General features: G+C 40.8%; 3 protein-coding genes across 6 annotated transcripts; 2 read left to right on the top strand and 1 right to left on the bottom strand.

Moving 5' to 3' along the window:
* Window positions 1-101,166: 101,166 nt before the first annotated feature.
* On the bottom strand, window positions 101,167-265,499 carry CDC73 (cell division cycle 73). 2 transcript variants are annotated; one of them, XM_073356725.2, is made up of 17 exons: window positions 265,293-265,499; window positions 257,087-257,192; window positions 253,466-253,535; window positions 252,623-252,685; window positions 252,481-252,533; window positions 249,553-249,641; window positions 246,287-246,503; window positions 229,678-229,776; window positions 228,299-228,377; window positions 218,293-218,357; window positions 136,753-136,810; window positions 132,199-132,234; window positions 131,907-131,994; window positions 115,046-115,207; window positions 113,090-113,190; window positions 107,554-107,695; window positions 101,167-104,696 (listed from the first exon to the last, which is right to left on the bottom strand). In XM_073356725.2, exons 1-17 carry the CDS (start codon window positions 265,421-265,423, stop codon window positions 104,660-104,662), a joined length of 1,596 nt encoding a protein of 531 aa, XP_073212826.1. In that variant the 5' UTR covers window positions 265,424-265,499; the 3' UTR covers window positions 101,167-104,659. The 2 variants fall into 2 exon arrangements, with proteins under 2 accessions (XP_073212826.1, XP_073212827.1); XM_073356726.2 differs by lacking the exon at window positions 229,678-229,776.
* On the top strand, window positions 173,679-181,050 carry B3GALT2 (beta-1,3-galactosyltransferase 2). Its single transcript, XM_073356724.2, has 2 exons — window positions 173,679-174,259; window positions 179,288-181,050. The coding sequence occupies exon 2, from the start codon at window positions 179,429-179,431 to the stop codon at window positions 180,695-180,697; it is 1,269 nt and encodes a 422-aa protein (XP_073212825.1). The 5' UTR covers window positions 173,679-174,259; window positions 179,288-179,428; the 3' UTR covers window positions 180,698-181,050.
* A 16,779-nt stretch (window positions 265,500-282,278) lies between the features above and the next one.
* On the top strand, window positions 282,279-287,406 carry GLRX2 (glutaredoxin 2). 3 transcript variants are annotated; one of them, XM_073356722.2, is made up of 4 exons: window positions 282,279-282,364; window positions 283,740-283,803; window positions 285,598-285,774; window positions 286,473-287,406. In XM_073356722.2, exons 2-4 carry the CDS (start codon window positions 283,741-283,743, stop codon window positions 286,617-286,619), a joined length of 387 nt encoding a protein of 128 aa, XP_073212823.1. In that variant the 5' UTR covers window positions 282,279-282,364; window position 283,740; the 3' UTR covers window positions 286,620-287,406. The 3 variants fall into 3 exon arrangements, with proteins under 3 accessions (XP_073212823.1, XP_073212822.1, XP_073212824.1); XM_073356721.2 differs by lacking the exon at window positions 282,279-282,364 and adding an exon at window positions 282,587-282,685; XM_073356723.2 differs by lacking the exon at window positions 282,279-282,364 and adding an exon at window positions 282,718-283,293.
* Window positions 287,407-288,358: the final 952 nt, after the last annotated feature.

Raw genomic sequence — 288,358 nt, 5'->3', positions numbered from 1 at the left:
GGGCAAGGTGGCCCAGGGCTCTGAGCATTCTCCCTCTCTCATGGTTGGCTGGCTAGTTCTTGCTCACATGCTCAGGATCTGGTCAGGGACTCTCTACCCCGGGGGACTAAGTCATCTATCTGCTGCCCTGACCGGGAAAACCAAGAAGTCTGCTGCTTGCCGGGGGCTAAGATTCGCGATGTGATGGAGAGACTGCCGAGACTCATCAAGCCCTCAGATCGCTACCCCTTCCTGCTTCTCCACGTGGGCACCAATGATACTGCCAAGAATGACCTTGAGCTGATCACTGCAGACTACGTGGCTCTGGGAAGAAGGATAAAGGAGTTTGAGGCGCAAGTGGTGTTCTCGTCCATCCTCCCCGTGGAAGGAAAAGGCCTGGGTAGGGACCGTCGAATCGTGGAAGTTAACGAATGGCTACGCAGGTGGTGTCGAAGAGAAGGCTTTGGATTCTTTGACCATGGGATGGTGTTCCATGAAGGAGGAGTGCTGGGCAGAGACGGGCTCCACCTTACGAAGAGAGGGAAGAGCATCTTTGCGAGCAGGCTAGCTAACCTAGTGAGGAGGGCTTTAAACTAGGTTCACCGTGGGAAGGAGACCAAAGCCCTGAGGTAAGTGGGAAAGCGGGATACCGGTAGGAAGCACAGGCAGGAATGTCTGTGAGGGGAGGGCTCCTGCCTCATACTTAGAATGAGGGGCAATCAGCAGGTTATCTCAAGTGCTTGTATACGAATGCACAAAGCCTTGGAAACAAGCAGGGAGAACTGGAGGTCCTGGTGATGTCAAGGAATTATGACGTGATTGGAATAACAGAGACTTGGTGGGATAACTCACATGACTGGAGTACTGTCATGGATGGTTATAAACTGTTCAGGAAGGACAGGCAGGGCAAAAAAGGTGGGGGAGTAGCACTGTATGTAAGGGAGCAGTATGACTGCTCAGAGCTCCGGTACGAAACTGCAGAAAAACCTGAGTGTCTCTGGATTAAGTTTAGAAGTGTGAGCAACAGGAGTGATGTAATGGTGGGAGTCTGCTATAGACCACCGGACCAGGGGGATGAGGTGGATGAGGCTTTCTTCCGGCAGCTCGCGGAAGCTACTAGATCGCATGCCCTGGTTCTCATGGGTGACTTTAATTTTCCTGATATCTGCTAGGAGAGCAATACAACGGTGCATAGACAATCCAGGAAGTTTTTGGAAAGCGTAGGGGACAATTTCCTGGTGCAAGTGCTAGAGGAGCCAACTAGGGGGGGAGCTTTTCTTGACCTGCTGCTCACAAACCGGGAAGAATTAGTGGGGGAAGCAAAAGCGGATGGGAATCTGGGAGGCAGTGACCATGAGTTGGTTGAGTTCAGGATCCTGACACAGGGAAGAAAGGTAAGCAGCAGGATACGGACCCTGGACTTCAGGAAAGCAGACTTCGACTCCCTCAGGGAACGGATGGGTAGGATCCCCTGGCGGACTAACATGAAGGGGAAAGGAGTTCAGGAGAGCTGGCTGTATTTCAAGGAATCCCTGTTGAGGTTACAGGGACAAACCATCCCGATGTGTCGAAAGAATAGTAAATATGGCAGGCGACCAGCTTGGCTTAATGGTGAAATCCTAGAGGATCTTAAACATAAAAAAGAAGCTTACAAGAAGTGGAAGGTTGGACATATGACCAGGGAAGAGTATAAAAATATTGCTTGGGCGTGTAGGAATGAAATCAGGAGGGCCAAATTGCACTGGGAGCTGCAGCTAGCGAGAGATGTCAAGAGTAACAAGAAGGGTTTCTTCAGGTATGTTGGCAACAAGAAGAAAGCCAAGGAAAGTGTGGGCCCCTTACTGAATGAGGGAAGCAACCTAGTGACAGAGGATGTGGGAAAAGCTAATGTACTCAATGCTTTTTTTGCCTCTGTCTTCACTAACAAGGTCAGCTCCCAGACTACTGCACTGGGCAGCACAGCATGGGGAGAAGCACAGCCTTCTGTGGAGAAAGAAGTGGTTTGTGTCTATTTAGAAAAGCTGGACGAGCACAAGTCCATGGGGCCGGATGAGTTGCATCCGAGAGTGCTAAGGGAACTGGCGGCTGTGATTGCAGAGCCATTGGCCATTATCTTTGAAAACTCGTGGCGAACGGGGGAAGTCCCGGATGACTGGAAAAAGGCTAATGTAGTGCCCATCTTTAAAAAAGGGAAGAAGGCTTGGGAACTACAGGCCAGTCAGCCTCACTTCAGTCCCCAGAAAAATCATGGAGCAGGTCCTCAAAGAATCAATCCTGAAGCACTTACATGAGAGGAAAGTGATCAGGAACAGTCAGCATGGATTCACCAAGGGAAGGTCATGCCTGACTAATCTAATCGCCTTCTATGATGAGATTACTGGTTCTGTGGATGAAGGGAAAGCAGTGGATGTATTGTATCTTGACTTTAGCAAAGCTTTTGACACGGTCTCCCACAGTATTCTTGTCAGCAAGTTAAAGAAGTATGGGCTGGATGAATGCACTATAAGGTGGGTAGAAAGTTGGCTAGATTGTCGGGCTCAACGGGTAGTGATCAATGGCTCCATGTCTAGTTGGCAGCTGGTGTCAAGTGGAGTGCCCCAGGGGTCGGTCCTGGGGCCGGTTTTGTTCAGTATCTTCATAAATGATCTGGAGGATGGTGTGGATTGCACTCTCAGCAAATTTGCGGATGATACTAAACTGGGAGGAGTCATAGATACACTGGAGGGCAGGGATAGGATACAGAGGGACCTAGACAAATTGGAGGATTGAAAGAAATCTGATGAGGTTCAATAAGGATAAGTGCAGGGTCCTGCACTTAGGACGGAAGAACCCAATGCACAGCTACAGACTAGGGACCGAATGGCTAGGCAGTAGTTCTGCGGAAAAGAACCTAGGGGTGACAGTGGACGAGAAGCTGGATATGAGTCAGCAGTGTGCCCTTGTTGCCAAAAAGGCCAATGGCATTTTGGGATGTATAAGTAGGGGCATAGCGAGCAGATCGAGGGACGTGATCATCCCCCTCTATTCGACATTGGTGAGGCCTCATCTGGAGTACAGTGTCCAGTTTTGGGCCCCACACTACAAGAAGGATGTGGATAAATTGGAAAGAGTCCAGCGAAGGGCAACAAAAATGATTAGGGGTCTGGAATACATGACTTATGAGGAGAGGCTGAGGGAACTGGGATTGTTTAGTCTGCGGAAGAGAAGAATGAGGGGGGATTTGATAGCTGCTTTCAACTACCTGAGAGGTGGTTCCAGAGAGGATGGTTCTAGACTATTCTCAGTGGTGGAAGAGGACAGGACAAGGAGTAATGGTCTCAAGTTGCAGTGGGGGAGGTTTAGGTTGGATATTAGGAAAAACTTTTTCACTAGGAGGATGGTGAAACACTGGAATGTGTTGCCTAAGGAGGTGGTGGAGTCTCCTTCCTTAGAAGTTTTTAAGGTCAGGCTTGACAAAGCCCTGGCTGGGATGATTTAATTGGGGATGGGTCCTGCTTTTGAGCAGGGGGTTGGACTAGATGACCTCCTGAGGTCCCTTCCAACCCTGATATTCTATGATTCTATGATCTAATTGATCCCATTACATGGAATCGGGAAGGGATTTTCCCTGGGTCAGATTGGCAGTGATCTTGGGGGTGGAGTTGCCTTCCTCTGCAGCATGTGGGTGAGGGTCACTTGCCAGGATTATCTGGGTATAGCTCATTTAATCATTTCCCTGCCATGGCAGGGGCCTCAGTCTTGCTTATTCTCTGCCAGAGGCATATAATAATCTAGCCTCCTGTGGGTCTCATTTCCATTACTGGGGTTAGTGTGTGGGTGCTGGCTAGTGGGGGGAGGGGGGACCTGAGATACTCAGGTCAGACTAGAGCAGAGGCCCGCACCGCTTCCAGCAGCTCCCATTGGCCTGGAGCAGTGAACCGCGGCCAATGGGAGCCGCGATCTGCCAAACCTGCCCGGCCCGGCAGGAGCTTTCCCTGCACAAGCGGCAGAACAAGTTTGGGAACCACTGGACTAGAGGATCCGGTGGTCCCTTCTGGCTTTAATCTCTATGTCTCTAGGAATACTGATCCAAAAATAATGAGTGGATTGCATGAGATTCTGCTATTTGGTTTAACCCTTAAATTCTGGTTTACCTACATCTTGTGTGTGCTTTCATCTCTTTTTCCTACTATTCCCCCTATCACTCCCTCCCTCTAAACTCTGATCCTCCTACCTCATTGCCTGATGTTCCCTCTCTCATCCACAGGCTATTCCTATCTTCTTTCTATGTCCATTACTTATGGTTAGTTTGTTTTTTACACCATTTCCTTAGTAATGACTCAATACAGATTTGTTGGCATTCCTAATCTATAGCAAAGCCTCAGGAAACTGATTCGCAAAAAGAAAAGGAGTACTTGTGGCACCTTAGAGACTAACCAATTTATTTGAGCATAAGTTTTCGTGAGCTACAGCTCACTTCATCGGATGTATGCATCCGATGAAGTGAGCTGTAGCTCATGAAAGCGTATGCTCAAATAAATTGGTTAGTCTCTAAGGTGCCACAAGTACTCCTTTTCTTTTTGCGAATACAGACTAACACGGCTGTTACTCTGAAACCAGGAAACTGATTGTGTCTACTGGAACAGGTGAGACATTAAGACATTTCCTAAGTTGGAGGCAGACCAAGCCCATAATGCATTACATGCTTCTGATCCAGGGCAGAACAAAGGCATATTAGTTTTGAAAATAGCAGCTGGGTTGGCAGCTGGACCTAATTTGACACCGTCTTGGTTGCTGTGTGAGGCCCAGAGCCTGGATAATGTCTTAGTGACCCTGGAACTGACATCTGTTGTACATGGACAAAGATTTGTCTTAATAGAGTTAAGAGTTTGATGTAGCGCTGAATTTGAACACATTCATATTTGTTTTCTGTCTGTACAGCACTTTGAATTGAAATGCCAAATACTAGTATTGCTGTTTCTAGTGACTATTGCTTTTCAATGGTACAAAAAGAGAAGTGAGTTGAGTAATTAATTGTTAAATTCTCACATTTGGATCATCTCTGAACCTTGTCATCAACTGCTCGAACACTACTCAGTAAGGCTATTTCAGTTGTGTTTCTAAACATAAAATACACTCAGCTTTTTCCTGTACCTTGTAAATGCTTTAATGCAGCAAGTTTCCTTTTTTTGCTTGTTTTACCTAACGGCAGTCAAAAGAACACACGCTGCAGTTATCAGGCAGAGTGGCTGTAGCCATTATCATAACCTTTACTATATCTGCTGACATTCTCATTTTGTTCCTAACGTAGATGTCAGGTATAATGGCAAATATGCTCTCATTAGGTGCATTAGTGCCCGAAAATGCCAACACAATTCAATTCAATTCAAAGGTCAGCTATTTTGAGAAGGGGACAACATATTTCTAAGTTCTTCAGAGTTCCTACCAGTCTTCCATAAACTAATGTTTTCTCCCTGTCCATCTTTTACTGTGCTGAAGTCAAGTACAATCTGGTCAACATTTTGGAGTCCTGAGATAGGACAAATTATTTCATGCTCTTGAAAAACACTTGCTTTAGTCAGGGTCAGTTCAAACATGCTTACAGAATTATAGTAGGTCACCCAAGTGGGTAAGGCCCAAGATGCAGTGTGTGACGATCTAGAACAGGGTGGTGGCATTTGCCTGAAACACCCTACTAGCAGGCCCAGATCTTACTGGGGGAATGTTAAAGAATGTATGCTGACTCCCTGAAGCAGGTGGCTGTTTATCCTGGCCATATATAAGAAAGGTAAGTCTCTCTCCAGAGAGAGTAGCACTTAGAACCTGCCAGCCAAAATCAGTGCCCCATGGTGCTAGCCTCTATACAAAACACAGCAAAAGAGTCTCCACCCTCAAGAGTCTGCAATCTAACTAGAGAGATGGAGAAAGGGTGGGAAAAAGAAAATATTATTGTCCCCATTTTTTCATGTGAGGGAACTGAGGCGGAGAGAGATTAAAATGACTTGGCCAAGGTCACAAAGGAAGTTTGTGACAGGGCCAGGAATTGAACCCAGATCTCCTAATAGCCCAGTATGTTCACCAAAAGACCATTAGTCTTCCCTTAGAGAGGTATTCTTTCTTAGCTGTAATGAAAAGCCATTTTCAACACAACAGAATCCTAACACATAGTACCCTCTAAATGAGCTGCCTTGGCAAAACCCTGATCTGTAAATAATAAACTGGACCTGGCCATCTGGAGTGGCTGAATTACATGTTCCATTGACCCTTCAGCAACCTTGTTTGCTGTAGCTAGACTCCCTGACACTACAGCGTGCGCATATCTAATGAGCAGAACTCTCAAAATTGGTGACTGTTTAGTTTATTGTTTACTCAGTGAAGAGCAAGTGGGAAGCTGGTTGCACAGTGTAAGTTCAGTTATAATTTCCAAGAAAATTCTCAGTAATCAGTCATAGTTAATGACTTGTTTGATGATAGTGTCAAAAGGAAAAGGCCAATGAGTTTCATTAATGCCCTAGCAAATTAGTTGTTAACTACATTAACCACCACCTTTGCCATTGAAAACCATAATTAACCGAATATTAGTAAATGAGCTGTTTTCCAAAAGAAAATATTGCAGTAAGCTGGGTTGAGCAAGTATGAGCACATGTTATATTGCATAGCTTTACAAAATTAAATAAAGGTAGCTACAGGCGAATACAGGGTATTTTGCCAGACATGCAGTATAATTTTTTCTCCCTACTTGCCGGAATCAAGAAGACTGCAAGTTCCCCCAGCTTAAAAGCAACTTTAAAATATATTTACATGCTCCCTCTACTACAGGGTAACAAGAACCTGATTCTCACTGGTTTTATTCTTGTTCAATACGTTGGCTCAGAATGAACCCTCCCGTGATTAAACATGCAGACACAACCTTATGGGAGGAAGGAGCTCAGAGGAGGAGCTCTCTGAGGGTGAAGATCTTTCACTGCTGCTGGAAAAGGGCAATGGGCCAGTCCTCAAACCAGGCAGCTCTCAAAAATCCTGTGCCTTTTCACTGGCTCGGCTGTGCCCGTACTACACATTATCCTAAAATATGCCTCAGTTACCTTTAAAACACTACACCAGGGATTAACTTATTTTACTTTAGGACTTGTCAACATGGTCGGGGTGTCATTTCTAAAGCACACTGATGTGTTTCATGTTAATTGATCTGTGTAAACCCTGATGGTGGGCTTTAAGGTAGTGCTGTTTGAAACACTGTTAAAGTGTTAAAGTGTACAGAACTTTTAGTGCACACGAACAGGGTCTACGTGGCCAATTAATATGCAACATTAGTTCACTTTAGAAGTCACACCCCCACAAAATACATTACCCCACTACGTAGACAAGCTCTTACCGCTCCAACTGTGTAATACACAAGTTCAGTTTTAAAAACAAGATGAGTTTAACAGTCTGGCTACATTTCTGAAGGAAGTCAACTGTTTTGCTGTTCCCCAGTTCAGAAATATTCTTTTAATCAAGGCAGAATTCAGCCCATAATACTTAAAACTATCAGAAAACAAAATGAATGCCACTGATGAACCGCAAAGGACAACCTGTTCATTCATCAAAGTTGTTGCTGACTACAAGCCTTGGAGATAGAGTATGGATTACTATACATTTTGAAGGAATATAGGAGAAAGGTTTTATTTATATAGTCATTATATGAATAAGACCACAACTCAGGTTAACCAAGCTAAAATTACAAGAAGTACTAACCTTCATATTCTCAGACCTCAGGACATAACATGCTCACTTGCAGGAGTTCTGAAAAATAACCACTATATTAAAGTAACATTCAGTTAAGCATGCAATGGGATGAAATATCCTTTCAAGCATCTGGTTTTAGCCATTTAAAATACAGGGCACGAGAATAGATTGCCATACCAAAACAGAACAATGCTTATACAGTTTGATAAAGCAATTTTATGAACTAAACAAAGTTTAAAAAGAAATATGATCGTATGAGAGAAATATCTAGGCTTCATATGTTAATAAACTTGCCTCCAAGAAATTACTACCTATCTATTGTGCAGCACCAGCCGACAACATTTTGGCACCAGAGGTGGGGAGCTCAAATGACGCTCCCGCCCCCTTGCTTGGGCCAAAACTTTGAAAGGTCTCAATTCTACTTTCTTCCTGTTCTACTCCTCTCATGGTACTGCTCTGCTACCTATCCCAATAAAGGAGAACTAAACTTAAAATGCCTTGTTCAAAAATTTTAAGTAACACTTAACTTTCAAACACCTGAACAGCAAGTGTAACTTTTCTTGTCTGCATAGTAAACACTGGCATTTTTATCTGTTTGAATAATCAAAGTGGTGCTTTCCGTGCCTTCTTGGTTGCAAAGACTTGATCTGCTTCCTGCTGAAGGTCCACAGTCTGGGCCAGCTCATGCTCTATTGAGATGGTTGCAAGGCTGACCAGCCTCTCCTGTGTCATTGTGGAACGTAGATGTGTTTTTATTAACTTCAGCTTGGAGAAGCTGCATTCTCCACTGGCAACTGTTACAGGAAGTGTTAGAAGTATGCGCAGAGCAACAAAAGCATTTGGCAAGAGGGTGGTCATCTTATGTGTGCACATATATTCCAGAACAGCCTTTGGAGTTGATCCTGCTGAAATGTATCTTGAAAGGGCTTTCAGTTCATCACCTAAATCACTCACATCAATATCACGCATGTCATCATGTGTCACGGTCTCCAGTGCCCTCCATTGCTGGTGTAGGTCTTCTTCAGGTATAGTGAGAAGTTAAGGAATACAATACAACATCCCAAATATACTGCTGTGTTCCCTGAGCTGCATGAAATGTTCAACTGACTGTATTGCACAATCTAGAATCTGGTTAAAGAATTCAACTTTGAATTGTGTTTGGGGTCTCATATGGGACTATCCCGTGCCTCGTAATCAAAATGTCTTCTTCTTCGGTGACTCTTGTATTCTTGAATGGGTGGGAAAATAGCTTCAGTGTGAAGTTCCTCTGCCAACTTCTGTGCACTCTTCAGAACATTTTGAAATCCCTCATCTGACCGGTAAGACTGTAGGTATGACTTTGCTTTGTCCAGTTGTTCCATTGCTCCAGATATATCAAGGTCAACACCTTGGAATCTCTTGCTTACAACCATTATTTCAAACAGTATGTCATGCCACAACACTAAGCCACACAGAAATTGGAAGTTATGCATATTTCTGGTGATTCCATTTCCCTCTGCCACTGTTCTCCCATGAACAGTTTCTATCATAGCATTATCCTCCATAATGGCAACTATGGCATCATCTATCTTCCCAATTTGGTGTTTGATAGGTTTTATCGCCTCCACTCGACCTTCCCATCATGTGGCACTCAGTGGTTTCAGTGTCAGAGAGGATGTTCCCAGATGTTGCTTCGAAATTTGCCATCGATGAGTTGATGCAGAGAAAAATACATAGATGTTTTGAATTACATTAAAAAACTCAGCAGCCTCAATAGAAGCTGATGCTGCATCACTGAGCACCAACTTCAATGAATGAGAACTGCATGGGACAAAAAAAAACAGCTCGAGGGTTTAACTCTCGGATCTGTGTCTGCACTCCCCTGTTCTTTCCTCTCATGCTGGCACCATTATCGTAGCCCTGACCTCTCATGTCAGCTATTGCAATTCCTGTATCTTCCAGCTTTTTAAGAAGCACATTTGTCGTACCAGCTCCTGTAGTATCATCAATGTCAATAAATTCTAGAAAATACTCTGACAGTCACCATTGCAGGGACATTTTCACTAGGTTCTGTTGTTGTTACAAAACTCACCATTAAAGTCATTTATTCCATATGGCTGATGTCAGGTGTGCAGTCCAGAACAACAGAGTAATATCTTGCTGACTTCACATCTGCCACAATCTTCTGTTTGACTTTTGTTGCCAGTAACTGTATGATCTCATTTTGAATGTTTTTTCCAAGGTAGTGGTGTGTGTACATTCCTTGGGTGGCGACTCTTCTTAGATGCTCCTGGAGTACAGCATCAAATTCAGCTATCAGCCCACAATTTTAAGGAAGTTACCATTGTTTGGCACATACAGCTGATCTGAAGTGCCACGCAGTGCTAGGTTTTGGGTAGCAAGCATTCTCACAATGGCAATGAGCCTTTTCAGAACATTTTGCCAGTAGACAGACTCTGATGCAATCTTCTCTTGATGCTGATCATCTATGGTGGCCTTTAACCTTAGTCTCATCTCAAGCTCTTTCCACCTATGGAATGCTCTCTGGTGATTTGCTGCCTTCTCATGGCATGTGAGATTTCTAGCCAGATGTTTCCAGTCCTCCAGTCCTGTAGAACACAATGTGGCTGTTTCAGGGTTCCTTCCCCACTCTGAACTCTAGGGTACAGATGTGGGGACCCACATGAAAGATCCCCTAAGCTTATTCTTTCCAGCTTAGGTTAAAAACTTCCCAAAGGTACAAACTTTGCCTTGTCCTTGAACAGTATGCTGCCACCACCAAGTGTTTTAAACAAAGAACGGGGAAAAGAGACCACTTGGAGACATCTTCCCCCCAAATATCCCTCCCCCAAGCCCTACACACCCCCTTTCCTGGGGAGGCTTGAGAATAATATCCTAACCAATATGTTACAAAATCATCAAAGCCCCAAACCCCTCGATCTTGGAACAATGGAAAAATCAGTCAGGTTCTTAAAAGAAGGATTTTATTTAATAAAAAAAGGTAAAAATCATCTCTGTAAAATCAGGATGAAAAATAATTTACAGGGTATTCAGATTCAAAACACATAGGATCCCCCTCTGGGCAAAACCTTAAAGTGACAGAAAACAGGAATAAACCTCCCTCCTACCACGGAAATTTCACATAAAACCAAAGAAACTAATCCGCCTTTCCTGGCCTCTCTCAGTCCCAAGAGAGAACAACCATGTAAACAAAGAGCACAAACAAAAGCCTTCCCCACTCCCACCCCACAAGGTTTGAAAGTATGTTATCCCCTTATTTGTCCTTTGGGTCAGCTGCCAGCCAGGTTAGCTGAGCTTCTTAACCCTTTACAGGTAACAGGATGTTGTCTCTGGCCAGGAGGGATTTTATAGCACTGTATATAGAAAGGTGGTTACCCTTCCCTTTATATTTATGACAGGCTGGAACATTAGACTGGAAGAGTTTGCAACCAAAACAGTATTCAGCATTCTGGGTTTCTGAGTACATAAAAGGGAAGAAGGAGGATCCTGGGAACTACAGGCCAGTCAGCCTCACCTCAGTCCCCAGAAAAATCATGGAGCAGGTCCTCAAGGAATCAATCCTGAAGCACTTACATGAGAGGAAAGTGATCAGGAACAGCCAGCATGGATTCACCAAGGGAAAGTCATGCTTGACTAATCTAATCGCCTTCTATGATGAGATTACTGGTTCTGTGGATGAAGAGAAAGCAGTGGATGTATTGTTTCTTGACTTTAGCAAAGCTTTTGACAGTCTCCCACAGTATTCTTATCAGCAAGTTAAAGAAGTATGGGCTGGATGAATGCACTATAAGGTGGATAGAAAGTTGGCTAGATCGTTGGGCTCAACGGGTAGTGATTAATGGCTCCATGTCTAGATGGCAGCCGGTATCAAGTGGAGTGCCCCAAGGGTCGGTCCTTCATAAATGATCTGGAGGATGGTGTGGATTGCACTCTCAGCAAATTTGCAGATGATACTAAACTAGGAGGAGTGGTAGATACGGTGGCAGGTAGGGATAGGATACAGAGGGACCTAGACAAATTGGAGGATTGGGCCAAAAGAAATCTGATGAGGTTCAACAAGGATAAGTGCAGAGTCCTGCACTTAGGACAGAAGAATCCAATGCACAGCTACAGACTAGGGACCAAATGGCTAGGCAGCAGTTCTGTGGAAAAGGACCTAGGGGTGACCGGGGACGAGAAGCTGGATATGAGTCAACAGTGTGCCCTTGTTGCCAAGAAGGCCAATGGCATTTTGGGATGCATAAGTAGGGGCATAGCGAGCAGATTGAGGGACGTGATCGTTCCCTTCTATTCGACATTGATGAGGCCTCATCTGGAGTACTGTGTCCAGTTTTGGGCCCCACACTACAAAAAGGATGTGGAAAAATTGGAGAGAGTCCAGCGAAGGGCAACAAAAATGATTAGGGGTCTGGAACACATGACTTATGAGGAGAGACTGAGGGAACTGGGATTATTTAGTCTGCGGAAGAGAAGAATGAGAGGGGATTTGATAGCTGCTTTCAACTACCTGAAAGGTGGTTCCAGGGAGGATGGTTCTAGACTATTCTCAGTGGTAGAAGTGACAAGACAAGGAGTAATGGTCTCAAGTTGCAGTGGGGGAGGTTTAGGTTGGATATTAGGAAAAACTTTTTCACTAGGAGGGTGGTGAAATACTGGAATGCGTTACCTCGGGAGGTGGTAGAATCCCCTTCCTTAGAAGTTTTTAAGGTCAGGCTTGACAAAGTCCTGGCTGGGACGATTTAATTGGGGATTGGTCCTGCTTTGAGCATGGGTTGGACTAGATGACCTCCTGAGGTCCCTTCCAACCCTGATATTCTATGATTCTATGAAACAATGGCCTCTCCACTTTGTCACCATTGGGGATTTCATGCCAGTTGGATGGAAATTTCTATTTTCATTGTCTTTGGGGAACATGAAGTTTTTCACTTGCTGTGGCCCATGCAGTACAAGGAAGTCCCCCAGGCTACCGCTCCAGTGTCCTGGATTATCAGTGGACAGTGTCCACAATCCTGGATCATCTAGACTTAAGGAACTAAACTCAGCAGCAGCTGTTTCTTGCATCTCCACCACACTCTTCTCTGACCTACACTTTTCTTCAGGAATGTGCATGGTTCCATCCATTTGAGAAGGAGATATGGATGCTGCAGTAGCTGCCAGGTCACCTGCACTCTAACTGGAAGATCAGGCATCTCCTCACCACTCACATCCTCACTGGGCCAGAAGTCTCACCGTGAACATTTTTGTTTCTGTATCTCAGGAGAGCTCCGTCCTGCTTAGATAGAAAAGCTTCCTTTGCTTTCTTTCTTTTTCTGACTGCTGCCCCAGAGGGGAGTTGTCTTCTTTCACTCATGACTACTGTCTGTGCCAGCTATAGTGGCTCTCAACACTCAGTTGAAGGGGACAAATAAGCAGGCTGGTAGCAGGGCCTGAGGGAGGGAAGATATCAGCATCTTAAAGGCCTAACTGGCTACTACTTCTTCAGTTGACTGCCTGTTCTCCTCAAGTGGGTTCAGGGAAGCAGCAGGAAACAGGAAGCTCCCTGAGAAGCTGGTGTTAATCAGTCCAGGCTCTTGGGGGTGCCAGAGAAGTACATAAGAGGCTCCTCCTCCTCTCTCCCCCCCTGCAGGTCCTGCTGCTTTCTGTTATTCCCTCTCACCTTTTCTCCTGCCTGCCTGTTAGGTCTCTTGTGCCTTCCTTCCTCCAGCCCAGCACTCCACCATCTCTGTGCATCTAGAGCAGAGAGAATACATATCCACCAGCAGCAGAAACAATTTTCTACACTCTGGGTTCTAGTGGCACCCCCCCGCCCTGACAGTCTGGCACCTGAGGCAGCCACCTCAGTTTGCCTCATGGTAAGGCCAGCCCTGCTATTGTGTTTCTAATGGTAAGTGAAGGGTCATGAGTGATTCCATTCCTGACTATTTCTAGCAATTATTATCACAGAATTACAGAATGAAAAAGATTTTTAAAAGAAGATAAAATAGTGTCATTCAAATATTGTAGCAGAAAAAAGTATTCTGTTAGATAAAGATTTAACTTAATTTTTTAAGGATTAAAATTAATGTGGTGGTGTGTAGTTCTAGTTTTGTAGCAATCTGTACTCAACTTCTCACTTGGGGGGGGATGTTTTGTTTTGGTTTTTTATTATTTAAGATTAATGGATCAGAGCTTGCTTTACGCAATTTTAATGAACTGAAAAACATCCCTAGATTATTTACTGTGTGTAAGTGCTATTATTGACTGTGCTATTACAGATTTATTATGTTGTTAAAAGTTAATGTTGTAATTGCTTCCGTTTTCCTGAAGCTAAAATGGACCAATGGTGTTAGTAATTCAAAGAGACCTAAGAGAGTTCTAAACCTCAGGATGATAGGCACATGTCTGGCAACAAACCTAACCAGGAGACAAAAAATTAAAGGGACTGTAATACAGGGGAGCACATATTAAAAAAAAAAACAAAGAGGGGATGCATTTCTCACAGTTTGTGTGCATACATCATAACACACTTATTACAGATAAAATCCACCCCCCAAAAAAAACCTTTGTTAAGATGAAGTTATGGTTAAGAAAAAAATATATCTGCTACTTAAGGATAGCAAGTTTTTGAGTATACTGAAGCTTAAAAAAATGGGAAAGAAAAACATTCAAAATGAGGTTTCAGAGTTGTAGCGATGTTAGTCTGTATCAGCAAAAAGAACAAGGAGTTCTTGTGATACCTTAGAGACTAAAAATTTGGGCATAGGCTTTGGTGGGCTATGACCCACTTCGTCAAATGCATGGAGTGACAATACAGTAGGCATGTATAAATATACAGCACACAAAAAGATGGGAGTTGCCTTACCAAGTGTGTGGGGTCAGTGCTAACGAGGCCAATTCAATCAAGGTGGATGTGGCCTATTTCCAACAGTTGACAAGAAGGGGTGCTAGCACCTTGATTGAATTAGCCTTGTTAGCACTGACCCTCCCACCCCCACCACTTGGTAAGGCAACTCCCATCTTTTCATGTGCTATATATTAACCCCTGCCTACGGTATTTTCACTCCATGCATCTGATGAAATGGGTCATAGCCCATGAAAGCTTATGCCCAAATAAATTTGTTAGTCTCTAAGATGCCACAATTACTCCTTGTTCTTTTTATTCAAAACTAGGAAATTCCAGTTCTGATCTCCACTGCCTCTTCTCCTTGTCTAATCTTGACTTGGAGACTCATTGCTGAAGAGAGATTATAGGGGGTTCTGCCCTCCTTACTTCCTCCTCCTCATTGCCTCACCGAGAGCCACCACTGTATAACTGAAAAGTACAGTGAGAAATTCTCTGTCTCTGTCTTTCTGCAGCTGCTCAGAAACATCCCCAGTGGCCCACCACCCCAAGTGAGTGAGACAAACTGAGTTGTTGAGCAAAGGTGGCTTTTTGTGTGTGTGCGCATGTGAGAGGAGATAAACACCACAATTGCCCAGAGATTTCATAGAATATCTTTCGGCAGTTTTGCACCTGAGATGACAAACGCTGAAAACTTGTTTCCAGAAGAATCCACACAGTTCTAAAGCAGTGCAAATACCATTTGTAACAGATACAGGAATGATTCTGTCTCTCTCTTTCCAATTCTCCAGTTACTAAAACTTAAGTAGCTGTACAAGTTTCAACCCTAACTTCTATTCAGATGAGCAGGTTTTAGACACTATGTATGGTCTTCAGTAGGAAAAAGGTGTATTCTTAATATGATTTGGCAGGTCCAGGGCAAATCTAGGACTCCTCCATTAGCATTTAACTGGAGCTGCTAGCTCATGTGAAAACTACAAATTGCCTTGTGTTCACTATGATTTTACCAATTGGCTCCAACTCCATAGTGCTCCAGGGCTGGAACACCCAGGGAAAAAAATAGTGGGTGCTCAGCACCCACCAGCAGACCCACCAATCAACTCCTCCCCATCGTTTCCTGCTCACCACTGATCAGCTGTTCAGTGATGGGCAGGAGGTGCTGGGGAAGAGTGGGGGCAGAAAGAGGCAGAGTGAGGGTGGGGCACACTCAGAGGAGAGGATGGAACAGGGCTGGAAGGGGCAGGGTGGGGGTGGGGCAGGAAAAGGTAGGGTGAGGGCTTGGGGGGGGAATGGTAGGACTTGGGGCAGAGTGGGGGTTGAGGGGTACCCCCAGTGCCTCTGATTTTACCTTGTTAGTTAACTCGAGTTAAGATCCATGAGGCAGAACTCTATTTCACACACAAAACAGCAAGAATTTCTGTTCCACTTGCCTTTAAGTTATCTAGACAACCTTGAAGTCAAACAATTGAGGCCATCAAAGTCAAAATTTGTAAAATCAGTAGGATAGTTTACTATGAATTACTGTAATATCACCACAATTTAGGTGCATATACAAAGTCAGATTGTGAACCTCACACTCACATGGGTGAACTTATTTAAGCCAAAAAGGTTACAGGAGTTCTCATGGAGAAACTGCTAGTTAGTTCAACTAAGGGGTTCTGTAGCAGGGTGCTGCTGCAAAAGCACTTAATTAGCCCCTGCTCAGCCAGCTCCAATCAAGAGAAATAGGTTGGGGCTGGTGTAACAGGTATGATGCCTGGCCTGGGGATTGGCTCCACCTGACAAGCCAGCAGTTGTAAAGAATGGGCAATCTCCTAGCTGCAGGCTGACTGCTAGCCAAAGAGGGAACTAACCCTGTAAGCCTTTGTCATAAATATAAAGGGAAGGGTAAACCCCTTTAAAATCCCTCCTGGCCCGAGGAAAAATCCTCTCACCTGTAAAGGGTTAAGAAGCTAAAGGTAACCTCGCTGGCACCTGACCAAAATGACCAATGAGGAGACAAGATACTTTCCAAAGCTGGGAGGAGGGAGAAAAACAAAGGGTCTGTGTCTGTCTGTGTGCAGACAGAACAGGAATGGAGTCTTAGAACTTAGTCAGTAATCTAGCTAGGTATGTGTTAGATTATGATTTCTTTAAATGGCTGAGAAAATAGCTGTGCTGAATAGAATGAATATTCCTGTCTGTGTGTCTTTTTTGTAACTTAAGGTTTTGCCTAGAGGGATTCTCTATGTTTTGAATCTAATTACCTTGTAAGGTATTTACCATCCTGATTTTACAGAGGTGATTTTTTTCTTCTTCTATTAAAAGTCTTCTTGTAAGGAAACAATGTTTTTTTCATTGTTCTAAGATCCAAGGGTTTGGGTCTGTGGTCACCTATGCAAATTGGTGAGGATTTTTACTAACTCTTCCCCAGGAAGTGGGGTGCAAGGAGGAAGATTTTGGGAGGAAAGATGTTTCCAAACTGCGTTTTTTCAGGAACCCAGATAAAGTTTGGTGGTGGCAGTGGAAGTCCAAGGGCAAAGGGTAAAATAGTTTGTACCTTGGGGAAGTTTTAACCTAAGCTGGTAAAAGGTAAGCTTAGGAGGTTTTCATGCAGGTCCCCACATCTGTACCCTAGTTCAGAGTGGGGAAGGAACCTTGACAGCCTTGTAAATAGCTCAACACTGGTGGTGTGAGAACTGTGTGTGTAAAAGCCACAGGTGCTGTGTAACAGGAAGCCTCTCTGAGCTTTATTGGGGCAGTCAGAGAGCCCAGAAAGAGGGGCAGGCAGAGGACACTGTTACAGGTTCATATTTGTACATAAAGTTTACAAAACAAATTCACCTGCCTAAAAGTTGCTATGAAACTTGGCTCCTCTGCAGGGTTTATTCCTGCCACATTGTCATTATTTTAAAAATTTCATCTCACTTTGCTAGCTTTTTTTTTAAATTTCCAACAAAAGCAAAAATGTTACATTTTTCTCTTCAAATTTTCCCACCTACAGGAAATGGCCTTTATGATGATAGAACATCATAGATAGATAGAACATAGATAGAACATCACTGGATGTGCCATGTTTGTCTTTCTTCCACAGGACAGAAGCGACTTTGTCTGTACAAAGTGCAAGCTGGTCTCCATATTGGAAGAGAAGATTGAAGGTCTGGAGCAACAGATAACAACCCTGCGTTGCATACGGGAAACTGAGGATTTCCTGGACGAAACTCAGGATAGGCTTTTAGGGGCACAAAGCTCTACAGATATAGAGCAGGTTGCACAGAGGAGCCAAGAGACCAGTGAAGAAGCTTGGCAACATGTGACCTCCAGAAGAGGTAAGCGGAATGTCCGGGTTCCAGTAACACAGACACAGGTAACTAACCGCTTTCATGTTCTCTCCACAGGTATCATTGCGGAGAGTGGACCAGATGATATGTCTGGGGCGAGAAAGCAGAAGGAGACTCCGCTGGTTGGAAGGCATGAGATGCGCTGTCCTGAGGTTGGGGGTTCCACGACCACCACCCCCAAGAGGAGAAGGCGGGTGGTGGTGGTCGGGGACTCTCTCCTCCGGGGGACTGAGTCATCTATCTGCCGCCCTGACCGGGAAAACCGAGAGGTCTGCTGCTTGCCAGGGGCTAAGATTCGTGATGTGACGGAGAGACTGCCGAGACTCATCAAGCCCTCGGATCGCTACCCCTTCCTGCTTCTCCACGTGGGCACCAATGATACTGCCAAGAATGACCTTGAGCGGATCACTGCGGACTATGTGGCTCTAGGAAGAAGAATAAAGGAGTTGGAGGCGCAAGTGGTGTTCTCGTCCATCCTCCCCGTGGAAGGAAAAGGCCTAGGTAGGGAGCGTCGAATCGTGGAAGTCAACGAATGGCTACGCAGATGGTGTCGGAGAGAAGGCTTTGGTTTCTTTGACCATGGGATGGTGTTCCATGAAGGAGGAGTGCTGGGTAGAGATGGGCTCCATCTTACGAAGAGAGGGAAGAGCATCTTTGCCAGCAGGCTGGCTAACCTAGTGAGGAGGGCTTTAAACTAGGTTCACCGGGGGAAGGAGACCAAAGCCCTGAGGTAAGTGGGAAAGCGGGATACCGGGAGGAAGCACAGGCAGCAATGTCTGTGAGGGGAGGGCTCCTGCCTCATACTGGCAATGAGGGGCGATCAACAGGTTATCTCAAGTGCTTATATACAAATGCACAAAGCCTTGGAAACAAGCAGGGAGAACTGGAGGTCCTGGTGATGTCAAGGAACTATGACGTGATCGGAATAACAGAGACTTGGTGGGATAACTCGTATGACTGGAGTACTGTCATGGATGGTTATAAACTGTTCAGGAAGGACAGGCAGGGCAGAAAAGGTGGGGGAGTAGCACTGTATGTAAGGGAGCAGTATGACTGCTCAGAGCTCCGGTACGAAACTGCAGAAAAACCTGAGTGTCTCTGGATTAAGTTTAGAAGTGTGTGCAACAAGAGTGATGTAGTGGTGGGAGTCTGCTATAGACCACCGGACCAGGGGGATGAGGTGGATGAGGCTTTCTTCCGGCAGCTCACGGAAGCTACTAGATCGCATGCCCTGATTCTCATGGGTGACTTTAATTTTCCTGATATCTGCTGGGAGAGCAATACAGCGGTGCATAGACAATCCAGGAAGTTTTTGGAAAGCGTAGGGGACAATTTCCTGGCGCAAGTGCTAGAGGAGCCAACTAGGGGGGGTGCTTTTCTTGACCTGCTGCTCACAAACCGGGTAGAATTAGTGGGGGAAGCAAAAGTGGATGGGAATCTGGGAGGCAGTGACCATGAGTTGGTTGAGTTCAGGATCCTGACGCAGGGAACAAAGGTAAGCAGCAGGATACGGACCCTGGACTTCAGGAAAGCAGACTTCGACTCCCTCAGGGAACGGATGGCCAGGATCCCCTGGGGGACTAACTTGAAGGGGAAAGGAGTCCAGGAGAGCTGGCTGTATTTCAAGGAATCCCTGTTGAGGTTACAGGGACAAACCATCCCGATGAGTCGAAAGAATAGTAAATATGGCAGGCGACCAACTTGGCTTAATGGTGAAATCCTAGCGGATCTTAAACATAAAAAAGAAGCTTACAAGAAGTGGAAGGTTGGACATATGACCAGGGAAGAGTATAAAAATATTGCTCGGGCATGTAGGAATGTTATCAGGAGGGCCAAATCGCACCTGGAGCTGCAGCTAGCCAGAGATGTCAAGAGTAACAAGGGGGGTTTCTTCAGGTATGTTGGCAACAAGAAGAAAGCCAAGGAATGTGTGGGCCCCTTACTGAATGAGGGAGGCAACCTAGTGACAGAGGATGTGGAAAAAGCTAATGTACTCAATGCTTTTTTTGCCTCTGTTTTCACTAACAAGGTCAGCTCTCAGACTGCTGCGCTGGGCATCACAAAATGCGGAAGAGATGGCCAGCCCTCTGTGGAGATAGAGGCGGTTAGGGACTATTTAGAAAAGCTGGACATGCACAAGTCCATGGGGCCGGACGAGTTGCATCCGAGAGTGCTGAAGGAATTGGCGGCTGTGATTGCAGAGCCACTGGCCATTATCTTTGAAAACTCGTGGCGAACCGGGGAAGTCCCGGATGACTGGAAAAAGGCTAATGTAGTGCCAATCTTTAAAAAAGGGAAGAAGGAAGATCCTGGGAACTACAGGCCAGTCAGCCTCACCTCAGTTCCTGGAAAAATCATGGAGCAGGTCTTCAAAGAATCAATCCTGAAGCACTTGCATGAGAGGAAAGTGATCAGGAACAGCCAGCATGGATTCACCAAGGGAAGGTCATGCCTGACTAATCTAATCACCTTTTATGATGAGATTACTGGTTCTGTGGATGAAGGGAAAGCAGTGGATGTATTGTTTCTTGACTTTAGCAAAGCTTTTGACACAGTCTCCCATAGTATTCTTGTCAGCAAGTTAAGGAAGTATGGGCTGGATGAATGCACTATAAGGTGGGTAGAAAGCTGGCTAGATTGTCGGGCTCAACGGGTTGTGATCAATGGCTCCATGTCTAGTTGGCAGCCGGTATCAAGTGGAGTGCCCCAAGGGTCGGTCCTGGGGCCGGTTTTATTCAATATCTTCATAAATGATCTGGAGGATGGTGTGGATTGCACTCTCAGCAAATTTGCGGATGATACTAAACTGGGAGGAGTGGTAGATACGCTGGAGGGGAGGGATAGGATACAGAAGGACCTAGACCAATTGGAAGATTGGGCCAAAAGGAATCTGATGAGGTTCAATAAGGATAAGTGCAGGGTCCTGCACTTAGGACGGAAGAACCCAATGCACAGCTACAGACTAGGGACCGAATGGCTAGGCAGCAGTTCTGCGGAAAAGGACCTGGGGTGACAGTGGACGAGAAGCTGGATATGAGTCAGCAGTGTGCCCTTGTTGCCAAGAAGGCCAATGGCATTTTGGGATGTATAAGTAGGGGCATAGCGAGCAGATCGAGGGACGTGATCGTTCCCCTCTATTCGACATTGGTGAGGCCTCATCTGGAGTACTGTGTCCAGTTTTGGGCCCCACACTTCAAGAAGGATGTGGATAAATTGGAGAGAGTCCAGCGAAGGGCAACAAAAATGATTAGGGGACTGGAACACATGAGTTATGAGGAGAGGCTGAGGGAGCTGGGATTGTTTAGCCTGCAGAAGAGAAGAATGAGGGGGGATTTGATAGCTGCTTTCAACTACCTGAAAGGGGGTTCCAAAGAGGATGGCTCTAGACTGTTCTCAATGGTAGCAGATGACAGAACAAGGAGTAATGGTCTCAAGTTGCAGTGGGGGAGGTTTAGATTGGATATTAGGAAAAACTTTTTCACTAAGAGGGTGGTGAAACACTGGAATGCGTTACCTAGGGAGGTGGTAGAATCTCCTTCCTTAGAGGTTTTTAAGGTCAGGCTTGACAAAGCCCTGGCTGGGATGATTTAACTGGGAATTGGTCCTGCTTTGAGCAGGGGGTTGGACTAGATGACCTTCTGGGGTCCCTTCCAACCCTGATATTCTATGATTCTATGATTCTATGAACAAGAACTGCCATGCAGCCTCACATCCTCCCTTGTCTCTCTGAAAGCCAAAGGAGAACTGGGATGAGAGACCAGGAATCTTCCACAACATGAGCAGGGGAGAAAGAAAGTCCAACCAGTCCATAGGGCTTTCTACACTGAATTTTTTTTGTTATAACAAGCCAAACTGAAAACTAGCTCAGAGCATAGAGTTATCAGCCTCACTAACATGATACATAAAGCCTTCTAGCCAGATGGAGTGGCACTGAACTCTTAAAGGAGGCTGCCTCCTCTCCCAGCCAGAGGACGAATGTAAAATGAGGAAAGGCATGGATAAAGTAAGGGAGCAGGCAATTGACAATATCTGAGGTTAGACCTGAAGGAGCAGAGGGACTACTTGGCATTTGTCTTTCAGCAGAGCTGTTGTTGCCAGGGAAATATGTTAGAATGCATGAGCGTCTGCACCATTACAACATATCAAATATTTTTAATTAAAAAAACCTACCAAGAATTAAATTAAATTCAGCTTCACAAACAATTTATAAAAATCAATTACAGGGTGAGCTGCTTAAAATGATAACATTGCATATAATGGAGATTCTATAGCATCTTCCCCATTCTCCCAGTTATACAGACTGCAGACAGTCAATGAATTAAATATGTACTGAGACAACATACTTTACATACATAAACTGCAAGACCTTTATCCCAGGGTTCTGTGACTTGGGTGCTCCATATTTTAAGTGTGGAATGCTGAATAGTATGGTAACTTGAAGGCTCTGACAAGAAGGTCAACAGGTTATGCTTAGCATTCTCAAACGTGTAATTAGAAATATATTTATACTGGAAGATTCAGCCTTACTGAATCACACACTTGGACCAAATTAAATTATCTCAAACATGAGAAGCCATTATCAGGTTTATGTCTTTTTTCTGCTCAGTCTAGCCTGGCATAACCACAGACAAACAGAGTTTAATCAAGGAATGCTCATTAAACTGCAGGTTTGTGCAGTTTCTGGGAAAATATAGAAATAGAAACATTTTCTGTCAGTCAAGAAGGATTATTTTAACTCTGCCACTTGTATTTAAAAAAAGGTAGAACCAGCCTGAGCTTGAATAAATACACGTGGTGAGCAAATTTACTATGCTTTTGTGCCTTGTAAACTCACCCCCTTATACTGAAGTTTGTTCTATTTTCCCTGTCTGTGTGACCCACCTATAATACTTTGTCCATTGTTATAGAATGCTAATTACCTTCAGTGATTGCATCCATATTATTTACCCTACTCACTATTCTTGTTAACCTGGGAAATATGTATATTTAAAAGCCTTTCAAGTTTGACAAAGGGCTAGATTGTCACAGCTCTTACATGGCTGTGCCAGGGAGGAAAAGGGATTAAGGTAGTCTTCCTTGTGCCCCTGTTCAAATTTTGACTTTGGCTAGGGTGGGAAGAGCAGGGGACATGCCCCAGACACTCCCTATAGTGAGCTCGTGTGTCAGGAAAGGGCAAGAAATGATGGCGAGTGGGAGGAGTCCTGGAGTAGCTGGCTGGGGCACAGTGGGGAGGAAACTAGGGGTAAAGGAATTTATTCTTCCCCCGGAGTAAAAGGGAGCAGGGGAGAAATTGTGACCATATCAAAATTCATTCCCTGATTTGCTCCTGGGGCACTGCACTGCAACTACACCCCAACACCCCCAACCTCTTCTTTATCTAGGACAGGTTGCAAAGTTATAGTCTAGACCACTATGAGGATAATATAATCTAGAGTTAATTGGACCCAGGCCTGCAGTCCACCCCACACCCCCCAATGGGAGAGAACAATACCTATTCAAGTACAAACATGGGAGAAAAATTAAGAACCAGTAAGACGAATATGCAATTTATAAGGGTACTAACTGCACTTCTTTCAATCATTACAATTACACAACTTCAGCTATATGAATAACGTAGCTGAAGTTGACGTACTTAGAGCTACTTACTGCAGTGTCTTCACTGCGGTAAGTCGACAGCCTGTGCCTCTCGCCCTGGTGGAGTACCAGAGTCTATGGGAGAGCTCTCAATTTATCACATCTAGTCTATGCAATACAACGTACGTAACCCTTCTTCCCGTCAGAGTTGGCAACAACAAGGGCCGGGTTCAGTATCTAGGGGTTCCACTCCAATAACACAATGCAAAACCGGCTCGAGCCCCCAGCCAGTGACCTGAGACAAATATATACCATCCCCGCTGGGCACCTCTAAGAGGCAATACTTCCCCTCTCACAAGTCTGAGTGTAGCAAAAGCCTTTTAATAAAAGAGAGAAACAATGTGGTATTATGTTGGGGAAACACCACCAACAGGATTCATAACACAACCCATGAGCAAAAAACCCACCCCAAGCAAACTGGGGTGTGTCCTTTCCCTTTGGTTCTTGAATCCAGCAACCCAAAGTCACCCAAAGTCCCACAACCCAAAAGTCTCTGTCCCTGGTCAGCGCAGCGCCAGAGTTCGAAAGTTTATCTGCAGAGTTTTACCTCCCAACCTGGGTTGAGATGGGTTGGGGGGTTAAGGGGCACTTTAGGTGGTCCAAAGCCAATAGCCCCACCTCTCCACAGGGCTCCGCTCCACTCCACTCGCCATCCCATGAATCACTCCACTCTGCCAGCCACCCCCAGGAGCTGCTCCAGCTGTCCCGCAAACTGCTCTGCAAAATATCTTCAAGCCCCCCCTACCCCCCACTACTTAACACAACACTCAGTAATTTCAGCTCTTTTGTGATTTCAGCTTGTAGTAAGGGAGCCTCAGTGCTGGTACACCATTGGCCCAAAGTGAATTCAGCTCAGCAGCCTGTAACTAGACTCCTAATGGAATCAAAATTAGCTCTGATATTCCACAGTGGAGAGAGGAGGCAGTCAATTAGCATATAATGCCCTCACCAGGGGGCCCATACCACCAGGTATTAATACCTGTCCCCAACCTCTCTCAATTCACTGAGTTTTTGAAGCCATGTCCCTTGCCTAGCAAGTGCTATTTAGTTGATGGCGAGTCCCTCCATCATAACAAAAGGCCAAGTACAGTTCCACTGTCCTTGATTCACATAATCAGGATAACAACAATTTATTCTTCCTGCCCCAATAACAGAGAAACTGGGGATCCCACAGCAGCCAAAGTGACCATTTGGGCAGCTATGGGCTCATGCTAGGTGGGGTGGGTGGGCCTATGCAAATGAGATCAGCCCCTGAAGTTTTCTTCCACAACTTGCCACACCTCACCACCAGATGTCAGGGTGGAGCTCATCCTGACTGCTTACATGTATATTGGATGGAACAATATAAAGTCATTGTGCACAGCTGCAGCCTTGCTGGAAAAAAGAAAAGTCTAGAAGTCTCCCTGGATAGCTCAAAGAAGACATCCATCCACTCAGCATCCATCAGTGCTAAATGAAGAAAACAGTGTAGGCTGCACAAGGAAGGGGCAATAACAAAATAATCCCTCCTCAAAAAGTGGGTGATGCTAGCTGACAGCTGGTGAATAAAGTTGCCCTCCCCAACAGAAACCCAAATGGAGGGTAGGCAATGAAAACATTATCTGCTCTTCTTCCGGACTGCCAGGCTAAACTGGTGAAATTTACATTTCTGTACTCCTGCAAAAATGAATCTCCCAATCCTCTCCTGCTACTAGAAAACCTAAATAAGTGCCCAATCCTGAAGAGAAACACCCTGTGCAGGGTTACACACTAGTAAACTAAGTGCTAGCTTTGGCCAAGGCCATAGGCATTCGCTATGGACTGACAAACTCTTAGCTGGAAACCAAACCAGCTCACCTGTAGCTTAGTTTTATTTAAAGTGGGTATTTATTTAAAGTAGGTATAGTCTTAGAATAATGTATTTAGATTCTGAAATGCTTGTAAATCGTTACATATATTAATCTCACAGGTAGTGTGTCTGTATTCCACTCTACAAGGTAAAATATAAGATTGTTTTATCATTGTAAAAATGCCTGCTCTGAACTTGTGAAATCAGATTGGAATAGCAGTTCCCCCTGCCCATCAACAAGGACTATCAAGACTTAATGGGCTATCTAGGACAAAAAGCTTTATTGATTGTCCCATCCACCCATGAAGAGGTTATGTGAATGAGCCCTCCTCCCATGTGAGCTCTGGGGGAGGTCATATAAAGATGCTCACAAGAAGAAACGGTTCTCTTTGCTGTTTGAGCTCTCACAGGGCTAGGGACACTAAACTAAGTTATCCCTAAGTCCACCCTAAAAGACTTTTTAAATTGCCAGGTTACTACTTCTCTGTTATCTTTAGGAGCCATCTGTAAATAACTCATTTATTTTTCCTAGTTAATAAACCTTTAGTTAATTTATTACAGGATTGGCTTCATTCATGTGTTGTCTTTGGTGTGAGATCTAAGGTACAAGCTGATATGGGATAAGTGACTGGTGTCTTGGGGCTTGGAGCAACCTGAATACTTACTGATTTTTGGTGTTAGTGACCATTTATCACTAAATCCAGCTTGCCTAAGTGGCAAGATAGATTGGAAAGCCTAAGAGGACTGTCTGTGACTACATGGTGAGACTGTTATAAGTGACCCAGGAGTTCACATTTGGTACTGGGTTGGGAAAATCTGATTATAGAACATACCACCAGTTTGGGGTGTCTGCCTTGAGATAGGCACTCTCAGTCATGAACCACTCCAGATAGGGTGTTTGTTGTTTGTCCTCACCACACCCCCTATGCTGCCCATATCAATTAATGTCCTACAGAATCCTCAACTCTAATTCATCATGTGTCCAACTAGGTGCTGAAACCAGTGACTATTTCACCAGGATCCAGTCAACCTAATAAAAAAACAACACAAAACCCAAGCAAATAAGGCCCATGTTAAAAACCTGGGTCCCTGACCACAGATCCCCAACACAAGGCCTCGGCACCACTTTGTGGCTGTCACTGTGTCTGCATAGGCAGGTAAAACTGCTATTTGTACCTGAGCTAGAGACTAGGATAAACTGCACAGGTGCAAATAGCAGCTCTGCCTATCGACACTAGCATTTGCACCAGTGTAGAGAAGCCATTTGCAGGCTGTTATCAGGGCAGCTCCCTAGTGCACAGGCAAAGCCTAAATTCCACTCAAGCCCTTTGCGGACCCTCATCGTAGGGGAGAATTGAAACCCGTTGTAACAATAGTGAACTTGGTCTTCTAGAAAATGAGTGAAGTAGGAGTGGGGGGGATGGTGATAAAACTAAGAAAATTCAGTATAAAAATGACCTGGGCAAGAATAATTCCAAAACGTGAAGTCATTTGGCCCCCTCAGCTAGGAAGACAGCCAAGAATTTCTCCCTCATCATCTCATTTGTAGAGCCAAGGTATTTTAAGCACCACGTTTTAAAGCCAGGTGATGCTGTGTGTCAGACAGGACCTTCTTGAAACAAAAAAAAAAAAAAGGAAATATAATCGAGAAACTGCAGCTTAATTGTCTGCATGAGTAACAAAATGGTTTGTTTTGTCTTTCTGCTCATTGGGAGATGCTTATTTATCAGGAAATTTAGAGCAGGGGGCACTAGCAGCATGGTCACATCAACATATTTCTTAAACATTATCATTTTCTCAAAAAAGCCATTTCATTTGCCCTTTTTTCTTGTACAGATGTGCAGCTACCCAGCAATAACAAGATGAGTGGTATTTACTCCTCATTTCCTTTCATCATTTTAACTATCCAGGCTTGACTGCTTATAGTATAATAAAATGTACAAGATAATTGCTAGAGTTTACACACTGAATTTTTTCTTTACTGAAACTGTAAAAAGGATAAATCCTGCTATGCTTTCCAGCACCAAGACCTCAATCCATTTCTAGTTAAATATTACAAGAAAAATATACTATAAAGCGTCAATTAGTTTAGAAAATGTGCCATTGTTACATTAAATCCACTGGCACCGTCATTGCAGCAATTCATAACTGGGCCGCTAACTTGATTCTCAACTGGTCCAGTAGATTACAGGCACATATTGAAAGTAACATGGCTGCAGTCTGAATGCAGGGAGTGAGACCTGCTCACCCGGAGCCTGAACTTTGAACTCATACTAATATAAGTAGGCCTTAGGCAGCAGTCCTATTGAAAATGTGCGAAGGTTGAAGACCTAATGGTGCAGAAATACAGGGTCAGTGTATGAGCAGGTCATACCCCTTTGGCCAACATATGCAGCATTGTCAATTCTTGCCATTTTATAATGAGTCTTGTGGTATTTTGTTTTCCTTAAATCTCCAGTAGTCATATGATTACATGAGAAATTAATCTTTCATTTGAAGTATGTTTCTAACCCTTGTGATTGTAAAGGGAAAAACTAGAAAATGTGACCTGCGAGTACGTTAGTCTCCATAACCGGAAGGCAAAGGAAAAGAACCCAAAATGTATTTTTCTTGAATTTCATGATTGTTGAACACTTGGGACTGAGAATGCTGCATACAGGATTAAAACGTGGGTGGAAAATAAGATGAAATTCATTGTGGAACAATACAACCTAAGACATATGGAGAGAGGGAAATAATTCACAGGAAAAATACCCAGTAGAAAAAGATATACCCAGAAAGCAGTAATGTCTATTTTTTGCCTGCTAGCATTTACAAATGCCACAAGGCAGGGGGAAAAAAGGCCAATGCAATTTTGGGCTGCAAACAGACAGCATATCGGATAAAAGGGAGAGGTTTGTCTATCTTTTCATATTGCTTTAATGTGCCTGAACCTTATGTTATTAATTATGTTCTGGGCATCTGATTACCACAAAGATGCTGGTAAACTACAGAAGAGCAACATAATTTTGGGGATGCTTAAGAGATTGAATTATGAGGAATGATTAAATATATACACACACACAGCCAGCTTGGGTAAGTAACTATGAAGGAGATGGGGAGAAATTATACATTTACACATACATCTAAAATACCAAGAAAGAAGAGCAATTTGTGGTATTTGGGGTTATAACTAGGGTTGATGAACTTAAATGAAGGAAGGGGAAATTATAAACATTACAAAAAAATTTTTGACTGAGCTCTGTTAGGCTGTGAAATTGTCCCCAAAGGGAATTGATGGGGTCCTCTTCACTTAAAACTACACTGAACACTGTGGAATTGGGGAGGGAGTAAAGCACACCAGGAAACAATCCCTTACAGGTATGAGGATGAACTGCATGATTTAGTAGGGCTTTTCAATCTCTAACTTCTAGGATTCCATTAGAATGGATGAGTCTTAGGACCCCTTTAGCCTATTTTTCAGCTAGAAAGATGTTCAATGAATTAGAATGTATTTGGATGCCCGACCCAGTGGTATCACATCCAGCCCTATCTTCTACACAACACAAAAACACTGAAGAGGATGGGAATAACCAGCATCCATTAGTCACCTCTTGCCCTTACAGTCACAGACTAGAACTGTGCAGAACAGATATTACATGCTCACTGGATCCAAACAGATGATCTTTGTTTGATGCTTCATGAAGTGAACAGAGAGGGGAAACCAAGTGAACTACCAGCTTGCACTGCAAGGGACTATTCCTTCCTCACCCCAGACTGGGCAATCAGTTTCTCCCAGTGAGATCAATAGCTACACAGGCACCTCCTATATACTCCAGGTACCCATGTGGTCAGCTGATGTAAAACAGCATAAAACCTCTGACCTCGATGGAGCTATTCCAATTTATACCAGCTGAGGATTGGGCCTGATTATTTATTCCTTGAATTCTAGCGATGTAGAGTCTGAGAATATTTATAAGGTCATAGAAAGAATTTGAGATGCGGGGGGGGGGGGATTGAAATTGACCATAGTTTCCAACCCCAGTGAGGTAATTAATGAATGTACTTCCTCTCAAAAATAAATCTGTCACCAATGTTAACTATGAGACCAATATGTTTCAAACAGGCTTAAAAGTTAAAAGTAAACAGCTATGAAAATATCAAGGACAGCCACATCTCTCATCTCCAAAGAAGTGCTCAAGTTCAAAAGAGGCTAGCATTTTTGCTTTTAATTAGTTGCCATTTTGATGTCAACATCTAGACAGCATGAAAGGGCAGATAAAACAAAATCTGAAACATCTCCTTTCCACACAAAGTTCCTAATCATCTGTGCTGTATTCAGAATAGTGGGTGAGATTCAAGTAAGTTACAGACTCACTCACTACAAGACTTTTTCTGTCTTTAAAGCTGGAGTGAGCTTGTTCACCGGTGATTTGAGGTCTAGGGAATAAGCCCCACAAAGCTCACTCAGAAAAGCTCATGCACTCCCTGTTATGTGCCCCATAGGTTCGGAGATGAAGCATAAGCCTACAAGCTGCTGGTATTTCTCTTCTATTAAGAGATTCAGTTCTTTTTTTTACAAGGAGCGAGAGAAATTGAGAAAGAACATTTGTGAGAGCCAAGAAAACACATACATTTAAGTGCTTTTTGTGGGGAGGAGTGGGAAGGGGAGGGGAAAAGGGAGTTCTTCCTTTTGACTTATTTAAGCTCTCTCCCTGGACTTATATACTTGGAAAGCTTTTAAAAAGAGAGCAAGAAAAACAGCCATCAGTAGTGTCAGATGAAGGTAACCAACAGGGGTCAAAGGGGCTACTATAGAGGCAACTAGATAGAGAAAGATGATTGGACAGTGATCAGCTGTATTTGAAGATAATGAAGGATACAGAGAGAGAAAGCCAGGTGCTTCTGCAGAGAGGACTCTGGAGCAGGTAGCCTGTGACAGATGGACTTTAAATCAAGTATGAACTATTGGTGGACTAATCTATAGTAGCCTCTGACCAATAGTCATACAAAATATATCAATTTTGCTTGAAAGACAAAACTGAGTCAAGCTCAGTCTAACAGCTCCAGCCAGGAACTACTAACCTACAAATCAGGATCAGTCACCTTGACCCTTTTGGCTAAATAAGGTATAGGCAAGTTCAAAGGGGCGTTTGAAATACTGGATTTTGACAGAAGAAATTGAAAAATACTTGCAGAACAAGTCAGAGGGATTTAGCAGAAATAAGAGAAAATAATCATTGTACAGAGAACAGAGACCATTCCTGTACCCTAGATAGTACACCCGACCAAACATTACACTGTTGAAAAATGCTAATAAGCTTAGCCAGAATGCCTGATGTGATACAATAATGAATTCAAGCAGACTGTAAAGGCCATGGATCTGAGTTGGAGGTAAGATCTAAGACCCTCAAAAGCATAGGTTGTGTCTGTGAAATGGACCCTGTCTAAGGGAACAGAACGATGTGACTGACAGGCTGGGCAGTTTGAGCTGGGGGGGAGAGGAGTGCTCCTTAGAAATACTATATATTATACACACACACACACAGTGGTGTCACAGTGTAGGCTAATCCTCATGGGGACCGTCCTCACTCAGCCCTACCAACCCTGCCTAGATTATCCAGCCCCAGATGATGGATTTGGACTTGATCTGGTTGTTAACGCCAGGTGACCAGGCATCATGCAACAGTAGCCCAGAGGCAGCGCTTCCTATAAAATGCATACAGATATTCCCATTTAGAGAGTGTGTGACCTGCGTGGGATCCAGCGGGACCAAGGTAGGGAATCTCCACATCAGCTAAATGAGAAGGCCTTGCTGAAGATGCCTGCAGTGAGGGGCAGCAGCAAAGCCTTAAGTCAGAGGCTTGAGGAAACACCAAGCAGCAGGATCTGTTGAGCCCAGCAAGGGGCAGAAGCAACTGTGGAGTGGGAGAAAGACTTATTTTGGTTTTAGTTAACATTTGCACTTCAATGTTTTAATATACCAGACCCAAAGGAGGGGTCTGAATTTTCATGACGGCCTTATCCCACCCATGGTCACATTTTGCCCTTTACACTGCATTCTTATCCATGCTCAGTAGGTGGTTCCCCATTTGTTCCTTGGATCTCAGTGCAGCAAAAGAAATACCTTATGGAAGAGGTACTCTAAGTCTGTGTTCTTTTGACTGAGAATCCCCAGTTTCCAGGCATCCTCCTTCCTAGATCAGAGAAGTTGAAGATTGTTCCAACTCTCCAAGCCAGTCTGCATGACATTACCAAACAAGAGTCTAGGATTCAAGTTGTCTAATTAAAAAGAATATTTAAGAGAAGAGACACTCAGATTAAAACAAGAGACTGTGAAATATAGCTAGTCTGACACAGGTTCCATTTAAGTGTAGTTACTGCAAGTTAAAACTGAGCCTCTTACCTTACTAACCTTTCCAAAATGTCACATGAGCTATTTACACTCCCCTTTCCATCCATCCAAAGCTGGCCTTTAGCACCCAGGGCCCCTAGTCCCTCAATTTCTAGGGAAGGTGATAAACCAATTCACATCTTGAAAAGGGTTGGGTGCCCACACTGTGGCAGATGATGCAAGCTCCATTCCAGTTAGGTACCTGCAACTGAGTCAGCACATCTGCTAAACAGGCAGCGGGGTCTTGAGGCACAAGAAAAAGCTCTTGAGCTGAGCAGTGAGAGGTGGCATGGGCTAGTAGACAAAGCACAGGGCCAAAAACAAGAGCTTGGCATTCTAATTCCAGCTCGTAATTGTAGCTCCCTCTATACCTTTAGTCAAGTCACTTCAGAAAGAGAGAGTTTTTTTCCCCATCTTTAAAGTGTAAGTGAAGTGTCATTTTCTCCCCTCCCTGAAGGAGGAGGATTCTGATGACTAGTTAATGTTTGTACAGGGCTATGTGTATACTAAAGCTCGGGGGAATGCACACAAAAAGTTGAAACCTAGAGACTCTTGAAACCCCCAGCTTTGGCAATTGACCCCTGCAAAAATGTTAAAAACAGCCATAAATCCTAGTACTGACAGCAGGGCTCACTTGTCCTGCAGCAGGATATGGTGGAAACTTCATGAACCCTCTCCCCATCTTCTAACATACGATGAGTCAGTTAAGGTTAAGAGTGCCCCAAAGAATAGTCTTGAAGACCTTTCTCCAACTCCAAAGACAGCTCTGTGTACAGTGATGTGATCATGATATGGACAGTCTTGATACCTTGTAGACTTACCACTCACACAGACATCTCCATGTCTTCTTCCATGCTGCCCACTCTGGGCATGATCCAAAGCCCACTGAAATCAATGGGAGGCTTAATCTATGGCACAGACAAAATATAATAAAGATCCCATGACAGAAGTGAGACATACCAGACACCAGTGAAAGAGGCGATGTATATGATGCCTCTGCTTCATTAAGCAATTAGCAACAGCATCTTGCAATAGGATAGCCATGAATATGATTAGCTGATGACCGTTTGTGCTGATGATGTGATTTCCATAATTTGATATCGGACTGGGGAACTCTGCTGGTGTAAAAGGTTTCTGTGGAAGCTGACAAAAGTGGATTTCTCCCTGCACGTTACCCATACAGATGAATTACACCCCAGTTCAGCAAAGCTCTTAAGCACATTCTTAAATCAGTGGGACAAACATATGCTTTGCTGAACTGGGGCTTTGATCTCTTACTACTGATAACATTTTATTAGCTTCCAAGCTCTCAGATATGCTATTACACCAGACACAATAAAAATAGAAAGGGAAGAGTTTTTAAAAGTTACAGAAGGAGAGAACAATTTGAATAATCCATTCTTCTGAACCTCTCATACTCACAGAGCATGAGACACAATGTCAAAGTCTGCTTACAAAAATAGACTAAAAGGAGCAAACTGGCTAGAAAGGCAATTCTGCTAACTCCTCTCATAGATGATTTTACTGCACTTACCTGGGTTCTCACATTTATTTCATAACCTCTAGAGCCATGTTTCCCCTGAAGACAGTCTTTGTCTGCCTTTTTTCTCCCCAACCCAAAAAAAAAAAAATCAGGAAGATGAGCCGAATACACCTGTCAATCAATAGTCCATTAATTTAGTTCCAGTCGTCTAAACTACATTTCATCTATTGTGATGGCCAACGTTAAGTAAGGTAAAGCCTTAGCTTAATTGCAAGAAGCACTAAAGATGGAGAAGAAAACTGGTGCTGCCTTATCATTGTCTTTTATAATAAGACCTCTGTAGGATAATTATACCACCATCAGTGAATTACATAAATAGCAAGAATGGAACCTGTTGTGTAGGTCACTGCTATTCCAAACTCCGCTTGCACACACATGTTCATGGACATTTCCATAAGAAAAATATTCATTTTAATCCATGCAATTACTGTGTCTCACTGTATATTTTAAACATTAATATTCAAGAAAGCCAGTAAACTCTGCAAGAAGTTGTCATTGCAGCATGCGTTGCATTTAAAAGTGTGGAACTATTTTCTTCCCAGCAACTGGCAGTGGCTGTAGTAATTTCATGACATCTAACCAAAAATGCCTCATGAGATGCATCTAATGTTGGTTTCTGAGACATCTGTTTCAAAACAGTTACACTGAAGAGGTTTCAAATCATCTCCTCATTGCTACTACTTCTGCCCATTCCTCCACTCGCCTTGCATTCCAAGTCTCAGAGCTTCTTAGGTCTGAAATTGATCCACAGTTATTCATTTAGGGCATGCTTTTGTTGCCTGCCTTTGCATAGCCCATTATTATGTAACCTTTCCCAGACTAACATGCCTGTGCCCTGTGGTATACATTTCATTAATTTGGAACAGAAAAGTTTGTACAGCACTGCGCCACTGGTCCCTCTTATTATAAAGCAGGTCACTTGGCTGATCTGCTGAAGGCCCCACTAATCATTCATGAAGAAATTTGAAATGATTGAGCACAGCCTTAAATGTTTCAGAAATCTGTTTTCCAAAGCAATTGCTAGTATTCTGACAGCTATACTTAGGCTTTATACAATATCTACAGATAAGTAGATTTCCAATCTCATTATGGAGTGATCAACAAGAGCCAAACATTGAAAATATTTTATGTATTGGCTGAACTGTATTTCAGTTTGGAAATAACAAGAAAGATTTGTTTAATCATAAATAAGGTAGACAGAGGAAACAAATTGACAACATTATTTTGATTTTAAAACAAAGTAAATATTGATTGCTACATTCCACAGCTCCCTGCTAATAATTAGTGAAACTAATTTAAAACAGGTGGACTGTCACTTTATTTTTACTGCTTATCCAACATTTCCTGGATTCCAAATGTAAAAGACTGTGCTTGTCATGATGCCTGTCAAAATAGAAGATAGTAATAAATGAGACTTTACCCTGCAAGATCACAGCAAGATTTCAGCTTCTTGACTGAAAAACGCAGCTACAATTAGGTCTACTCATGGCTACTCACATGCCATGGAAGATAAATCTTAAAATACACTAGGTCATAGCCAATTTATAATGCACCAGGCCCACTCCATTAGGCGGTTGCAGTGATTAGTTATTTTGAATGCCTCAGTTTTTGAGTGACTGGGAGCACTTTAAAAGGGCCTCATAAAATGCCAAACACCTGCCCTCTGAAATATCAGGATCATTAAAATTGTCTCCAACCCTAAACCTAGCTATTTGGGGGCGGGGGCGGGGGGGAAGAACAGATAAAAGCAAAGAATGGGAGAAACAAAAGCCCCCATGCGCAGTTGTAGTCAATAAATCCATGGCCCTAATGTGAAGGTGAACAGTATAACTAAAATTAAGTCAGTGTGTCCATTACACTTTGTAAATTTTAATTTGCTCATAATCAAAATACAGGTAATTAATTCTGATCAGCTGCAGCAATTGACCCACTTATGCAAATATTTTTCATTTCTTGAGAATCTTATGCGTCAACTGCTATTTACAAAAGCCTTCTATGAACAGACCAAGGTTGTACCTAAAGTAACTGTCAGAGAGAGAGAGAATGTACAGAAATTTTGTGTTTCAATTATTAGCTCTGAATGAAAAAATTAGTCCATCATATACAGAATAAAGTTGTTTAAAGTGTATTTTTGTGAGTCGCACAGTGATTAGAGAGACAGGCTTTTAAAAAAAATCATTCTAATGATCCACCTGAAAAGTTTGTGGGTTATTTTAATACAAAATTAGAACTTTTATAGACAAATAATGGAGTATTGCTTTTTGATAAGTCACTTCAAAGAACAGGGAGCAGAATGCAAATTATAGTTATTTTTTGTAAGTGGTTTTCCATTAGGATTGCATCAATATGAAACATTTTCTTGTTCTTTTCCCATCAAGAGATTTCATGGTATTTCTGTTAAATTAATATACCGTGTTTTAAGGTAACAAAATTATATATAATCTTGGGTGTACTATGCGTGATTCATTATCTTTTCCAACATTCATTATTTTCCTTTTCTTTGTCAAACCTGTCAATTGATAACATAGCTGTCTCCTTTCATTAAGGTTTCAGATCAGGGATGCCACGTCTAGCTACAACAAATTTATAGAAAAATCTAAGTTTTATTAGATGAAAGGATCACACACATTCTTGGGTTCAATAATCCTAAAGTCCTACTAAAAATTTTGTTCAAGAAAAAAAAAAGTTTCTTTAGCTGCTAATTTAGACTATTGATACAGTTTTACCTTCTCTTCCAAGAAAGTGTTAAAGGGATGCTAGCACAATATTGCTCTAGCATGTGGGATATGCAATAATAAGATTACTGGTGAAAGTTGTTTATGAGGAGAAAACAGAATATATTATCTTATAAACTACCCTTTTCTGCATGAGGTTTATCCACAAGTCAGCTGGAAACTTGAGTATTTTCTGGCTACATTTTAGTATTGTTTTGTGATACCTACAGCTCTGCAGAGCAGTCAGACATAGTGGATCCAGACTCTTCTCTGCTTAAGGGGATCCCATGATGTAGGAGCCATCAAAGCAGTTACTATATCACCTTTCCTAGTCCCTCAGCCAACATAGGAAGCATAGCTGAGGGAAGGGCGACATAGCCAGGAAATATCTGGGCACTCCAGATATCCCAGGCTGCCAGAATTTGGTACATTTGGGAAGCCAAATGTAAGTTAGATCAGGGCAAAAACCTCTCTAGCTTACACCAGGGACTGGCCTTGTCAACCACTAGCCCTAGTATCAGGGAAGCATAAAAGGTGTCCTCACCTCTCTAAAATTTTGTACTAAGTCATACTTAAGGATCTGGGCCAAGACATTCAAAAATATACAATTTAAAGACTACTTTACAAAAAGTAGAAGAAAAACAAGGGTTACCCAGTCATTGTCTCTGACCACCATAAGCATACACATACTTAGCACATAGGGATAAGGGTTCAGTAATAACATACATAGAAAAGACAGACCTAACGATCTGTTTCAATTTTTTTTTTTAAATTCAGGACCTATATAATGATGTGTAATGGAAAAAGTTTTCTGTCTCTTTCAAATATCACCACTTACAAGTCATGTGTAGTGACCTGCAACCAGTAAACACAGCATTTAACACATTTGGACTGAATTAGTTTGAAAAAGGCAAATAAAAAAAATCTTTTTACTTTATTATGTTATGTTTCCTTGTCTCAACCCAGTGGCTCTGCAGCTTGATGGAAATTCTCAGCACTGTAGCCTGTGAATCACAGTTCTTGGAAGCCATTAGAGCAGTGGTTCTCAACCAGGGGTATGCAGGTCTTCCAGCAGGTTCGTCAACTCATCTGCATAATTTGCCTAGTTTTACAACAGACTACATAAAAAGCACTAGCAAAGTCAGTACAAACTAAAATTTCATACAACCAATGACTTGTTTCTATTGCTCTATATACTATACGCTGAAATGTAAGTACAATATTTATATTCCAATTGATTTTATGATAGAGTAAAAATTAGAAAGTAAGCCATTTTTCTATAGTAATGTGCCGTGACATGTATTTTTAGGTCTGATTTTGTAAGCAAGTAGTTTAGGTGAGGTGAAACTTGGGGTACACAAGACAAATCAGACTCCTGAAAAAGGTTGAGGGCCACTACACTAGAGGGCCCAACAAATACTACAAACTGGGACTTTCCTATGCAAATCTCAATCACACACACACACACACACACTCTCTCTCTCTCTCTCTCTACACACACATATATATATATATACACACATACACACACAGTGTCTGTAGGGGAATGGTAATCCCATGAAACACTCATAACAATAGTAGGCTAGGAAAAATTGGTGACTATCATGAAACAAAAGATAATCAAGTAACTGTCCCACTGGAAATGAAATAAACAAGTAGTAGCAGCATCTGCAGAATCAGAATAATCCAGCCAATGTCAGTTAAAGTAGCTAGCCCAGACAGACAAGCAAGATGGGGGAATTTTGGACTCTTATCCTACACTGTAGTTACAGAATCAAGAAGAAAGAAAAGGAGTAATTGTGGCACCTTAGAGACTAACAAATTTACCTGAGCATAAGGGTTCGTGAACTACAGCTCACTTCATTGGGTGCATTAATAAGGTGCCACAAGTACTCCTTTTCTTTTTGCGGAAACAGACTAACACGGCTGCTACTCTGAAAAAGAATCAAGAAGGGAGATAGGCTATGAGAAAAAAAAGATGCCAAAAAATTAAATTTAAGAATGGTTAGCAGAGGTGAGTTTATTAGTAATTAAGGGAAAATCTCCAAGACAGTGGTCATTATGAACTAATTATTTATTTATTATTCATTGTACTTACACACCTGTAAGCCAATCAGCATTAAAAAAATCACTATGTGGTAATAACTAATCCCCTTGGAACAATGTGTTTTATAAACCATGTTAACTAGTTTACAACAGCAATCTTGTGCTTTTAAGGATATTGGGGAGTGGTCTGCTGAGAAACTGGTCTCTTTCTGCCAGTTGACTATTGATTTTCACGCCATCGAAAGCGGTATACAATCTTGCAGTCACTTAACATTTTCCATAATGTTTTGTGAAAATATTGCACATGTTTAAAATAGATGAATAAACATTTGAAGTGTCACAAATGGAATCAGTGTGAATGACCTTTGAAATATATATTTTAAAGAAATAATGGGCCAATTGATTCAGGCCCTGTCTACGCTTTAGGGCTTTTACCAGCATAGTATATCGATAAAAGTCACACCCCCAACCAATATAGCTATGCGGTAAAAGCCCTAATATAAAAGCCCTTACACCAGTAAAATTTATACACTCTTGGGGAAACTGGTGTCAGTTATATTGGTATAAGCACTTTTATACCAAAAAACCTGCACCCATAGTAGAGGGTTTTTGCTAATACAACTATACAAACAAAACAGTACTTTAATAGAACAGGTCTCACTCCTTACTCCAGCCAAACTCCTGAAGCCAAATTCTCCACTGGCTTGTGCTTTTTCATTGTCATTTACATGTGTGCACATAAAAATATCAAAACAGAATAGCAACATTTTATACCCCTTTGCACACGACAATGTAGAGGAAAAGGCAGAAGAGAATCCAGCCAGCAGACTGGAGAATTTCCCCCAATATATTTTACATTAGAAAATATTCTGGGACTACTATAACAAATATATCTTTACTTGGCAGCAGTGTAGCATGCATGCCAGAGCAAAATTTGGCTCAAACATTTAACACTATAAACTTCAGCTAAATAATATGCTTATATCTAAATTGCTCAAGAGCCAAAGGTAGAGGCATGTATGCGCGCGCACACACACGTACGTATGTGACAGCGATGAGCGAGAAAGCCCATCCCTCCTAAGTGAACAGTTAGGCCTGATCTCACTTGAAAGTCACACTGATATGTCAATTAGGGGTCGGGGGGTTTACTCATACAGTTATACCAGTACAATCTCTCGTGCACATGCAGTTAGAACGGTATAAAGGTGCCTTATACCTGTACTTAGTCCCCTCGCATAGAAGGAGAGGTCTACACTACAGACTTTTGCCAGCATAGCTATGTCAGTCAGACATATGACAACATGTAATCTGTGACCAACATAGCTGTGGCATCAAAAGCCCTTGTGTAGACGCAGCTATACCGGTAAAACTGCTTTTGCCAGTATAGCTTATTGGGCTTGTGGAGGAGAAAGAGAAGCTTTTAGAATGAGCTCAGTTTTGCCAGTAGAAGCTGAATCCACACCAGGAGTGATTTGTAATATACTGGTAGACAGAGTGTAGACATGGCCTGAAAATAGCTGTACAGGTATGGAGTACCTTTATACTGTGTGACAAAGTTCCTGCTCTACCTTGGTGGGTCTTGCACTTATTGGCAGATTTGCTTGCCTTGGAGCTTCACGGCAGCCCTCAGCTTGGATGTTTTTCTGAATTCACGACTCCTGTGTCTGACCAGGAATTGGGAGGATTTGGGGGGAACCTGGGCCTGCCCTCTACTCCGAGTTCCAGCCCAGGGCCCTGTGGAATGCAGCTGTCTAGAGTGCCTCCTAGAACAGCTGTACGACAGCTACAACTCCCTGGGCTACTTCCCCATGGCATCCTCCCAACACCTTCTTTATCTGCACCATAGGACCTTCCTCCTGGTGTCTGATAATGCTTGTACACCTCAGTCCTTCAACAGTCCATGTTCTCACTCCCAGCTCCTAGTGCCTCTTGCTCCCAGCTCCTCTCACACACACACAACAAACTGAAGTGAGCTTCTTCTTAAAACCCAGATGCCCTGATTAGCCTGCCTTAATTGATTCTAGCAACTTCTTGATGTTCTGCAGGTGTTCTACTCAGCCTGTCTTAATGGTCTCTAGAAGGTTCCTGATTGTTCTGGAACCTTCCCTGTTATCTTACCCAGGGAAAAGGGACCTACTTAGCCTGGGGCTAATATATCTGCCTTCTATTACTCTCCTATAGCCATCTAGCTTGACCCTCTCACAACTGATATAGCTGCACCCCCACTGAGGGTAAGTTCACACGACAGCACCACATCTGCAGCTGTAGTGTGTCTGGTGAAGACACGCTATGCCAATGGGTGAGCGCTCTCACATCAGCATAATTACTCCACCTTGGCAAGAAGCATAAGCTATGTCAGTGGGAGAGTGTCTCCTACTGACACAGCACTGATGTGGACAGCACAAAACTTGTGTTGTTCAGAGGAAGGCTTTTTCACAACCCTGACAATGCAAGTTAGATTGACTTAAATGGTAGCATAGACCTGCCCTGAGTATGTGGGGGGCAGGCTAGGAAGTGGTTGAACTCTATAACTATACCATTATTATTAAAGCGGTACCACTTCCTAGTGTGGACAAGGCCTAAACTATATAATACATGCCTGGTAGAGTGTATAAAATGGTTAACATGTTGACATTTTTCAAACTTTAATTAAACTTCATTTTGTTGTGTCTGCCACATTAATTTGAGAAGCATTAAATATGAATGGAAACAATTTGTATGGCTGCACCTGTTTTCCTCTTCTTCACCTGTTTTAGTTGGATACAGCACAGAGCTGTTTCATGATAGTATTAGCAGTTTGAAATGTGCTATACCATTGTTCGGAGCAGGGGGTGGAGGGGAGTGAGAATAAATTGATTGAACAGTAATTTTGATCACCAGCTCATTCAGTTGCTACTCCTAAAATAATTACCTTTGCTGTTAACCCAGAGCTGGATTCAAATACCCTTACTTACACTGGGTAGCACCTTACTCCAAGTGTGTTCCCACTATCTTCAACAGGACCACTCACAGAATAAGGAACTATTCCTCATGAGCAAGATCATCAGAAACTGTCCCATACAAAGACATTGCCTACTGCACAATTACCTTATATTATCTGGCTTTTAAGGGATGGAGCTGACCAAGTAACTCTGGGTCATCATCAGAACTACAACAACTCTACAGACTCAGTTTTCTGATGCCGAGTTCTTAGACATAAACAATTATGAGTGTTTATATTAATATCTACATTAATTTGCAATTTTAAGTACATTCCTATGTCAGTGGGCCAAACTCTGCTCTCTACACATCTAATTAAGCAGAATTGGGTCCAATGACTTCAGTGGGATCCTTTAACAATCCCAATCTACCATGTGCAAGTTTAATTGCAGTTAGTTGCCTGATTCTTATTCAGTTTTAAGTGAACTAAGTGCCAAACTCCCATTATGTGTCTTTGCCCTTTGTCATGAGCACATAATACTGTTGGAGAGGAAGGGTAGGGAGAGAATTATATTGAAATATCAACTCATAGCTAAAATAAAAACAGCAGCCTTATGGTGGAGACCAATATTCTAAAACTTTGCAATATTACAAGGACTTCTCACTGTGAATAAACTTTAACATGATTTTTTTTTTTTTAAGTTTCTGATTACAAATGGCACATGTAAGCCCAGTAGTGAAGGAGGCCAGGTTGCTAAAACTTGCTTTAATAACAGAAAAGACTTTATCAATGATTAATATTTACAAACATTGATTCAGTACAAGAACTTAAACTGTTAGTACAGTAGATTGTACAGTGGTTAACATCCTTCATCTCTCACACTGACAAGTGACACACTTCAGCAAGATGGCTCTATCTAACTCTAGAGCCCTGACTCAGCAAAGCACTTAAGCATATGCGTGTTTCATTCAACAAAATGGGACTTAACCATGTGCTAAACTTCAGTGCTTTCCTCAATCAGTGCGCAGACTTAAACGTAAAATACAATGTAAAAACTTTGGGGAGAAAAATACATTTCAGAGTCTGTTTATAGTGACAAACACTTCTTGCTCTGTAAACTTTTTAGATAGTTAGATTAAGTAAAGCCAGTGCAGTTCTCCTTCCAGAATTTGCATTTCTCAGTTTGAGCTCTAAAGATGTCAACTGGTTTCCATGTTAAGAGATGCCAAAACCCGGATCCATGCCAGAAAAATATCATCCAAATGAAACTGGCTTCAAATATGAACCATTTAGCTTCAAGAAGTATCTAGACACACGGAACACTTTTAACTGAAACACCTAATTAGGAGGAGGAGGAGGAGGAAAAGTGCAGAGAAAGCCACTGCACTTGTCAGACAGAATTATTCTTAATGGAAGAACCAATTGGTCATACACCCTAAACCCTTGTTTTCAACACTTTATTGAAGGGCAAAAGTGAAAAGGAAGAAAAATCCAATCCCTAATCCAATATTGAAGAGAACCAGGAAGAACAATGTCAGACTTTTCATTTAGTAAAGCACAGCCTGGCTCAACATGTGAGTCACCCTCCATGATACATTAAGTGAATCACAAATCACCTGAGAACAGCCAGTGGTAAGAGAACAGATGAGAAATGCAGACAACCAGTCAACTGTGCTACCAAAGGGTGCATGAAAAGACAAGACAACTGCAAAAAGGGGCTGGGAAGGGGAATTTAGGCTTAATACTTAGCAGTGTATTAGAGGCACGAAAAACTGTAAAATCTTTGTCCATTTAAACCACCAGGATGTTATTTAGAGAGAAGGAAAGGGAAGAATTCCTGAAGAACATCCCAGTGATACATGGCAAGATGAAAACACCATCTGAGGGCTATCGGCTAGAGAAGCCACCATGGATTACAACAAAGATAAAACTGTGAAGCAGCAAAATCAACACTGTAGTTAAATTCTGAAGTCCTAGTTGCTGTACCTGGCAATTGCTGTTGCTAGGGAGGGAGAATGCTGATCACACAGGGTGGAATTTCATTACTATTTTTTAGATAAAATATCCTGTCAACCTCATACTCCTCTGATTACTTTGAAATAATTATAGTACCCAAGAGTGCTGTTTTACTACAGCAGCCATCTTTCTGTTTGTCTCTCACTGCTCCTTATTAGGCTGCCTTTAATAATGATAATAATACTGTAAATTCCTTTTATTCTGCACTCCTCCATGCAAATTTCACTTGTAATGATAGATAAGCAAATGTGCTCCAATAATCTCTATCATATTAGCCATGGGAAGATGCTCTCATATGTTGGGAGGCAGACTAAATTCAGGAGTGTCTAATTGTCTACACTAATCTACTTGGAAAAGAGGAACATAAGGGACTTAATGAAGCCAGACAGGTAGGTTTTTATCTGAAGATTCCCAGAGAGTGACTGACCATATCATTTAGGCATTAAAACTGCATTTCATTCTAAGTTTTGTGACAATCATCCACATGCTAAAAAGGGAATTAAGCCTGAAATAAGGAGATTTTTTTCTGATGATTTAAAAGGGAAAGAAGAAGATTTCCTTTTTACAATTTGAGGAGATTTGATTTATAATCTTCGTTCAAATTTTCCTGCCCTGTACCACCCCTTAAGTTATTACCACACTAATGCATACAGGCGAGTTAAGTTTATGCAGTAATTTATAAACATAGTGAGACACATTCCTATGTAATGCACATTCCCGTGCTAATACGTTGTGACTCTGTGCCCCCTCTAGTAGCAAGACAACAAGATGAGTTTTACCGACACTGTATTGGAGTTAGTCCTTTAGCTCCAGCAGTAGAGGATCATCTTTTTAGATCCAGACATTCCTTACAGCTGCACCAAAGAATATACTATCTAAAGACCTGACTCCAAGCATGTGCTGAAAATCCACAACTCCCACTCAGTAGGAGCTCTCTACTCACAGCAGGTGTCTCACACCTCTCAGAATCGGGGTCCTAAATAAAATAAAATGAATACAAGGTAAAACATGTGATGGCAGCTCAGATAAGGAAGGGTGGGGGATTACTGATGTGAAGAGGAAGGATATAAGAGAAGGTGAGGAAAAAAGTGTAACGAGTTTTCCATCAGTGAAACAATCCTTGGGGAGTTTTGCCTTCTAGCATCAGAAAAATGCTATCTCTGTTACTCAAGAACATGAGCTTTACTTTAAATAAATTAAATTAAATTAAATCTTTCATGCTCTTCATTTTCATCCAGGAAGAGCAGATGTACGAATCTGCCAGGAGGAAACAGAAATGCGCACACTTATTCAGGATGAATGGGAACCAAAGCTGCAACATTTTCCTTCTTTATATAACTGACTTCAGAGTTGATACAATACAGCTGAAATTCTCCATTTATCCACATAACAGGAAATAGCATTGACAGCAGTTGGGCAGTTTTCCCCCATATTGCCACATCCATGGGCTTCAGCTTCAATCTGGACAGACTATCCCTATGAGGAGAGAGTAAGAACCATGTCATCTTTTGAGGCTGACAGCAGAAGAGCAGCAAAAGTTAGATAGTCATTCACTTGGCTGCTGGCCTTGTCTTATCCATGCACCCAGGATATTCAAGAACCACATTGCTCTGGCCTCCTGGGTAAGGGATCATGAGGCAGTATTATGGGCAAGGTTTCTTGTGCCCTTCTCCCTCCTGACAAGTACCCATCAGTCAGAGCTGTGCAGCCTTGCTAAAATATAGGTGTCTAACTGAGCCTGCTATGTCACACAAACAAGTAGAAATATTTTTTTAAGAATTTAAGCATTTGGTGCCTGAGGAAATAAGGTGGCTTAGAAGTCAGGTTACCCACCTGCATGACATACAGCACTCAGGTGTACAGTTACATGTGTTCAAAAGCAATATTCTCAGAAAATTTAGCTCATTCTTTTGTGCTTATAATCTCTATGCTAATCAAAAGCCTTGCTGCTCAGAAACATGCAAATCTACTGCATCCTTACATTACTGAAAATGTCTGGGAACATCGCAGGCTCTAAGAACACTTATCTTCACACTTGACCACTGGGAGCCACAGTCATTCTGAATAAACAATTTTGTATACAACTCAGGATCATAATGAGAACCAAATGTGGCCTCAAAGCAAAGTCTCTTTGGATAACAACCTTTCACAGAAAATACATCCCATTTTTTGTTGTTGCATGGAGCAATGGTCAAATAGGACGAGTTTGCTGACAGGAACAGAACCTTTTCTTCCTTCTTCAAGATTGGGTCCAATTAATAAGCCAGGGCTGTATAAAACGGTGAGATGTTTACCCTAATATGTGTAAATTTTTAAATATTTCCCTTCTGTGTAGCAAATTATTCTTTGGGATATATCTGGATAGATCTACACATACAAATTTTTTTTTTCTTCTGGTTTTCTACTTCTTGCATCGATAGGCATTTTCAATGTATTTTGTTAAAAATAAAAATCCATCACTATGTTTAAGTCTGAGAGCACACCTTGCCTCTTGAATACCAACTAATTACCCTTTGCCTTTTAATTTTCTTGTGAGCGCAGGCTTCGTCAAGTCAGTTGTAGTTCTGGAGTATGCATGACCCCCTCCGTTTGTGTATGTTCGCTTTACTGGGGGTGGAAAATCATTGAAAGATGCATGGAGGCATGGTAGACTGCTGGAACTTGTGTGTAGATAACATGTTACCCCATACAATCAAATACCATAATCTCTAAAACAAGCCCAATCTTCTGCACCTATGCTTCATTATTGCCCCCATCCCACATTTTCTGCCTGATGTATGTAGTAATCGGAGACTTACCTATCTTGATGCTTCAGTGGTAATACACAGTAGGGAACTGGCTCAGGGCATGATAATCCATGCCTCTTCTTGCATTTGATGTAGCTCTACTCAGATTTTGGTTTAAACTGCAACTAATATATAGTACACAAGCAAAGAAAACTACATTTCTTTGGATCTTCCTGTGTGCACTCATGTACAGTTACTTTACAAGCATATGCATGCAACAGCAATGGTACCCTATTTCATAGACTCAACATTCTGCAGGCACCCCATCATGGAGATACTCAACAATACAATAATTCTATCCTGTTTCCTCCTTCAGGCTCCAATAGTCTGGTGACATGGCCCTCTGGCTAGGACACACAGTTCCCTCCCCAATTCTAAATTAACCATGTCCAAAACATATATCCCAAAAAACAAAAGTAAAACAAGATTTTCTACCCCACCTGGGGTAGTCTCCAGAGTCCAAAGTAAACATAAAGGAACAAACTCTACCACCCTACTTGGGATCCTCTCCCTATAGACTGGGCCTAGGTTCTTCAAATTTCTTTGTTGCTCTTTTATAGACCACCACCTTCCAGGAGTCCCTGTAGGCCCAGCTCACTTGGAGTTCCTCCCCTTGTTTTTCTCTTCACAGGCTTGATCATATTTGTCTAGCTGGAGTTTGGCCTATTTCTAGGATCTGCCTTCTCCCTTCACAGCTAGCCCCATGAAATACTATCCCTCTGAGAGCTCTCCTATCAACTGAGCCTACTCCTGCAGCTCTCCCTCAGCTTTTTGGGAAAATCACCCATCTTTCTCCCAGCTGAGCCACCTAATTGCCCCAAACCACCAAGTCGCCAGATGATCAGAGTCAGCTGGGGAAGGTAGCTGACCCATCCCAGGCATTGCTAAGCCCAGCTACCCTTTAAGACAGAGGTGGTCAAACTATGGCCCACGGGACTGTCCTGCCCGGCCCTTGAGCTCCCAGCCTGGGAGGCTAGCCCCTGGCCCCTCCCACGCAGCCTCAGCTCACCATGCCGCCAGTGCTCTGGGTGGCAGGGCTGTGAGCTCCTGCTGCGCAGAGCAGCAGGCTTTGGCTGGGTGGCGCGGCTGCCAGTCCTGCTGCTCTGAGCAGCATGGTAAGAGGGTGGAGAGTGAGGGAGGGGGGTTGGATAAGGGGCAAGAGATCCTAGGGGGCAGTCAGGGGACAAGGAGCGGGGCTGGTGGATGGGTTGGGGGTTCTGAGGGGAGCAGTCAGGGGGCAGGAAGTGGGAGGTGGCAGATAGGGACAGGGGCCAGGCTGTTTGGGGAGGCACAGCCTTCATACAGTTTTGGAATCCCAATGTGGCCTTCAAACCAAAAAGTTTGCCCACCCCTGCTTTAAGGGCTAGGCAGCCTGGCACACCCCACATACACCCACACTCTCATGTATACATTAATCTAAAAAATTTTTATAAAACCATGAAAATAATGGGCAGCATTATTCATGTGACTATCATGAGTGCAGCTCTCATTGTGACATATGGAGAAGTAGGCACATAGCCACATGCAATGCTATTCTAAGGAACACTGGGGAATACAAAGATAGAATTCTACCACCACTGTGTATTGTTACACAGGCAGGGAGGAAGACTGTTTAGACCAGCCAAGTCAGAACTACTCCTATTCTTAATTTTGCCCACGATTTGCTCAGTGGTGCTACACAAGTCATAGCTTCTCTGTGCCTTGGTTTGTCTGGTCAGAAATTCAGTATAATGAATAGTTCAGTAGCACATTGTGAATCTTAATGATTTTAAAGCACTTTGAGATGCATGTATGAAAAGCTCACAACTGCAATTATTGTTTATCGCAAGGTACATCAAGGAACCTATATTTATACTTTATAATTAATAAAGAGCATTTGGACACTGATAAAATGAATAGACAGACAGTGCCACAAAAACAATGCAGCAAATAAGTTTTTCCATAATATACAAAGGAAGTAACATTCAGTACCCAATTTAGGCAAATTTTCTGTGACAAAGATTATTTACTGAAAGAAAAAGGATGACAAGGCTAGGGAAAATCGTATTTAATTTAGGAGACACAGACTGGTTCATTTTAATACTGAAAGTGCGGGGAGAATTGAATGTTATTGTTATGGAAGTAAACAATGAAGGGAGGAGAAAAAATGTGAAAGAGGCAGTATGAAAAGAAGTAGCATTAGCAAGAGCAGGAGTATGACGAGATGAGAGCAAAGATGTTGGCAGGGAAACATTGTCACAGGGTGGAACAGGAACATGGCTTTGAACATGCTGCAGTTTCCTCCCTCCTCCCCTGATATCAATGGCAAACAACCCATGCTTTTTCCATGCCTTTTTTTGAAAGCCTGGTTTAGCCACGCGTATGCCGTAGCCCGAGAAGCATGGGCCCTGCTCAGGTGTGCACTCTTGCTGTGAGCATTACAAAACACCTCACACCTTGGCTCTGGAAATACTACAGGGTAAGACAGGAGCTGCTGTGTCGAACATTGTGATGTCCTTTAAGCAACCCTGCTGCAATCCATAGAATGAAACAATTCCTGGTTGCTGCTGGCAATCGCGCAGCAGCTGAACATGGTGGAGTGCCTTTTCTGGTCCCGGAAAACAAGCACTGACTGGTGGGATCGCATTGTTATGCAGTTATAGAATAACTAGCAGTGGCTGCAGAACATTCCAGTGTGGAAGACCACTTTCCAGGAACTTTGTTCAGGGCTTTTCCCAGACCTAAAGCACAACAACACGAAAATGAGACCTGGTCTGACTGTGGAGGAGCAACTGGCAATTGCTCTGCAGAAGCTTGCAATGCCAGACTGCTACCCATCAATGGGGCATCAATTTGGAGTTGGTAAATCCACCGTGGGAGCTGTTGTGATCCAACTTTGCAGGGCTATTTATCGACTTCTGCTAAGAAGGATAGTGACTGGGAAATGTGCAGGACATAGTGGATGGTTTTGCCGTGATGAGGTTCCCTAACTGCGTTGGGGCCACATTTGTGCCTTCCTTGTTCAATGCACAGTAAGCAATAATGTGTGCTCATCCATCTGAGCATCTATCATTACCTCCTTCCAACTTCTTCCCGTTATAATTTATTTCACAGTTTGTAAAAGTGAACCATCTTAACAACTTTGGGAATGCATATAACCAATTTACTTCTGTGAGAACTGAGCATATTATTCACCTCACCGGAAGCAGTAAGTGCCTGGCAGAATCAAACCCATACAGACTATCTTCAGAGGCAGATTTAGAAAATGTTTTGTATATAGGAAAAAAGTGGGTTTGCATATTGGGCACTGAATTAATAACCTACAGCTTTTTCTTATATAAAGTACTCCATTGTTTTTAATTGTACAAATGAACATTAACATTTTAACCCATCATCTCCCTTTTTTCTTTTGAAGCTTTTTATTTTATGATTATTAACATACATGAATTTTCCAGAAAGGTATTAACCAATCTTATTCATAATCTGTATTTATCTTTAAAAGGGCCATTTGTTTTTGGTCAGCCTTTTATCTGTGTATTTTTGTTCCAATGCCAGAAATGATAAGCATATACACATCATGAAATCTACTGGATCTTGATATAAGGCTGTTTGACATATTTTGTATTCTTAAAATTCCCCAAATTTTATTTCTCCATGCCTCTAACATTGAGGGATCTATCCTTTTCCAAAAAGGAGTATGGTACATCTGGCTGCTAGTAACAACTGTATTTATCAATGGGTCTTCCCCAGAGTCAATCAACTCCTTAGGAATATTTATGGTCTCCCCTCACCTCCCACCTGCTTGCAAATTTGGGGTTGGGAAAAGAATGGCTGGATAAGATAAAACTCACTCAGGTTCTTGGTCAGTGCTTGTGAGGAAATAAAACATCTGATGAACATTTTCAAATTTGTGTTTCCCCCCCACATTTGACAGGAAAATAGATGGTAGACAAATTACTAAAATAAAAAAAAAAGTACTAATAATTTTGAAAAGGTTATATGGAAATTGTACTAACATCAAGAATCAAACTTGGTGAATTTTATGATAGGATGTTGGATAATTCAAATTTCTTTTCAGAATATCAATCATATAGTTTGTAGAATAAAATATGAAAGTTTGACATTAAGTATTACCTTACACATCTTATTTGGAATCTGTTCAGTCTCTGACAAGTGAAATGATAGTAGGCTTTTCACAATGGTTCTTTTTAGGAGAGGTGTGTAAAGCTTATGTTGACTAAGGTTACATTCAGAATCTCATACAGAGATCTGAATCACTCCTATAATTGCAACATAAATATTAAAAATATAATTTCTATATCAATTAACTTTGAGGGGAAATGCAAACTAGATGTATAAGTACCATTTTCGTCACAAATGTCTATGAAATTAATGGTACAATGAGATGACTCCAGTGCAGCTAAAACATATAATATTAAAACTGAGTGAAAGTAAAACATGTTAATGAGAATTCATTCACAGAGATGGTCAATGAAAAGGGAATTTTCCCCCTTCTATTTAAAAGGCCATAGTATGAAAATTATTCATTGCATAGTAGAGGTGCAGAAACTATATGCACAAGAAGATTCAGACAGTATACGCAATCAGTAATACATGACATTCAGATGGAATATTGATAGTATGTCAGACAAGGTGCAAAAATATGCAGAAATATATTAGCAGAAAGAGATAACACATTGCTATATCCACATAATTTAAGAGACAATTGTTAGACTAAGTCACCAAATCTATATACATTCCCTTTTATCTATTAAATTGTCTCTAGGCATTTACAAAGCACTATTCAGCATGGAGTAAAGGAACACAGCCGATTAGAAAAACAAACAAATGATCTGGCATTCTAAAATGACAGAATCTGTTTAACTCAAAATGCTTTAATTTAGCCTGAACTCTTCCTAATTTTCATTTTTGAAAGCTAAAACATAAAAGCTTTTTTCCCTTCCCCCAAAAAGGGACAAAAAAAGTGCAAATGACCTCTGGTGCACTTTATTTATTCTTGTCCATTTTTGTACAACACTAATCTAAATTATATTGCAAGCTCCTCACAGCAGATATATTGTCTTCCAATAAATATGCAAAGTCCCATTTACATCTACGACACTGCACAAATTAATACATAATCATAATCAGTTAGCCAAGAAATTCATCAGTATTCAGAAGACAATATAAAATGGTTGACTCGGAGAATAGGTGTGTGAAAAAGTATTTAGAAAAGTATTGAAGACAGGATATTGTAAGGAGTGGGGTGGTCCCAGAGATCTTAGGAAAGAACAGAAGAGTGTGAGTAGGGAGGTTTAACAACATGTGACCAAAGGGGAGCCCAGGGAAGAAATTAAGAGAGAAGGAAAGATAGGAGAGAATAAAAAGTTATAGTGGGAGAAGCAAGAAACACCACCATTGTGGAGACACACAGAGTAGGGGAAGCATGGAAGAAGTTGCCACTATGCCAGCAGACAGTCATCAAGTACAGCCCTTTCTAATTCTCCTTTTGTCCTTCACTTCTGGGTAGTTTTGTGCTTCTTCGTTTGTATTTGTTTTTGCTTTCTTGGGGCTTGATACAATGGGAAACTTTCTATTGATATTAAGGGGATTTGGCTCAGGTCCTTGTTTTGTGGCTTCCTCTCACCAGAAGTCAAATCCATTGGTTGCTCCCTAGGCTGCATGTGTTCTTGCAGCTGAACTGGGTGCCAGGAGAATGGAGAAGATGAGTTTATCACCTATGCAACGTGAGCAGCTTCTGTATTTCTCTGTGTTATGGGCTGATGCAAGAGTAGTTTTCAAGAGCCACCCACTCCTACTCACAGCCACAGGAGCACACCTGCATTAGGTCTTGAAGTGAATCTTCAGTCCTGCCACATTTCCCATTGCACAGCTTTTCCCCCGCCCACTTTCTGCCCTGAACCACCCCAGACTTTCCTGAGCTGTCCCAAGAGAAACCCTTCCTGCAAAGTGGGGCAACACTGTTAAATGGTTTAATACTTGTCCATCAAACTACATTAAAAAAAAAACCACAAACTTCCACTCTGCCTTGTCAAAGTCTAACCCCAGTGACAATAGGAAACCTATTTCACTGACCACAGTTTAGTTTAGACTTCTTTGCATAACCTGTTGTAGAAACTGTAGCATTAGTCCGGAGTATAACTCACTCCAGTCTGACACATTGTTCTCTGTACCAGATAATGCTTCCCAGAACAATGCATCCAGTGAAGAAAGATCAAGAAACACTTTTCCACAATGTTTTGCACACTGCTTATGCCTGCTTTCACGAACACTTCAGAGTTAACGTGAGGAAATGTTAGGGATTGCACATGTGAACTGACCATCATCTTCCTTCTTTAAATGCCTGAAGAAGCCAGGACCTAGGCTACCGAAATAAAACAACTGCCTGAATTAACAATTTAACAAGTTGGATCCATATACCCAGTGACAGATATGGCAATTTTCTGCACAAATCCTCAGGGGTACCTATTTAATTAAATTTAAGTATAGTCACAGAGCACTTCTCAACTACCCGGTGTATTTCACCGCCTAACCCATTTGTCACCTCCCAGTCACAAACACACCCAAGCAGTTTTCTTTTCACCATAGATACCTTTCATTCCTCTGCTCTTTTACACCCAGAACATAACACAGGCATCTTGTAGGAGGAGCTTCCCACACAGCCTTCCCCTCGGCACAGCTCACCTGAGCTTCCCCTCTGTACTTTCCCTTGCCTCCTCTTCCTTCTACTTATATCCTCCCAGTTACATCATTAGTCTAGTAATTACCTCACAAGGGCTCAATCCGCCCAACAGAGTGTGTTTAATTGCTCATAGCTGAGCTGCAGCCTTCAGTATGCTGCAGCAACCTCAGTGATCAGAGTGCTGCTGCCAGCACCCTGTCACAAGTACCTTTGGGGTCCATTGCATTAAATGAATGGTTTATGGATTATTGTGGTCCAGGATGTATGTTATCTCTTGAGGGGGGAGATGTGACAGATGTGAGACTTGGAGGTTCAAAGGACTACACTGAACAGCGTGTCTGACAAGGATGGACTTTTGGAACATGTTGTGTGGTTTTCCTAGAAAATATCTAGGCGGGAGGTGAAGGCAAATTCCCCACCTCCATTTATGCAAAATCCCAGCCTGTTGAAGCTACACCCTGAGGAATGGCCACTGTCTGCTGATCACCTGTTACATGAAGCCAAGTTCAAAGGCACAAACTATATAAGGAAAGACAAATGTTAGTGGCTGTTCTGGTTCTAAATCTGCAGTTGGCCTGAAACTGTGTGTGTCACTCACACTCCTTCTCTCTAACTTTTGGACCACCATAGGAAAGATCAGTTTCATTTTTTACTCCCTCATTTTCCACATGACAGAAGTCTTAACATTTTTGTTTCCATTAAATGATAGGTCCAAACTAAGCTGTAGATCTGGACCCACCTGAACTTTACGAAAATTAAATCCCAGATCTGAACTTTGATGTTTCAGCCCCTCTCTAGCTAACATTCCCCATCAATTGGGTATTGTGGCAGGTGATAATATAACATTAGGCAGCAGATTTATTAGGTGCTGACACTATAACTGCAGGTCTTGCTACTTACAGATGCTCCTCTTTCATGAAAAAATATGCAGACAATTGACAGCAAAGGGATTATTGATGAGTATAAATGCAGTGTTGCAAACTCTCAGGATATTTGGCACTTTTCCTGTAGCTCCTGCTCTTGGAATTGGTGACTATGGGAGAATTTCAGCTTCCATTTATTTAAAAAAAAATATTTCTAGCCCTCATGCTTGTGGAGAAAAGCATGAAAAACAGGAATTCTAAAAGCTAAAAAATCCAGTACAAAATAAATGGACTGAAAAGCATTTTTAAATCCTTATGATTTTTTTGAGCAAATTTTTTTTTTTTTGGGTAGGGTTGGGAGTCGGATTCATAAAAAAAGTTAACACTAAGGTTGGCTGTGCTACACTGGTAGAGAAATGTTTCCCTATACATAGTCAAATCTGTAGAATGGTTGGAAAGAGAAATGTCTTTTCAACATTACACATTTAAAAGCAAGAATCAAAAACTATACCTTTCTTTCGGAAAGACACACATTTCTGGAAAGATGCTCACCTTAAGACTGTGTTAGTGGCCTGGTCCTTCTGCTCAGAACCTTTCAAGCCAAGTACATCTCATGAAAAATAAAGCAAGGTATTTCCTTAGTTCCTTTCTAAACTGGAGATACTGAGAAATCCTGAGAATGAAAGACATAGGCGCTGCCTCCATGGGTGCTCGGAGCACCCACCAACCTCAGCTGTTCAAGGGCATCGCCAAACAGCTGATCGGGGACACCACCAAACAGCTGTTTGGTTGGTCAGGAAAGGGCATGAGGGAGTACAGAGAGCAGCAAGCGGCAGGTGAGGGCCTCGGGGATGGGGCGGAATGGGGACGGGAAGAGGTGGAGCGAGTGCAGGGCCTTGGGGGAAGAGGAGCACCCCTGGGGAAAAAGTACAAGTCGGTGCCTATGGTGAAAGATATGTCCAATGAATGCTTTGGGGTCTGTGGGAAAACAAATCAAGCCCTTTACCAGGTTTTTTTGTTTTGGTTTTGGTTAAGTGTCTCCCAGATCTCTTTGCATAAGACCCATAAGGAAAATCCATGGAGAAAAACCATGTTCACCTTCTTAGTGCTTTTTTGCTCACTAATAATTCAATGCTCAGAGCAGACCTATAGAGTCATTTCAGGTATCTAGTTTGGTTAGTGGCATAACCCACATGATTTCAGATATCAGCTGGGTCATGGTTGGGTTAGCACCATTAGTGAGAAAGGATGGATTACCAAGGGTAGATATCCTGCCTCCAGACCATCTCTAATGCAAGGGCTACAAAAAGGAAACACAGATTTCATGGGTTCAAAAAGCAAGAAAGACTTTCAGAAGAAAAACACTATAATCCTTTTCAGACTTGACCAAGGCTGAAAACAACTTCTGCTGAACCTTCTGCAAAACCAGTTCCGGAAAAGCATTGACCTCAAAAATTAATTTTACTAAAGCAAGTTAGCATTTTTTGCTCTTCATCTTTGCATGAAGGTCAGCTTTAGACTGACAAATTAAACCCCAGGTGGGACAATAAAATTTCAAGAGGCTGGTCCTCAGAGGTCAGCTAAGGATAACATTGTTTATATTAGGAAGGGAACAAAGATATCAAGATGTCAGAAGAGGCTGTTTAAGATGGTTAACTTCCTTTCAGAGGAGTAAAGAAGTTTCAACTGGAAAGTAAATAAATATTCATGAAAGGGATTGGGTCATGGCATGAATTTCTTTGATTAAGATTAAGACAAATTTCCAATCCACATTTTGATGAGGCTGTCACCCTAAATATGAGGGAAAGGGCAGGAGATAGAAAGAGGTTTACTATCAGAAAGAGGGGAGAATATTCATGAGAGCCTTTCATACCCCTTTGTTCTTCTAAAGCAGCATTCAATCTCTCTCTCTCTCTCTCTGTGGCCGTCAATAAGGAAGAAAATTCTTTCCCATCTCCCCCATATCAAAAACCTTAAAGGAAGATTCAGAGATGCACTTCATGCATGTTTCTTGTCTTGTTTTAACAAAGAACAAAAGTTCCGTGCCTTAAATTTTTGACTCCTACAAGAAAGCAAAGATTTTGTCTATGCCAGCATCCCAAGGGAAGAGGATACTTTTCAAAGACTTCTTTTCCCCCTCCCCCTCTAAAAGCCACAGGATTTGAAGAAATATCACAAGGAGTCAGAGAGTAACAAAATCTCCTGCTAAAAGAATGGTCGGGGGAGGAGGGGAGTGGAGGGAGAAGAGGGAGAGAAAGTCCAAGTTGGGGGGTGGTAAGACAGACAGACAATAATATCAGCTTTAAAGAAAAATTAGTTTAGCCAAGACTCTAAATCCATTTGAACATCTTCATGAGAAAAGAAGCTTAGTAAAAATTTCAAAAATAAAAAAATCAAAGAAATATAGTGATAAATGTATGTGTTTCAATGATTGCCTAGTGTAGAGCAATTGCAGGGCAAAAAATGAGATCATTATTAAATGTAGGATGTGTATGCTAAAATAGGGTACTACAAATTCCTCTCAGAAGTCCTGCTTAGTATTTTCATTTATGCTATTTATCCCTATCAGTTCATTAATTTGAATAAAGTTTAGCATTTTATTTTTATTAGAAGGCTAGATTCTGTCTCCTTCATTGAGGCTGAATAGTAGCTTCCTCTTTGAAGCAATTTAACTGAATAGTAGCTTCCTCTTTGATCCATTTATTTCAATGGATCTTAATTACAAAGTAGGGATTCCTCACTAGGGGGCAGAAACTGGACCATACATTTTAAGGTTTTGACGGATACAGACAAAATACAGACGAGTGAGTGAATGCATTCATCGCATAAATCATTCTGATTTATCTCATTATAATAGATACTTTGTGTTACAATGTCCAAAAAAATGTATAGTATAACTATTTTTAAAATCATAATGCATAGAATATTAAAATGAAACAAAGGTTCTGCTCTATGCTGAGATTTGTGTTGGTCACTGTCCTATTTGTCCAGCTTTTGAGATTAAACAGAGTCTAGAAAGGAGCATCATTTTGATCACCTAGTCTGAACTGCATAACACTGACCATAGAATTTTCTCCCAATAATTTCTGCATCAGGCTTCATACCTTCTGTCTTAGTACAGTGTTTAGAAAGTTATCCAGTCAGGGTTTAAAGATTTCAAGTGATGGAGAATCCACCATATCCCCTGGGGTAAGTTGTTGCAATATTTACTTTCTCTCATTGTATAAAATGTGTGATTTCCAGTGTGAACATGTCCGGCTTCAACTTCCAGCCATTGGATCTTGTTAAGCCTCTGTCTGCTAGATTAAAGAGCTTTGGGTGTTGTCTCATTATTATATATCCCCTATGGGTATAGGATAAGATAATAGGATTACCTGGGCCCCATGATGCTGCTCCAGGCTCAATAGTTTTTGGTTTTGCTTAAAGTACTCCAAAGCCTTAACTGAATTTAAACACTTACAGTCTCAAGTATCAGATATGGGCATCCAGCCTACAGTACTCTAAGAGTCCCAGTCTCCTATCGGTGTGGGCTGGATTACTCAGGTAGTACTGGGCATAATGGAACAATGTTTCAGGAGATAAGCCCCTCCTGGAAGTCTGGGATGATTTCCTGGGGTACCCAGGTTTCTGAGGCACCTTGCTACCACCTGCTCTTAGTGCAAGTGACTCTTGTGGGTCATCTCCCTGCCTCCACTGGTCGCAGGCTCTGCTGTGCCTCTGCAGGTTCACAACAGGCACACTCCAACCCCCAAGCACTCTGAGCATTCCCAGGAGTGTCCAGACCCTGGTCCACTGGACACTCACAGATTCACTGCTCCCAAAGGAACACTAGACCCACCAGCTTGCCTGTTATACCTCAGAGCACCACTCGGCATAACACACAGCACTTAGATATGTTTATAGTGAAAAGAAGCAAAATTTTATTTAACAGAAAGAGTAGAGATTCAAATGGCATCAAGTAGAAATATTAGAAACAAATGATTACATATTAAATAGAAACCTAACACTCATTTGAGAGCCTAGACTTATTTAATTACTTACTGTCCTGTCTTAAAGAACAAAAGCTCACCCAAAATCCTTCCAGTGTATTACAGACACACTTGGATGTGACCCTCTATTCATGGGACAAGTCACACTGTCAGCTTGCCTCCTCTATGGAAAAGATCAACAGGGGTACCACCTCTGCCTTGCAGAATGCTCCTCCAATCCATTGTCTTAACTCAAAGAGGATCCCCGCCTGCTGTTTTATTTCTACCTGTAAATTTCCTCTTTCAATTAGCATTTTGGCTCCATAGACAAATAGACCTATATTGTGCAGCAGACAATACACAATTCCCAGATAGGGAGATAAGCATATATTAGTCCCTGTCTGGAAGTAACCGGTCTGGGAAGTGGTGGTCCTTCCCACCACTACAAAAATCTCCAATTTGAAAGCAATTTTTCAGTAACATTGTTTTGCCTTCAGGTGTTAGCCTGCGGCCCATTTACAGTAGTCAAAAAGACACTGCGAAAACAAATTGGTTGGAAAATTTTGAGCTTGTGCCACCCTATGCAACATCTTGCATCAACCACTGCCACCATTCTTCCAGCTGTTTTAAAGCACTGGCTGCATTGTGTGCAACCGAGTTTTTAGCTCAGGTCCAGCTGAACTGATGCAGGCTACAGAGGAAACTCCCGCAAGTGTTAAAGCTGCTCAAATTTAACTGGTCCTTCTAATTCCATTTCATAAGGGTGCCTCAGTTTTGGAAGTTACCAGAAATTCCTTGCTAACAACAATGCTAGGCACTGTGGGGTAGGTGCTTCAGAAATCCTAAAGTGAAATGGTACAGTATGGAGTGCAGATCTGCTAAAACAGTTCTGTCAAAAATCGTACCACCACGTAATGTGCCAACAGAGCTACAAGGACAAACATACCACCTACTGGTCTGTACACTATGTTCCTGCAATGGGTTCCTTATGTATGGCATATATATGTCCTACCTGGATTGAGAGGGGAAATATTGCATGAATAAGTTCCCACTCTAGCAAGTAAGAATTCTGCAGTCCTATCCTCTGTAATATCACTATACAGATCTTAAGACTTTTGCACCTGAAAAAAGCTGTTCTGAAGATCGCATTCAATAGGAGCTGGGCATCTCTCTCCCTTAGAGCAGGTTGAAAATCCCAGCCTCAATTCATAAAGTGACAAACTCACAAAATACAGCATATAGAAACACGTTACAGCTCAATCTATTCAACAGAGTGTGCATTCTCCAGTATCAATCTATTTTAATGGACCGTAAAACAATATTCAGTCAAAAAGTGATTTAGTATTTTTCCCATGGGCTTTATGACAATGGCAATATTTACAGCCCACACTTAGGGAAAAGAAGACAGGCAAATTAATCTGCCAAAATAACCTATCCAAAGCTCTTGGTGAACTTGTACGAAAAAAGGCCTATTATGGTATGATCAATAAAACCAGTAAAAATACAGGGCCAGATTCTCAACTGGTGAAAATCAGCATAAGTCCATTGACATTCACAGAATCACAGAATATCAGAGTTGGAAGGGATCTCAGGAGGTCATCTAGTCCAACCCCCTGCTCAAAGCAGGACCAATCCCCAATTTTTGGCCCAGATCCCTAAATGGCCCCCTCAAGGATTGAACTCACAACTCTGGGTTTAGCAGGCCAATGCTCAAACCACTGAGCTATCCCTCCCCCCTTCAATGCAGATACCCAGATTTACACCAGCTGATAAGTTGGCCCATAAGCTATAACAAAAATTGCAAACTAATCAGCATCCAACTTATACAGTGCTAGACTTATTAATTCCTATACCACATACATTCCAATTTTATACTTTGAAGGTCAGTTATTTCAGTCTGTTAAAAGGCAGAAAAAAATTCTAAAAATTACAATCCCCCCCCCACACACACACCACTGTTATGTCATCTCATATTGAATGTTCTAGATTTTCTAGAGACACTACAAGTCCTTCTACCATTTATTCCTGGCAAACAAATACGATGGGATCTCACGACACTGCATCATTAGGTTTATAAAAAACCATCTGTAGTGTTTAGATGTTGCTTGTAATTACTGGAATTGGGAGCACTGGCTGTTAGGAGTCTGAAAGGACAGGAAACAGGAAGGAGCGGGGAACAGTTGAGAGGCTGGGAGAAAGCTACAGAGGGTGCAGCAGCAGCTTGGTAAAGAGGTTTCCACTTTGAAAATAAAGTCCTGTTGAAGCTTGTTAGTACCTTGCCTGGTTGATACAACACTATCCTAACAAACTCACCCTAAAGAGTGTTACTACAAAGGCTTTATATGAGCCATTTAGATGGGTACTATAGTAAACAGCTTCCAGTTTCAAGATACTATATATTCTCTCTGACCCCATGATTGATACTGTAGCAACCTACTTTTATAAGCTCATTCTCAGGTGAGGCCACACTACAACAAACACAAATCAGCAAATCTACTGGATTCTTCTCACCACAAAAAAAGGAAGATTAGAGACAACCTTTATGACCATAACCAAGTTATTCAAGGGTGAAATCCTAGAAAAATGCATGAATATTTACACTGCCTATTTCAACAAAGTATTCAATAATGAATTTGTCACAGTACAGCAATGTTCCTTCATGGATATTGGGATCGTTAGGATGACTTTTAAAGCACTACTTTAATGTAAAAAGGAAGGTAGCCTGGATAGGAACTTCAGAGGCAAATTTCTCCATTGAGGTCAAAGATAGCAGGTGAAAGATAGGATTAAGTAGTGAGTGCTATTGTAGCCTGCAGATTTTCATTTCTCTATTTTTTTAAACTACTGTATCTTGAAGAAAATTGACATAAAATGTTAAATAAAAATCTAGTGCAAACTTGGACAAAACAGAAGCCTTTGGAAGGATTTTGGACATCAAAACAACCTTGACACATTTGGGTATAGCTCCATTTCTTCTGTCTGCCGCCTCTGCCCAAACTTTCTGTTAAAAAAGTGAATAGAATTGCACCAAAAGATGATTTATTGGTTTAGCAACTAACAGCACTGAATTTAAAGTCAACTGATCACAATAGACAGTGTAAGAGCCATTTCACCAATCCAGCTGGGAAGGCAATGCAATACAGTGGTTAGAACAAAGGACCAGGAACCCTGGGTGCTAATGCTGACTCTGCCAATGGCTCACTGTGTGATCATGGCCAACACCATTTGACCCCATAGCAAAGAACTTAACCACATGATTTACTTCAATCATCTGATTAGTCCCATTGATTTCAAGTAGACTACTTACATACTTACAGCTAAGCATATGCTTCAGTGCCCTGCTGGATCACACAATCTGAAGCACCAGATCCCTGTCTAGAAAGTGAGTATAGTCGTGTCTATTGTACATAACTCTTACCCACTCAGTATGGTCCTGTCCCCTCTCTAATGCTAGTCATACATAGAGATTGATGCATCTGCTTTAACCTAGGCTAATAGAGTCAGATATTTTAGTGCTGACAGTGCAAAATCATGCGTGGTGATCCAGAGGTTCCAGGTTTGATCTCTGCTGATGATGATCCATTACATGTACCTATTGTACCTCATAGGAGTGTTGTGAGGTTTCACTAAGAATGCCACTTTTCATGTGAATACTCTGATATATCCTATGTATTATCATATGCATACTCTATTCTCTCTCCCTGGCTCTCTCTCATACACTATTTGTTCTTCTCACACATTATTGTGCATCTTTTGCTTTTCTCAAAACATCTTTTTGATATACCGTTGGTACTATGTGTTTACATATGAATGTTTGGATTCTTTCGTCCATCTTCATAATTCCTCAAGATCACTGACTTCCAGTGTCATCCCATATTCACCTCTTAATTCTCTGCATTTCTAAACATTTCCTCTGAAGAAGTCAAAAGGGGAAAGAGCTTGGAAAAAGAGCTTTCACTCTTTTTGGATGCTGCTTAGTATAATCATTCTCTCTTGGTTTCTTGCAAATAGGAGCAAGTGAGGTCCCTATGGACAATCTAACATCAAATGGTAATGTCTTACATTGGTGATGCTTAAACTATCACTTGCCTTAGGCCCTGTCAGCAAAATTAACCTTACTTCATGATATCTTGACTTTTGAAGCTATGGGAGTTTATGCACATTTTTCTGTAGGGCGGGGCAGATCATCCTTTTGCTTTATATTACATACAGATTCTTATTCTAGACTCACCGGGTCTCAGATTCTACCTGAAGACATGTCTATTAAATAGAATTCAGTTTATCAACACAACCCTGTACATTTCCACAAACCTCTTTTACAAATTGGATCTTTTGGGGACAGCACCACTATGAAAAACAAGTGGGAAATGATTTACAGATTTACAGAGTTAACATGCAATACTTTGGACTAAACAGAAGTGCAAAAGGTACTCTCAGTGAAGTTGTCTGGTAATCCTGAGATTACCAAGGTGGCTGCAAATGGAATTCGTTCCCTCTAGGACACAGCAAGGATATTTTAAATACAGAAGAGAAAAAGCAAGTGGCAGCTCTTGGTTGAAACATCTAGAGAGAACAAATTAATTTTTTCTCAGTTTTAAAATGTCACTAATCCATGCTCTCACCCCTCTCCATCAACATCTAATTCTGGAGCTCTGAGTCTTGGGATGGCTATTCCAGGCAGTCCAGGGGAGAGGTGGGAGGAAGGCTGCCAAGTCACCTTTCATCTCCTCCCTCCCCTAGAAGTCTTCCAGGATCTCTCAGACAGCTGGGGGAGGAAGGAAAGGAGGGTTGGCAGGTTCTTGATCCAAGATTAGGCCCAATATTATTCAAATGATTATATAGTTGAGAACCCAAATGTGCACAGCTACAACACTCACACTACAGAAACTCTTCTAAAATTTACAGATATAGTTTATTAATACATTTAGTACAGTCACAAACACCCCAACGCAGTAAGGTAGATAGAGATACTACCAAACATACATCTGCATATCCATACACTCACACTATCCCTTGCAAAACAACCTGAAATGTGACCCATCATCTTCCTCATCACCATCGGCCATCATGCTGGCACCTCCCAAGGACTAAATCTTTCTCCTACTGCCCGTAGGCTGGGATGCAACTTTTACAAGATGAAATGCTGATGCCAGTACATTTGATGCATATTCAGTAGGGGTCCCCTCCCCTTTTTCTTAATTTGTATATCCTAACTTGACTAATGTTGGAGTGTCCTTCTCATATAGTGTAGTATATCAATGATCTTCAATTATCATCATATAAGTCAGTTCGCACTCTTGTGGTTAGGTATCTGCGGATGTAATGTAAAATATAATCTGCAGGTGTTATGTAAAATTTTATTGCCCTGACACTCCTGTGGTTGGGTCACATACTTGTAGTCAGAACTTACCTTTCTCCTCTATTTTCAGCTCAAAGTTTATCTGTTCAAAGTTCACAGGTCTCGAGCTTTATGTTAACTTGCTGAAGCTAATGGTTTACAGGATACAGGCCTGTAGGTTCTCTGCATTACTGCCAAATAGAATAAAAGCAGACTATAATGGAAAGCAGTGAATATAAAAGGCAAGCTAGCCCACTGAGCTACAATCTTTTAACCTTAGCATGGGGTTTGTAAACCCCATCAATTACCACAACCTAGAAAGTGATAGTGAGCTCTGTATGTTAGGGTGTTCTCCATCATGCTAATGATAGCAACTTCAAATGGCTATTGCACTAGCTTACTCTTGAGGAAATGGGTCACTTTAAAAACCAAAAGTAGGCCTCTATCCAGCAAAGGATTTAAGCAAGCACTTAACTTTAAGCATGCAAGTAACGTCATTGAAGTCACTCCCCCCCACACACACACTTCATAAACATAGCACCTGATTTCTTTCCATCACTCTCCCACTACAGACTTGTAGCTACTTACCAGCTACAAAGTAACAAATAGCCCCCTGCTATGTGGGTGTCCAGAATCTTACATTCTAAAAATGTAACAATCTGAGCATTCACAAAACCCACTGAAGTTAGCAGCTGCATACGTACAGCCCTTTTGAAAAATCACGTCATGGATGCTTAAATATGTATTTAGGACCCGAACTTTAGGCACCCAATTTTGAAAGTTCTGGCCACAGCATTAAACCAAAATCTGAGACTGGCTGCCCAGGAGGAAAGGTGACATGTAGACTGATATGGTAATACCTGAGTATCTGCTGTCCAGTTAGCATGCTCCTGTCTAGAGAAATGCTCTTTATAAAATTTACTGGATCTGTCTGACAGAGTGAATGAACGAACAAAATAACTGCAACTTCCACACCAGGTCTGAGAACCCAACAGCCTGCTTAGGGTGTTTTAAAAAGAGAAACAGTGGTTTTCCAGAAGGATTTATTTTTAGAAGGACATTGTTTAACAAGATGGTTTTTCACTAGTAAATTGAATCATAGAATCAGAGAATATCAGGGTTGGAAGGAACCTCAGGAGGTCATCTAGTCCAACCCCCTGCTCAAAGCAGGACCAATCCCCAATTAAATCATCCCAGCTAGGGCTTTGTCAAGCCTGCCCTTAAAAACTTCTAAGGAAGGAGATTCTACCACCTCCCTAGGTAACGCATTCCAGTGTTTCACCACCCTCCTAGTGAAAAAGTTTTTCCTAATAGCCAACCTAAACCTCCCCCACTGCAACTTGAGACCATTACTCCTTGTCCTGTCCTCTTCTACCACTGAGAATAGTCTAGAACCATCCTCCCTGGAACCACCTCTCAGGTAGTTGAAAGCAGCTATCAAATCCCCCCTCATTCTTCTCTTCTGCAGACTAAATAATCCCAGTTCCCTCAGCCTCTCCTCATAAGTCATGTGTTCCAGACCCCTAATCGTTTTTGTTGCCCTTCGCTGGACTCTCTCCAATTTATCCACATCCTTCTTCTAGTGAGGGGCCCAAAACTGGACACAGTACTCCAGATGAGGCCTCACCAATGTCGAACAGAGGGGAACGATCACATCCCTCGATCTGCTCGCTATGCCCCTACTTATACATCCCAAAATGCCATAGGCCTTCTTGGCAACAAGGGCACACTGCTGACTCATATCCAGCTTCTCGTCCACTGTCACCCCAAGGTCCTTTTCCGCAGAACTGCTGCCTAGCCATTCGGTCCCTAGTCTGTAGCGGTGCATTGGGTTCTTCCGTCCTAAGTGCAGGACCCTGCACTAATCCTTATTGAACCTCACCATATTTCTTTTGGCCCAATTCTCCAATTTGTCTAGGTCCCTCTATATCCTATCCCTGCCCTCCAGCATATCTACCACTCCTCCCAGTTTAGTATCATCCGCAAATCTGCTGAGAGTGCAATCCACACCATCCTCCAGATCATTTTTGAAGATATTGAACAAAACCAGCCCCAGGACCGACCCCTGGGGCACTCCACTTGACACCGGCTGCCAGCTAGACATGGAGCCATTGATCACTACCCGTTGAGCCCGACAATCTAGCCAACTTTCTACCCACCTTATAGTGCATTCATCCAGCCTATAGTTCTTTAACTTGCTGACAAGAATACGGTGGGAGACCATGTCAAAAGCTTTGCTAAAGTCAAGAAACCATACATCCACTGCTTTCCCTTCATCCACAGAACCAGTAATCTCATCATAGAAGGCGATTAGATTAGTCAGGCATGACCTTCCCTTGGTGAATCCATGCTGACTGTTCCTGATCACTTTCCTCTCATGTAAGTGCTTCATGATTGATTCTTTGAGGACCTGCTCCATTTTTCCAGGGACTGACGTGAGGCTGACTGGCCTGTAATTCCCAGGATCCTCCTTCTTCCCTTTTTTAAAGATGGGCACTACATTAGCCTTTTTCCAGTCATCTGGGACTTCCCCCGTTCGCCACGAGTTTTCACAGATAATGGCCAATGGCTCTGCAATCACAGCCGCCAATTCCTTTAGCACTCTCGGATGCAACTCGTCCGGCCCCATGGACTTGTGCTCGTCCAGCTTTTCTAAATAGTCCCTAACCACCTCTTTCTCCACAGAGGGCTGGCCATCTACTTCCCATGTTGTGATGCCCAGCGCAGCAGTCTGGGAGCTGACCTTGTTCGTGAAGACAGAGGCAAAAAAAGCATTGAGTACATTAGCTTTTTCCACATCCTCTGTCACTAGGTTGCCTCCCTCATTCAGTAAGGGGCCCACACTTTCCTTGGCTTTCTTCTTGTTGCCAACATACCTGAAGAAACCCTTCTTGTTACTCTTGACATCTCTTGCTATCTGCAGCTCCAGGTGCTATTTGGCCCTCCTGATTTCATTCCTACATGCCCGAGCAATATTTTTATACTCTTCCCTGGTCATATGTCCAACCTTCCACTTCTTGTAAGCTTCTTTTTTATGTTTAAGATCCTCTAGGATTTCACCATTAAGCCAAGCTGGTCGTCTGCCATATTTACTATTCTTTCGACTCATTGGGATGGTTTGTCCCTGTAACCTCAACAGGGATTCCTTGAAATACAGCCAGCTCTCCTGGACTCCTTTCCCCTTCATGTTAGTCCGCCAGGGGATCCTACCCATCCGTTCCCTGAGGGAGTCGAAGTCTGCTTTCCTGAAGTCCAGGGTCCGTATCCTGCTGCTTACCTTTCTTCCCTGTGTCAGGATCCTGAACTCAACCAACTCATGGTCACTGCCTCCCAGATTCCCATCCACTTTTGCTTCCCCCACTAATTCTTCCCAGTTTGTGAGCAGCAGGTCAAGAAAAACTCCCCCCCAGTTGGCTCCTCTAGCACTTGCACCAGGAAATTGTCCCCTATGCTTTCCAAAAACTTCCTGGATTGTCTATGCACCACTGTATTGCTCTCCCAGCAGGTATCAGGAAAATTAAAGTCACCCATGAGAACCAGGGCGTGCGATCTAGCAGCTTCTGCGAGTTGCCGGAAGAAAGCCTCATCCACCTTATCCCCCCGGTCCGGTGGTCTATAGCAGATTGCCACCACTACATCACTCTTGTTGCTCACACTTCTAAACTTAATCCAGAGACACTCAGGTCTTTCTGCAGTTTCGTACCGGAGCTCTGAGCAGTCATACTGCTCCCTTACATACAGTGCTACTCCCCCACCTTTTCTGCCCTGCCTGTCCTTCCTGAACAGTTTATAACCATCCATGACAGTACTCCAGTCATGTGAGTTATCCCACCAAGTCTCTGTTATTCCAATCACGTCATAATTCCTTGACATCACCAGGACCTCCAGTTCTCCCTGCTTGTTTCTAAGGCTTTGTGCATTCACAAAAATCCCTGAAAGTCTGTTCATTCTAATCAGTTTATTTTAATTCTTTTTCTTCAGTTCACAAAGCCTACAAACCATCACCTCCCTCCTAACAAGAATCTAGGACTGGCAAAACTGAACTTCAAAAACAGGCTGTTTGACAAGCCTGCCCCATCAACATTCTGCTGAGTCAGCATCCACATGACCAGGCAAGCTGTCTCTGTTGACATCTGCTCCTGTTGCAATACATGGGAATAACCCAAGATTATACACCATCTTCGGCTCCAGCGCTACCTTGGCATTGAACAAATTGGGCAAGTAACAGCCAACTCATTGTGAAAGGCATTGATAATCCAGAATTGGAGAGTATTATTGCAAATGAAACAAACAGTTATTAGAGAAAAGATGCTGTCATTTTCCTCTGACTTACCAATACATTTTGGATTTTCTGGGGAGCGTAAGTAGTCAGAATACACCAGGAGATACAAAGAGACACCTCTATGATTTAAAGGATACAGAATGTGTCATCCCACTGAACAATCTAGAAGCAAACTTGCATGAGGCCAAAAGCTTCAGCTAGGACACTGCATTGTGGGTAGTTGTTGCCAGAGAGCCTTTGGAATGATGAAAAGGAGCTTCCAAGATAGTCATCAAAATAAGGATGAATTTGATAAATGGGAAGTGATATCAACCTGAAGTTTTTAATACCATATAATAACAAGAAACAACCCAAATGGCAGAGTGAAGCAGACTCTGTACAGCAGTACTGTTGACAGTTGCCATTTTTCTATTTATGAATACTTTACTGATGAGTTAAATGACAGATTTGAAACTTTCAGTAGAATCACCTCTCGTTTTATTGTTTTTCTATCACTATATATTTCACAATTACCAGCTACAGTAAATCTCAAAAAGTTAGCCATTTTCCCATATTTACCAGATGATAATCATCAGGTCTCTATTGAGTAGTACCAGAAGCACAGGACATACTGGCAAGGAGAAGCAGCTCTCTCTGAAACCATTACTGAAAAACTGTCCCAATGGGATTCAAAATACACATATTGCCAAGGATATTTGTCATTTTGCCTGTGACTACAGCTCCCTTACTGCACATACCTTCTCCACTCATTCACCTGAAAAACTTTCAACACACTACAGTGACCAGAGATTGTTTGAACAAACATCAAGGCTAGTCCATTCATTGAGTTACATTTTGCACTTAAAGCAATGATTCAATCCCTATGTTAGTAAGAAAAAAAAACCCCACAGAGTAGCCTCCCCAGGTTAAAGCATTTTTGGGGCATAGAATGAATTTTCTGAGAAATTACAAGTAAATCCATTAATCTGCTTGGGAGCTAACATTTTTAAAAAGGTCTTCTGATAAAAAGCCCAATACAAGGCTAAATTTATTTTTTGTCCCTAATGATTCTAACACCAGAATAATGCATTCTTCAAAATTCCTATATAATTAAAAATCATTGAAATATTTTGTGCATAGAATACATTTGGATTAATGGTAATTTTCCCTCATTATTCTTCATAATGAAATGAAAGTGTATTCTTGAATCTCTAATGTAGACGAATGATCCAAAGAAAAACTCTCAAAATGGCTGCCATGTTCTATTGTTTTCATTAGTACTGAGGCCACAAAATGCTTTGGGCAAAGATGACTGTTGCCATTCTTAGAATCATAGAATATCAGGGTTGGAAGGGACCTCAGGAGGTCATCTAGTCCAACCCCCTGCTCAAAGCAGGACCAATCCGCAATTAAATCATCCCAGCCAGGGCTTTGTCAAGCCTGACCTTAAAAATATCTAAGGAAGGAGATTCTACCACCTCCCTAGGTAACGCATTCCAGTGTTTCACCACCCTCCCCTAGTGAAAAAGTTTTTCCTAATATCCAACCTAAACCTCCCCCACTGCAACTTGGGGCCATTACTCCTTGTCCTGTCCTCTTCTACCACTGAGCATAGTCTAGAACCATCCTCTCTGGAACCACCTCTCAGGTAGTTGAAAGCAGCTATCAAATCCCCCCTCATTCTTCTCTTCTGCAGACTAAATAATCCCAGTTCCCTCAGCCTCTCCTCATAAGTCATGTGTTCCAGACCCCTAATCATTTTTGTTGCCCTTCGCTGGACTCTCTCCAATTTATCCACATCCTTCTTCTAGTGTGGGGCCCAAAACTGGACACAGATGAGGCCTCACCAATGTCGAATAGAGGGGAACGATCACGTCCCTCGATCTGCTCGCTATGCCCCTACTTATACATCCCAAAATGCCATAGGCCTTCTTGGCAACAAGGGCACACTGCTGACTCATATCCAGCTTCTCGTCCACTGTCACCCCTAGGTCCTTTTCCGCAGAACTGCTGCCTAGCCATTCGGTCCCTAGCCTGTAGCTGTGCATTGGGTTCTTCCATCCTAAGTGCAGGACCCTGCACTTATCCTTATTGAACCTCATCAGATTTCTTTTGGCCCAATCCTCCAATTTGTGTAGGTCCCTCTGTATCCTATCCCTGCCCTCCAGCGTATCTACCACTCCTCCTAGCTTAGTATCATCCGCAAATTTGCTGAGAGTGCAATCCACACCATCCTCCAGATCATTTATCCTCTTCTGAGGAGGATCTTCACCTCCTCAGGGTGTTCTCTGCCTCTTGACCCTATAAATGAGCTAACATCTCTCCTCAGGGAAGCTTGGCTTTACTCATCTGGGGAGGACAGGAGGATTTCATGTGTCTTTAAAATCAATTTCATCTGATCTAGAACTGCAAACACTAAAATAGTGACCACAGGGCAGCGTGTGTGTGCCCTAACTGTACATTTCCATACTTCGGTTTGTTTGGATTTCTTTTAAATGTAAACCAAACTGAGTTTCCTGGGTTTGTCATGCTTGTTTTGAGGATAACTGCATCAATCCTGTGATGTATTTAACCCTAAATTAGTGCTATGAACTCTCAATCATAACTTTATTTCAATAAAGATATGAAAAGTCTTATGACTAGAGCTGCACAAAATTTTTTGTCCAGAACTTACTTTCACCAAAAAAATTCAGATTCAAGCTGGCAGACATTCTGTGAATTTGTATGAAAATTTGTTGAATTGTTTGTCAAAAAGAAATCCCTACAAAATCCAAACACACTTGATGTTTCAATTCAAAATTATTTCTCATTTTGAAATTTACTTCAATTTTATTTAAAACATTTTTAAAAGCCCAAAAATGAAACAATATTTTGTTTGACCAAAAACTTGGGTTTTCCTGATGGCCAGTGAACTGAAAAATCAGTTATTCACCCAGCAGGACTATGGCATTAATAATAATGGCATTCCTTTATTCTCAGCTCTCCTGTCATTTAACGAATCAGTGTTGCCAGATAGTCCGATAGGCCATGAGCTTCCCCTGGCAGCAAAGATTTAATGCCCTTTAAACTGAAGGGCATCCAAAGACTACTGTGAAATGAAGGTCATATAAAGTGAAATGTTACACATTTGACCAATTAAAATTTAACCCAACCCAGCTCTGTTTTGATAGATGCTATTTTCACACACTGATTATTAGCAAATAGGTTTTTCTTGCGGGGAAGGGGGTGGGTAGAAAGAAATATCAGGCGCAAAACCACCACTATAGCTTATTTAAAAACCAAAACACTGAACTGACTTTGATACTAGATGGCTCTTTAATCTAGTAGACAAAGGTGTTAGAAGATTCAGTCACTGGAACTAGAAGTCAGCAAAGTTCAAACCGGAAATAAGTTGCAAATTTTTAGCAATGAAGATAATCAACACTGGAATCACTTATCGAGGGATATGGTAAATTCTCCATCATTTGGAGTCTTTATATAAAGACTGGATGTCTTTCTAAAAAGATATGCTCTAGTTCAACCATAGCTGTGCATGACATCAATGGCCTGTGTTATGCAGGAAGTTGGACGAGATTATCACAATGGTCTTTTCTGCCTGTTAAAAATCTATTACTTTATATTAATTATAATTGAAAGTTAAAGCATCATATTGTTATTAATGGGGCTAATAGTCAGCCATTCCTTTAACAGTTCATAGAAATGTAGGTAAAGGGCCTGATTCTTCACTGCCTCGCATCTTATGTTGCGATTCACACTTCTGCAAAGTTAATGTAAAGAGGGTGAAAATATTCTACTTTTCTGATTTACTAGCATTTTACACCCACCTTGTAAGAGATGAGGCAAGATGTAAGCCCATGAAGAATCAGAGCCTGTACCTACATAGCTAATACACTTCAATGCGGTGTAGGACACATTAAGACTGGAGTGCAGATCTGCTCTTACAATTTCACCTCAACTCCATGAGACTTGTTAGATTTTATTTCATTTTACAAAACACATCATACTTGGTCAGTTATTCAGAAGCATGTCCTGATCCTAACACGTATGAGAAAACAAAGTACAGACAAGAATTAAAGCTGACAAACCATATAAAGGAGCTAAGTGGACTGTCATTTTTGTTTATTGCATCAAAAAAAGGACCTCTTTATGCTACTGACACTGATTAGAAAGCCCATGTGTCACCAAATGTTTTGTGTTGAATGAATTGTACTGTATCATTGACTCTGAATGAGGGATAATTTATCAGTTCTATGTATTTAAGGATGGATGGAATATAGCCTAACCGTTAGTGCATCACTCCTCTCTTCCATCCCAGATAAAAGCAACTTAGAGATAAAGTTAGAGAGACTATAACATCAAGCTGCTTTTACTTGTGAATCATTGGAAAAATATTCCCTTAGTAAATGAGTTACACTGAAAAACTAACTATTGTCCCCATTAGACATGAGATAACTGCCCTTCTATGTCACTGTCCATCTGAGTTCAACACATTAATTTAGCCTCAGAGCAACCTGGCCAGATAAGTATTATCCTAATTTTACACCTAAGAAAATTTAGCCAACCAAAGATTGAAGTGTTTTGCCTAAAGTTTCACAGGAAGCCTTTGGCAAGCATGTTTGTAAACACATCATCATTGTTCATCCCAGAACACCTTAAACACCTGTACCTACAGCATATTGTTGTGGCAGATAGGAAATACTGCAGCATAGATTAAACAATGGAGACTATTTGGTCAATCCCCAAATTTCCCACTGCTGGACACTTCCAGCTCCTACTTCCAGTTTTCCTGATGAAATCCTTACTTCACCAACCAGAGAAAGGGGACTCTAAGGAAGCAGGGCTCCTCCAAATCAGAAAGTAGTAACTCCAGCTTTTCCATTTTGTAGAGGACATGAAGCTAAATTCCCCCACCCTTCTCTGTAGACCTCACAGCTGGGATTAAATTCTTTGTTGCCATTAATTGAAGTCATAATGTAACCCACACACCTTCTGGGTGTGGTGCTCTGTCCCCTCTCGTGGCACTGAGACCACTTAGAGATTAAGGAGTCTGCTACAACCTGAGGCCATGTGGTTTTTAGTTCATGCATTTAGCTCCAGAGGTCCCAGATTCAATCCTGCCCACGGATGACCAGGGTCTGTCGGTGTTACAATAACTTGCTCAGAGGATGGGAGAAGAGGAAGACACAAGAGAGTCAGGTTTTTCAAAACCAGGACAAAATTTTCCCGACTGGGTAGATTTTTTAGAAGATAATGAGTAAAGCTGCATTTTACCACAGCTGTCACAGATTCCTGGATTGCCATGTTATAAATATCCATGCCTTGATATTCTGGGATATTTGCCTGTGGGTGGATGCTGCAGTATACATAGCTGAGCCAGTTCCAGTGAGAGTTGTGGAGTTCATTCCTGTTGCCTAATGCCCTATTTTCTGCAGCCCGCCGGCCTATTTTCTGCAGCCCACCAGCTTCCCGCAGCCCTCACGCCCTCCCCAGAATTTACCTAGAGCAGCTCTGGCCCAGTGCACACCACGGTTCCCTGTTCCCGGCCAATGGGAGCTGCGGGGGGCGGTGCCTGGAGGGTCAGCCAGGGCAACACACAGATCCCTGTGGCTCCCACTCCCCAGGTCCCAGCCACTTCCCGGAGCCGTGCGGGGACAGAGCAGCAGGTGGGGAGCCTGCCCTGCCCCTGGTGCGTGCCAGGCTGGAGCCTGCCCCCCAAACCCTTCCTGAAGCCTAACCCCCTGCCGCATGCTGCACCCCCTTGGGGCAGGGAGGGGATGGAGTTGGGGTGGGGATTTCAGGGAAGGGGTTGAAATGGGGGCAGGGAAGAGATGGGGACTAATGGAAGGGGTGGAGTGGGGCCGGGGATGGGGCAGCGGGCGGCAAGGGTCAGTGATGCAGCCTCAGGCCAATGTACTAGTCCTCATGTGGCCCTCGTGGTCATTTGAGTTGGAGACCCCTACCCTATTTGATCTCATCTCTCCCAATCACTTGGCACTTCAGTTCTGTTCCTCTGAGCATTTGCTATTTCGGTGGCACAGAAAATTGGACCATATTTGTGTTTACACCACAGAACTACCTGCCAAAGGAAGAGGCTCATTAACAGGCTTCATTTCTCTTGCGGCAAGCCAAAGAGACAGCAGCACACAAGGGAGCTCTACTTAGAGACAAACATGCATGCGATATTTCTGGGACAGCAAGATCACTTCTTGCTTCATCTGTGTATATATCGTCATTGTCATGGAAACAGCTTTGTAGGCCTGGAAGGATTTCCTGAATTTATGATAGTACAGGATCCTACAGGAATGGCAATGGTGAAAACAGAAGTGCCAGAAAGAATATAAGGTAGTCTACAAAGGAATTTCAGAACTATTCCACTCATGTTAATGAGAGTTGAGGATACTCAACCCCTTGGAAACATGGGATTTTAGGCCAATATGTTCAAAAGAAATTAGTGATTTTTATAGCATTTGATTCTGGGCACTAAAAGAAGAGCCTGATTTTCAGAGAGTGCTGAGTATCTGGTCTCTTAAAATTGGGATCCAGACAGATATCTCAAACTGGGCATAACTAGTTGTTTTTGAAATGCTCAGCCTTAATTAAGACAGAAAGGCTTCCCTGATCATCAGTCCTCTGTATTCATTATGGGCTCCGGGGGAAATGTTCAAAGGCACAAATGGCAATTTGGCACATCAATTTGCCTTTGAAAGTCTCCCCCTCTTTCAGTCCAAAACAACCCAACCCACTAGTTTAGGATGCCTGCTGATATACAGTCCCAATTACCTGGCCTCATAGGGATCATCTAGATCAGGGGTTCTCAAACTGAGCTCCATTCAGGTGGTCCGCGGATGACTGCACATGAGAGAACGAAGAGCCACGCAACTAATTAGTGGAGCCATGCAGGCGTGGCTCCACTAATTAGGTGCCTGGACCCTGGAGAAGATGCAAATGTAAGGTGAGGTGGTTGGGGAATAGGAAGGCTGGGGGGGGGCGAATAGGAGGTAGTGGGAGGGGGCAGTGGGGTAAGAAGGGGTGGGGGAATTTGGGTCATGCATGGTTGCAATGGCCAGAGAAAGAGATGACTTTCCCCAGCTCCTGGGCTGCGGCTGCTGGGGAGAGACACCCCTCCTTCCCAGCCCCAGCTCGGGGGGCTGCCGCAGCAAGGGAGAGAGGGCACATCCATCACATGAGAAAAGTAAGACTACTGATATTAAAATATGAGTTGTGTGCTGAAGGGCTAAAATCCATACGCTATTTATGTTACAACCTGACATATAGACTGTGTCAGCTCTTTTTACAGGCCCAAAGTCCAGAGTTTGATCAAGAAGACAGAGGCCTAGCAAATAGTTAACAATATTAGCTAAGAAGCAGAACAAAGAACAACCTTGCTTTTTGCTAAGATAAGCTTGGTCAGCAAGAAGCCAGGTGGAAATTATAATTGGGGCTTTATCTCAAAGTTGCAAACAGACCTAAACAATGAAAGGGGTCCTGTTTCTTCTGTAGAAGAGGTGCCTTCCTACACACCAGCCTTGAGTTTATGGAAGAGGTTCAAACATGTCAGTATGAGATACGATATCCTCCCTCTCATAGATCCTCCCTCCTCCAAGCCATTGCCAGTGCTTGCCTTCCAAACACAAATGAACAACTAAAAGACCATCTTTATTGCTATATACTTTTCATTTGTCCTTTTGCTTTAACTCTTAGGTGTGTACCTGTCAGACAAATCAGGGGAGCTACTTCATTCCTATGGATCCAAAATCAGAATTCAACATACATATTTTGTACTAACACACTGTATATTGTTTAAAGAAAAAACACCTGTGTACTAATTAAGTGTCATGTGTTAACCTGAAACCATGGGCGGAGATATTATATAACCTTTTGACCATTGGCTACTGTGCTTATATTGTCTTGCTGCTAGACCTATCCAGGGGTTTGGGACTGCCTACCCGTCATTTCCCTCTGTCCATGGAAAATCCATATAATCCATTGTAACCAATTGTTTGGCAGTGTCTCTGAGCCTAATAAGCAAGGTGACACTCTGCCAGCGCTGGGCATAATAAACCCACGTGCTTGATTCTACACAGTGCCCATATTTTGTTCCTTCACATACTTTTATTTGAAGAACAAAAAAATTATTATTAAGGGTTTTTTTAATATAGCGCTTTTACCCAAAGGGCTTTACAATAGTTAGCTAATGGTACAAACAGCATTCGGAAAGATCATTAAGTGGTCCGCCGAGACCCTCAGCAATTTTCAAGTGGTCCACGAAAAAGAGTTTGAGAACCACTGATTGAGAGGTCTCCTTCTTCTGACATTAGAGAGATCTTAGTTTTTCATGCCAGTTCAGACACTTCTGAATTTGCAGTATGTACTGTAATTTACATTAATCTGCAGACACTTCAGAGAAATGTCAAGATAGTACACAGCTTTGGCATTAGAAAGCCACTCCAATGAAATGCTAATGTACCCTATGTATCTAAAGACTAGTTGGAGCAGTAATAAGAATCAGAGCTTTTCATAGTTGTTGCTTAAAGGGAAAACTGCAATAAAATAGCTTCCACTGTTTGCCTAAAATATGCATAAATCACTACATTATTTATTTAAAAAGCCATTTCACATATACTCCTCAAGATCAGCTCTTCTGTTGTCTTTCAGTTTATCTGTGTCTCATACACACACATCCTTTCTAATTAGGATTGCTAACCCTCCCAGATTGTCCTGGAGTCTCAAGGAATGAAAGATTAATCTTTAAATAAAGATTGTCAAAATGAGAAGAGTTTGGAGGAAGCACCAGGAAATTAGTCTGTGTTCACATGACTAGACCTGTTCAGTTACAATTGAAGCACCTCTGTAAATAGACACATGATGGGGTTGGGACTCACCACCGCAGTGCCTCCTGTTGGTAACTCTGGGAATTAGCTCAGCCCATGTGGAGCGCCCTCGCTGGTGGTGTCCCATCCATCTCTCGCCCTCTGTTGGCATCCAGACCCACGTTGCTCCCTTCTCGCAGCATCCTCTTCAGGACACTGCCCTCCGGCAGTGCCCCCTAGTCCACGCTCACCCCCTGGTTGAGGGAAGGGGAGAGTTTAACAGCAGTCTTTTTGCTTCACCCCAGCCACAGTGACCAACCACATCCCCAAAGTCTAACCCCTTCCATCAGGGGTCAGGTGCAGTCCGCTATGTCCACTTTAACAGCCGGGTATAGTACAAGGGGGGGACCCTCTTCTCTGGGTCCCGGCCGAGGGACCCTCCCTGCCCTCCTTCACTCCCCTTGTCCACCTCTCGTCCTTGAACCACTTCCCCTTCAGCCTCCTTGCACCTTGTGGAGCCTTCTATCAGGACCTACAGCCTGGCAGGTGCAGGTACAGGTATTGGGCTGCAGCTCTCCTCAGCTCCCCCAAGCCTGCCCAGCACTGCACTATCCTAGGTACTGGTCTCTTTCACTCAGGAGACAGACCTTCTCCCTTGAAGGTCTGGGAGAGACTGACTGCCTCTTGCCTGGGCAGCCTTTATATAAGGCCTAGTCTGACCCTGATTGGCTGCCTGTCCACGCAGCCACTCTGGCCTGCTGTAACCCAATCTGGCCTGGAGGTGGGGCACTGCCCCACCACAAGACAATTCGATAAAGAGCCAGTTCAGATTTTTAAAATAAATAAATTTCTAGCTCTCTCGACTGCAGAATAAAGCTGAAAAATGTGAACCTTAAAAACAAACTAGAAGGCAAATAAAAAAGACCTCAAAGGAGGAGGGTATTTGTTTTGTTTTTTAATCTTATGGCTTCAGTATAATCTCATGATTTTTTGAATGCTTGGGGTTGGCAACACAGCACATGAGAGTCTCAGAGAAATGTCAGAAGAAGGCCCATAGTATCATAGGATCTCAGAGAAGGCCCATAGTAACAGCAGTCTCCATGTGTATCCTAATTATTATGGGCCTGATCCAAAGATCACTGAAGTCAATAGGAAGTGTCATAAATATAAAGGGAAGGCTAACCACCTTTAAATCCCTCCTGGCCAGAGGAAAAACCCTTTCACCTGTAAAGGGTTAAGAAGCTAAAGATAAGCTCACTGGCACCTGACCAAAATGACCAATGAGGAGACAAGATACTTTCAAAGCGGGGGGAGAGAAAACAAAGGCTTCTCTCTGTCTGGGTGTCTTTTGCCAGGACCAGAGCAGGAATGCAGGTCAGAACTCCCGTAAAGGGCTAATAAACAATCTAGTTAGATATGCGTTAGATTCTGTTTTGTTTAAATGGCTGATAAAATAAAAGGAGTACTTGTGGCACCTTAGAGACTAACCAATTTATTTGAGCATGAGCTTTCGTGAGCTACAGCTCACTTCATCGGATGCATGCCGTGGAAACTGCAGCAGACTTTATATATACACAGAGAATATGAAAAATTACCTCCTCCCACCCCATTGTCCAGCTGGTAATAGCTTATCTAAAGTGATCATCAGGTGGGCCATTTCCAGCACAAATCCAGAACCTGGATTTGTGCAGGAAATGGCCCAACTTTATTATCATGCACATTGTGTAAAGAGTTGTCACTTTGGATGGGCTATCACCAGCAGGAGAGTGAATTTGTGTGGGGGGGTGGAGGGTGAGAAAACCTGGATTTGTGCTGGAAATGGCCCACCTGATGATCACTTTAGATAAGCTATTACCAGCTGGACAATGGGGTGGGAGGAGGTAATTTTTCATATTCTCAGTGTATATATAAAGTCTGCTGCAGTTTCCACGGCATGCATCTGATGAAGTGAGCTGTAGCTCACGAAAGCTCATGCTCAAATAAATTGGTTAGTCTCTAAGGTGCCACAAGTACTCCTTTTCTTTTTGCGAATACAGACTAACACGGCTGTTACTCTGAAACCTGATAAAATAAATTGTGCTGAATGGAATGTATATTCCCGTTTTTGTGTCTTTTTGTAATTTAAGGTTTTGGCTAGAGGGAGTCTCTATGTTTTGAATCTGATTACCCTGTAAGGTATTTACCATCCTGATTTTACAGAGGTGATTCTTTTACTTTTTCTTCAATTAAAATTCTTCTTTTAAGAACCCGATTGCTTTTTCATTGTTCTTAAGATCCAAGGGTTTGGGTCTGTGTTCACCTATGCAAATTGGTGAGGATTTTTATCAAGCCTTGCCCAGGAAAGGGGGTGTAGGGCTTGGGGGGAAAGACGTTTCCAAGCGGGCTCTTTCCCAGTTATATTTGTTAGACGCTTTGTTGTGGCAGCAATAAAGTCCAGGGATAAAAGGTAAAATAGTTTGTATCTTGGGGAAGCTTTAATCTAAGCTGGTAAAAATAAGCTTTGGGGTTTTTTTCATGCAGGTCCCCACATCTGTACTCTAGAGTTCAGAGTGGGGAAGGAACCTTGACAGGAAGGCTCACTGATTTTAGATCATGCCTTATTTTATTAACAGTGGGACTTTGGCTTTTTTTCTTCCTAGGTTCTTTTGCATGCTGTCTCTCTTTAATTTCCCTCTGTCTTTTTATTCTAATTGGTGTTGCGAATTTGACTGCGCCTTAAAGGGCCTCAAGGAAAAGCCATATTATTATAAAGCATTTTTCTCTTTTTGTTTACTGACTCCTCCAACATCTCAAGATGACGTTTATTTTCCAATTGGATATGTCCTTCAGTTCTACCACTTGTTTGCATATGATAATTCCTATGCAGAATGAGGCTTGTTGACATATCCTAATACTTCAAGTTCATGTTCACAAGCAAGTCACCATCATATGTTCACATGACTCAGCATGAATGAGCTCTCAGGGCTTCCACACTATGGGAACAGGGTATGGGGAAAATCAATTGCTCCAATCTACATGTGAGACAGAAGTGAAGAGGAGCAAACATTATTTTGTTATATGGCTGTTAAATACCAGTTGGACAGGAACACCCCTCTCATTCCCTGCAGTGCATCTGTGGATCTCAGCTGACAATAAGCTCTGCATGCTGTTTGAATTTTCCTCTGGAACAAACACACTTTCCCAGTTGATCCTGAGTTACCGAATTGCCATCCATAATGCTGGTCAGTTCCTTTCTTTGGCAGTTTCAGCACTCACAGATCTTTTAATACCAAATAATGTTTGGCACCAGTAAAGTCTATATTGCCTGAATCTCTCTAACAATCATTCTTCCAACAGTTTCTACCCACACAGGTAACTATTATTGCATGGTGCCAAACACATTTGCAGCTTCCTGGTAACAGGGCAACAATGGCACCTCCAACCACTATCGAGGTTTTCAGGAGGTTTCCAGCTGCTTATTCCGAGCATCCTCCTCTTCTTTTCCTCCATGCCAAGGGCCATAGATGTGGTTCCCAGGCCTGCTTTTCTTCCCCTTGACCTATCAGGGAAGGGGTTCTCCAGGCCTGATCATCCTACAGGATTTCTCAAGGAGCAGCTTTTCTTGTCTTTCTGGAGAAGTTCTACAGTCGGCAGCAGCCCAGACTTAGCAGACATGGGTCTGTGCGCATGTGCCCATAATACTGTGACTAGAATCTTTAAAACACCCTTTGTGAGGTACTTCCTGTCACAGCCACAGCACATCTTGGAGCAAAATTAATCACAGACAGTGATTCTAAATACACATTGTTGGCAATAGGTAAGGCTCTCTGTCATGGAGGTCACGGATTCCATGACTTTCTGTGACTTCTGCAGCAGCCAGTGTAGCTAGGGCAGCCCCTGGGCCAGTCGCATTGACTGCTTCTGGGACAGTCTCAGGCACCCTGATCTGCAGCAGCAGGAGTGAGTTGGGAGTGGGGGGGCTCCTCAGAAGGGCAACAAGAACTCCCATCCCTCAGCTCCTAGCTCCATGTGCTGCTCCGCCCACAGGCACTGCCCCCCACAGCTCCCACTGGCCGTGGTTCCCAGCCAATGGGAGCTGCAGAACGGGGCGGAGGCAGCACCTGGAGCTAGAAGCTGCAGATCCCTGCTTCCAACAGCCATAGTGCCCCCCCCCGGGCCACCCACACCCCAAGCACCCGCAGCACCCCCAGGGCTGCCCTCCCCGGGCCAGTCATGTCCCCATCTCCCCCTCACCCCAAGTTTTAGTCAGGAGCCTATAATAAAAGTCATGGACAGGTCATTGTTTACTGCCCATGACCTATCCATGACTTTTACTAAAAATACCTTGACTAAAATATAGCCTTAGCAATAAGTACATGGAAGTTGTGGTACTTTATTTTTTGTAAACACACAGGAAAAATACAAGGGGAAATACTGTAAAGTAAATACTGAAGAAAGCTTAAAAGAGAGGAAAAGGCAATTTGAATGCACAGATGAAGTATATTTGATGTGAAATATAACAGTCATACCCACATGCATTTCAAAAAGATCCAGACTCCGGTGCAAAATAGACTTAAATCACTCCTCTGTAGTTCCCTCCAAATTTCCCACTTTTTGCCCCGTTCACTGTAGCCGCTTATGCCTGCTGTTTTTCTCGTGCTTTGTGTGTTTTCCACTGCATGCATCAGTGCCCTTGTAAATCACCCACTGGGAACATGGAACATTTTTATATATTTCTCCAACCATAAAATAAGTAAGTATAGAAGTATTGTTCATAAAATAGAAAAAATTGTTCAAAAACCCAAGATTTTTATTTCACTTCACTACTTATGTGAAGTATCAGGTTATGAACTAGGAAATGTGTGTGTTTGTTATAAATTTTGAGAGAAGCAAGCAACTGATTTTCCAAGGTTCTGTACAACAAAAATTTGTTCTAATTCTTTCATTTATTATAACTTCTTCTCTCATTAGTGATTACTCTATGACCTTGTCTGTGTGTGGCTTGAACAGACACTATGTTTCAGAAACCTTATCAGTATTTCCAGTGTAAATTCCTTATCTAAAAGAGAATGTGTTAATGTAAAGCACATTCTATGACCATATTTGACAAAAGATATTGGTCAGATAAAGGTGAAGACTCGGTATTGAAAGGTTATTGAAACCAAGACGGGAGAAAATCACTGTAATAGGATAGGAAATTTGGGATACTTGAAAAAGCAGGACACTTGAACTAGGCTTGTAAAGTGGGAAAAGAACTTTTATGCAGGAGCTGACCCCCAAAGTGCCTTCCCTCAAACAAAACCTAACTCAGATTACATTGGCAGCAGCTTTGTGGTCCTCCAATCCCATGATGCTTTAGCACAGAAAAGCACATAAGATAAGCAACTGCCATTTTAAAAGGTGATTTCTGCTTCAAATATGCCCTTTGTTTAACCTTTCCCTGACAACACTTGAGAGGGAGACCTGAGAGCTAGATTGACAGCCCTGCAGATCTGAAGAGTGAAGTCCACTCTTTATCCTCAAAGCGGGGACAACATGGGTAGCTATAAAACTGGGGGACTCGTAACAATCCAAAAACCCAACCTCGTCTTTGGAGTAGGTTGGAAATTGCATTTGTCCTGTTTTTAGCTTGCAGGTGAGGAGAAATATTTTGAAAAGTTACCAGTGGCTTTGGCTGCCCATCCTGAGATACTGTATACCAGTTTACCACAAAGTGAGTGCCCAGCACTTTCTGAAAATCAGGGCTATGGGGTGTTTCAAATTGGACACTCAAAAACTAAATCACCCCAGATCAATAGTCACTTGTGAAAATTGTGGTTTCAACCCTAAAAATCTATCAAATGAACCACTGGTTTTAGTTCAGGGAGAGGTGAGTCAGCATTGCCATCCAGGCCATGATGCACAAAGTACTATAAATACTGCCATATGCATGCTGCTAAAACATTTCCCCTGAAAAAGGCCTTTTGCTTCTGAACTAAAAATCACCCTCCATCTCTCTAATGAAGTACAATTGCACCAGCTCCCACTATTTCAACAAGTGACCGCCAGATCCCATTACTGTAAAAGCATGCATTACTTTCCAGTACAAAGGGGAATACAAATGATCATTTACCTCGCCAATCATCTTTGGTCTCAGCTGCTATAGAAGCTCTTTCATCAGTATTCAGATTGTAAACCTCCTCTGACCTGAGTAATCAGCTGCAAAATCACCCTCCATGCAAAATGCCAGCTATATAAACATCTCCCACAGCAGAGTCAGCTGCAAAATATATATTTTATGTCTGCAATTAGATATTATTCAACTCCCATGGTTTTCTTCATCTTTGAAACCCACATAGGAACATAGCTCTGCCCCCCACCCACCTTTGACTTCCTCAACAGTCATGCAGAAAATAGAGGCAAGGCTGAATAATCAAAACCAAGATTTCAGTCACTGAGAAACGAGATCTGTCAAAGATAGTTTTGAGTCCTTCGCATTTGGCAGTATGTGCTTATATCACTTCAAAAGATCTGGCCCATGCACAGCTCCCATATTTATACACTAAACAATCAGTTTTGGGAAGGGGAGGGGGCTGTTTGCACAGGCATACAAGAACCAGCAGCCTATTTGTATGCTGTTAGTGTCATTTGTTTATTAAAAATATCCTCATCTACACTTATGTATTGCTGCATTAAATTACAATTTGGACTTTATTGGGTAGGCATCTTAACATAAGTTTTATACAATTTGAAGGAGATCTAACACTCGGCTCAAAATTAGTGACTAGTAATATGCAACCAACTGGCCAGCTTTCACTTAGTCAATGCTAGTTTAAAAGTTCTGGTCCATTCTGAAGCACCGTATATGCAGTGCAGTATAAATTCACAAACTGCAAACATTTGGGTACTCTCAAGGGGTAAATAACCATATCCAGAGGACTTGCTATGTCCTGAAATATGTCCGACTCATTAAAGGCAGCAAAGTGACAGATTCAGGTGTTTTTTTTTTCCATGATACTAAGTACAAAACAAAACACACAAACATTGAAACATTGACTGATCTTTTAGAATATAATTAGAAATGTTTTGCTTTGGTTTGTGGGTTGTTTTTTTTTTTCGTGTTGCGTACACAGAAATCACACAACTGCAAAGATGAGGGTAGCCATCTCTGTATAGTTGTTTTGGCAAATAAGGTTCTTATCTTTTACCTTTGACCCCATCCCAGGGGCATAGCTAAGAGTGGAAATTTGGGTTGGCCCCGACTTTCGGGTGGACAGGCAATGACAGACTGTGCTAGCTCAGCTTCCCACCCAATGGCATGCCCTCTTTCCCCAGAGGCAGGGCTTCACCGGCAAAGCTGAGTACGTGCATGCCTCACCTTGGGCAATCACCGCCAGCAGCTCCTTCATCGCCAGGCTCAGCTCACCTCTCCTGGGGGCAGCCATGGCACCTCCTCGCCCCGCACTCGCAGGGACCAGATGCAGTGCTCCGTGTTGTTGAATCCAGCAGGGACCCAGCGCTGCACCCCATGTGCCTGCTACCTCCTCCCCTCAGAGCAGCTGCTGGGGAGAGGTGGGGTGGCCACCCCTCACCACACAAGAGGTTGATTTCTGAGCACAGGTCCTGCGCTCCATATGTCAGGTGGTGGTTCCCGTCGCCTCCTTTCCAATCCTTCCCGCCCCACTGTTAGTGGCCTGACAGTATGGCCAGGGGAAGGGGTGGCAGAACAGCTGGTCACTGATGTGTATCTGTGACAGTCCTTTGCCGGCTCAGTGTGTGTGGATGCTTCATACCCCTGCTCAGATTTGGGAGGGCCTGGATGCTAAGTAGGTGCACCTCAGCCCACCCAGGCCCACCTGTTGCTAGGCCCCTGTCCTGCCCCTCTCTAAGAACTTCACAAATCAAGTTAAGTTACCTCAGCTCAGTCAGAAACTTAACACACAACTGAAACCAGTGTCCTGAGGATGAATCGGCTTCTGCTCATCGATAGATGCTGTGCTCTATTCGGGCCAGATAACACAGCACTTTGTGTCACCTCCTCTCACTTAAATTCATGTCTCCACTTTGGCCACTGGTATTTCCCAGGCTGGTGTTTGGATGCTTGTATTAACCAAATATTGACTTTGAAACCAATTTGCTATCTTGTTTAGAGGCAGGATGTATTTTTCCATTATTGATCTCTCATCGAGATGTCTGCTCCTTATGAAATATACACTATTGACACAGACTCTGTGTCACACCTTACTTTAGAAGTAGTTCCATTGACTTGGGTATGTTTAGCCAATTAAACTTGTTCTGATGATGTAAATGCTACTATTTTCTGCCTCACTTCTTGTATTTTGTCAGACTCCCCCGCTGTCAAGTGATATCTGCTTGATGCTGAGGGCAGACTCCATTTTTACACATGGTTGAAGCAATTTTTCGTAATTCATAAATTTCAAGGCCACAAGGAAACATCATCTACTCTGACCTCCTGCATAATAGACTATAGAATTTCACCCAGTGATTCATGCATAAAAACTATAACTAAAGGCTTGATAAAAAGCCTTTCATTAGAGCTCACTGGTCTCTGTGAAATGATCTTGAAGTCTCAGCCCAGCTTCTAGTACATAGGTGTCTACATTGCAAAAAATCCCATTAAAACTAGCAATCTTAGAAAATGCTAAGAATTGAATTTCTATTGTCTGAGCTGTTCTCTCATGCCTGGAAGCGGTCCCTTCAGGACAGGACTGAAGTACATTAGTGGGGAAGAGGTAGGAAGCTTGCACTGCCACTGCCCATGTGTTATACTCTCCCAAACAGTGATAACTGTGGCATTTCATCACCATATATTCAATGAACATATGCTCATTCTTTCCCCTCTCCATCTTTTTTGAAAACACATCAAAGGATACCAGTCTTCCAGGGGAATATGGCACTGCTCATAAAAAGCCACCAAGCCACGCATCAGCCAACGATACAAAATATCTGACTCATTCAACCAATATCTGTGGTTCATTTAAAGCTCTTTTTTTCCTTTTCTGGTTTACCATTATGCAGTTCAATTGCATAAATTTTCTTCGTCTTAGAGATGAAAATTCTAGTAAAATGTATTGGTCAGCACTATCTTCTCGACCTCATCTTAAAAATAAACTAGTTAGGACTCTGGATATTGCTGCTTTCTATAAAAATTCCTATAAACATAAAATCAGGGATAACTTACATTTACAGAACATAGCCACAACTTGATGGTAAGGCTGATGTCACAATGCCCTGCAGAGGCCACTGAAGGCCCAAAACACGGCAGTCACTGCTGCTATATAAGTGTCTACATCTTTCAAGTATTCTCCAGCACTGTCTAGGGCACTTGCCAAATATTTGACAGTTGTCAGCTGCTTGATGTCCCATCTGGACAGGTTAATACTGAGCTGGTTGCAATCTGAAGCTGGAGGCTGCCTGATGGTAGTGGCCAGAGATTTAGTTTTATTTGGATTAATAATCTGACCAATGTGCTCTGCTTCTTGCCTGATCAGTGATTAGCCTGGAATATAGTTGGCTTGGGTTCAATTCCCTGCTCTACCACCGACTTCCTGTGTGACTTTGGGCATGTCACTTTCCCTCTCTGGACTTCAGTTCCCCACCCCTTAAAAGGGGATAATAGTACCTCCTTCCAACACAGAACTGTTGCGATCTCTGAAAATCTGGCCCCAATCAGTGGTGCTGGAACGGAGTGGGGGCAGAGGGGAAGCAGCGGAGAAAGGGGGCCACTTTTAAAAGTAGTAAGGACTAGCAACGGGGAGGGCTCAGGGCCAGGACTCCAGGAGAAGGGGTGGTGCCAAGGTTCGGGTGTAAAAAAAAAAAAATGTACCATGAGGTATTTATTGGTTTGAGGAAAGAGTTAAAGAAATTGTGAAGAATAAGAAGTTTAGAAGGAGACTGATTATCCATACAATGCTGAGATCAATTTAAGAAAGCTCTCTGCCTCTCACAATTGCACAAAGGAGGAAATAACTAACATTTCCAAGAAATAGCATTAATCCACTTTCTCATGAACATTCTATATTCTGGGAAAACCTTGCATTTAAAATGGATTACAAAAAATAATTTATTTGACTTGAATAGAAAAAAAACTATTAGAAAGTAACTCTTTCATAATGTGTTCCTCTGCTTAAGCAGAGATCTGTATGCATTAACTGAACATAATAATTGGCACTATTTACAGTTAGGGAAGATGATCAGCTAATAAACCTGATTGCTGATATTTGCATAGGAACATCATCCTGGTTATTACTGGAAGATTAGCTTCAACAACATTTAAATACCCTAATCTTTCACTAAATATAAACCAATTACTTAACCTAAGGAGAACAGACTTGACATGTGATACTTATAAGCAAGTTACAATTTTTCTTTTTCCCTTGCCCTTCCCTCCCTCCCCCACTGTGTCTCCATCCCAGATCTCAAGCTCACCATCTGTCAATGCTTATAATCCCTTGTTTACTATAGGGCCTAATTCAACTCATTTTGAAGCCAGTTATTGCTTTGCCACTGATTTCAGTTGGAGCAGGATCAAGGCCTCACATTCTTGGGATATAGATCTCGTATTATTTTTTCTGTAAAGCATAATGCAAACCTCTGTACTATATAAACCCGATTCAGAAAGCTACATAAACATATGTCTAACTTTAAGTAGATGAGTAGTTTCACTTACTCACTCACTTCCAGGAGATTACTCATGTGCTTCAAATTATGTACGTTTAAGTTTCTTACGGAAATGGCTCTAAATAATGAATGGTAAAACACTTTATTTGCCTCCCAGATACTACAGAGGTGGAAGTATCTTGGCTAGGATAAAAAATAAAATAATGGATCTGCGACAATTTATACAACAGTGGATAATCAGTTCAACATGAGCTCTGAGTGTGACACTGCGGCTGAAATAGCTAATGTGATCCTGGGATGAAGAAACAGGGGAATCTTGAGTAGGAGTAGAGAGACATTTTACCTCTATATTTGGCACTAGTGCAACCGCTGTTGGAATATTGTGTCCAGTGCTGGTGCCCAGAATTCAGGAAGGATCATGATAAAGGGTTCAGAGAAGAGCCACAAGGAAGATCAAAGGTTTAGGAAAAAAAGTGCCTTATAGCGATAGACGCAAGGAGCTCAATCTATTTCATTTAACAAAGAGAAGGTTAAGGAGTGACTTGATTACACTCTAAGTACCTGCTGAACAAATATTTAATAATGGGCTCTTCAATCTAGAAAAAGGGACAATGGCTGGAAGTTGAATTCAGATGGAAAATAAGGTCTAATTTTTAATGGTGAGTAATTAACCATTGGAACAATTTACAAAGGGTCGTAGTGGCTTCTCCATCACTGACAATTTTTTAAAATTAAGACTGGATGTTTTTCAAAAGCTATGCACGAGGAGTTATTTTGTGCAACTTCCATGTATTATACAGCAGGTCAGGTTAGATGATTACAGTGGTCCCTTCAAGCCTTAGAATTTATTAAAGTTATCATTAGATCTTACACTAAAAGAGCTAACGAGACATTTAAAATATACTATCATTCAACAAATGATGGTCTGGGATTCTCAAAAGTAAAATGATTTTGGGTGCCTCCATTTTTGGAAGTCCAATTAGATACACTTTAAAGAGGCCTGATTTTTCAGATAGTGTTGAACACCACCCTTCTGAAAATCAAGATCCCTTAAGTGTCTTAAGTTGGGTACCCAAAATCACTAATCTCTTTAGCCAAGATTTTCGAAAAAAGAACAAAAAAAGCTAGAATTTCAAGGACAAAAATGGCAACTTGGGACTGGATTCTCCAGACCTTACTCACACAGGCAATCTGTCTTTAGGAGAATGATCCTATTGACATCTGTCTGCCTGCTCAGGCAAGTAAAGACATGTATTATTGACCACTGTAATAACCATTAAATGTGGATTCATCTGATAGTTAATTCCTTCTGGAAATGATTATAAATTAAACTAAACTTAAATTCTAATTTGCCCACAGATTCACAAATATTTATAGTTGGAGCATTGCAATGTACCAACAAAGCTTCTTTTATTGCCAAATGACTAAATTCTCAAAAATATTGGAAAGAGAAAGAAAAACAAACACATAAATAAATATAATGGAAAATCAGACAGGGCTTCTAGCCAGCATAGGAGAGTCATATCAGACAAATGAGAGAGAAATTTAAAGAAGTTGCATCCTGTTTGCTAGAAATGTACTGTATTTTTGTGTTGAAAACACTATCTGTAAATAAAACACACATTATCTTATTTTAAGCCAGTGGTTCTCAACCAGAGGTACACATACCGCTCAGAGTATGCAGAGGTCTTCTGTGGGTACATCGACTCACCTAGATATTTGCCAGTTTTACAACAGGCTACATAAAAAGCACTAGCAAGGTACAGTACAAACTAAAATTTCATGCAGACAGGATGAGAGAGTAAGCAATTTTTCAGTAATAGTGTGCTAAGACATTTGTATTTTTATGTCTGATTTTGTAAGCAAGTAGTTTTTAAATAGAGGTGAATCTTGGGGTTGGCAAGACAAATCAGACTCCTGAAAGGGGTACAGTAGTCTGGAAACGTTAAGAACCACTGTTTTAAACAAAAGACTAATTTATTATTTTATATAAATAAAATACAGAAGTCTCATGAAGGGCCCAATCTTGCAGTGCTTGCTTAGGCAACCCTCCCATTGACTATCGGATGGCCCGCTGCAACAAAGCATCAAACGCAGGTGAAGATAAATATTGGTTTTATCAATCTGTATTAAGGTTTTGGACTTACACCCATCACCATAGTATTTGAATGTCTTTCACATTAGATTGACAAAAGCAATATAAATTACTTTGGAGCTTAAGTCGCATTAACTTTCAGTGGACTGTGTGCCACAGCCACTATGGAAAATGTTACTTAAAATCCATCGAGACCTTAATGGAATCCCTGGCTCTTCTCTTTACCTAACCATAAAAAACCTGTTTAATCCCTACTTCTGTGGGCTCACTTGACCCAATATGACTCATTTTATAAGTGGTGCCTCCTTGTAACCATTTCAGACATTTGTGGAAAATTCCAGCAAAAGCAGCTTAGCTCTGCAAAGCCTGCATAGTGATTGTGGAATTAATAGCTTCACTGATACAGGTTTATCATCTGGTAGAAAAGGCACTTACTGTTTTGGAATAATGGAAGTGAAAAGAAAGTGGAGAGCAACTGCCCTTCCTAAAAATAACACATGGCATAACGTATAGAAATACCGGTGTCCCCAGAGCTACTGAAAGCTACTCGATTGGGGCAGGCATCAACACCCAGTGAAGTTAATAGAAGTCTTTCCGCTGACTTCAAAGGCCACTGGAACCAGGCCCTTAGTTGCTGCTTTCCAGGCATGAAAGGCAGCTTGAATTTTTAATGAGAAGACACTTATGACTGATAATCTCTTGCTAAACAGTGGAAACAGTAGATTTCTACAGAGGTTCAAGATAAAAAACTATCCAGCTGTATAAGAACTTCACAATCACCACATTTAGATGCAAGCAGAAATGCTATGGCCAAGGCTAGACTGAAGCATGGGTCTATCAGGGCAATTGTCCTTACAGACTCATAGGCCCAAGGCCTACCTTCTTGACTACCCAAACACCCTAGTAATTTTGACAGATTTCCTTTTTAAAGTCTCATTTAAGTTGTGATGATCGTACTTCGCTACTAGTGTCTAAATTCCTCTCTTTAACAGTCTCCTGGGGCCCAGCCCCCCAATGGTGTAAATCAATTTAGCTCCACGGGAGTTAGTGAACCCATACCAATTTATGCCACCTGAAGGTCTAATCCGTAGTCTCATATATGTACACACATCCCCACATCTCCCCGCAACCTGGTTGAACCTCAGTGAAACTATCAAACATACCAAGGTGAAATTTTGGCAGGTTGGATTTCTCATCTGCCCTCAGGTACTTTGGGGCAGATTAACAGGTTAGAAAAGGACTCCACGAAACATTTATTGCTGGGAACAACTTTTAAATGGTGATACATCAGCTGATTGATTTAACTGCAGGTGAAGATGTAATAGCTAGGGAAAGGACTAAGATAATAGTGTATTTTTGTTACCCATGTAACTAACATAAAACAGTGTATGTGCACCACTAAAGGTGGCATGATGGAGAATTCAAATTGTTGCTGCATGAAAATTTTAGGCTGAAAGTTGCCATTTAGATCTCTCTTGACATTTCAGATAGCGAAGCTTCATGACACCTTTTGTAATCCCTAGAGCCCAAAGTACTGTAAATTAACTACAAAATAAGCTAAAAAAGCATAATTTCTTGGAGCTATTGTGGAACATAAATTATTCTTTTGACATTCAGCACCCCATCTTCTTTTTATGACTCCGCAGAACCCTTCTTCTCACCATCTTGCTACTTCAAGCTATTGCAGGTTTTGACAGTCTTCTGGGCTTTAGGTTATGCCATCCTCTAAGTTACTCTGTGCTGAAAAAAATTCAGCAGAAGATGAAGGATTGTATTGAAGAAAAGTGGTCATCCTCACATTTAAGCTACAAAATTTACTTAATGCTTGGCTGCTGTGAGAAATATTAAAAGGCTATAGCCATTGTCCAACTAGTGGGCATTTAAAAGAATGTAGATGGGGTTCTGTGTTGTGTTGGATTATTTCTATTAAATAACAGATGAAAAGAACAGGGACTGGTGCTCCAAAACCAAGGTGATGGACAGTACAAAAATCTAAAGATAATATGAAGGTGGGACTTCTCACAAGGAAGGGGAGAGGAACTGAGAAGAAAGCTTCTTTAAGAACAAAGGAAGGGCACAGAGTAAAGGTGCTAAATTAGTGGCCCTAAGCTACTATGCAGCCCCCTTATCACCAGGGCCAGTGGAACCAAGTAGCCAGCACAGTCACTGTCCACATTCCTTCAGCTATTCTAGCTTGTCTCCAAATTCTCCCTTCCACTCTCCTTGTTGCCAAATACTCTCACCTTCTCACAGAACAGTAAACGCCTGTGTTGGAAAACAGAACCTTGCAGTTCTCAATAGCCTTTATAAACAGTGTCCACAACGAATAAAGCAATGAAGGCTTTTGGTTTTAAATGTCTTGTATTTAAAAAACTAAAAATTAGAATTTGTTTCGGGCCCCCCCCCCAATGATCTTCACTCTTATTTTTCCCAAATATTGTGGCATTAGTTTTCTCCTTAACAAGAAAAAGCATGTTTTAAGAATAACATTGCCCCCCTTGCTGTTTCCTTATATTCTCTTTCAATTAGACTTATTTGTAATTCAGTCGGCTCTAAGGGGTGTCTCTCTCTCTACATATGGAGAGAGAAAGAGAGATAAGAGATTTATTTTTATTTTCCCTGCCACTCTCTCGCTTGCCATGTTTCAGTTAGTGGAAGGACAACAAAGATATAGATTACTTTGTTATAAGTAAGGCTACGATTTAGTCACAGAGGTCACACCAGTCACCGATTCCGTGACTTTACCAACAGCCATGGCTTCAGCGGCTGAAGCTGGAACCAGGACCATGCACCCAAGCCCTGCAGCTTGAGCCAGGGCCATGTGCCCCTGCCCACAGCTTGCGGAGGGGGGCTGCAACACGGGCTGTGTGCTTCCCTTGCGGCTTCCAAGGGCCACGTGCCCCCCAACCCTCGGCTGTGGCTAGGGCTGTGCGCATGTGGCTGGGGTTGGAACCAGGATGGTGTACCCCTGCCCACAGCTGCTGCCAGCTCTGGAGTGGGGGCTGCACACTCCCACTGGAGCTGGGGCAGTGCCCCCTATGGTGGGGGAAGTCAGAGCTCTGTCCCCCCTACCATGGCGGGGGCCTCAGACTGTCAGTCCCACCTCCTGGGAGTCTAGCTGTCATGCCTTCCCCCCTCCTTCTTACCTAGCCCTGCCTCCCATTTATTTTTAGTGAAGTCACTGACAGGTCACGGGCTCCCGCAAATTTTTGTTTACTGCCTATGATCAGTCCATGACTTACTAAAAATAATAGTGAAAATCTTAACTTTAATTATAAGCCCCTTTGCTTTGGTCAGTATCAGTGTGAAGACTAATTTTTTTCTTTGAAACAAGACTTGAAAATAAAAGTCAAACATTTCACCTATTCTGAAATGAATAGAAAGCTGGAAAAAGAAAACTGCTAGGGGTCTGCCAACTAGGTATAAAATTTGACCATGTTTAGAGAATGTTGAATTTATATCAGTTTGTTACTTAGAACAAATCACTCATTAGTCATTATTTTAATGTCATTTATTGAAATACTTTCACCAGGTCATGGTCCTGGGCTTCTGCATCTCGTTTTAGAATAAAAACAAATCAGCATATTTGGTAGCATTTGATATTTCTGGATACTCCATAACCTCTGAAGGCATCACTTGCAAAATTGATGGCATAGATCATGGTACAAGCCCAATGATTATGTAAAGGCAAAGGTTTTAAGATGCTCATCTTTATGTTTTATGGCAGAGTGTCAAACATTTGCTGGAATACCAGCAGTGACTTAGTATTAATTTTGGCTTTCAGATTGTGAGGATAAGAGCACTGTTAAGACAGTCTATGTGATGTTCCATATCCATATCCTCATGCTGTTCCTGTCTAAAGCACAGACCATATCAAATCGCAGTCATCTGTAAGCTCTTTCTTAAGATGAAATTTTGACAAGTATTTGTTCTACTATAATTCTCATAAGCCATTTCTCACTTTGACAAAATGGTTAACGGGGACCATAGTTTTCTTCCATCATCTTCCTGGCCATCTACACTTTCTCCTTGAAGGTTTGTACAAGTATTTTGAGAAGCATAGCAAAGAGAGCTACCATCACATGCAGTTTTAGATCATATGATATAGGTCCTACCCTTGACCCTGATTTTAGACCCCAAATCATCTTCCGCCCATGTGAACTTGGTATTCTATAAATCTCTCAATTTGAGAGTTCTGTACTTTTATCATGATATACTGTAAAAATCATGGTGCAAAAAAAAAAAAAAAAGCTCTGAAGCATGTCATGAGATCTTTCTTTGCATTAAAATTCTATTCTTGCAGAAAATCTGCACAATGAATTATGTGTTTACAAATATTAACTGAAGATGCATTTGGCTGTATCGGTATTTAGGGAAGTGAGAGGTCTCCAAAGGAAAGACCAGATACTGATCCAGGCCATAAAGAAAGGAAAATATTCAAAGAGCCAAATACATATTGAACTATAAATGTTAGAAAAGAAGGTACCCCTTATTCCAGTGAATTCAGCTGACTGCCACTGTAGGATCACTCTACACAGTGAATTCCCTACACCCCCAGACAAGGTGTTAAACAAATTGTAAGTAAAACATTAGAATATTTGCCCACTTAACACCACAGTGCTTTCCCTAAATAATTTTTAAGTGTTCCAAACAAGCGTTTTATGCCAGGTGGTACTGACAACAAGAAGTGCTGGGCTCAAATATCTAGGAATTTCTTTTTAAATTAACAAATGCACTGGCTCAAGCCCCAGCCCAGAAACCCGGTAAAACCTAGATTACTTTCCTGAACGGCCATTCTGGGTCAGACCAAAGGTCCATCTAGCCCAACAGCCGGTCTTCTGACACTGGCCAGTTCCAGGTGCTTCAGAGGAAATGAACAGAAGAAGTAACTATCAAGTGATCCATCCCGTGTCACCCATTCCCAGCTTCTGGCAAACAGAGGCTAGGGAAATACTTCCCGTCATAAACAATGTGTTTGTATATAAAACAAAGAAACCTTTACTGAGAGAGAAAGGCATACTATATTAATTTGGTGAAACAATATGTCAACTTGTCAGTTCATACAGAAAGTGAGACTCCCACCCCCAAACTACCTTTTGTCAGTCCTTTGCCTCAGTTTCCTCACCTGCTGATGTGTGTGTCGGGTGGACAAGTGTCACATTGACACATTTCCCCTCACCTCCCACTTTCCCTTCCGTCAACCCCACTCTTGCTTTGGTGTCAGTGATTAGTGAAGGGCGTCTACACTACAGACGCTGCAGCTGTGCTGCTGTAGTGCCATAGTGTAGACACTTCCTACATTGACAGAAAGGGTTTTTCCACTCATAGTTAATCCATCTCTCTGAGAGGTAGTAGTTAGCTCAACGGAAGAATTCATCCATTGGACTCACCACATCTACACTGCAGGCTAGGTAGACCCCAGCACATCGTTCAGGGTGTGAAATTTTTCACAGCCCTGAACAACGTAGTTTAGTCAATCTAAGTATAGACTAGGCCAAAATCCAGAGATGGAGAATTTACCAGCACAGGTCCATCTCCAGCCCCTAGGGGAGATCTGGCTTCTGTAAAGAGCTGCCCTGCTACTGGCTTGTCACCATTTCCCCATGCAGAGTATTTCACAACCTGACAATGGCACAGTGGAAAATTTCCCCTGCTGTTCAGTCTAAATTTTCCCTTTCTTAATTTCATCACATTTTCTTTAGCAACCTCTAGTACTACCCTAATTGTTTGTTTGTATAGCACCCGAACACCCCAATTTCTATAAAGACTTTATGATGCTAGGTATGTATAGAATAAATGGTGACCCCTTTCCTGCAGAGTTTACCGTCTAAATTTGAGACATAATACACCTACTGGGTTTAAGCAAACAGCTTAGAGAACGCACAGACCAGGGTAAGATTAAGAATACTGCATCGTTACCTATGGCACAGATGGACTGCCTGACAGTTACCCCCTTGGATTCTGGCGAACTAACAACAGCTTGCTCAATAGCAGGAGCTGGAACCTAATGGTACCTGGCAACCACAGGAACGTGGAAGTGATACTAGTCCTTTGGACAACAACTACCCATTACACTGAGCCTGTACTTTGCCTTGGTCACTCAAGGCAAGGGCTGTTCTTTGGTAAGTAGTTTGTTTTTCTTTTCTTTTTTTTTTTTTTTGTCAGTGAGCATAAAAAGGGTTGCCTTGTGGTTAAGGTGATGGACTGGAACTTGGAAGATCTGGGATCAACTCCTGACTCTTGACAGATTTCAGGTGGTGCTCAAGCTAATCACTTAAGCTCTATTTGCCATCTTTAAAATGGCAGTGAATAGTTCCTGTCCTTCCCTTGGTCTGTTTTATCTATTTAGAACATACACTCTAGAAGGCAGGGATGGTCTGAGTATGTGTATATACAGCACCTAGCACAACAGGAGCTCTAGCTGCTAGTGTAATCCAAATAGTAAGTACTAACCAACAACTTTATTTTGGAACCCTGTCAATGAACATGAAGAGAAGCATGACAAGGTATTTAATATGAGCACATCACTTACACATGCACTGCGACTGTATTGTAATTGTCAATGGGCAATGCTCTACCGAACTATCTAGGAACATCAATTTTACAGGTAGCAATAGCAAGTGTTTAATTTTTTTAATTTCCAATTTTCCTCAACTGTTAGCTTTAATAAAAAACAATTTACACATAGTAAACCTGAGCACCTCACAACCATCTGCATAGAACACTTAACCATAATGCGTTTTGCTGGACACATCCAGAAGTACGGCCAAACAGATGCATTCTTCTACTCTTGTATATGCATAACCATATCAGAATAAGAACAAGGAGTCCTTTCTGTTTCTAGCACACATACACAGGGTATTCACGTGCCTGCATAAAACTGAGATGAAGTATATCCTGGAACATGGCCTCACAGCAGGAGAGTTGCTCTTCTCTGTATTTCAGATGCTCTTTTCAATACAAACCTTTCCACAATGAAGTGCTGAGTTTCACCCTCTTCACAGTAAACTATTTTTATATTCTGCTTGTAATATTCTTCTATTGGTCTTCCAGTGGGATAAAAAACTAACAATTTTTCAGCTTGTGAGCACTTAGACAACCATAAAAAGAAGCTCCTTTGTAAAGAGCCATTACATGTCATACAAAAAGCTAACTAATCAATATATAGCACGTTGGAGATTAGATTTTGACAACTTGGTCACTGCTTTACCACAACTTCCCAAGCAGCAGCAAGAGTGTCTTTTACTGCTGTCAGTGCTGCTTGAAATTCGTATATATATACTCCCAGTGGTCTTCCTTTTCTGTATGGGAAACACTGCATTTCTTCTTTAGAAAGACAGCAGTTGACTTCTGACGGAGTAAAATGACCCTAACAGGTCACATTAATCGATCCTGATATTCATAAGGCAAAAATAAAGCTTGGGATCAAAATTAAAAATATTGCAGGCAAATAGGTAAGTTTACAAGTTCCCATGAATTTCAGTGTACAACCCAATTTTACATTGTGTGCAAAGTCTGACAATAGCTCAATTGTTGCAAAAATTTTGGTAACAAAACTCTTTTTTTAAACAACCAATTTGTTACAATGCATCATTTATCTGAAGCAAGTTGTCTATTGTGTTTCAGTGATATATCCATTCATGCTGTCAAACATGCTGGTGCAGCTTCAGTCCAAGATCAGTGTAAGGCGAGTGAGATGTTTCCTTATCTTTGTTCTCCCATCCCCAATTTGCAAAGTTCATCACGAATGTTCATGATGTAGGAAGATATTCGTGCCTTGAAATGGTTACTGGGCACTACTTTTAGCTGAGAAATCTTGAAATTAGTAGCCTGATTCTAGCTGGTAAGATACACATTTTGAAATTCTTTATATTAATGTTAAAAATTAGTAAGGAAGCTTGGATAGTCTATTCTGACTGTAGTATAGTAAAAATGGCAAAAATAACCCAATATGGATGCAGCTATATCACTATAAAAGTGCTTTTATACTGGCATAGCTATTCAGGAGAGGGGGAATAATGATTCTGGTGTAAGTAACCTTCACATCAGTATATAAGTGTAACCACACATGGGATTTTACCAGTATAACTATTTTAAGAATTCACACCCCTCTAACCAAAATAATTACACCAGTACAACCTTCAAAGTCTCAGAAGGTTCTTTTCAGTATTTAATGTGAGTTTTAGTGCTTGTGAAAGGTGCTGGATGTAATAATACAAGTTTTCCTATACCAGTCTGCCAAAAAGTCTTAACCCTGACCTGGAGGGACCCCTTCTACAAAGATCCAACATTTCACTTACATCCCCCAGAGGGAGGTTAGGAACGTTTTACTACCTCTGCCCATGGAGAGGAAAACCTGGCCACTCTTATAGGAAGAGCACAAACCTAACAGTCTATGAGTGATTTTTTTTTTTTAAATAGCTGGGAGACATGCCACAGTGAAAATTAAACCTGTCAGAATAGATATGTGGAGAAATAAAACGTGAAGTGTTACTACATCCTTCACCACCGGCCTCAGGCTACACATCTGACTCTGCAGAGAAACCTAAGAACATAATGAAGGGACATTTCTGGGAGTGAAAGCTTATCCCAGTCTAGTCTAGTGAAGGGTACAAAAAAAACCCAAAACAAAAAAATTGGAGGCCACCTAGTCCCATTCTGGGAGGAATGATTTAATGGTACCTCTTCTCAGAAAGGGAGGCTCTGATTTAGGACCTGAGCCAAAGTCCACAGACTGCAAACTCTTAAAAATAAGAGTGAAATATAACCATCACATCGCTTGAATGCCAACGTAGGCTCTAATTTTCAGTCTAGCTGGTGAGTGCTTATATCTCGGTAGGCAGCAAATGGATAGGTGTCTTAAAGATTAGTACCAGGTCTCATAATTGGACCCCAAAATGAACAGGCAGCCAGTGGAGGGCACAGCTCTTGACCATCAGTCTGGCTCAGATAGGTCATAAGATGACAGTGTAGTTCCTTGGCAAGCTGGAAGAGTTGGATAAGGGACAGGAGGTCCTGGGGGGCAGTCAGGGGACAGTTGAATGAGGCAGAGTTTGGAGTGGGGGCAGTCAGGAGACAGGGAGAATGGGGGATTGGATGGAGGTGGGGTCCTGGGGGGGGGGCAGTTAGGGACAGGGGTCCCAGGAGGGGGCAGTCAGTGGACAAGCAGTGTGTGTGTGTGTGGGGAGGGGGGGGTTGGATGGGTTGGGGAAGGGGGGAGTGGGAAGGGGCAGATAAGGGACATGGGCCAAGCTGTTTGTGGAGGTACAGCCTTCCCCCTACCCAGCCCTCCATACCGTTTTGTAACCCCGATGTGGCCTCGGGCCAAAAAGTTTGCCCACCCCTGCTCTACACTTTGCACTACTTTGACTATCAGAGAACAGATGCAGTTAAGGGGAGTGGGAAGGTTACTGCTAATTGATCCAAGTACTTCCTTCTTCCTACCAGGTGACTTCAGCCTTTCTTCAGTTAGATGCCTATTATCCAGTTTCACATGTCTTGGGGCCATTAATATATGCAGTGTAAATATCAGTCGCAAAGATGTGAAGCAAATAGGAGCAGTGTAGTCCTTTGAGTCTCACATCTTCTCAGGAATTTTTATAGATTGTGTGTTAAAAGAAGGAGGGAACTGGCCTGAGTCTTAATCCCCTCAAAGAAATGCAAGAGGAAAGATCAAAAACTTTGTAAAGCTTCTCTATCTACTCCCACTGGCTCATGTTTGCAATTCAGGACATACCTAAGCATAGAAATCTCTTTATCAAAAGGAAATCCTGTCGTAATTACAACAGGACACAATAGTACAGCTCAGGAATAGAATGCCCTCCAAGAACAGAAGCTCAAAGCAAATGAAGCACGCTGTTCCCTGACTGAAAACCAGTAAAATGTAAGTGGAACAGTCTTGCACTGAAAGGAAATTACAAATTCTATTCAGATGAAATCCATTAAAGCCTGCACTAAAAAGCAGGTTCTAAGGCAAAACATTTGCTCATTTGTCTATTGATTGAATCAGGATATTGATGATCTGCCTGGTGCTTAATATTTGTGGAGGGCAACATTGATTTAGAGCTGCCTGTAATAATTTATGCATACTGTATCTTAACCTGGTTATTGGGATAATTAGTGTATGACTATCTTGGATTAAATCAACTGTTGGGAAAACAACCATGAAGGCAAGACAGTAACTTGACATAAGACATCCACACACGCACTTGGGGGGTTGTTACAAAACCCTTGAGACATAATGCAAGGGCCTTTTGCTTTGACGCTCTAGCTCCACCATCTGCACAGTTCAAACTGGTTTGGGGGAGCATATTAAAGCTTGGGAATTTGAGAACAAAAGTTTGAGTGGATTTAATAAGAGCTCCTTAAAGACAGAGGGAGGATGTGTTAAGAGAAGAGACTGAGATCCAGACTCTCAAAGGTTAGGGAGAGAGAAGCCTGCCTAGGACTCAAGGTAAGAAACATACATGTAAACACTAAGTTATGCTTTGCTGCTACCGTTAAGATTAAACAATGCTTTTGTTTTAAGACAGCTGGTATATCACTATATTTACTGCTGGCCACAGATTCCTGAAGGGAAGAACTGCAGGTGCCAAACGCAATTAGATTAGACAGGCGAGTACAGTTGGCACAGACAGGTGCAGTCCAGGACCCCATCTAAGAGTGTGAGAAATCACCTGATTCCCCTCACCAGAAGAGGTGAAGACATGAGGAATGAGAGCTGAGGGAGTGCCCTACATGGGTCACAGATGCAGCTCAACCTGTAACAAATCACAGTGGAAGTTTAAACATATGCACGTTCAGATGAGTACATGCATTGCTGTGTGCTAGCACTATCCAACTCCTTGAGAACACACACACTCATCCTGTGAGATTAGTGAATACTTGTGTCCAATTTTCAATTACAGCCAACTTCCCCCACCAAGTTCAAACATACAGCCTGATGTTTTCCTTGTAAGCAACAACAGTACTTCAAGTCCCCTCACCAGTGATGTCACACGACCAGCGCCAAGACTCCACGGTAACCTTTTGGTCACAATTTATAGTATGGTGCCATTTAGAAATGGCTAAGAAATTATTAATAGCTGTTATAAAGCATGTTACCAACATCAATAGCATGTTAAAAATGATTCTAAGTACATCAGTAAATGCTATTATAGATCATAAGATATAGTGGATCATAAAATATAACAAAGAAAACTATTGACCAGTTGGACTAACAACTAATCATTTATTAAAATATATAATTGTTTACTAACCCTTTTAAAACCATTTTTGGAACCTTTATACTACGTGTGATCAATTTTTTCTAAGATCTAATAGAATTGCCCAAGATTCAACCCTTACGCATCTATGAAATGTCTCCTCCATTCCTACTTGCTACTCTCTTCATTCCTGGAAGATTCTAGAGAATCTCTCGTTTTAAAACTCTCAATCTAAAGACATTGGGTAAATCTAGGCCTGAGTGAAATCAGTCGGAGTTTTGCCATTGACTTCTGGCCAGGATTTCAACCCACCCCATATACAATCTGAGAAGGCAGAAGCTGAAACTTAAACACTCTAGTTAACACAGGGCCACTGAAGCACTTTCATTAGGCAAGCTGGCCAAACTAGATTTAAGTTAAGCTTCATTTTTTGCTGCCTTCGTTGCTCGTTATTTTAGACAAATCTGCACTCAGAACTTCAGGCAATTACAGTTTCAGGAAGATTTACATTTGACAATTTCAGGAATGTACACAAGCATTTTTTTCTGACTTTTGGGAAAAGTGGAGAGTAGATGGAAAGGGAATTTACAGATGCAAATAAAATCCATGAACAGTAATACCTTTTTATAGAGATTTTATATATTACCTCAGAACTGTTCCAGCTTTACATGTAAACTAGTTAATGGATTTAAATTTCAAACATTTGAAAATATTCTTTAGATCTGCACTCATTTACAAATCTTAAAACAACTTCTGTTTAAAGAAAAATGAATGCAGTGAAATCAACTTGGAAACACTGCCTGTCAGCATTTGCTTCTTACCAAAATATTTTCTGCTTCAATAAATACCCATTTCCTCTGAGTTTACAGCAATTATATTTCTCACCAGCAGAGAAAAAATTGAAAGTCATGGAAGTCAACAGCAGCCCTCCCATACAAGTTACCTTGCAGTATTCTTTGTACTCGCTGGCGCCAAGAAGAGGATTGTTGGACTCAGCACACCATGCTTATACTGCCAAAAGGAAGGAGCTTCACTCCAACCTCTTCACATTTTAAATGATTTCCTTCCACTCCTTATTACCTCAGGATATACATACAATGTTAAAGGTCTTCAGGTAACGAAAATGACTGCACAGCAAACCAAAAAAATAAATGTGTACTTACAATTTCTAATGAAGCATGTATCTGTCCAGACAAAAGAAACTAACAGGACCACAGTTCCTTAAAAAACAGGTGCTACATAATTTACAGAGCTACAATTTGATATTCACAGAATCCAATCTATATGGCACATTTTTCCCACAAATTATTTCTTTTAGCATTCCAGGTGAACTTTAACCTGTTAGGCCAACAATTTCTTCAGGCAGGGATTTTTAATTTTTCATGAACACATTGGTTTAATAAAGTAGTTGGCATTAGTTATGGCTTTTGAATTAAAATAAGCACAGCTTCACAACATTAAATTTTAAACCCACCATCTAATCCATTAATTTTGACCAGCTTATTTTTGTACAGTGTTCGCAAGTATTAGCAACTAAGTGCATATTTCTCTGGGCATGAGAATGAAAAGTTAGATCAATAAAACATTTTTTAAAGTCATTGACGAGAACAGTAATATTTTATACACTGATTGAACACAGAATGAAAGCCAAAAACAAATGTGCTGTTCAGATAAACATTTATCTGACATCATATATCGCATTATCCTTGATCATAGGTTCAGCTCCTTATGAACTTAATACATAGTACACTTCCCACATATTACTCCTTATCTGTATTCAAAAATAAGAAGTTTACAGTATTGTAGAATAGTTCTATAAATCATGTAGCTCAAGCACTGGATTTTAGCACATCCTTGTAGAATTATCTTGATAGAAAAAAAATTCCCTGCCAATAACTTTATAGTAGTTAAGCCTATTCAGTTGAAGGTGCTGATCCGTTATTTCTTCAGGTATACAAGTCTATTTAAAAAGAAATTACCTCTGCATTGACTAAAGAAATCTGCTTCTGCCACTTTGTTCACTGCAGCATTCAGAAAGCTCAAGTAGTGTACAGACAGTTCTTACTTTGTATAAATTATAAAGCAGTAATATTGTTAATATAAATCAGTATTTCAAAAGGTCCCTATTGGCAGCTATAATATTGCTGTCCTTTTTTTAAACCCTGGCAGTATGGAACCCTGAATATCACACTGTAAGCTAGTTTCCATCTTGCTTTAGTACTTTTTAAACAATGATAGTAGAGGTGTTTTTGTTTAGCTATTTCAAAGCAGTTTTGATTATTAAAACAGTACTACACAGAAGAGAGAGGAAACAGTCAATTTGATATTTGAACCCCATACTGCTTGTGTCATTTAACTTTTCAGTAAAATGACAGTCAGTAAAATAGCTCACATTCTCACTTATACATTTTAATTTTCAATACAGTTTACACAATTTGTACACGTCTCAGCACTGCAAGCTCTTAAAACTGCTCACCAGTAGGAATGCAGCTCACCTAAACAAATGGCACATAGTACAGCTTCTTCCAGTTCCTGGTACCAGTTTTCCTTACAATTCATTAATTTGTAGATAAATTAAGCATAAAGTGATATCAAACACCTGATCTGTTGTAAAATGATGCTATATGGCTAAACTTTAAGTCCAAGTAGTTTCATAATGTGTGTATAAATGTACATAGAGAGAGACCCAGGAGAGCTATTCTGTGAGGACCTGATCCAACTCCCAGTGAAGGCAACTAGTTGCACAATGACTTAGATAGATACCTCACTACCGTGATGAATGAAGAGACCTAAAAGTGCCATCTCCTTCATAAATACGTTTTAGATCGTAATCACATTATTTTGCAAATAGAAAATTCCAAAATATTAAAAGTCTGGCTTTGAATCCACAAATAATGGTACAGTTCGCCCAACAGATTTCACACATTCTGCTCTCCTGTCAGTTTCACACCTGCATCACTCCACTGACTCCAATGGGTGTACACCAGTGTAAGTGAAATCAGAATCAGGCTGTCCTCCAGTGTGCCACATTGAGCCCAAGCATTGCAGGGTCTGAGACTGACTGATGAGCTATAACACCATGTGCTTTTAACACGTAACACAACAAACAGAGGATGGAGAAGAGAAAATGTCAATTGGACGTACCATATTTAAAAACAACAGTATAATCTGCAAATTATAATGCATGTGAGCAGTATATGTATATACCAAAACCTTGTGGGAAAACTGGCTGCTGCCCATTACAGTAGTCTTTTAAAAACTAAGTACATTGCCTACATACATAATACTGACTAACTCTACAAAATTTCCCATTTCTGAGCAGCAGAAACAGAACTATTAGATGCCCCACAACTTCGGCAGTATGAAACCCCAAATTATATTGATCATTTCTTCACAGTAAAAGTGCTGCGCTACTGACAACTGTTCCCTAGTTTTATCTCAAGGTTAAGAGAAACAAAGAAAGGAAAATTCTGGTTAATTCTGTGAAACAAAATTTAGTGGGAGAGTCAGTGACCTGGATCTGACCAAACCACTTAAACCAGTTAAAGGAACTTTTCTGAAAGGATTTTATTTAACTATTTTACAGTCTTGAATTGTTTGCTCTTCCCAGTGATTTTGTGATATCTATTCAAAACTCCACTCTTAGTACTACTGATGTGGATTTTATCTGCTACGAAAAAATGAGAATTGGGAGGTTTTTATTTTGTGTAGTTTTAAATTTAAAAATTGTAGTCTTAGAACAGTTGAGATGAAAATGTTACCTATCACCAAAGCCATTGGGACCTCAGAGGCCTGGTATGCCAGTATGGTTCCAAAACTTCTGTAGGAGCTAGGCTGCCAGTTAGATTAAAAAAATGAAGATAAAATGTGAAATAAAAGCAAAAGAAAAATGAATACGTAGAATATTTTACTTTTGTCAAACCTCAAATGCAAAGCATAAGAAACATGGTTCAGAATTTTAAGAGCAGAAATATAATATGTATGTTATAGTATTTAATCATTCTATTATATCAACTGGTATACTATATTATGTCAAAGTAAGTAGTTACCATAAACTCATACAAATACCAGTGTTTTCTTGCCTTAGTTATACTCATAACCTAGATCAAGCAAATGTGTTCTTTGGTAACTGGAGTAGGTTTATTTTGAGTACAAGCGCAGTACTGCTGGAAGGCTCCAGCTGCTCAGATCAGAAAATGGCAACTCCTGGAGACAAGGCTTGGGCTACTTTTGTCACAAGGGACAACATAAGAGGTTATCTAATGTACTGGCATCAAAAGTATTAATTCTGTATGGTGACTTAAAAAAAAAGCAAACTCTCCCCCGTTCTATTCATTGTTTAGTCTATACAATGTTTGGACTCTCATATATAAAGTATTTGACAGGCGGTAGTGTACACATACACACTAAGTTTTACATTAAAGGATCTGAATGGAGGATGGACATTCTGTGTTAACTTTACTTGAATGTATTTGTAATAAAGTTTAAAGATTTGGTAAACTGGAATATTATAAGCCCAAAGAAGTGGTTCTTGATTTTTCACCATCCCTTTTTCAACAAAACAGAATATACAGTACATATACAGGTTGACATTTTGATTTATCCAAAACAATTGTCACTTTGCCTAGTTTTGCAAGTCCTATAGACTAAAACGTAATACCATTTACAACAAAATATTTTCAGTAAGTGAAACAATAAAGCAAAGGAAACCAGAGCTAAACTCAGAAGCAAAGTCATTTTGAAAGCCTCATAACATACACACACACATACACACACACACACTGTAACCTTCAGTGAAGATCCACCTATTTTCTAATGAGGAACAAAAACATACTGTTTAAAAATTTTGCTAACTTAACAAAATGGGGAAGAAACTGCTGCTATCAAAATATACAATTTGATTTGCAGGCTAGAAGGCTAACATTATTAAAAAAATAGTTTTAAGGAAAACACTTTTGCTTGTAATAACAGCAGGTATCAACCTGCCATAGCACGAAGCATCCAAACAAGACCTTATAAAAGATTAAACTGTGATCCTTTCTTCATTTGTAAAGTTCCTGACAAATGCATACAGTGAGAGCCTTAGTCTCCAAACTGGAGCACCTTTCATATTTCTCAATCACGTTTCAGGAAATGAATGGTAGCCAGAGGATTCAGAATCTCAAATGGGATTTGTGTTTTACCATGTACCTGCAATGTTAACAAAAAACAGCATTAACAGATTTTCTGGTAGTTATAGAAAGTGTTCATTCAAGGAACAAAGCTGCACAGTAGGGAAAAAAGTAAAATTCTTTTAAAACTTAATTCTTAGACCATAACAAATGTTAAAAGATAGAAAAAGAAAGATTCTTCACGAGTCATAAAAGTTCTGTATAATGCTGCGTTCCCCATGCCTGAAGGAAGAACAGTCAAATGTTTCCTCTTAGGGAACTCTGGCTTGGTTTATAGATCACAGAAATGGAGTGCCGGAAGGGACCTTGAAAGGTCATCTAGTCCAGTCCCCTCCTCTGAGGCAGGATCAAGTAAACCTAGACCATCCTGCTTACAGGTGTTCATCTAAACTGTTCTTAAAAACCTCCAATGACAGATTCCACAGCTTCTCTTGGAAGCCTATTCCAGAGCTTTGTTATCCTTACAGTTAAAGTTTTTCCTAATATATAACCTAAATCTCCCTTGCTGTAGATTAAGCCAATTACTTCTTGTCCTACATACAGAACAATTGGTCACATCCTCTTTATAACAGCCCTTAACATATTTGAAAACTTGTCAGGTCCACGCCCCATCTTTTTTTTCTTTCTGAAGACTAAACTTGCCCCGTTTTGGTTTAATACTTCCTCATGAATCAGATTTTCTAAGCCTTTCATCATTTCTGTTGCTTTCCTCTGTACTCTCTCCAGTGTGGTGCCCAAAACTGGATACAGTGCTCCAGCTGAGGCCTCACTAGTGCCAAGTAGAGTGGCACTTCCATGTCTTTCTTACAACACCCCGGTTAATGCACCCCAGAATGATATTAGCCTTTTTTGCAACTGCATCACATTGACTTATATTCCATTTGTGATCCACTAACCCCCAAATTCTTTTAATCAGTATAACTGCCTAGCCAGCCATTCCCCATTTTGTAATTGTACATTCGATTTTTTTCTTCTAAGAACAGTACTTTGCATTCATCTTTACTGAATCTCATCTTGTTGATTTCAAAGACCAATTTGCCACAGTAGTTCTGAATTTTAATCTTGTGCTCTGAAGTACAAGCAATCCCTCCCCTCCTTGATGTCATCCACAAATTATATGGGCATACTCCACTCCATCACCCAAGTCATTAATGACAATATTGCCTAGTACTGGACCCAGGACAGACCCCTATCGGACCCCAAGAGATATGTTCCCCCAGTTTGACAGCACACCATTGATAATTACTCTGAGTACAGTCTTTCAAATAGTTTTGTACCCACAAATTTGTACCCAGTAATTTCATCTGGAGCACATTTCTGTAATTTGCTTATGAGAATGTAATGTGAGATTCTGTCAAATGCCTTACTGAAGACATTAAATTACATCTGAAGTTCTAAGACTATAAGAAAAAGAATCTAAAGTTCACTTTGATCAGTCATTTCTGGGAAGCCTTTAGAAACATCTGTGCTGTTATTTCTGGAAAATGTTTGTCATAAATATAAAGGGAAGGGTAAACACCTTTAAAATCCCTCCTGATCAGAGGAAAAACCCTTTCACTTGTAAAGGGTTAAGAAGCTAGGATAACCTCGCTGGCACCTGACCAAAAAGGAGACCAGATACTTTCAAAGCTGGGGGGGGGACATGGGGGCGGGGGAGACAAAGGGTTCTCTCTGTCTGTGTGATGCTTTTGTCAGGAACAGAAAAGGAATGGAGTCTTAGAACTTAGTAAGTAATCTAGTTAGATATGCATTAGATTCTGTTCTGTTTAAATGGCTGATAAAGTAAGTTCTGCTGAATGGAATGTATATTCCTGTTTTTGTGTCTTTTTGTAACTTAAGGTTTTGCCTAGAGGGATTCTCTATGTTTTGAATCTGATTACCCTGTAAGGTATTTACCATCCTGATTTTACAGAGGTGATTCTTTTACTTTTTCTTCAATTAAAATTCTTCTTCTAAGAACCTGATTGCTTTTTCATTGTTCTTAAGATCCAAGGGTTTGGGTCTGTGTTCACCTATGCAAATTGGTGAGGATTTTTATCAAGCCGTGTAGGGTGTGGGGAGGTGTAGGGTTTGGGGAGGATTTTGGGGGGAAAGATGTTTCCAAGCAGGCTCTTTCCCTGTTATATATTTGTTAGACGCTTGGTGGTGGCATCAATAAAGTCCAAGGGCAAAAGGTAAAATAGTTTGTACCTTGGGGAAGTTTTAATCTAAGCTGGTAAAAATAAGCTTAGGGGGTTTTCATGCAGGTCCCCACATCTGTACCCTAGAGTTCAGAGTGGGGAAGGAACCTTGACAATGCTGATGGGGAGATACAAGAATAAAGTTTGGAAATGAGTGATTTCACTGGGGTTTTCAGAGAAGCCTGAATTCTAACTTCAATGGGATTTAGGTGCCTTAGGCAGTTTTGAAAATCCCAGCCTTAATTGTTTAAGTATTTTGCTGTTAAACAATCACAGTATCAAAATCAAAGTAAACTTACACATTGATACAATAGGCTCATCTGTTTTCCTAACGTTTATTGAACTGCCACATGGGAAATTGTTCATAAGACTTGTTCCTCAAGCTCCTTCTTTACATTATGAAAAAACTGTAGGTATGGACTTAGTATTAGTAGATGGTTTAGTAGCAGCTTTAATGTCTCACTCTTTTGAATTAAACTGACACTTTTCATTCCAGAAAGATTGGTTATTCCCCCTCGGTCTATCTGTACTTTTTCTGCCCATTTAAGGTGGCTTTGCAGCGCCATTATCATGAATAGCAAGCAGTATTTTGTCTCCAAGCTATAGCTTGGATCTTTCTAAGATATACAATTTCCTTGATACCTTACTCTCCCTCCCCACAAAAAACTCAGAGTAAAAGCTTTTCAGCATATTTACCTGTCCAAAGTTTCCCAGAAACGTAGGAATACTGGTCTGTCCAAGTGCCGTTTGTGATAACTTAATTCTAATACTGTCACATCCCATTTCTGTACATTTGGATCTAGACGTACTTCATCATACTTGAGATGGAAAGCTTTAACTACAGGATGCAAGAAAGCAACAGTTAGATTATAATCCTGAGTTTACATTATAGAATCATCCTCATTGGACAAAACAAAAATTCTTCACAGTTAAGAATGCACACCAGAAAACGTAATTTAAGGACACACAGCCATGTCTACATATGGGATCCATGACCCAACTCTATATATATCATAGTAGCAATGCTATGATTATGGGTGAGGTGGCAGTCCCTAGCTTTAATGCACACAGATTCTTGGAAAAATAGCTCGTTGAGCTGAATTCAAGTCAAATGCAATTTTTGGGAGGGAACTGACATTCTATTTGGCCATTTCTGAGCTGTCCCAAGATGTAAATCAGTAAACCAAACCTTTTTGAAGCCATCTTGATCGTTTAATGGATGTCTATGCAGCAACCTGAGTTGCTTGAAAGTGAACTACTAGGCGGACATTTAGTTTGCATAAATTTAACTTTGTATTTTACATAAACAATCCTCTGCACTGTAAATCTATTAGCCTACATGAACTAGTTATTTCGACTCAGTGCAAAAGCATTAATTTTCTGAACACTATAGAGGTCAATAAAATAATCGAAAGAAATGAAAATAGCATTGCTTTACTCAGTAGCCTGCTAGAATTAACATAAAACAAGGATGCAGATCCAGTAGTAGGATTCTTGTTATGTTGTGTTCACATTATTTCCCTCCCAGAAGCAGGATCCGCCTCCTTTCCCCCCCCCTTATTACAACTGCTCTGTCTTAGGGTATACCTATACTACCAGCCAGATCAGACGGCAGCAATCGATTGAGAGGGGCTCAATTTATCATGTCTAGACTAGACACGATAAATTGACCCCCGAGCGCTCTCCCGTTGACTCCTGTACTCCAGCACTGCAAGAGGAGCAGGTAGAGTAGACGGGGAAGCGGCAGCAGTCGACTCACCACAGCGAAGACACTGCGGTGAGTAGGTCTAAGTACATCGACTTCAGCTACATTTTTCACATAGCTGGAGTTGCATAACTTAGATTGATCCCCCCGCTCCCAGTGCAGACCAGGCCTGAGTGTGTACATCTGAGGTTGAGTTTTTAACTTCAAATACCACACAAATATATAGTAGGATTCTGCCTCCCTCTCTAGGCTGTTGCCTTCTCTCTAGGCTTGCTTCACTTCTTATTACTGACGTCTACTGAAGACATAATGCAGCGTTTATCAGAGCTGAGACTCTTGGACCCATTACAACACTTTGTTACATTGATGCACAAGTAGTGACCACCAGACCTTTTATTCTGTACTACAGCTGCTGCTCCATCCTGTCAAAGAAGAGTACTGCTCTCACACTGTTGTTGTTGTGGGTAGCCACAGATCTGAATAGTGCTACCCTGTTCAGTATCAGCATTCCTGTGGGTGGCTCTTGTCATGAATTGAGCACTCTGATAATAGTAGCAAGATAATATTCACCGTTTACATATTAATTTGTATAAATGGTATCTTATGCTGTGATTTCATCAGATCTCAAATTATTTTATGTCAGTCCCAATCAATGTTACAATAGAACTCCAAGGTAACCCTAAGGTGCTGCAGGAAGTGTTTTTAATGTTTACGTGGAGGACACTTACCTCTGAGCTGGTACTTGGCTAATGCACCAACATGACATTAAGAGACACTATGCTATTGGAAGTGCTGTTTCTTGGGCATTACATAAAACCTAAGAACTGACCATAGTATTAAATACACACACACACTCACTCCATGGTATTATTTTGCAATAGTAGGGAAGTTACCTGTCTCTTTTGGCCAAATTCCAATTTAGATATTACATCCAGTCTTTAATATTTAAAATTACCCCTGCAACTTCAACTTGATAAGATATTCTGATGCATTTCCTGTCCTAAATGGTCTAACTTTGCTTTGGTGTTCAACAAATGCTGCACTCCAACCCAGAAGGGAATTAATTTAACTGGGGGTTAGGTACACGAATAGACAGACACATGGTTTTCATAAAGTCTTTGCGTACTTTGATATGACAGCAACTAAAGTAACACAGTCACTTAGATACAGTATATCTATAGTCTACAAATAGAAAAAGTCAAAACTAACAGTTCAGAATCTGCAGTGTGCTTCCAGTTCACATTTGTTGGTTTTTCAAGAGGATTTTATAGAATTTGATTTCTTATTTGAAATTACAACTAAAATAAAAAGGCTGTGATTCAGAAAAAGCTGAGACCATATAAACTGCTTATGCTACACTGGATCAGTGGTCCATTTAGTCTATTATCTTGTTGCCAACAGTGGAGAATGTTGGACCCTTCAGAAAAGCATCAGCCCCCGCCTTCTACCGTACATGTAGTTGTGGAATACAGGAGCAGAGAAGGGAGATTTCTTAGACATGAGAACTGATAACCTAGGTCCATGATAAAATTACAAGGTTTAACTGTACATGCTACTCAGTTCAAATCTCCAATCTCAAATGCCGAAGCTACAATATTTGCCTTAATATCCTGCAGAAGGTAGTTCCACAGACTAATAACGTGCACTGAAGATTACTTCATTCCATTTTATTAAGTTTGCAGCCTTTTGAGTTATTTTCCATGCTTGTAGTATAGTATTGGCTAGTAGCCATTCATGAAACTTTACAGGATTTTAACCAGCATAAAGTGACCGAGATAGTAAAACTAGTTTGATGTGATCTGGGTATAGTCTAATCCATGATTTACTACATGCATGTAGATCAATTTGCTTAGATTTTATGGCGATCAACTTCTTATTTTCCAAAATTTCAATCTACATTAACCAGCTTTAAATCTCTGTTAATTGTCATTCTGGAAGTGGGCCAGGTTGCCTCTGACAGCTTTTAGCTTCTGTAAATGCTGACAGATTACAGGTTAGATAATGGACTGGTGCAGAAGCTGCTGATCATATTTAGTTAGGCTATTAAAGAGATTGTGTAAGGGCAAAATGATAAATGGAGCCAGAGTAGCAGGTAGAAACAGCCAGCACTCACTCTTTTGAATAGCCCAGAAAATACTAAGTAGCTTGTTTGGAAGATGGAATAAAGCTCTTGTAGGAAGATCTAGATATATTCTTTTTCAGGAAAATATTTTTGAAATATCTGGCATGTGAGGCAATCTGGTGCATTTCTAAGGTTAAAAAAAAGTTTGCTTTTCAGAAGTACTTTTATGAGCCGGGAGAAAAGTAATCACATTCCCCTTTCAATCTGAACACATGTATGTATCTTAGACAGACAGACAGACAACACACTGTATGTTGTACTCTCACAAACCTGTCTTAGTTTGTGCCTTCAGACTAAACTCTTCGGGCCAAGGACGTTTTCTGGCGTAGCTTACTGAGTTATTCCTTTTCCTCTTTCATTTTCAGTGCCTACTGTTAACTTGTCACTTTTTTCGCTTTCACGCTTTCCTTTCTCCATAATGAGCGCCCTTCATGTTCTCAACTCTCATTCCTCTCCCTCAGTCTTGTTTCTTTTTCTCAACTAGCATCCTCTCCCTCATTTCTCTTCCACCAACTCACTACTCTCTTCTTGCCTCGACTAGGGCTGTGGTAGCAGGATCTAGGGATTTTTAACTATAGCTCAGAAAACACAGGGCAAGACTGAGTGTGTGTGTGTTTAGGGGTGAAGAGGAAGAGGATTCTCACCCTGAAGGCTGTAGCAACAACGCAGGGTGGATATAAATCAATGATTTTTTGATTGTTGTTTAAATTATAGTAAGCGTTTCTTTTTACAAATAAACCTGTTTAAAATGAAATACGAATTTAATACAAAATCTCTTAAGGCCTAAATTTATAATCTCTTAAAACATTTAAATAAAATAAATAAGTATGCTGTTTGTGTGTTTAATTAAACTCCAGCTACCATTCTAATGCAATTTGACACAAATCATGAGCAAAGAGTTAATTATCCAGTAGTAAAGTAGTAAATCATCATTCACCACTTTCTAACATACTAAAAACACAGTTGTTAAGCATCTGAAAATATTAGGCTATATAATTGCTTAAATAAAAATATATAGTTATAGTGTTCCCTCCCAGGTACCAAGACGACGTACCAAATCTAGTGTAAAGGCTGTTTTTAGATGTAAATCAACGTGTTTTAACAATTATATCAGCGAATGAGAATGCATCTTTCTGTAGAAAATAACTGAAGTATAAATGAAAATGCTGATTAAAACGGATTTAAATTGAGGTTTGCCACTGCAGATTTAAATCACTCAATCCACCTGCAACAGCAGCAGGGAGTGGGATGGGAGTACAGATCAGAAGCAGTAGAGGCCTGGAGTTTCCTTCGATGTTGCTCCACATGTCGCAATCAGAAGAGCAAGCATCCGTTTGTGCTTGCCCATGTAAGCGAACAGCACTGGCCTCAAGCCACACTAGGCAAATTCCTGGTCGCAAAGAGGTCTAAATCCAGGGCCTGCTACGATCAAATATCAGCAGACTAACTGCCTTTCATCTAGCTTGTATCTGAGAAGTAGCTTTACCTATGTCAGAGCTTAAAGTTTTAGGAAGACATCTTATTTTATACAAATGCTGTGTTTATAAAATACACATAGCAAAATACAAACAGACTTAACCCATCCATGACAAGTACTGGAATCTGGGGGGGGACGGGAGAGAGAGGTTGTAACCCTGGAATGCTCTACATTTTAGGGCATTTGTCAGAACGGAAAAAATGCAAACTTGTGCACTTGCTATTTCAGAAACAACTGGTGAGGACTGTGAACTTTATGAAGCAGCAAGATTTCTAGGAGTTGCTGGGTTGGGGTGGAGGGATGTTGCTGGGCTGTCTTGGAGTAAATGAAAAGAGAAGTTGTCTGATGGTCCTAGGATGACCAGACAGCAAATGTGAAAAATCGGGATGGGGATGGAGGGTAATAGAAGGCTATATTAAAAAAAGACCCCAAAATCAGGACTCTCCCTATAAAATCAGGACATCTGGTGACCCTCAGTGGTCCCTGCCTGGGTGAAGGCTAGGAGGAGGAGCAGTTCTGTAACAGCAAACCACCTTCTCAAGGAAGATTCGGAGCTCAGACTTAGTGAACATGTTATCAGTGTTTCTGGGGGTAAAGAGAAACCAGAGAGGTTTGAGCCACTCAGGGGTCTCCCAGAAGTGGAACAGAAGCCAACTGCTCTGTAGCAACAGCTCCCTCATCTTCAAGAAATCTACCTTTCTGAAAAACTTGTTTTCCTGAAGAGGTGTGGAAGAAGCCAGCATGCGAGTTCATTTCCTGGAGGAGAGAGAGCTGCAGAGAGCAAGAGCTATACTTGCCAACGGTGCCAAGGCACTAGCTCCCTACCACATCCAAATCCCATAACACTCCCAGCCAAACCTGAACTATTGGTAAGTATGTACTGATGATAAAAGCATGTAAGAGCATTTATCTGTAACTAGAAGCTTACTTTTTGCAAAAATATCAACAGGGGATCCATCAGGCAATAGCCATGGCCAGCCTTTGAACTGCCAAGCAGGACCCTGAACAAACACCGCGACTACACGGTCCCTATAAATAAAGGAGAAGGAGACACACACATTAAAGGACTTAAGCTTTTAGTCACTGTAAATTCCTAAAAGGAAAAAAAAATCTCAATTATTTATATGAGACAGGTTGCTGTCAACACTACTGTGAGGAAAGCATCGTACATTAACATAGTTTCTCTTCATAATGTCACTGTTATAGCACATTAATGACTGCTGTACTTCCAAAACAGCTGCTTTTTCCACATGCAAGTCTCTTCAGCATTAACACACTATTTTTGTATGTAATATTTCTGGACTTCATGTCTGCTTTTTGTTGTATGCAGCTCAATTTCAAATTTTGTATTTATCAGAAAGCAAATCCTGTTCATTTCTTGAGATTACTGTTTAGGGTTTCTTTAAAATGCTTTGGAATTTAAAAGAAAATCCCCTATGAATTGTATTGTAAACTAAAGGAGATGTAGCAATTTAAAAATGCTTATTCAGCACATACTTTAAACTTTAATACAAAAAGCTCATTGCAACAGGAGAGACAGCTGCAACAATTTAACCTACATTTTCAAAGTGCACTTTTAATGAGTATATGCAACTACCACCTGTAGTCTAAGAAAAATCTATTCACTGTTAATACAGAAGATAAAGTTCACAAACAGCAAGTTCTTTGGGACAGGTATTGTCTCTTTGCTATACATTTGTACAGCAATAGGGCTGAGGTCTCTAAGCACGACCACATTAGGAATTAGATTATGGGTTTATTTATAAATGTACATTATTGTAAGGATTTCAAAACCCCAATGAAGAAAAATAATCAGGTCTCTGAAATGATAAAAACACAAGGCTATACACTTAAAAAACATTTCTCACATTAGCTGTTACAAAGTTGAAACAATAAAACTTTAACATTAATTCCCTATCACTGATTCCACTCTGGGAAATCAATCATGAAGACGGCTTTACCTTTGTCAAAAATGTTTACGGTCCACTGAAGATGCAAGCTGCCTTTTGGTACTTCAGCAGCTATTATTGTTTTCTATTTGCCTGCTGCTCCCAACAGAGAATGCCTAATTATCTGGAGTGTTAGATCTTATTTCCTTTTAACAGCCTGCTTTGAATGTTACAGACCACTAGGTCTTGTACATGCCTTAAATATTCTTAAACTGGGAGGATAAAGAAAGAATATTGGTTATTTGATTAATCAATACTAAAGGGTTGTCTTTTTACAAACCCTCCTGGAGTGTAAAAGTACTGACAGATACTGTTTCATCTTTTTACAGGCCCTCACAAACGGGTCTGCAGGTTAAACAAACAAACCTATGACACATTTGCAAAAAGATCCCCCTTGACTGGCTCTCCCCCTTCACAGAGCTCCATCTTGAAGCCTATGTCATTGTTTCTGACCATTATGCACATTAGCTTAAAGCTGATGCAATCTGTTTCCAGCTTCTTTTTTTTTTTTTTTTTTTTTAAATTTAGAGTCAGAAGTATAAGGCCCCAACATTTTCCCTTCCAAATAAAATTCAGAAAGATTGGCTATAGACAAGGATTTTTCTTTCAGAGATGCAACATGTTTGAGTAAATTAAGTAATACAGTAGCTCTGATCCTGAACAATTGGAGTGATACTTTCATACTCCTGGAGGGTTTCAAACAAAAAATATGGGATAAGCCAGGAATATTGTTTATATCATTGAAAGATCATAACCTGAAAGGAACAAGTTCCTATATAATTGCTATCCAGCCATTTCTACACACATTTGTTAATGTTTTATGCACCAATTAGCTTGGAGTTATTTTATTAGCTCATTTCAAGATCTGTGTTCTTGTTCTGAAAAAGAGAACTAAACGTGTAAAAAAATAATTCAAAAAAGCAGTTCTGCTTTACCAATCTTGTGGCATAAGTTTCAGAGGCTGGTCTACCACTCGATAAGGTACAGTAACGCTGACTGTTGTGCCCCCAGGCTGCATCTGGTCCTTCCTTCTCTGTATTAAAGTTTCATTTTCTCGTTGACAGCCTTGTTTTTTCTTTTCATCTGATGGTACAAACCTAGGGAACAAAGAGGCACTTAGCAGATCCATGTTATTTGTTTGCTATAGTCAACAAGGAAAGTAAGCAAACCATAACCTCTTCTAATAATGCAAGTTATCTGACAAGATCACAAGAAGTTTAACAGGGTTAAAACTATTCTTGAACTCGCTATGCTTTGTCTTTGAAATGCCTCCGTATAGCAGAAGGGCATGCTAAGAAAGCTTGATCATTAACTAAATCTCTAATTTTACAATAATTTTCTTTGAACATAGGTGATTTAACTACTTTTAGTAGCAAAAAAATCGAAGTATTCATATCTGAAGATTTTGCGCTACATATTTATGGATTTAAGTAAGTATTTAGATGGTTTGTATCATAAAAAAAGGTCTATCAAATCTTTGTCCCAGACATGCAAGAAGAGAGATAAGATGCCAGCGATGCGGTTTAATTAGGCCACAACTTTATTAACGTAACTCATATGGGAAATATCCAGCAATAACTTATTCAATGCACGTCATCACTACTTCCTTAATCATTTCCACCTATTTAAGAACGGTCATCTGTCCCCCACCCAGTACTGGTCCCAGATAGTCTTTGAGATTCCACCACCCTCCTCTCATGTGACGGTTAACCTCTAGGGGAACAGGGTTGTCTCCCATCCTGTTCCAGACATTAGGAGACCCAACCCCATTTCACAGCGTTCTATGGAAGATGTGAATTTAGGCCTCCAAAATTCTTGAAGACTTAGGCATTAACCCGAAATTCCTTTGAAAATCGATTACATTAATTATACACATCAACAGACAGTGGACTGTACAAATCTTTGCTGACAGTAACACAGACCTTTGATATAACACCACCCTGTAAATATATATTGTGAATTCAAACCATGGAGCCATTATGCTCATCTATCAATACATACTGTAGCACAAAGGGTTCTAACAAATACTGACCATTTCATTTGAATATATACCAACACCATAAAGATCAAATTCAAATTATACAGAACTTCTTTCCTTCCATTAGTTTTAAGTCAGTGCTTGCTGGCAGGACGTGGCCTTCCATGGCCAGTGATAGTACAACTAAAGAAATCCAGTAGTTATTGTAATCCTCAACTCCTGAATGCAACAGCAGTCACAGTCTTTGTATTCATGTCAGGATTTTTATGTTTTTGAAAACAGCTCTCTTAAAACTACAATTAAATTGCATCTTAAACACAAAGGGCTATTTAAACATTTGTGACCACTCATGGGTCACCCAATGAGACCATCATGAGTTCTTATTTCCTGAAGTACAGATGGTTACTAGCAGTTTGACTAAAGGGAGCAGAGCTGATTTTTGAAAATCAAAGTGCGAGTTGTTGCCACACCTCTGGGGCCTGCCCACTTACATACATGTAATGCTCTGGATAGGAAGTCAGAAAGCCATGGCAACAACAGGGGGACACCAGCAGTTTACCCACAACAAGAATTTAAGTAACATCATTAAGCTTGTTGGTGCAGATTTTATAGCTTTTGGCTACAGGGACTTGATTCTATCCATCAAAATTATATCTTAGCAAGGACCAAAAAATTTGGATTTTTATCATAATGCTGAAGTTAAAGATTTTTTTTAATTTTTCATCTAGTTAGATGGTGAGTACTGATAAGATAGAGATGAATTATTTAACTCAATACTACAATTCTGGATTTTTTGAATGCCTAGTTGAGGTTTTGGGGTCTCCCCCCAAAACATTATGCTCAATTATGCATGAAAAACTAAGATGATATGATTCTCATGTCTTAGATAATCTCTTAAGGAGAAAATATATCTTCCTAGCCCCAGTCCTAAAAATGCTCCATACATTTGAAACAGTCTCTACCTTGCTGTTAAATAAAATGCATGTAACAGTTTGAAGAACTGTGGTTTTAGATCCCAATCATAAATAAATAAATGTATATAGTAGTAATATATATATTATATCGTGCTTTTAATCAGTAGACCCCAACATGCTTTACAAAGGAGGCATCACTGTCCCATCTGGAGACAGGACAACTGAGGCACAGAAGTGAAGTCAGGAGTCTATCCAGAGGCCAGTGACAGAGCTGAGGATAGAACCCAGGTCTCCTAGTCCCAGTACAGAGCTCTAACTACTAGGAAACATTGCATCTCCAAAATATAAATATTTTATACTAGTAATTACAACAGTTGGGGAAAAAAATTTCAGTTTCAATTTCTGTCTCCAAAAAATGCATATCTGGGATGATCAAAACATTTTGTGAATTTGTGTCAATTTTGGCAAATTGTTTCAAAGAATTTTTTTTATGTCAAAATGAACCATTTCAACATTTTCAAAATGAAACTTTCAAATTTTTGAACTAGATTCACAAGGAAACTTAGGCCCCCATTCTCAAAGCCCTGAAGAAGGAAGAGATGGTGGTGGTGCCCCCTTACACCACACAGTCCAGGCAGCACTCACCTGTGCTGGGGGAATGTGAAAGATTAAGATTTGAATCCCCACTCTAAAGCAGGAACTTGAACCCACTGCACCCCAGGTGAGCAGGATGGATAAAAACGGAAGATGTTGTTACAAACAGAACACTAGATTTTTTTTAAATTTAACCCTATTCAACATTAAATCTATGTTAAGGCCTACATACATTAAAATAATTAAATTAAAAACAAAATTTAATATTAAAGTATGTTTGCAGTCAAGCTGGAAAGAAGGGGAAATCCCTGAATGGGTGAAAGTCACTAGCTAAGCACCTGGAATTAGAGTTCGTTCAAGTGTTAAACCAGCTTTTGACAGCAACAGACTCTTCTACAGCTGCAGAGAATATCTTCTTTTCAGTTTATTCAGCCAGTTCAGCTCAGTGACTAGTACATTTAAAGTTAAGAAGAAACCAGCTGGGAGTTGAAAAACAGGAAAGCTTACCTTCTTCCAACCTACAAATAAGAAGCAGGTGTGAGAGGGTGAGATCTGCTAGTTCTAAAATCTTGAAGGACATAGTGACCAGAAACAAATCAGTTTAAATCACTAGTTACAAATAATACTTTTCTGGTTTAATAAATCAGTTCCTTTTAAATGCAAACATGTTTTGATTAAAAAAAATCTTTGCATGTAAAGTAGTTTCATTTAATAAAAGTCTAAAGTGCTGGTTTTGTGCATTTTAATGGAATTTGGATTTCTTTAGAGCTTGAAACAAAATCAGAAGTAAAACATTCTGGTCTAATAAATAAGAAATACATTCATTGTTCACCATCTTCTAACACGATAAAAAATTAAGTATCTGAATAAATGTAAGTTAAGCTATATAACTGCATAAAAGAGTATATAGACATAGTGCAGCTTCCCAGTTAGCAAAAAGCAGCATCAAATTTCTTATACAGGCTATATTCAGTTGCAAATGAACGTATTGTAATGGTTTTCAACTAATGAAAAAAATCAATATTTTTTTAGGAAAATAACTAAAGTACAAATGCAAAACAAGATTAAAATAAATTGAAATCAAGGTTTCCATCTTGAACATTTAAATCATGATTCAAATCTGTGATTTAAATTGCTTCGACCCTGTAGGTATGTGCTCTAACCACAAGGTATCCTGGGGTAGGGGTCTCAATCTCTCCTGTTGGAGTTGTCCTACTTTGTAGACAAATTTAAATTTCATTGAGCAAGAAAAAGAAAGGATGAGACTCTAAATGGTGGTTAAAGCAATCACCTGGGATAGAGGACACCAGGGTTCCAGTCCTCACTCCCATTAATATTTACTGCCCACGCCCCCATCCCTTCTCGGTTATGTGAATGATGCCTAAGGGTATGTCTAACACTGCAATTAGACACCAACAACTGGCCCATGCCAGCTGACTCAGACTCACAAGGCACCAGCTAAGGGACTGTTCACCTGCAGTGCAGACATTCAGGCTCAGGCTGGAGTTCCTATGTGAATCTAGCCTTGTTTCCAAATTCCCTTTGTTTTTATTAAAAATGGTGAAAACTTCCCAAAATCAAAACAGAAATCCTTTCAGATTTGCTAAAAGTTGCAAAAAATTTTGGTTTCAGGTTGACCCAAAACTATTCCCCCTTTTCCCCTCAGAACTGCCAACAATCTGAAAAATCAGTAATTCAAATACCTTAAACAGCAATTACAATTGATGTTGGATTCTTAGTTCCACAGCTAGCGAAACATGTATTTTTTGTGTAATTACAAATCTTTAAAAAAGAAAATCAGAATGTGTTCCACTTTTAATGCCAAGATAAATTAGAACTTGTGGTGCCAAATTTTAGAACATATTATCGTGTACATAATTAGGAAGATAAATAGCTATCAGAAATAAAGTAACATTTAAAAATGGGCTGCACTCTTATTGTTTCATGGTGATAGAAGAATGTTAAATTAGTTTTTCAATTTTTTCTCCAGCTTAATTTACACATTTGAAAAATCAGATCCTGCTTAGATTGGAAGACAATAACTGTAAATGACTGGAAAACTAGCCAAAAAAGCCAAGATAATGAAAGTTGAAAAACTAAGATGGGAAAAGGATTTTAGTCAGACTGATTATATATTCTAGCTTTTGTTAACACCTATGTATCTTACCAGTGATCTTCAATGACTAAATAACAGTTTGGAAAAGGAAGTTTGTTTCAGATTCAACACTACCACCTCTCAGAGACCCATAATGAATCTTTCAGCAAAATTAGGGAAGATCAGACTTGACTTTTCTGATGTTTCAAGGAGAAAGTGAAAAAAAATTTACCTCATAGCCTTTCAAGACTTCTTTAATACATTTTAAGACTGTAGAAAAAGGGCACAATCCCAATTTTTAAAATGTACTTTGCAGGTCATCTTTAACAGTACTTGATTGTACTGGAATAGTAAAAAGCTGGAAATGACTAAGAATTGGGAAGTAAAATTAACCAGCATTACAGTGATGTTGATAAAAGTGTGATTCATGAGGCACAAGACAAATTATAATTTATTTTGTCTTGTCTAACACATGTAACACTATAGAGCACTCTAATCAGAAATGGGGCTGTATAAGGCATCCTGGAAAAACAAAGGACAGATTTTAAAAAGATACCAATTTTTATAAGTATCTTTTATACTCCTCAAAATAGTATAAAATATTTTCAGACATACACATTCTTCTGCTATAGGCTCTGAAATGATTAAACAATGTGAAAGGCAATACATTAAAATATATTTTACTCACTACATCTTATAAGGAAGAAAAATATGGCATATTGGACAACACCACAGTTCTTTTTGGAGCAACTCATGGCAACCATCAAATGCTAGAAATGCATTAATAGGCCTCTGATGCTGCCGCTAAGAATCAGTTCAATTTCATTTAAAAGTTATTCTGGAGAATGCTAATCAAGTCGGTATTTCTAACGAGAGATCAATGACCACCACAGCCTCAAAGAAAGTGACTGCATCTGAAAATTCCAAGGTGGGAATGAACAGGACCAAGTGGATTCCACAGTGTAGGTTACAATATTTAAAAGTCTGTTGGGCTAAATCAACCATGATTATGAGAGAATATAGCAACCCAACGTAGACTTACTCATAAACTAAGGATATTAATCTTCTTCTATTACTGGATATTACTTGAAGTCTACACCTCCCTCTCCTTCCGCAAATGAATGTGAAGCCCACAGGAAATTTGAACACTGAATAAAGATATCACAAGTCATATTTAGAGTCCTATGGCAGCTATTGTGTGTTGATCAGCTGATGCAATCTGTCCGTAAAATCCAGTGGATCTGGGCACTGGGAAATCCTCTGGTGACAACAATCGCAGCAGCTCAGTGTAAAGAGCTTTACCAGTGTAAAGAGACGGCTGAGAAGCCCTTGCATTCAGCCGATTCCCAGCTGCTGGAGTCACTCCCTCAGGGTTGTGGAAGCCAGCTGCAAATTAGGAGCAGCTTTTATAACCAAACACTAGCCTGGTTAGTCCCTTAAAGCTACCAACATCTTCCCTATGCCCCCAGGCTGTTGTCAAGCACAGCTCTGCACATCTTAGGATCTGGCTCCATATTCCAAATAGTTCCCTAAAAATAAGCTATTAACCATAATACATCTTTCAAACTAGGGTTGGGCCATTGGTGAAATTGTCAAATACCAAAAGTGGTCAAATATTTTGAAGTACTAATTTATTAGAAGTGTGACAAAAGAGTAAGACTATGGCTCAACCAGGATTAGCATTGGAAAGATATTTATGCCTAATTACAAAAAAAACCACGCTAAATTACTTAACCGAGTTTTTTCAGCTCAGAAAAATGTGAAACAATGAAATGAAGTTCTAAAAAATTCTTAGTAATGTTCGGATAGCATTTAAATGTGAACACTATTCAGGACTAACCTGCTACAAAAAAAAGCAAAACGAAAACAAACAGAAAAAAGCAGCAACTATAAAAGAAAATATATTTGCATTTGTGCTCAGTAGGCAGCAGGCCAATTCAAGCTTCTTGCTTTTCATTATTATCTTTCACCGCTCTCAACTGCTTCATCTATATCATTGTCATCACCAAATTTAATCGGTATCTCCTCCTTCCTCTTCATCTAATGAAATTGAAATTCTGATGTTGTAAAAAACCAAGTTTGTATGGTGAAAAAGTGATGGATTCCCAAAGGGAATCTTATTACTAACAGTTTTTAAAAAGATCCATGGAACAAAGCCAAACTTTGCAACACTGAACTTGAAAGTAAAACGAACCTAGCGGATTTTCATTGTTCAGAAAAATACAAGAAGAAAGCAAACATATATATAAATAAAAACTTTCATATATAATAAAACTTTCATTTTAAATTAATTTAGTTAGCAGCACAGGACTTTTCGAACACAAGATACCTTTAGTTTAAGAGTTCATCTACATCAGGGATCGGCAACCTTTGAGATGCAGCCCGCTGGGGAAAGCCACTGGCGGGCCAGGCCAGTTTGTTTAAATGCAGCATCCTCAGGTTCGGCAGATCGAAGCTCCCACTGGCTGCGGTTCGCTGTCCCAGGCCAATGGGGGCTGTGGGAAGGGCAGCCAGCACATCCCTTGGCCTGCATCGCTGCCCGCAGCCCCCACTGGCCTGGGATAGCAAACCGCGGCTAGCGGGAGCCACAATCAGCTGAACCGATGGACACTGCAGGTAAACAAACCGGCCCAGCCCAGCCTGCAAGTGGCTTTCCTTGGTGGGCTGCATGCCAGGGGTTGCCAATCCCTGATCTACACCATATGGTCACACCACATGGTTCCATGTGGTAATGCAATGGGGTATTATATTGAAAATGCTATGTTAGAAGAATTTTATGGTGGCCAACTCAAGCACTCAAAACTTAGGAAAGGACAGTGAAATCTTAATTCAGCCTCCTTTAGAGAATGCATGAGACAGTTTTGCCCATCATCACATAGGATGCCCAGTACTGCAAACCCTAAGGATTCCAAAATCTTGGATTATGCTCTCCAAAATCTTAATTTGGCTTAAAATTCATGAGATTTTAAAATATTAATAAATGTTAGTTTCATTTTATCTTTGGTTTGTGAGTCTTTATGGTTCACGTTCTCGAAGTTCTCCCCCTAACCATGAGGATCAGGAACCTTTTTTTATTTTTTTAATTTTATTAAACAAAATCTGAGATTCTCACATAACATGAATGGAGGAACTGATACTAGGAAACACCGCCAAATATTGTGAGACTTGATGTCACAAGAGCTGGCAACACTCAAAGAGAGAATCTAGCTTTCCCAGGTATTAGTCCAGCCCTTTAAATGCAGAACAAGATTATTTTCTTGCTATACTCTGCCTCATTTACTATCCAGCCTATGCACTGATGGAGGCAGGATTCCTGCAGAACAAATGTGTAATCAAATTAAAATAATTACAGACTGTATAAAGAAATTTATATCCGATTGCAGTAATCAGATTCTCATATGGAGGGTAATCCAAAGGTCACATGTGCAAATTCAGTTTAGAAGTATCAGAGACAGCCACACTTACACTTGAAACGTATTGTATGGTAAACTGAAATCCATTTAGAAGACAAATGTTATCCATCTTTAACACTCCGTTGCTGTAGTGTACAAAAGTGATCAGAGATATTAAATTACTACAAGTTAGATGTGTGACAGACCCAACCTGTGGTTGAAGCACCATTCTTAATTCTACTTTTTAGGCCTAAACATTTCTGTGTTTAACAACTCACTTCAAAATTATTTTAATTGACAGCTCCCCCACAGTTGAAAGTCAGCTGGAGGCTGTGCTATATAATTAATGCGTAATTGAAAGCCTCCTCAATGGCTGTAACCCCTAGCTTACATTGGCTTCAAATCAATTTTGATTTAATGTAAAACTCTGAGTAGTCTCCAATTCATTCCTCCGAGAAACCTATAATGTTGCCTTAATATTCTGAACTACAAAAGGGAAGAGAAGTTAATGGACAACACATACTATACAAAGAACAGAAGAAAAGATGCAGGAAAAATTTAGATCAGACACATACAAGCGGTACATGAATAATTGATATCCTGCAAAAAGAAAAGGAGTACTTGTGGCACCTTAGAGACTAACCAATTTATTTGAGCATAAGCTTTTGTGAGCTACAGCTCACTTCATCAAATAAATTGGTTAGTCTCTAAGGTGCCACAAGTACTCCTTTTCTTTTTGCGAATACAGACTAACACGGCTGCTACTCTGAAACCTGATATCCTGCAGAATGTTTCATACAAACACTGCTGAATTCCAAGTGTCTATATCAATGCAACCACCGTTTTCCAAATCTGATCAAAAGCGAAATAAAATGTGTCAAGTGCATGTCAATTAACTTGCCAAGTTAGTTTTCAGGAACCCTTTAGCCAGGCTTTCCAGGAAAGCCGCACAAACCCAGTTTCCAGTTATATTCTGAAACAGTGACAAAAGTTAGTCAGTCCAAGAATCTACAGCTTTAATTCCTTAGACTTTCATAGCTACATAAGATGTGTTCTATGTCAATGTGGTCCATGCAGAAAGCTGGTACTCGTATACAGACACCAACTTGAAATCTATTTTTTTTTTAATTAGTTACAGATACTATACCTGCCCCAGAACCACCCCCCTCACACACACACACACATTTTTGAGACTTTAAAAATCTCATTCCCTCAACTGTTGCTGTCTGAATACAAAAGGGGTAAATAACCACAGGGGGAAAACAGTTATACTGAGTATATATGAAGTGTTGTCAGATGCACAAAATAAACAACTAAAATATACAGAAAAGTTTTTTTAATCTGTTACTAACAGCTAAAACGTTAGTTGAAATGAAAGTAATACATTTTAAAAGTGAAGTGTGATTTTTAAGCTGACAAACACTTTAAAACACTAACAGTTGGGTAGAAGCATATACTTACAGCCCTGCACTTAGGACAGTGTTGGAATTAATATTTGAAATTATTAATATTAATATGGAATCCAAACACTAATTTAACCATAAATTCCTTTTTTAAATCTAAAGGACTTATACAATTGCATTAAACATGCTTGAAGAGCCTAAATACATTATTTACTATATCCAAACAGTAACAAAACATATATAAGCATTTGTTGAAGATACTTGCAAATGGGCTAAACCCAGGATGCTCAGACTCAGATTGGTTGGCTCCAGCACAGCCAGGAAGGTATAAGCGGTGAACCTTTTAAGAGTTTACTTTTTACACGCTTTAAAAAAAACTGATGGCATTGCCAATTACTGACTTCAGCTACAAGTCTATTTGAGACAGTTCACCCCTATTTCCAGCTTAATATAGGTAAGATTTACAACCTCCTTTCTCGCCACGGCCTCCTCCCCTCCTTCTTGCTGACCAACAGTTTGTCTTTTGCACCTGGGCTCACAGAGGCTCTAAATTTTGAGATAACACTGGTGTGTGTGGTGGGAAGGGACATGTTGGTTCATTTTAAGATTTATTTTGTCTTATTCAAAACCATCCACAGTCACCCCTATTGGTCAGAGGCCTTCTTTCTAGAAACTACCCCTTATTTTGTGAGTTATTCTTTGAACCAGATATACTTCCTACTTCACTCCTTCCGGCCTTTTAATTCATTATTTTCAAGGCCTTCCTTCTACTTGCAAGTCAGGGCCTTTCTTTATAACACATATATTTCCTTAAAATAACCTTAATTCTTTAATCTCGTATGTATGCTATAGAGAGCATGGTGAGGGACCATTTTATATAAGATGCAGGAGGCAGTGTGCTCTAGGATGGTTGAATGCTTCCAGAACCACACTGCAGGCTTGGCATGACACGAATAATTAAACATGGGGGAAGGCTTCATTTTTTGAAAGACAGGATTAGGGAAGTAACTAAATTAGCAGCCTACAAATGGAATGTTTGTGTTAATTTAAGTAAATGGGTCAGCAAGCCAAAAGACAGAATATCTGAGCTAGCTAGGATAAGAAGGGAAACTCCAAGGGAACCTTTTACTAAGAAAAAGAAAATAATGGACAAGAGAAGTTGAGAGCATAAAGATGAGGTAAAGAGTAAAGCTGAACATGGACAGGGCATGGACAAAGCATGCTTTACATGGAGATTGGTTCCTGCAAAGTAGCCAAGTCAATCCCAAAACTCGTGATGCAATGTATAGTGAATGTGATGTGTAAATGTATATGACGATATGGGGACTCTGTGTAAGTTTGGATGTATATAGTCAAGTCCCCCACCTTAACATATGTACCATCTTTCCTTTCCAGCTACTACACTTAGTCCAAATTGTGTACTTCAAAGAACAATGCTATTATATGACGACAAATAAGCAAACTTTACATGTGTGGTATACCCTATACCCACCTCTACATTTGAGTCTGATCAACTCAGCGTGGCTTTGCTTTATGCCAAATAAAAGAGCCTGAGTGACGAGACTGGAGTCAAACTGAGTTCTTAGGGAACCAAGTGAAAGAGATCTCGGACTACAGCTTGCAATTGACAAACTTATGTTTGGCCATCCAACATATTAAAAGTCTAACTGTTTTAAAGTTCAGACACACAAGGTGAGAGACAACTTGTCTCTCTAATAATCTGAGAGAAACAGCTACAATATTACTGTAAGCAGGTTTTAAAAATTGACCATTAATAGTCCCCTTTATGATTTTTCAGTTTTTCCTCCTAGTTTTTTTTGTAAATCTAATCAAGAAAGTTAACTTTTCATATCTATTCAGAATCCAACACTCCAAAAACTGGCACACAAAGCTATCACATAAGTAAGCACTGTGTTTTATACACAAACTTTTATGAATAAGAGACTAAAATGAATACAGCTTCATTAATTCTTACTTCAATTGCCAATGCCACTCATGTTCTTACAAAAGCCTGGCACTTTTAGGTCTCATATTATCACGACTGTACTTTTATAAAACACACCACAACACATTTACTAGTCTACAAAGTGTCAAATAAAACTAAACTAAACTTGATAAAGTGAGCGAAGGACATTTTATAATGCATTATCCCTGGGACTTTCTTGTTACTTGTTCGCTTAACAGCAAATTTGTAAAGTTTGATAAGCCACACTCTCTCTTGGTCACTAGTGTGAATTAGTACAGTTCCACTGTAATTAGTAATCACTTCAAAGGCCTTGCTTACACTAGGACTTTAGCACAGATTGAAATGGAGTGGAGACTACTGCTATTTGTGGATTATGATGTTTCTCATCACAGAATCCCAGAGACTGATAGACAAGAGGCCAGTTATGAATCTTCAGAAGTCTACATGTTGGCCATATATACCCTTTATACCTTCATATATTACTCCTTCTAGAGTTGATGCTGTGCATAGTCACTCCCCCATTCTAACATAGTCGCTCTCTTTCCCTTCCTTGGCAGCTATTACACTCTAGTCCAAATTTTGTACTTCAAAGTGCAATGCTAAAATTATATGATGGCAACTAAACATTTTTTAGTGAATTATATCAGTGTTAGCATCAAAAATTAACATAATGGTTACACTATGGTCTTTAATTTGCATCTTGCAAATACAATTTTAGTTTCATTTCTGTTCTATATATCCTGTGGCAAAATGTGGCCTCCAAACATGCTTTAGCATTAGCAGTTCTCAGCACAAAAAAATGGGTTAGAAGAGACATTTCTTCTAAAGAGACATGCTCTCTGAAAGAATAAAATTTAAGCATTGCTAACAGGTGGATACAACATGTGTCTCCAGGTGTCTCTCATGAACAGTTACAGCTCTGATAAGTGTGTCCAAACAGATTTCTTGAAAATTAATCAAGTATTTGCACCAGTAACAGCCTTCTTGTTTGTAATTACTTTTGTAATTATGTTACCCTTCCCATTTTCCATTTGTTTATGCAAAACAACCAACAACACTGGTTGACATTGCTTGACTTGATAACTTAGTGTAACTATATATGCTATCAGCTAAAAGATTAAGTTAAAAAGGAAAACCTTGGCTAGCGACGTACATGATCCCCAGAAAACAAGCAACAACTATGGAACTAAACTCCCCAAGCAACACTAAAGTCTATTAACACTCAACATAACCACCTTTAGAAGAGTTACTATGATTCACAAGCATTATGTGGGAGGAGAGGCTGATTAAACTATTAACTAGAGCAGCATTTTAAGTAGTCGTTGACCAGTAAATTAAAGTATTGTGCTGTGTGAAAGTAGTGTTCTGATTAAGTAATTTGTATTAAAATATATGCAAAGGAAGCAAGTGTATCCCACTTTTGCTACAGCTGGTCATCTACAAAAATCAATTGTGACAGACACAGTTACTATGGGTGATGACAGCAATTCTGACTTGGCACTGGATTTAGAAGAGAACACTAAAATGCAATAAAAAACTATGAAGACAAAAGAAAGATAGAGTTATGTAAATGAAGATTATTTTCCCAGATATAAAGGTTAGTTTATAGTTAAAGGTATTAAATACAGACCAATACCCTTAAAACCAATGTTTTTATAAATAGAGATGTCTCAGAAATATTACACAGACAGGAATTGCAAAAGTAGGGTTATTTGTGGAACCTTGTCAGGGAGCCTGTATTACCACCCTGAATCAATATAACTATGCTGCCTAAAGAAGTGGGGATGATGGTGCAAGCAGAAGAAGAGGGATCGCTAATGGGAAGAATAAAAAAAAGCACAAAATTTATGCGTATGCAACTTCCTCTCCATGCCCCTGTAAACCATTTTCTTCTCCACATTCTTATAAACCAAAAGTCAGTACGTAAATGAATCAGATATTGCCATTAGATTCATGCTGTGTACAGCTTTACATTCTAGAGTAGTATAAATACCCACCTGCTGAAGTGAAAAAACAGATTGACAGAGCCAGAAGAGTACCCAGAAGTCACCTACTACAGGACAGGCCCAACAAAGAAAATAACAGAACGCCACTACCTGTCACCTTCAGCCCCCAACTAAAACATCTCCAGCGCATCATCGAAGATCTACAACCTATCCTGAAAAATGATCCCCCACTCTCACAGATCTTGGGAGACAGACCAGTCCTCGCTTACAGACCCCCAACCTGAAGCAAATACTCACCAGCAACAGCACACCACACAACAAAAATACTAACCCAGGAACCTATCCTTGCCACAAAGCCAGATGCCAACTCTGCCACATATTTATTCAAGTGACACCATCTTAGGATCTAATCGCATTAGCCACGCCATCAGGGGCTCGTTCACCTGCACATCTACCAATGTGATATATGCCATCATGTGCCAGCAATGCCCTTCTGCCATGTATATTGGCCAAAACGGACAGTCTCTACGTAAAAGAATAAATGGACACAAATCTGACATCAGGAATCATAACATTCAAAAACCAGTAGGAGAACACTTCAACTCTGGCCACTCAGTAACAGATTTAAAGGTGGCAATTTTGCAACAGAAAAGCTTCAAAAACAGAGTCCAATGAGAAACTGCTGAGTTTGAATAAATATGCAAACTAGATACCATTAACTTGGGTTTGAATAGAGACTAGGAATGGCTGGGTCATTACATGTATTGAATCTACTTCCCAGTGTTAAGTATCCTCACACCTTCTTGTCAACTGTCTAAATGGGCCCTCTTGATTATCACTGCAAAAGTTTTTTTTCTCCTGCTGATAATAGCTCATCTTAACTAATTAACCTCTCACAGTTTGTATGACAACATCCAACAATACATCTTACTATATGTTCCATTCTATGCATCCGATGAAGTGGGCTGTAGCCCACGAAAGCTTACGCTCAAATAAATGTGTTAATCTCTAAGGTGCCACAAGTACTCCAACTACATTTACTGTAATTAAGGCAAATTAGTTTGGTTACTGTTTAAAGTTAGAAAAAAATAGGAGTATGATTTACAGATGTTTTTTGAAATTTACAAAGTGTTAATGTGCAGCCAATGTTTCATTTTATAGTCTTTGATGGCCAGTAGAAGGGCAATAGCTTGGAAAGCTGAAAGTAGTATCAAATTAGCTGAAAAGGGGCTCTGACAGTCACAGCAAATTAAACTGTTTTCTTGAATCCTTTTCTTCCACTTCCAGTTTATAGAATTTGCCTTCTCCCTCAATCTTTTTTTCTTTTGTCCCTTTTACACACACTAAGGGCATGGCTACACTTGCAGATGTAGAGCGCTTTTAGTTAAACCAGCCTTCATAGAGTGCAATAGGGAAAGCGCTGCAATCTGTCCACACTAACAGCTACAAGCACACTGCCGTGCCCACATTAGCAGCTCTTGCAATGCTCTATCCCAGCATGCAAGTGGCTGTAACGTGCTTTTCAAATGGGAGGGGTGGGGTGGAGTGTGACAGGGAGTGTGTCGTGTCTATGTGGGGGAAGAGAGAGTGGGTTTTGGGGGGCGCTGGGAGCATGTCAGCATGCTGTCTTGTAAATTCAGACAGCAGTAGACCCTCCTCTCCCCCCCGCCTCTCTCTCAGACACAGCATTCCACAGTAATGGTTGCTTTGTCCCGGAGCAGATAAGTATGCCGGCTGTCAGAAATGGAGCTTTCAAAGGGCATATCCACATTCCTACAGCGAGGTCAAAACAATGAGAATAGTGGCCACTTGAGTTAAGGGGATTATGGGACGTTTCCAGAGACTGATCAGAGCGCAGTAATGCAACACCTCGTTCACACTGATGCCCAGGCCTTTCAGCCAAGGCGCAACAAGCATTAATCTTCTCACCAAGGTGGAGTACCAGGAGCACTCTAGCCGTGGAGTCAGAGTGCTCTACATGCCTTGCCAGCGTGGATGGTTAGTGAGCTAGGGCACCCGGGGCTGCTTTAATGCGCTCTAACTCGCAAGTGTAGCCAAGCCCTTAACCTGTGTTTAACCTCTCCCATTAACCTTCTCTTCCTTTACTTCTGTAGAAAGCAGATGGTTTGTGTTACCGTGTTCAGATTACTCTTAGGGCTGGTTAACTCAGAAAAGTTAAATCATTTTAACTATACTGGTACAGGTGGTACAACTGCCCCAGTGTGTACACAGTTATTCCTGCACAAAAGTGCTTCATACTGAAATAGCTATTTCCATACACTATATAAGACACCTTTATACCAGTATAACTGGATCCAGACTAAGGACTGTACTGGTATAACTTTTTTCAATTAAAAATCACACTCTCTCTAACCAAAATAGTTTTACCAGTACAGTACAAGCCTTTAGTCCAGGTCCTAGGCTCAGAAAATCCACAGAATATTTCTACTGGTTGCTGCAACACTTCACAAGAATTTCTTCACATGCTCCTACTGCACCTTCAATGCCAACTACTTCAGTTCATAAACTAATTAGTTCATAAACAAATTCATGTTTGGTTTTCTTTGGTGAGCCGTGACTGGGTACATTTGGAGTTCAGACACCTCAAAGTGCACAATATAGCCTCAAATGTAGCCTCTGAGGGCAACAACTTGCCATGTCTCAGCAAGGAAAAAAAAATCACTTTTAAAGAACACAGCATATAATTTATAAAGGGCTCCATTAATGAAGTGTTAATAGTGGGGAAAGAAATGTCCTTTTAATTTTTTTAGTAGTTGCCATCAAGCTAATTTATGGGAATACATTTCTAAGCAAAAATTATTACTACTTTTAGACCCACAGAAGTAACGGCTGGTGAGACATATGCAACTTTGCACATTATGATCTACTGATCTATTACTTTTTTTAACTAGAAGGGTAGTTAGTTACACTGGAATAGCAGTTGGTTCAGCTATGCTGAGTTTGATTTTAGACTGTCAGTCGGATGTGCTTCTATAAGAAACAGCTATCATAATATTATAGCATCATGGTTCGCAGGGTACGAAAATGATGGGAGAATTTATTAGTTCAACAGTATTTCTATGTGTTAATTTATTTTGCTATAAATATTTCAAATTCTTGCTTCACTTCTAGTTTTTAGTCACACATGAACTCACCCATTCTTTGTGTGAATTACAACTTATTCCCCATTTAGCAATGATTTAGAGAATGGGTAAAATTTACCATTTAAAAACAGAGGAGTGAAAAAGTCTGCCTTTAGAAATTAACACTTCCTTCCATTCAATGTATTTAGTTGGTTCAGAGGTCATCATTCTTGCAAACAACATTCATACTAATACTTTTACCTACCATTCAAGGATGCCTATGCTTTCTTTACAATTTGGACTGTAAAATTAAAATTCAGTTGTCAAGAGATAATAGATACTGCTTCTTGAATAATTACTACTCTGGCTATATCTTTATATCTGAAGACAATCTTTTATAAGGCATATTTTAGTCAGCTACTTACTTTAAATCCTGTAGAAGGTCTTTTGCATTAAGCATAGTTATTAAAGAAGTTGTAGCTGCTGGAATAATGATTATGGGCGTTCGAGATCCTGTAGAGAGAGAATAAAAAAAGGCAAATATAATTTTAACAAAATGTAATTACAAGATTTTATCACTTGCCTTACAGCACAAAATTGTGAAAGAATATCAAAATCCACTCCGTCTTTATCATTCTCAATTCAGGATAAAAAAAAAAAAGTATATTTACATGAAGGTTTGCCTTTATAAAAGGGACTCAGCTATAGGTAACTCACCTTTTTTCTGGTTTGGAGGTGGTCTTGCTTGGGAAACTGTAAAACAGAAAATATTAGTGACTGACTGACATAGGAGTAACTATCTACCAAGGTGAACAAAGGTGAACAATCTAGCTATTGGTATTTGGAGGATAAACATCTTTGGTATTAATAAAATAATCCTGAAACATAGTTAAATCTACCTAGGTCAAAAAGTTTACTGGAACTAATCCATACACTTTTCTCTTGCCCCTCCCCATCTCATATCAACAGAACACCACACACTACTAAGGATTTTCAATGGCAGAAAGTTGCATTTCATTGTGTATGATGTGAGACTGAGTTGAGGATCTATGCATGAAGAAATAATCTTCACAGAGCCTCATCTTTTTACTGGTGGCAGTGGTAACACATAACAGTATGAAAACTTGGTTGCCCTTTAATACAGAGTTCACAATTGCCAAATTTGATTGTCAGGGCATGTTTAGTGTCCCCAACAATCTGGATTGGGTGAGCTCCTCACATGTCAGGTACAATAAAGCACGGCAGATAGGCATAGCAGCCCTCAGGCTGAAAAGCTGGCCAGAAATCATTAAGAAGATTTAACAAATGCATTATGGTAGAAATCCCTTCAACAGATGGGGAACATATTCCGTAAGCTTGGACACAGGGTTTTCTCTTCTTTTTAAAGTTTTGTTTTCAGGCTTCCAAGTTCAGTGACCTGCTCACGTGGGAGATATTCCAGTTCAAGTGTGGAGTTATTTCATGGATAGAAAATGCATGCCGCCATGGCTCACTTTAAACAACCTGGTAAAATCAGACAGAGACCCACTATGAAAGTTTTACGGTAATGAGCTCTCTTCTAATACATTAGTTTTCTTTGGCCATCTCTTCCAATTATGCCAGCTCAGGTCAAGATAAAACAGTGCTGGCCATGGTACTACGAATGAATAGGTTGGCTTGCTGTTGATTAGTACTCTCATAGATTACTTTTCCGTGAAGAGTCCACAACATTTTCAGGACTCCAAACAAACTTGCTGCTGAGGATGAGAATTCTTATCATAAGGGTTTAGCCTAGTTTAGAAATTAGAGAAAGTACAATATACCGTCAAGTCACAACTGGTACTAAGCACAACAAATTTCTTTAATTGATTTCCAGTGTTGTAACACACCTATTCATGCTTATTTATGACCAACTGTTTCAGAACCTAACTGTGGTACTTAAGTATGCACCACACACACACACACACCCCTACTGTCCGAAGATAGGGACCATAATTTAAATTATCTCTACCTGACACTGTCAAAACCATGGAAATAATTGGTCACGCCACTTTTAACTACAAGGTCTGTAATGGTTTAGTAACTTCATTAATTATTAAAAAAAGCCATTTTAAAGGTTAAAATAATCCCATATAAATGTTGTTTCTTTCTGGAAGGCATCAAGCTATTTGTCCACCTGGTTTTAACGTTAAATAAACTATTCTATACAATAAAAAAAAAAACTATAAAAAATTCTACAATTTAACCAAAAAAATTAGAAATGATAGGTCTCTAGCTCAAGTGTGACAAAATACTTTCATTTGATGGACCGAGCAAACATTCCTATGCTATAAAAGAACAACATTCTCCTGCTCTGCTATTAGTCTAATATTTTAAAAGATGAGGAAACAAAGTGTCCCAGAATGGGCATGATATGAATCCATTTTGGAGCAAAAATCCAAGAGACATACTTGCTCCAGATCCTTAATACCTCTGTTCTTAATTCTCTTTGCACCTTACAATATACAGAAGGCTAACTAGGGGGCAACACCAACATAACCCTTTTTAATATACAAATAAACAGGTCTGTCAGTTAACAAGTGTGAAATTTCATCTAGCACTGTGGCCATGTTGATGACAGTGGTTTATCCATTTGGATTTCTGCTCTTGCTATTTCTACCCTTTTCATACCCTTGTTTGTCAGTTCCAAATACATTCATATTCTCAACAGCCCTAGTCAGATAAATATGACCGACAGGGTGACCTTTCTAGCACTGAAACAACTGGGAAGATAAAAAAGAACAAAAGGAATCACAATAACACAGCACAATCTAAAAACAATTTAGAATAGTATTCAATACTTAATAGACTTTCATGGGGAAACTATTTTACAAAAGCAAATCTTTAAGCATTACTTTCACTAAAAAGATCCCAAGGAATTAACAAGGTATATATCCTCATCTGGTGACCTACCCAGGCCACATAAAGTAGTAGTTTTACATTTTGCTTTAGCAACATCACTTTTCACTTTGTGAAAAGCTTAAAAGAGCATCACTAAATTTGACAAAGCTATGAAAAAAAATTCTTGCATAACACTTCCCAAAACAATATGGCCTTGGCAAACATCTTCACAGTATCTACACCTGACCAAGTCCTGTAAACAAATTTCCCCCAATCTTTCAAAATTTACCAGTTGTAACAGTCCACTTTTCTCAATGCGTGTACTTAACATGAGCAAATCAATGACTACCACATTATGCTAAGGCACTAGGGAATATCACAGATCACAAAATTAAAGGGGAGAAGAGAAAATAAGTATGGTGTTCCTGGGGGCATTCTGCACCAAAACAATTAAAAATTCTCTGCACAATATTTTAAAATTCTGCAAATGTTATTTGTCAAAATACTACTACTTAATCATACCAGTTTCAATTATTTTGGTAATTTATTTCAAGACACATGTCAAGTATGTCTGATTCCCCCAGGAGCAGAGAGTTAAGGAAACCCCTATGACAACGCAGTTCCTGTTTTCCTGCCCCTTTCCCCTCACCAGAGCCCAGCTGCCCCCCACCTGCCCCCAAACCTCCACCATGGGACCCGCTCAGCCCCCACCTAAGTCCAAGGATCCAGAGGGAGAAACTTCCTGATGCTTGGTCCCAGGGTTACATGAAGTTTCCTGCACACTGCCCCCTCCTTCCCTCAGGGCATGCTGGGAACTACAGCTGCCAGGAACCCTCTAGCTCCATCCTCCTCCCCCAAGCAGTGTCTTCTATGTGTGAGCTGGGCTCTGCCAGGACCCCTAGTGGTGGCGAGCAGCACTGCAGCCCATTTCTGTTGGGGAAAGGAAATTCTGCACGCTCGTTAATTTATACAAAATTCTGCATTGCACAGAGGCGCAGAATTCCTCCAGGAGTAGTATGGGTTTCAGTATAATGGGGGCCAATATTAGTCTGAGACACTGTACTGTTTGGATTGGGATTGTTAAATGGCTTCTAGGTATACTTAGTCTTGCCTCAAAATGGGGAGGTGTTCTAGATGACTTTTCAAGGTCCCTTCCAGCCCTACATTTTTATGATTCTATGATTTTGATGCACAATATGTTGTGTGTTATGATCCCATCAGTAATTATTGGGGGGGGGATTTTGGGGTCCACAATTCTAGTAAGAGTTTTTGCTCCTGCCCCACTACACCGGTTTTCGATTTTAGTCAACACCGTTCCACTATACCTCCACTCCCTGATTTCGTCCCTTTCATCCCCCTCATATCCCTAATTTTTCTCTCAAACCCACTGTCTCCCACTCTCACATTTTCCTGTGCTCTTACTCCTCTCCCATCAATTCCTCTGGTCTCCCAAAACACAAAAGCTGTCGTAGCATGTAAGCCACCAATATTATAAGGTATTCAAAGGAAGCCATGATCTTAGCTGGGGTTCTAAGAACTACCGTAACGCTAATTCTACTAATACTAATAATATCTGGATAGCACCTATCACATTTTTGCATGCTTAGTGAACAACAAAGGGAATTTGTGGAAAGGTTCTTGAAAATTAATAGGAGTGCCCAATGCATGACTAAGAAATAAATCATGCCAAAATGGCATTTCTCCCCACCCTTATCACTGGGCCAAGAAAGTGCTTGGAAGAACTATACTATCACTGAACGCATTTGTACCAGTTACCAGATTTTTCCTAGCTCTAACAGGTGTAGTCATATTGAAACTTTGTCATGGAAGTAGTGGTAAATAGAATGACTGCTTGATTTCAACATTTTAGCTGCCATTCTCAAGAACTACAGCATAGAAATTTACTACTACACACCATTTCAATGCTGGTATTAAATATTTTCAGACAGTAGAAAGCATAGGGGTTTTTTGCTTTAATGGTTCACAAGAAATCAGCTGTTGAATTCAACTCAAAATACCACCCTCACCCCACACAAATACCTTAAGTTTTGGGCACCAGTAGCTCTTGAATTGCTAGGTCTAGAAATAAAAGTTTTATGGTGTGCCAAAGTTTTCAAAGCATTCCAAGAGTATATGGTATTTGATTCTAGCTATGGTAGTTCACAAGAAGTCAGACTGTAAAACTGCCACTAGTCCATCATCCTAGCAGTGCTATTTCTGTACTAGTTCAGGGTGAGCATAGCTAATCCCAGACCTTGGACCACTGCAACAATAATATGTTAATTAATACACAGTGGCTATATATTTCCAATACATATCTTAACAAAATGTATAAGGATTTTAGCTACAATCTTGTCCTAACTCAAAATGCTTTCATTCCAGATAATACACAAATAAAGTAATTCTGTTTACCTGGTCTTGGCACAGGCTGTGCTGCTGGGGTTTGAGTTTTCCTGGCAGAAGCACCTTCCTTTAAAAAGAAAAAAAAAAAGAAAAGAAGAGTTAACGTTTACATGAATGGCTTTTCTCTTATTCAGATTTCCTTTTAGTTAAATGTAAAACAGCTTTTTAATGATGTTTAGGACATAACATTCTACCAACAACTAAATATGCAGAAAACTCTTCACAACCACTGTTTTGGACTTAAAAAGTCTGAAAATTAAAAATAAAACCTCTTTGCACGTTAATGGTCTATCCAAGGGAGGTCAGTGTCATTAGATAGGGCAACTGAGGCAGAAAGGTGAAGTGACTTGTCTGCTGGTGTCAAATATAAAGGGAAGGGTAAACACCTTTAAAATCCCTCCTAGCCAGAGGAAAAACTCTTTCATCTGTAAAGGGTTAAGAAGCTAGGATAACCTCGCTGGCAAATGACAAATGAGGAGACAAGATACTTTCAAAGCTGGAGGGGGCGGGGAGAGGAACAAAGGTTCTCTCTATCTGTGTGACGCTTTTGCAGGGAACAGGAAAGGAATGGAGTCTTAGAACTTAGTAAGTAATCTAGCTGGATAGGCGTTAGATTCTGTTTTGTCTAAATGGCTGATAAAATAAGCTGTGCTGAATGGAATGTATATTCTTGTTTTTGTGTCTTTTTGTATCTTTAGGTTTTGCCTAGAGGGATTCTATATTTTTTGAATCTGATTACCCTGTAAGGTATTTACCACCCTGATTTTACAGAGGTGATTCTTTTACTTTTTTTTCTTCCATTAAAATTCTTCTTTTAAGAACCTGATTGCTTTTTCATTGTTCTTAAGATCCAAGGGTTTGGGTCTGTGTTCACGTATGCAAATTGGTGAGGATTTTTAACAAGCCTTCCCCAGGAAAGGGGGTGTAGGGTTTGGGGAGGATTTTGGGGGGAAAGATGTTTCCAAGCGGGCTCTTTCCCTGTTACATATTTGTTAGACGCTTGGTGGTGGCAGCAATAAAGTCCAAGGGCAAAAGGTAAAATGGTTTGTACCTTGGGGAAGTTTTAACCTAAGCTGGTAAAAATAAGCTTAGGGGGTTTTCATGCAGGTCCCCACATCTGTACCCTAGAGTTCAGAGTGGGAAAGGAAACTTGACAGCTGGGAAACCTTGGTCTAGAAGCAGAGCCAGAAATAGAACCCAGGTCTCCTGAGTCCCAGTGCAGGGCACTGCTCTATCCACTAGGAAACAGTGCTTCTCCTTTTACATATGATCACTTGGACAAGATATAATATGTGAATGAAAGTCGATGACTGTCCACATCAAAAACCAAAACTGGTATTATTCTCTGAATCTACTCATGAGATGCTCTGGACTGGAATGTTATGGCCAGGATTTTGAAAGGCATTTCTGTTCTGAAAAGTCCGTATATAAAAACTGTACCTTCTTGTTCAGTACATCTGAGCTTGTGTCTTCCCTGTCTTATCTGTTTACTTTAACATAGAAAAACAAATCTGTACCGCCACTCTTTACTCCTGTTCGCTCTGCAGAGCCAACACATTAGCCAAGAGTGAGCCAATTGTAATTGGCTCTGAATCAACATTAGAGTTGTTTCAAATGGAAGGACAAATTCTGTTCTCATTCCTGTGAACAGATATTGGATATAAAATCCTTAGATAATGCACAAATGCAAAAAGAAGGACTAGCTTAAGTTTACAGATCTGACTGAATAATCATTTTTTGATATGTAAACTGAGCATACACTTGATCTGGAAATCACTGAGACATTACAAACACTGAACTGCAAAATGCCATTGTTATGAAGTGCTCAGCAACCCGAAATGGGGAACGATTTTCAAAAGAGCTGTATGAAAGGGACCTCATCACATGATTCCCACATGGATATGTAAACAAGTAACACTGTGCTCTGTAACTAAGAAAACTCATCAGTAGGAGACTGAAGACCAGGAGCTACAAGATCAATGACACTTTTAAAGTCACACAAACCCTCTAAATCTTAACGTTTCTCCAATGGAAGTTAAACCCCAATCTTGATCTACAAAACTGTGTGATACGAGCACAAGGATGCATCAGTTGTCAACTTTCTAAAAGGCTCAAATTCAATCAGACATCTCTCCACTGAAGTTCAAAAGAAAATGCCTGATTAATTACATATGGGTAGGACTCATCTTAGTATACAGTCAGCTTCTCCAACTTCTAAAGCAACTACTCTGCTGCTGACCTTGATGCAAGGATTTAACTTCCTTCTCAGAAGAAAAGGATTAATGCTGAATTTCTCTGTGCTGTTTCTGGTTGGTTAAAATACCATGGTCTATGCTGGCTGCTACATTAACTTTAAAAATAATTTTTGCAAGACATGCTGCATCTCTGCTCTGGACAAGCTATTTTTTGCTACTGTCCTTTCAGAGTAACTATTCAACTGCATAGAAATTGATACAAGTCCAAGCATTGCACTCTAAGGGCAAAGCAGCAAGCCAAGCTGGCAAGAACAAAGGATGGCTACCTTAGAGAGATCCCTTGCAACTAAAGAACAGCTGGAATGTGAGACTCAACACCCCTCTTTTGTTTCCAGAGAAAGTGAGAAGAAGATTTCCGCAGTCCATTTTACAGGGAAGTCAATGTTGCCACAAAGGGGTTTTAATTGTATATTTTGAATACCAAACTTCATGTTGCCTCCCATAAACTTAATGGGAAAAAAATCCCAAATTAGTAAATTTCCTGAAACACATGGATGGGGGTGTGGGGAGAGAATCATAGCAAGCACCCACAGATAAAGACAAAAGCTCACAAACACAGAAAAAGCCATAGCTACTCAATTTTAAACAAAGTTTTCGATCATACCTGAACACTATTCTCTCTCAGACTTTGTACAGAAGTCCATACTGTTTGATTTTCAGAGAGTAAAGTCAGTCATATTTATACCACATAGCCCTTCCTCAAATTGTTGCCTTGTTTCCCCCTATCATATTAATATAATTAATTAATTAATTATTAATGGAAAAAACTTTTTAAAATACCAGTTAACCAACCTGGAAAAGTCATCTGTTTGTGCATAAGAACACACAGCTCTTATGACCCACCCGCTAAAACATGACAATAGAAGTAGTGGAAGGTGGGAGAGGAAAGAGTACAGGAATGCAGATGCGACATGCCAAGTTGAAGAAGAAGTCTGCAAACCTCCAGACACATTCTAGCATGAGAGCAGAGTTTCAGCATTTTGTGACTAAGTTTTTGAGGAAAATCACTAGACTTCCACCAACAGGACTGGGCAAGGCATACTACATTCTTTGTCCCTGCGACATGCTTAACAACTTGAGTACTTCCAGCCAAATATACGGGGAAAAAAGGGAACTAAATGTAGTAAACTACTCCCATTCATCTCAAGTGTGTGTTAACTCTGAAGCCTAACAAATACTAACATTGTCAACCATGTTCACTGCTAGTCATTTTAGCAGAAGCTTCCAGCTAATGGAAAAGGAGGGAAAGGGAGTTAGACTCCCAATTCCCATTCAGTAAGATTTGGTTACTTAACTTCCTTTGGCTGGCATTTTCAAGGGACGATACATGGTTTTATGCATTGTGGTTGCATATTAAAGTCAGAGAGAGATGGGAGAAAACGTCCGAGGGGAGAAATGTCTCCCCTGTGTTGCTACATCAGCAGAGCAGTTAAGTGAAAAAAGCCCAACAAAACCTGGAAAGCAGCATCCTATACTGAAATGGATTTTGAATGTGTGACAAGAGGCACAATTAGCTCTCATCTGACTATATGTTAATGCTACAAGTGATCACTCAATAGCAGAAGGATAAGAAGTTATTTTCTAGAGTATGAAGCCCATTTTATACCATGCAATAACATTCACTAATCTTCCACATTTTAAAGAACCATCATTTAAGCTGCATAGGGAAAATTATGAAACCTGGACGAACACTATACAATAAAGGACCCGTAAGAAAGCAGTACATGCTTGAAATCTTGGATAATACAGGACAAGCAAAAACGAAGTCACCTATTCATTAAACAATCAATCACTCTTCTAGTATTAGCATTGGTTAAGGAGGCAATGAAGCATTGCTAACCACACAGCTCCATTCTCTGACATCCCAATTTCACACCGTGTTCTACGAGCGCTGAGCAAATCCCCACTACACAAACATTATGTTGTAGTTATAATACTTCTAGCTAGGTTAGACAGGATGGAACTCTTTAATAAAACCACTCCTTAAATCAGTCATAGGAGTCACTAGAGAGAGGGCACACTCAAACCCAAGGCCTGAGAGCAGTAACAGCACCTGCCAGCTATACAGGGTGGAGAAGGGAGATTAGGAATCTAACAGTCAGGCTTGCAAGGCAGTGCTGAGAACTAGCACAAGGCCAGCTCCTAAAAATCCCTCTCCAAGCTACCCTGGATAAATCACTTGTACTTATGTTAAAACCATATGGCACATTTCGAAAGGACACAGCTAATTCATATTTACTGTAGAACATTACGCACCTTCTTCAAAGGCTAAAAAAGAATTTTTATGATAAACTGTTGTTTTGAACAGCATGCTGTCTCATAGCATCTGTTTTCTGATGGGTAGCACACAGAAATTGGCACTAAGAAGAATTGTACATCTGATTATCTTAGTTTTGTGGTCTTGGCATTATGAATTATAATGGAAAACTTTTGTTCTGTAAAACATTTTTTGTAGTTTATATGTATGTGTGGTTTCTTTCTTCAATAGAATATACATACAATGCCAGAATAACATGAGTACAAAACTATCCTGAGGATATTATGATTTCCAAGGGGCACATGTTTTGCCCTGATTTTTCATCTTTATTGTAGAGCAAACCAATGATCAATGATTCACACCTGAAGTCAAAGGAAAAATATAAACAGCACCAAATAACTAGAAAATGGAAGCATTTAAAACTGTGAAGTGCCAAGATATCTGATAAGTTGTGCTGTAGCAAATAATTTCAGTAATTCTATTTAAATGAATGGATAATATACAAAGGTGACCAGCATCTGGAACGGGAAAAATATCTGGACTCTTCAGAGAAATGAAGAATAAAGAATTAAGGTCAAAGTAAGGATTGCAATGAAGGAGAGAAAAGAAGCACAAAGAGGAGTTCAACCACGATTCAAAAAGCCATCAGCAAGCTGAAGACTCATGCATGAAGTAGTACAGAAATACATAGCTAGGAGAGGAAAAGAAGCATTTTTCCCATCGAGTAATAGAAAAAGCCAAGAACATTTTGTGAAATTGTCTATTATTCAAAACAGTGAAGGAATAAGACTGAACAAGAAGCAACTGAGACTCTCCTCAGAGTATGGGATCAACGACAGGAAGATGGTGGATGAAATTTACTTTAGACAGCTTACAAAGATCCACCACACCAAGCATTCCAACTTTTCAGTAAAAACAGCTAATGAATTGTTGACAACTGATAAATACTCCTATAAAAAGAAAAGGAGTACTTGTGGCACCTTTTCTTTTTGCGGATACAGACTAACACAGCTGTTCTCCTACTCCTATAAAAGACATCTTACTTCAAAATTGCTTTATTCCACCTCATTTCCCTTTAAGATTACTGATGATTTAATTTTTCTGACCCTCACATTAAAAACTATGCAAAGCATGTAGTAGGAGGAACAATTATTAATATCTGTTTAACGAGTACGAGATTTCAATGCTACTTGTTTAAAATTTCCTGCAATGAGACAAATGTATCAAGTTGGAGAAAAATACATACTGGCACAAAAGTCATACGCATGATAATTTTGCTGCCCTAAAAAAGAAAAGTTACTGATTTTAAGTAGAGAATAAATAGAATAATAGAATAGCAGGGTTGGAAGGGATCTCAGGAGGTCATCTAGTCCAACCCCCAGCTCAAAGCAGGAACAATCCCCAATTTTTGCCCCAGATCCCTAAATGGCCCCCTCAAGGATTGAACTCACAACCCTGGGTTTAGCAGGCCAATGCTCAAACCACTGAGCTATCCCTCCCCCACAAAGTTATTGCGCTCTCCGTCGGGGAATCGAATCCCAGTCTCCCGCGTGACAGGCGGGGAAACTCACCACTAATAGGGAAAGGGGCAGGACCGCGCACATTTCAGTTGTTGTTTGCAAGTAAAAGTAAAGATTCTATTGTTCATTGGCTGGAGTTCAGTTTAGATGTCAACAATCACTACAGATACATACTATAATACTACAGTTTTCCGGGGGAGGGGAGAGGCACTAACTTGGAAAATTTAGTTGATATAGTAAGCATCACGAGAAGTAGCAATGATCACACCTATTGAACGAATGACCCTCATTGCCTCATAGAAGTTTCTGAATATCATGGAACATTTTTGCTCAAAGGATGACATACCTAATTCTTATGCATAAATTGTCAGATTGGTAAAGAGAAGATTATGAATATTCATAAACAAATTCAGTAATTAGTCACAAAACCCTGTAATTTTAAAAACACAAATCTTCCTTAGACAGGTTTCTTACACAATATTTTAATCACAAACAAGTTAGTTTAGTCTTCCTAATTTACCTTGCAACATTGTATTTTGCCAACTCACGACTTAATCAGCTTTCATTATCTGTTTTCCTGTTCCCAGGTAACTACCACTTCGTTTTTAGGCATGAGTATCAACTTCATTTATTATTACATATTCAGTCACGCAGTAACAGCACCCAATGTATGTGTTTTCAGCAAAGAGTCATTAATTCCATTTCAATGCTCCTTGCTCCTGTAGTATCAGACTCAACAACTCAAAATATGCATCAAGAAAACTTTAATCTTAAAGCATATTTCTCACAAACTTCAACTACATAACAGAGCCTCTGGTGAATGGCCAATGGGTACTGTTGTATAAATTTAGATGTAATAAATGGGCCAAAGGTGTTAACATTACCCAGTCAACGTCCAACATTAAACTGTGTTAAACAAGGTTCAGAGTTTGATATACAGAGACCTCAGCCACGGCAAACACACACTGAAATCCTTTTAAACTTTTATTAAAGGTACAGAAAAGATGGAAAAACAAAAGTATTAAGTAAGGCTTTCATTTTAACATTTCTTTCCCCCTTTAGCTGGAGAGAGTTTTAGAAGGAAAAAAACCCTTGTTTGAGAGCCTCTTAGTGGTATCAAAGATGGCAACAACTGTCCTTTTTGGGAAAAGAGAAGTAGTTAGTTGAGATGAACTAGAGCTGTTGCTGTTAAAGTCTGAAACTGTTTCATGCCAGATGGTGTATGGAATTCAGCTGGAGCTGGTAGAGGTGGCAGTATTATCTGTGTCCCTCTTTCCGGCCCAGTCTGGTCAGGACATCTCTTAGGATTAGGACCAAAAAGGAGCAGTGGCCTCAGATAGCAGCCATGATGGTGAAATTTGCTTTAGTAGCCTCAATCTTTTCTTCTGTATCTCCCCTGCCCCAGTCTCTCTCTTTAAGTACACACAAAGAGAGTGGTGAGTAGAATAGCCCATCCACTCATTATTCCCTCCACCAATTAGGCCTAATATCAGACTCATCATTTTTGGTTCACTAATTGACAGTTCCCTGTCTTCTGTTTTTACCAAGCCTGATTACAACAGAGTTCTTGAATTATATCAATATGGCCTTTTTATTTGGACTAATACAGTCTGTCTGGTTCTCTTGCACCTGTTTATAACATTCATTATTGAAAGTAACTTGACCTATCTTCCGTCATCATTTGTTATTATAAATTGTTGTATTCTGTAAATGTTTACATACTTTTTACAATTGAGCGCACAAAGTAAATTTATTGGCCCAATTATCACAACAGACCTGTACCAGTGGCATAAATAGAAAATACAATAATGCATCTAAAATTTTGACTCTTTGCACATAATCAAAGAAACCAAAAGATAATTTCTGATATTTACATGTCCTTGAAATTAAGTTTTTTGTTATGTTCTAGTCAGCTCTTGCTTTTTTCAGATATTTTTCTATTTTGGCTTTAAAACTTCCTAAACCACAACCAGTCTCTCATCAATCATCATATGGTACATTCCATTTTCACAGTAAGATTCTGGAACTAGATGTCAGCTAGTGATTGCAACTTTCAAAATTTACATACATTATATTGTTGCTCATCTGGTTTTTATATGAAAATCCACAATCTGACTGCACTGTTTTCTACCTTTTGAAGAAAACAATTTTAGCAGCAAGGGACAGAGACTTAAGTCTAGCTATGCATAAAGCTATTATTTCTATCTTTAAAAACCATCGAACCTATAAATTGTGCATGAAATCTGTACACACAACTACACCTTCCTGTCAATGTAACTCTATCTTGTCTTCCTCTGATAGTTACACTGACTTGCTGCATCTTATTTTAACAGAGATAGCAAGTTCTTTAGACAGTCTCTTACTATGCATCTGTACAGCACTCAGCACAATGTGGCCCCAATCTGACTTACTTTAATACTAGTCAATATACTGAGTAGCTAGAAATTCTGAAAAATAATCGTATTTGGGGAATATTTTGCAGTACAACATCACAGCTTATCATTAAGGTTGCAAGTTTGTCACGGAAGTCACAGATTCTGTGACTTTCCAAGGCCTCTGTGACTTCTGCAGTGGTCACCAGGGGCAGTCTCGGGCCACCACACCCCCGTCCCCAGAAGCAGCAGGAGTTTGGGTGTGGGAGGGGGCTTGGGGTTGGGGCGCTGAAGGGGGGAAGGCTCGGGGCAGCACTCATCTCCAGGGGTTCCCCGGAAGCGGCCACATGTCCTTCCTTCGTCTCCTAGATGGAGGCATGGTAAGCCAGGAGGCTCTGAGCACTGCCTCTGCCTGCAAGCACCGCCCCCACAGTTCCCAGTGGATGTGATTCCTGGCCAATGGGAGGTGCAGAGCGGGTGCTCGGGCACCTCCGCCTCGGGGCTGCAGGGACATGCCAGCTGCTTCCAGGAGCCACGCAGAGAGCCAGGCAGGAAGCCTGCCAGCACCTACCCCCACCCCAGAGCACCCACCAGCCCCTGAGCCACCGCCCTCCTCCTCCCCCCTAGAGCACCCGTGGTGCCCCTGGGCTGCCTCCTGCCCCAGAGCACCCAAGTTTTAGTCAGGGGTATATAGTACAAGTCATGAAAAGGTCATGGGCCATGAATTTTTGATTACTGCCTGTGACCTGTCCATGACTTTTATTAAAAATACCTGTGACTAAAACGTTACGTTACCTTACTTATCCTCACAAAAGCAACAGGGAGTTTCCCAGCTGTCACAGATTTAACCAACTCTAGTCATATTAACTAAGGCTATTAATTTTACGAAGTATACTAGTTTTTCCTCATATTCCTTAACCTAAAATTGTCATAAGTGAATTAAATTATTTTGTGATGCATTATTCTTGCTTTTTTTTGTTGAATTAATTTGCAAAATTCAGAAACTGTCAATGGAATTCCCTGTCTTTAGTCAGGTCCCACTGTACACTTAAATACTGACTATTTCTAAAGTCTGAAGGAGCATTAACATTCATAGTTTGAATTATCTCCGTTGACTGGTGAATTGACAAAGTAATTTTCTTTAAGTCTGGTATTGCCATAACATAAATCATTACTACAATTTGGTAAAATACCCCTAAGATTATAGGACAGATATACACTGTGTTGTACAACCTTTTCCCAAGAAGCATGTTTTATTTTTCCTTGGAGGAATCTTTTGAGCATACAAGTTAGCTTACACTCTAATGTAGTACAACTTGGGTGGGGGCTGATTATTTAAAAAGAGATTGCTTATTGTTGCTATTTAAGTCATGAATTACAGCAGTGAGTGAAGCTTTCAAAATTTGTACGCCTTATATCACTGCTCATCCGGTACCCAAATGGTTTCTATATGAAAATCCACAAACTGATTGCACTGTTTTCTGACCTTTTGAAGAGAACAGTTTTAGCAGCAAGGGACAGAATTGACAATTTGATGCCATCTTGTGGCTTTCCTAATTGTGGGAGTTTAATTCTCAGTCTGATCCTTTCAACATTTTTGCCCTTTATCGCATTTAAAAGTAAACTTGTGCTAGAGTTTTACTCAGAAACATTAAAATTTAAATACATCCACACTACTGAAATATAATGTAAGTGCAGGTAAAGAGGATAACATGACAACAGAAAAGAATAACAACTTGCATGGTCCATCTTCAGCCTGGATATATACAATGTAAAACAGTTTTCCATATTACTGTCATGATAGCAAGCCTTATAATTCAACATTTCATTCAGTTTTTCTACTTATTAAAAGTTTTGACATTTCAATCATGGGCAAGAATAAAACACTTCATCTGACAGTAAACTTGCAAACCCCATAAATATTGAGGAACATATACCTATTCAATTTCAGGGAGAACAATGTATAAATATCTGATCTGAAACTACTACAGTATTATGATAGGAAAGCTGTACAAAAGGTACGTGGTAGCAATGACGAGAAAAACTAGAGAACCAAACGAATCAAATCTAGAATTATTGTTGAATGAGCTTCTGTACTTTGAGAAAGTGAGAGTTTACAGTCTATATCAAGTATACATTTTTGTATAAATTAAGTTTTATGTGCTTTAAATTACTACAAAAGAGATACACAATAAAAGGTGTAAAGACAAAAATTGAAAAGACTTAGAGGTGGTAAACATGTGGCCTGCTTGAGACATCCACCCCATCCCACATTAATGATTCAGATTCTGTGAAATGCAAGATGTCATTAAAAAAAAAAGTTTCTTGCCCTTATATCTGTGGGTGGAAAAAACCTTTTTAAGTATGAACCAAGCACAAACTCCTCAAATGTAAACTGCCCCCCATTCATCTCAGTGGTGCATTTTCTGTTAAGTCAAATGATTCTGTCAACCACATGATTTTTAAATATTTGGGGAGTGCAACTTACACAGCTTGTCTGTACAGTTCTGTGCAAACAAAGTGCATGTGCATATAGTCAAAGGGCTGAAATAAATTCAAGTCAGAAAATGCCTACCATAATTTTATACTTTTACTACTGAATCCTACTTTATTTCATTGTATTCAGGTTCTTAGACCAGACTCCTTACTGTGGTAACTGAATGCAATTGGGCAGGGGTGGCCAAACTTATTGACTCTCCTAGCCGCATCTGATAATCTTCAGAAATCTGAGCGCCGGGTGCGCCTGCTGGGGGGAGGGGAGGCGCATGGCTGGGCTCTGGAGGTGTATCTGGGCCAAGTGGACCCCATGGCTGGCCTCTGGAGGGAGGGGTTGTGGGTGTCTGACCTCCCCCCCCCCCGGGCTCTGGAGGTGAGGGAGAGAAGAGGGCAGAACAACAAGAATTGGGTTGTCATAGGGTTTCTTTAACTCTCTGCTCCTGATGGAATTTTTGTGCGTGTCTGTATTGTTACATACTTGCTGACAGGTATTTTGAAATAAATTACCAAAATAATTGAAACTGGCATGATTATGTAGTGTTATTTTGACAAATAAAATTTGAAGGATTTTAATATATTGTGTGCAGAATTTTTGGTGCAGAATTTTTAGGCACAGAATGTCCCCAGGAGTAATATGTGTAGGAAGCCTATTTAATCCTTCTACCCATCTCCACCAAAATAAAAATAAATAAATAAAAAAGGAGAGGTCAGAGTAATTAGCGGACAGATCCTCCCCTCTCATGAGTTGTTTTCTATCTAATGATCTCAACTCAGACTGTTGCCAACCTTCAGGCATGTAAGGAAGACTGGCAATAGAGTCAAAGTAAAAACTTAATATAAGTATACATATTTATTTTACTTTGGATAAAAATTCTTTTATCAAGTTCATAGAGTCATTCAGAGTCCTGTTCTCCTCTGTCAAGCAAAGACTTGTGCACAATGTCCTAACTTCCATTTCTTTAAAATCAAGCAAGTTACTCATTTTCTCGATTAGTCAATAGAAGATGCACACGTAGATACCACTAAACAATTTATATATATTTCTTCCTGTTCAGATCATTAATTCAAAGATAGATTTCAAGACTATTACCTGGCAATAGACAAGGCGTTTGACATAATTTCAAGTAATTAGAGAGCCATCAAAGGTTTGTTTCATCTTTGTCAAAATGCAGATAAATGGCAACACAATGCTCTGCTTAGCATAGCACACTGAAAGTATATTTATATATTTTAAGTAGAATTCATGTGATGTATGAATAAAGTTTTCAATTGGGATGTGCATAATGAATTCATTGCAATCCTCTGGCTAGCAGTGGGTAATATTAGAACTCCATGTTTGTGCATGGATTTGTAGTTTAAAAACCACCTGTGACTGTGGCAGGGATTGAACAGAAATGTGTGTAACAGTTCAGTTTAATGCAGAAGCCTCACAGGAGATATGCAGGCTAAAATAAAAAAAATTAAGACATCTGTTTAACTAGACATCTCTAACATTGTGGATTAAAAGAAGTTACAAAATAAATGCCACACTTATTTCCTTTTTTACTGGCATTTAAGAAAGGGAAAGCTCCATCTTAATTAGAAAGGATATGAAAACCGATTTAAATACCTTTTATTCAAGTTTTAAAACAAGTGTCAGAGGCTGATATTTGTCATGACAGGATATAAATTATCCTTTGGTCTGTGGTATTTTACTGGACTTCTGGTACCGACACACTCCAGGATCTTAATTTTAAAAATATGGCTCAGATGGTTTTCTAATAAGTAACACAAAGAAGTGGGAACATTCCAATTATATAGTGTGACAAAGTTGCTGCTCTACCTTGGTGGGTCGTGCGCTTATTGGGGGATTTGCTCGCCTTGGAGTTTCACGGCAGCCCTCAGCTTGGCTGTTTCTCTGAATTCACAGTCCAGGTCGACTCCTCCTGTGTCTAATCAGGAGTTGGGAGGATTTGGGGGAAACCAGGGTCCACCCTCTACTCCGGATTCCAGCCCAGGGCCCTGTGGAATGCAGCTGTCTAGAGTGCCTCCTAGAACAGCTGTGCGACAGCTACAACTCCCTGGGCTACTTCCCCATGGCCTCCTCCCAGCACCTTTATCCTCACCATAGGACTTTCCTCCTGGTGTTTGATAATCCTTGTACACCTCAGTCCTCCAACAATCCGTGTTCTCACTCTCAGCTCCTAGTGCCTCGTGCTCCCAGCTCCCCACACGCACACAGCAAACTGAAGCGAGCTCCTTTTTAAAACCCAGGTGCCCTGATTAGCCTGCCTTAATTGATTCTAGCAGCTTCTTGATTGGCTGCAGGTGTTCTAATCAGCCTGTCTTAATTGTCTCCAGAAGGTTCCTGATTGTTCTGGAACCTTCCCTGTTACCTTACCCAGGGAAAAGGGACTTACTTAGCCTGGGGCTAATATATCTGCCTTCTATTACTCTCCTATAGCCATCTGGCCCGACCCTGTCACAATAGACAAATATTGCAATTTGATCACATCTTTGCAAATGTTATTTAAAACTTATTAAAGGGAAGAGTGATAGCATGTTGAAAACAATAGAATTACAGTGAGGGGCAACTGTAAGCTCCCCTTCACACTAGTATGCAATGAATTCGTGCAGGAAGAGGCACTACAAGATTTATTCCAAAAAGGAGCACTTGTAACTATACTGTAAAGACCTGTGACATATCAGCAATTCTGTGTGTGCCTGAGCATATCTATAAGCATAGCAGATGCTTAAACTGGTGGAGATGGATCTTTAGTATGTGATTTTTTTTTTTTTAAAAAAGGAAAATGCTAGTTATTTTTGGAAGAGGTTATAGAATTAAGTTTAAATAGAATTGGAGTCTATTGTACAATAAATGCAAATTTCATGTATTATTGTGGAATTGTATTCGACTTCTAGGGTGACCAGATGTCCCGATTTTATAGGGACAGCCCCGATATTTGAAGCTTTTCGTTATATAGATGCCTAATTGCCACCCCAACTTTTCACACTTTCTATCTGGTCACCCTGGTAACTTTTCTAGGGGGGAGATGTGTCCAGTGTAAAGGCCTGTTGAGGCAGTCTGGCTTGCTGGGAAACTCATAATATAGGGAGAGTATAGTGCAACCTGGAAAAGCCCCCACTCAGGAGAGAAAGAGACAAGTCTCACCCCAAAAGAAATGAGGGCTGAGGAGCCAGGATCCTTGAATGGGTGCCCTTGCAGGACCATAGAGGGGAAGGACAGATGCAGTTGTCCTGAACACTGACAGGGTTATTTAAAAAGTCTCAGTGCTGGGAAAAGAACAAAGGTTCCCCTTCCAGTTTCTCCTTAGAGATTCAAAAATGTACTTCCAATACTGTGGTATGCCAAATAATTAAAATTCTGAGACACAATAAGAGATACATAAAACCCTCATTTTTCTCCATTTACTTTCTGAATAAATTATCTACCGCAATACTTTTTTTAAAAATAATTTTACATCCCGTCTTCTCTCCCATTCACTGGAAAAATTTCATTTAACTTTATTCATCTATACCTTCTTAGTTTGAGCAACACTAGATCAAAATGATTTTATCCTTGTGATGACAGAAGAACACAACTTCATGGGTGGTCATGGTCATAGAGTTGGAGGCAGTTTTCCAAATAATCACCTTGGAAAGCTCTGAATATCAGAACCAAGCCCTTGATTATGTTTCTATATTCCTTGAGGAGCCAATGCACAGAGCAGAGCACTGGGGTGAGGTGCTCTCAGCCTGTGTTGCTGAGTAGAATATTCCCCTATGGTTTTTGAATGCTTTGCTTTTCTGCCTCACACTCTGGAAAGCTGCTGCATTCTGATTGAACATTAGCTTTTTCAGGCTCAGAAGCTTTATCCATAGATACTATGAATTTCAATAAATCCTAGAAGTGTTTGTATCATTATGATCAAATCAGAATATGATGGGCTATGGGAGAGTCTTCTGGCCAGCCATATATGGAAATAGATGTTTTTAGACAGCCAGAGATTAAGAGTAGTGAGGACTCCTGAAGAACTCCAAGACTGCAGATTCTCTTGATAATTGGGGAGCAAACACTCAGTGAAGAGTAATATTCTAGACATGGTGAGTACTTTAAAATACTTCCCTCACCAGGAACTGTAATCACCCTCATACCTTGGATCAGTTGTAAAGCACTAGTGGGGACAAGATGCCATTACTGCTGGAGGATAAATAAGTATAGAGCTGGCTGTCACTTACGTAATGCTTGGCAGTTGCAGTTTATGCTACCCCAGGATATCCTCCAATGGTTTCACACAGATCAGAGGTTCTAAAACTTTAGTGTGGGCTCCACCTTAAGAGAGAGAGTTATGGAGAATGTCTTCTCCTATTACCAGTCACATCACACATTCCATTTCCAATTCCTTAGCATTCATGTGGAAATTACAGCAATTGCTTATCTGCAAAAGTTATACTTGGAAGAAGTAATGTGCTTTTATCTTTCTGGGCAATTTGGAAACCAGCACCATGTGACCCCTCAAGGCACTCACATCACCAATAAGTAGCCTATGGGTATCCAGCAGTCCAGAAGCCAGTTTGAGACCTACCGATAAAGATAATGAACAAGACATCAGGGGGTGGAGATGACAGATTTGTGGGATTTCACACATGAAAGCCACAGAGACTGATGAAGAGTTCTTCGCCACGAGTTTCTATGTCTGGTCTCAGATGTACTAGAGCCACCTCAAAGCATTTCTACTCTGGTATGACGACTCTTTTCTTTCAGATAATCTCTGGGCCTATATACAGAGCTAGTCACATATTAGGACTTTTTCAGGCTATTCATGGACAGGGGCATGGCAAAAAACAATTATGCCCTGGTTATTATGGGATTCTTACTCTAACCAGGAATAGGTGAGAACTCTCCATCTTCCAACAAAGTTTGTACCACTGTGGTCTGCCCCTGGAAGCTTACGGACCCATCTTAAATTCTAACCCATACTCAAAGAAAACACAACACAGTCAAGCAAGGAATGAAAGAACTGGAGACACATTTCAACCACTAACTGCTAATACTACTGTGGAACCAGGTGCCCACCCATTTCCATTACACCACAGATCTCCTTGGTCTTTTGATAGCCTATATCAAAAGCAGCAGAAAGGAAGAAAATCTGTTCACTACCACTGATGCTCATGAGTGGACCAAGTTAGAATATGACATAAGGAATTGTTACAGAGAAACACAAGACGTATTTATTTCTCTGCCATAATGGCAGCAAAGTCATGCCTCAGAAAAGGTGAGGGAACAATTTTAGAATGTTATTCCCCTCTGGTTTTTGAATGCTCTGTGTTTCAGCCTCATATACAGTTAGTACCAGATAGGTAGCAAAATGCCAGGCACTATAAATGTAGAAGTATGCAAATATGCAAAAATAACTACCCCTTTAGACAAAGCTGTTAGTCTGAAATGAAAGTAATATTAATGTTAGGGGGAAAATAAGTTAACTGATAAATTGCTATTAGACCAGTTTCTTGCTCCACACTCCTAATATGTAACACTCCTTGACAACAAATTAGTCGTGTATTCTGAGTAACAGATCTACTCTTGATTAAAAGTTTTAACAATTAAGCACAAAAAAATCTAATCCATAATAGGACACACAGGAAAGTAACTTGTCATTTAGTGAGCAAGTCTCATTAAAAACACTTATGTCAGACAAAGACTGACTGTTCTCAACAGAAATTAAACATACCATAGTTTGAACCTACCTGATACAGGGGGGGAGGAAATCCCTATTTTGAAAACAAACACATCTGATACTTGGTTGCCTTGCTAATGTGTTCCTCTACCTGTCCAAGTGAAGTATGAACCAGAAAATAGAAAGTCCTTTGTTTGGTTTCAATCAAATGGAAGACAAGAAAAACAAATCCAAGTCTGTCAAGATGAAAAATCAGTCTAAACATTAAATTTTTTGTAATCATGTAACTTTGATCATGTTGAAAACTAAAATGCTACATCTTATCTGTATCAAGCACAACATGACTGCCTATTAACTTGTTAAGAGGTAGATTAATACTTTGCTACTAAGAATTGGTTAGAAATACATAAATACAAACATTTTCAATGTTATTTCTATGCATGAATCTTCAAGATTGTGGACCACAATCAAACTGAGATTACAATAAATTTCTGGGCATGTACCTGGGTACTAAACACCTATGGAACAGACACTTCATTGTTCTAAACTATGAAAGAGGCATATAGTGATCATTATGATTTTAACCACAAAAAATTTTAGAAAAAACAGATATCCTAGTAAGTTAGTTAAAGCTACCGTGAGCAATGAAATGGGAAAAAAATACTGGATGATAGAGAGGCAATTAACAATGACAACACAATCTCCAATTTGCCTGAAAGTTATATTTTTGCTTACCAGAAGTAGAGATGAAGACCATGTTAGCATCTCAGGGACCATCTAATACTGCAATAAAAACCCCACAGTACTGAGTAGTCAGTGCTCAGGTCAACTGACATGGGCTCTTGGAGTTTGGGCTCTGAGCACCTCCCCTTCATGGGGTTTCAGAGTCTGGCCTTTAGCCCAAGCCTGAATGCCTACACTGCAATTTTTGGCCCCGCAGCCTGAGCCCCACAAGCCCCAGTCAGCTGACCAGGGCCAATCATGGCCATGCTGTGGGTCTTTTACTGCAGCATAGACATACCTTCAGAAAACAGCAAAGGGTCAGGTTTTGCCTAGAGAGGAAAGGAAATTCAACTGATGTCACACAGAATTGCTCAAAAATACAAACATGAAAGCTAAAAGAAAAGGAGTACTTGTGGCACCTTAGAGACTAACTTCATCCGATGAAGTGAGCTGTAGCTCACGAAAGCTTATGCTCAAATAAATTGGTTAGTCTCTAAGGTGCCACAAGTACTCCTTTTCTTTTTGCGAATACAGACTAACACGGCTGTTACTCTGAAACATGAAAGCTGATGCAGATATATGATAATGACCAGTAAATAATACATAAGAAATGCTGCGATAAAAATCACTGATTCTACACAGATTAAGATTTTAGAAGTTGATGCTAGAGCACTTATTTCTGGATTATAAAAAATTTAAAAATTCAAGTAACTTTTGACAGAATACTTACTGTTTAAAATTATGAACGCTGAAAAAATTATTCTCACAATTTAGAGCAATGAGGAGCATGTCATTCTGAAAAATCACTTGTATATGGTATAGCCTTGGAAACTTTGTTTCTTTATAGACATTGCAGCAATATTATTAGGACTAGTGCGCTCACTGTACTAATAAAATACCCATTCACTAATTCCCCATTTACAATTAGACTGTGTGGCCTATCCCCAACTAGTTTTTAATCCATTAAGTGTGTGCCATATTGATTTTGAATCACTCCAGTTTATTAATCAAAGTGTTGTGCGGGACCAAGTCGAACATCTTACAGAAGTTTAGCATATATTAGCATATATTACATCAACACGATTACCTTTATCGATTAAACTTGTAATCTTCTATTAAAAAGAAAAACACAAATAAGTTAGTTTGATAGAATTTATTTTTCATACACCCATGTTGACTAGCATTAATAATACAGAATTACTAAAGAATTAAATAAGGGTTGTATTTTGTTATTTTGCCTGGGACTGAAGTCAGGCTGATAGTACTATAAATTACCCATGTCATGCTGTTTACTCTTTTTAAATATTGCCAAAGTATTAGCTTTCTTCCAGTTCTCTGGAACTTCCCCAGTGTTCTAAGACATACTGAAAACCCAGCAAGATCCTCAGCCAGCTCTTTTAAAATTCTTGGATGCAAGTAATCTGGACTTTCAGATTTAAAAGTATCTAGCCTCACTAGCTGCTGATTAGCATTCTCCTGAGTTACACTTGGAGTGGAAAGTGTTTCATCATAATAATATGCTATGACTACATCTGTCTTTTCCCCAAATATTTATTTCTGCCTTTTCTACATTATTACTGACAGTTCTACCACTTCCACCTAGTAATGGACCAATACCATTGTTGGGATTCTTTTTGTTCCTAATATACTTAAACTCCTCATTGTTCTCAACTCCACTGGCCATAGACTTCTCCTTGTTTGCTTTCACTTTCCCTTAGAAATTAATATAAAATCGGAAGCTAGAAATTGATATCAACTTTCATTTTCTTCCACTTGTTTATATGCACACACACACACGGTTATCCTATTTAAATTACATACACACAGAGACACATAGGTAGGTAGATAGGCAGATTTTTATGGCTGTTTGCACTTCCCATCTAAGTCAGGTTGGTTTCTGACCAGCGTGGCCTTCTCTCTAGATTGTAGCTTTTGGGGCATCTGGTAAAATGTTTTAAAGTAGCTGCCAATTGTCATTCATATTTAATCAATTATTAAATTAACGTAAAAGACTGCATATGTAAAAACAAGCCCATGACTATCACTGCAAGCATAACATTTGCATTTCTTGACTAGTGTAACCTTTTCCATGTTAACATTGTAATAAAATAATTTTTTACATTTAGTATGTGCAGAGCTATTAGTTGTGTAATACTATAGGAAAAGTACAACATACATACATTTAATTCTCTCAATTGTTGGAAAAAAGCTAATGTTTGCATTTGTTATTTACGCATGCATTTTTATTAAAATTCAGATTATTAAAATTCTTGGTTTGTATTCTGAATATATACATTGTTCTAGTTCATGACATGACAATTAGATACAAGGCTATCAAAGCTCAATTTTATAAGGATTTATCCAAGTACTATAATGAAGTTACTCATCTATTAACAGGCTATAAATACGTGAAAGGATTTTGGCCACATAAACCACATGAGAAGAGTGTTTCCACTGAGTCCTTTGCCTCCATTTTCAGCTTCCTTTGGTATTGCTTCTAGGCTCCCAATTATTCTGCTCTCCTCCGCAGTGAAGCGTGAAGAAGATTAAATTAAGAACTTCTGAAAGCAGTGAGAAGATGACATGCTACTTTTATTATTCATGCCATGTATGATTCAAATGCTAGATGGCTTTCCCCTAAGCTTTTGTGCAATTGTATCAGGGGTCTGGTTTTAGCACTGTTGTCTTTGAAATGGTCAGTGCACAGCTGCATTTTGTAGCTCAGACAGTCTTTGTAAGTAAAGGTCAACAGTAAGTGGATACACAGATCAGAGGCGTTTGAGCCTCTTTAAATAGCAGGGCCCTAACAGGAAGGTAGCACAGGAGAGACTTAGTTCTCTTAGGACTTCCATATTCTGTCACAATGTATCCTCTAGTGTTGTACAAAAAAGCAGAATGGTAACAACCTGAACAGGATAAAGAGTTTGAATATGCTATGTTTTAAAAACGGTTTTAGTAATTTAGTATCTTATTTACAAGTGGTTTTACAACTTTACAGTTCAACATTAAGTGGTAATGCCCAGCTATCACTCAGCTGCTGAAGTTATTGTTGACTAGCCTGGAGTTATTGGGGAAGAAATATCTGTTAGTGCTGCTAGAATTTTAGCAGAATTCCAGTTGTCACTAACACCCCCTTGGATTTAACAATAAACCTGAAGGGAATCAAATAGCAGAATCTCTCCTTTAGAATTTCATTCCTAGGACATCTGTCCTGATAACTTTGAGCAGTTAGATGGTGGCTGCTAAAGGAGTGAAAGAAAATTTGGAGGCAGGCAGGCAGGCAATAATATTTTCCCAAAGAGTAATATTTTCAGTGCCAAAATGGATTTTATTGAGAACAACCAACATGTGGCTTCCTGGAGCTCTGTCCACAGCACACACAAAACCTATTAGAATCTCCAGGAACTTGTCCACTGTTATCCTTACTTCACTTTGTTTTGATATACTTTTGTTTTAAAAAAAAAGTCAGCATTCTCTTTTGACCATGTTCCTTAGTAAGGGACAGCAAATTAGATCTACATGCAGCTAGAAAACCTAGTAATATCCTCTACAAAAAACATACAATTATTTATTCCTCTGCTCTTGCTAAAATACAGGTTTTGGTTAATTTAAAAATAAGAATGCAGGCCCCAATGTCATACTACTTTTATTCTTTATTCCTAAACATTCAAGATTTTGGGTTGTATATATGTACATGGATGGCCAAAAAACAGAACAACTAATAATCTGGGTTATGGTTCTGAATTTAAAAGTCTAAAATATACTTTACCATCAGTCAAAAGAAAAGATACCTTTACTACAGAGATGAAGTCTATCTTGAAGACTAGACAACTAAAGGTAAAGTTTTATTTGTTGAATAGTGTCAGTGCACTGAGATCTGATGGGTCTAAACAGTACTAAAAAAGTTGGGGGGGGGGAGTGGATGGGGAGGGAAAATCACATTTTTAATTTGGTTGCAAAGTATGAATATCTCCTTGGGGAAACGTGTGAAACCAAAATCATTACAACACCCAATTAGGGAAGACTGGTTGATATTTGGAGAAGCTAGACACGTTTGTGAATGTTGTCTTAAGTACTAGATAACTCCCTATAACAAAGCTGCTCTATGCAGAGTAGGTTAAATTTATCTGATAGCATTATCTGCTCCACAATGATAAGAGGACCATAAATGTGCTTTACTTGGTTTGAACAAAGGCACAACTATAGTCAACGCTCTCTTAAGACTCTAAGAGAATGTATTTGATTGGGTCAAGAGATTTATTTATTTCAAACCCTAACAAAAACACTTAAATCACAGTTTAAAATAATGTATAAAAATCCAGAAAAAATAAGCTTCTAATGGTCCCATTTATCCCTTTAAAACTTAGACGGACAGGGCAGACATCCGCTGCTGCTTCTTAGTTCACAACATGCCTCAGGTGGCACGTGACGAGGATTCATCACCAAATTTGGTACACTGGTTTGATCACTAGCTTCCCCGGCTTGGTCTGGGCACTGATGGGGAGTGTGGTGAGTATGTGGATATGATAATGGACTGCAAGTAACAAAGGTATGGGATGATAATAGCATACCATACCAACACAGATATCTGCTGGGTGGGCCCAATTATAAAAAGAGGGTGAAATGGCAAGAAATTTGCCCTTTTCCCACAGAAAAAGTACCCTGTAAAGATTTAGGGATCTATAAGCTCAAGATTATTTTACTCTAATTATATTCCCTTACCTGAAAAAGTAAAAAGACCTATAAGAATGGAAAGTCCTTACTATCAGCTGGCTAAGCAGAACAGATGTAATAATTATTATCAGCAAGTCATCCTTGCTTCATTCCACTCTCTCAATATCATGATTCCCATTAATTGACTGATACTTTAAAAAAGCTTACTAATCTAATAAAAACTTTCATTTGGGGAGGAAACAGTCGGTAATATGGGACCGCCAAAAAACTGAGAGGCCCGCCTCTTCCAAAATTAAATTCTATTGCCAGGCTTTTACACCTTGCAAAATATGTAGACCATCTAGCATAAGCCAACAAAGTAACAATGAAAAGTACACTTGGATGCTTAGTTATAAAGCCTCCCAAAAGACCAAATTAAAACAAACAAAACCTGTTGTGTGTAGCCCAACACTCCTTCTGCCTTCAGACTCCTTAGCCTTACAGACTTGAGAATTTTTTGAAAGGCTGACTCCTCAGATTATGCTTTATCATTTACTCTAATGAACATTATGGATCCAAAAGATTTGCAGAGGTTTATATCTTATATTAAGCAGAATTCAAGGGGAATTTTAAAAAAATTAATCATCTATCTTCAATCATTAGTGGGTTCTCAAAGTTTTACATGTATCTAGTAGACATTATGCATGCATCCTTGTGTATATAAATTAAACACAAATCCATTAGTGAAACTGAATCTCATCTTTTAGGAAAGACTGGACATAAGGGAACCATACCTGAGGTTTACTCTGCTTTCAGTAAGTTATCCTTTTATGGCAAATTACTTTATATACAAAAAAGGGAAACTGATATAGGAAGATTGCTCAACTTAGAGGAAAGGATTCAAACTTTCCCTATTTTTAATGAATATTCTCTTCCTAATTTAGGGTTGGCCATTTCTCTAGTCCAAATGTAAATGGTCAATTGACCAGCTACATGTTGGTCAAATGTGAAAAATGGTCAAATATTTTAAAGCTCTCACATATTAGAACAGTAACAACAATAACAAAAGAGTAATACTTTGTGGTCTCAAAAAGGCTTAGCCTTAGCCCTGGTCTACACTAGGACTTTAGGTCAAATTTAGCAGCATTAAATCGATGTAAACCTGCACCCGTCCACACGATGAAGCCCTTTATTTCCACTTAAAGGGCTCTTAAAATCAATTTCCTTACTCCACCCCTGACAAGTGGATGAGCGCTTAAATCGGCCTTGCCAGCTCGAATTTGGGGTACTGTGGACACAATTCGACGGTATTGGCCTCCGGGAGCTATCCCAGAGTGCTCCATTGTGACTGCTCTGGACAGCACTCTCAACTCAGATGCACTGGCCAGACAGACAGGAAAAGAACCGCGAACTTTTGAATCTCATTTCCTGTTTGGCCAGCGTGGCAAGCTGCAGATGACCATGCAGAGCTCATCAGCAGAGGTGACCATGATGGAGTCCCAGAATCGCAAAAGAGCTCCAGCATGGACCAAACGGGAGGTACGGGATCTGATCGCTGTTTGGAGAGAGGAATCCGTGCTATCAGAACTCCGTTCCAGTTTTTGAAATGCCAAAACCTTTGTCAAAATCTCCCAGGGCATGAAGGACAGAGGCCATAACAGGGACCCGAAGCAGTGCCGCGTGAAACTGAAGGAGCTGAGGCAAGCCTACCAGAAAACCAGAGAGGCGAACGGCCGCTCCGGGTCAGAGCCCCAAACATGCCGCTTCTATGATGAGCTGCATGCCATTTTAGGGGGTTCAGCCACCACTACCCCAGCCGTGTTGTTTGACTCCTTCAATGGAGATGGAGGCAATACAGAAGCAGGTTTTGGAGACGGAGAAGATGATGATGATGATGAGGTTGTAGATAGCTCACAGCAAGCAAGCGGAGAAACCGGTTTTCCCGACAGCCAGGAACTGTTTCTCACCCTGGACCTGGAGCCAGTACCCCCCGAACCCACCCAAGGCTGCCTCCTGGACCCAGCAGGCGGAGATGGGACCTCTGGTGAGTGTACCTTTTAAAATACTATACATGGTTTAAAAGCAAGCATGTGAAAGGATTACTTTGCCCTGGCATTCGCGATTCTCCTGGATGTACTCCCAAAGCCTTTGCAAAAGGTTTCTGGGGAGGGCAGCCTTATTGCATCCTTCATGGTAGAACACTTTACCACTCCAGGCCAGTAACACGTACTCGGGAATCATTGTAGAACAAAGCATTGCAGTGTATGTTTGCTGGCATTCAAACAACATCCGTTCTTTATCTCTCTGTGTTATCCTCAGGAGAGTGAGATATAATTCATGGTCACCTGGTTGAAATAGAGTGCTTTTCTTCAGGGGACACTCAGAGGAGCCCATTCCTGCTGGGCTGTTTGCCTGTGGCTAAACAGAAATGTTCGCCGCTGTTAGCCACAGGCAGGGGGGAGGGTTGAAGGGGTAGCCACGCGGTGGGGGGAGGCAAAATGCGACCTTCTAACGAAAGCACGTGTGCTATGTATGTAATGTTAACAGCAAGGTTTACCCTGAAAGAGTGTAGCCACTGTTTTATAAAATGTGTCTTTTTAAATACCGCTGTCCCTTTTTTTTTCCTCCACCAGCTGCATGTGTTTCAATGATCACAGGATCTTCTCCTTCCCAGAGGCTAGTGAAGCTTAGAAAGAAAAAAAAAAAACGCACTCGCGATGAAATGTTCTCTGAGCTCATGCTGTCCTCCCACACTGACAGAGCACAGACGAATGTGTGGAGGCAAATAATGTCAGAGTGCAGGAAAGCACAAAATGACCGGGAGGAGAGGTGGCAGGCTGAAGAGAGTAAGTGGCGGGCTGAAGACAGGGCTGAAGCTCAAATGTGGCGGCAGCGTGATGAGAGGAGGCAGGATTCAATGCTGAGGCTGCTGGAGGACCAAAACCAGTATGGTCCAGTGTATGGTTGAGCTGCAGCAAAGGCAGCTGGAGCACAGACTGCCACTGCATCCCCTCTGTAACCAACCGCCCTCCTCCCCAAGTTCCATAGCCTCCACACCCAGACGCCCAAGAACGCGGTGGGGGGGCCTCCGGCCAACCAGCCACTCCACCACAGAGGATTCCCCCCCCCCCAAAAAAAGAAGGCTGTCATTCAATAAAAGTTGTAAACTTTTAAAGTGCTGTGTGGCATTTTCCTTCCCTCCTCCACCACCCCTCCTGGGCTACCTTGGTAGTCATCCCCCTATTTGTGTGATGAATGAATAAAGAATGCATGAATGTGAAGCAACAATGACTTTATTGCCTCTGCAAGCGGTGATTGAAGGGAGGAGGGGCGGGTGGTTAGCTTACAGGGAAGTAGAGTGAACCAAGGGGCGGGAGGTTTCATCAAGGAGAAACAAACAGAACTTTCACACCGTAGCCTGGCCAGTCATGAAACTGGTTTTCAAAGCTTCTCTGATGTGTACCGCGCCCTCCTGTGCTCTTCTAACCACCCTGGTGTCTGGCTGCGCGTAACCAGCAGCCAGGCGATTTGCCTCAACCTCCCACCCCGCCATAAACGTCTCCCCCTTACTCTCACAGATATTGTGGAGCGCACAGCAAGCAGTAATAACAGTGGGAATATTGGTTTCGCTGAGGTCTAAGCAAGTCAGTAAACTGCGCCAGCACACCTTTAAATGTCCAAATGCACATTCTACCACCATTCTGCACTTGCTCAGCCTGTAGTTGAACAGCTCCTGACTACTGTCCAGGCTGCCTGTGTACGGCTTCATGAGCCATGGCATTAAGGGGTAGGCTGGGTCCCCAAAGATACATATAGGCATTTCAACATCCCCAACAGTTATTTTCTGGTCTGGGAATAAAGTCCCTTCCTGCAGCTTTTGAAACAGACCAGAGTTCCTGAAGATGCGAGCATCATGCACCTTTCCCGGCCATCCCACGTTGATGTTGGTGAAACGTCCCTTGTGATCCACCAGAGCTTGCAGCACTATCGAAAAGTACCCCTTGCGGTTTATGTACTCGGCGGCTTGGTGCTCCGGTGCCAAGATAGGGATATGGGTTCCGTCTATAGCCCCACCACAGTTAGGGAATCCCATTGCAGCAAAGCCATCCACTATGACCTGCACATTTCCCAGGGTCACTACCCTTGATATCAGCAGATCTTTGATTGCGTGGGCTACTTGCATCACAACAGCCCCCACAGTAGATTTGCCCACTCCAAATTGATTCCCAACTGACCGGTAGCTGTCTGGCGTTGCAAGCTTCCACAGGGCTATCGCCACTCGCTTCTCAACTGTGAGGGCTGCTCTCATCTTGGTACTCATGCGCCTCAGGGCAGGGGAAAGCAAGTCACGAAGTTCCATGAAAGTGCCCTTACGCATGCGAAAGTTTCGCAGCCACTGGGAATTGTCCCAGACCTGCAACACTATGCGGTCCCACCAGTCTGTGCTGGTTTCCCAAGCCCAGAATCGGCGTTCCACAGCATGAACCTGCCCCATTAGCACCATGATGCATGCATTGGCAGGGCCCATGCTTTCAGAGAAATCTGTGTCCATGTCCTGATCACTCACGTGACCGCGCTGACGTCGCCTCCTCGCCTGGTATCACTTTGCCCGGTTCTGGTGCTGCATATACTGCTGGATAATGCGTGTGGTGTTTAATGTGCTCCTAATTGCCAAAGTGAGCTGAGCAGCCTCCATGCTTGCCTTGGTATGGCGTCCGCACAGAAAAAAGGCGCGGAACGATTGTCTGCCGTTGCTCTGACGGAGGGAGGGGCGACTGACGACACGGCTTACAGGGTTGGCTTCAGGGAGCTAAAATCAACAAAGGGGATGTCTTTACATCAAGGAGTATTTCAGGCAGGACTTCACGGAGGATTCCAATAATTAGAAATGGTGCACCTACGTTATTTTTCTTATTGGAACGAGGAGGTTAGCCTGGCCTCTGATTGATACGTGGCTAGATTTACCTCGCTGCACCTTCTCTGTGAGTGACTGCAGTGTGACCCAGAGGATTGAGTCCCCTAGACAGGGGAGGAGGCAAATGAGTACAAAACAAATCTGGTCTATTTCTTGTTTTGATCCACTCCATCTATCTTTTACATCTTTGGCTCGCAGCAGACTGTGCAGAAGGACTGCATGCCATCCACATCTCATGGCTGCTCGGCAGAAGATGGTACAGTACGACTGCTAGCCATCCTCATCTCTTGCCTGCCTGGCAGAAGATGGTACAATACGACTGCTAGCAATCCTCATCTCTTGTCTGCCCGACAGAAGATGGTACAGTACGACTGCTAGCAATCCGTATCGCCTGCCTGCTCACCATAAGACGGTTCAATAGGACTGACTGCAGGACTAAAGAGAATGACCTGGTCAAGTCACTCCAAATTTAGTCCCTGCGCCCATGTCTGCCCAGGCGCTCCCAGCCGACGTGGCCAGGAGCACCTCGGACACAACGAGGACGGCTACCAGTCGTACTGCACCGTCTGCTACCAGAAGGCAATGGGTTGCTGCTACTGTGTAGCAAAGCTGTATCGCGTCTGCCAGCACCCAGGAGACATAGGGTGACGGTTACCTGAGCGGGCTCCATGCTTGCCGTGTTATGGCGTCTGCACAGGTAACTCAGGAAAAAAGGTGCGAAACGATTGTCTGCCCTTGCTTTCACAGAGGGAGGGAGGGAACGGGGGCCTGACGATACGTACCCAGAACCACCCGCGACAATGTTTTAGCCCCATCAGGCATTGGGATCTCAACCCAGAATTCCAATGGGCAGCAGAGACTGCGGGAACTGTGGGATAGCTATCCACAGTGCAATGCTCTGGAAGTCAACTCTAGCCTCGGTACTGTGGAAGTACTCCGCCGAGTTAATGCACTTACAGCATTTTCTGTGGGGACACACACACTCGAATATATAAAACCCATTTCTAAAAAACCGACTTCTATAAATTCGACCTTATTCCGTAGTGTAGACATACCCTTAGACAGACACTTATGCCCAATTGCAAAAAAAAAAAAAAAAAAAAAACAATGAAAACACAAGTTACTTAGCTGGGTTATTTCAACTCAAAAAAATGTAAAACAATGAAATGAATTTCTAGAAGAAGAAAATAATTACCACCATTTAGGCAATGTTAGACTAGCATTTAAATGTAACATTTTTCAAGATGAAATATTACACAAAAAAAGATCCAAAAAAAGACATAGCAAGTAGAAAAACATTTTAAAGGCACTTATGCTAGGTAGACAGTAGAACTTAACCCATCTTCTTTTATCATCTTCATCTTTGATGTTATCAAATTCATCAGTATCACCTCCTTCCTCTTTGATGAATATTGTTTTCCTTCTCTAATCTTAAGTTGTAATACATGGTCACCAGAGTCCCAGCAATGGAGGTCTTCAATCTAACTGTGTTCTTTTAATGGATAAGCTGTTTTCATTCAATTGTGGGGATTGTACTCCACACAGTATTACAACTGAAGAGGCTGCTTTCTGCTTTATAATTTGCTCCCTTCGACAGAACTGGTTGTTCATTGGTACAGCCTTTAAAATGGCAACAGCCACTATGAGGTCACAAGCTGAATCCAATTCATCATCAAAAAGGTCTTGGTCATGGAAGAGTGAATCAAGAATGTAGGCTGTATTATTTGTGGGAGTGATCATTTTATTTTATCCATGCTGTTTCACCTATTATATTTTTCTCTTCAGTTTTTGTAAGTGGATGGAATTCTGTAATCTCACAAATACCTATTTTAGCATCAAGCAACTTGTTCTTGGCATCAGACAACACAGAACTATCATATTCCATATTCTGAATGGACTAAGTTCAAGAATCCAAAAGAAATGGTCCTAAGAATGTTAAAGCTGATTACTCTGGGGCAATACACAGCCAGCTCTTCAACTGCAGCTGACTCAAGAGCCATATTTGAAGATCTTTGAGACAGTTAATGGAAAGTATGACAAGGCTTACTCAGTGCAGATGAAATTGAGCGCTGTACTGAATGACACTCAAAAAAATGGCTACTGGTACTTGTATGAAAAAACTTGACAATACTTTTCACTTTTGACACATGTCAAGAGGAAGCTGTCAGACCTGCTACATTTCCAATGAAAAGCTGCACTGTATGGGCATACAACACCTTACGTGTGCATATTCATTTATCATTAAAGCCTAAACACAGCTCATATTAGCCACATCGTTGGTCACAATGAAAATAAAAGATAGGAAACAGAGTAGGAATAAATGGTCAGTTTTCAGAATGGAGAGAGTTAACTAGTGGTGTCCCCCGAGGTCTGTACTGGGACTAGTCCTATTCAACATATGCATAAATGATCTGGAAAAAGGGATAAACAGTGAGGTGGCAAAATTTGCAGATGTTTTCTAAGACCCAGGGAGACTGAAGAGCTACAAAAGGATCTCTCAAAACTGGGTGACTGGACAACAAAATGGCAGGTGAAATTCAATGTTGATAAATGCCAAGTAATGCACATGGGAAAACAGAATCCCAACTATACATATGTAACGATGGGGTCGAGATTAGCTGTTACCACTCAAGAAAGATCTTGGAGTCATTGTGGATAGTTCTCCTAAAACATCCACTCAATATGCAGCAGCAGTCAAAAAAGCTAACCATGTTGGGAATCATTAAGAAATGGATAGAGAATAAGAGAAAATATATTGCCTCTGTATAAATCCATGGTACGCACACATCTTGAAGTTTATGACACCCTCATTGGGAATATTGCTCCATTAATCAGACACTAGACACATGTGAGGAGCTTGCACAATAAGAACACCAACTCTCTTTCACATCATCCACTTCACCAATCAGAAGACTTACTGTTGGCCATTTCTTTCTTGGTAGTTAGTAAATTGGAACAACTTATGGGAAAAAAACAACATCAAGCATATAAGGATTTTCAACTATCTGAAATGGCTTATTGCTGGCAGAAGTATATCTAGCAAATGTGTGGTGTCAAGTTAGTTTTTTCGGTCACTGGCACACTCTATCCAAAAACCTTTTAATACCCATTTGATGAACATCTGAGGACCTTCCAGGAGTAAGAGATTTTAATGCTGAAGCAGCTAGAGTAGCAAAACTCTTATTAGCCCATATCACTCTCTTCATCAAAAGACTGACAGCATCATCACGAAACATGAAGATGAAGCAGAAGGGGGATGCACAGAAGAAAACTTTTGTGCAGACCAGTTTTCCCTTTCTTGCTGTTTGACTGCAGTAGTCTATCTTTGAAAGTATCTGAATACATTACAAGAATTCAAAAAATGTTTGTCCATTCTAACTACACATCACACACACAGAAGAACAGAACTAATTTCCTCATATTCAGGTCTAGTAAAAAAATCCAAACAAACTATATTGGCTTCCACTGACTGCATAATTTATGCACTGTACTGTGTGTTTCACTACTTCTGGAATGCTCTCTAGATTATGAAGTTTCTCTTTTATTTCAGTAAACCAGCAGCATTCAGTTCTATTTTTAACTGCTGCTCTTCCAGAAGAATCCAGCCAATCAAAAGCTTCAGGCATGCTGCCCCAGAATCCCAGATTACATGGAAAGGGAGAGGGCATGCAGTCCCTCCATCCTGCAGCAAACACAATGGACTCAGCAGCACCAAGAAGGAGGGGGCTTTACCGACATTTAATGTCACACCTTCATTGCCATTTAACTTTTCATGTTCGCAGCAAGGTTTGGCTGGGGATACATGTGTATGGAGGAAGGAAGGTCATGAAGGAGATTTTTGGTAAAGGCGAGGAATGGGGGTTTATTTACAGGAGTATTTAATATGGGTTGTTTGCTTTGTTGAGGGTGGTGGTGGTGTGTGCGGGGTTAATAGCTGTGATGACTTTTGTTTAAGGGAGAAGCTTAATGGCTGTATATCTTTGCTCTTGGAGTCGGGGGGGAAGAGGTTTAATGATTGTTGTCAGGTCATCTGAAACTAAGCTCTTAAAGGGTGTCAATTTCTTTAATGTACTTTCTAAACCATCATGTACACCGATGGGCTCATACACAAATATATTACTTACACACAAAATGTTTGGCTGGAATCTTTCAGAGCAATTAAGATGCTCAACTTGCAATTAGTTCACCTTTTTCCCCCAACAGGTGGCATTAGCATGTAGTAAAGTGAGCGATCAAGATATTTAAATAGGCTTGCTAGCAGATGGCACCATTATGCAATCAAAAAACAAAGACTGTCACCTACATCAGGGCATTCTTGCTGGAATATCTGACAATATTTTACTATAGGTCAACACATGGTTAATTGACATTATCTGACTGGTCAACTGACTGGCTTGCGACAGTGATCCTATCCACATAAGTGCAAACTGATCTCAATGAGAATTTACATACATAAAATCAAGATGAAGTTAATTCATGAGGAGCTGGGAGGCAGAAGCCACCATTACTTCATTGGTGGCTTTGACTTCTAAACGGTGAATTATGAAGAAAAATTAAATCCTTAGGATCACAAAAGTAAACCAAAACCTAAAGATGTATTCAATAGTCTTCCACCTACCACACCAGGAGTCAGATATGCTGGGAATTATGTACTCCATTATGTGCGCCAAAACAAAAACAAACAAACAAAAAAAGTCATTGCACCCTATGTTCTTCAGTGATATGATTATAGCATCTGGGTAACACCCACTAGACCAGATAGAGGGTGGGGAAGGGCCTGTTCAGAGCAACGGGCCATTAGGAAATCAAGAGGCCTTAGGAGAAGCTTATCCCCCACCTCGTGAGCCTTCCTGAGAAGGCTACAGAGATCCTGTAAGTAATGGCTGCTTTGACGCTACAAAGCTATCATTTAACATCAAGTATAGAAAGAGTGCACAGCTGTGATAACTGATTAAGAATGGAAGGGAAAAAAAGCCAACATGGCCGAAATGCCAAAAGCACCTGCTGATCTGTGCTCAACATCATAGTTTTAATTCCTCTAGTATTATTGCTATATTTCTATTAGCCATGTAAGAAACTCACAAAGTAACGTAAACATTAAAATCTGTAGATTAGCTATAGTTAAACTTGGAAAGGCAAAAGTCCAAATTGCTTTTAGAAAAAATTGTAAGCAATTATAATGTATGTGAAGCAATTAAGCAACAGTGAAAGTCTGAGAAGGAAAATAAGGAAGACAACACTGACACTTGTGGTCATTTCTAGATTTCAGTTTTTCATTCAGTTAAGAAAATGCTTGTGACACTAAATTATGCACCTGTTTTCCGAGCATAAAATAAAATAAACCACAAGTAAAACACTGCAACACTGGCTACACTACAAACTGGATAATTTCTTTATTTAAAACAAACAACAGTTATTAGTATATGAATAAATGTTTATATGCAGAGAGTTTAAGATACAGAATCGTCTCTAACTTAATTAGAACTAAAGAGAATTAAATAAATATATTTCTGAAAAACAGTTACACCTGTCTAAGTAAATAAGTACCAGAACGGGGAAAAACAATGTCTATAGATCTAGGGACTGAATTGTTCATAAGATTCAACTAAGGCCAAAACAATCAACTTGAAAACTATGCCATTTGCTATATTTAAATTGTTCATTGTAATATGCTGAAAACTCTACAACATATACATTTTGGAATAGAATCATCGCACATACAGCTCTGCAGAGCAACTTCAGCCTTTTCAGCCACATATACCTGGATTTAGAAGCTGAACTATTCCATCCTCAAAGCTGTCTATTCCATACATTCCACATACAGACTTGCACAGCCTACCATTTTATTATGTTTTAACAGCTATCAGTATTTAATTGCATGACAGAAGTGTTTTAACCCAAAACATAATTTAACAGAAGTAAAAACAAAGTATACAAAATGATTCTAAATTATGCTGTGCTATGCAGCAGCATGCAAAGTAAAGCAGTTAAAATTAAGAGGCAGAAGTATACTGCAAGTTAAATGTTCAGATGGGTAGCCAGGAATATGAGCGAAGTAACATTGATGGCCATAAAGCCACTATTTTTTTTTTGTTTGACAGAAACATTTCAAACTTTTCAATAAAGATGCACAAACGTTTCTGACAGTACACCTAGGCCAGAGACGCCATATTCACTCCAAAGTTAAGTGGGCTCTGTTTTGCCCACACACCAGCAGGCCGCAGGCCAAAGGCTGCTGAACCCTGATCAACAGACACCACCACCAAGCGACTGAAACACTGATCAAAGGCGAGAGCCTGACTGAAAGGCAACCAGCCAGCCTGTGGTGAGAAGCATCTAAGTTTGTAAGGGCACTGAAAGTGTGAAGATCAGCTTTAAAAGCAAAGAGCATTCTTTTCATTTGACCAAATCCGACTTGTTGTGCTTTGACTTCTAATCACTGAAAATCTCTCTTTTGTAGTAAATAAATTTGTTTGTTTATTCTACCTGAAGCAGTGTATTTGGTTTGAAGCATGTCAAAGACTCCCCTTGGGATGACAAGCCTGATGCATGTCAAGTTCTCACCCATAAGCAATATGCCACCCATAACCATTAAGTGGTCACTAACCAAAAACAAAATAAAAATTTAGCCTTCATAAGTGGACTTCTTATAATTTTTGTATATATCTTAATAAAGCATTTACAGACAAATACTGGGATCATCGTGCATTATAGCACTTAGGCACATATTGGAATATATAGCCTTTCATAGATTGTTTTGCCATGCCCCAAAATAACAAATGAAAATAAATAAAAAAGGGAAATGGATTTTAGTGAGCTATCCTACACTTGCTCCTCCACTTCAGATAAGTCCATTTCTTCCAAGCATGCAGTTTAACATCAGCAAATTCAAAAAAAAAAAAAAAAAAAAGCAGCCTTCAGGTGGATATTCAAAAGCATTGCTTATGTAAATCACTATCACTAAATTAACTACATGAATTCTTTTTGATTTTCCAGGAAATACTTCAGAAAACAGCAGGTTGGCTTTCAACCGGTCATATTTGGTGTAATCTGTTACTACACATATACAAACTATGGGCTTGACTACACTTACAGCACCGCAGTGGTGCTGCTGCAGTACTTAGTGAAGATGCTACATTAGAACCTCAGAGTTACAAACACAGAGTTACAAACTGACCAGTCAACCACACACCTCATTGGAACCAGAAGTATGCAATCAGGCAGCAGCAGAGACAAAAGAGAGTAAATCCTGTACAGTACTGTGTTAAACTACTAAAAAAATAAAATAGACAGGGAAAGTAGCATTCTTCTTCTGCATAGTAAAATTTCAAAGCTGTATTAAGTCAATATTCAATTTAAAGAACAACCATAATGTTTTGTTCAGAGTAACGAACATTTCAGAGTTACGAACACTCTCCACTACCAAGGTGCTCATAAATGAGGTTCTACTGTACCTACACCGACAGAAAAGGTGTAGTTAATCCACCTCAGAGAGGAGGTAGCTACGTCGACCTGCTTTCTACACTAGGGGTTAGGTTGGTATAGCTGCATTACACCAGGGGGTGGATTTTCACTCCCCTAAGTAATAGTTAAATTGATGTAAGGTGGTAGTGTAGACCAAGCCTTAATATATTTAAGTTTTGGAAGAAGGGGAGGATGAGTTGTATATGTCCCAAAGTTTGAACAGACACGTCCGTAGACAGGCAGGAGGAATACACACTTTTCTCAATACTGATTCTTAATTATTTATAGTGCACTTTGGGCAGTATAGTTACTGCCTACAATTACTCACCCTTTTGGTTTTTTAAAATCACTATTTTAGACCAAAGCAGATACAAGTCTTTACCAATATACAGTAACTCCTCACTTAACTTTGTCCCGGTTAACGTTGTTTCATTGTTACATTGCTGATCAATTAGAGAACATACTCGTTTAAAGTTGCGCAATGCTCCCTTATAATGTTGTTTGGCAGCTGCCTGCTTTGTCCACTGCTTGCAGAAAGAGCAGCCTGCTGCAGCAAGCTGGTGGGGGCTTGGAACCAGGGTGGACCGGCAGCTCCCCCATCAGCCCCACTAAGTTCCCTGTGCAGCAGCCGCCCAGCAGGCTATCAAGTGCCAGGCAGTTCAGCTGTCCAGACCCCCTCTGCCGTGGAGCTGCTCCCGGGAGCCTCCTGCTTGCTGTGCAGGGGGAGGGGGAGAAGAGAAGAAGGGTGTTGTCAGGGTGTCCCGCTCCCCACACTCATGTACCCCGTGTTCACAGAGCGGGGGAGGAGGGGACAACAGGGCTCAAGACGGAGGGAGCTTCCTAGCACTAGCTGCTGTCTCAACTTGCTGATCTACTTCAAAAGGCAGTATACTTAGAGTGGGGTCAGCATACTTGAAGGGGCAACGCGCGCGACACACACAACGTGTGTTCTCTGTCTCTCTCTGCCATGCTGTCTCTCCTCCCTCCATTGCTGTTGCCTTGTAGAGTGTGAGGCTACATTAACAACATGTTGACCCTTGAGGGCTCAGCTGAGTGCTAGTTCATCATTTAGCAGTAAGACTTTCCCTGGGAAATATCCCACCCTCTTATTCCACCACCTCAACCAAGCTCCACAATCATCATTGTTGTGCACAGTATTAAATTGTTTAAAACGTGTGTGTGTGTGTAGTCTTGTCTGGTGAAAAAAAGTTTCCTGGAACCTAACCCCTCCCTCCCCCATTTACATTGATTCTTATGGGGAAATTGGATTCTCTTAACATCGTTTCGCTTAAAGTAGCATTTTTCAGGAAAATAACAACAATGTTAAGCGAGGAGTTACTGTATAGTACCTCAAAGAGGGTAACAGGTTTACACAAATTGTAATTAGGATTGGAAATAGACTGAAAAAAGGTCATCCTAATTAACATGTTGGACTTTTATACATTGATATTTTGGTAATAAAAGGTATATATCTGATTAAATCGTTTTTGGAAGTTATCAGAACATGCAGCTGGAACAGTAAACCACATTGACTGCACCTGGGGAAGCATCAATTGTTATTTAATTTCCATTACAGCAGGTACTTGCCCAGTGCACTACACAAGTCAGAGGTAGCATATAATATGGTAGTCCAATGAAGAAATTCTCAATCTTAGTCAATGGCTAGTCCCATTAGAAGAGTTTCAGAAATAAAAAATCAGTGGACCGTTTTCAAAGGACGAGATGGATAAATGCTCAAATATTCATTCTTCAGTACAATTGTGTTCCCCATAATTGAGTAAAATCTTTGGAGTTTTTGCAGTTCTGCATCTACTGCATACATCACATAATTTACTATGATACTTTACTATGATACAGCCATAAAAGGACCTGGTTGTTGAAATGAGAGAAAATAAAATTTAATGCAAGTTGTATTAAAGAATATCAAGGCAAATTATATAGCTTAGACATTTCAAAAGAAGAAAAAAAATTATAAAAATATCAGGGTCTCTTACAATCATTCAACTTTCCTATTTCTTCAATGCTGAACTTTGTGACTTCTACCAATGAAGAAAACCACTAACGGCTGAAAGCCTTGGTATTTGTAGATTAGCTGCTGCCAACTGCTTTGACTAAATTAAGATCATGAAGAGGAGTTTCCACATGAGCAGTCATGGGTGTAGGGAATAAAGGTGGGGGCATTCTATTTTTATTTTATTATAATATAGTAGGACATATGTCCTATTTTACACAGAATAACCAGGCATGTTCACAGAGCAGTGAAGGGGTTAACCAAAGCTAACATATTTAAAAGCTTATAGCTTTTATCCTCTGCAGAAGTATACCCAGAATAAGAAACTGTAATGTCTAACAAAAAAAACATTAGAGAATTGTAAGTTATGGCATTAAAGATAAGGCAGTACAATTTGAAAAACAAACTGAATCATTCGTTTAATAATCATCCCATTTTCATATTATTCACTCAGCACTACACTTGTACTGAATATGTATCATTTATCAAACAGAAGTAAAAACCTGTAAGCTTTCTGGCTGCCTTAGGATTTAGTCAAAATGAATGCAAACAATCACGTGGGAGTCAACCAAGCAATGACGTTAAATTCTGCTCTGTCAGAAGACAGCATCTGTCAAAGCCCACATTTAAACTGCTGCCTGCCTGTGCAGCAGCTGAAGAACTATGGAATGGATTTTATAAACCAAAACCCTTAGATAAAATTCTCAAAACCTTTTCAGTTACTGCCTAGCAACAAAGGAGGAAGGAAGGACGGAAGAGATAAATCCCATTATTGAATGCAACTGAACCACTACACTCTAGCACTTGCTGCTTAACATTATCGCTAGAAATATGGATACTGAGAAGAGAATACAGCACTGCATTGTCCGACAAGGGAAATGCCAGATGTAAAAGCTTCAATGCATCAATTGTCAGGAGCAGACAACCCTCCTCGGAACACAAGCAAGAGCTACTGTTCTTTTGTTTGAAAGATGAACAAAAGACCCCAAGAAATGGACACTTATAAGCAAAGAAGGTAACACAGCAACGAGCAGACAGATGGACAAACTGGATACCGTGAAAAGCAATCGCAGGAAGCAGACGTTTGGGGGATGTGCGCATGTTCGATAGCATCTTTTTTGCTGAAGTGATGCGTGCCAAAACTATTTTCAGTGGCAATAATCCTCTCAACATAAATGTCCTAACCAAGGAAGGTATGTCTAAAGCATGTGTGAGATATTCATTCAATTGTCTATTACCTTTGCATCCTATAGGTATAGATCACTGCCAGCCTATAGTTCCCAGAGATAACATTTCCATGAACAGTGGAAAAAGAAATCCAGCAATTCCTCCCCGCAGCACCCACACAACAGAGAACAAATGTCACTACTGCTTTACTTCTTAGTTAAATATGTTTCTCACAGTCAACTGAGGGTTAAGGGTAGGGAAGAGGGATTATGGGGATAATGTAGCTATCTATGGTTATTGTATTTGAGAAATTAAACTTAAAAACCTCTTGTTTTAAAAAAAAAAATCAGTTAACCATCCTCTCAAACTAGGTCAGATTTAATCCTTATCTGAAGTAATCTTAAAGCCCTGGTAAAATGGCTGTGTGTGACACACGCTGAGAGCCCTGAACCGTCAAAACAGACCATGCAGTCAAATTACATTAGTTAAGTAGTACCTTCAATCCTTTTTGAATTTTCTATATAGTGCTCTTAAACACAAACAACACATCAGATTAAATATTATCAGCATGCCTAATTCAGGACTAAAGAAGCATGCAAAAGAATGGACACAATTTAATCTACCAGAAGTACAATTAACCACCACATTTACAAGTAGTATCAGGCTCCACTGAGATCCCCAAAGGAAACCTTAATATACTGGTATCACTCAAGATGGTGAGCATGTAATTTACATCATGCCATCGTTACAAGTTATCTGCTTCGTATGTAACACATTAATTGTTTAACTCTGACTATAAAAAAAGGCACCATGATAGAAATGACTGAAAATCAGTTTACCTATTGTTTAGCTCAGTAACCTTAAAATACTTTATTGATAAAAAACGAACAGGAATCTCAGGAATATCTGAAATAAAAATAAAAGACCTGAATCTATAACAATCTTATAGAGCTACAGAGTGAACAACCTTATCTGCAAAATCTATCAATAAAACATGATAAATGATTAAAGAGTGTTATATAGAAGTGCTTACTTTGTCCCAGGTAATTCTAACATATGATAAAACTAATGCAACTGTAGACAAAGTCTGCATGTCTAATTTAACAAAAGATACAACAAGATGATGTAACTTGAAAACTGAGTGGCACCTTGAAAAAACAAAACACAACTCGTGTATTAAATATCTGTCCAAAATATTAATTTTGTAAAAGATTCACTGAAAAAAAAAAAGTAACCGCAGCAAATGTGCCAATGAGTGATGGTTAATTTTGTGAATTTCATTATTTAAAATTATTGGATTTTAACAAGCAGAAAAGAAACATCAGTTTGAGCATAGTCCATTTTGTGAAAAGGATTAATGCAGTTAATATGTCAACACAGATATTAGGCCCTGCATAAAGTGCTTAAACCCTGCTGCTATTTACCACCAGTACACCAATTCTCAGGCTGCCTTCACAACTTTTCCCTCTAATTAAGGGTTTACCCACAGAGCTAATCAAAATATGAAAATCCAGGATGTATAAATGCAGAGCTGAAACTAAAGCTTCAATCTGCAGAGCCATAATTATTGAGCACTACTGGAAATAGGAGCTGAAACACAAGCAGGGCAAAGACCAAAAATAAAACATTCAAGAGGCATTCTACAGTTGAACTTGGTCTATTCACAATACATCAATCACTGCACATTCAAGTGTTGAGAAACAAATAGAGCTTTTATAAATAATATGCTTAAAATGCACAGCTGCATACTATAGCATTCAAAGGACAAGGTGACTATTCGACTCTCTAGGTAGGTTTAGTCCCACTTATCAGTAACACAGGATGTGTTAATTCTAAGCTTTTTAAAAAATACAGCTTAATATTACTGACTGAACAAGTGTTTGATAATACTCTACCTAATAAAACAGTCAAGTGGCAGGAAACAAATCCATTAATGCTTTTCATAATGTACACTGCCAACTTCTCACAGTCTGTTAAACATTAGACAAATGTTATTCGGTAATACAATCTGTCACTTTTTCTTCTCCAAAAAAGGACAATTACTATACTTAGAGATAAAATTCTTAATTTCCTTCACGCATTTTAAAATGTTTTGAACTACAATTACAAATGACATAACGAAGACATCAAGTTTTAATTTAGTCTTCCAGTAAATATTTCCACAAGCCTAGAGAAGACGACATTTTTAAATACAAGAAATATTATACAATTTTTGAATATACGATTTTATGAACATCCATGACAATCAAGGAACATTTGAAGAAATCACCTCATTTTTTTGAAGTTTTGAGTTGAGGATAGGCTTAGCATATTAAGAAATTTAAACAGACCACATAAGCATGCAGACTCTAAATAAGCTTCAGCTTTTAAAATCCTCTATTCCTATATTTTCTTGTGAAAATTAATTCAAAACAAGTTTTCAGAAGTTTGTTGTACATGAAATAGTCTTCAGTACTTTCAAGTTCCTCTAACTAAAAATGGGTGCACAGAAAAAAGTTACATCAATTAAACATTGAAATATTATTTCATAGTTACAGCTACCAAAGTAAAATTCACTGAAATCTTTTGCATTTAATAAGAGGAAGTTGTAGTAGTGGAGTTATTCAGTGTGTCTACAAAGTTAAACTGAACTGCAGTTGCTATCCTTCATTCAGCTTTTCAAGAAATTCTGTATTTTACCTTTCTGAAATCTATAAGAGCCTACATACATATGTAATGGAGTGACAATGTTTTACCAAATATATCCCTGCCCTCAGAAGCGGACATTAAATATTCATTGAACTGAGAGATGTTGGCTGAACAGACATTTGAAGTAAGACTGTTGTATTTGCTTTCATGTAAAATTTTTCAAAACTGAAACCACTGATTTTTCACATAAAATGCACTGTCAGCGTTATATATTTCTCTCTCTCTCACACACACACACCCCCACCACCCCCCAAGTTCATGAATAGGCAGATCAGCTCAAAATTAAATCCTGAGGGATTTATTTCCTCCTACACAGACAATTTCATGTTAGTTCTCAAATTAAATATTTTTATCACTTACAACTTTAACCTCCATGTTACAGATATGCATTGTGTACATTCTAAAATAGTTTTAGAGGCAGCTCAGTATCAAGTAAATGACATGAGCCACTAAATTTCAACTTCAGACAAAACTATTTCAACTCAGTGGGTTTAGGCACTGCATACAATAGTAGAAAATGTTCATATAGAAGAGTTGAATATATCACTGAGCAAATATTTTACCGTTTCAGAAGCAGAATTTTGGAACTGTACGGCCTTTTCAGATACATTTACATTGTTAAAAATCATGGTTAAAATCCCCACTTACTTGCTCCTCCTAGTGGAGGTTAATAAAATAGACAAACTATAGCTTTCATTCAGTAAGATAATACTTCCAGCACTGTATCCAAATATTCTGAATGAGCTTTCCTCTGCATAAAGATATATTCATTTTTTCCACTTTAAATTTAGTTTGACATATGGCCACTTTTTAAAAAATTCTACATAAAGTTTTTAGAATCATTTTTATTTTTTCTGCATGTTTTGGGCACTGGCTATAGATATACACACACACGTTTGTGGGAGTAAGTAAAGATTTTTAATCTCTAACCATAGTATGATTTAATAAATTATCTCTGTGCCAACCTTTCAAATTACATCTTTACAGTTTAAATCTTGTAATTATCCATGTAACATGTCACTACCTTTTTTTAAAATGAAGAATTAATGCAAATATTGGCTTTGGAAGATAGCGAAGTAATTAAATAAAATTACTCATTTACATAAAAGAAGTGTTTTCCATGGGACTCCAACAAGATAGGCTTCTTTTTTTTCCAACTCAAAACCCTAGAGTCTAGAAATAAATTAGAGCAAATTGAAAATCACGAACAAATTTGTACTGTGCAATGAAAGGCTCATTTATGAGATGATGTGATCAGCTTTTAATATGCAACATCATGAAGCTGCCATATTGACTCTGCTCTTGAATCTAAAATAAATTTATGAGGCGATGGGAAGTGATGCTGTAAAGCTAAGTTAGCAAATTTTCTATAGTTGCAGCTGCTAGTGTAATTTTGTTTTAACTGTAACATTGTAACAGAAGCATACAAGTTAGTTACTTTAAAAACAATGAAAGTATTAATAATCTGTGATTTACTATAAAAATTGAGATTACCGTGTAATTTTACTTTGTACACACAACTGAACTCTCTGTGACTATAGTAAATTAAATATTTAATTTTAAAATTAACCACAGAGGATTCAGGTAAGGAAAATGTTCTCTTCAACCCCTCCTTGTGGAACAAAAGGTTAAAGGTGAGTCAAAGACGAACAAATGCATTTATCGTTTATCATGCAATGAGGTTACTGGACCCCGAAAATTAATTTGACAGATGCAACTTCTCACTGAGTTTCTGAACACAGTAGGGGCCAATGGAAACATGCCAAGCAGTGTACTGTGACTAACAGAACTCTGCTATAATCAACCTTGCACCGTCTGTCCCACTACCCAAACATGACCATTTTACAAAAAGGGCCTCTGACTGTGAGCCATACTACCCACTACATGTCAAATCCATTTTAATTAATGCCAATAAACCTTCCCATCTGGTATCAAGGCCTTTTCATCTGGCCTTTCTCAAGAACTGTAGAACAGTTTTACATTCACTATACATAGAGCTGATTTAAGTCAGCTTCAGACTTTCTTGTCCAGAGTTGAACAAGCTACCTTTTATTGCACAGTGGGAAGGAGAAGACAAATCATTAGTATCTAGGATACGCTACCCATATAAAGCAAAGTTTTTTGTAATTTAATCAAGCGCTATACTTTTCCCAAATGCTAATGCATCAAGTATATTTTAACCTAAAAAATTAAGTTTGCTTTTTAGTGTGGAATTCAACTTTCTGTTTAGATAATTACACTGGGACTAATATTTTATCATTAAAATTCAAATTTTATTTGTTTCTTATTTCTCACTGTAACTTTAGATTATAAAAACCTGATCTTAAGGTGAATTGTAAAAGATTGTTATTTTTTCACCTATGCAGCAGAGTGACCCTTTTGCAGAGAATTACTCAACGTGAATACAACAGAAGATGAAAACCAAAAAATAGCAGTGGATTCAGAAAGAAAGGAAAAAGCATTTTGTTCAACTATTATCTCACATCACATTGTTGGATACGTACAACATGCTTCAGTGGAGAAGACGACACTGCTGTTTTGCAAAAATGACGTGGAATACCAAAAGGTCTCTGTTTCGCACCCATCTTATTGGTTTGCTTTCTCTCGTGTTTCTTTTTGCTATGTTTCTGTTCTTTAATCATCATGACTGGCTGCCAGGCAAGGCTGGATTCAAAGAAAATCCTGTGGCTTACACTATTCGAGGATTTAGGTCTACAAAAAGCGAGACAAACCACAGTTCTCTGAGGAACATTTGGAAGGATACAGTCCCTCAGACTCTGAGGCCTCAGACAGTCACTAATTCCAACAACACTGACCTGTCACCACAAGGAGTAACTGGTTTAGAGAATACACTTAGTGCCAATGGAAGTATTTACAATGAGAAAGGTACTGGACATCCAACTTCATATCATTTTAAGTATATAATAAATGAGCCCAAAAAATGCCAGGAGAAGAGTCCTTTTCTAATACTACTCATAGCTGCAGAACCAGGCCAAGTGGAAGCTAGACAAGCTATTCGGCAAACGTGGGGAAATGAAAGCTTGGCACCAGGTATCCAAATTGTTCGAATTTTTTTGCTGGGCTTAAGCATTAAACTAAATGGATACCTCCAACGTGCCATACTGGAGGAAAGCAGACAATACCATGACGTTATTCAACAAGAATATTTAGACACTTATTATAACTTAACCATTAAAACTCTTATGGGGATGAACTGGGTTGCCACCTACTGTCCAAATGTTCCCTATGTTATGAAAACGGACAGTGATATGTTTGTCAATACTGAATATTTAATACATAAGCTTCTGAAGCCAGAACTGCCTCCAAGGCACAAGTATTTTACAGGTTACCTAATGAGAGGGTATGCACCTAATAGGAACAAGGATAGCAAGTGGTATATGCCACCTGATCTGTATCCAAGTGAGCGTTACCCTGTATTCTGCTCAGGAACTGGTTATGTTTTTTCTGGAGATTTGGCAGAAAAGGTATTTAAAGTCTCTTTGAGCATCAGACGCTTGCACTTAGAGGATGTATATGTGGGCATCTGTCTTGCCAAGTTGCGAATTGACCCTATGCCCCCACCCAATGAGTTCGTCTTCAATCACTGGCGAGTTTCTTATTCCAGCTGTAAATATAGCCACCTAATTACCTCCCATCAGTTCCAGCCTAGTGAACTGATCAAATACTGGAATCACTTACAACAAAATAAGCACAATGCCTGTGCCAATGCAGCAAAAGAAAAAGCTGGCAGGTATCGCCATCGTAAACTGCATTAAAAAAGACAATACTCCCTCTATAAAAACTATCCCATGTGCAATTTGTACATATTGCTGAAAGCATGTACAGTGAAAACAGATGAGCTTAATGGGACAGTCTTTAGTTAAGCCCTCATCACATAATGGAGTTTGAAAATTATTTTTTTAATTTTAGAAGAGTATAATTCTTGAAGATAGTAATATTATGAAACTATAACCAAAAGGGTTTCCAAACAAAATTTGAGGAAAATTATGGTATATAAGGATTTTTCTGTGTTAATGTGCAATAATAAGCATGAACACTTTGGTGGTACGATTGCTATTTTATGTGCCAATAAAATATAATTGAGCATATTTTCCACACTAAATTTTTTTTTTAATGCACACACTGCTCTAATTCAAAAAATTCTTTCCTCTTCAGCCATTAATGATTTAATTCTGTTGTCTAGAACGGTTGTAAATAAAACTATTCGTGACAAGTTAAGGACATTTTGTAAGTAAGTTTACTTCCCTAACTTCAGAACCATATTAAAAAGTGATTACACAGCTATTTCACAAGCAATAGGAGTTTAGTAATGTGACATTTACAATTTGAGAAGAAACTACCAATGTATTTTAAAGCACTGAGCACATATTTTACTACAGTAAGACGAACAAAATTCGCAGGTTAGAAGGCTGCTGTTTTAGATTAAAATTTAAATTGAGAAGTCACTGAAGGTAATTTCAAACTCTGAATTATATTCGGAGGATGACACCATAATCTCGGTGTCAAAGAGCATCCTCGTCTAATATATTACTCACCATGCAAGTCCATAATATCTGCTATTGCATTCACTTTCTTTGAGGTAGTTAAAGGTACATGAAAAATGCAAAACTCAAAACCTTTGATCTGGTCTCAAAAATGGTCCGAGGGGGGAACGGGACTGCAGTTCCCTTCCCCTCTCAAAAATACTATTAACTAAGTGAAAATTGTCATTTGAGCAAAGTAAGCCAAAAATCTTCTTTTTCACAAAGGTGGTATGGAAGTGATAATTTAGCAAAACTGACATTTCTGGATAGTAAGATGGTCTAAAAAAATAAAAACAAAAAACATGAGTGCGATGAAAGTCACTCTTGCGTCCCACTAAAAGTGAAAGGTAAAAATATAGATTATATTTATAGGTTTTCACTCTACCAATGCACATATTTAGAAAGCTCATTTCCCAATAGGTTGCTGCCTCCTAATGCTAGATTTCTAAGTCACTGTTTGTTGTCACAGTGCCAGGTTTACAATCATATACCTTTGATTTAGTAGAAAACCTTCCTGCAACCTCCAATAGTACCTTTATTGGGCAAAAAAAATGCTTGATTGGGTAATAGTTATATTATTCGATTCACTTTTATTATTTATTTTAATAAAAACAGACTATAGCTATGGTCACTCAAACCTTCCTTTACAGGGATGTTACTCAGAAGGTAACGGTTAGTCAGCTTCTGCATTATTTAAGTCTTCTCTGGTTTCCCCTAATCTTTAGTGCAGTGGGTTTTCAAACGATGTAAGGCACAGAGAATGTACTGATTTTTTGGTTGATCTTCAGGTAATAATGGAAAGACATCATGAGTCCACACAGATACTGCTTACTCTTAGCCACCTTTGATATGATTGACCACAAATCAAGTACTAGTAGGTATGAACAAGCTACATTACAGTGGTTGTGTTTTTTCCTCCCATGGAACCCTGAGCTCTTTGGTAACATGAGCAATTTGATTTTAGAGGTCTCTCTCACCACCTTTCTGTATTTAATTTAACTACTCAGATAGTACCACAACCACAGTGTATGAGCATCTTCAAAATATTAAACAGAACAATCTCTCTTCTTTCCAGGCCTGTAGGAAAAATTGCTTGACTAGTTTATATTTGCATGAGAGAGTGGATATGTTGCTTGGATTAAGCAAAAGCTGCACTGAAGAAATAAATCTTATTTGTTCTGAAAATGACGACGTCCATAGCCATTCCCTCTACATGTACATGAAGGTGACGGAGGGAAACAAACTTTGGGGCTGCTGCTTTACCACTGTTCTGATACCCATTTTTGGTTTTCCTTCAAATTCAGATCCAACAGTTCGCTTTCCAGTTGATACGTGTCAGAGATAGCATTCTGGATGAAAGCTAGACAAGATGGAAATAATGCTGCTGGTTATTGGGAAGACATCTGGAGAGATGGTTGGGGGCAGACTGTTCAAGGAACAGCGTACATCCTTAATGGAGTGATTATGTGATATGCTATAATGGGTTTATAATGTATTCAGCACTGGGCCCTGATGTTCAGTTAAGAGCAATGGCTCAAGATGCCTTCCCCAATCAACAGCTGACAGAATACAGCCCTTCCTCTCTGAGTAGGGCCTCAATACTTAGCCATACCTTTGGCACTTCCAGGCTGGACCACTAATATACTTTTTATTTGAGTTATTCAGAAGTTTAAGAATATTGTTTAACAAGTATTTAACAAGACATACACAGCACATAACACTTCTCTGTACTGGAATTCTGCTTGCTGAAGCGTTAAATCCAAGGGGTTAATAGCTAAACCCTATGTGGCTTGACACTTGAACTCTAGGATTTGGCAGCAAGCTATCCTCTAACAGACCCATCTTTGGAACTTGTTCCTCCTGAAAGTCTGCCCAAGTTCAGCAGTTTAGGACAGGTTGCAACATCCATCAGTTTAGTCTGACACTAACTGGCAGAGGATTTGTTCGCGATCAGGTGGAAAGAGAGAGAGAGAGGCTGCTTACTTTTATAAGCCATATTGAGAGTCCATCATAGTTTAAAAAATTTGTATTAGTGCCTATGTAACTTGAAGGCACTTTATAAATACGAAACTAAATATTTGGACTATAAACAAGATAGCCAGTCTACTGAAGTTTTTTCGCCCCTGAACACTGTTCTCTTTCCCTTGTTCAGAACAAACTTTAAGAAGTGAAGGGGGCCTTGTACACTGAAAGACAATTACAGGATGAAATAGTAAAATCTTTTCCCCTTTAAAAAAAATAAAAATTGCTTTCCATTTCTCTATGTTGTGTTTAGACACCACTTAGTTTCTGATCACCCTAGTACAAAAGAAAGCATTAGTTCATGTTTAAAATAATGCAACAATTTATGCTACAAATTGTTTACCTTTTTTGTTGTGTTGTTTGTAATTTTTCACTTCCAATATTCTCTTCATTAGAAGAAAAAGATGGTTTGAGTTTTACATTGTCACCTTTCCAAACTAAGATGGACAGAAACTATATTTTTCCTAAATGTAGTTTGAGCATTTGTGGCTAAAGATAAAGGATCTGTTCTATGGTATGTTCCTACAATACACATGTACCTACAAGTCAATATATACCTCAATTGCCAACGTTAAATGAAATATTTTCATTCATCTGTTTTTTGGTTGTAAGATGAGAAAAAGAACAAATGGAATCAAACCATAAGATGACAGTTATATTATCAGGTAGATGTAAGGGAAGGGAACACAGTTAAGAGCAGTCTTAAATGATGAGAACAATGGGTCAGTGGGTTATCAGCAGGGAAATTTCATGATTTTTGGCTAACAATTGATACTTCCTCAGCTAAAGACATGTATACAAAATAACTATGTGTAATCCAGAAAATAATTATTGAAAACAGACATGATCTGACAATATATCTGTTCCCTGTGCATCTTCAGCTAAGCAAGCGAGCTAGGTTCCTTGCCAGCTCAAACATCAATACCCCTTCTCTGTGGAAAAACAAGGTCTTATGGTTAACAGCACGGGGTTGGGAGACAGGAGTAACTCTGATAGATTTCCTGTGTGATCTCATGACCTCTCTCTGGTTCCACATGCAAAATAAGGATAAAAATACTTCCCAGCCTCTTGTGGTGCTTTGGGGAGAAATTCAATGTCTGTAAGATGCTTTTGAGACTTAAATGGAAGATACTACAGAAGAGCAAAATGTTCTTAACTAAGTTCAAAGTTATTAACTCAATTTTTCATGGCTGTTTGTTGTGCTATACATAACTGCTAACTTTCAGATCCTAGGTTGAAGGTGACATGCTGGTAAATAGTTCAGCATCCTACCTCAAGAACTGACCATATTTTCTCAGTACATGTCTACACTAAAAAGACTTAAGTTGACCTATGTTAGGTCCACTTACAGCCGCCACAGTAATTATGTCAGTGGCTGATGTTTACGCTACCTTCCTTCTGCCAGTGGTGTGCGTCCTCACCAGGAGTGCTTCCACTGACTGAAGAGGCGCAGTGTGGGGGGCTGAAAGCCAGGGCAGCTTCCACACAGTTCCCTGCTGGGAGCTGGGGATGCAGCCGCCTGGGCATCTCACTTTCTTGAGCGGGGAGCCAGTAGCAGCAGGGTTCAGGCTTCCCGGCTTTCTTGTCAATTTCTCAGCTCCAGCATGGAGCCCTGAAATTGATAAGACAGCCCAAAGCCCATGTAAGTAACACAATGTATACACAGACATTGTGTTGCCCTAACTACACTGACATAACCCCTATGCCTCTCGTGGAGGTGGATTTATTATGTTGATGTAGTAGAGCACTTACATAGTCGGAACAAGGCTGTAGTATGTACATTGACGTAATTAGGTCGACTTAAGCTGCCTTACATCAACCTGCAGAGTGGAGACCAGGCCATAGTAAACTTTAAAAGTCCATCTGATATTGTGAGGAGGTAAACATGGAATCTCACATGTTTTACAAGTTATATTTCAGAGTATATCCATACTAAACCAAGGATTATATTCCAGTATCCTTACTATTCTAAGCATTTTTATCAAAAAAGTGTAAAAGCGCAGCTAAAAAAAAATCGCTACTCTGAAGGGTCTCTTTTTCCCCCCACCTATTTTCCTAATGTGCACTAACCCAGCGAAAGCCTCAGACATGCGCCAATATGAAATAGTTGGAAAAACTGGCAATGAGATTAAAAATTTAGAGCCATAAGTATGTGAAAACTTGAGAGTGAAAGGAGAAGGTAATATAAAAACACCAGTTCCCTTCACATTTCTTGTGAAGGGTAAATACTAATGCATAGTTGAATCCGTAACTCTCAGTTCTTTTTTTTTAAATGACTACAATAAATAGTACATTTGCCAAACTCAGAAAACATTGTTTTTCTTAATTCTCCATTTTGATGTATGTCATGTAGAAATATTTTATGCCTTTAAAAGAACAGTATACTTAGCTACAGGCTGAGTGAATGGAGGACAATTACAGTTGAAAACAAACTATGATATCTTCCCTTAAATTTCACTGGATGCAGAAAGCCCAAAGCGGATTTTACAAGGATAGTGACTCAGAGACAACGTCTTCCAAAACAGTCTGTTATAACTGGTATGTGCGAATGCCTTGGAAGATTGAAGTGATTCAAGTCTGTAAGCCACAGTTTAGGAATGTAGTATTTACTGTACGATTGCAGGTCAGATCTTCGGTATTTCAGCTTCCTACCTCAACACTGATCATCAATATCTATTTTTGCCTGCTGAGCTATTAACATATGCGTCTAGCCAGCTGTACAGTGATGTACAAAGGAGGCAAAGAGAAGGCAAGAAAGACCTTTATTCTGTATCCAAGGCAAAAATAAAGTCACAGGTGTAAGGAATAAACATAGGTACTTAGGTCACCTCAGTTAAAACAATATCTAGTTGTCAGACTACAAAGATGAAATAGTCAGGCACTACAAATGAGGCAGCTAAAAAAACGCTACATTCAGGTTAAAAAATAGGACACTTAACTAGTGTTAAGGAATATTTCAAAAGGAGGACAAACTAGAAAACAATGTTTGAATCTATAGTTAGAAAGGCCTATATAGCTATCCATTCTGAAAGAAATGAAGTACAAAGTAGGGGGTAGCTCCATTTCTATGTCAAAATTTCAAGTCATTTTGCAATTACAAAGGCACGCTTTTTAAGAGTTGTACCTTGATCAGAGGTAACCCTAGAGAAAGTGACATGAAAGCATATCAGGAGGTCACTAACTCCAGAGGTAATCTTTTCCATAGATGGCTGTCAGTGAATATTCAAAACAAAGGGTATCTAAAATTTAAAGAGTTTATTTACCATGAAATTATTAATTACTGTTCTCTTTTGATTAGTGCAGTAATAAATGAGAACTAACCTGGCTACAGAATGGCACTTTCCTTTCACAGTGAAATTACTACAAAAGGATTCAGCTGAACATGGATATAGATGAAAACTACCATGTTGCCTCCTGGTATTACCATGGCAACAGTTACAAGAGCTCTCTCTTAAGTATTTAAATCCAACAGTTTCACAGTAACACCAACACTACCAGAATGATGGTGATGCTGTATTTTGCTTTACGGTCTAACTGCTCAAATCACAGTATATTAACCATTTTCTTCATACTTTTCAAGAATTAACTCTTGGTCAGAGTACTCTGAATGAGACTAATCTTGAATGACTTTTTTTTTTTTTTTTTTTTTTTTTACATAAGTGTCCCTCCAGCATAAGAAACACTCATAGCTATGCCTTTATGTAGTCTCAAAGATTCCACTTAAACCACTTGTTAACCTTTGTTGATGTAAAGTTGAAGTCAATACAGCTAAAATCTTTGATAGATTTTCTCTCAAGGAGTTATATTCTTGGAATAACTGGGCAAGAAAGTAATATAAGTATGTTTGAGAAAAGGAGTTGTCTGTCTAAATAGAGAACAGAATTTCTGTGTATACCAGGGTGGATAAAAATCAACGATTTAAAAAATAAAAACAAAAAAAATCGACTGTTTTTATTTAAATCTGATTTTTTTTATATAAAATGTTTTGAGGAAAATACCTATCTAAAGATAGTTTTAATTAAGATATATTTGAGCTATAATGTATCTCATCATGGAATAGGGATTATACATTTTAATTCTATAGTATGAGACAATATATTCATGTCATGTTTAAGAAAAGTTTTGTAAATGAGTTCCAATAGCTCATGGATTAGGGACCCAATTTTATGGGGTTCCAGGGGCTTCTGTATAGATTATTTAGGTTAATCTTTTTATCTACCCAATGGGACTTTGCGCTCAGTCTAGAAGGTACTATCAGAGATGTAGATGTTTAGTTTTGCAGTTCTCAAACTGTGGATTTGTGTCTCCAGAGAGAACATGCCTGTTAACTGCGAAAATGTTTTTAAATAAATAAATAAAAGGTGAGAAACAACCACCCTCAATCCTATTGTCCCTCTGCAAATTTGTGTACACAGAATCAATCCCTTACCTCTCTCTAAAAGTGCAAAGTTTCAAAAAGTTTGATGAACAGAAGATTGTTGGGGACGGAATAGATCTGGACAAGAAGAAGTCTGGAGATAAATGTGAGAAGGGAGGGACAGGCAGTAGAAATAAAAGTGAAACTGTTTGAGCAGCATATTCCAGAAGTCTTGAGGTCTTTCTGAGTGTAGCCTTCATTGATTTGAGATCTACCATACCGTTCTCTCATTAGAACAGAAAACCTATAATGGCAGCAGGCCATAAGAGACCCATTTTGGGAATAAGAACCAGTCAAGAAATATATGTTTGCTGATTAAGTTTTAAAGAAAGTCACACAAGTGAACTGGTGGAAGTCACTTAAGCACTTGGATTCAGAGACTGTTGAAGTGATAATCTCACTTTTAACAGCAGTAGCTTCTTCTGCTGGTGTATAAAGATTTTTTTTTCCTTTGGACTAATTCATTCCAAATTGAGAAATCGTTTGGGACCTGAAAAAGCAAGAAAGCTTGTTTTTTCTCTTCCAGGTTATGAGCAAAACAGGAAAATGAAGGTGAAGACAACTGAGTTAGCTGTAGAAGCCAACATTTTAAGTTTCTTATGTTGATCTGGCTGACAGTCAATTTTTAATTATTTTTTTTTTATATTTCATTTAACTATTTTAGTTAAACAAAAACAAATATGATTTTAAAAACTTCAATGTTTAACTAAACTCAAAAATTCATATGTTTTGTTAAAAAATATGTTTGCTGTTAAAGAAAAAAATACAGAATACATAATATTGATTTAGTTAAATAAAACAATTTAAACGTCTGTCTGGTGATGTTCTCCTCCTAATACAGCATAGCAAGAAAATCCTCCAAATATTAATGATTAACCTGGGGGCGGGGGAAGGGGGAGGAACCTTTTGTAGTGATAATCAAGGTGGGCCATTTCCAGGCGTTGACAAGAATGTCTGAGCAACAGTGGGGGGAGGTTTGGGGAACAAACATGGGGAAATGACAGGTTTCAGAGTAGCAGCCGTGTTAGTCTGTATCCGCAAAAAGAAAAGGAGTACTTGTGGCACCTTAGAGACTAACAAAGTTATTTGAGCATAAGCTTTTGTGAGCATTACATAGAGACTGTCCAGTTTGGCCAATGTACATGGCAGAGGGGCACTGCTGGCACATGATGGCATATATCACATTGGCAGATGTGCAGGTGAACCATGTAAAAGAATAAATGGACACAAATCAGACGTCAAGAACTATAACATTCAAAAACCAGTTGGAAAATGCTTCAATCTCTCTGGTCACTCGATTACAGACCTAAAAGTGGCAGTTCACCAAAAAACTTCAAAAACAGACTCCAACGAGAGACTGCTGAATTGGAATTAATTTGCAAACTGGATACAATTAACTTAGGCTTGAAAAAAGACTGGGAATGGATGGGTCATTACACAAAGTAAAACTATTTCCCCATGTTTATTCCCCTCCCCCCGCGGTTCCTCAGACATTCTTGTCAACTGCTGGAATATGCCCACCTTGATTATCACTACAAAAGATTCCGCACTCCCCCGCCCCCCACCCCGCTCTCCTGCTGGTAATAGCTCACCTTACCTGTTTCAGAGTAACAGCCCTGTTACTCTGTATCTGCAAAAAGAAAAGGAGTACTTGTGGCACCTTAGAGACTAACCAATTTGAGCATAAGCTTTCGTGAGCTACAGGTCACTTCATCGGACGCTGTAGCTCACAAAAGCTTATGCTCAAATAAATTGGTTAGTCTCTAAGGTGCCACAAGTACTCCTTTTCTTTTCACCTTACCTGATCACTCTCCTTACAGTGTGTATGGTAACACCCATTGTTTCATGTTCTCTGTGTATATAAATCTCCCCACTGTATTTTCCACTGAATGCATCCGATGAAGTGAGCTGTAGCTCATGAAAGCTTATGCTCAAATAAATTGGTTAGTCTCTAAGGTGCCACTGTTGGATCATATTAAAGAAGTTCTGAATTAAAATCACAAATGAGTTTGATTCCCCATAGTTCAAATTCCAGGGTATTACTAATTAAGAGGTCTCTTGGTTTTTGGTACTCTTTCTCTCCCTCTATGTGTGAAACTTGCAAGCTGCTAACTGTGTTAGTACATTCTAAGACAGAGTCTGTTCTCAAAGCAGTTCACAGAGAGAGAGACTCAAAACAATACTCTAACAACAGAAACAGCACCCAGAGACTCCCCGCCCTTTCGTTGTATTAACAATTGTCATTAAAATAGAGATAGAGGATGTATGTGGATGGATGCTTGGTGTGGATAATAACTGAATGATCAGGGAGGTGCCAGCCTAAGAATCCAGTGTCCATCAGCTGAAGAAGGCATCAAGTGGAAATAATCTAAGGACCCCCCCCCCCCCCCCCCCCGGAGGGCAGACTGGAATCCACCCAACAGCCTCAAGGATGGAAGAACCAAAGAACAAGATAACATCTTGGAGCCGTCAGGAATGTGCTATCTGCTGATTGATTCAGCAACAGCATGATGAAGCAATTCCCACAGACTGGCATAGGAAGAAATTCCTATAAAAATAGACTCTAAAAAGTGAGAACTTTGGGGTCTGTTTCTGCAAACCAACTTCCAGGAGCATCAGATGAGCATCTGACAAGGCCCTGCTCCCTCCTCATGTCCAGGCCACCTGGCCAGTGGCTTGGCATGAGCAACTCTAAGGCTGGTAACTATGATAACAACCTTGCAGAACCTGTGTGTGTGTGTTTATATGAATGAATGTGTGAATAAATATGAGATTGAATGGAATGTTATAGCTATAACTAACTGCTTACTATGATTCTTTCTGTATTCACAATAAATGTGGTATTTTGCCTTTTTCCCTTTAATAAGATCCTGCTGGTTTTTATTTTATTGGTATAACACCACAAGTACTCCTTTTCTTTTAACTCACTGGGTACATCAAAGGATATTAAAGGCAAGTGCGTAAATCGGCATAATTTAAACACTTCCACCTCCAAAAAAGAGCAAGTCTTCAAAATGTTTCACACCTACAAGAGCGCAACAGATTAAATAAGTATTCTAGCTTTTCTGGTCTTTAATCATGAAGTTAACTACGATAGGATACTTCAATGGTCATTTGTCAACAAGACACTATTTAGTATGTATACTAAAAAGAAAACTGATATTTACAACTAAGCAATTCTCTGAATAGCAATTACAGATATCTGAAATTGAACTGCACGGTAGCCACAAACACTATTCGAAGCTTGTAAGAAAGCAATACATTTCATTTTGCCAACACAAAAGATCGAGTTAAGTATCCCCTCCTGTTAACACTTTTCAAAACATCATACTAGGTTACAAGTCAGTATGATGCCTTGGTTAATAAAACCACTAAATCCCCCAGCTCTTCTTTTAAAAAACAGCTCTTCTTGTGAAAACGCCAAGTGCTCCCGTGCCTCAGTTTGCTTCAGGCTTTAAACAACAAAAACTCTGACCACAAAAAAAAAAAAAAAAAGGCTTTGCTAATAAAATACTGAATACCTTTGTCCACAGGAAAACACATTTTGCTGAACTGTCAATTAAATATTTCATATGTGCTGCATTTGAAGAAGTGGAGTTGTAAGAAACACATTTGAGAAAGAGAGATTCGATGTCCCTTGTATGATTTCCATGCAGCACACATCGCCTCCAATACAGGTGTGAACTTTGGTATATGAAATGAGCCTCAGCATTAACAGCCACTGTTACTACAGTCCACAGGCAGTATAGCATAGTAAAGCAAGATAGAACAACTGTGGAAATAGCCATCTGAGAATCTCTCTAAAATTTTATGTCAAATGTTAGTACTTCAACTTAAGGCAAATGCCAGTCTTCTTATAGACATCCCTCTAAAGTCCACCTAGACACTGATTTTTGTAGACAGAAAAATTCAACTCAATTAGCTAACCTTGTGGAAAAAACTAATTTACCCCTGTATCATCTTTGAATAATGTAAAGCATGTGTGTTCTTACAGATTGTTCTTTTATGTAGAAGAAGGTAGCATTTTTATGTTCCAATCATTTAAAGGAACAAGGATATAGTTCAGATGTGCTCTTAACATTACTTAATTCAGATGCCAAACTAAGTCAGGGGTTCTCAAACTTCATTGCACTGTGACCCCGCTTCTAACAACACAATTACTACATGACCCATTTGGGGGGCGAGAGGGAGTCAGAGCCGGATCACTGACACCCTGAGTGCGGGGAAAGGAAGCTGCAGGCCAAGCCCTGACACCCCCGGGGGGGGGGGGGTTGCTGTAGCTTAACCCCCATTGCCCCAGATGCAGGTGAAGGTGGGGGTGGAGCTCAGGCTTCTGCTTCAGCCCTGGGTCCCAGCAAGTCTAATGCTGGCCCTGGGAACTCCATTAAATATGGGGTCACTTTGCGGTCCTGATTCACAGTTTGAAAACCACAATGAGTCTATCAAATATAAAGCTGATGGGACAACTGATACACCTGGTGCTGAAAAAGCAAATTCTAAAGCCTATTCTGTAAACACATGGATACATATAAAAATTGAAGTTGCTCTTGAAATAGATACATCTAACAGTAAATATTCTCTAATAATTCATAATGTCAACAGGACTTCTCAGTATTTTTTAATTATGAAAGATTTTAAAGTGTATACAAAAGACACATTTTACTATTTTACCACATCCAAAAAACACAAAAGAAATTTTTGAAATGCTTCTTCTGTTTTAGACGTTTATCTACTAAATATTAGGAGTTTAAAAGTTAAATCTGTTCTTCTCCACCTTCTCAAAATAGGATAATGGATTGATAATTAGAGTATGGTCACAAATCTATGAAAGCATAATTCAATATTGGTGCTATCACAAGAGTTAAGACTCATGTCATTTGTTCAAGTTTAAAAGACACAGAAGTTTCCATCTATTCTTAACATTTAGACTTTTCAGTAATGGGTGAATCACTTTTCTTCCTTTCACAGACAATCTGCTTTCTACATCCAAGATGTGATTTTCTGTCCAGTCAATTGTGAAGATTGATGTTGCAAATCTGTTATGCCCAACTTTCATTAACATTGGGAACTAAAATCAAGGTAAGAAAATGAGAGCTCAATTAAAAATTGCAGGATTTAAATCTGAGTAAAGAATAAGTATTGTCATGTTCATTATCCACATACCAGATGGGACTACCATCATATTTTTTTCTTTAAAGCATTACCTCACTTCCTACTCCTACTCCTCCTGTAGTCACAGCCAAATGACTACAGTGATTTATTGTCTGAATTCGCACTAGTAGAGCAGAATGGAAAAACTAGCAATAAAATGTATGATCACAAGAAACTGTTTCTTCCCCATCTTTCCTTCTGTTCATCTGAGAAAAAAAAAATAGTGCACGCTTGGTAATTATATAAAGTGTATATTCATGTCTTCCAGAGAAGTCTAAAAACCAAGCATTTTTGAAAAACTGTGTTGCATAAAAGCCTGTGTTTTGAAAGATTGTGTTGCATAAAAAGCCTGTCTCATGACAGCCAAATAATATAGTTATACCTATATTTCAGCAATTCTAATTCTGTACAAGAAAGGAATCTGTCAATTATAATATTAAGCATTTTCCATTAAGAAAATTATTCTACATCACCCTTCTCCTATCTTGCCATGGTTTAAATCAAAAGCTTGGTTTACACCAGCAACTTATGCCAGTATAACTACATCACTCCGTGTATGGAAAATCCACACCCCGGAGTGATGCAGTCAAACTGACGCAACTCCTGGTGGGAGCTATGTTGACTGCAGGGCTTCTATCGTCGACATACCAACCGCCTCTCAGGGAGCTGGAGTACCTACTGCAACGGGAGAAACCATCCCATCCTCATAAGCAGAGTCTCCACTGAAGCACTATAGCAGTGCCGCTGCAGCATTTTAAGTGCAAACAAGCCCAAAGGCATATGAACACACCCACCCACCAACAAAATAGATACACATCTTACACATTCACAAGGCTTTGTACCACTGAGAACCAACAGGGTCCAGGACTCACTTCTAGAGTGAGAGATGGTTGCATTTTAAAGGATGAAGTACATTTGCTGCACCATTGAGGATGCATTGAGATTTGCATAAATGATAAAATACATCCTCTATGGAGAATTTTCAAGTAAATCTTAATTAGCTTATGAATTGAGCACATTTTAAAGTGACCACTTCTTAAATTTTGGTAAGTCTAATTGTTTCAGTACTGTGACAGGAAATTTAATAGGCCTCAGACTTTGGTCAAGCCTATCTAGGCCTTTGACAATGGTCAAGCTTGTTTCTGAGTATAAGGGGCAGCAGGGAAGGCAGAATGGAAAGTTTTAAGCAGACAATTTGTAACAGACAAGCATGTTAAAGTGTAACCACAACAGTAGTGTTAGAAAGCGGATGTCAAACACAAGAGAAACACCTGTGAATAACGTATAGAAAAACAAGCTTTTTCCTATACCCCAAATAACGAAGCTTGTTTTGATAGATTCCTAACAAGGCAAAATATCGATGCGAAAGTGTGTGTAACTGGTCGTGGTTTTAAGCTATATAAACTCCTGTATTTCTGTATTCGGCAGAGCAATCCTGCAGTGCGCATTGCTTGAAATAAAGGGCCTCAGGCTGCTTCTGATCCAAACACAACACGTGGACATTTTTTCCACCACAGTACCCTTCCAACAAAGAAATTCATTAAGTTTCAGAGCTGAAAACTAACTCAATTAGAGACATTTGCAATACCAGAGGCCTTTTCAGTGCTGGGATTTTAGCCACCAAAAGAGCTGTGCCAATGCAAACCCATGAGCTAGAAACCATTTATGCTGGTGCAGTGCAATTTACACATGTGCAGCTTACCTCAGTTTCAAACCAAGGTAAATTGTACCCCCTCCATAGCTACTCGCTCCCCCACCAACTACCGCCTTTCACAGTCCTATACCCCCCAATCCATTTTCTACTGGAAAACCACAAAAAAATGTATACCTAAAAAGTATGTGCTTATAACTTTTGCAAGTTAAAAACATTTTAGAGTATAAAAAAATTAAATAATTTTCCAAAGAGACTTAATTTGTCTTAAGACCGCAAAAAACAAAACCAAAAAACCACACACAAACCAGATGAACACAGTCTCTTGCCTCTTTTCTTCAGGTTTCCTGATCCACATACACGCACACTTTTTTTTGACATATCCATTCAGAACACACAGGCAGTCTAAGTATTTCTGATGAAGTCCATCCTACAGCTCTCAAATTTTTGAGGTCATAAAGGCATCTAACATTTCTACACCTGATGATCCCTACAGAATGGCTGCATAACAAGGAGGACTCTCTTAGATTGGATCACAGACTGTATCAAATCCCAGACTACCTTGTCTTCTTAAAATGACTCCCGGTAAGGTCAACTGGACTTGGTTTGTTTTCATTCACTTGCACTGTATCAATGACTTAAGTGTATTGAAATTTTAGTCTAATGAGTCAACATGCATTAAAATATTTACATACTTGAAAAGTTCATATTACATTTTACAGAATAATTAAGTTTACACAGGATTATTCCTCCTTCCTATGCAAAAAGTTTGGCTAAATTATGCAAAGAATGGCATAGTAGGAAAAATGAATTAAAAGCAATAAGCAGCGGTATCTTTAAAAGGTTAAATAGCTTGGAATCTATGCATCTATGACAAATTGTAGAACGATTTAGAAAACAAAATGCTACACAAGCATGTGATTGCTCTAACAGAATTATAAAATTAGTGGATGAAGAGAAGGCAGAAGATTTATTATAGCAACTTCAGAGCACTTGCTCAGGTAACGCCAACATTTGAAAAATTAATTCAAACTGGCTTGGACAGGAGCACTGTCACCTAACTAGACAAGTGGCTGAAGTACTCTCTAAATAAAAAGTGATAAAATCAATATACCTAGCTGGTGGTGAGATATTTAGTAGGGTGCTTCAGGTTCTGCGATAGCACTGATTTATTTTAGCATGTAAGTCAGATATATAGGGGAAAAAGTAGTAATCACTACATTAAGTTAGCATATATTGTATAAAATGAAAAAAACCAACCCGTGTTGCAACTCCAGTGAGGACAGCAATATTACCTAGCATTAGGGACAAGGAATAAAATGAGACTCAGCCTAATAAAATGCTATCCAGTACAGCTGGGGAAAATAATCCCAAATATTCAATGGAGGGAGATACAAAGCAGTTACACATACGAGACTTATAAGAGCCATCATCACGTTTACTAGGGGAAGTCACACTGCTTGAGACTATAAAAACTATCGTGCACAAGGCATTCAAGATTATCCTGCATTGGCAGACAGTCAAAAATGATTTACTGTAATAGGTCTTTTCCATCTCTAATTCCTACAATTCCATGATCTAATTCAGTGTTTAATTCCCAAGGAACATTCCTCTTATTCAGATAATCCCTAAATGGAATAAATAGATATAAAGTCTCAACTTGGTTTCATTCAATTGTAAAAACAGGACAGTCTCCCATTAGCACTTACTAATGGGAATGAAGAACATGAAGGAAGCAAGCATACCCAAAATGTAACAGATCAAAAATTAACAGCAACAATGATCAATTCCTAAAAACACAAAGTAGATTGGAAAATGTCATGGACTTTTTTAAAAAATACATACAGCACAGTATTTGGGTTGATAAACAGAAAGCCCTATTAGCTGGTAAATTATAAATGAAGATTGAAATAGCCATGAAAATCAGAAGAGATTGAATTCCACACTTTGGAAAACATGGACTCCATAGTCTAATGATTTACAGCATAGGATGAAGAGTTGAGATACCTGAATTCAATTTCTGGATATGGCATGGATTAAATGTGTAACCTTGTGTGCACTGCATAACCTCTGTTGTCCCCACTTGAGAAATGGGGATAATATTCACCTCTCTCAGGCTACTCTAAAGCTTAATTTTTATGTTCGTAACTGTTTTGGAAGTCTTGGCTTGAAAATTCTATTTGGAAAATGGGTCTGCAGCAATGTTAAGAGTAAATTATACCAGAAGCTGATCTCTACCTCGAACTTTCTATTATAAAAGACTAACTTTCTCTAAGAACCTCACGCCTTCATTGTTTGTAGCAGTACTATGAAATTTGGCAGTGAGAAAAAGTCCTTGGACTAGAGAAATCTGTTTTCTAAGTTCCACAAAATTCCAATCAGCTTACCCAAGTTATAAAACAGGGGTGGACAAACGTTTTGGCCTGAGGGCCATATTGGGGTTCCAAAACTGTATGGAGGGCCGGTGTGGCGTACTTACGGCTGCTAGTCGTCGTGCTCCGTAAATAGCACATTCCTACGGGGAGCAATTTAATACACTACACCTGGCGGATCTCGCAGCTCTGCTGTCCAGTAGGACCTCGTAGCTCCACCACCCAGAGCACTGGTGGCATGGCAAGACGAGGCTGCGGGAGAGGGGCCGAGGGCTAGGATCCCCGGTCGGGAGCTCAACGGCTGAGCAGGACAGTCCCGTGGGCTGCTGCAGTTTGCCCACCTCTGTAATAAAACTATTGAAAGTCACCATTTTGTTTCTCTCAATTGTGCTCCTGAGGAAATTATGGCAGCCTCCCAAATAACTGACCCTGAACATTCTCAAGAGCTAGACCTGCCAACAAAGAAGCAGCAGCACTGTCAGCTCACAGTGCACTGGGAATGCCTGGGAACTGCTGAACTATGGGATATGGAGGTGAGAGAGACAGAAGAACTAGCTCAGGTCCTCATACTTCAGACCTAGCATATGGCTCCCAAATCCCATCCTACTCTCTGGGAATACCACATGGCAAAGTATGCCCCCCACCTCCCTGGGGGCAAGGGAGAGAGCAAGAGCTAGGCCAGGGTCCCTGTGAACACCTTTGAAAACCCTGGAGAAGTGGGATAATAGCCTTCTCCTGCTGTCTGCTATGTAGCTGGCCCTGTAGCTCAGAGTTCAGAATTCAATTCCTTCTGGAAGATATGCGATGGGGATTGTTACAGTTGTGCATTTGATTTACCTCTTTATAAAAACAGGGGGGGAAAAGCCTAGGAAAGCTAGGGAATGTCAGATTTATGCATTATGGGGCAGTTTAATTATATTTTCTCCATCGGACTCTCATTCAGTGCAGAGATTGGATGAAAAGGGGGTAGAATAAGAGCAGGATTGGCAACTATAAACCTGGCACTTCCTAACTTGGTGTCCCATTGTGGTGGGTGCTATACAAGTCAGGCAGTGGCTAGTCACTTGTTTGAAGAAAAAAAGTTAGCCAGTCTAGCATGTCTACAATCCACCCAGGGACTTCAAGTCGAGGTCTCTGATTAATAGACCCTGGGTTTTTGTACTGACCAGAGCATAAAATGAGCAAAATGAACAAGAGTTGCACATACTGTGAATAAATGACAGAGCACTCAGTCAGGAATAGGGTTAAGTAGGAAAGGCATATGTGAAAGTTCACGGTTTCCAGTTTTATGTTAAGAAATCTGTATATACTTCATAATGTCTTCCACTGTATACTATGCAGTAGATTGCACCATCCTTCTTGTATTAAGGAGAATGGAGGGGGGGGGGGGGGGGCACCTAAGTGTCTGTCCTTAAACAGAAGAACTACTAAGAACCATCAACAATTGAACAACCTTGCCCTAGCAGGACAATGGAGACTACTGGCCAAACACTTAACATGCTAAGTAATTGTCTACATTTACAGTGCTGCAGCTTCTCCGCGTGTAGGTACTCCACATTCCCAAAAGACAGTAGCTATGTCAACAGGAGAAACTCTCCCGTGGACATAGTGCTGTCCACACCAGGAGCTTGGTCAGTATAACTCTGTCACTTACGGATACGGATTTTCCACACCCCTAAACAATGTAGGTATACCAACATAAATTTGTAGTGCAGACGAGGTCTAAGAATCAATACCTGTAACAAACAAGAGGACAGCTGCAGCCCATACAATACTAGTGAGTGAAACAGCCCCAAACAGAGAGGACATTGGCTGCCACAGCTTAGAGGGTCAGAGAGCAGGAAAGGACAAGGAAAAACAAGATGTTCAAATTGGTTTTTAAAAGACTCTCTAGCATAGAGAGACCAGACCAGAATCAGAAGATAAGACTGGGCAGCATAAGAGGAGGCTGTCAGGATGAGAGGGGGTGCCAAGCATCTTGGACTCTGGAAGGACACGGACTCCAAGACCCAAAAACACCTCTCAAGAGGGGTGAGGAAACTCAGCTCTGGCCTTGCCCACCGGTTTGTTATTTTTCCATAGATCTATATATTTCTTATGCTTTGTCTCTGAGAAAAAGGTACAGTTTATAAGTGCCTTCAGAAAGTCAGTGCCTTACTGTAAACTGGAGTGTCTACTGGGATGGCACTCTGGGGAGGTCATACTTAAGCTAGTGAGATTTTGGGAGGTCAGCACTGGTTTTTGGGTCTAGGGCATCTGGACTTTAGGGTTCTCCACCCCACAAAAGGGTACAAGCATTAAATTCTGTACCATGGGAGTTTGCCTGAAACACCAGACTCAGACAGTGTCTGGACACTGCTCAGACTCAGCAGGTTTAAAAGCACATGTAACCCAAATTATTGGTCACTTACAGCAGCCTGGAGACCATCCACAAGTAGGAGCTCAGCCAGGCCTGTACCAGCATACACAAGAGGAACAACACTAAAAGAAAAAACTATAGAGAAAGACCTGGAAAAGAAATTGATACACAGACTCAGACTAAATATCTAGAAAAAACCTACTTAGAAAATCCATCTAATGAAGCGCTATCAGAGTAACATGGTTATAAAACGAAATACAATGTACAGTAACAAGCCTAAGTTTACACTAATGTAAAACAAATTTACTATGGATTGAGCAGCAAAGCGAGTAAACAATGTGGAAAACAGAAGAAAGAAAAGACAAACATCATACTGTTCAAAAGAGAAAACAGGAGCTTTAAAAACAACTCAGAAAACTAATCTTCATTCTACAAAAAAAAGTACAGAAGATTTTTGGAGGAGAGCAGGCCATCTGGAGAGACAATATTTTGAGACTGTAAATGGCTCTAACCCTCTTTAGGTTGGCCATTGAAACACCATCCAGCTACTTACAGATGCAAGAGTACACACAGTTTCCCTTACTTCCAAATTCAATTCCGACAACAGATAACTGCTTTGAATTTGACTGATGTTAAAGAAAAATGATTGTACACCAACAAAAAAATTTTCAACTGCATTTCCCACAGAGTACTAGTAACAAACAACCCCTTTTTTAAAGATTTAAATTACTAGTGGGAGAAAACAGTAAGTGTTCTACATCTGGGCAACTCTAGTTGAGAACACAGCAAGCTCTGTCAGCCAAGCACAAGAGTCGATAGTTAGGTTTTTTCACAAAACTTAACAGTATATTACTGAAATTAAAAAGTGTGAATGTTTAGACATTTGGCATATTATGTAGGATTATCAATGTATCTGCATACAGAAAACACATTTCAATATGGTATATAAATGATGAGTTTGCTTAATGATGAAGTGGAATTTTCAAACAAGATGCAGCATTAGAAAGTTTATGTGAAGAAACCATGAAGCGTTAAGTACCAGATATTATGATAAAATAGTGTTAAATCGTTGAAGTCTCAACATAATCTTACATATATTTGCTTAAACATATACATAGCCATAGCTAAGAAGGCCTTCACAAACATTTGTATACTAACAACCTCTGTTTAATAAGGGTAAGAAATTCTTGACTTGCTCATTTGGAATACAAGATGAGTATCAACTATTTCTATTAACCAGTGCATTTAACACTTGACATAATTAAACAGTTTTCTGGATATTGTCCAACATTTCCATTTAAGAAACATCAATATATTTTACATCCTATTAAGACGTATTCTCATCATGCAGATTTTTTTTTAATTACACACATTATAATGACAATATGGAATTACTATTCATATGTGAATTAATTTAACATTGAAGTTAAGGGCAGGTAGCCTTAAAGTAAAGTAAAACCCCAAACAAGATTCTATCAAATGGAAAAGATAGGAAAGGAGTCTGCTGGAATGAAAGAACATATCCAAAATTCAGCCGAGGGCACTTTCTGACTTTACACTGGCCTGACTGCATTTCTGTTAGGCAGTACAAATATACATGCATATGAAATCTGGCCTTGATAAATACTTATGTACCAAAATCATAGTGGGACAAGATTTTTGAAGGTACTTTCTTTTCATGCAATTTGTACCTATTAACTTGTTCTCTTTTGAATTACAGGTACTCTTGAGTATTGTGCTTGTAAACCCAATTGAGGCAAGTATTCTCATTTCCAGGTTTAAATTTTAAAAGTGAAATTTGTAAGAACTAGAAGAAATTCTCAGAAAAGACAAGTCCTTTTAAGCAGGCTGAAAATAAGGCAATATGCTGAATAAGTTTGGGATTTATTGTTATCTATTGTTTTTTACTGCTTTAATACACGTGATCTTCTGTAAGTCTTTCTGTCCAAGTCTAGACAAATTTTGAATTTTTTTCCATGCAGTAAAGCATAAAGTGAGATTTTCAGGATCTGAAATTCTTTAAGTTACACTGTACTGTACCACCAGGTAACACCACACTAAATTACAAGGTAATTTATATGCCTACATGAGGTAACTATATATTATCAGCAGCTAGTTAAATTAACAAGAACACAAGCAATAGAATATTCGGCACAAAGTGTATCATAAAGCACATTTTCCCCAGAAGTATTCCACTGAGTTTAATAAATAAAAATAGAATCAACATGTTAAGCAAACAACTCATTTTCTTAAGATATAACTAGATTGACAACACTGTTTAATGTTGCAGTTTGTTTGTCCCCACTGGTTCCCCAACGTTAACTAGATAAAAACGAACTGAAATGCAGTGCACGCTCCAGATTTCTTGCTCTAGAATATACAGGGAGGGAGACTTGTGTTGAAAAGAAAGAAGGAAAATGAGAAACTGAGTGGATCAAAATTTAAAAATAATAATAAAATTACTTTGACAGTTCTCTCAGTATGTAGTAGTTTCTAGGAATGGTCTTAAAGTTTAAAGTCCTCCACAGCACATATCACTAGCACTTTGTCAGTCATACTGAAGTTCCCCAAGGACATTTTACATGAATGTTAAAGAATATTTATTCCATATATTTTTATCTTAGGAATAGGGCCCTACCAAAATTCATGGTCCATTTTGGTCAATTTCATGGTGATAGGATTTTAAAAACATTGTAAATGTCATGCTTCCGGAGATTTAAACTGAAATTTCACAGTATTTTAAGCGTGGAGGTCCCGATCGTGCGTGGGCGGGGAAAAAGGTTGCAAGACTATTATAGGTGGGTCGTGGGACTGCCACCCTTACTTCTGCATAGTATACTTCTGTACAGCTGCTAGTGATGGTGCCACCTTCAGAGCTGGGCATCCAGAGAGCAGCAGCTGCTGGCTAGGCACCCAGCTCTAAAGGCAACGCCTCTGCCAGGAGTAGCACAGAAGTGAGGGTGGTATGGTATTGCCACCCTCACTTCTGCTGGCTACTGGTAGGGGCGCAGAAGTAAAAATGGCAATACCATATCATGCCACCCTTACTTCTGCACTGCTGCTGGCGGCAACGCTGCCTTTAGAGCTGGGCACCAAGCATGAAATGGAGGGTAGCATATCCTGAAGCAAATGAGTTTCAAGTATTAAGAAGATGAGACAATGAGATACTTCAATATGTAACTTGTTTCTGCCCATGATACAATTACTGTTTTGTAAAACAGAACCATCCTGTCTATTCTACTCATTAAAATAGGACAGTTACCAATATGGTAACAAACCACTCCATAAAAGAGCTCTCTCTCGGAGCAGATACACCACTTTGCACACTTAGCCTTCAATATTACTGGTTCTTCACAAGGCCAGAGCTTCAGCTTCCCAAGTTCAAGCTATAAACCATATCTTTGTGAGTATGGCATTTTTAGCTTTAGACACACAATCCCAACAGGTCCAATCATCTCCACCATAAAACCGACTCACTTAGCAGTTGCCCTACATTTACTATGATCATCACTACCTTACCAAAAAGTCACCTAGTTTTTGTCCTCCTAATCTTTGCCCTCACTTTCTTATATATGTCCCCTGTCCTGACACCCTTCCCTCCAATCTAGCCTCCTGACTCCCTCTACACTACGGTCTATCACTACAATTCCTTTCCCATTTAAATGATTTTGAGCCATCACACTGTGCTGATTGCTGGTTTATGTAACCACAGGATCCACACCACACTGTAACTGTCTAATTCCCTCCTACTGTTTGCTACACTTGTATCTTGTCTTGAATTACATTGTAAAGTCTTCGGGGCAGGGACTGTGGGTATGTCTACACTGGAGTTGGAAGTGTAATTTCCAACTCTGGTGGACAAACTATGCTAGCTCCGATCAACCTGGCAAACTAAATACAGCAGTGTAGTCCCAGCAGCACAAGCAGTGTGACAGCTTAGCCATACCAACTATATACCTAAAGATTCATATGGGGTAGTACTTAGGGCAGCAAACCCATTCCACTGCTCATGCCATTGCAGCTACATTACTATTTTTAGCATGCTAGCTGGATCAGAGCTAGCGCAGGTATGTCTATCCTAGCTGGAAATTATACTTCCAGTTACAGTATGGACATGCTGCATCTTCCTATATGTTGGTTCAGTAGCTAGCATACTGGGGCTGAGTTTGACTGAAGCCCATTGATACTACTGCTAGATAATTTTAAAAACCACAGCAATATGGGTAATTACCTCCAATTTGTTAAAGCAATTCATAAAACTGCCATGTGAATTATAATTTATATTTCAACTAATATAGTGTAAGCAATTGCCCCATGTGTACTTAGAAATAAATTACTGATTTCATGCGTTTCTCATAGAAAATGTTAAACATTTCACAGTGACGACTGTTAGGCGGGGATAAGAAAGATGCTACAAATATGCTCACATCTAAGAGTTTTCTGAAACCGTAAGTCATAAAAACTACAGATTGTATCTGAACAGAAAATTTAGAATGAATCTGTACACTGCATGATATCCGAGCTCTTCTTTCCCTGTCTTTTCTGTTAGATATTTAACTCTCTGACAAGTACCTGCCATATGAAGACAGAGCTATTATATATTCTGAAGGAGGAACGGTAATTTGTAGGGGAAAATACGTTGACAAGAAGATTTACCGGTTAAGCCATATGAAGTACATGTGTTTCAACTACTTACAAATTTTTTAAAAATAACCAAACTTCTGTAGCTCAAGTTCAACGGATACTCTAAATGAATGTTTTATATACATCACTCTAAATATTAACATTTCTACAAGATGTTCAACATAACTATTTGGGGTCGGAGAAAAATGTGATAATCAACCAGCACTGAAATTTTGCAAAATAACTGTCTGAAAGCCTTCCCAGTATATTTTTCTATTCTTTGGAAAACCAAAGCTATTAAGCCTCTATGAAAAAAAAGTTAATTCTACATCACACACATTATGTATTTATATACTATACTGGTTACAGTTTCAAGGTAACTGCACCAATATGCCCCTCCGTCCTCCCTTGAGGGCACACACTTAAAGGTCCCTGGTTTCCAGACATCACCTCATGGGCAGAGATCTGCACCTCTCCCCCTCCTGACTTGGATTTTCCAGGCTGCACAGTACCCTGCCTAGACTATGATACTCCCAGCAGCTCAACACCTAAACAGACCAGCATCTGTGCTTTGCTTTCTCTCCAAAGAGTATGAATACTGTATTGCCTGCAATTATAATATATGAGACAGCTCTTTGTATGCAAGCACCCTTATTCTTAAGGTGAAAGCATTACAGAGAAAATGTATTAAAAACAATAAAAACCTATGTGAATGCTAAAAAGCTTACCAGATGGTAGGTTTCAGTCCTTCAAAAACAAAAACAAACAAACCAAAACAAAACAAACCAGAAAGTCTTTTCCCCTGTGGCTACAGGTTCGTAACTGTCTGATCCAGAACAATAATTACAGCTGGACATATAAGCTGTTTGTACGGCTCAGGACTTCAATCTTCAGTCTCTTGGAAAAGGTCATCAGCAGACAAAGACCTATAGCCAGGGTGTAGTTTCAAAAGGCAGAGTTTTTGCATAACCAGAGGTGTGTATGTGTAAGGGAATTTACATTAATCTCTCCCCTCGGAAATCCACTTAACACGTTCCAAAAGTCCATTCTCGATTTAGTCACATTTTCAATATAGTCCTTTGAACTTCCAAGTTACATGCAATCCCAGCCAGCAACAGTACATAAACTTGGCATTTAATATAACGGACCCCAAACATACCGAAATTCAATAAGGTCTTGCAAGGATATGTAGGAAATTGCCGTATCTGTCAACACCCACTTTGGACTAGCGGAGATCTGCAAATTCATATAACAATTATCTCAAACTAAAATGCATCCCATTTTGAGGAATAAAACAAACAGCACTATTGTGTGATGTAGTGCACTGGCACCAACCCAAAACAGTAGCCCAACACCAAACGCGTTGGCACATCTATACGTGATTTGAAAGCTACCCTACGTGAAAATTCGTGGACTGCATTATTCAACTTTTAACTCTAACTTTCTTCAAAACACCCACATATGTTGCTGTTTCATCTTATTGAACAACTTAAAAACACAACTGCCTGTTTGACTGCATTCTAGCTAAAGGAAAACCTGTTCATGTAATCTGACATCCACAGAACCATAACACTATTTCCAATTATCTAGTCTTGGGAAAGCTAAAAATACTGTGAGAACAATGAGAAACTGCAGGACTTTATTACAGGATGTGAACTTACTGAAGGTAGTTATATCTAACTTTACAAAAATTATTCTGGTTACCAGGAACATTATGGCTATCATGGGAAACATTTGAAAAGCAGGCTCAAGAAGAAAAAGTTAGGAGCTTGACGAGTCCCAGGGAAGAATAAAACTGTCTGTCCAATCTCGGGGCCTCTCCTTTTGTCCCTCCAGGCCCACAAACATGATACAGTTCTGTGGTGACCTAGAATCCTACTTTCGACATCTCCAACTCAAAGAATATTTCCAACACACCTCTGAACAACATACTACCCCACAGAATCCTTCCTACCAACACTACAAAAAGAAGGATTCTGCGTGGACTCCTCCTGAAGGTCAAAACAACAGACTGGACTTCTACATAGATTGCTTCTGTCGATGTGCACTGGCTGAATTTGTGGAAAAGCAGCAGCACTTACCCCATAACCTCAGCCGCGCAGAACACAACGCCATCAACCACCTCAGGAACAACTCTGATATCATAATCAAAAACGCTGACAAAGGAGGTGCTGTCATCATCATGAATAACTTGGAATATGAACAAGAGGCTGCTAGGCAGCTCTCTAACTCCACATTCTATAGGCCATTATCCTCTGATCCCACTGAGGATTACCAAAAGAAACTACACCATCTGCTCAAGAAACTCCCTGAAAAAGCACAGGAACAGATCTGTGCAGATACATGCCTAGAACCCTGACCAGGGGTATTCTATCTGCTTCCCAAGATCCATAAACCTGGGAATCCTGGAAGCCCCATCATCTCAGGCATTGGCACCCTGACAGCAGGATTGGCTGGCTATGTGGACTCTCTCCTCAGGCCCTACGCTACCAGCACTCCCAGCTATCTTCGAGACACCACTGACTTCCTGAGGAAACTACAATCCATCGGTGATCTTCCTGAAAACACCCTCCTGACCACTATGGATGTAGAAGCCCTCTACACCAACATTCCACACAAAGATGAACTATAAGCTATCAGGAACAGTATCCCCGATAATGTCAAGGCAAACCCGGTGGCTGACCTTTGTGACTTTGTCCTCACCCACAACTATTTCACATTTGGGGACAATATATACCTTCAAGTCAGCAGCACTGCTATGGGTACCCGCATGCTTACATTTTTATGGCTGACTTAGAACAACATTTCCTTAGCTCTCGTCCCCTAACATCTACTCTACTTGCACTATATTGATGACATCATCATCTGGACCCATGGAAAAGAAGCCCTTGAGGAATTCCACTATCTTTTCAACTATTCCCATCCCATCATCAACCTCAGCCTAGACCAATCCACACAAGCGGTCCATTTCCTGAACATTACTGTGCTAATAAGTGATGGTCACATAACCACCACCCTATACCAGAAACCTACTGACTGCTATACTTCCCTACATGCCTCCAGCTTCCATCCAGGACACACCACACGATCCATTGTCTACAGCCAAGCTCTAAGATACAACTGCATTTGCTCCAATCCCTGAAACAGAGACACACACCTATAAGATCTCTATCAAGCATTCTTACAACTACAATACCCACCTGCTGAAGTGAAGAAACAGATTGACAGAGCCAGAAGAGTACCCAGAAGTTACCTACTAAAGGACAGGCCCAACAAAGAAAATAACAGAACGCCACTACCTGTCACCTTCAGCCCCCAACTAAAACCTCTCCAGAGCATCACTGAAGATCTACAACCTATCCTGAAAAATGATCCCTCACTCTCACAGATCTTTGGAGACTGACCAGTCTTCTCTTACAGACAGTCCCCCAACCTGAAGCAAATACTCACCAGCAACCACACACCACACAACAAAAACACTAACCCAGGAACCTATCCTTGCCACAAAGCCCGATGCCAACTCTGCCACATATTTATTCAAGTGACACCATCATAGGACCTAATCACATTAGCCACGCCATCAGGGGCTCGTTCACCTGCACATCTACCAATGTGATATATGCCACCATGTGCCAGCAATGCCCCTCTGCCGTGTACATTGGCCAAACCGGACAGTCCCTACGCAAAAGAATAAATGGACACAAATCTGACATCAGGAATCATAACATTCAAAAACCAGTAGGAGAACACTTCAACCTCTCTGGCCACTCAGTAAAAGACTTAAGGGTGGCAATTTTGCAACAGAAAAGCTTCAAAAACAGACTCCAATGAGAAACTGCTGAGCTTGAATTAATATGCAAGCTAGATACCATTAACTTGGGTTTGAATAGAGACTGGCACTGGCTAGATCATTACACATATTGAATCTATTTCCTTAAGTTAAGTATCCTCACACCTTCTTGTCAACTGTCTAAATGGGCCATCTTGATTACCACTACAAACGTTTTTTTTCTCCTGCTGCTAATAGATCATCTTAACTAATTAGCCTCTCACAGTTTGTAGGGTAACTTCCAACGTGTGTGTGTGCATTCCATTCTATCCATCCGATGAAGCGGGCTGTAGCCCATGAAAGCTTATGCTCTAATAAATTTGTTAGTCTCTAAGGTGGCACAAGTACTCCTGTTCTTTTTGAGGATACAGACCAACACGGCTGCTACTCTGAAACCTGTCCAATACTGTGACTATTTGCTCTGAAGATTAAGATTCCCATCTGCATGGGGTGCTTTCACATGATTCTGATAAAACCTGAGAACGGCAAAGTCCGTTGGACACTCCTATTTACTCAAGCACTTTGGGCAGAGACTGTATTTTCATTTATAGCAGGGGTGGGCAAACTGCAGCCCGCAAGCCGTTTTAAGCTGGCCTGAGAGCTCCCACTGGGGAGTGGGGTCTGGAACTTGCCCCGCTCTAGCTCTCCAGCTGTGGCGCTGGGTCGGGGGGGGCGCACATTGCGGCTCGGCCCCGCTCCGGCACTCCAGCCAGAGCACAGGGTCAGGGGCTGCACCATGCAACTCCTGGAAGACGTGGCATGGGCCCGCTCCGGATCCTTGGTGCTCCAATGGGAGCTGCTGGGGTAGTGCCTGCGGATGAGGCAGCCTGCAAAGCCGCCTATCTGAGCCGGAGCAGGGACATGCCACTGCTTCCAGGAGACACTTGCTCGGAGCCTGCAACCCTGAGCCTCTCTCCACACCTCAACCCCAGTCCTGATCCCCCCCCACTCTCCAAACCCCTTGATCCCAGCCTGGAGAACCCTCCTGCACCCCAAACCTCTCATCCTCAGCCCCACCCCAGAGCCCGCACCCCCAGCCGGAACCTACACCTCTTCCCACACCCTGGTCCCAGCCCTGATCCCGCTCTTGGTCCCAGCCCAGAGTACCCTCCTACGCTCCAAACTGCTCATTCCCAGCCTCATCCCAGAGCCCGCACCTCCAACCAGAGCCCTCACGCCCCCACCACCCCAATCCCAATTTTGTGAGCATTCATGGCCTGCCATACAATTTCTACTCCCTGATGTGGCCCTGAGGCCAAAAAGTTTGCCCACCCCTGATTTACAGAAACAAAAAATGTTACAATATATTACTTTTTGTGAATTGATGGTTCACACGCCAGAATATAAAAATGGTCTGCTATAGTTTTCTCTTCTGAGTTATATAGAAGCATTTTGTTTAGGTTTACATTTGAAAGGCAAAACTGTCCAATAGATAGGCAAACGTACAATCCCCAGCTCCACCCAATGCCCTGTCCTATAACCTTGAGCAAGACCCTATTTGCCCTCTACCCTTTGTCTGACTTTTGTATTTAAACTGTACACTCTTCAGGGCAGGGCCTGTCTTATACATTTTTGTGCTAGGCATTTTATAATGCTAAACTGATCTAAGTTGGGGTTTCTAGGCATTCCTTTCATCCAAGTCAGAAGTAGTGCCAAAAGAACTTTGTTGTACCTTTTCTAGTCTCCTCTTTCGAGTTAAGCCATCTGGCACATAAAACTGTATATAAAGAAATTTAAATGAAGAAAAAGAATTTTCACTAGGTTTTTTAAAAAGATACCCAAAACCTATACTATGGGCCTGACCTATGTAACCATGCACTTTTATATACCATTCTGCCACCTCAATGATTTTTTCTCCTGTTTCTATGGTTAAACTTGACTAATGCAGGACAAAAAATGCTACACTTACAAAACAGGTTACCATTATGTCCACACTTGGTAATTTACAGAACACAGTTCACCACACATTAGAGAGACTGGACTGAGGTTATACTTGTACAGAGAATAATGACCAGTCTGTTATGTAGAGATCGCATGCCTTAATTTCAGTTAGAAGACAGCAAAACATCTATTGTTTAATGGCCCATTCTCTCAGTATCCCTCCCCCGTCGTCGCAACCCATTTTACAATATAAAAATCTTGTGTCACCCACGTGCAAATAGTTTTGTAAGTGGCTATTCCTTTTCTAGCATTAAACACTAACTTCAGTGGCGGATTTAGAGTTAGTCAGGCCCAGTGTACAGCTTCATTTTCAGGGGCCCCCGTCAGTACCCGGCCAAGGAGAAGAACAGTCTCTTATCTCCCCCACCCCCATTTTTCCATTTTTTTTCCCCTTCATCCTCCTTCTGTATTATAAGTAATGGGAAGTAAATGAACATAAAGCGAGGTACCTTGATTGGGGCAGGGAGTTGGGGTGCAGGCTCTGGGAGGAAGTTTGGGTGCTGGGTGTGCGCTCTAGGCTGGGACAGGGGGTTGGAGTGTGGGGTCAGGCTCTGGGCTGGGGCAGGGGTGCGGGAGCTAGGCAGTACTTACCTCGGGCAGCACAGCTCCCAAAGCGACCAGCACACGCTGCCCCCACAGCTTCCATGGGCCGCGGTTCCCGGCCCATGGGAGCTGCAGAGTCAGCGCTTGGGGTGGAAGCAGTGCATGTAGAAACTCCACCTCCCCCCACAGGGGCTGCAGGGACATGCTGGCTGCTTCCGGGAGAAAAGCGGCGCAGAGGAAGGAAGGGAGGCAGAGCAAGCAGGGAGCCGCCTTAGCCCTGCTGCTGGCACATCTCTGCGCGCCCCTTGAAGGGAGGGGGGACAGTGGGTCTCTGTGCGCTGCCTAGGATGGGGGCAGTGAGCCAAGCCACCTCCCACCTACCCCCCTCACCAGGGGCGTGCAGAGACGTGCCAGCAGCCGGCCGCTTCCGGGAGCGGCATGGGGCCACCGGCTATGGCATGCAGGCAGCCTGCCTGAGCCATGTTGCACCGCTGGCTGGGACTCAGAGGCAGGTTGTCAGACATTTGTTCTGCATTTTGAGGGGCCCCCTGTCATTTCCTGTGAAACATTTGTTTCATGGAAAATCCGTTCCTGACTAATTTTAAAAGAAATCTGAGGAAGGTGCTACAATTTACCCATTTGTTTGAAACAGGTAAAAATAATATTATACCAAACAAAATCCCACCAAATGCTTCTCTCACACAGTTTTAAATACCTGCAAGCAGCTAATGGGTTAATTTACCTACATTCAATCAACTCACATGCGCGAGATCTTGCACTGGGCACAATTCTAATTTTAAAACTCAACTTTAAAAAAATACTTGTATTGCCCTCTGGGTTGAAGCTAACAATTTTATAAAAATGTGATGAGGATGGATTTGTATCCTTTTGATTATATTTCTGAAAATCCTGCATAATTGTTTGTTTTGCGGAAGAGTGGCTAACAGCATAGTCATGTCTAATTGCTTTTGCACTGCTGGGGAGCACTACAGCTTGCCTTTTTGATAGGCAGCAACGGCGTGAGAGCTTGCATCATGCTGGGTGGCCTCTTCTGGGGAGCAATGCCTGGAAGCAGTAGTTTTAATTTAATTTGTGGATTTTTAAAATCACATATGCCATGAAAACTAAATTACACATATTTACATTTCTACATCACTACAGTCCTAAATCCTACTGATGGCAATACTTCAATTCAGACAGGCATCTAGTCTCTGTTTTAGTACCGAGAAACATTGTGTTCTCTTATTTCCTCTGAATACTTCCTTTTAATTAATTGACCAGCATCTCATGATTTACTCATAAAGGTGCAGATCTTCCATGCAAAGTCTGTGTGTGCCCGTGATATTGCACCTCTTCCCCTAACCTCACTGACCCCTCACTTGCCAGCCTTAGAGAATCCAGCAGCTCCTCTCTTGACCTTCTTTATCCCACCACATAATAATCCATTGGGGAGACATTGCAATGCCATATTTATTGGATCTTCAGATAACCTTTGTTAGCTGGATTTTGATGAATTGAAATTCTATTATATTACGAAGTTGGGGATATTTTTTGGAGGGAAGGGCAACAAAATCCTTTGATTATTTAAATCTTAACTTAGTCAAGTCTCAGTTCTTGATCATCAAACTCAAATTGATCTAAAAATGCTTCCGAATGAAGTAGAGTTCAGCCAATATTCAGATTCTCCCAGAATAACTGTCAGAAGTGTGGTTTACCTACCCGTTCACGTTTATCCTAAAGTGATTTCTTTTTCCCTGTATAGACTGTATAATGTACTAACTTCATTTTGAAAACATTACCTGTAGACCAAAATCTCTATTTGGGTAACTTTAGTCTTTGATAGATAGTCAAACGAATATCACAACTGGACTTTCAATCATCACTAACTTCCAAAAAAATCGTTAAAAATATGGGTATCTGAAAATTGGACGCTAGCCTGTTAGCACTGGAAAAATCATTTTTAAAAGATTTAGAAGTTTTAAAAAGAAGGCTTCCCTTCCTACAAACTAGGATTTCTTAAGTGTAGAACGTATATATTTGGCAACACTACAGAGGTTTACATTTTAGTTTGCTATTAGCAAAATAGCCCAAACTGACTAAAACCTAGTTAGCCAACAGGACTTGTGTACAACCAGTTCAACTGATCAAGTGTCTTATCAAGGACATGTAGACAAATCTGATATGGACAAATCCATGCCTTCTGGCAAAGGTTCCCAAGGGAGAGGAGTGTTAATGATGGTTGTAGTTGAATATGACCTTCAATATCACTTTCAGTGACCGCCTCCATACCAGCAGTCAAAATAACAAACAAACAGATTATCTATGCTTCACAAGCTGTGATTTCCAAAGGAAAACAGAAGCATTAAGCCACAGCTTCCTAAAATCTGGGAAAGGCAAAAAGTAGAATCTGTTACACCCACTATGAAAACAAACATGCAGGTCCAATCTGCCTATAGAAAAATTGAAAACCGTGTCTCAGATCAGGATGGGCAAACTACGGCCTGGGGGCCACATCTAGCCTTCCATCCAGCCCTCGAGCTCCTGCTGGGAATTGGGGTCTGAGGCTTGGCCTGCTCCAGCTGGGGAGCGGGGTCCGTGGCTGCTCCGTGTGCACATACCAAGGCTCCCGGAAGCAGCAGCATGTCCCCCCTCTGGCTCCTACGCTTAGGGGCAGCCAGGGGGCTGCACGCGCTGCCCCCACCCCAAGCGCCACCGCCACAGCACCCATTAGCCAGAAACTGCGGCTAACGGGAGCTGCAGGGGCAGCACCTGTGGACAGGGCAGCATGCAGAGCCACTTCGCCACACCTCCGCATAGGAGCCAGAGGCAGGACATGCCACTTCTTCCAGGAGCTGCTTCAGGTAAACGCCACCTGGAGCCTCCATCCAACCCTCTCCCATGCCCCGACCCCCTGCCCCAGCCCAGAGCCCCCTCCTGCACCCTAAACTCCTCATTTATGATCCCACCGCAGAGTCCAAACCCCAGCCAGAGCCCTCACCCACAATGCCCTGACCCCCTCCCACCCTCTGAACCCCTTGGTCACAGCCTAGAGCACCCTCCTACACCCCAAATCCCTCATCCCCAGGCTCACCTGAGAGCCCGCACCTCCAGCCAGAGCCTTTCCCCCACACCCTAACCCCCTGCCCCAGCCCCTTCCCACACCCTGAACTCCTCATTTCTGACCCCACCCCAGAGCCCGCACCCCCCAGACACAGCCCGCACCCCAACCCCAATTTTGTGAGCATTCATGGCCCACATAAAATTTTCATATCAAGATGTGGCCCTTGGGCCAAAAGGTTTGCCCACCCCATCTCAACTGGTGGTACTGATAAGGAGAGACAGTTTAGACCCTTGCCATTCCAGTTATTGCGACTGCTACATTTGAAAGAGAAGATTATTTGATACAGGATTATACAATTTACCAATACACCTATGTGAAGGGAAGGAGAAAACCCAGGACACAGGAGAAGAAAAATATAGTGGCATGGAAGTCAGCTGTAAGTAAAATCTTAGGTCACACTGACTAAGCCTCATCTTTGTCCTGGAGAAGTAAGTGACAAAGTTATATATTGTGGCAAAGTTCCTCCTCTATCTTGGTGGGTCTTGTGCTAATTGGCAGATTTGCTCACCGTGGAGCTTCACAGCAGCCCTTAGTGTGGCTGTTTTCGTGAACCCACAGTCCAGGTCAACTCCTCCTGTGTCTGACCAGGAGTTGGGAGGTTTGTGGGGAACCCGGACCCGCCCTCTACTCGGGGTTCCAGCCCAGGGCCCTGTGGAATGCAGCTGTCTAGAGTGTCTCCTAGGACAGCTGTGCAACAGCTACAACTCCCTGGGCTACTTCCCCATGGCCTCCTCCCAACACCTTTATTCTCACCATAGGACCTTCCTCCTGGCGTCTGATAATGGTTGTACTCCTCAGTCCTCCAACAGTACACATTCTCACTCTCAGCTCCTCATGCCTCTTGCTCCCAGCTCCTCACATGCGCACCACAAACTGAAGTGAGATCCTTTTTAAACCCAGGTGCCCTGATTAGCCTGCCTTAATTGATTCTAGCAGCTTCTTGATTGGCTGCAGGTGTTCTAATCAGCCTGTCTGTCTTAATTGTCTCCAGAAGATTCCTGATTGTTCTGGAACCTTCCCTGTTACCTTACCCAGGGAAAAGGGACCTACTTAACCTGGGGCTAATATATCTGCCTTCTATTACTCTCCTGTAGCCATCTGGCCCGACCCTGTCATAATATACTTATAGTAAATACAGAGCACGACCTCACCAAGGGAAAAGCAAAAGCCAACTTTATTGTACATGCAAATCACAAGCAACTTCTCATTACTCCAATATTCCAAGATGAGTCATTGGACAGCTCGTTTGTGCTGACCTTTACAACCATGTCAAGCTGAGGAGACAGCTAAGGGCTTCATGTTTTCTAGTTACAGCAATACTATTAGTCCAGAATTGAGTTTCATTATGTCTAATGCAAGGTAAAGGTCACACTATTGTTTAGGTTTTCACTAGATGGCACTAGCTTGGCTTTTAACTGAGCATCCTTCCTTTAACAAGGTCAGAATAAAAAAGCATCAGGTATATTTTATTTGTGTCCATTTTAAACAAGTATGTTTGTACTCTTAATAGTACAGGTTAAAAATGTGGGCAATTTTTCCTCAGCATTCACTGGGAGAACAAATGCCAGCTATCATCCAACACTGTATACATGGTATAGGAGTAAAAGTTTCAATATATTCATACTTGATAGTTTTGAGAGTTTCATATAAATCAGTGCAAACCAGTTACAGTAGGAAGATGAGAGCAGGTGGGAGACACAAACTAAGAGAAACTCAAAGTTCGTAATAGTAAGAAGCCTATGAGAAAACTGGACAACTGTGTATGGGTTACAAGCAGCACAGAAAAAGTAGGATTTTAAGCTGCATTTCTAAAATGTCAGAGGTGGACAGATTACTGCAGATAGCTGGGTTCCACATTATGGCCCAGGAACAACCAGAGTTCTGTCAACACCTTTACAGTTGTCTGTGAAATGAAAATTGCTGGGAACTAATACCACCGGGGGTAGAAAAAGAAAGTGTGGGTATCAAAGTGGTTCACAGAATGAAAAAGTTAGAGAATCTAAAGAGAAGGAACTGAGGAAATTCTATTTGGCTGCATCAAGGATTAAAGAACAGAACCATGAGGAGTGTGCCCAACTCACCAGCTTAGCACTTGATAAATCAAGGTTAGAACATGTGGTCAACAGTGTCCAACACCCAGTTGTGCTCAGAGAATCAACAGGAGGAACTGTCTTCCCCAAAGTAGTCAGTGATCTCCTCCATTCCAAAAACAAATGATGTAGAAGCCAGAATAGAAACAATCAAGGATGCTATGAGTGAAGAGAATCATCTACCTTGCCGCAGTATGCTTTACATCAGATTTCAGCATCATTTTTCACAGAAGTGAGGACTGACCAAGTATTCCAATGCATATTCATTACTTTTTCATTCAACTTGTTGGGAGCAAATTACTGCATTAGTTTTTTTTAAATGTGCAGAATATGTTTCAATTCCCTGACAGTCTGATTTCTTCCAGTACTGTGTCAAAAATAGAAGAAACAGGACTGAAAAGAAAGTGTGAAACTCAAAAGAAGTGGAAAACTTTGATACCACTGACAGGTTGTCTGACTGCGGGTATTGTTACAATCTCCTTCAAACCATGCCAATCACTTAAGTGAAATCAAGCTTGGAGAGAGATGCATATAGTAATATTTCTGCACCACTTAAGTAACAATTCTTTCCTCCATGTCCATAACAGAAAGCCAAGATTCCATCACAACTGTCGGAGTCAGCTTCACTTACTAATGAAAAGTCTGACATTTCTAGTGGAAAATAAGTTTCTAAAAGTAGCACAGAACTTGATTTTTAGATGGAGTAATTCTAAAATGGCAGATGAGATTTTATCGTTTCTCATGGCACTATAAAGATTTTATGCGTAGTCCCGTAACATTTTAAGAAACTGGATTATTATTATTCTAAAAGGTTCTAGATCATATTAAGGAAAGAACCCGTTTTAGTTTCATAATTAGTTTTTTTGGTCTGTTTTGTTTTTTTAAACAGTGAAACTTTTTTCTTCAATGGAAGAGCTTGATGGGGAAAAAATTAAAGGAATCCAATTTAGCAACTTCTATACAAAATTTCAGTTCAAAGTATCTTAAAACTACAGATCCTATGCTGAATTTGTAAGGTGGGGTTATCGGGCGGGGGGGGAGAGGGGGGAAATCCTTGAAACTTTTGGATGCAGAACTTTGATATAGAAATAGCTTTGCATGGCTTCAGAGTCACTTTCCTGACTAATTGCACTTTAAGATATTTTTAATTTTAATTAAGCCTAGTTTAGCTAAAGCTTTGAACAACATAATAGAAACTTTCATTTTTTTCCCACAGGACAACATGCAGGCCAAGTGTTTGCCAAGTCACAACATGACTATTTGAAACAGACATTACACCCTGAAAATCTGTGTTTAGTAACCTAGCGCTGCTAGTCCCTTCACTGGAGCTAGCCTAACAAGCACCCCTGTAACACAAGGCCTTTGATTCAAGCAGCCACATTTTTCCCCTTAATTCTACACCCCAGTGCATTTTGAATTCATCTAAAAGGCAGACTTTTGGCACCAAATGGATTCATTACTTAACTATTAAAAAATGAACTGGGTGCCAGTGTTTTCAGATTAGAGGAGGGCAATGGCAAGACAGTTTTTATTAGACAAAGGAAAAAGTTCAAATAAGAACCAATTAGTTTTGAAACATTTACATTCTAGGCATTATTTTATGTTCAAATTAGGAGTGCACAGTAGCAACAGGTGCACAGATTGGGAAGAATGTTTAGTGCTTTCTATTCAGATATATAGAGGTATACAGATAGTTCAGTGGCTTGAGCATTGGCCGTTAAAACCCAGGATTGTGAGCTCAATCCTTGCGGGGGCCATTTAGGGATGTGGGGCAAAAATTGGGGATTGGTCCTGCTTTGAGGAGGGGGTTGGACTAGATGACCTCCTGAGGTCCCTTCCAATCCTGATATTCTATTCTATGATATGCTACATGGCAAAAGTCTTAATGAGGCCTTTATGTTAGTTTTGTAGCATCTATCCTACTTAAAAGCAGATCAAAACAGCGTTTGTTTGAAAATGTTCAACCACCTTCCATATAAGCAGACAACTTAAGACCAACATGAAATAAAAGTCTGGTTGAGGGTCTCTGCTTTCTCATCTGTACGTATAGCAATCCACATTAAAAAAAGATAAATCAAGTCATGTGATACAAATGGTCATCAATCTCACCAGGCTAGATGGAGGAAAAAGCTTAGACAATACTGCAGAGGTCAATGAACTCTACCATCCCTAAATTAAACCCAAACAGAAAGTTGGATGTGAGGCAATATTCCAAGTCTACAGTTCAAAGTTTTGCTGACATGTTACACCGCTAACCAACATAGCTATGCTAGCAAAAACCTTAGGGCAGACACAGTTAGACAGACAAAAAAGACCTTTTGCTGGTAGAAGCTCATTTCATTATAGGAACCAGAATAAGCAATACTGACAAAAGAATTATTAATGATATCATCTGCATCTCCAGTAGGAGCGTTTGCCGGTATAGTTATACTGGAAAACCCTTTCTAATGTAGGCAAAGTGTTAGCCTCTACCCAGGGTTACAAACATCTTAAAAAAAGAAAAGAAGGAAGGGAAAGAAAGAGAAAGAGCTCTTCATTTTATACACAGAACCAGTGCATTCCCCAGATTTTAAATCAGACATTGACTTCTCATTAATGCTGCTAACAAACAGACAACCTTGTTGAGAGGCACAAGCAAAGTAAACCTGAAGCATTTATATATGCTGTCAGTGAGGCATACTACATTTCAGAAACGCTTTTTAACTTACCGTTACAGACTTCAAAGTCATTCCATGGTAGGTTCCCATAGTGTCGATTTTGAAGCCTTCCGTCTCTGTAAAGTAAAAGAGCGTCTTGTAAGTCATTCCACATGCAAGCATCAGAATAAAGCCCATGTTTAAACTGGCAGAATAGGGGAAATTCCTTTCCAGTCACTTTTGGGAGGAAAAATGCCTTCCTGCTGGTGCAGTATTTTAAGCCCTGTATACACACTAACTTTTAACTACACCAGTCACAGTCACTATCCTGGTTGGCTCTAAATGTGGCCTAGGTGAAATCCTGGTCTCATTGAGGTCCCAAGGAGTTTAGTCATAAACTTCAATGAAGGCCAGGAATGCTCTCTTTATGTTTAACACGGGTTAAAAATATGGATAGTAATCATGGATAGCTCAGAGTGTTTTGCTTTAGGCAGATGACTACTTTTGCATATTTGTTTTCCTGTAACCAGTTTTCCTAAATGGCACTCAGAATACTTTACTGCTACATGGACAACACTCCTCTACCCATGCTTGCGTATCCAGTTTGACTGGTCTTCCTTTCTCTCATCTCTTTGCAATATTGCAACAGTGCACTGCTCTATGTGTTCCTGGTGCTGCTCTAAATACACATCCTCATACATTAATCTGGGCTAGATTAAGATGGGACAGTGGCTCAGAATATGAACTGAGAATAAGACTTGTGATTGCACTATTTGGCCCTTAAATTTGGTTCTGATATCCCAACATGCATGTTAGTTTTACAACTCAACTTCCTTGAATACTCAAAGGAAACCTGATGGAGAATTTTAAAAACTGGGATTTTAGTACAATAGCAAAATAAATATAAATTCACTCAAGCGTGTTCACCTTTAATACAATAAAAGTAGTCAATTTTAAACACAGATTCTAACAGAGGCAGAAGACCCAATTATGCAACTAAAAGCAGCACTCCTAACATACAGTCTCATGATCCACGTTGTACACACCGCAGATGTGTAGGCAGATAAAATTAGTTTTATTTACACACATACCCACACCCCAAAACCACCATAAACTAAGAAATGTGTTAAAGATTAGACATTTATTTGAACACAATAGTGGTTACACTAATAGCATAAACGTGTTAATGACTAATCAATCCTTATTCTTCAAGGCATAAACTGATCTCCAGTAAGATTATGATGAAGTTTTCCCTACCACTCCTCACCGGATACATTGTGGAGGAAGCAAGGTGGGGTAACAACATCCTCTGGAGTATGTGGCAGTAACCACGGTTAGAAAACTGTAACAAACTGTTAGTCAAATATACATACTAACTAGAGAAATTATTATATAAAAGAAAATATCAGGGAATGTTTGCATTTTGTAGGTCTCTCCTGATGCAGCTTTTCAGAACTTCGCTGAAACAGCTTCAGGATTGCATAAACCAGGTTTCATGGTTTATCGCTCTTATTTGTAAAACCTTGGTCTCTGTAAACAGCAGAGTAAAGCAGAGTGTCATGCTCCAGGTGTACTGCCTCTCCCACAACAAGAAAAAACCCAAGGTCATAAAAAACAGATCAGTAAAGAGAATAACTATTATAAGGCAAGAACTGGATAGAGCCAGTGGGGAGGATAATAAAGAATAGATGACAGAAGCAGATATAAAAGTAAGTTTTAGCAGGATAAGCAAAAATGTCTTAATTTAGGTTAGTTATTGTGATTAATCGACTCAGACTTCAAGGTCAGAAGGAACCATCATGATCATCTAGCCTGATCTCCTGCACATTGCAGATCACAGAAACTCGCCCATCCACTCCTGTCATAGACCATAACTTCTGGCTGAGTTACCGAAGTCCTTAAAGCATGATTTAAAGACTTCAAATTACAGAGAATTCGCCCTCTACACTAGTTTAAACCTGTGCCCCATGCCAGAGTGGAAGGCAAAAAACACCCAGGGTCTCTGCCAATGTAACTCGGGGGGAAATTTCTTCCTGACCCCAAATATGGTGATCAGTTAGACTCTGAGCATGTGGGCATCACCCACCAGACACACACCTGGGAAAGAATTCGCTGTAGTAACTGCAGGCCCTCCTCATCTCGCGTCCCAATACCGGCCATTGCAGATATTTGGTGCTAGCAGTCGCAGATCAGCTACATTCCATCCCCTCCATGCATGAGAATGTTTTAATTAGATAGGTACACAGATGAGGTAACTTGGTAAACAGATTCTGCACAAAGCTACAGAACAAGGGCTGAAAGATACGTGATTGACAACAAGAGTGTGTAGAAGACAGGGAAAAACAGAAACCAGAGATTTGAAAAAAGTTCCTCTATCCCTAGGAGACAGAAGTTGATTGATCATCTTTCTTGCCTTATCTGGTTTTGCATGTATGTGTCATTCATAGGTGATAATAGTATTGTCTTAAAATGTACAAAATAAAGGCTAAAATAAACTGTTTATGCCTAAATTGAAGTGGATCTCATTTTTTCACCCAACCCCACTGATATGAGAAACCTAACTAACTGGATCATTGTCTGTTATGGTATAACAATTCCCATGTTGTAGCCTAACAGATGGTTCAATAACCCAGCATGTGTCAAACTTTTTTATACTATGGACTTCAGAAATCTCAGACCACCTTCCCTCTCAGCCTCACTCTGCAGCAAACACCATGCCTGATTCCATTTAAAAGGGCTAGGCCCAAAAGTGAAAATAAGCCAGCATATTGATGTGAGTTTTTCGGTCTGATTACATTCCACCACTACAATTTGTATGCATGTTCTTTATTTCCACTCTCCATGTAGATTTTACAATTTTAGTACCTAAAATTTTCTCTCATTGCTTACAAGCCCCACTGTTCTAACCATCCCAGGTCAATCTACAGTTTGTTTCTGTGTCCCTTTTGTTTGCTATTCATCCAGTGTTGAGCCCTCAGTAAATCTGATCATGGTTGAATTTACATCAAAGTAACAGTGACAAAAAAAGACTTAACAGACTTTAGTTCCTGGGAAGGAACCCAAACAGGCAAAAGCAGCACAAGAGAGCACTGAGGAATACAAAACAGCTCTAGTTGAAGGCTGATTCATCCATATCTGAAATGAAGACTGTATACCACTTCCCATTTCAGCGGTACATGTGTTATTACTGATGGCAGAAGCTCTTTGGACTATCTGGAAGTGGTCCACTAATCTGTTTTAAGAACCACTATGCTAATGAAGTCAAACTTCTTCTTTGGAGTGAAATTTGGTGTAACGCTTTCCTCTTTACTAGCAGTCAAATCAAAAACAAAGGGCTCTATGCAGCAGTTTCTAAACTACATTAACAAAATAACTGAATTGTATAAAATACATCAGATATAAAGAGAGATTGTTTATAAATCCCCTACCCATAATCACTTATCAAATAGTTAATAATCTTACAACTGGAAGATCATGCTGAGTTCTGTTTAACAGCCTCTCAATAACAACCTGACCATAGTAACTGAAGTTTTATTTGCAAATATTAATTTTACAGTCTAATACTCAGACACAAGATATCACCCAGCTCACCCACACCAGGCTGGAAAAACATGAGGACAGGTGATAGCCTGTATTTCTTCAAATCAAAATTTGTGAATGCCTTGCATATTTATTCTCTATTATTAGCAACACTCATTTTTTGATTGTAGGGATTCTATTTCTAAAGAGAAATTTAATTCTAAGCACAACACAAAAATCTGGACATGGAGTATAATTAAAATTTAGAATTTTGGTAGAAAATACTAGTATACATCTACAAGATAGCAGCTCTTAAAATCCCCATGACAAGACAAGAAATACATTTATATTACAACTTCATTGACAACCTGGTTCTGATGATAACCAGTTTGCTTAGTACCTGCAAAAGCAGCCTCAAGCTTGGAAACTGGAGACTCCCCCCTCTATTTCATAAATTTACTGCTCAAAAGAAGTGGCAAGTAGGCAATCTGAACATATTAATTTATTGTGTAAATAAAACTATACTTAAACATGAAGCAAAATTACAGGTGTGGGTGAAAGACTGATGCCCACACTAAGACCAACAACAAGCCTTTCAGTTAAACATGGGAAAGCATTTAGATGTGGTAAAGAAGACACTGTAGCCTGTAATGACAGAAAGAATACTGTCAGATGGCTGTCCTGAAAATCTCTCTCCAGTTTATACTAGATGGGATCACAAGTAGTGTGTCAGTTCTGATAGCAATTCATTTTTTGAATATGGGCACCTTGGTGGCAGTCTCAGCAGAGAAACAAAGGCGAACATCTCACTTCTGAAGGTAGCCCCTCAAGTGAGGGAGAGGGCATTGCTGGGAAAGTTAATATTGCTACCACCTGTGCTCAATATGTTTGATAGGTAAGATCATGCAAATCTTCCGGGCTATCATTTAAAGTGACATGAGCATGTGAAAAGTGCTGAAAAGTGGGGTTGATGAAAAGCAAGCAAAGCAGTCTAAAAAGGTCAGCAGAGAAGAATTTAGCTACTGCTCTTAAAGCAAAAAGAAAAGGAGTACTTGTGGCACCTTAGAGACTAACCAATTTATTAGAGCATAAGCTTTCGTGAGCTACAGCTTATGCTCTAATAAATTGGTTAGTCTCTAAGGTGCCACAAGTACTCCTTTTCTTTTTGCGAATACAGACTAACACAGCTGTTACTCTGAAACCTGCTCTTAAAGCAGTTTATTACGTCAATATCCTACAGGACAAAAAATACCCTTTCACACATTAGCTCAGTGGTCAAGCTAAATTAAGTACACACTGTGTACTGAAAGAATAAGCCTTGATGTAAGAGGGAGAAGGGTGCCAGATATGCTGCTCAAAAAGGGCATTATCGCTGTTTCAGAAGCAGTTATGAATCAAAAATATAGCTTGTTATATTGCCAAAATAGATGTGACAGGTTAGGGGTCAGAAAGAGGTGGTCCATGAAAATGATGCCATGCATGAAGTTCTCTTACCTTCTTAATGCCCAGTCAAAATTAAAATGAACATAAAGAGTAAGAAGAAAAGGAGAAAATCTAGTATGTAGGTTTATTTTGTACTGTCAAAGAATGTGTGCTGCTCACTAGCAATTTGAAAGTCACAAAGTCAGAAGTGAGGAAATAATGGCTGAGCAAAGTAATTGCAGTGTGTTTGTCTTAACAGCTTGATTGTTTGGAGGTGATGGGATGGGACTGGCCAGGTGTACAGCCAGGTAACATGATCGTCCATGGTGAGGACAGAGACCATTTTATGATGAATGGAGCTGTAAGACACATTCTTACATGTTTAATGTGACATACTACAATATAAGTTTAAAGACAAGACAACTTTTCTCCTTTTAATCATAGCGGGAGTAATAAAAAGTATGCTTGAGAATAAGCACTGGTCTGTGTCTACTACAGGACTGCTAAAGCAGTTGAATTTACTGCGGATATAATAGATTTGTTCTTTACTCTCAAAGAATAGTATTTAACATTTAAAAACTCATTTACTGTTGCAGCTACCTTAACTTAAGCATTCCAGTAATAGAACTTGTCCTATTTGGCATAGAGACAGCAAGGCAAGCCACCTAGGTGAGCAAACTGATACCACCTTCGGAGTAACGATCCATCCCAGGTCATACAGAAACTTGGCTGCAGCTCAGCAGGCTCCTTACCATATCTTGCCAGGTTTAAGTGGTTTAACCTATTATCTTACATCTACATGTTTTAAATTGCTTATGTTAACAAGCATACTAAGCCATTCCCATACTAAGCCAACATACTGAAATATCCAAGGTAGAAAAACCCACATAAGCAAGCAATTTCCTAATTAAGACTGCCATGGATAATACTGTAGTAAAATTGAGATTAAAAGACTAAGTCCATGCTTAGCCATACTTATTCAGTAATTGTTAGTTTAATACTACAAAACCCTTCTAATGTTGTAAGATCCTCTGATAGAAGAGCTAAAATGACTGCACACACTATTTTTGTGGCAAGTTGTACATATAATTTAGTTCCAGTTTTTAACAGGTTATTCAGGACAGCATGGGTAATGCTTTTTGGTATGTTATCCTTATATCTATTCGTTACTGAGGAAAATTCAGTGAGTTTTCCTGTTAACATTCAATATGCTATTAGCATTTGAGAATAAGATCAGAAGGAACTATTATGATAATCTGACTTCCTACATATCATAGGCGCTAGAATTTCACCCAGTGATTATCTGCTGAGGCAGAGATTTTCAAAAAAGTGATCAATGATTTTGGGTGCCCAACATGAGATTTGTTAGAGGGGCCTCATTTTCAGAGGGTTGGCACTTCAGCATCTTCTAAAAGAATCAGGCTCCCTTGAGGTGTCAAAAGTTGAACACACAAGTCCTAGTCACTCTTGAAAATCTTGGGCTTAACAGTTCTTTAACAGCAACCCTAGTGAATTTGCTAAAATACTGACAATGTGGTACAAAGATTAAAAACAAATGGTAAATGATAAATATGAAAAAGTTTTAACTTAGTGTCAACATGGTATTAGGAGAACTAGAAATATTTAAAAATAAATGCTGTACTAATATACTCCATGTAAGGAATTCTTCTCCCTTAACTCTGTCCTATACCCCACAGGCCTGCAGCAGGAGTTGCAGAGTAGCTGCACAAGTTCCAGCTTCAGGTTGAGGATACATCTCTGCCCCCATTTTGCAAGCCTTTGCATTATGTTCCCAATAGGTTCTGTACGCTGCCTTTGTACAGGGTATGAAAATTTAGTGCTTAATGAGGCGATAAGTGGTTGCTTTTCCAATAATGTTCTAAAATACTTTGTATATTGTGCAGAGCCCCCAAAAAACCCAGAATTTGTCTTATTAGTAACATAAGATTCACTAGATAAAACTCAAACCAAGCCTTCTCTCTAGGGTTAGTGGTTTCTAGCATTCCTACCCCAGGATTACCCAGCTCAAACACAAGGTTCCTTTTCCCTCTCGGGTACAGAATTACTCCCCACCTCCGTAAGTCCACACTGTACCCACACCAAAAAAACAAACAAAAAAAAAACCACACCACTAAAATTTACCTTTTTTATTTATTTATTTTTAAACTTAACTGTATTTTGTGGGTGCTTCAATGAACACAAATTTAGCAATGAGGCACACGGCTCTTGAGCCATCCACATATAACAAGGATCAGAACCACATTATCCCCCCCTGAAAAACATTGATTTTTCCCCTCCCTACATTTTATACTGTATGGAAATCAAATAGTAGCTATAGTCTTTCCAAGAAGTGCACATTGCTATGGCTGACACAGGTTTCAAATTGTAATAGCATGTATACAAAATATGACACAAGCAACAGACAAGAAATCTGTACAGTTGGGAGAATTTTGTAGTTTAAAAGATCCTGGTCTGGGTGAAATGAAAGTGCTGTGGTCACCATGTTTGAGCACACTGCACTCCTCTTTCTATAATCAATTATTACATTGTCTTTTTCTAAAAGAGTTAGCATATTAAAGACAACCCTACAAAAACTAATCCTGTTGGTAACAAGAATGAATGCCACACTACATATTCAACTCTTCATTCAAGACAACTTGCTTTCTTCTGTGTTTTCAAGACTGGCATTAATGCTCAATATGATTTGCTCTCACCCAAGCCAATTAATCTTCCAAATGCATTTCACAATGCCAGTGGTTCTCAAACTTCATTGCAAGCAACCCCTTTCTGACAACAAAAATTACTACATGACCCCAGGAGGGGGGACCGAAGCCTGAGCCCACTGGAGCCCTGCCGCCCTGGGCAGGGGGACCAAAGTTGAAGCCCCAGGGTTCAGGCCTGAGTGAGGGGGTCCAAAGCCGAAGCCCCAGGGTTCGGCCCCAGGCGGCGGGGCTCGGATTTCATGCTCAGCCCCAGCAAGTCTAACCCCAGCCCTGGCGACCCCATTAAGATGTGGTCCTGACCCACACTTTGAGAACCGCCGCACTATGTATTCATTTAAGATGTTTAGCATCCAAGGTTTCATATGTATCTACATCCACAAAATTAATAGATATACAATAGAAAAAAATATGAATATACAGGTCTATCAGTTTATTTTTAATAAAATCGAATTGTTAAAGGTCAGCTGTCAGACTTAATTTGTTAAAAACAGGACAGAATCATAACAAGTTTAATGGATGGCATGAAAGCTGCTTGACCTGCAGAATATTAAGGAGAAACTACAGAGAAAAAGACTGAGGGCAATAGACATTTAGCAGCTGATGGTTGTGAAGTGTTACTGTTTTTTCAGCTTAAACCTATTTTCCACTTGAATGTTCGGTACCTCATACATTGAAGGTTATTATTTTTATCAGATGGTTACCATTTCTAAAAATTATTTGCACTTTGTCAAAAGCTGATGTGTTCTGCTTAAAGGTTTGTCAGTGTTTATTACCATGCTCTGCTAAATCCACAGGGCTTTTTGTTTTTAAAGATGTGAAGCCATGGCTTCTATTATCTTTGAGAACATGGAATAGTTTTAAGAATAAAAATGTGAACATTTCCTTTTTATAAAGCTATGGGTACCTGAAAATCCACCATGAGTCTCAATCTCACCAAATCAAAAAGAAACCATACAGAGAACATATTATAGAACCCACATAGGTTGGAACTTTTAAATGCAGGGGACCCAGGTTTGTCTCAATTATTAATCACCATTGATAATGGAAGTTACATGGCTCAGGTACTGAGAGTTACTGTGCCTCAAGGCCAAGTAATAAGCCCTCTTTTCCTTCAAATCTTTCCCAGAATCCTAAGTTCCAAAAGGTCTCCATAAAAAGAGAACCATAGGCAATCCTAACAACTTGATAGCTTTATTGTATCTGCTTTTTGTCTGCTTTTAGATTATAAGCACTTCAGAGCAGGGGCTCATAGTCTCATATTAAATGTACCACTGCAGTGTACATAAATACATTATAAATACGAACGGTGGGATTTGATTTTAAGCCACACACATTATATACACTATACGGTACAGGAAAAAAAACGCATTCCTAATTTGTAATGAGAACTACAGTGGAACTACTAATTATCTTTAGTCTCTGCTGTTTAGGATACAAAAACCATAGCTCCTCCAGACCTACATGGGTTTTAATTAGATTACATTCCTCCCATACTTTTCAAAATTTTGTACTCTTAAAAAAAACCCCAGACAGATGGGTGGGCAGACAGACACACACAAGACTCAGTGCCCAAGTCGTCAAAAGAAATGGCTGACTAGCAGTCCCCCAGTGTGGATTCATGGCTAGGGAAGAGATTCCCAGGTGTTCCCTTAGCCCTCTCCTAAGAAATCTGAAGGCCAGTCACTGGCTGACTTTATAAAGTTATTGAAGCAATTTCCACGAACACTACACCAGTCTTTATGAATTAATATTGCCATTTAAAAATTGTTAAATTAAAAAAAGAGCACCAGTGCAGTATTGAGGTATGTACCAATGCCTCTGAAAGTACAGGTTGGCATATCTCTGCTCTTTCAACCAACTCCCTCCCTCCCAGGGAAGGGGAAAGAAGACTGGACCCGAGTATATTATGTACTTGGCTCAAAATATCTGAGGCATTCATTAGAACAGAAGGACCTTCACCTTTTTTTTTTTTTATTTTATTATTAAAAGATTTTTTTTCCCTTTAATTTCAGGACATACTATTTAAAGGATGCTCTATCAGATTTTTTTTTTTTTAATTAGCACTGAAGGACTATTGGCTTGACTAATATCTGTACAGACCCAGGCCCTCTGAGTTGAAACTACTTACACTGTCTCTGTCTTGAAAGTGAACAAAAAAGTGTTTAACATGTAAGATTTGCTTTCAACTAGACAGTTTCTTAAAAGTTAAGGCGAAAAAATCATTTTCAATAAATAAGATTCCGAGCTTGTGTTACTACCAGAGACTACATGTGAAGACGTTTCAGTCATCATTTATGGACTTATACTTCACACTTTATTCAGCTTTGACAATGAAAACAGATGAATCAGTTTCACTTTTCAGTTCTCAAATGTAGTGTTTCCTTAATGCTAATTAGTATTGGAGATCAACTTACCTTCCTTTCCTTTAAATCTTTCCTGATCGTATCTGTTGTAGGCAGCTGGAATAGACTGCTTAGTCCGTAAAGTGGGATCCTAAAACAAATTAGCAAACATGATATGCTACTGCATCTCAAAACATATGTTGATTAACACATTTTAGTTTCTGAACTTTGGAAAATAAATATTGTATGTAAATTGACTTTACAGTTTTGGACAATTATATAGGTGGAAGTTTTCAGACAGTTTGTACTTTTAATTAATATACTTCATTTTAACCTCTTATTGAAATAGTAGGTTTTAAAGAAATACTTAATGACATGCAAATCTAGAGAACTGACAACATTCAGAAGCAAGACAAAAGTAACAGAAAGCCATGTTAACTGAGCAAAATGAATGAAATCCAGTTCCCATTCATTTGCTAACATCTTGGGGCTCAAGAATGAATGGTCATCTGACAACATATGGCTGGTCCTTCAGCCACATGCACAGAAGACTCCACCACAAATCTGATTAAGCTAAAGAGGTGCTAAACCTACAGAACAAGATTAAATTGGGAGGAAAAAAAGGCAGATTTAAAATGCATTTTCAAAATGCTGCCAATCTAATGATGCACTAAATATCGATTCATGCATCTTTTTCATGGGTGACTTAGTAACACAGTTACAATCATTCCAAACAGTATGTCTAAGTAGTCCCATGAACAATTTATGAAATTCAGCATACAGCAAGCATTTAAATGTTGAAATTCATCTTGCTACTCCAATCCGGTACATTGGCATATAATACAGAGGTATCAAAATAAGTCGAAGTAAGACTAACTGGCTTCATAGCAGATTACCATTAGGAGTTCAAGAATTTAGTTATTAAGTTTAATAAAACAACAGTAAACATCACAATTCAAAACCATTGCTTTTCTAATGCCTAGATAGACCTGAATAATAAAAATGTAAATCGGTCTTTGATTTGACACAGGCATAGGACAGCTGGTTCAATCTGTTGCTGCTCATGAGTCATGTTCCAGCTTCTTAAACATTTTACTACTTTATCTGTCAAAAAATACAGTTAGCAAGGCATTTTGCTGGAAATGGCGATAGTCTCATCCAATATACTTCTTCCAAGTAGCTGCAGAATGCCAGTGAGTGTTCGGTACATACAGTAGTTGGCACTAACTGTTCAGTCTGTAAGTAACAAACGAAGAGTATTCACTCTTCCAATACCACTATATACAGTTTTGATCTAAGAAAAAGTTCTGCATGAACAAGTTACTGTAATTTATTCAATTAGAGCCAAACAAAATGAAGAGTAGTTTCAGAAAATTGCCATTATTTACTCAATTCAACTTCAGCTATGGAGCTACGAGCAGCAGGTCCATAATAAGAATAGTTATTCTTACCGCTGGTGCTGTATTTGGTGCAGGCCTCTGTTCAGGTGCACGACCTTCTTCTCTGGCTTTTACTGACTGAAGAATCGCAAAAATATTCTTGGCAAAATTCTGGAAAGCAAGTTAGACACTTTTGAATCCCACTGAACATCAAAGCTGGTTGGAGCACTAGAAATACAGCTAGAAGACATTTTTTGAGTCAACACATGTGCTTCAAAGAACGTATGCCTACTTGTAAATACAGAGAAAACCGCACACAAATTAGAAAGACTTTGTTCACTCCTCTTTGGGAGTGTCTGAAGAACTGAATCATTGTGCAAGGACTCACGCACATCTCATCACCCTATCTGTTCAATGTAGGTGGGTGCAGCCTGAGCACCAAAACAAAGCTACTGGGTCTTTATGGTATTTATTCTGAGAACCTATCCTTTTAAACTGGTGAATACTCAGCCATTTATGACTGCAAAGATACCTGCGTGCAGATGCTACAGCAGGGGTGGGAAAACTACGGCCCACGTCCGGCCCGTCAGACCTTTTAATCCAGCCCTCAAGCTCCATCGCCGGGGAGCGAGGTTGGGGGCTGCCACACTCTGGCGCTACAGCCAGGGAGCGGAGTTGGGGGCTTGTCCTGCTGCTCCCACCAGGGAGCAGGGTAGGGGACTTGCCGCGCTGCACCTGCCTGGAGCGCCCTGTGTGTTCAGGACCTGCATGACAGCATGCACATTGCTCCGGCTGCACAACCCAAACGCGCCATGAGAGCCTGGAATGTGCAAGCCCACGTGCCTCCTACTCGTTGGCTTAGGTGACTGATTTTTAGTAGTGTTAATTTTCCATTGTTGAGGATAAAACAAAGAGTAGTTGGCCAGGGAGTGCTCAGTGGCAGTTTTCAAAGTTGTGGGCTGTCGGGACATGTGTGGGAGGAGATTTCTGAGAGCAAAGGGCTGGTGAATCTCAATGACTTCCAACCACTGGAAGCTGAAGCCTGACAAATCCAGGCTAGAGAGAAGGGCATGGAAAGGGGGTAAGTTTAGTTTAATTACTGAAATATGTTATGACGGTATATTTATAACGGTAAGTAAGGTTTTATGTTTATTTCCACTAAAATGTATCTTTATTAAATAAAGTTTATTTGAATATCTCTGAATTGTTCATTTCGTGAGCATTGATGGCCCTCCATACAATTTCCATATCCAAATGTGGCCCTCAGGCCAAAAAGTTTGCTCTCCCCTGTGCTACAGTCTATTTAAATATATGTTACAACAGTTTCTTTAAAAAGGAAATTGCAGTGGAATATAGCTTTCAGTAACATGATCCAGTGTAAAAACCGTGACTAAATCACCATTTCTTCAGATACGAGACAAGCAGCAGCATATTGTCAGCCTGACAACATGTATAAAGACATGACTATCAAAGATGCAGTCAGAAACATAGGGAACAGCAGGAGATTTCCACAGATCTCTAAGTAAGTTCTGAACTTGAGGAAGAGGGGGTGGAGAGAAAAGGGAGGAAGGCACAACTCTTCAGCTGGGCTTAGCTTCTGCAGAAGGACATCTAAAACTCACCCACAGAGATGCTTAAAGTCATTTAAGTTTGTGGTGCACTGCAAAGGATCATCTGGCTATTCAATCTCAAAATGATCAGACCAGGTCTGCATATAGTGGTGTGATGGTACACAAGAATTAGTTTTGTTGGGGGATAAGAGATGGCAACACACACAATAAAGTCAGACCTACTTCTTATAATTTTCAGTCCTGGCTGCAGCTTTGTAAGGCAGCTGCAGGTATAAGTATTTTGGCTTTGGCGATAGCAGTTATTGCATTGGGAATTCCCTGTACTCTTAACCAGCACCTCTACAAACAATCCCTCCCACTGGCTGCTTTATCAGGGCATGAAGAGGAAAGGAGGTGGGGCTAAACTTCTGTACTGAACCAAGGTTCTGAAAATAGGGTAGCCTGCCTTTCTGTCCAATGATATCTGCCTGCCCAGACCCAGCAATGGGAACCTGGAGACCTGCTCCCCATTGTAACTCCAGCACTACCAGACAAACCCACTACCCAAAACCAGTTAGGTGTAAACTGCTGCTCCCAACTCCCTACACCAGAAAAGGGAGACAATTCCTCCATTTGCAAGGAAGACTGCCAGCTGTGAGACCTGTCCACCTCAGAAACAAAAATGGATTCAATCTCCGGCTGACCATCCAGCCCAACTCTCCAGTGTACCTGCTCCTCACCTAACACCCCCCCCACTCCACACACACACACACAGTCAAAGAGTATCCATTCCCAACCCTGGCAGCAAAGGCCACAGAATACATTTCTGACACAGGTAGGAGAAGCACCTAGAAGAGCATCTGAAATGCCGGGGAAGATACAGAGCTACTAGGATATGAATGGAAGCGTGTGGGAGGAGTGATGGATTGTTTGGTAGAGTAGGAAGGGGAAAATATCTGTCAGGCCATACCACGTGTATCACCTATGGAATCAATTTGAGGGAGCCTCTTTAAAATTTTGTCAACATATCACTAGTTGCCTTCATGCCTTAGTTTCCTTGCTCTTCACCATATACTGCATCTTGGGTCAATTGAACAACACGTTAACCCCTTCTGAAACCCAGGAGGTAGAAATGGATATGCTGAGACGGGGAGGAATTTAGGTAAGTAGTAGTCTGAGTAGAAATAATTTCTTCTGCCATTTACAGGAAAACTAAATGCAATGTTCATTTTCAACCCTAGGTCAGACACACCAATTAGCCAATATGTGAAGGATTTTTAAGGGAAGGTTGACAGTTTGTCAACTGGTAAGCAAGTTAAAATTTCCAGATTTTTGGTTTAGCATGCAGATAAACAATAAGATTTCTCATAGACTGCTCATATAAGTTATATTCCAAGTCATTAATAAAATGCACAACTATAAAATGTTTGCACTGAGGTTTTCAACAGTGTGAAAATGTAGGTTCCCAAGACCAAAACTAATACTTAGCTATATCTCTTTAGTCCTACATCTATATTAAGAGTAAACATCCAGAAATAAGGATCCAGAAATGTTGTCTGTGGGCTCATTCTGGAACTCAAAGTTACAATCTTTTGACAGAAAAAAAGACTGAGTCAGAAAGTCAGTATTGCAACCAGCTGACCTATGTAGCCAGTGCTTCCTCAAAGTAGGTAGGTAGAAGCAACATTAAGCTTTCATTGTCCATACCTACACACATTTGTGTCTGAAAATCCCTCTAACTTCTGCTCCAAATTCAGCTTAAACTCTAAATTGTGCACTTTCAGATTACTAAAATTCCCCCATTTGGGGGCATGAACTAACAATGGCTTCTTTGGGTAATTTGAAAAGTACTTTAAAGAACCACTGACTACATGGAAATCCCATCATTTGTCGTTTCTCTGTCTGGTTACTACTGTCAGTCATGTGGAAGCTATTCTAGTTGCTTCCGAGTCCATCTGTACCTGCTATTTATTCATTATGGTATATGGACAAACTTGTTTTCAAGTATAAAAGTTAATCAGAAATTTCCATTTACTCTTTAAAAAACCATGAAGTCACCAAAATATCAATCAAAGGGGGAAAAAAATCTGCTGGTAAGGGAAAGTATGGGAGAGAACAAGACAGCAGCTGATGGGGAGCAAGGAAAATACAACAAAAGTCACACAAATAAAATGAATCATTTTCTTTTAAATCTTTTTTTTTTTTAAATTATCCATTTGTTTTTTAAATGACATGCGAAAGTGCAAATGTTGCCCAATTGGTGCAAACTCAGGCATCATTTCTACAAGTTACAAGATGGGCACCAGTGCCTGCACAGAGCTTACTGCAGAATGAAAGTCTCAGGTGACAGGTGAGAAGAAAGTCAAACTTCATCCTGACCCAATCCCACTACAAATGTTGGATCCAGGTCAGTTCAAATGAGAAGACAACCAGACCCTCTCTGGCTTGGATCAGATCGGTTCTCCTCCTCCTCACCAGTGGGATTGGCACGGCAACATCGGAGTACCCTGCTCCTGGCAGCCAGCTGCCACCACATCACTGTTCTGCATGTGCAGCAGGGTGAGCATGCTGATGAGTTGCAGTACCTCTCAATCCACAGTATGCTGTGACAGGGTCAGGTCAGATGGCTACAGGAGAGTGACAGAAGGCAGATATATTAGCCCCAGGTTAAGTAGGTCCCTTTTCCCTGGGTAAGGTAACAGGGAAGGTTCCAGAACAATCAGGAACCTTCTGGACATAATTAAGGCAGACAGGCTGATTAGAACACCTGCAGCCAATCAAGAAGCTGCTAGAATCAATTAAGGCAGGCTAATCAGGGCACCTGGGTTTAAAAAGGAGCTCACTTCAGTTTGTGGTGCGTGAGAGGAGCTGAGAGTGAGAAGGCGTACTGCTGGAGAGCTGAGGAGTACAAGCATTAACAGACACCAAGAGGAAAGTCCTTTGGTGATGACAAAGAAGGTGTTGGGAGGAGGCCATGGGGAAGTAGCCCAGGGAGTTGTAGCTATCACAGGAGGCACCCTAGGCAGCTGCATTCCACAGGGCCCTGGGCTGGAACCCGGAGTAGAGGGGAGGCCCGGGTTCCCCCAAACCTCCCAACTCCTGATTAGACACAGGAGGAGCTGACCTGGACTGTGGGTTCACAAAAACAGCCAAACTGAGGGCTACCGTGAATCTCCAAGGCGAGCAAATCCGCCAATAAGCACAAGACCCACCAAGGTAGAGGAGGAACTTTGTCACAATGCACAGTGCATCAGGGGTAGGGCAGACAGTCGCCAGCACATACAGCCACTGCCATTCCAAAACTACAGGCAGGAAATGGAGGTAGTGGCTCAGGCTTGGCGGGTAGAGCAGAGGTTTGGATTGGAAAATGACTCCACCCGCTGATTCAGGTCCTGCCCGCCCTAAAAATTAAGCCTAAGCAGATCTCTATGTCAAACTATATTACATGTAGATTTTGTCTGTACTGAGGCTTACCACCGACTGGTAGATGGACTTCCAATATCATTTGAATTCAAGTAGTACCCACATTTAACCCATCTTTTTAGTTGGGCTTTAATACAGAAGTAGACTGAGGGACTGACAACTAAGTTCTACTGGGTCTGTGGTTAGGTTAGTGTGCATGAGATTTATTATGGGACACTGCAGTAATTAATACATTTTAAGATTGTGGGAGATGTTTAAAGAACATGAAATGATTAGAGGCTGAATGAAATTCTGTAGAAGTCTAAATACAACAGCCACACCCTCCCTTTCACAAACAGCTGTTCTTTGAATCAAGTATTGCTTCCTAGCGTTTTAGAGGTTTCTGCAGTTCTATAGTGTACTATACTCTGTACAGAAAATGCAGATAGATATTTCCATTAAATGTGCGGATTATGTTTTGCAGAACAGATTTCACACCTCATTTGTTCTGCATTATTACACTTTATTCCACTAGTATTTTTATATTAAAAAAGGTACTACATGAAAAAGCTATTTGAAATCTTTATGTGAAACAGAATAAATAATTCAGGAGTTTGAAACAGCTATAAACATTACAATAGGTTGAGATGACGACTAAAACTGCATAAGAAGTCCGTTTCTATATTTTTACTATAGATACATTTGTGGAAAATGGACTCTTCCTTCAAGGTTTCCATGAGGCTGGTCTACGCAGGAAAGCTATTGTGAAATAAGCAAGGGTGTGAATTTAAAATGCAATAGCTATTTAAAATGCAGTTCTGTCTGGACACACTTACTCTGCACTAAAAGTGCCTTTGTGCAGTTTTGCTTAATCCACTTTGGAAGTGGACTAACCTTAACTGCACAATGGCACTCAATGTACAGTAAGCATTCACATGGAGAGCCATTCCACAATAGTTATTCAGGTAAGGAAACTAAGGCATGAAGGCAACTCCCCAGTTTAGACAAGCTCTTGTTAGAAATGCTGCTCCTGTGTGATGGATTATTTATTTAGAACCAAATTCCAAAACCCCTATTCAAACAGAATAGTACTGTACTTCACGAGTAGTCCCAAATAATTCAAAGGGATTATTTGTGGAGTAAAGTTGAACAGTATTTTACGTGAGCAAGGGCATAGGAATCTGGCCCTTAATTGTGGATAAAACACATACTGGGGATGTTTTTATACAGAACAAAAAGCGTACATACAAAATATGTATGTTGATCTCCGTTACAAATACTAATGTAGACATAAGTAAACTCCCATAAAGATGAAATGGGGATTGAGATCATAAAATGAAACTACCATCAGATTTGCATTGTTGTGGCTGTGTTGGTCCCAGAATACAGTAACTCCTCACTTAAAATTGTCCCAGTTAACGGTGTTTCGTTGCTGATCAAATTAGAGAACATACTCGTTTAAAGTTGCGCAATGTTCCCTTATAACATTGTTTGGCAGCCACCTTTGTCCACTGCTTGCAGGAAGAGCAGCCCGTTGGAGCTAGCTGGTGGGAGCTTGGAACCAGATGGACCAGCAGCCCCCCAGCTCCCCACCCCCCTAAGTTCCCTGTGCAGCAGCCACCCAGCAGGCTATCAATTGCCAGGTAGTTCAGGGTCCCTCCCAGCACTGACCTGTGCTGCTCCTGCCCTCTGCCTTGGAGCTACTCCCTGGAGCCTCCTATTTTCTGTGTCCGGGGCTGGGAGGGGGAAGAGGGGTTCTAATGTCAGGGTGTCCCTGTCCCCCTCCCCCCCCAGCTCCTTTCTTAGAGTGGGGTCAGCATACTTAAAAGGAGCAATGAGCGTCTCTCTCTCACACACACACACACAGAGTGTGTGTGTCTGTCTCTCTCTCGGCCATGCTGCTGACTCTCCTCCCTCCATTCGTGCTGCCTTGTAGCGTTTGAGACTATATTAACAATGTGTTAACCCTTGAGAGCTCAGCTGAGTGCTAGTTCATCATTTAGCAGTAAGGCTTTCCCTGGGAAATATCCCACCCTCTGACTCCACCACCTCAACCAAGCTTCACAATCATCATTGCTGTGTACAGTATTAAACTGTTTAACACTTATACTGTGTGTGCGCACGTGCAATATAGTCTTTTGTCTCGTGAAAAAAATTTCCCTGGAACCTAACACCCCCATTTACATTAATTCTTATGGGGAAACTGGATTTGCTTAAAGTATCATTTTTCAGGAACATAACTACAACATTAAGTGAGAAGTTACTATATTACAGACACAAGGTGGGTGAGATAAAAATCTCACGTTCATACTGTTAGTCAGTCACCATTTTTAAACCACAAATGTATTCAGTTTGAACAAGCTAGTAACAAGGATACTAGCTCCTAATTTAACTGGGCATACCTCACCCTTAAAGATTGCTTCAGATATCAAGTTCAATGCAAGAGCTATGAATTTCAGGAGCACGGAACAATTCTGCCACCTACAGCTCATATACAAAATTGCTTTTACATTCAAAGAACAAAATGTTTTTCTTTACATTAACAAGCTTTATCTCACAACCTTAAAGAGGTCTTATTAAAAAGTGCTACAGCAGCAGCAAAGTCTACTCAGATCCAGGTATATAGAACCTTTAATATAAGAATATTATTGAAAAATTACAGAATATTAAATTTCTCAAGTTATTATATACCATTGTGGGGATGGTTGGAGACTGTATTCCCCTCATGTGTAAACAACTCCACAGCTAGGAACATTTTAAAAAATAGTTAAAATGACAAAAACCAAGGAATTTCAGTGCAAGCCGCTTGGTCTTAATTCAAAATCTCCTAATTTCTATCACAAATTGCATCACTTCAAGACAGGGGCAAGTACCATGAGCCTGGATCTCCTGAGTTCTTAAAAAGATGCAAATTAAATTTGTAAATGATACGAAACTGGGAAGTACACACAAATAAGGTCCACAGAAACCCAGAAATATTGGCAAGCAACAACATGGTATTGTGGTAATTAATGATTTGGGAGGGTGGGGGGGAGAGATAGTTAAGAATACCTGTGCAATGGGAGGGAGAAATCTGGAAAGCAATAATGTTGGAAGGTACACAGGCATGATAGATATCCAATTAGACAAATGTGCAGCACAACAGAACAAAAACACAGTAATGTAGTTGTGTGCTGTATACACACAATCATCAAAGCTACAGGTAGGAAAGCAGTAATCCTGCTCTACACAGTCCAAGTGTGACCATCTCTGGAATATCTCATTCAGTTCTTGGCACCTCATTACCCGCCCCGTCCCCCCCACACACACACAAAAAGTTCAGAGAAGCAAAACTGAGAAGTGGACTGATTTATGAATCAAGATTAGAGTTCAATACATATATCTTATTTAAGGGTGTCTTACAAATGAAATAAGTGGGGTTGTGCCCAATTTGCCTCAAAATGACAAAAATTTGTTTGCTTTTTTTAGAAGTGCAACAATATTACATATTTTGTCTACCCTATTTTCCAAGGAAGACTATAGATAATGGAGGGATTAGTAGAACATCACAAGTTAAAGGAGAAAAATTTTAATTAGACAGTTTAAAACCCTGTGTTGAAATACACTCCTAATAGTTGGGAAGAAATGTCTCTAGTTAAAAATCCAAACACTTCCATCCCTTCAACTGAGGGTTGAGAAAACACCTGCTCCATTGCACCAATCGTGAGAATTCTCCAGCGTGAGTAGGGAAGATGAAAATAGACTGAATTTCTTAAAGTAGAAAACAAGCAGTAGTTTTATTTGCTTGGGGGTTTTATAACCTCTCTCAGGTTATCTTTATACATCAAAAACAAAGGACAGTCTTTTTTTCCTTTGAAAGTTCTTCTTAGGGACTGCAAGTAAAAGAAAATTATACATAAATATTTGAAAGGTGAAAACATCCACAATGGAGAGGATGGTGAAAGACTGGGGCATAGCTAGCAATGATAGAATGAAATTTTCCCTTCCTAAATGTATGATGAGTATCAGGATCAGATGATTTGATAGTCTCCCAAGCAAAGTGAGAAAGCCTCAGTGCTTCCAACATTTATATCTGGGTTGGACAAAGCACTGGTAAGTGTTCTGAAGGGAACAATCCTGCATTGGCAAGGAGATAAGTCACTTCCACCTGCAAACTTTCATCAATTTATAATATGTAGCCTCCAAAAAGGACTTTTACATAATTGTGATCATGTAACAAGTTGTAATATTGTAAGAATTGTTCTGGGTAAGTGTTATGTGCACAAGGCGTCTTAAATTCTTACATTCTTTAATTTTGTACAAAGCTACTTCCCTTTGGGCAAAGTTTTAGCTCAGATCCACATTTCCCATCTCTAATTTCTACAGTTCTACTCCAATGCTCGGTTCTCCCTGCAGATTTCCCCACAGACAATAGAAATTCAATACAGGGAGGCAAAGCATAATATCTGAAATGATCTGTTGTTCAAATCCAAGTGAGTAATCTTTTCTCCTGTATGCAGTGCAGTTGTAGCCATGTTAGGCCTAGGATATTAAAGAGACAAGGTAGGTGAGGTAATATCTTTTAGTGGACCAACTTCTGCTGTTGAGAGAGACAAGCTTTCGAGCAAGAGCAGAAGTTGGTCCACTAAAAGATATTACCTCACTTACCTTGTCTCTCAGCCTTCTGCTGCCCTATGGTGAAACTCACCAGGCACAGAGGGTTGGTCTGATACCTTCTGTGTCACTTAAGACTCATATTAGGGCCATTTGGTGACACATCCAGGTCTCCAGAGTGAAGCTTACACTTGCAACAGATATAGCAATTTCCTGAAATATCTTTGGGAGAACTTACAGTATCATTGGGGGCCAGAGACTGTATGCAATTCCATGGCAGAAAGTAATCACAGCTCTCCAGAAACTAACCATGGAGGGTGACTAGGCAAATTCACTCATGTTGTAACCCCTCTAGAGGCTCTCCACCTGCTGGGGAGATTTGCCTATCCTCCTTCAAAGTGGATTCTCCAGAGGCCAACAGACAAAGAAAGGATAAATAGCCCGAGTTTAAACTGACCCCGAACTTTTCTTTCTGATCCAGCAAATGGACAGCTCCTTCTATCTAAGGGGAGAGCCCCAATTCTTAAGGAAGGGCTGGAAGAACTGACACTTACCAGAGGCCTTCTGGAGATAGGAGGGGATCTCTAGTATGCATGCGTGTAGGTTCTTTTACTATTTTTAAATGTTTTATCTGTAATGCTTTTACCCTAAGAATAAAGGTGCTTGCTTACAATAAGCTGTGTGGTAACTTAAAACCACAGGCAGTTACCTTATTCATAGCCTTCAAAGAGAAAGCAAAGCAGAGATGCTGGCCTGTTTAGGAAGTCTGTCTTGATTGGGATATCACAGTATATACACACCCACCACACAACAAAAACATTAACCCAGGAACCTATCCTTGCAACAAACCCCGTTGCCAACTCTGTCCACATATCTATTCAAGGGACACCATCATAGGACCTAATCACATCAGCCACACTATCAGAAGCTCGTTCACTAGCACATCTACCAATGTGATATGTGCCAGCAATGCCCCTCTGCCATGTACATTGGCCAAACCGGACAGTCTCTATGCAAAAGAATAAATGGACACAAATCAGACATCAAGAATTGTAACATTCAAAAACCAGTCAGAGAACACTTCAACCTCCCTGGACACTCAATTACAGACCTAAAAGTCGCAATTATTGAACAAAAAAAACTGCAAAAACAGACTCCAATGAAAAACTGCACAACTGGAATTAATTTGCAAACTGGACACCATTAAATTAGGCTTGAATAAAGACTGGGCGTGGATGTATCATTATACAAACTAAAAACTATTTCCCCATGCTAATTTTTCCCTACTGTTACTCACACCTTCTTGTCAACTGTTTGAAATTGGCCATCCTGATTATCACTACAAAAGGTTTTTTTCTCCTGCTGATAATAGCCCACCTTAATTGATTAGTCTCATTAGAGTTGGTATGGCAACCCCCATTTTTTCATGTTCTCTCTGTGTATAGATAGAGATCTCTCTATCTTCCTACCCTATTTTCCACTGCATGCATCTGATGAAGTGGGCTTTAACCCACAAAAGCTTATGCTCAAATAAACGTGTTCATCTCTAAGGTGCCACAAGTACTCCTCTTTCTTTTTGCTGATACAGACTAACACGGCTACCATTCTGAACTGTGAGGTCTGGAAATACCCCATTCATGAGGGAGAGAGACGCCTCTCTGCCCAAGAGAGGTGCAGCTAGGAAGCTGGAAGTCTGAGAATGGATGCCCTTGTTGGACTACGGAGATGAAATAAGGGTGCAGTTGTCCTGAACTGTGACAGCACCATCCCCAAAGAGCCCAACAAAGAAGAGATTTAGGGGCACGTCAAGAGATGGGCCATGAAATCCACAAAGCCAGTAGCTGTGAACTCCCAGCATAAACATTATAAAAATGGATATAGCAACCATTCCAGCTTGTTGGTTAATATGGAGACCATGGAAGGACTGTGGTGCAGTCCTTCCAGTCTTCCCAGAGGTTGGGTGGGATGGGGAAAGAATGGGGCTTGCTAAGGTTCCCTCAGTCCCGTGGGTATGACTCAATCTCATGTAGAAAAAGTAACCTTTGAAACATCCTATATTTAGATTGTGGAAAAATATTCCACAATAAAACATGAATCAAAAGCTCTCACTGTAGTTAATGTTGGAGTTCATTGTTTGCAGTACATTTGGAAATGGTTTATAGAGGGAAAAGGATAAAAAACACGGAAGAGCTCAGGAAGTTCTCAAAAAACCCTGCTCCCAGGAGAATGGAGATTTACTTCAAAAAGTACATAAATACACAAGCATAATCATAGGGCATTTGTTAGATTTCAATTCTGAGATTTTTCCCTCACACAACTCCCACATGTTCAACCCAACCTACCGAGTTACCACACTGCTTCGTATCTGAGAAATATTTCTGGGCATGCTGTGAGAAAAGGTTTTTAAGCTAGGTACATCAAAAACCACTGAGATGGAAAGACCTCCTGCCAATATTCCTGTGAACTCTGCAGCTCCTCCTTCCAGCTCCAGCACGAACTTACTTAATTTATTATAAAGGAAGAATAAGTGCCATTAACCCTCTCATGGTACAGAGTGAACAAAGGAAATGCTCTTTGCTTACAGACTGGTCACTGAAATCTGCTGTGGGCAGAATTCAAATGCTCAGTTGTCATAGGCAACTTTGGAAGGGGGGAAAAATGGGGTGAGAGGAAGGAATTAATTAAGGAATAACTGTTTCAGCAAGGGTTTCCTCATGCGTTCAGCTCTTTGTTTAACAAAATGAAGTTCAGACACCTGAAATCAAGTTTCCCTTCTTGTCCAGTTTACTGCTGGGGGAATTCTACAGCACTGCACGTGCACAGAACTCATGTCCCCCACGGACTTCCCCCCGCCCCGAAGAAAACACATTCTGCCCAAGAGGTGCTGCAGTTATGCCTTTAACCCAGCTGGGACTACTGTGGCACCAGAACAGAGGGCAGCCAGCTCAACAGCAGCTATGGAGGAAGGAAGGAAGGAAGGAAGAGAAGCCTGCGTTCCTCACAGTGCCCTGCCCATGGGGCCAAGCGAGGAGCATGGGATATGTGGGGGGGAGGGAGGACGGGGACAACAGAGAGCTGGGCACAAGAGATGCAGTGGGGTCACAGATTGGAGTTGAGAAGGGCTAGTGCAGGGGGACAGACTGGAGCAGCGAATGAATGGGAGTGGGGGTGTAGGGCCATATGGGGATGGGGGGTGCATGGGGATGGCTGAGTGGGAGTGCAGGGACACATGAAGATGGGGGGAAATGTGCCTGACTGAATGGGACAAGCTAGAGGTCAGCCAGGGTCTGCATGGGGAAGGCTCCACAATTCCCTAACAATCCCACCCCACCCAAAAACCCCATACTTCTCCCACCCACAGCCAACAACCCTTGACGGGTTCACTCCCAGGATCCTTCCCTCTCCCTCAGCTCCGTTACCCCTGACTCCCCCCAGCCTTGGAAGCGCTTCTATTGGGTGCGGAAAATACATTTCTGGATTGTAGTTTAAATGAATTACTCCTCAAAGTTCTGTATTAATATGCCTAGTAAGGAATCTATTTGTCAAAATAGATTTCCTGAATCTTTGTCTGTATTTTTACAGACTTACTTGCTGACAGACATTTTGAAATAAATTACCAAAATAATTGAAACTGGCATGATTGTATTATTTTGACAAATAAAACGTGCAGAATTTTTAATTTTTTGGCACAGAATTCCCCCAGGAGTATGGTATACGTCTTTGGAGCAGGAAACCACCACCCATGATTCTCAATGTTTTATTCTGTAGCTGTTCTACTTAAAGGTCCAATCTTAAATATCTTCGACAGAGTATATATCCACTCTGGTAAAAAAAAAAAAAAAGTTTTCTAGCTGAGGAATTTACAATGGAATTTTTTCCAAACCTTTGTAGCATTAAAAAATGTAAATATCACTACTGGCATATCTGAACCAGTCAATATTTCAGTTCAAATTGTTTGTATTTATATAAACATCTGACAAGACAAGTCTAACCTTGTCTCTAGAAATAGATTTAGTTGTCAATAAAGTGACTACAATGGCAAGACCTCATGCCACCTGATTTGGTGAATGTCAAATCTCTTTGTAAAGGAAAATGCTGTTTACTACCACTGAAGTAGAAGCAAGATCTAAAGTAGTAAGACTTGTCCAAATTAAGGGAAAGGTTGATCTGCACATCCTTAATCTAATTAGAAATAAACGTACATATTTCACTTCTGTTGAAAACAGTTTTAACTACTCTTTCAGTAATACCTAAATTTACTATACCTGAAAAAATAGTGATTTCCTCTAATATTTCTGTTTACTTCGTGCATTTGACAGTATTTTGCATACAGTTTCCACTTTGTGTTGGTCTTTTACACAAAGTTGAGAAAAATGCCTTAAAATAGGAAATTGTGGCTGTAAAAAAAAATTCAAACACTTGTAAAGTGACTGAGAAGTACATGTAATATTGGAAGCTACTTAATCTGTCTTTTAAAAGTTGACTAAAGTTCAAGTTGGTAGTGTCCCTTTAAGACAAGTCAAGTCAACTGTGTTCCCATTTAGATGCTTTCACTCTAACCTGAAGATGTGCAACATTGCAAAACTGCTTCTAAACAATTTCTCTTCCAAAATAGTTCCAAAAGTGAGCTGCTTTAAAGGAAAAATAGGCTAAATAACTGATATCACAAAGTGTGGTTTAGCTCTGAAAAATGATTATACAAAAATGGCACCTACTTAACAAATCTGTTCCTTTGTGTATTCAGTCATATCTGCCAACTTCTATGACTAAAGTTATTACAGTTTTTTACTCCTGTTTGCTGCGTTTTCTTCTGGTAAGCGAACACTGAATGAACCAAATTCTATTCCAATTTCCACAGAATTCTTCACTGAAGGCAGGTCTACACTACAGCTGGGATTGACGCTCTGAGATCGATCCACTGGCAGTTGATTTAGTGGGTCTAGCAAAGACCCGCCAAATCAATTGCGGATCGCTCTCCAGTCAACCCCTGTACTCTATGCCTGACAAGAAGAGTAAGGTAAGTTGACATGAGATTTTCTTCCATCAACCCCCTGCGGTGTAGCTGGAGTTACGTAGCATAGGTCGACTTACCACAATAGTGCAGACATTGCCTAAATTGCAGTCATTTAAACTTTTGTAAACTAACTGGAGGAATCAGAGTTGCACAGAACCTATATTACTGGCAATGATGCTCAATATTCAGAACCCAGGCGGAATGATCAGCTAGGATATTTTTTAAGCTTGTGGACTGAATATATTTGATCTACGAACTGCGGACACACTATAATCATGGAAGACCATACTACCATCTTTACACCATCACTTTCCCAAGCCCAAGCACACTCACAAATTTAGCAGGGTATTTTTGCTCATTTCTATGATGGCAAGACGTGGTTACTTTCATTTTATGTTCAGTTGGTAAAGCCAAGTAACCTTGTCTTTAGTTGATTATTTCTCACACCCGCATAGTACACCTTAAGCTACTGATAGAACAAGGAAGGCCCAAAACCTGCACTGAGGGTCCTGGGAAGAGATCAGTTTCTCTGCCCTTCCACTTTACATCACTGCTCCATATGCTCCAAGAGAGGTCCTAAGATTTGATCAGTCTCTATTACTGACCTCAGGAATCCATTGCTCTCCCCTGGTTCCTATGGGTAGATTGGAAGTTCAGAATCTCTATCATCCTCATTCTCTTCTACAGATTGGTAGCAAAATGGTCCCATGGAGAAGAGCAAGCTTAGTGACAACCCATACGCCTCATCCTCTCTCACACCCTACCTTTGTGGAAAGTCCTGTACTGGAATCTGCCAAACCCCACTATTCCCGGACTCCCTCCCACAGCAAAGCTTCTGGGCTGGGACTCCCACCTCCTCCCCTAACCCGGCTCAATGTGGTTCCTGTCGAAGTCACATGCTAAGGATGGGGATGCCCCATCTAGCTCAGAGCAGGACTCTGGGGGAAGGGAAAAGCCACCCAGGCTCCTGCAGTTTCTACATGTTTTCCTGTGACAACTGCTAAAATCTTGAATACTCAAAATTTAATTTTGTTTACTAAGTAAGATTGAGCCTGGCTGGGATTAGCAATGAACAGCAGCAGGAACATGGCTAGCTCTAACAATATTCTTTCAGCAAGACATTGTTTAGGCAGGAAAGCCCAAAGTGCAGCTCTATCACCCTTAACAATGACAATATCATTGTTTATTCCTCTGAGTTTTCCCCTCCTTGTAAACCCCAGCACCTAGATCCAAAGTCTAAGGCCACGTCTACACTACCACTTATGTTGGCAAAACTTATGCCGCCCAGGGGTGTGAAAACACACCTCCATAACTGCCTACGTTTTGCTGGCATTAGTGGTAGTATGCACAGCGCTATGTCAGCAGGATCGCATCTCCTGCCAACATAGCTACCGCCACTCGATGTCATTTTATGTCAACGGGAGAGCTCTCTCCTGTCAGCATAGAGCAGCTACACAAGCGATCTTACAGCAGCGCAGCTGTATCAGTACAGCTGTGCCACTGTAAGCTTGCGAAAGTAGACATGGCCTAAATTATCAAGTAAATTACAAGGCCCAGTGTAATGAAGATAATCTCTCAACTGAGCTTTTTCCAGGTACGCCAGCAGCCCTTCAGCCTACTGTTTTCCCACCGCACTGTGTTTTGTTAATCTTACAATTTTTTTCAATCAAATCTCTTTCCATTTTGTAGCGGGGGGGGGGGAGCTCTTGGCACTGCCCATGGAGTTTAGGGCATGAAAGGTTGGGCAAGAGGGTAGAAATTGATTTTGCAATCCATTACAGAAATTCTTCAGAATTTTTTTTTAATCCTATCTTTAAATCCTACAAGTGACATGAGCAAGAAGACTAGTTATTTAAAAAATGGTAAAAAGATGTGAGCAGCGGTAACTTCAGTTACTATTTGTAGCTGTCAAGACAGAAGGGGTGGCAAAGAAAATTACAAAGATGAAAAGAAAATGAAATGGTTGTTATCTAAGTGTTATATTTGTAGTAATACATATTAATATTCTGTTCAACTTAAAAAAAACATAAGAAAGGTTTTTTCCTCAACTACTCAACAATGCATTTAGCCTCTGAACGCTGGTTCCAAAAAAAAAAAAAAAAAAAAAATGATAAAGTATTACCTTGCCTGTGCTTTGTAAAATAGTAGTTCTTGTCCTCCACACTCTCTCCCTGCTGACAATGTCTCTGGTTACATCTACCTCCGCATCAACAAAACTTCTTTGTTTAAGAGCAGTTATGTCATCATCCAAATCTGTCTTGATTGTGGATCTTTTCTTCGCCATGATTTTTGCTTTGATAGCAGCAATTTTTTCCACAGACATGGCTTCAGACAAGGATCTAAACAAGAATATCAGAGGAGGCTGAGTAAAGGCATAAATCAGTTATAAGTTTTGTGTTCTGAATTACATATGAACAATCAGCCTTGATTTCCTCCCAAACTACTAGAAGTTTACATCTGTGCCATACATCATAAGGTGGTCTCCATAGAGACATCAGCACTGCTACTTTGGCCAGTAGAGCCATTCCCTGAGAGATGACTTCCCACGTAATTTAAAAACACTACAAGAAAACTAATACAATATACAGGGGGGGGGGGCAATGCTTATGAAATGTAGAGCCCTGGGACTAAAGGCTTCAGGTTACTGTATGGAATACACTTGTCCCTCTGTTACCAACAAATGAATATAGTTCAAGTTAGCTGTCTATTCAATCCTTGGCCACTGCTCGTGTTGGTAAAAAGAGCATAGTTTGGTACCAGCTATGGTAGTGGTTTTATTATGCTGACACTTTTCCACTAAGAAGTGGACCAACATTACCAATTCATTTCACCCACACAAAATAGTTAAGATGGCATTAAACTTTGTGGCTATGAACCTGTGCTACATTTCAAAGAGTTCTTCTTGACCCAGTATTACCCCATCCTACATTTTTTTAAGTTGCACACGTGTTTATGTTTAAACGTGAACCAAATGAAACTCAGCTACCTGACAGCCTAACTCCAATTCAGATACTATCATTCTCAAGGTGAACTTCAGAATAAAATGAAAATTTTGAGTTAGGCAAAGAAGTCTGGGTAAGTAAATTTTCATTTTATTTTGTAATTCACACTGGAAAAAAAAGTGTATCTAATGAACATGTGATTGCAAAGCATTCTATTTATGAAAGTAAGCTATGTAGAAAGGGATCTTTTTGTTTGTGTAGTTTGTTTTTTGTAGTAGCTTAACTAATTTAACAGGTATGCACACACTTTAATACCTTTAAATATTATGTCACTTGCATTTTAAAAGACAGTGACTTTTGTACTATTAAAAAAATTTTAAAAAGACATGAGATACAAAAAAAAAAATAATAACAAATAATCCGCAACCCTCATTGCAGCATTGGCTAGTACTCCACAGAACACTAAAGGCAGTCTGTGAAGCCATCCGAACATCAGGAACACCACAACCCTCAGTGACCTGACTCCGTACAAAGAGTAGGTCACTACGTTTTTGAAGTTCAACAGACAGTGATTAAGAACTCTTATTGCAGTTAGCCTTTAATTGCACCTACGCAATTTATCAACCTTTATACCAACCTTCCTTTATCAACGAAAGGTACATTTTATCCTGGATTTAGGTGTTATTTGTGGATTCTAGACCATCACTTCACCAGGCTCTGAAAGTTCTTTCAAAGGTAGTGGTTAAGACGAATGTACGAATAGTAACAAGTGAGGCCTCCCTATCACACTGTCTGTACAGTCTGAAGAAATTTCACTTGATCGTGAAAAGATATTTGCTGAAGTCTTGTTCACTGTGGCATTCATAACAGTATCTGAGCTCCTCACAAACTAATTCATCCACCACATCCCCTTCAGATTTGGGAGTGTTATCCTCCATTTTACAGCTGGGGAACTGAGGCACAGAAGAGATTAAGTGACTTGCACAAGGTCACCCAAGAGGTCTGTGGCAGAGATAACTGAGTCCCAGTGCAGAGCCTTAATAAGACCACTTGTCTGTCCATTTGCATTTCTATATAAGCTGACATAGAATGTGTTTAGAGTACAACTCTGACATTCTCAATTACTGAATTCTTTAGGATGAAGGGACAGACAGAGAAGTGATATACCTTTTTGCTCCACGAACTGGGACTGCTCCAATTAGAGCTCTAGGCTTTTTTGAATAGTTGGTTCAAAGTATTTTAGGGGAAGGCGGGTATTTTTGTAACTTTTCAGAATGCTTTTCTTACTAAGAGCTCACCACTTCTAGAAACATTCTGCCTGGCTCTGAAGTGGACTGTTTGCTCTAGAACAGCTTGGGACCTTTTAAATTTTCTCACAGTTGAGAAGTGCTAGAATGAAGAGACATCTAAATGCTCTGTCCCTTCCCCCAAGTCTCTTGAGTTTTCTTATTCAATTACCATCTGACATATTCTCCAATGTCAAACCAAAGATGTTTGGAAATATAATAGAGTCCTTGCTCCATGCTTCAGCAATCTGCTCTATGGAACTAGGATGGGCCAAGGACAGAACTTGGAGCCATCCTGGGGTAATAATAAAAGGATAGGTCTAAGCAAGGAGAAAGAGGGTGGAGGGAAATGATGGGCAGTTATGCCCACGAAACCTAAGGCCTTTACATCAGCCAGGCTTTGTCATGGGTCCATCAGCTTCTCTGCCCAGCTTTGGGGAAATCCAATTTAAGGCTCCGAAGGATGTTCATCTGTCTCCCTACAGAATTTTGTAGAGGCACAAAGGAAAAGGAAACTGCTGAGCTATTTGAATCCTTAAGATGCTGATGACTTCTTGTGGCAATGAAACTGCACTGTCCTCCAGTTGTTCCATTATTCCTTCCTTCTCTGTATGTTTAGCAGAGCTTCATCTACACATATTATGGAAGAGCAATCCAATTTAGAGAGCTTATAGGAGACTCATCTGCCCCTCAGCTTGCTTCTTGCAAGGTTTTCCTCCTTCTTGAGGCAAAGTGGACACACAGATTCCTCAACAACTTTGGGTGTTGTTTTAAATGCAGGAGATAAAGGAAAGCTTCTGTCCTCTACAGTGTTTCTCATTTTATTAGCTCGTCTATATAATACTGTGGCAGAAACAGAAGGAAAAAGGAAAATACTAGTCAATGAGACAAACCAACAGTCTGATCACTTCTGGGTGCGGACTGATCAGTCACTGCTGTGAAGTTACCCCTCCAAAACAGGAGTCTGACCTCCAATCACATGAAGCTCTGCCACAGTCTGATGGCTGACATTTTTCCACAGACCGTTTTTCTGCAGAAATCCAGGGAACCCCTCAGTGGAGCTGCTGGACATACACTTGGGAACAGTTGAAATAACTGGTCTGCTTTACAATCCTTAAAACTAGCAACTACTACCCCAGGAGTGAAATAAGATTTCTTACCTGATCTGCTCTGTCTGCACAATACCTTCTTTATGCCCCTCCAACCGAGCTGCCAGCCGCTCCTTGTCAAGACGCACACACTCTTCATCCTAGTAGCAATAGCAATGTTTATATATAAAGCAGCTTCAGTACAATTTCTCTGCCCTCTCTGAAAGTGAGTAAGATTAAAAGCTGATTTCTGTGACGTTTTAGATGTTTAACTTTTTGTGACTAAAGAAATTCCTTGCCAATCTGGTATAGTTTTGTAGCCATGCTGCATGGATGGATTGCGGAGTGGCAGACTACTAAAAATTGACTCTTGAAAGAGCATTGAGTAGTTAAAAACTAAAGAAAGCTACAAGTCACCTCTTGAAAGAGATAGACAATTTAGAGAATGGCTTTTATGTTGGCTGCCAGAGCACATATTTCTTGAAATATGGAATTCCATCACCTCACTTCCCCTCCCAAACAAAATTTAAGTGATATTTAAAATCTGCACAGATATTTAAGTGATGTATTAGCATAGAGAAAGTCAAATTTAGTCTATATCTCGATGTAGATCCTCTCCAAATGGCACTCCCAAAACAAATTAAAAGTAATTAACTAGTGTTTAAAAAAAAAAAAAGCCAGATTCTCTTGTTTAACTGTGCTTAAGGCAGAAATGTAGTGGGAAGAGGCAGCAAAGGTGGACTTATGCCATCTTTTCAGCTTTTTGAACAGCTTCTCATGCCACTGCACCCAAGCACAAACCATGCTCCAGTAAAATGTCTGTCTATTGAAAAACTGATGTGTTTGCAAAGACTAGCTCCTTCTGAGATGCAAATCCATAGTGACAGCTGTAAACTGATGTGGCAGCTCCCTGTTTTTTTACACATAATTGCAAGGCATAAATGCTAATTGAAAAAGGGGCTCCCAGACGTTAGTGTGAATTAACGAGGTTGTACTGTATGCTCCCTATTAAAAGGTGAAGAACTGAAGTCAAACATCTGTGAAAAATGTTAACATACTGATGTGGGCCCCTTAGCGGAAGATGTTTATCCAAGAAAGCAACAACAGAAACACAGCAGAGAAACATTAACTTTAAAAAACAGGTACTTCTCTGCCCCGCCCCAGTTAATTTAAAATGTGTCTAACTGATTTTTCAAAAAGATTATTTGCATCCATCAAGTTGCACCCAACAAATTATTTGCAGTGACCACTAATCAGCACTGGTTAGCCTCAAATTAATTAGCTTTTAAGTATTTTGTTATTCAAAAGGCCAATAAGGGTTCATCAGCAGGGTCGGTAAATCAAGCAATCACACGAAACAGGTAGGCCACAGGAAAGAATGAAGACAGAGAGGATCCATCTATAGTGCAAGAACCACTTTTCAGAGGACCTGGTTACAGATGGGTGATAGAGAGTGTCTCCTGAAGGTAAAAAACAGCTGCACAGACCAAGACTGCAGCATAGTTCCAGAATATACTTAAACCAGAGTTTAGTCTACACAAGCCAGAACTGTGTCCAGAGATTACTGGGTGCCCATACTGTGCTGCACGGGTCTTGGTCTGTCCAATCTTGTTTTAACTATATCACAACATGCCTGTGATGTAAACATAAAAAATGGGCAAAGTTGTGGCATTAGCACAGACAAGCCCTTAAAGTGAAGCTATGTTGTATGCTTTTCTACATACATCTGAAAATGGAACAAAAATTGGTGAAGAGACGGTTAGTAAGTCATATTACTGATATTAGTGCTGCTTTAATCACCCATCTAAGCAGCATCAGGCTAGTGAAAGAGTGAAGAGGTGGAATAATTTGTAGTAGCTTCACTAATGGTGAGCAGATCTAATCCACTTTATCAGCAATGGTACCACCCCTCCTAAATCTTTTGAGGATGATTGTACTGTAAGACAAGTTACTTTCTGTGGTAAAATAACGGACAAAGCCATTACTTTTCCACAGCAAAATGGTAAAAATAAGTCATGGTTTTAGTTTAAAATAGGCCAAGTGACATTACAATATAGTAATTGTTTGCTATGGGAAATAATAATAAATATTTTTTTTTATAAACTAGTAGGAATATTTAGTAATATTTAACTGGTAGTTTCAAACCACCTAAAAAGAAACCTATAATACACAGGACATATGTACAGCCAATTTCATAGAGGAATCTTAGCAACCAACTGACCAGAATGAGACAAAACAGTAACTGAGGAAAAAACGTATCAGATTTTGTCACAGAATCATGGTCTTGACTAAGTAATGCTAACCACCTCCTAATTGAATAAATAAATATATATAATATATTGCTTTGAAGATGCACTCGTGTAAGTACACCATTAAATGAACTACCAGGATATCGGGCCAGACTAATGGTAACAATGGGGGACTGTAGTTTCACATGTTACCAAGAGCACTGCAGTATCAGAACAGGTAAACCAAGTATGAGAAGGAGCCATGAACAAACACACCTAGAATAATGATAGGAAGACGTAAATTAAATGTCAAATGCTTTGGCCTTGAATGGAGAAGTAGGAGTAGCTACATGTTAAGAGGGTGAAATGTGCCTAGGTTTTGTTTTTTTTTTCTTTCAGTAAATAGGATTTAGGTCCCAATCCTTCAGCCCTTATTCAAGCAACTAGGCTAACTTCCAAACATGTGATACAAAATATACATCCATGATCTATAAAGTTGCAGATTTCCCCTCTTATACTACAGACCACTTAAGTGTGTTAGAATTTAAAGCCATTAAAGTCAAACATCAAAGTTCAAAGGACAGGCTGAAATTCCTGCTAAGTCTTGGTGCACAGTCTCCATTTAATTCAAATAAACAACTCCCATTCACATTAATGGGAGAAATGTGTGAACCTACAGGAAAGGAAGTTTATCTAAATTACAATATCAGGTAAGAAAATCTAGCTAGTCCCAGAAGAAACTCAGATGGATGACGTTAGTCATTTGCATTACCTCTATTCTTGGTTTCTTTGCTTCTGCTAATATTTCATCTGCTGCTCTTTTAACTAAAGGAAAAAAAAGGTAATTAAAAATGCAGGATTGTGGTGGGCTTTCATAAAATTCATGCCAACACTGCTTAGCAGTTAAATCATACCTTGAGTGGATCTCTGAAGACCAATTTCAAGTGGTGCACTTCTGTCTATACTTGATGACGTTGCTAAGGTTCAAACACAAAATTTTATGTAAGTATTCAAACATGTGAGCACAGGAAGCAAACAGCACCGCAACAGTAACAAATATTTTGTAACCTGGAATCAAGAATCTCTGTAAATTCACTTACATTTGTAAGAGAAAATTAAACTAATGGCAAGTTTGAAATAAAAGCATGCTTATCATACATATCACAAAAAGCGAGTAGCCTCAAATTCCAATTTACTAAAAAATACTAAAAGAAAAACTACAGAGAAAATATTGAAAACAACATGCATTAGTATTTATCTACAGACATGCTAACATCTTCAAACACCTCTCTTCTCTGACTACTGGTAACCTAGATTTTAATGCTGGAAGACCATATAAATTGCTATGTTGCTAATGAATAACTGTTAGCATGTAATAGATCATATTTTAGCATACTTTGGGACTCATACTCTCAATTCTGGTATAGTACGTGTGCGGTGTTACTGAATAGGTCTTTGTCACACTCTAGAAAAAGGTAAATGCACATCCCTACCACACAGCAGCATTAACATCTGAAGAAGCTGTTGGCTCAGCTCAGTTTGTTTTATCATATAGCTACTAATGACACAGAGATAGAGAAGTGAAATTTAGAACAAAGAGGTGGAAGAACACCTGTAAGCCCATTTGAACAGGCCTCATGTACTCCAACATATATACAGGTTCATATATCCATTCTGGTTTAATCTCCCCTCCTGACTGCAAAAGTGAAACAATAAAATACGGTATAGCTGTGCTAAAAAGGAAGAACTTCACTCACATGTTTCCCCATTTAGGTATGCAAGTAGATCTTTTCTGTCAGGTCTTCTTACCACAGGAATGTTTTCAGTCTGAAAAGAATTGAAGATTTTATTTTAGATAGACCACATCCAAAAACAGGATGACTCAGAACAAAACCCTAAATAATATGACATGTATAAAGTTTGTGGGGAAGCCATTTTCTTTATTTAGAAGTTGCTGTTCACAGATACAATTTATTTACAATATAATTTGTGTAAGATCTGTTAGAAATGGAGAGCTGGAGAATCCTCAACAACTTTACCCACAGTGCTTAGTAACTACACAACCACATGCAAGCTGCTTTTGTGAAAAACTGTTGTTGGCAACACATGACAAAACAGAACCACTAAGTGTCATATCTTTTTTCTTTTAAATTGTTCACAAGAATGATCTTATTTTTCATAAGTTTTTTTTACAGTAAATCTGTTGAGTATTTGAGTATAACATTAAGCATTTGCACATAAAGCAGTGCTTCATCAGGAAATGAATTATTTCATAAAATGAACCAAGTGAGGAAGGCTTTTCTCTTAGCACTTGCCACAGTTCCTGCATGGTTACACAGTAAACCATAAGATAAAATAGGACGACGAGAAAGGGCTATTAAGCTTTATCTCCAGCCTACCCAAACACTTTCAATAATATATTAAAAAATACAGCTAGCTCCACTTAAATGCATAACAGTAAGTGTGACAGCAGTGTACTGTCCAGGTCAGCAGCCAACAGCTTGCAATTACCTTTCAAGCATCCAGGAACGTACTAGGTACATTACAAAATAAATATTAGGTAGCTGCTCAACATTGGTGGATGCATAATTTATTTACGCTGCATTCAAAATTCAAGGTGCACATGCTATTCTCAACTTAATTACTTCTGATATATCAACGGCAAGATTGGGCATAGCATTTAACATCTTGGCTCATTTCTGGGGTCATCTATGCCACCTCAAGTAAAATTCTGGTCGACAGATTTAATTCTAAATCTGCTAGAATCTCAGACTAACCTATTATTTTAGGCACCTGAGCATTTTGTTCCAATTTACATCACAGCAAATAGCTACTATTTGGATTTGGGTGTAATCCTTTTGCATGCAGTATGTCGACGTAGTCTTATGATTATGTACCTAAGCAGAGCGTAGAATAAACTAAGTTACCTTCAAGTAAAGTCTACTAGATGGAAATACTCTGCAGGTAAGCAAATGTTTAGCCTAAAAATCTTTAAAGTATCCCTTTCAGTTTAGTTGGTTTGTCACAAACATAGGCTATCTGAAAAAAACACATTTAAGTTATAGCTAATCAAGAACACATATCTGATCCTACATTTTTGCAGGGTCAGCCTTTCCCATTTTCATTTCAAGTTACAAAACACCATTTATATTTCTCCTACTAAATCAACTCCAGGTTACAGTTAAGCTGTTAAAAATAAAACCTTAAAGATGCTGTAAGTAAAAGACTGATCTTCAAAGGAGCAAAAGAAAGATGGCGGCTATTAATGTACAAACGTTAGTGTTAATCTGGTTCTTTAGATGTATTAAATAGGAATTTTCTGAAAAGATAACACCATATGTAACCAAAAGCCCATGTTTTGATAGCTTTCAATACCAGGGTTTAAATCAGGGGTGGGCAAACCTTTTGGCCAGAGGGCAACATCTGGGTGGGGAAACTGAATGCAGGGCCATGAATATATGGCTGGGGAATGGGAGTTGGGGTGCAGGAAGGAGTGCAGTGTGCAGGAAGGGGCTCAGGGCAAGGGGTTGGGGTGCTGAGTGCGGGAGGGGGCTTAAGGCTGGGGTGCAGGAGGGGTTTAGGGTGCGGGCTCCAGCCCAGCACCACTTATCTGGAGTGGCTTCGGGGTGGCAGTGGCACGCAGCAAGGCTAAGGCAGGCAGGCTGCCTGCCCGTCCCGGCCCCGCACCGCTCCTGGAAGCGGCCAGCACCACATCCCTGCGGCCCCTGGGGGAGGAGGGGCAGAGGGCTCCACATGCTGCTCTTGCCTGCGGTACCTCCCCCAAAGCACCCACTCGCCGCGATTCCCCGTTCCTGGCCAATAGGAGCTGCGGGGGGTGATGCCTGCAGGTGAGGGCAGTGCATGGAGCCCTCTTCCCCCACAGGGGCCAGAGGGATGTGGTGCCAGTCACTTCCGGAAGCGGTGCAGGGCCCGCGGGCAGTAGTTAGCCCACCATGGTTTAAACGATCACTAAGCACATAGCAGTGATGCTATGCTTCAACTGAGACACAGATTAATGAACTAATAAAACACTCATCTTTCTGCTTAGTTTTGCCACTGACTTAAGAAAAAAGAAAGCTTTTTAAAGTATGTTCAAATATACCAAATAACTCCTAGCTGCAAGACTAAGAACGTCAAAAAAAAAAATCCTGTTTTCAAACTTACAAACAAGTAGTAATAGATTTTACATTTAACTCCCTCTTCTCACCTGAGTTCAGAATAGGAGAAGGATGTGTGCACTCAGTTGCCATAACCAGCTCTGCTTCTGATTAACATGCTACCCTTTAGTATTATGCCTACTTTTCCACATGATTTTGTAATCTCTTCTTTAAAACAATGTCAAAGTCCACATTAAGTCCGGTACTCAGTGTGTTAGGCATTATAATTACCGTGAACAGTGACTCAATTTCATTCTCCTCATTCAATAAAAAAATTAAGAGCAGGTGTCAATGATTTTAGACACACAAGATGGGTGTGATGTTGGTGAAAGACAAGCTTTTGAGCTTCACAGAGATATTCTTCAGGTCAAAGATTTTAGTCAATTTCAGTACTTCAGACTAACAGATGCTAACAGCATACAAAACAGCATACATATTTGTACTAACTTGGATCAATCTTAATGCTTATGAAGTATTCAAGAAAGAAGGTACAGGTCACAAAGTGATTTAATTGTACTGTCAATATTGAAGTATTAAAATACTAAGTCCACAAGGCGACAGCCTTTTTCAGCAATGGTGATGATGCTGAAACATATTCTATGCTCTTTTACTAGTCCTGTATTGTTTTCCCTCATGCTACCCCAATCTCAGTCAGCAAGTGGTTTTTACGAGGGGCGGAGGGGGGGACTTCAGAGAGCATGTGTGAACAGGCTATAAACAACTTACCTCATCACTGTTGAAAAAGTATATAGAGCATCAAGGGAAGAACTAAGAGTACTAAAACTGTTCTGCACAAGACTGGAGTAGACATTTGTCAGAAAATGGTGGAGATGTTTCAATATAAAAATGCAGATGGTTTTGATTTTTTGGAAGAGAGGAGATTACTGAACAGTCGTCTGTACCTAAAATTACAGCCTGGCTGTACCAATCAAGTAACAATTCCAGTTAGGTGAGGAGTGAAAATAATAATGCAAGTCACTAAAAACTGCACTTATTGAAGTTATGATGTTTTTACTGTTGTTCATGATTAAAACTATGCCGTACCATGTTGTTAGCCAAGTAACTATCAAGAAACAGCTGAGTATTTGTAAGTATGTTAGTTAATGTCACAGTTACTGTTCTCATTTCCTGAAAATACTAACATGAACACAAAAATTATTAGCTCTCAAGCATGCACCCTCCAACATTATTAAGGAACAAAGTTCCATGTGATTTACTTACTGCAGCACGCCGGACGTAAACAGGATGTGAAAGGTGCACATTATTCAGCAGGAACAAGATAGAGTCCAAAGTGTAGTATTCTCTGGGCTGGCCCTCTTTCCCTGTCCTGTAACATCAAGGAACAGATTTTACTTAGAACCATATTTCCTCACACATATACTCCTCATTAATCTCATTTGATATATCAAGCTATTTTTTTAAAAAGATTGAAAAGCCAGTGATCACATTTGTCAGCATGAGTACAATAGATATTTTATCAATCACTACTCACATATTTACAGCCTCTACATGGAATGGATTCAAAACTCCAAAAGTGTCTGGAGTAATTAGATGTAAGAGAAGAGGCCAACTAATAAAAGTATATAGATGTCAAAAATTTTAACTATAAGATTAACATTTGTTTTTCTTTTTAAAAGTTTTGGAAGACAAACCACTACTTCATTTTTATTCCCCTAATTTTCAAAAGAGCTGCAATAACCTATTCAGACCCTTGGGGATGGGGGAGAGGGGCTGAGCTTTTCAACATCCATTGGGAAATAATTCAAAGTGTTCTCCAGATGACTTGCTCTGGAGATAGACATGTAAAATCTCTACTGTAAAATCTATGTTAATGAAGAGCTCAGAAACTTCACAAACCGAGTGTATCCTAAAAATCTGAGGTGCAAGAGAGTCTGGATACAAGCAAAATTTTATTAAGGGATCCTCATAAGGAACATGATAGGAAGTTATTCAGAAGATAAATCTATTTCCTTCATACTGGTTTACAAATTTATATTGGACTCCCAGATTGCTGGCATAAACACAGCTACAAAAAGCATATTAGGAGTTCAGCCTGATCTTCAAAGTAACATCTCTTCTGCACAAGCATAAACCACTTCTCCAGCATATCTAAAAAAAACCCTAAATAGCTTTTCCTGTGCCTTGTGACCAACTATCAACCATGTAGGTAGCACCTAGGGCTTGAAAACTGCACCCCAGAAGCAGCACACTTACTAAGAGAAGATGGGGGCATAAGACATCTGCAGAATTTTACCCTATTGAGCCTTTATGCTTTAAAGAGTACCTACCAAATATGAACCAAGTATAAATCAATGTAGTGATGTGGTCCCAATATTCCAGACACCTCTGCCTCTACAGGTACTATAACTGTTGCTTTACTAACCAACAGTAGAGTGAAAATAACCAGACTGGTCAGTTTCAATGATACTATCCAGAACCACAGATCAGCAGCCAACCTATCAAGAATCATACTGGTGGGGGAGGGGGGGTACAGCTTCAAATTGGTTAGACACATACTAGCCAAGAACTGGTTTTAAAGCTAGTGCCCACAAAGCCAGGTTTTGGGATCGGTACCCTGGTAGAAATCCCAGCAATCAGCCATCCCCAGGAGCTGATGATGTTGAGAGGGAGGGGGTGGACCCAAGTCACTGCCCCAGCAGCTTACTGATGGGGCCCCTCACACTTATTTTCATCTTTTTTTTTTTAAACCATTAGGTAGTAGATGTCTAGAAAATGTCTTGAATTGAGGAAGAGCTTTCATTACTACCAGGGCTCAACATCCCCCAGAAGTGAGGTCTTCCACAACAAATACCTGCTTTGTGCAGTAGTGCTAGCACTTTTTTTTGTTTTAATCATTTTAGATTGCCCCATTGTTTCTTTGAGCTACCGTTTATTCCTATGTGATCAGGCATAATAGGCATTTTAGTGTGAGTTTGAAACTGATCAATAAAAAAACAGAAAAAACTGCTAGACCTCTATTACTACTCTGGCTGAGGATATGGTGTTACAAGACCACATTCTGACTTGCTGATTAGGCTATTTCGATGATCTAATAGCCATCACCACTCGCAACAGTGCACTTCTGGTACTTCACTGGTTACCCCCAAGAAAAAATTCCTACTCCCATTATGGGTGATGGGGAAAGTTAATACAGAGCAAGGACACTAAGATAAGTCACATTAGCAGGCGGAAGAAGAAAAGAGATAGGTAGGATGAGTGAGGAAAACCAGTCTGAACAGCACTTAGATGGAAGGGCAAAAAAAAAATGTCATTCAAGCAGCAGTTCTTAGTCCTTTTAGACACTTCAGACTCACTTTGTAGCCCAAAAGCCAAATGGCAGCTTGGTCAATAAGCAAAGTATATAAATTAAAAATGAGCTGGAAGCGGCTGTTGGGTCATAAGCTACTGCTGACAGGGCAAGCAAGTCAAAACAACACAGGGACCTTGAAAGAAAAAAAATATTAGAATGTATAATTTTCCACACTGTTATCACTTATCCTTTTTATAGGCACAACTTCTCGTAGTAGAAGGATGTTATATAAACCCCACAATGTGGTTTTTTTTTTTCAAAACATTTTCTTAAATGAACAGAAATTAGCCACCCCAGGGTATGTGTTACTAGATTAACACTGCACTTCTTGGGCAGTTGAAGGCATTTGGACCCAGGTCTTACAATGCATCTAGGTGGTTTAAATGTCTACGACCACCTCAATAAACCATGCCAGGGTATGCAACTGAATACATGCCAAGACTTTGCCTAAAAACGATAGTTAAATTTTAATTCCTTTGAAAGTCCATTCCTCTCCTTGTTTACATGTCAAGACCTAAACTGAGGGTAGCTTGCTGCAGTTGATATCAAAAACACCCAACGCAGCACAAGGACCAATCCATCTTCTACTTTTGGTGTTAGTAATGCCATCAAGTGTTTCAAAAGAAATAAAAAGTCCTGAATTTAGGCCTGTACAAACACAGTATTTTTCATTCACCTTGCGCATCTCTCCACTTACATGCAATTCCAGATTAACAATTTCATGCCATATTAGTAAAAGAAAGTATTTGCATTAAGCAAGAGCAAAAGGGGTTTTTTTTTGTTGTTGTTTTTTCTTAAACCAAACACTTGTATTTCCAGTTCATCCATTTACCCTCAATCTGTAGATGCTAAGAGTTCATTAATCCACCGGACTACTTCCTATTCTCTTTCACACTGGAAGATGTGAAAGATATTGATTTTTATTGGAGTGCTTAGTATAAAAATGTATCCCTCATGCACAAAAAGAAAGTAGTAACATGGACAGCCTGTTACTTGAAGAGAAGGATCTATCTTCAGAAACACACACGTGCAAATTACACTGTCTATTACAAATTACAGCAACAGTGAACTAGCTGTTCACTATTCACTAACCTCAACTATAGAGATTGCCCCTTCTGCGGGCTAAGTAGACTGCACAAAGGTCTTTCTCTGGATCTACTTGTCTGCCCCCTTGGCTCAGCCTTGGCTCTGTAGTTGCCTTTCAGGAACAACAAATACCAACTAGCAGATCAGAGGCCAAGAAACAACTTCACACACACACAGTTTACTAACCATGTGAGTGTAATCTACTTAGCAGTGAAAGAATAGTAAAAGCAATTTTAAAACTGTCCCGTGTCCACGGAGAAAAAACACCACAATTGGGTTTAGAAGACAGCTAAAGAAAGGATTTTAGAGCAAATGTAATCCTTTGGAAAAGTGCTGAATTACTGGAAGTGAAAGCTCTATTTATTCACAGAATACATACAGTAGCAATAGAAGCTTCCCCATATTATCTTGATAATGAACCTAAACTTAATTTTAAGGCTCACAGAATAGTTTTGTCTCCATGACTATGCAGTTTTTGACCCCTCTGTCCAGAGTGCAAGGAGGGCAATTAAGTGAGGGCAAACACCTACTACATATTGGACTGAAACCACAGACCCTTTGCACAGTCAGGCATTAAGAACTATGAACAGGGACTGGATTCTCTCCAGTAACCTAAACGTAAAGAGGTCTGAATCCTATTACTAATGTTCTAGTCCAAGTGGATCCCATTCACCTACAAGAATTGAACAGTTATATGAATAATTATTTAGTCTAAACAAAGATTTGAAAAATTTACTGGACTCCTTCCACCAAGGCTGATATAAAATATAGGGAAAGAACACCCACCAAGAAGGTCCAGAAAACATCAAATCCTCACACTGCTAAGAAAAAAGAAACAGATTCTCCCCATGGGGCTATCCTTGGACCCTGCTCAAAGCACCTTCTTTTGGATCAGCCTCCCCTCCTGTCTCCCAAAAGACGTTTTTTCAGACAACCAAAAACTCTTGGTTCTCCCTTCCACACACCCAGAGCATCTCGTCCACAACTCTTCTTCCCTCAGCCCCACAACTACAGCGAGGAATAGAACTTTACTATTACTTGCCTCAATCTGTTTTGGATCCTCCTCCCCTGTGAACAGTTCTTGTGCCTGCCTTAGACACTACTTGAAGCTTTCCTAAGCAGCAGCAGTTACACTGAAAATATAGTTTACCAGCATAGTGGGGGATTGTAGATGTGATGTATCTTGATTTTAATAAGGCTTTTGACAGTCCCACATACTCATAAGCCAACTATGGAAATGTATTACATTTGAAATTACTATAAGGTGGGTGTGAAATTGGTTGACAGATCATACTCAGCGAGTAATTATCAAGAGGTTGATGTGAAACTGGACAGGCTGTATGCAGTGGGGTTCAGGAAACATCAGTCTTGGGTCTGGTGCTATTCAATAATTTCATAAATGACTTGGATAATGGGGTAGAGAGTACGCTTATAAAAAACTGCGGACGACACCAGCTTGAGAGGGTTGCAAGCATTTTGGAAGACAGGATTAGAATTCAAAACTACATTGACAAATTGGAGAATTGGTCTGAATTCAACCAGATGAAATTCAATAAAGACAAGTGCAATATACTACACTTAGGAGGGAAAAAAATAAATGTACAATTATAAAATGACTGGTTAGGCAGTTGTACTTCTGAAAAGGGTTAAAATGGATCACAAATTGAACATGAGTCAAAAACATGATGCAGTTGTGAAAAAAGCTAATATCACTATGAGGTATATTAACAGGAATATTGTATGTAAGAAAAGGGAAGTAATTGTCCTGCTCTGCTCGGCGCTGGTGAGGCCTCACCTGGAATACTTTGTCCAGTTTTGGGTGCCACACTTTAAGATGTGGACAAATTGGAGAGAGTCCAGAGAAGAGATACAAAAATGATACAAGGTTAAAAAACTGGATATGTTTAATCTAGAGGGAAAAAAAAAGATATCAGGTCCCGCCTCAAAGTCTTCAAATATGTTAAGGTCTGTTACGAAGAGGACGGTGATCAATTGTTCTCCATGTCCACTGAAGGTAGGACAAGAAGTAATGGGCCTAATCTTCAGCAAAGGAAATTTAGGTTAGATATTAGGATAAACCTTGTAACTATAAGGATAGTTAAAAACTGGGTGAGGCTTCTAAGGGAGGTTGCAGAATCCCCATCACTGAAGGCTTCTGCAAACAGGTTGGACAAACACCTGTCAGGGATGGTCTAGGTTTACCTGGTCCTGCCTCAGAGCAGGGAACAGGACTAGATGACCTCTCAAGGTCCCTTCCAGCCCTACATTTCTATGATGTTAGCTATTCTGCTCTCCAACATAGTTCTGAATAACAGTAATGAAAATGACCAGAGTCTTGTTAAATTTTACTGGTTGCTATTCTGGAAAACTCTGAGCAGGAGACACCCCAAAGTTGTCTCTATGCTTGCTCAAGAAAACAGCACTAAAAAAAATTACTATTTGGAAAGATATCTAAAGCAACCACTCCCCTCCCTTCAATTAGGAATTATCCATTTGGGCAGAATTTATGTGAGGAGAGAAGGGGAAGGAAGTGCATATACAACTCAAGTAGATTTTTGAACACCCCGAAAGAAGGGTAATAAAGTCATACACTTCAGCTTAAAAACTGACTTGTGGAAAGGGTCAGAAACAAATCCCTAACTCTAACCCCATATTAACAGGAAAGAACAACTGGCTAGCTGCTGTGCTTTGGAGGCTAGGATTAAAATTCAAAATTATCTGGACAAACTGGAGAAATGGTCTGAAGTAAACAGGATGAAATTCAATAAGGACAAATGCAAAGTACTCCACTTAGGAAGGAACAATCAGCTACACACATACAAAATGGGAAATGACTGCCTAGGAAGGAATACTGTGGAAAGGGATCTGGGGGTCATTGTGGACCACAAGCTAAAATATGAGTCTACAGTGTAACGCTGTGGCCAAAAAAAAAAAAACTAAACATGATTCTGGGATGTTTTAACAGGAGTGTTGTAAGCAAGACACAAGAAATAATTCTTCCGCTCTACTCCACGCTGATTAGGGCTCAGGAGACTGGAGCATTGTGTCCAGTTCTGGATGTCACATTTCAGGAAGGATGTAGACAAATTATAGAAAGTCCAGAGAAGAGAAACAAAAATTATTAAAGGTCTAGAGAACATGACCTATGAGGGAAGACTGAAAAAATTGGGTTGGATTAGTCTGGAAAAGAGAAGACAGAGGGGACATAACAGTTTTCAAGTATGTAAAAGGTTGTTACAAGGAGGAGGAGGAAAAATTGTTGTTCTTAACCTCTGAGGATAGGACAAGAAGCAATGGGCTTAAATTGCAGCAAGGGAGGTTTAGGCTGGACATTAGGAAAAACTTCCTGTCAGGGTGGTTAAGCACTGGAATAAATCACCTAGGGAGGTTGTGGAATCTCCATCATTGGAGATTTTTAAGAGCACATTAGATTAACACCTGTCAGGAATGGTCTAGATAATTAGTCCTGCCATGAGTACAGGGGACTGGACTAGATGATCTCTCAAGTCCCTTCCACTTCTATGATTCTATGATTGTGGTGGCTATTTTTGACTTCTTCTGAAAGTTAGGGCCACCATTATAAATAGAATACTGGACCACAAGTCTGATCCAGTTAACAAATCTAATGTTCTTTCCCTAATTCAGAAAATCTTTAATAATGTCCCAGACTTCAGATGACCAGCTGAAAGATCCTTGACTGTGTTGTTGCCTCCCCTTTCCCTGCCTATGGAGCTTCTTTGGGAAAATTATTTTCTCTTTGATCTCCAGCTTTCTCAGCACCATTGTTTTTGGAAAAATTGAATGTTTTACTACAATTTAATGACAATTAATAAAGTCCAACTAAAAATCACAGATTCCAGGCACTCATTTTCAAGGAGTACAGGAAGAAAGAGGAAAAAGCAACCCCTTAGCTTTTAGACAATACAATTACTGGGCTAGAAAATATATACAGTACAAAGAATAACATTTTTAAAGTTAACTTTAAAAAATAAAGACACCCTCTTTCTATCTGAGGAGGTATTCACATTGTGAATGTACTTATTTACAATATGTTGTCTCCCAGAAAAATTGGGAGACAAACTATATTAGTATTACAGCATAGAGTGGGCCCCACTAAGGATAGGCCTGTGTGGCCCCACAGAAACTCCTGCAAAGTTCAGAGGCATTCAGATCAGGAATTTCTATCTAGACCCAACTATACTCCCTACAAAAGGAGAGTCTAGAAACACAGCCTCATGAAAGGGTAATTAACAAAGTGAGCAAACAATAGAGAAAACTTAGTACCTCCTACTGAAAGGAAGTGACAAGTATCCTAGAAGCTGTTTTACTACTAATTGCCTAGCTAAGTCAGAAAAAACAACTCTCAAGCCAACCACCCATGCTCAACTATAACGTCCCCTTCTTTAGAGCAGAAGTCTAAAACCCCAACACCTGAAATGGACATAACCCTCTTGCCAGCTTCCGCGGCAGGAAAGTAATCACAGTCTTTCCTTTGAGGGACTGAATCTGCTCTCTCCAGCTGGCTGAATCTGAGAGCTGGGGAAAGCCAGGCTCCTCCCAAAACGAAGGAAAGAGACTTCGCTGTTTGACTTGACATCAAGGCTCCCAGGGTAACAGAAAAGCAACAGGCGCGATCCTCCCCACCAACTAGGACACACCGCGTACAGCCCACCCTCGGCTCCCGCTGGCCCCTCATCCGCGCTCTTCCAGCCGGGACGCTGCAGCAGGAAACAAGGGGCCACGTCCAGCCCCGGCCACCCGGGAGCCTCCCAAGAAGCAACAAACAAACAAACAACGGCCGGTCCCGGGAGGGGAACCGGGCTCCCAGCACATGGCAAAGCCCGCAGTGGAGACGGGACCCCCGAGGACCCCGGAGGGGGGAGGGGCCGGGATCCCGGGGTCCCCCCCCACGCACGCACCAGCTCCCCCACCCCGCCTCCCCGCTCAGCGGTAGCAACTTCGGGGCAGTTTCCACCCCCTGCCCGCATGCGGGGGGAGGGGGGCGGGGGCTGCAGCGGCCGCGCGACTCACCCCCAGATGACATAGTTGGTCTTGACGTTCTTGGGCCAGGAGAACTCGCCGAAGATCACTTCGTCCCCCTTCACCACGATCTCCTTCTTCTGAGTGTTGTACTGCCGCAGCACGCTCAGCACGTCCGCCATCTTCGCGCCGGGCCGCCGCCGCCGCTCCGCCCGGCCCGGCCCGCTCGGCCCCCGCCGCCAGCCGCGTGAGGACCCCGCCGCCAGCCGCTAGGGCCCCGCCGGGCTGCCCGTGCCGAACGCCTGCGCGCTGCCGCCCGGGGGAGCCGCCCGCACCGCCTGCCTCACCTATGTGCCCCTCGCCGCCTCTGCCTCATCTCCGTGCTTCTGCCCCTCCCTCGCCCCCAGTCCGCCTGGCTAAGGTGGCCCTACACGTGCGGCTTTGGCCGGGACAGTCCCCCTTTTTAAGCCCTGTCCCGGATGTCCTGACTTTTTTGGCCAAACTGAGCCCTTGTCCCGTCTTCTCTTGCCAGGTGCAAGTTGCTCTGACCAGTGGGAAGAGCAAATGGCACGTGTCCAGTTTTGTCAAAATAATGGGTTGGTTGCGCCCCTTTACGGGGGGTCACGGAGGGATGGGGCGGGGGGGCTGCGGGGCTCGGGCTGTCAGCCCTGGTTGGGGCTCAGGCGGCCTGGTGCTCGGGCAGTCAGTCCCACCCCAGTCCTGGGCAGCGCAAGGCTCGGGCCGTCAGCCCGGAGCAGGGCTTGGGTGGTCAACCCCAGTCCTGGGTAGTGCAGGGCTCAGGTGAGCAGCAACACCAGGTGGCTTGGGCCGGGTCGGGGGCTCAGGCAAGCAGTCATGGCAGGCAGCTCAGGCCTGTCCCACGTGGTGTCCCTATTTTACTTTGGTAAATATGGTCACCCTACCCCTGTCCCTAACCCCCAAGGCCGAGTGCTGCCCTCCCTCTGCCCCTTCCCCTCCCTGCTGCCTTTCATCCTCGGTATTGCCAACCCCAAATGTTCAAAGATCATGAGTCACACTCACAAAAAATCCTGAGCATGGCTTTAAAATCACAAGATTTTGTAAAAAATAATAGATTTTTATTTGCCTTCAACGTTTGGAGCCTTTAGGGTGCATTGTGGTCACTTTTGAAGCTTTCTCCACAGTCACAAGGGCTAGAAACTTACTTTTTCTTTAAGAATGAAGGCTGGAAACATCACATATCTACTTGACTCCAGGAGCTGGGGTTTGAAGGAGAACAGTAATTATCACAAGACTCATGACAAAATCATGAGAGATGGCAACACTGCACTCAGCCCCACAGGCCTGCGTAGGGTTACCACCTTTCAAATGTAAAAAAAATGGTACTCCACCACCACCACAAGGCAATGCTGCCACAGCCCTAACCCCAAGGCAACTCCGCAACCCATCCCCCTTCAAAAGCCACTTATGCAGAGAGATAACACATATAGATAAGATTGATAATATCATTAATAACAAACGGATATTTGTTTTATCAGCACATTTTGCCAGCCAGCTTTTGTAGTCTGTTTCATTTAGCCAGTCCTCTGAATGTGCAGTTTCTGATGCAAGCTTTTATTTTCGGAGGTGCAGTAGAATCACATGCACCATCACCCTGATCTTCCATTATTTAATATGCCTTGCATGTCTTCTCACTCTCACCTTCTCACATGACTAAAACTGTCTTTCACACACATGAGCAGTGCGCTTGTGTGTTGGTGGGCAGACAGCTGCTGTATTTTCAACAGTTTTGATCGATTATTGCTTAAACTGCAGAAGTGGGAACACTGCACATCTTTAGCTGGACACAGAAACTTTTAACATTAGATATCCCAGTGTACTGTGATAATAATGCAAATCTTTAGATCCACATAAATAAACTGGCAGATTAAATTGTTTTTCTGGCAACTGGCAAATCCACTAAAAAATGGCAAGGCTGGTCAAATACCAGCCAGGTGGTAATCCTTGTCCTGCAGGAGGGGGGCAGCCATTCCCTGCAACCTGGGAGCCAGTCTTGGGTTTACACAAGGTTGCTCTTAGTCTGTCCAGCCAGGCACCAGCCAGCACCAAGCTGTAAGCCCAGCTGCCGCCTGGGGAGCGCATTAATCTTGTGTTATAGAAGAGCTGTACATGTAGAGAGAGACCGGTGGAACGTGGTCCCTTTTATTGGACCGACTTTTGTTGCGGAGAGAGACAAGCTTTTCAGGCCTGGTGTATTTGATCACCTGCCCTTGAGTTCCCAACAAGTTGATAATACAGGCCTTGGTGTCATCAATGGTGGGCCCGGGGCTCACGGAATTACAGCAACTAGCATGGACTTTTAAGATTCTAAGGCCCCTTTTCTGAACCTCTAATAGGCCCTTATAAAGTATCTGTTGTGTGGGTATATCCTGAGAGCATACATGCACATAGGGTTGTCAACTTTGTTATATTTAAAAACAGAACACTCCAGCAGGAGTGCCTGAACCTCCCCTTCCTCACCCCTTCCCCCTGAGGACCTGTCCCTGCCCCATCCCTTCCGCCCAGGCCTCACTCCTGCCCCGTCTCTTCCCCTGAGGTCCTGCTCCTGCCCTGTGCCTTTCCCCTGAGGCCCCCCCCCCCATCCTCTTTCCCCTTCCTTCTGTCGCTCACTGCTTTTTCCGCTCTCCCCCCTTCCCTGCATGGGTCGGGAGGGACTCGCCTGCCAAACTGAGGCTGGGAGCTGCAGCAACCCGATGCAGATAGGTGGTGGCCCTGGCTGAGTAGAGGCTGGCGCGGGTGATGACTCAGCGTGTCTCTGCCTCCCCTGCCCACAGCAGCTGGACTTTGAGTGTCCAGTCAATAGAGCTGACTGGACACTGTCAGGTCCCCTTTTTGACCAGACTTTCTGGTCAAAAACAGGATACCTGGCCACCATATGATGCACACCACACACCCCCTAACTCATGCATCTGGTGAACATTGTATCCCTGCTTGTATTGCTTAGGACCAGGGCCTTGTCTGGTGTATTGCAAACGTCCCTAGGTGCACACCACAGTCATGAGGTAACTGTGTTCTACCAGTACAGGACTACAAATCATGAACTGCAGCTCCAGAAATACAGGCCTGAACCCAGAAAGCTGAATGAACTAATTAGAGGCCATATCTACACTACAGGAGCTACAGCAGCAGAGCTTCGATGCTGTAGCTATGCGGCATGTAGCACCATACTGTAGACATACACTACAGCAGCGTCAAGAGTTTTTCCATTGTTGTAGTAACTCCATCTCCCCAAGTGATGCTGACAGAAGCGTTCTTCCACTGAGCTAGCCAGCCTACATCTGGGGATTGATTAGGCTGCCATAGCTGCAGCACTCAGAGGTGTGGATTTTTCCCACCCAAGTACCACGGCTAGGTCAACCTAAATTTTAAGTGTAGACCAGGCTTCACTCCAGAAAAGGGAAGTAATTGTCTGTCTACACTACGAAATTAGGTCAATTTTATAGAAGTCAATTTTTATAAATCAATTTTATACAGTCGATTGCGTATGTCCACACTAAGCCCATTAAGTTGGCTGAGTGCGTCCTCACTACCATGGCTAGCATCGACTTACAGAGCGGTGCACTGTGGGTAACTATCCCTCAGTTCCCGCAGTCTCCGCCGCCCATTGGAATTCTGGGTTAAGTTCCCAATGCCTGATGGGGCAAAAACATTGTCACGGGTGATTTTAGGTACATGTCGTCAGTCGCCCCTCCCTCCGTGAAAGCAATGGCAGACAATCGTTTCACTCCTTTTTTCCACGCAGAAGCCATACCACCGCAAGCATGCAGCCCGCTCAGCTCACCGACACCGCCGCTATTGTGTTCTGGGTGCTGCTGGCAACAGACTGCTAAGTGTCATCATACACCACTTCCGGTGCAACTCTACTCTGCTGCTATTATCTCAATAGCGAATTTCTCCATGTTGTCTGTCATGGGCTCCCGGGTATGTGTGTTCTTCCTCGGGAAATGTGTGTGGTGCTAACTGTTGTCCTCCACTGCTTCCGCTGCAACTCTGCTCTCCTGCACTCATGAAGCCACCTCTCAAGTCCTCTCGTCATTCTCTATAAATATCTATTCTTGTGGCATCTGTCGTCAGTCACCACTTCCACTGCAACTCTGCTGTCCTGCAGACGCCATACCACGGCAAGCATGGAACCCACTCAGATCACCACAGCAGTTATGAGCATTGTAAATACCTCGCGCATTATCCTGCAGTATGTGCAGAACCAGAACCTACAAAAGCAGGTGAGGAGGCAACAGCAGCACGGTGACGAGAGTGATGAGGACATGGACACAGACTTCTCTCAAAGCATGGGCCCTGGCAATTTGGACATCCTGGTGGCAATGGAGCAGGCTCATGCCGTGGAATGCCGATTCTGGGCCCAGGAAACAAGCACAGATTGGCGGGACCGCATAGTGTTGCAGGTCTGGGATGATTCCCAGTGGCTGCAAAACTTTTGCATGCATAAGGGCACTTTCATGGAACTTTGTGACTTGCTTTCCCCTGCCCTGAAGCACAAGAATACCAAGGTGAGAGCAGCCCTCACAGTTGAGAATAGCGATAGCCCTGTGGAAGCTTGCAACGCCAGACAGCTACCAGTCAGTTAGGAATCAATTTGGAGTGGGCAAATCTACTGTGGGGGCTGCTGTGATCCAAGTAGCCAACACAATCTCTGAGCTGCTGTTATCAAGTGTAGTGACTCTGAGAAATGTGCAGGTCATAGTGGCTGGCTTTGCTGCAATGGGATTCCCTAACTGTGGTGGGGCAATAGACGGAATGCATATCTCTATCCTGGGACCGGACCACCTTGGCAGCCAGTACATAAACCGCAAGGGGTACTTTTCAATGGTGCTGTAAGCACTGGTGGATCAGAAGGGATGTTTCACTGACATCAACATGGGATGGCCGGGAAAGGTACATGACACTCACATCTTCAGGAACTCTGGTCTGTTTGAACAGCTGCAGGAAGGGATTTACTTCCCAGACCAGAAAATAACTGTTGGGGATGTTGAAATGCCTATAGTTATCCTTGGGGACCCAGCCTACCCCTTAATGCCATGGCTCTTGAAGCCATACACAGGCACCCTGGGCAGTAGCAAGGAGCTGTTCAACTATAGGCTGAGCAAGTGCAGAATGCTGGTAGAATGTGCATTTGGACATTGAAAAGCATGCTGGCGCAGTTTACGGACTCAGTTCGAGCTCAGCAAAACCAATGTTCCCATTGTTATTGCTGCTTGCTGTGTGCTCCACAATCTCTGTGAGAGTAAGGGGGAGATGTTTATGGCAGGGTGGGAGGTTGAGGAAGTTCGCCTGGCTGCTGGTTACGTGCAGCAGACACCAGGGTGATTAGAAGAGCACAACAGGGCACGCTGCGCATCAGAGAAGCTTTCAAAACCAGTTTCATAACTGGCCAGGCTACGGTGTGACAGTTCTGTTTGTTTCTCCTTGATGAAAACCCACCCCCTTGGTTCACTCTACTTCCCTGAAAGCCAACCACCCTCCCCACTTCAATCACTGTTTGCAGAGGTGATAAAGTCATTGTTGTTTCAAAATCATGCATTCTTTATTAATTCATCACACAAATAGGGGGATAATTGCCAAGATAGCCCAGGAGGGATGGGAGAGGAGGGAAGCACCAGTTGGGGTGGTGGATGAGGGGAGGAGAGAAGGACAAGGCCACACTGCACTTCAAAACTTATTGAATGCCAGCCTTCTGTTGCTTAGGCAGTCCTCTGGGTTGGAGTGGTTGGGTGCCCAGAGCGCCCCCTCACCCACCGTGTTCTTGGGCATCTGGGTGTGGAGGCTATGGAACTTGGGGAGGAGGGCGGGCGGTTACACAGGGGCTGCAATGGCAGTCTGTGCTCCTGCTGCCTTTCCTGCAGCTCCACCAGAGCTCAAGCATGTCAGTTTGATCCCCCAGGAGCCTCAGCATTGCATCCTGCCTCCTCTCATCGCACTGCCACCACCTCTCATCTTGCTCCCACCACCTCTCATCTCACTTGTCCCTCCTGTCCTCGCGTTCATTCTCTGATTTCCTGGACTCTGACATTGTTTGCCTCCATTCATTCTGCTGAGCTCTTTCTGTGCGGGAGGACTGCATGAGCTCAGAGACCATTTAATCGCAAGTGCATTTCTTTTGCCTTCTTATCTGCGCTAGCCTCTGGGACGGAGATGATGAGGGAATGTTGAAAGATTTGCAGCTGCAGAAGGAAAAAAAGGGAGAGTAGTATTTAAAAAGACACATTTTAGAGAACAATGGGTATACTCTTTCACAGTGAACCAAGCTGTTAACATTACATAGCACATATGCTTTCAGTACAAGGTTGCATTTTGCCTCTTATATTGAGGGCCTGCTGGTTTGGTGGGAGAGATCACACACGCAGGGCCGGGCAACAGAATTCGGCTTGCAGGCAGCCATGGTAAGCCACAGTCCTTTGGTTTCTTCAACCTTCATAACATGTGGGAATGGTTTCAAACAGCAGCTCCCCCCTTTCCCATACCAAGCACCCGTTGGGTTGGCCATTTAAAAGGAGGGGCTGTGGTTTTCGGGTTAACGTGCAACACAAACCCAACTAAACCCCCCCACACCCAATTCTCTGGGATGATCACTCTCCTGAGGATAACACAGAGAGATAAAGAACAGATGTTGCTTGAATGCCACCAAACACCGGGACCATACGCTGCCATGCTTTGTTATGCAATGATTCCAGACTACGTGCTACTGGCCTGGCATGGTAAAGTGTCCTACCATGGAGGACGGAATAAGGCTGCCCTCCCCAGAAACCTTTTGCAAAGGCTCTGGGCATACCTCCAAGAGAGCTTCATGGAGATGACCCTGGAGGATTTCCACTCCATCCCCAGACACGTTAACAGACTTTTCCAGTAACTGTACTGGCCGTGAATGCATCCCAAGTCTTCAGGGCAAATTAATCATTAATCACGCTTGCTTTTAAACCATGTATTATATTTACAAAGGTACACTCACCAGAGGTGCCTTCTCTGGCTTCATGGTCTGGGAGCCCACCTTGGGAGGGTTGGAAGGGTATTGGCTCCAGGGTGATAAACAGTTCCTGGCTGTCGGGAAGAACGGTTTCTCCGCTTGCCTGCTGTGCACTATCCTCCTCCTCCTCATCCCCAAAATCCTCATCCCTGTTGCATGAGACTCCCCCCTTGCAGGTGTCCATGGACAGGGGTGGGGTAGTGGTAGGACCCCCCCCACCCCCCCAGAATTGCATGCAACTCATCATAGAAGCGGTGTGTCTGGGGCTCTGACCCGGAGTGGCCATTTGCCTCTTTGGTAGGCTTGCCTGAGCTCCTTAATTTTTATGCAACACTGCTGTGGGTCTCTGTTGGAGCCTCTGTCCATCATGCCCTTGGTGATTTTTGCAAATCTTTTGGCATTTCGTCTTTTGGAACGGAGTTCTGATAGCATGGATTCATGTCCCCATACAGCGATCAGATCCAGTACCTCCTGTTCGGTCCATGCTGGAGCTCTTTTGCGATTCTGGGACTGCATGGTCACCTGTGCTGATGAGCTCGCCGCACTGGCCAAACAGGAAATGAAATTCAAAAGTTCCCAGGGCTTTTCCTGTGTACCTGGCTAGTGCATCTGAGTTGAAAGTGCTGTCCAGAGCAGTCACAATGGAGCACTCTGGGATAGCTCCCGGAGGCCAGTACCATCGAATTGCGTCCACACTACCCCAACTTCGACCCGGTGATGTTGATTTCAGCGCTAATCCCCTCGTCAGGGAGGAGTACAGAAATTGATTTTGAGAGCCCTTTAATGGCTTTGTCGTGTGGACGGGTGCAGGGTTAAATCTATCTAACGCTGCTAAATTGGACCTAAACTCGCAGTGTAGACCAGGGCTCAGCTAGCAAATTACTGGTCAATCACTATGAGGAATTGACATTCTATCCCGTAGAGGGCAGTAGTGCACATGCTCAAGCCACTATATAGAAAGTATCGCATAGTTCACAAATATGGTTACATAAATTTGGATTGGGTCATGTCTCACTGGGTTGATAATCTGGTACATTTTCTACAACCTACCATCTCATAGTCGATTGTGCAAACCATTATCCAACTTCAGAAAAATAAGCTTTCATTTTAAATAAATTAGTGGCCTGATTTTCAAAGCACCAGTGTCTCCCATTTAAGTTTATGGAAGCTATGGGTGCTCATCACTTCTGAAATAAGCCAAAATTATCTAGACTTTATAGTTTAGAAGACATCCTTCAAAATGTGAACCAATGTCTACATGAGTCTTTAGTGCTACAGAGAGCACCAAACAATCTCTGAGGCCTTGTCTACACTACAGGGGAAATTCAATCTAAGCTATGCAATTTGAATTATGTTAATAGCATAACTCAAATCGGCATAGCTTAGATCTACTTACCGCAGGGTCCACACCACGTGATGTCAACGGGAGACGCTCTCCCGTTGACTCCAACTACTCTTCTCAATCTGGTGGAATACAGGAGTCGAGGGGAGAGTGATCTTGTCTATACTTACCGGGGGATTGACGTGCAGCAATCGATGCATCAGGAGTCAATTTAGCGGGTCTTCACTAGACCCACTAAATTGACTCCCGATGTATCGATTGCCGCATGTCAATCCCCCGGTAAGTATAGACAAGCCCTGAGAGATGTGAACTGCCCCATGCATAATGACTGTGTAATATTACTGTGCATCACCAGATGGCATCATTACAGATAGTTTTACAAATTCTGTTAAACTACGAAGGACTGTATAATATTCTGAAGAAATGCTGATTGTTAACTATGGTGTAGTTCTTTTTATTGGGAGCTGTTCATGTTAGACAAGATTTTCAAAAGTGACCAATAATTTTGGGTATATCAATGGAGACACTCCAGAAAGAGGCCCGATTTTCAGAGCATGGGGCCTGACAAAATTCTAAAAAAGTCAAAAGAAAAGGAGTACTAGTGGCACCTTAGAGACTAACCAATTTATTTGAGCATTCGATGAAGTGAGCTGTAGCTCATGAAAGCTTATGCTCAAATAAATTGGTTAGTCTCTAAGGTGCCATTAGTACTCCTTTTCTTTTTGCGAATACAGACTAACATGGCTGCTACTCTGAAACCTAAAAAAGTCAGGCCCCTTTAAGGTGTTTCAAGCTGGGCACTCAAAAACTGATTTTCTTAAAATCATTAGTCACTTTTTAAAATTTGGCCATTACCAAGAAAGTAGGTTCTTTCTGACGTAGTCTATCTGACTGGAATCACCATGTGTAATAAGGACAGGTATTGCTGCTTAGACAATGGCAGCGTTCCAATAAATCCTTAGATTTTTGTAAGCAAGTATTACAAAATCCACACAAGCAAGCAAAACTGGATGTTGTCAAAACCTTATAAGAAACTTAATGGTAATTTAATGTCAATATTGCTCTTTCACTGCTGATCAAAGCACACACAAAAGATGGATGATCATATGCTGATTTACACCATCGATTGAGCAGCATCTCATTTATACATCACAAGTACGTAGTTTGGGCTGTGAATAGAGCCTGGTGTAGCATACTTGCCATTAACTATATTGTCGTACTGCAACAACCTACAATTTTTTTAAAAAACATTGTTGTTCACAATGACTGAACTATTAGTTTGCTAGTTATAGTGCTTAATGAGATGTCCCAGTGTTAGAACCACTTTGGGAGACAAGTACAAATGCTTTTGGAACCTCTACGTATTTCCAAGCACTGATCCTGGATTAGAGAGTGTGGTGTATTGACAACTGCATTAAAATTATGATCTGTCACTTTAAATGCTCAGGGCGGTTTCCTGGTCCTGCTTGCAGACGAAGGAGTTCTGTAAGGAAGTGTAAGATTTGGGCCAAGCAGACTCAATTTGAAGACCAGCAGCCTAGAAAGAAGAGTAAGATGAGATGAGTTGTGCCTCTCTGTCTTAAGGAACAACCTGCTTTCTCTGTGTGTGTGTTTGGGGGTTCTTATGTATTATTCTGAATTGTAAGAAATAAAATGGTGTAATGTTGCAACTGTAGGGACCAGGCTGTGGGTAGTCTAAGGGTTAGAGTCAGGAGTCTGGAACCAGCACTGGGGTCAGCGTCAGGTGCCAAGCCAAAGGTCAGAACCGAAGTCAGAGTCTGGAGTCAAGCCAAGAGTCAGGAGTCAAGCCCAGGGTCAGAGTCAGTGTCAGGGGTTCAGCATAAAAGTAGGGACCTGGAGCGAGGCAGGAAACAGGAACTGAGAACAGACGGGGGTCTGGAACAAGGAGGGCAGGAACAGGAAGGGAGGCAGGAAACAGAAGTCAGACAAGTAGGTAGGGCCTGTAGTAGTAGCCAGCCAGGAATTCATCTAGTTGCTCAGACAACTTCCTGTACTTCTTTCTGGCTTAAGTTGTGTGCCCAGCCAATTGGTGGGGCTGGACATCTCCCCCAGTGGATGAGATTCTTTGTGAACTAAAGCTTTGCTAGCCCCGGCTTCTCCAGCCATTTGGTGAGCTGTGGCGGCCACATTCTGAGCACTGCCTGGGGACTTGTGGGCCCATGTTCAAGGCTTACCATCCTCCACAACAACCTTCCAGCAAGAGTAGCTTATGCTTTTATCTAACTTGTGTATGTATGTCACAAATGTAACAGAGATCAGAAAATGTTTTGAGACCTGGATAGAAGGCGAAAAGTGGGACAAATTTGAGGCTTAGCAAGCTTCTTGGCACTGTTCCTTTAAAATTAAAGGTGGCATCAATAATAGTAAAACACATCACAACTAATGTAGTACAAAACAAAATGCTAACAAGTCAAATACCACAGCATCATTATAGTAGTGGGAGAAGAATTAATATTTATTTTCTCTTGGTATCTGAAAACAAACCATAATAATAACAGTAACAAAACTTCAAGCAAACATCACAATCACACATTTACTGCCACTACTTTAAAAAAAAATCATGTTATCATGTTTCACTTGTTACATTGGGTTTGAATCTTGGGGAAATTAAACAGTTGAAGTGGTAGCAGATCTCCTCTGGCACATTTATCTGTTTTCTCATGATCGCAGAGTACAGTTTCTTCCATTCAAGTCTATACACACTGGAAATCCTTTATGTTTTAGTGACACCTGAAAGTGAAAAGAAAAGGAGTACTTGTGGCACCTTAGAGACTAACCAATTTATTTGAGCATGAGCTTTCGTGAGCTACAGCTCACTTCATCAGATGTTTACCGTGGAAACTGCAGCAGACTTTCTCACCTCCTCAGGAATAATATAACACTGAATTGTTAGGCCTACAGGACAGTTCAACAGCTGACATTCAAATCCTGGATGCTTTGAGGGTCCTTAACATTTTTCAAGACCAGCAGGAACAAAATGAGAGACTCACAGAATTCATGTTCTTCAAAGTAGAACACCATGAGCATGGTGAGATGCAGAGAATCAGGCAATCTTTCACAGCATTTCCTGTTCTGAGATGCTAGAAATATTATAACAAAAAACTATGCAACATTTAATATATATTACATATACATATCATGAATCACACATATTATATCATAATGTAACATATGAATGAATATACTATGATACAGTGTTTCTCAACCAGGGGTCCAGGGCCCGCTTGGGGGCCGCAAGCCATTTTCAGGTGGTCTGTCAAGCAGGGCTAGCATTAGACTTGCTGGGGCCCAGGGCAGAAAGATGAAGCCCCACCTCATGGGGCTGAAGCCCAGGGCCCCGAGCCCCACCACCCGGGGCTGACGCTGAAGCCTGGGCAACTGGCAATTGCCCTGATTGCTACCCCCTAACGCTGGTCCTGGCTTTTATATGCAGAAACACAGTTGTTGTGGCACAGGTGGGCCGTGGAGTTTTTATAGCATGTTGGGGGGGCCTCAGGAAGAACACGGCTGAGAAACCCTGCTACAATACACAGTAATATAATTAATTACATTATCTACCAAAATGCTATCAACTCTGAAGTACACTGCAGCAAAAGTTTAACTTGCATAATGCAACAGTGCACAACTATTTAGGAGGTGAAGAACTAACATTAAGGATAATTTTAGGTAGGCAGAATTTAATTGCCCAAATTGGAATTTGCTCATGTCACTGGAGCTAAAACCCCTTCTCTTGCAAAAAACTGCAATGGAGCTTTTAGTGTATGCAAATGGCCAGGACCTTAATTTTATGTCCCATCCAAAAGACAGTACTTTTTAAAACACAATGGCTTCAAACTGTTTGTTACATGCCATGCAGGCTCACACATAGATTTGCCAGTACAAAGTACACTTAGAATACACGTAGATCTGTATGGCACATCTTTAGTCTGTTTGTACAATCTTCCTTTATCCACTTTTCACAATCATCATAGTTCTGATGAATAAAAAAGTACTATATATACGCATTCATTATAAGCCGACCCCCCAAAATGGGTAGGTAAAAATGGCAAAAACTGTATGACCCTTTCATAAGCCGACCCTATATTTCACGGGTCGGCAAACTTCGGCTCCCGGCCCACCAGGGTAAGCCACTGGCGGGCTGGGACGTTTACCTAACAAAATGTCCCGGCCCGCCAGCGGCTTACCCTGACAGGCCGGGAGCCAAAGTTTGCCGACCCCTGTTGTAGACCACTGATGATGGAACGTCAATTCTGGATTTGCTTCTTTACAAATGTTCTAAAATTTTATTTTTACTTAAATTGTATATTTGTTATGTTATAATTGAGATAAAAGAAGTATTAATATAAATAAAACATTGGATATCGATTATATAATTTTTCTCAGTTCATGTCCATGTAAATAAAGAACTTAAAACATGTGCTTCCGTAAAGTTCAATTTTCCTAGTACTAGCTGTTTACTTTTCTTAGTATTGTTCTACTACAGGACTATATTATAATTATTTTTATAGCGCATACTTATATTGATCGTCAAATAATTTATTGATGTCAATATTGCAGCTGTTTAAAGTTGCAAAGGCTTTGTTTAGTGGACTAGATTGGCTTGAAATGAATGCTAAAAGAGCAGTGCTACAGATCTGCATGACATTTGACCCATGCATTTCACATAATGCTTCACCTTACAAGCCAATCAGAAAAACACAATGAATGATAGTACTATGGCACTGGTGTCAGTCCATTACTCTGTAATTTGATCTCTTCATGTATTTCTACCAATGGTACTTGTAAGTTTCGAGCCAATCTGAAAATATAATGTGCAGAATTGATGGAATCTGTAATAAAATTTAAATAGCCTGTTATAGTGACAGACGTGCCAATCTACAGGGCTGCTTTGAAATAAACAAAGAACAATAATAATTTGACAGTGATAAAGCAGGTGACATTCCTATATAAAGGCCTACAAAATCTATAACTAAATTATTATTTTCTAAGATTTTCATACTAGTATTTAAAATGAACGATGAAATCAAAAGAAAATGGTCTGCTTATAATGCAGCTTTCAAACTTAAAGTTGTTGAATATGCAGAAGCAAACAATAATTGCGCTGCTGCTCGTGAATTCTGTATCAATGAGAAGCAAATAAGAGAATGGCAAAAAAATAAAACAACACTAAAAGACATGCTAAGAAGCAAGAAAAAATGTCCAACGAGGTGCGCTTCATTTCCTGAGATGGAGAAAGATCTCAATGATTGGGTTGTTGAATGTCGACAAAATGGGTACGTCGTCACTAGAACTGGAATTCGTCTGTGTGCTCTGCAAATGTTGAAAGACAACAAATACAAGTCAGTAAAGCTGTCAATATTTGTCACATCAGCAGCTTGATGTACTCGCTTCAAGAACCATCATGGTCTCTGTCTTTGTCAGCAAACAAAGATAGTGCAAAAGCTGCTGAGAGATTTGGAAGAAAAAAATCGAATCTTTCCAAAGGCTTATTATAGAACATTGAAAGTAATACGCATTTGAGCTGTCACAAATAGGAAATATGGATGAATCACCGATAACATTCTATCTCCTGAGCAACAGAACAGTAACTGGTGTTGGTGAAAAAACAAGTTTTAATTAAAACCACTGGCCATGAACAAATCAATTTTATGGTGATTTTATTGTGTTTGGTAAATGGATCAAAGCTCCATCCTGTTGTTATTTTTAAAAGAAAAACCTTGCCTAAAAACATGGAATTTCCTGCTGGTGTCTTCATACGTGCACACAAAAATGGATGGATGGATGAAAGTGGGATTGAATGGCTGGAAAAGTGTGGAATAAGAGACCAGGAACACTTTTCAAGAAACCTGCTATGCTCATTTGGGACATGTTCAGAGCACACAAGACAGATGAGGTGAAAAATGTGGCCAAAATAATGAAAACTACTTTGGCTGTAATACCTGGAGGCTTAACTTCTGTTCTACAACCGCTTGATGTGTGCCTGAACAAACCCTTTAAAGACAGGCTACACAAAATGTGGTCTGAATGGATGTGGTTAGGCATGGTGAAGTTGACAAAAGGCGGGAATCCTATGAAGCCCAAAATCAATCTAGTGGCCCAATGGGTCAAGGATGCGTGGGGGTCCATTTCCTCGGAAATGATAGAAAAATCATTTAGGAAATGCTGTATCAGCAATGCGCTCGACAGGTCAGAAGACGATGCCATATTTGATGACGACACAATAGAGGTTGATGATGAGAAGGAATCTGAGGCTGAAGATGACACTGCTGACATCTATGATGAAAATGCCGGTGCAGCTGTCACTGAAGCCGAGTTTAATTAACTGTTTGGTGAATCGGAGACTGATTCGGACTTTGAAGGATTTTAAGATTTTTAAATAAGTACCTTAGACCAATATGAGACTTTAAAATCAGTAAATGGATATTTAAAACATTGACTGTAATTTTGAAGGTGAATACATATTTGTTCAGTTATTATTATAAGGACAACAGGTTTTTTGTTAGAATACATTAAAATAATTCTAGTGCTAGTACGAGAGACTGCTGAATTGGAATTAATTTGCAAACTGGATACAATTAACTTAGGCTTGAATAGAGACTGGGAGTAGATGTGTCATTACACAAAGTAAAACTATTTCCCCGTGTTTATTTCCCCCACTCCCCACTGTTCCTCGGACGTTCCTGTTAACTGCTGGAAATGGCCCACCTTGATTATCACTACAAAAGATTTTCTCCCCCCCTTCGCCCCCCCGCTCTCCTGCTGGTAATAGCTCATCTTAAGTGATCACTCTCCTTACAGTGTGTATAACACCCATTTTTTCATGTTCTGTGTGTATATAAATCTCCTCACTATATTTTCCACTGAATGCATCTGATTAAGTGAGCTGTAGCTCATGAAAGCTTATGCTCAAATAAATTGGTTAGTCTCTAAGGTGCCACTAGTACTCCTTTTCTTTTTTTAAAACAAAGATGTACTGGTCAGACAACATGGACTCAAGTGCCACCAATAGGCAGATGACACACCTAACTATCCTTTACCATATATGACCACACCACTGCCAACAAGCTGGCCCAGTCTTGAATGAGATCAGCTCATGGATGAACAGCAGGGAGAAGTTTAGCTGAACCTGAGCAAGAGAGAGAGAGAGAGGATGCTGGTGGCCAGAGGAAAGCCCTTTGAAAAGTCTGCAAACACAATGCAGTCTCCTTTGGCTGAAGGTACACACCCAAAATTGCTCAATTCAGTCTGTAGTTAAGAAGTAATCTTGGATTTCTTGCTGATGCTAAGCTCTCATACAGAAGTATCTGAGAGTGACTCATTCTATCATCTCCAATTGCTAGAAGATGATGTCCCATGTTGGTCAATGATGACCTGGCCTCAGTTATTCATTCCTTCATCAGCTGAACTACAGAATGTGATATACCTGGACATGAAGTCTTCAGCACTCAGGAAACTCCAACTAGTATACACCACTGCACCATGTCTTCTCAGCAAGATAGGCTGCTGCAAGCATCTCATACCTCTCCTCTCTAAATTGGCTTCCCATAGAATACCAAATAAAGTTCAAGGCCTGATTTTCAAAGCATGACATGGCCTGAGCCCAGAATATCTAAAAGACCCCTTCAGCGCCAGGGAGAAGAGTGCTGACAACTTGCTCTTGTGGCTCTATAAATAACAGGGGTAAAACTTCATGCAAGAAACAGAACTTTACCAGTGTCCGGGTATGTCTACACTAGAAACTTAAATTGACCTATATTAGGTCAGTTTACAGTCACCACATTAATTACTGTGGTGGTGTATGTCCACACTACCCTCCTTGGTTTGGTGGTGTGCGCTCTCACAGGGAACGCTGCCACCAACCCAAGAGAGGCAGCGCAGGGAGCTGAGAGATCTCTTGTCTCTGCTGGCAGCTCCCTGGTTTCCGGGCAGGATCCCAGGTTCCGGGCAGGCTGCCTCCTCCCTCTGCTCCCTGTTCCTGGCCAGGAGCTGCGCAGCTGGGGCTTCTCCCTTCCCCATTCCATGCCAGGAGCTGGGGGAAGCCATCCAGGGCTTCTCCCCTCCCCATTCCCCACTGGGAGCCAGGGAAAGCCACCTGGGGCTTCTTGCCTTCGGGGAGTGGGCTCCCCATGCCTGGCTTCTTGCGCTTGGTCCTAGCTGGGAGTGGGGAAGGGTGGGGGGAAGCTGTGTGGGCTTCTTACCCTGGCTCCATTCTCTCCGGGCTTCCAGGGGAGCAGGGGGCAGCTGAGCTCTAGTTGCCTGGCTTTCTTGTTAGTTTCAGGGCTCCTGCCCTGAACTTGACAAGACAGCCAACAGCCAATGAAAGGGATGCAGTGTCTGCAGTGATACACCTAACTACACAGACATAAGCCTAATGCCTCTGGGGGCGGTGGATTTATGATGTTGGTGTAGTAGGCACTTACATCAGCGGGAGCAAGGCTGTCATGTAGACATAACTAGGTCGAGGCAAGCTGCCTTATGTGGACCTCGCTGTGCAGTGAAACCAACCCTAAGACAGTGGAATTAACTCCCCCAAGAACCATCACAAACCTCGCCACCTTCTGCTCCCTGGGCCAAGGCGTTTCTCTGACACCAATACATAAGAATGTGGGTTAACACCTAACTAACCCCTCCCAAAACAAGCCACTGCACTGTGCCCACCTCTCCCCCAGGGTACAGGAGCGCGCAACCACGGCCGACAGACGTGCCTCCCGTCGCTTAATGCAGTAGCAGAAGGCGGCTGAGGTACCATGGCCAGGGAGAGGGACATGTTGGGGGGCGGGTTGTGGATGAAGGAGGTTGGGGGAGCCCAACAAAGGGCTGCCAGGAGCGGCGCAGGGACTGCTCTCCCGGGCCAGCGCTGTGGGATCGGGGCTGCAGCGGGCGGGGCGGTCCCTGGGCTCCGAGGGACGCTGCGCCTGCCGCGGGGACTGGGGGCCGCGCGAGACGCGGGCAGGCAGCGCGGCGGGCAGCCCAGCTCGCGCAGGAGGCGGCCGGGCTCCTCCCCCGGCCCGGCGAGCTCATGGCCTTGTGGGGAGCCCTGCGCGCCGCCGGCAGCCGGCTCAGGTCCGTGCGGCGGGGTCGGGGCCTCGCACCCACCTGAGTCCCCGGGGAAGGGCGGTCCTGGCCCCGCCCCCCCGTGCGGTCGCCCGCTTGCACCGTGCCCGCTGCGGACTGCCCCACTGTCACCGACCCCGTGGGGTCGCCGCCGAGCAGGGGGTGCGGCCCGCTCCCAGCCTCGCCGCCCATCGGGGCAGGGCAGGGCAGGCCAGGCCGTGCGCTGGTGCCGAGCCGCGCTCAGGATCCGCTCCCCTGGTGCTGGGCACTCCGAGCCCGGCAGGGAGCGAGCCAGGCCGGCTGAGCCTGCCAGCAGCTGGTCCGCCGGCTGCCGACCCCCCCCCCCCCCCACGGGGTCTGCCTGCCCCACGGCTCTCAGCAGCTCCGCCACATCTGGGCAGATAACACAGCCGAGCCCAAGGCAAATGGGGGCCATGCCCCCCCAACCGCCCGGGCATACCAGTACCGGTCTGGTCTCCTCTAGCACTAGGAGAGTTACACTGGTATAGTAAACTGGGGGAGGGAGATTGAGTGGTGTTGGTGTGTTAAGGATAAAGTTACACCGCTCTAATCCCTAGCACGCAAACTAGGACCACTGCAACTGCATCCTGGCTAGGGTGGGTTTGCCGCTTTAATTACACCAGCATAATTAAATAAGCAAAACATTCTAATGTAGATAATCCCTTCGTTAGGTGGCATTTTAAAAAGGAATGTTTCTGTAATTCACTTCAAACTAATGGCTGCCCTGCAATGCCAAACCCTGCAGAGACAAGATCTTGGGAAACCAGTGGGTTTCTGATGTATGATAGACTGAGTCAAGCTGTCTCTGTTCTGGGCACTTTGCCGATATGTAAAAATGGACAGTTTTTGCCTCCAAGAACTTTCAGTCTTGAACTAGACCTTAGTAATTAGAGTTTAAAGAAACCAACATATAATAGGTTGAGGGTAGTGAAGTTGTTTTGACAGAAATCCTTAGTATCATATTTAAAATAACCTGAGGAGAACCATAAAAATGATTGTTTTTCAAAAAGAGGTTTTATACTTCTAACATTTTTGTTTTTAGAATGGGAAATAATCCATCTACTTCAATGGGATTGTCTAATGCTGCTACTGTGAACAAGATCCAGGTAAATAAAGGGGTCATTTATTATTCAGAAAGAATTATTATTTCTAGCCTTTGAAAAATGGATAGTAATTTACTAACTTTTTTTTCTAATCAGTACAAGGATTGTTTTTTTATGACATAAGTCTATAGAATCTGATCTGTAAACTTAGTCCAGTTAATAATGTATTATGCTTTTGAACTTCAGTTCTGCAATCTAATCCATGTGGGCAGACCCTTATACTTTCAGTGTCCTGTTTAAATCAGTTAAGTTCAGCACTGGTGTCATTATTGAAAGATGATGTCAGGGGAGGGCTAAACCCTGTTAAGCCTATTAATTAAGCAATATCTCGGGTTTAGCTCCAGTAAAGTAATAGTCTTACATTTCTGGAAAGAACTTTATCCTTTTATCCACATTCATCTTTTGACTACACAGCCTATCAGACCTGCATCATTTTTACCTTTAGGTGACTTATCACAGCCATCTTACCCACAGCTCTGTTATGTTTTTGGGGATACTTGGAAGGGTCCATGCTGTCATGCCAGACCCCTACAGTGTTCTGTTCCTGGGGGTTTGTCATACCTTGTGTATGGTCTGTCTTAATATCTCTTTGGAAGTGTCTTCCTTGGACCACCCTTGCATTTTATCACCCAAACAATATAAAATGACACATGCACATTATGTTAAAAATACATTATTAAGGTTGCAAAATCAAGAACTCAAGTCAGGAAACATCAGAATTAAGGTAGCCTGCCCCTCTAACTGTTGAATGTCTTTTGGAGGAGAATGCACTTTAGTGGTCCCTTGTGCCCATTACCCCCCTCAAGTAGGGGCCCCTTCTCATCCATCTTTTACAATTTGTCCCTGTGCCAGTCCTCTCTCTTCCACGCTCCTGGCTTCTCATCCCTCGCCCTTTCTCCTCACCCACCCAGTCTCCACTCCTCAGGCTTCTCATCCAAGTTCTACTCTCCTTGTCCCACCAGTCCTAGTTTCCCCTCCAGCTCTTTGTGCTAGTCTTCTTGCCTTGCTTCATGGTCAGAAGGAGCCATTGTGAACAGTTAGAATGATCTCCTACATAACACAGGCCATAAAATATCCCTGAATTAAATTCTTGTTTGAACTTTTAGAAGGGTATCCAGTGATGGAGAAACTACCACAGCCCTTGGTAACTTGTTCCAGTGGTTAATTACCCTTGCTGTTAAAAATGTATGCCTCACAGAGGTAAAATAACACCTCTACTCATATTCACTATTCCTCTGATTCATCCAAGAATTGTATTAGCCCTTTTGGCCCCAGTGTCTCACTAGGTGCCAGAGTTGAGCGGATTATCCACCCCCCCCAATCCTTTTCAGACTCTCCTCTTCCCAGGATAGAGTCCCCCGTACTGTAAGTACAGCCTACATTCTTTGTTTCTAGATATGAACTTCACATTTGGCCGTTTCAAAACACACATTGTTTGCTTATGCCCAGCTTACAGAGTGATCATGATAGCTCTTTAACAGTGATCTATCCTCTTCATTATTTACCACTTCCCCAATCTTTGTGGCTCTTGCAAGCTTAATCAGTAATGATATTTTGTTTTCTTCCAGCTGATAAAAAATGTTAAACAACATAGGGTCAAGAACTAATCCTTGTGGGACCCCACTGGAAACACCTATTTATAACTTTTGGTAGTTGTTACCATAATGAAAAGACAAAACATATTGCCTTTGTCAAAGTCTTTATCTGTAAGAATGTGATAAATTAATTAAGTAAATTAGTACCCATGTGCAGAATACATTGACTCAACCTTTTTTTTAAAAAAAAAAAAAAATACAGGAAACCATTTCGGACAACTGTGTAGTGATTTTCTCTAAAACAACATGCACCTACTGCAAAATGGCAAAGAAACTGTTCCAGGATATGAATGTAAATTACACAGCAATAGAACTAGACATGTATGAAAATGGAAGCCAGTTTCAAGACATTCTTCATCAAATGACTGGCGGCAGGACAGTGAGTACATCTTTTCAGCTGTAGTAACTAAAATAGATGGGGGCTAATTCACTGAAGCACTAGCTCACCAACTGTGACCTCATCAGATCTTGTGTGCTTGCTGCATTGAACCTTATACATGAGCTACTAAGTAACACACAAGGTGCTTCAGGAAGCTGTAGTAAAGGTTCTGTAAGGTATCTCACATTCCTCATGGTACTGACATACCACTCCAAAGTTATGATAGTTACTGTACTGCTCCTCCTGCTGTCTTTCAGATGAGATTTTAAACAAAGGTCACATCAAAGACACAAAATTGAAATTCATCAGGAACACTTTTTGCTTGGGTAAAAGTGTTAGCCCCAGTATCCTAGCAACTTTGGGAATTACATTCTGTCTTTGTAACAAGTCCCTGTAACTTCATTTGAATCAAGTGTTTTTTCACTGCATGTTCTAAACCCATGTGCAAATGATATATCTTACTTTTAAGGAGAAGGTGCAGTGATGCCTCTGTTTAATGTAAAGCATCTCGGGACCTCTTTTATAGAAAGTTATTATGGAAATGTAAGACTGTCCACTAATATGGTGCATCAAATAGGAATGCTAAGCTTTTACGTACGTGCTAAGTTTATGTGGCACTGCGGCAGCATGCATAATCACACTTGGTTTTTATCCTCCCTCCAACAAAATAACGAATGTAATTTTCATATACTTAACAGGTTCCAAGAGTGTTTATTAATGGGGCTTTTATCGGAGGTGCTACGGATACTCAAAGGCTTCACCAGCAAGGCAAGCTGCTTCCATTAGTTCATCAATGTCAAATGAGAAGAGTGAAAAATTCTGATCTGCCATGTGGCCTACCATAGCCTTAGTTACGAAAGTGCCCCTAATCTAGATGTTGGATACCTAATATCCATCTTTAGGCTTCTAAATAAATGGCCTGACTTTCAGAGGTGCTGAGAACCCACAAGGTCTAAAATTAGGCCATTTGTTTGGGGGCCTAACTCTGAATTTAGGTGCCAGTTGTTAAGCACCCAAACTTGAAAATGTAGGCCTATGTGTGCAGCATGGTCTACTAACCTAACTAGGGTTTGGAGCGAGTAAATCGTCAATTTGAAATCATTTATCTAACACAGACATTACGGCCTTGGGCAATACTTAAACCCTCCCTGCCTCAGCTTCACCGTTCATAAAATGGAAGTAAAAACAATTACCTACCTCACATAGCTTTTGTGTGGATTAGCTAATATTTTTGTTACAGTGCTTTGGAGACATAAAGGACATGTTTTAAATATGTTAAAGTGCTACACGAGGTTCTGTGAAATAGGTGACAAACACAACTCGTGAAAACTTGCACTGCTTATCACCTTCAAGACATTGTAGTATCCTATTGATTGTAATGTGAGTTGGTTTGCTAAACTTTCTAGCTAATTTTACTGTAATTGTGTTGGAACAAAAGATGACAGTGCAATTTAGTGTTTCCTATAGAATCAAGTCAGTGCTAAAGATTGATTCTTCTTTGTTCAATTACGTACACGGAAGACACTAAAAAGAACCAGTTAATGTTTATTTATATGAAGTCTGCAGTTACTGAGATTTTAATTACATTTCTGTAAATGTAAACGCTCTGTTATTAAAGACAGATCATGGTAAGCTACAGTAGTTGAGTTTTTCTTACAGTTCTGTATATACTCTCAAGTAACAGTTGGAAACTTACTTTTTTAAGCATAATGTTAAGTTCTAATCACTTTGAGACACTTAACAACCAGTCTGTTCTGTTTCATTAATGTAGTTAGTACATCTGCTGCGAACTCCCCTGCCAATTTTAGTAGTTTTACAATTATTCTCTGTTTTTTTTAAATGTGGTGAAGGTCCAACATACACGGTAAAAGCGAATCTGACTATATACAAATATATAAGGTAAACAAAGCTTTGTCTAATCGTTCAGGCACTGTAATGTTACATGTAACTATAGTAAGTAGATTTTATATAGAAATATGATGTTCTCTGTCCATCTGTGTTCAATTGTCTGTATGCAATACATATGTACTTTTAAAAATATAAGTTAAATACTGACTCACAGTTCCTGTGTGTAACTTTGAAATAAGCGTTTTTTTTCCCCCCGGCTGTGCTTTCCATCTAACTTTTTCAGGCCCTGACATATCTCACAGCTATTTACTTACTACTTAGAAGTCAGCATGCAAGATTGGGGTGGTCTACCTCTGGTTCTGAGACAACAGCTCAGATGTCACATGTGCTGCCCCGAGCTTTTCCAGCAGTAATGTGATATTCACTTGTCATTTCCTCCACTCCCCTATCACATTCTGTCGAGAGAGCTAATACTTTGTTTGCTGCTTGGAAGAGCTTTGAGCAGTCCTGGGGGACTGAAACAATCTGTCTTTAGTCAGGAAGACAACATTGCTTCAGTTTATTCAAATTCACCTCACAATCATATGGGCTAGAAACTTAAAAAAAATAAAATAAAAAAAAATAAAAAAAAATAAAAATCTGAAAACAGATGGTTTAGGCCTCTTCAAGTGCCAGGAAAAGCCTCACTTATCAGTTGCAAGTAGATTTTAAGTCATGAGTTAAGTTTTGGCAGGGA

The sequence above is a fragment of the Lepidochelys kempii genome, chromosome 8 (genome assembly GCF_965140285.1).
Source record: "Lepidochelys kempii isolate rLepKem1 chromosome 8, rLepKem1.hap1, whole genome shotgun sequence".
NCBI classification, from domain to species: Eukaryota; Metazoa; Chordata; order Testudines; family Cheloniidae; genus Lepidochelys; species Lepidochelys kempii.
This window is presented reverse-complemented; position numbering and strand designations above follow the sequence as displayed.

Bases quoted from the DNA above. Each gene is read 5' to 3' on its own strand.
- GLRX2 (XM_073356721.2), top strand. From the start codon at position 282,642: ATGGCCTTGTGGGGAGCCCTGCGCGCCGCCGGCAGCCGGCTCAG. The intron at 282,686-283,739 runs GTCCGTGCGGCG...TTTTGTTTTTAG, and splicing joins GCCGCCGGCAGCCGGCTCAG to AATGGGAAATAATCCATCTA. The intron at 283,804-285,597 runs GTAAATAAAGGG...AAAAAAATACAG, and splicing joins CTACTGTGAACAAGATCCAG to GAAACCATTTCGGACAACTG.
- CDC73 (XM_073356725.2), bottom strand. From the start codon at position 265,423: ATGGCGGACGTGCTGAGCGTGCTGCGGCAGTACAACACTCAGAAGAAG. The intron at 218,358-228,298 runs GTAAGTTGATCT...TTTACTTTACAG, and splicing joins AAGATTTAAAGGAAAGGAAG to AGACGGAAGGCTTCAAAATC. The intron at 132,235-136,752 runs GTAAACAGAATT...TCTGTTTTACAG, and splicing joins ACAGCCTGTGCCAAGACCAG to TTTCCCAAGCAAGACCACCT.
- B3GALT2 (XM_073356724.2), top strand. From the start codon at position 179,429: ATGCTTCAGTGGAGAAGACGACACTGCTGTTTTGCAAAAATGACGTGG.